Genomic DNA, 288,358 nt, shown 5'->3' with positions numbered 1-288,358 from the left:
ACCATCTCTCTTCCTCCTTTTAAATCTCATACAAATTCCACTCTGGTCAACTCTAACCTGACTCCTGCAAAGAAAGGGATTTTGTGAAACAAAGTTCCCAGTTTAGATAAATGGACAGGGCACATTCCACCACACCAAGTGAGTGTACTGGGCAGGCTGAATGCATGAAAGGAGCAGGAAGCCCCTCTGGCCAAAAGACCACAAAGCTCAAGTACCACATAGTTCCACAAGGTCAAGGTCCTCTGCTTACTGGTCTTTGTCACTGAAGACACTGTCCTTGCTTATTGTCAGTGACTATCAGAATATTTCCACATCTTGGAAGGAATTTCAATAGAGCACCATTTATGAAAGAATATTTTGGCCTCTCCAATTACTGTACTTTAGACTACCAGATGGCCTTCCTTGTAGCTTCCAAGGCAAAAGCCCTACACTCAGAGTCATGGAGGCAAGGTCTTGATTAGCAAATTACATAACTTCAGTTAAGTTACCTGGTATGTCTGCCTCAGTTTCCCTATATCCTATTTGAAAAGACAGAGATGATGATTCTGGAGGAAATTTCTAGTTTGAACATTACATACCACATTTTTCCATGGATAATGCACACTATTTTTGCCCAAATTTTTGAGAGAAAAATAAGGATGTGCCTTATACATGGGCAGTATTAATCCCGTATCTATATAAATGTTTTTAATTCTTTTATTTATGCTTATGTATTAAAAGTAACTCTATTTTAAAAAATAAATGCTAAAATTCCCTTAAAATACAAAAAACAAGGAGGCAGAGCATAATGGCGGACGGAACGGACATGTAGCCCACCTCTCCCAAGTCATCAGGTGAGAGGAAGAGGGGTCTGGACCTTTCCCATGTGTGGATTATTGGTGTGGACGGACAACTGGAGACACTCAGCGAATTGGCGGATTGCTGTATATGAGGGGTAATTTAAAACCACAGACTCTGTTGTAGAGATTTTTTCCTGCTTGGCCGTGCTGGCCGGCAGGCCCCTCCCTTATGGAGGACAGCAGCTTGCAAATACTGACAAAACCCAGCTGATGAAAATTTATTCCTGAGCTGAGGGTGGCACCCAAAAGCAGAGCCACTCAAAACCACAGGGAGCTGGACAACCTGATGGTAAATTGAAGGTAAGGGATCCTGCCGGGAAACAGACATTTTGAACTATCCAAAATGGCGGATGCCTCCCCCCAGAACAACAGGAGTGATTAAATAGACCAGAGCATTCCTGGTGAGGAATCTTGGAGGGGGCTGGCAGTTCAGGCTATTCAGCAAACTGGTGGGTCCCGATTCAAAAGGGAAACTCTGAACCACAAAACTGAGAATAAGGTCCCCAAGCACTCCAGCCGTGGGAACCACGTGGGACCCACCAGCAGCCCCAGGAGATGGCAGCAGCACCCTCCCTCACAGCCAGTCTACAGGAGAACGTGGGAACAGAGTGGAAAGATTTGTGAAGCGTGGACTCCTACACTGACTGGGCAGGTCAGATAGGAGTGCCTTCTGGAACAGAGCAGCTGAGGTTGCCCAATAGGTGACAAACTTTTACAGAAACTCCAAAATGGTGATAGGCCAGGTAGGGTGGTTACTGCGTTAACAGTATAAACTGTGAATCAGGTATAAGCCTGGGAACCACTCACAGCGCCACCTGGTGTGCAGAAAGCATATTGCATTATAAATATATTTCTACGAAAGTTGATCCCTACATTATACATATAGATGTATATTTCTACATATATACAAGAATAACATTTTTGTGATTGGTGCCTTTTTTTTATTTTCTCTTTTTTGTGTGTTCTGTTTTTTCCTCACAATTTTCTTGAAGGAGCTATTGTTAATTTTTTATTATTTTTTATAGATATATTTTTTATTTCTATTTTTTTCTATTTTTAATTGCTCCTTTCTTCTTTTTTTAACTTTTTGATGAACACTACTTTTTTCTTTTTTTTCCAATTATTTCACGATTATCACTATTTTTATTGTAGTTGTTTTTGTTGTTGTTGTCATAGGTGTCTCCGTCTGTTTGTGCATCTATGGGCTCGTGTGTCTGGGAGCCTTTGTATCTGTTTATTTGCTCATTTGGTCTCAATGAGCTTGGTGTTATGACCTGCAATTTTGAGCTCCCAGCACTCCCCTCCACTCTCACTCTGAGGTCTGGAGACCTGTCCCTCAGGAGTCCAGATTCTTGGGTGATTTCTCGAGAGGTCTAGACAGGACCTGGACTGAAGCTGGACAGTGCTGATTCTGCAGCATGGGAGTTAGGAAACGACGGTTGGCTGAGAAGGAATCGCGCCAGAGCAGCAGTGCCCCGAGGTGAAGAGCAGCAGCCCTCTTTAGCAATAACAAGGCCCACCCACAGATATCCCAAAGCCACTCCCCCTGTCTCCCTGGGCAACCAGAGGAGGCCGGGCATCTTCTCAGATGGCAACCACTGCAGAACAGATCTGGGACAGAAACACAGGCCCCGTGAGTAAAGGGTTTGCCTGAGGCGGTACTGGCCTGGGTGGAATGCAGGGGCTAGAAAACGCACGTGCAGAGCTGGGAAACTCACAGGGTGGGGCTGACCCAGAGGATCACTTTACTGAGCCTAAGATGCACCCGGTCCTCAGGGGATCATCAGCCTATAGACAAAGGAGGACAGGAAGCTAGAGCTGACAGCTAACCATGCTGTGAATACAAACCTGCACAAGTAAAGACAGGGCCTGCGGCACAGGTTCTGGGAACACAAATCAGCCCCTCTTCTGCAGAGGAATTTAGCAGGGACAGAAACAAACTCCCACAGGGTTGTTCTCTTCTGCCAGTAACATCAATCAAGGGCGAGGCTAGACCGAGTGAACGACCCCCAGCCTCCATCAAGTGCCCCTGGTTGACAGGCCTCACCGCCCCCTGCTGGATAGAGGAAGAGAGCAGTGGCCTGGCTGAGCAGATGCAGACTTCCTTGTGATTTAGGGAGGTGCAAACCCCTGGAGTATCTGCTCACTGGAGACAACTGACTGGGTCACAGCCCTGAGGGGCGGTGGTGACAGAGCTACAAAGTGGGGAAGGAGGCATCAACCTTCCCAGAATAATCTATTTGCTGGGTGGGTCATTCTGATTTCACAGAGCACCAGACCAAGTGATATTTGAGTTATCACCAGACCACTGCATTCCAGTTGCCAGAGACCTTTTCACCTCTCCCACCTGAGACAGGTGCTGAGTGAGACAATTGATTTGGACCTTTTAAAATGAGCCAATTGCCTGAGGACTATTCAAGTGGTGCCCTGGGTGTATGGTTGTAGGAAGGTTTGATTTTCCTTTTCCAATTGTTGCCTGTGGGGGGTGGGGTGACTTAATTGCTGGTATTTCTCCACAGCTGAGACTTCAACCCAGAGCAACTGTTTCACTAGGGTTGAACAGAGACTAGATGAAAACAAGACAAAACCACTTAGCCCCACCACACTAAACAGGTCCCCAGTTTCTCAGGCCATAGCACTGTACGGGTCCTCCACAAAGCTCCAGGGGAAAAATCAAATGGTGTAAAACAATCATGGGGCAGAATCAGTGGAAAAACTCTGGTAACATGAATAACCAGAAAAGATCACGCCCACAAGGAAAGATATGGCAGATGTAACTGAAGATCCCATTCATAAACAGCTGGACAAGATGTCAGAAATCGAATTCAGAATTTGGATTGCAAACAAGATTAATAGAATGGAGGAAAATTTGGAATTAGAAATTTGAGGAGCAATTCAAAAGTCAAAATTAGAAATTCGCGGAGAAATTCAAAAGTTGTCTCAAGAATTTAACAAATTTAAAGACAAAACCACCAAAGATTTTGATGCACTGAAGCAAGAATTTGCAGCCCTCAAAGATCTGAAAAATAAAGTAGAATTCCTCAGTAACAGAGTGGAGCAAGCAGAAGAAAGGATCTCAGACATTGAAGATAAAGCCTTTGAATAATCCCAAACTCTCAAAGAGGAAGAGAAATGGAGAGCAAAAATGGATCATTCTCTCAGAGAGCTCTGGGATAATTCGAAGAAGGCTAATATCTGCCTCATTGGAATCCCTGAAAGTGATAAAGTGGCCTCGCAAGGCACAGAGGCCACCTTCTCCATGAAATTATGAAAGAAAATTTTCCAGATATGTCAAGAGATTCTGAAATCCAGATAGCAGACAGTTTCAGAACCCAAGCACGACTAAATCCAAATAAGACATCCCCAGGCATATCATAATTAACTTCACTAGTGTCAATATGAAGAAGAAACTTCTGAAAGCAGCTAGATGCAAGAAATCTATTACCTACAAAGGGAAGAATATTAGAATGACTGCAGATCTCTCTGCTGAAACCTTTCAAGCCAGAAGGGGGGGTCATTGACTTTTAATCTCCTAAGCAAAATAACTTTCAACCCCGGATCTTGTATCCAGCTAAACTGAGTTTGATTTATGATGGAGAAATTAAATACTTTAATGAAATTCATATGTTGAAGAAATTTGCCATAACCAAACCAGTTCTCCAGAATATTCTCAGACCTATCCTTCATAATGACCAACCCAATCCTCTACCACAAAAATAAACTCACTCAGAAACTTTTGATCAAACTCCAACTTCCACAATGGAGAAAGGATTAAAACTGTCCACTGGACTTTTGAAAAACTCGATACCCAAAATTTTACCAGATCTATCAATATTATCCATTAATGTGAATGGCTTAAACTGTCCTCTAAAGAGGCACAGGTTAGCTGACTGGATACAAAAACTAAGGCCAGATATTTGCTGCATACCAGAGTCACATCTTACCTTAAAAGATAAATATAGACTTTGGGTAAAAGGATGGTCATCCATATTTCAGGCAAATGGTAATCAGAAAAAACAGGTGTTGCAATTCTATTTGCTGACACAATAGGCTTTAAACCAACAAAAGTAAAGAAAGATAAGAATGGTCACTACATATTTGTTAAGGGTAATACTCAATATGATGAGATTTCAATTATGAATATTTATGCATCCAACCAGAATGCACCTCAATTTATAAGAGAAACTCTAACAGACACGGGCAACTTGATTTCCTCTAGCTCCATAACAGTTGGAGATTTCAACACTCCTTTGGCACTGCTGGATAGATCCCCCAAAAAGAAGCTGAGTAAAGAAATTTTATATTTAAACCTAACCATCCAACATTTGGATTTAGCAGACATCTACAGAACATTTCATCCCAACAAAACTGAATACACATACTTCTCATCAGCCCAAGGAACCTACTCCAAAATTGATCACATCTTAGGTCACAAGTCTAACCTCAATAAATTTAAAGGAATAGAAATTATTCCTTGCATCCTCTCGGACCACTATGGAATAAAAGTTAAACTCAGTAACAACAGGAATCTGCATACTCATACAAAAACATGGATGTTAAATAACCTTATACTGAGTGATAGCTGGGTCAGAGATGAGATTAAGAAGGAAATTGCCAAATTTTGGGAACAAAATGACAATGAAGACATGAATTATCAGAACCTCTGGGATACCGCAAAGGCAGTCCTAAAAGCACTCCACACCATCTTCAAGAGAACGGAAAGAGAGGAAGTTAGCAACTTAATGGGACATCTCAAGCAACTGAAAAAGGAAGAATATTCCAACCCCAAACCCAGTAGAAGAAAAGAAATAACCAAAATTAGAGCAGAATTAAATGAAATTGAAAACAAAAGAATTATACAACAGTTCAATAAATCAAAAAGTTGGTTTTTTGAAAAGGTCAATAAAATAGATAAACCTTTGGCTAACCTAACCGGGAAAAAAAGAGTAAAATCTCTAATTTCATCAATCAGAAACAACAAAGGCAAAATAACAACAAACTCCTGAGAAATTAAAAAAATCCTTAATGAATATTACAAGAAACTTTACTCTCAGAAATATGAAAATCTGAAGGAAATTGACCAATACTTGGAAGCACATCACCTTCCCAGACTTAGCCAGAATCAAGTGGAAATGTTGAACAAGCCAATATCAAATTCTGAAATAGCATCAACCATACGAGAGCTCCCTAAAAAGAAAAGCCCGGGACCAGATGGCTTCACGTCAGATTTCTACCAAACCTTTAAAGAGGAACTAGTACCTATATTACTCAACCTGTTCCAAACGTAGAAAAAGAAGAAAGACTACCCAACACGTTCTATGAAGCAAACATCACCCTGATCCCCAAACCAGGAAAAGACCCAACAAGAAAAGAAAATTATAGACCAATATCACTAATGAATATAGATGCAAAAATATTCAACAAGATCCTAACAAACAGAATCCAGCAACACATCAAACAAATTATACATCATGACCAAGTCAGTTTTATCCCAGGGTCTCAAAGCTGGTTTAATGTACATAAATCCATAAGTATAATTCAGCACATAAACAAATTAAAAAACAAAGACCATATGATTCTCTCCATTGATGCAGAAAAAGCTTTTGATAATATCCAGCATGCCTTCATGATCAGAACACTTAAGAAAATTGGTATAGAAGGGACATTTCTTAAACTGATAGAGTCCATCTACAGCAAACCCACAGCCAATATCGTATTGAATGGAGTTAAACTGAAATCATTTCCACATAGATCAGGAACCAGACAAGGTTACCCATTGTCTCCACTGCTCTTTAACATTGTGATGGAAGTTGTAGCCAGCGCAATTAGGGAAGAAAAGGCAATCAAGTGTATCCATATAGGGTCAGAAGAGATCAAACTTTCACTCTTCACAGATGATATTATTGTATATCTGGAAAATACCAGGGAATCTACTACAAAACTTTTAGAAGTGATCAAGGAATACAGCAGCATCTCGGGTTACAAAATCAACATTCATAAATCAGTAGCCTTTATATATAACAACAATAGTCAAGCTGAAAAAACAGTTAAGGACTCTATTCCGTTCACAGTAGTGCCAAAGAAGATGAAATATTTGGGAGTTTATCTAACAAAAGATGTGAAAGATCTCTATAAAGAGAACTATGAAACTCTAAGAAAAGAAATAGCTGAAAATGTTAACAAATGGAAAAACATACCATGCTCATGTTTGGGAAGAATCAACATTGTTAAAATGTCCATACTACCCAAAGCAATATACAATTTTAATGCAATCCCTATTAAAGCCCCACTGTCATACTTTAAAGATCTTGACAAAATAATACTTAGTTTAATATGGAATTAAAAAAACCTTGAGTAGCCAAGACATTACTCATAAATAAAACAAAGCAGGAGGAATCACACTACCAGACCTCAGACTATATTATAAATTGATAGTGATCAAAACAGCATGGTACTGGCACAAAAACAGAGAAGTAAATTTCTGGAACAGAATAGAGAATCAAGAGATAAATCTAGCTGCTTACCGTTATCTGATCTTTGACAAGCCAAGTAAAAACATTCAGTGGGGAAAAGATTCTCTATTTAATAAATGGTGCTGGGTGAACTGGCTGGCAACCTGTAGAAGACTGAAACTGAACTCACACCTTTCACCATTAACTAAGATAGACTCTCATTGGATTAAAGATTTAAACTTAAGACACGAGACTATAAAAATACTAGAAGAGAGTGCAGGGAAAACCCTTGAAGAAATCGGTCTGGGAGAGTATTTTATGAAGAGGACCCCCCAGGGAATTGAAGCAGCTTCAAAAATACACTACTGGGAACTGATCAAACTAAAAATCTTCTGCACAGCCAAGAACATAGTAAGTAAAGCAAGCAGACAGCCCTCAGAATGGGAGAAGATATTTGCAGGTTATGTCTCCGACAAAGGTTTAATAACCAGAATCCACAGGGAACTCAAACGTATAAGCAAGAAAAGAACAAGTGATCCCATCGCAGGCTGGGCAAGGGACTTGAAGAGAAACTTCTCTGTAACAGCCTACAGACATATGAAAAAATGCTCATCATCTTTAATCATCAGAGAAATGCAAATCAAAACTACCTTGAGATACCATCTAACTCCAGTAAGATTAGCCCATATCACAAAATCCCAAGATAAGAGATGTTGGCATGGATGTGGAGAAAAGGGTACACTTCTGCACTGCTGGTGGGAATGCAAATTAATACATTCCTTCTGGAAAGATGTTTGGAGAACACTTAGAGGTCTAAAAATAGATCTGCCATTCAATCCTATAATTCCTCTACTAGGAATATACCCAGAAGACCAAAAATCACATTACAACAAAGATTTTTGCACCAGAATGTTTATTGCAGCCCAATTTACAATTGCTAAGTCATGGAAAAAGCCCAAGTGCCCATCGATCCACGAATGGATTAATAAATTGTGGTATATGTACACCATGGAATATTATGCAGCCTTAAATAAAGATGGAGACTTTACCTCTTTCATGTTTACATGGATGGAGCTGGAACATATTCTTCTTAGTAAAGTATCTCAAGAATGGAAGAAAAAGTATCCGATGTACTCAGCCCTACTATGAAACTAATTTTTGGCTTTGATATGAAAGCTATAACCCAGTTAAAACCTAAGAATATGGGGAATGGGGAGAGGGAGGGAGGGAGGGTGAAGGATGGGCGGAGGGAGGGTGATAGGTGGGATTACACCTGCAGTGCATCTTACAGGGGTACATGTGAAACTTAGTAAATGTAGAATATAATTGTCTTAACACAATAACTAAGAAAATGCCAGGAAGGCTATATTAACCAGTGTGATGAAAATGTGTCAAACTGTTTATAAAACCAATGTATGGTGCCCCATGTACATAGCTATGATTTAATATTAATAAAAAAATAAAATAAAATACAAAAAACAAGTACCTAAATATAAACAAATAAAAATTAGAATTAAAAACTTAAAACAAGGGATTTTCTTTTCTGAAAGTTGAGGCCAGAAACGTGGATGCACATTATATATAACAAAATACGGTAACTCTACATCTGTGGAAACTTCCTGTCTGGAGAGGCAAGTGTGCCATTTCATGCAGGGAATAAAAATCCACCAAAGAATACCTCCAGCATGCAGAAAACCAAAGGCAATAGTCATCTTTTCTCATTAGCTGCACCAGATTCCACCACCTCAGCTGGATGCAGTTCAGTCACTACAGTAATAACCTCCGTTTCCAGCTCCACACTGTTGCTTGGGCCTAGGTTGAAGTCTGTGGTTATGAGTCACAAACACTTAGAGCCAGGAATTGAAATGAGACCACAAAAGACAATTTGCCTTCCATAGCTGGCTTCCTAAGGACTGGTTTCTTCCCAGAGAGAAAATGGTATTTGTGGTTTATGAAATATCACATATTTCCTCATAAGCTCATAGATCTAGAAGGGGATTCCTTATTTTCCAACTGGAAAAAGCTAGACTTCAGTTTTAGTTCTTATCATGAGTTTTTAGGCCCACAGCTTCTTGTGGGACATTAGATCTTAGCCAATGCAGCACCAAACAAAACATAGTCACATGGTTGGTATCATCTGCTCTTACCTGGGAAGTCTGATGACGCTACTTGTCCTTGTGGCATTTTCCCCTTACCACATTTTAAGGCATGGGTTCAAAATAAGGTTTTGCACTATCTGCAAATCTCTCAGGGCTGTGCTGCACCCCCACAGGTATGCTCACCCCAGCTCCTCACTGGACTCCTAGCACCAATGCCCTCTGAGAGCTCCCTCCCTGCTGCTGTGTGAGAAGCCAGGGGAGGTGGTGCCAGCTCTGCTCTGACAGTGCTGCACCCCGGTCAGCCCGTACTCCCTGATTCGAAAGTAGGAGAGACATTAATGCAATTTGCAGGCTGGAAAGAGAGGTTTGGAGAGGATCAAAGGCTGGACAGAAATGAAACCCAAGTGGTGTCTTCTGCAGAGCCAGAATCATGGCTCCAGTGCCCGGGGAGAAGTGATTGCAGGGACAGTGTCATTTTCAGGATCTGGCCAAGGGCTATAAAGGGCAAGGCTGAGGGTGGGAGTGTGATCCTGGGAATCCAGACTCAGCGCACAAGAGCACAGAAGCACAGACAAGAAGGACGGAAGAGGCCAAAAAGAAGTGAGGAAGACCACAAGGCAGCCAGACAGGATTTAAAGATACAGAAGATACTACGTGAGAGGTGGTCTTGCTCTAAGCCTGAACAGGCTGTTTCTTCGAAGACATCCCAAAAGAAGAGGAAAGGAGGAGGAAGGATCCATTTCTCTTTCAGCTTCCCTGGAGAAGTAACATCTGTGCTGATCTGAAAGGCTGAGTTGACATGAGTTACTGATACACACACTGTGAAGCCAGTCCCAAGCCTGGCCTCATTGCTCACGAGTTGTTTCAGTTTAGGCCTAGCAGTGCCTCAGTTTCCTCATTCATAATTGTTCATTCATTCAACAATTCTTTGCTGGACATTATTACAAGGTACCAAGCAGTATTATAGCAAAACAAAACAAAAAACAGAAATCCCTTTTCCCTGTCATTTATCTTCCAATGAATGAGAAAAACAGTGCCCCCCTCCTAGGGTTGCCATGAAGATTAAGTAGTGAATACACATCAAGTATATACAACAGCCCATAGTAACTGCTCAAGAAATGCTGACTATTATTCTGATGACGTGGGCAAGAAGGGTGAGGGCATTTCTGTCCAACGTGGGAAAAGACGTGGTAAGTATGGAAATTGCAAGAAGTTAAGGCCACCTGGTGGGCACCTTGATAAAACTGGATGGTTGATTTAGGGCGACTGTTCCCTTACCCCACAACCACTTCTGTCATACCTCGAGAGGCATTAGGGTTCAGGCTCTGAAGTTTGAATCTCAGCTCAGCTACTCACTAACCTGCTTAGTTAAGTGACCTTTTTTATTACTATTATTATTATTTTTTTGCAGTTTTTGGCTGAGGCTGGGTTTGAACCCACCACCTCCAGCATATGGGGCTGGCACCCTACTCCTTTGAGCCATAGGCGCCACCCAGTTAAGTGACTTTTGATAAGGAACTGCAACTCTCTGTGCTGGTTTCCTCACCTGTAAAATGTTAAAACTTTAGAAAGTCATTGGGAGGATTAAGTGAGCTAACCCTTGTTAAGCCCTTAGAACCCTACTGTCATAATTTAGGAAACTTGAATAAATCTTAGCTGCAATGAAACATCCTCATTATTATTATTTCTGCATTTTCCCAGTTCTCTAGTTTAACCATATGTGCTATGATAATATTTTATTCTTGTTCTTTGTCTTTCTTTCTGTCCCCAATGTAAGTTGCCAGGGAGCTCCTCTGCTTCTTTGCATTGGGTCTTTCCAATGCTTCCTTTCTTTCCTAGGTATCCTTTTCTTTTCTAGGCCCTTACTCATTGTTCCAAGGATAGAGCAGCAGTTTCCAAGTTGTCTTTTTTTCTCAAGATGTCTTTTACTTCAATCTGTTTCTCACAAAGATGCCAGAGTAGTCTTTCTCAATGAGAATGTTACACATGTTCATGAATCTATATTGTCTATTGTACATCTTAGCCTTATTCTGGCATTGACAATCATTTCCTTAGCTCTGCTACCCTCCCCCCACCACCACGTTATTCTACACTCCCACCCTACTCCAGGATGGCTAGCTCAGGTGCAAGGTACTAAAAGGGACCTTGTCCTCAAGATAGTCTCTTCCATCTGCAGCAAAACTGTTGCTATCAGCCAGAGTCTAATCAGGAAACAGATGGTGTGTTCAAACTGGGCAATCTAGAGACAGTTTAATAAAAAGAAATACTATTTATAAAGCTATTGGCAGGATTTAGAGAAACAAATAAAGTAGAATAGAGTACCTCAGGACCTGTGACAGTTGGAAGCCATTATCACCCACTAAGTATGAGGGTTCAAGGGTAGGACACAGTTACCACGATCTGGAGATGGGTGGCTATGTGGAAAGGGCTGTTGGTCAAGAGCTACTATCTTTAGTAGAGGGACGTGGCCAACCCATGGTGACCTAGAGGGCGTATTCCTTTGGCCCTGTGATCTTCTCTGAATCCAGTCAGAAACTACAGAGCAAGACAGCACACAGGGAAGCTCCTTGGGACACAGAAAGAAGTTGAAAAGTGTAAAGAGAGAATCAGAAGGAGTAAATAGGAAATGCTCAGCATAATTGTAATAATAAATATAAACCTATGATGCCTTATTGTTGCATAATGGACAATCTCCACACCCAGATCCAGCAGCTCTGCCCTCACACTCACCCAAACCAGGGTTGCCTTTACCTCCACCACGATTACACTCCCATCCCCGACCTTCAACATCAAGTCCAATATTAAACTCAAAGTTGCTTTTGTGAAAATTTGAAAAAGACACCCCCCTTCTCAAAATATTTGACTTTCAACTGGAAAATTATTAGAACATACTGAGTTTATTGGGGTAAGACATATTACAGGCATCTACCAGAAAGTAGTTATTATTATCAAGACACAAATCTCCCCTGGCTATAATGTGAATGAGGCTTATGACTGCAGGATGGCAGCTGAGGAGCTCACAGATGCACTCCTCCAAGAAACAAATAAAATGGGTAGAAACTATTTAAAAACAACATTTAAAATCCCAAAACACACAGCAAAAGAAGAAGAAATTTATTTTTAAAAATCTACTAACATTTGATTTCAATAACATAAAAATTCTATCACATTTGTTTGAACCTTGGCCAACAACCTCTCACCCCCCTTTTGCTCTTGCAGCTCAGCTCAAGGAAAGCGACATTCTAGGCAGGTAGGGCCAAGAAGATGTAACTCCCTCTCCCCTCCACTCCAGGGTTACTATATCCTACCAGAAGGGACAAGCCACAGCACTTCTTTTCCCTTCTAACTCTAAGCTGAAGGGGATAAATTCTTGGTGAATTTATCCAGCCATCCAGTCACTACTCATATGACAGAGGCTCTACGCCAAGCATGGAAGCCCAGTAAGACTGAAACCTCATAACCCTCACTTCAGTTTGCACAGAGGTGTATCTTCTACCCAAGAAGATATAAACCACTTAGTTCACCAGAGAAGACCAGGGGAGGAGATGGCCTAAAATAGCCCTCCTGAAGTCATTTTTTTTTTTTTTGTAGAGACAGAGTCTCACTCTATGGCCCTCGGTGGAGTGCCGTGGCGTCACACAGCTCACAGCAACCTCCAACTCCTGGGCTTAAGCGATTCTCTTGCCTCAGCCTCCCAAGTAGCTGGGACTACAGGTGCCCGCCACAACACCCAGCTATTTTTTTGATTGCAGTTCAGCCGGGGCCGGGTTTGAACCCACCACCCTCAGTATATGGGGCCGGCGCCCTACCGACTGAGCCACAGGCGCCGCCCCCTGAAGTCATTTTTAAAAACACAAAAATTGTCTTTGCAAAAACATCAGAATTAATTGGATCAAACTCCTGAGCAATTTATGTGCCAAAGGATTGTCACAAAACAATAGAGAAATCAGCCAGGAGTTAATGGACCCTAATAGATGAGTATAACACCAATTGAGGAAGAAAACACAGAGATCAGGGAAAGAGACAAAGAGAGACTTGCTAAAACTACTTTGTTTTTGCTAAAAAAAAAAAAAAAAAAAAGGTGGGCGGCGTCTGTGGCTCAAAGGAGTAGGGCGCTGGCCCCACATGCCAGAGGTGGAGGGTTCAAACCCAGCCTCAGCCAAAAACTGCAAAAAAAAAAGGTAATTGTGGACACACCCTAGTCTGCACGCTCTGAGGACCCACAACAAAGGCTTTATACTATAAGGGAAATAGCCTCCACTAAATAGCCGAGCTCACTTACTAAACGAAAAAACAAGCAAGCAGCATAGGCAAGCCCTAGAGACAAGGGAGGGGAATTGATATCCAGAGTTGCTACAGCATATAACCTAAAATAATTTTCAACAAAAATCTTACAAGACAGGCAAAGAAAGAGGAGTATGCCTCTTAACAGAAGAGAAAATAAAAAAGCAAGCAAGAGAATCTCTTTGTGATAGTGCCCAGATGTTGGATTTAATAGACAACTCTTCAAAGCAATCATTAGAAAAATATTCAAAGAACTGGCTTAGTACCCGTAGGTCAGTGTTTAGGGTGCCGGCCACATGCATAGGGGCTGGTAGGCTAGCACTTAGCCCAGGACTGCTAGGTAACAATGACAACAACCAAAAAATAGCTGGGCATTGCGGCAGGCTTCTGTAGTCCCAGCTACTTGGGAGGCTGAGGCAAGAGAATCGCTTAAGCCCAAGAGTTTGAGGTTGCTGTGAGCTCAGCACTCTACCAGGGCTGACTTAGTGAGATTCTGTCTCAAAAAAAAAAGAAAGAAAGAAAATAAAAAGAAAAAGAAAAATATTCAAAAACTAAAGCAAGCCATGCTTAAAGACGGAAAGGGAGGTATGATAATAATGTCTCATTAAATAGAGAATATCAGTAAAGATACAGAAATTATTTTAAAAAAAACTACATGGAAATTCTGTAGTTGAGAAGTATAGTAACTAAAACAAAAAATTTACTAGAGGGTCTCAGCAGTGGATTTGAGCTGGTAGAATTGACCAGCAAACTTGAAGATACCACATAGCTGGATAAGGACTGCACAATCTGTAGAACAGAGAAAAGACTAAATGAAGAGAAATTAATAGTCTTAGAAAAATGTGAGACCAGCATACATGGATGTTCCAGAAAGAGAGGAAAGAGGAAAGAGTAGGAAAAATATGCTAAGAAATAGGTGCTGACAACTTTCCAAGTGTGAATGTCACCTTTTGAGATGCAATTCTCTTTGTGTGGCAACCTACAGCTGTTCAATATAGTCCCAAGTTCAATGCCACACCATCATCACCTCTCTGCATCCCTTTCTCTTTTCCAAAAGAGCAGCTCTGCGCTAGCTGGTTAGTCTCCATACTGCCACCTAAATTTGCCCTAGTCATTTTTGTCTGTATGTCATTCCTCTGATATCTTTTATTTCTGATTTACCCTTTTGGTTTCTTTTATCAGCATAAATTCATCATTTTTCCCAAGCCTCCCTAGGTCATGTATTTTTATCTAATTGCTTAAATTGCTGACATGTTTTCTGATGGTTGTTCTCTTGTTTTCTTTAAATATCCAAACAATATTCATTGAATGTCTGGTGTGTTCCAGGCATTGTACTGAGCATTAGCAACGTAAACCAATCAATAGCCTAATTTTAGATAGCAATAGATGCTATGTCGACTGTAAAGCAGGGATTACTTAGAAGACGGGGGCTGTGTTAGATAGTGTCAAGGAAGGCTTTACTGATATGCCGGCAGAGACTAGATGTGGTCAAGGAGCCAGCCAGGTGAGAATATGGAGAAAGGACTTTCCAGGCAGGGGAAACAGCAGAGGTGAAAGCCTCGAAGCAGCATTCATGATGTGTCTGAAGAAGAGTGAATGGGACAATGTGACTAGAGATTAATAAAACAGTAGGGAAAAGGTAGGAGATAGAGTGAGTTGGAGAAGTGGTAGGAGCCTCCAACATGCAGGGCCATATTGGTGTGCTGTGTTTCTCCTTGGGGTATCAATCTGAGAGTGCCAGATTCCAGCCCCTTCCTGAAATACCCATGTCCTATCTTATTCCCTACCCAGGAATCTGTCCAGTGAAGGAAGGGTAATTTCCATCCTCAGTCCCTGTTCTTAAAACTGAGGACCAAGCTGGGCGCAATGGCTCACTCCTATAATTCTAGCACTCTGGGAGGCCAAGGTGAGAGGATCACTTTAGCTCAGAAGTTCAAGACCATTTTCTAAAAATAGAAAAAAATGTCTTCAAGGTGTTGTGCCAGGTGCCTGTAGTCCCAGATACTCGGGAGCCTGAGGCAGGAGGATCGCTTGAACTCAGGAGTTTGAGGATGCTATGAGATAGGCTGATGCCATAGCACTCTAGCGTGGTCAACAGAGGGAGACTGTCTCACTAAACAAACACACAAACAAATTGAGGGCTGTTAGAGCCAAGAGTGAGTACCAGGTTTGCCAGGGGACAGGGAGAATGGGAGCCATGGGTCTAGAGAATGATAAAATCAGATTACTCACACTCCCAGGAAGAACCGAGCATATGTCCCTCCCAGGAAATAGTGCAGGGACCAATCCCTGACTCTCTGGCCCTTCAAAATCCCCATCTGCCATAGCCCACATGTGGATTTCTTCCCGGTCAGGAATTGCAGCCCACCTGCACCCAGGTGGAATAAAAGCCACTTTGATTACACAGAACCGTGACTCCATTTTCCTTTCGTCTCATTCCTTGGGATAATCTTTCATCTTTGGTCCGGATCCTCTCAGGGATCAGCAGTGATCCACAGAGAATGGCAGGACCCCCAGGGAGCTGGCAGATAGAATACATTTATTATAATATTATTTATCACACACCTAATTGGTGTCAAGTCCTTTACATATGCAACGCCATTTAAACTTGACCACACCCTGTGATGGCAGGGCAGAGGAAGCAGGGAAGGGACAAGATGGGAAGAATTCCCCCAAGCTGCAGAATCTTGGCTGAGGTGTCACTGGCAGGAAAACACCAGGAGCGTATAATATCCCTTTGATCAGTGGCTTTTCTGAAAATTGGCTCTCCCTCTGCCTGGCCAATGTGTGGAGGGTTGAGAAGTCTTATTAAAGGCCTTTCAGAAAAGCTTCATGTCTGGAGCATCTGCTTCTGGTGTGTGAGAGATTACACAATGAGTGATCTTGGCCAGGGGGACCCAGCCAGCCCCAGGCTCCACTGGGGAGACAGGACTTCAAAAGAGAGGCACTCAATTAAGGAAACAGCCTTTCCTGGATGTGGCTCTGAATCTCATTTCCAGCACAAGCTCCTCTGGTTAATGATAAGAAGCTGCAGATAAGAGCCTGCTTGTTGCCTGAATGGCTTCCTTCCTGAGCCAGGGGAAACAAGGAAAGAAAAAGATTAGTACAAGCACCAGGCTCCTGATTTAGCTTCCCTTCTGGAAAAAAATAAATAAATGAATAGGCAACAAAGAGCCTTTTACTGTGGCAGGCTGTTTGGATTTCTGTCCTTGCACTGCCCCTTTCAGGTTGTGTTTTGTTTTCTTAAGGTTGACCCTCCTCATTGTGGGGCATTGTGGTGCAATGTGGCCTTTTTCTACAGAAAGCACTTAATGGATTAAATCTGCAGAGTCAATGGCAACCAGACATCCATTAGAGAGGTCTATTTATACATGCAGTCACTTCTGCAGTTTTTGAAAAGCACAGAATTAAAAAAAAAATGCTGAAATATACAATCATTAGAGATTGTATTTGGCCCCTCTCAGCCCCACCTTTTTATAACCCTCCGTCTGCTGAGGAGGAGGGGGAGCCACTGCATCATGTGGTGTGGACAGAACCTTGGAAGGCCGGGCATGGCTTCTGGGGCGAGAAGGACAATCAATCCCAGGGAAGCCAAGGGTTCCAGGCTCCTGCTTCTTATCTGTTTCCTTCATGCAGCTGATGTCATCCTTACAAATTCATGGATATTGCCCTGAACAATCTGATTTAGAACTTTTAACATTTTTTACAAGAACCCAAGATGGCCTCATTCAAAATCTGAGAGTCAACCCTGCACTTACCATCCCTAGAGTCCTGGGCCAGCAGTAACTGACAGAGTGCTTTAAGGACCTTACGTCTCCTATTCCATATAAGATTTGCATTGGGGAATCTTTCGGTGAAATAACTATGTTATTATTTGTAATGTTCTAAAGTCTACACAATAGAGGACCTTGTCTGTTGCTTTTAGTGTGCTTTGTGATCTTGTTGTTGTTGTTGTTGTTATTGTTAAATTATTAGAGACAGAGCCTTACTTTGTCACCTAGGCTGGGGTAGCACCTCATAGCTCCCTACAGCCTCAAACTCCTAGGCTGAAGGGGTCCTCCTACCTCAGCCTCCCTAGTAGCTGGGACTATAGCACAATACCACCAGGGCCAGCTAATTTCTTTTTATTTTTTTGCAGAGAGAGGGTCTCTCACTATGTTTCTCAAGCTGATCTCAAACATCTGGCCTCAAGTGATCCTCTCTGCCTTAGCCTCCCAAAGTACTGGGATTACTGGGATGAGCCACCAGGCCTGGATTTCTCTGTTATCTTTATATGTTAAAAGACATGTCTACACATTAATGGAGAAGGCTGGTCACAAATACCAAGTTAATGTCTTTTCTAGGTCACATTTGTTATGAAAACCAAAATACAATATTTGTCGGATTTACAGAAATCACACAGCTGAGAGAGAATGTTGAATCAATGTTCTCATCTCAAATCACTTTTTAAAGTAGAAAGTTTGAGTATTCTAAGATATAAAATTAATACCAATTCAAAATGCTTTTGTTAAGATGTGTTGACAGCCTCAAGTAAAATGAAAATCTATTCAAGTCAACAAATATTTATTAACTAACTATGTTAGATGCTTCTAGAGATTTTAAAACAAATTTAACATGAATGAATGTCAGGTCCTCCATTTAGGTTTAATCACTGGCATAAACTTATAAGGCATAGTACATGGATGAATTATAAGGAGTTTATGCAAAAAAGACCTTGAACATATGATGTGATAGAAAATAGCTTATGAAGCCTTGGGCTGCACCTATTCAAGTACAACATGTCGATAAAAAGGGAAATTGCCCCCCGGTCTGCTCTCCAGTGGGAGCGTGCCTCAGGGATAACATGCATTCTGGGTATTACACTATGCTGCACTATGTTTTGAACTGGACTTTGACAAAGTAGAAACTAACATCATATGAGGAACAGTGGAGGGAATAGAAACTCTTTACCTTGAAAAGATTAAGTTTGGGGAAGATTTGGAATCATGGAATTGTTGACCGAGAATTACTTAGTCTCTTCTTACCTGACCTTTGTTTTTCACAAGTGAGAAAACAGGCCCAGAAAAGGGAAAGGCCTTGCTGGTCTCCATTTACAGTCTTACCCAAGCCTGATAGTTTTATTCCTGCATACCAGTAATCACTCTGCAGCTCAGTTTATGCTTCTGGTCATTGGTTGATTCCTGTTTTCAGAAAGATGAACCTTCTCTGCCCTCAAAACCATTTGAGTGTTGGAAAGAAGGGAAGACCAAGAATTCTTCATTCTTTATCCTTTGCATGGAAAATTCTTGCTCATCCTTCAAGGCAGCTCAAACAGCATCATGTCTCTGAGCCCTAACTTACAGTCCTCCCTTGAAAATTAATTACTATCCCTCCCATCATTTCTCACAGCTTTCTGGAAATACCTCACTGTAGCATCTTTCACATTGAACTGAAATTGTCTATTACATGTAAGTCCATTCTTTCACTAGTTCTGAGCACCTGGTCCAGCATCCCTGAAGCCGAGCTGATACTACGACTGGGCACCCACGTATGACCTCTCCATCTGACCAGGGCTTCCTCACAGCATGGCTTCCTCAGGGCACTCGGGCTCCAAGAGCAAGTGTCTCTGTGAACACGGCAAGTGCTGCATAGCTTTTTCTGGCTTTGCTTCAGAAGCCACATAGTGTCATTCCCACTATACTCCCCAGATTCAGGGAAAGGGGATGGAGAACTTACCTCTCTATGACATAAGTGTCAAAGAATTTGCAGTCATGTTTTACAACTCCCACAAGTTGACAAAAAATAAACTACCAAGTACATTAAATATTATATATAAAATGTCTAATGGTGATAAATTTTATGAAGAAGAGCAACGCAATACAAGAAAATAGGGGGTACTGTGATTTGGGGATTTGCAACTGTCATTCTAAGTAGGATTGTCAGAGAAGGTCTTACTGACCAACTAGTGTTCAGAGAAAAGTTTAAGGAGGCGAATGGACCCTGAGATCCCTGAGCATGACCAGCCAGACAGAAGAGGAGCAGTGGGGCAGGACCAAGCCTGGCATGTTCACTAAATACCAGGAAGGCCAGTGGGGTGGGAGCAGAGTGGGCAAGAGGAAAGTGATAGGAGGTGAGGGCTGGAAGGTAATGAAGTGGGAGGTTCAGATCCTGTGAGGACTAATGGCCACTAAAAGGATCCTGGACTTACTTGACCCTAGGTGAGAAGGATGCCATTGGAAGCTTGGAGCAGAGGAGTGAGTGTATGTCTGATGGTAACAATATTTCATGATCACATACGGCTGAGGAAGGGTGAGTAGACCAGAAGGGCGAAGCAAGGAGACCAGTTAGAAGGTCAGTGTGATGGTGATGAGAGAGTTCACGGTGGCCAGGAGTATGGTATAGAGGGAATATGGAGAGAAGGCCAGATTCTGCAAGTATTTTGAAATTAGAGCCAACAGGATTTGCTGCTGTGATGGATGTGGAATTTAAGAGAAAAAGACAATTCCAGGACAATATCAAGATTTTTGATCTGACCAACTGGTTGAATGGAGATGCATTAATTGAGATGGGGAAGGTTTTAAGGAAAAGATTAGGAATTTAGTTTTAGATATACAGTCAGACCTGCTATATTATGTGTTCTTAAATATTACCACAGAACCATACAATAAAACACACCGGGCTTATGAGAAAAAAAGGGATTAGGGAAAATATTAACAAATGTCCTCAGTGACACATTTAAAGATTAGAACCTAATGGAAATCATAGCACAGTTTTATACATATTAAGTGATTAAGATATGCATAAATACTACAATCAATAAATATGGTACATCACTTTATGAGGATCTGAAGTCTGTGTGTGAAAGTAGGTGTCAGAATTTTTGCAGTGGTGATATTGTGAAATGGCAAAACAGGGTTATTTAGAAAAGAAATGAAAGTCGTGACACCAGGTGTAGATGGGTATGGCCTCATAGTTCTCCTGTCAAATTGGCGTTGAACATCACAGTTAAGTGGTCTTTCTTGGTCTTTAATCGTGGGACAGGTTTTTCTTCCTTTGAGATATAGGCTATCCAAGACATGCATTTATAACATTTGATGAATATTACCTATTTCATCAAAATTGCAAACCTGGTCCAATGTATAGCCATTTTCATTAACTTTCACATTGCTGGAAATTCTTTTGCAGTTTATTCATGTGCCTGGCAGCCAGGGGCTTTGAAAATTGTAGTAGTTTGAGATCACTAAACCAGGCATTAATAGCATGAAAGGAAGTCATTTCTGCAGGATTTGAGAATTGCTGATTTCCATTTGAGTTCTTTGTATATAAGTTGTGCTTTCTCGTGAGAAAGTTTTTCCTGATTTTTTTTCCCTATTTGGTCTTCAATCCATATATTTAATTATCTTTCCCATTTCTTCTGTATATTTAGGCCTTGTTCTATTGACTTCACAGTATTCCAAGTTGTTCTAAGCATAGTTCTTTTTAAATAAAATTTTATTTTTGTAGCATTGTCTGTCATCATCTGCAAAGTGGATTCTTTTATGCCTGTTGCTCAGGAGATACCGCATACAGCCAATCCTTGTTTTGCATGACCCTGTGTTAACAGAACCTCACATCAGAACTTTGTCCTTGCTAAGGTATGTCAGTTACCACAGAAGTTACCACATGCAAAGGCAGTACACGATTCCTTGCAATCTGCATGCGTTTCAGTGAACATGGTGCTTTGCAAAGTGAAGATGGCCTGTATTCTCTCATTTTTTAGAAAAGCATGTTATTTCAAGCTTCTCCTCAACACTTAACTATCTCACCTTCTGCAGGCACTGCTTAGTGTTTTTGAGCTAGGACACTTATATATGTTTGGAATGTAGAATAATGTTCTAGAAAAGTTCACAAGGGTGAAATAATAGCCAGACACAACCCTGTAGGATAACACACAGTGTGAACTGAGACAGCTAATAGGTGTTGTATGTGTGTATGTGCATTTTGTGTATTGCTAGGTGGCTCAGCTGGGTGCACTTTTCTGTGTTTACCTGATGTTCCTCATCAACAAAATTGCATATATGCAAAGGTGAAATTAATGTTATGCTCAAATTATTCCTTAATGTATCAATGATGTTGGAACAAATTCACAATTTAAAACTAAATCTTACAGCAGAACTGTGTTGAACTTGACGTGTCTATTGTCATGCAAATAAAGATATTGAATAGGCATTTGTCTACAGTTCAAGGAAAAGATCAAAGCCAGAGATCTAAATTAAGGAGCCATCAGTTTATCACATATCCATGAAATGATCCAGTGAGTGGGGTATAGATAGAGACTCAGACTGAGTCACTCCAAATTTTAGGGTTAGAGAAATAAGGAGCAACTAGCAAAGGAGATGAAAGAGAGAAGCCTGTGATGTAGGAGTTAAAACTGAAGATTGTTCTAGTAACAGAGGGATTAAGGTATTTCAAGGAGAAAGAAATGATCAGGTTTGTTAATATGCTGCAGCTAAGTCAAACACAATGAGGACAGAACATTGATAATTGAATTTAGCCATGCTGAGGTCATTGGTTACCCTGGTCACCTTGAAAAGAAAAGCTTTGGTGGAGTCATAAGAGCAAAAGTTTGATTCCAGAGGGTTCAAGAGAGAAGGAAAGGAGAGAAATTGGAGATAGTATCAGTAACTACATCAAAGAGAACAGAGAATTGGGGAAACAACTGGTACAGGACATGGGGTCAAAAGAGATTTGTTTTGTTTTATTTTATTTTATTTTTAAAGACAGGAAAAAGCAGAGCAGACTTGTATGCTGATGGAAGTAGCAAGGGGAAAGGGAAAAATTGGTGATGCCCTGAAAAGAAGACATATTAATAATTGTAAGAGGTCACTCATTCACTATGTTAGAGGGATGTATGTGATCCAGGCCCCAAGTGGAGGAGTTGACTACAGCTGGGAGTAGCCAACTGTAGGCTAACTGTAGGACAGTTGGTCCATGGTAATGAGAGGGAAGGCATAGAACAGAGGCACAGGTCTGGGCAGGTATGTATGTGAGGTGGCCAGACCTCCTTCCCCATTGCTTCTTTGTATTCAGAAAAATAAGAAGCAAATTCATCAACCGAATAAAGATTTGAAGGGCAGGAGGGCTGGGGAGAGGTATAAAAGTGTAGAATAGTTTTCTAAGAAGTCAGAATAATCTAGGGAAAGGTAGTAAGATGGCTGGGCAGCAGCTAGAGGCCCAAAGGAAATTAATGTTCATCAGTCTGACAATTAAGTTCATGAACTCATCCAGAAACAGCTACATACTTCCTTGCTGAATATCACTATAGTTACCTTCGAAGTCCTCCCTTTGGGAAGGTATGCACCAATGCCAGTGCCTAGTTCACCCTACAAAACAATTTTGGAACTCTTCCTCTGAAATGGCCATCAGAGCCATAGTCATATAAGGTCTGATAATTAAGTTTGCAAACTTATCCTAGAAAATGTGTGCTGATGTCCACACTTAGTCCACCCTTCAAAGCAATTTTTTGGAATTCTTTTTCCAGAATGGCCATCAGAGATGTCATCATATTATCCTTTATATCCTGAATATCATCAAAATTTCTTTCTTACAGTATTTTCTTGATCTTCGGGTAAAGAAAATAGTCACTGGGGGCCAGATCACGTGAGTAGGGAGGGTGTTCCAATCCAGTTATTTGTTTACTGGCTAAAAACTCCCTCTCAGACAGACATGAGTTGTCACTGAAAAGTTCAGGTCATTTTCGTGTAACTATTTCACGCAGCTTTTTCAACACTGCCAAATAGCAAACTTGGGTAACTGTTGTCCAGTTGGTACAAATTCATAATGAACAATCTCTAATATCAAAAAGGTAGCAACATTGTTTTGACTCTTGATTTGGACTGATGGAAATTTTTTGGTCGTGAAGAATTGGCTGACTTCCATTGTGTACTTTGATGATTTGTTTCATGGTCATCTTGGTACACCCATTTTCACCACCAGTTATAACATGGCCCAAAACATTGTCATGCCTCTCCAAAACATCTTGGCAAACTTTGACTCTCCTTTGCTTTTGTTCATCAATGAGCTCCTTCAGAACCGTTTTTGCACACACCTTTCTTATGCTAAGATTTTCAGTTAAGATTTTTCTTAACTGTTTCTCTGTAGATGTTTACTTGTTCTGCTATGGTTCTCACAATCAGACAATGATTTTGATGAACAATTTGACAATTTTTTGCAATGTTTTTGTCAGTTCTGCTCATTAATGGCCACCCTGACCTCTCTTCATCAGTGACATTTTTTCTCCCCCAGAAAAAAATGTTTAATCCACTTGTACACTGCCTTTTTCTTCATGGCATTATCCCCATAAAGTTAGACTAACGTGTCCCTGATTTCACTTCTACAGTGCCAAGTTTAATAAGAAATTTCGTGTTTTTTCACTGCTTTAAATCAAGCTCTAACATTCTCATGACAGCACATAAAAACACACAGCAGTAATGAACACCACTCAGCAAGACAGCACCACACGTTGACATGAATACAACTGCGAGACACTGATATACCTATGTTATTAACCCTTGCCAAGTTGTTTGTACAGTGCTGCCAATGTAAGGGCATGGGGGAAAGTTTGTGAACTTAATTGTCAGACTGTATAAGGCAGTAGTCCCCAAAATTTTGGGCACCAGAGACTGGTTTCATGGAAAACAATTTTTCCATGGACAGGCAGAGGAGGCAGCAGAAAAAGGTGGGGAATAGATTTTCTTTTTTTTTTCTCTCTCTCTCTTCTTTTATTTATTTATTTGTTTTATTAAATCTGAACACATAGATCATGTATACATTAATGCATTTATGGGTGCACAACCTGGATCCCTTTGCATGCACAGTTTACAGTAGGGTTAGAATCCTATACGAGTCTAATGCTGCCACTGATCAGACAGGAGGCAGAGCTCAGGAAGTGACACAAGCAATGGGGAACAGCTGTAAATATAGATGAAGCTTCATTCACTTGCCCACCACTCACCTCCTGCATTGTTGCCCAGGTCCTAACAGGCCTGGGACTGATACCTGTCTGCAACCCAGGGGTTGGGGACTACAGATATAATGCCCATGGAATAGTGCCTAATATTGAGCATGATAGCTCTATCACGTAGTCATTTATTATTATCATTATAACACATTTTTTACTCTTAGGACATTTTGAGAAATTTTAAAATGGAGTAGGAATATTTACGACTGAACTAATATAACTTCTTATAAAAATTTTCAATTCATCTCCCACCACAAGCTCCTGCCTAACTAGATCAGCATTTAGACTGACATTGATTTAGTCAGTTACTCTAGGGCTACTATACGGGCTGTGCTGTGCACAACTCTGGGGTGCCATTCAGGTTCAGGGAGACTCAGGTTGAGCTTTCATTCACCCCTTGTTCCCAGTAACAGAAGTCAATTTTATGGTGGACACATAAGCCAGTTAGACTCTTTCCCTACATTATTATATAGAGTTGAGAATGTTTTCTTTCTCTTGGGTTGCCTAAGCTAGGTGAGGCTATAGATCATTGTCTAGCAAATGCTTTCAACTGGTTTTTGGTGTATCTATGCTCTTCATTCCTTCTTTAGAACATGCTAAACAATGCCACAGCACTTTGAATACTCACTGCTGCTCTTGTTTTCTTAATTCTGCTCCTACTAATTGAGTTATATACTTACCAAGAATCAATTACATTTGTTCCCAAACCTATTTAGGATCCTGTCTTTTGCTATAATTATATAACATTTGCTGTGTCAATCAATGACGCATGAGTATGTGCAGAGTTGTCCTTATGGACAAAAAGTCAAATGCTTTAGAAAGACTTGATAAAAGCCAAGTATTACACAGAACAAAGTTGTGATTACGTTAAGTATGGGCAAGAAAGCCTTAAAGGATTGAAAAAATTAGCTAGGCATGGTGGTGCGCACCTGTAGTCTTAGGAGTCCAGCTACTCAGGAAGCTGATTACTTGAGCCCAGGAGTTCGAGGCCGCAGTGTGCTATGATCACGCTTGTGAATAGCCACAGCAGCGTCTACAACCTAGCACGCCTGGGCTATACAGCCCGGGCACATAGCAAGTCTCCAACTCTAAGAAAAAAAGGAATTTTAAAAAATCATAAAAATGTACATTTTAAAGCAACTGTAAGTTCTCCTTCCTCTATAAAGAAACCAAAATTAAAAATTATAGGCAATCTATATCAAGTGGTTTATACAAAAAAGACAACTCAGAATTCTAATCCAAGAGAATTCGGTTGTTCATTAAAAGATTAGGGAACATGTGTACATTAAATTTTTGTTTGTTTGTTTTTTTGGGGGGTTTGTAGTTTTTGGCTGGGGCCGGGTTTGAACTCGCCACCTCTGGTAGATGGGGCCAGCGCCCTACTCCCTGAGTCACAGGCGCTGCCCCGTTAAAATGTTTTTCCGTTAAAATGTTTTTAACTAGAATAAAATATGGTTAAGATATTTTTGTGATTTTATGCTTTAATCGACCTTTAAATTTACCTACCAACTCCCATTCGTGATCCCATAGGTTAAGAATTATTCCATGGTAGCTCTTAATAGTTGTATGCTCCAAGTTCACTAAGAGGGGAAGTAGGGACAGTAGAGGGTCCCATTAAATAGTTGTCACTCCAAGACAGGCACTGAACAGAGAGGAGAGGATCACCAGTGGTCAAGATCTCATCAGGAGTACAGTTTAAATTGGTAATAAAGGGTGTTCTTTGATACCTTTGCAGATCTGAACAAGAAAAAAGAAATGAGGGAATTTAGCTAAAGCAGAGGGATAGGTGGTCCCAGGCACAATATGCAGATATGTGAGGCCAGACAGGTAGGTCAGTCTAGAATTAGGATTCGCCATACAAATAAACAGCAGCAGTGGGGGAGGCCTGAGGCTACCCCGGCCCTATTAGCAGCATGCAATGAGGGTAGACCCCAGAAACCCTGATGGACAGGCTTTCTGCTGTCTACTCCATTGCATGCTGCTAATAGGACTGGAGTAGCCTCAGGCCTCAAGCTGCTACCCCAAGGCAGATGGATGTAAAAAGCCTCAAGGTGAATATTGACCCACTTTCAGAAAGAGTTAGAGATGCTAAGATTAATTTACATTGTGAAAGATTTTAACATTAATTTTTAGTCTGTAAGCTAGCCTTGTTGAACACAATTATTTGAAGTACAAGAGTAAAATTCTCTCCATTTTAGAAAAATTATACCAGGGATGCTTTAAGAACTAGATTTTTTCCTGCACTTAGAAATAAGTCGATAGATACTCAATGCCTGCAGGCCTAGGAAAGGACTTTAATTCCTACTAAATTCCACATCAAAAAAGCAAACCTCACACACCCACCACACCCACCTGTACTTAATCCCATATGATCACAGGTTTTAAAGTTCTCATCACTTTTACTAAGAAGTCAAAGGCCTATTTTATGTATCTTGAGAATTATGCCAGAAAGCTAGATTGATTACTAGTGCAACTAAAGTTTAACTTTGAATTCTTTGCTATATTCAGGATTAACTTTCCGTGGTCTTACGAGGCTTTCTTAGACAATTTGATTACTCATAGGTATAATTATACTTGCAATCAACTGTTCCTTTTCTGAAGACATTTACTTGCTATTCAGCAGAATTAGATCGTAACTGTGGAATCTGAATTTTTTTCTTATTTCAACAAGCAATCTTGCAATCAAATGTTCCATGCCCAGTAGGTTAGTAGATACTAACCTACTGAGCCTTCAATGTTATTAATACCTGTTTGGTACACTGGCTAATACTTGCTTAAGGTTTTGTGCAATCAATTTTTTCCATCTATGAAAGACATCTATGAAGAGGGTAAGAGACAGAGGGAGAGAGGGAGGGGACAGAGAGAGAGACTAGGAGAGAGAAAGAGGGAGGGAGGGAGACAGAGAGACAGAGAGAGACAGGGGGAGAGAGGGAGACAGAGCGAGGGAGAAAGAGAGGGAGAGAGGAGAGTAGAAATGACTGCGCTTGCTTAGGGAGCATTGATGAGCCGAGGCTGTCTGGGACAGAGGGCTTGAGAAAGGTAGTTGTTAGTGATTAACAAGAATGGAAGAAAAAGTATCCAATGTACTCAGTACTTTTATGATACCAATTCATAATCACACTTGCTTATGAAAGAGATCACAACTATAGCCCAGGATGAAAGAGAAAAGTGGAGGTGGATGGGAGGGGAGGAGGGAGGTTTGATAGAGGGAGAGTAAATGGTGGGACCACACCTATGGAGCATATTGCAAGGGTACAAGTCAAATCTATCAAGAATAGAACATAAATGTCTTAACACAATAATTAAGTAAATGAGGTGAAAGCTATGTTGATTAGTTTGATGTAAGCACTCCAAATTGTATAAAAAATCAACACGTTGTACCCCACAAATGCATAAATGTATTCATGATCTATGTGTATATGACTTAATAAAAGGGGGAAAAAATAAAAGAAATGCAAAAAAGGAAAATTTCAAGTTACAAAAAATAAATAAATAAATAAATTGGCTTGCATTTTGTAGGCACTTAATATTTTTTGTTTAATTTACTTGAAGGCACATTGGAGCATAAGGTCATGGAAAGCCTTTGACATCTCTTGAGCAGGGGCCTGGCAGGATAAACTTACATCAGTTGGAATAATATAGCAAAATCCTGGACTGGGCCAATCCATGCATTAGCCACAGCAATTGGTTCAGGAAAGTGGAAATATGTACCAAATTTATCCTTGCAAAGTGAATCCCTAGATCTTTGTGTGATTTCTGGAAGAAAAAATAGGCCTCTGTTGTGACAGAATTCTGGGCAATGAGATGTAAGTTGAAGGTAGGGAGTGGAACTTCCAAGAAATCTTCCTAAAGGGTCAGACTCAATGGCTATGCACCTTTATGACTCTGCTTTTCCCTTCATTCCTGAAAAGTGAAAGTGATGACTGGAGCAATGAAAGAAAGGCCAGAAGACTTACTGAGACCTCAGCCTGGATGACGTTGAGCTGCCCAACCAATACCAGCCAGTATCTACCCATTTCTCACTTATTACAACAGAAAAACAAATGTCTACCTTGTTAAAGGCTCTGTTATTTGGATGCCCTGCTACAGACAGCCAATTTAACCTCTGCTCATTTCTTTTTTTATTTGTTTGTTTTTTATAAAGTTTTATTGGAACACAACAACCACATCCTCTCATTTACTTATTTTTTTTTTATTAAATCATAGCTGTGTACATTAATGCAATCATGGGGCACCATACACTGGTTTTATAGACCGTTTGACATATTTTCATCACACTGGTTAACATAACCTTCCTAGCATTTTCATAGTTATTATGTTAAGACATTTATATTCTACATTTAGTAAGTTTCACGTGTACCCTTGTAAGATGCACCATAGGTGTGGTCCCACCAATTACCCTCCCTCCAGCCATTCTCCCCACTCCCTTTCCCCATATTCTTAGGTTATAATTGGGTTGTAACTTTCATATGAAAGCTATAAATTAGTTTCATAGTATGGCTGAGTATCTCAAGAATGGAAGAAAAAGTATCCAATGTACTCTGCTCATTTCTTAACTTCAATTTCCTATCTCTTTTCCACCACCTCAATCCCTTATCCTGCCCTTACACTTCCCACTCCAACAGTAGCAAACTACTTTCAATTTCATCAATAGCCATATATTCTCAGACACAGGGCTTTCAGATGCTATGCCTAATCTCCTCTCTCACCCTCAAAATCTTGTCCTGGTTACTTGCTATTCGACCTTTAAGTCTCCCTGGAGAGGGTGCTTCTTCCTTGGAGGAGTCACTTTCCCACCCTCTTCCACCATCCCCACTCCCAATCTGGATATAAAGCCTTCTTTTGTATTCCAAAGCATGTGTCATTCTCTACAAGGAAAGTAATCCATCGAAGGGGCTCTTCTGAGAATGCCAAGCCTTCAATATGCTCAACATATGGGGAAAGCACAGTGAGGCAGCCAGGTGTACAGATCCAGGTCAGCTATCCAGCTTCAGTCTCTGCCACAGAGCCTCGCTGCCTGACCACCAGCAGAGATCCTGGGAAGCCCTGGATTCCATCACTCCCAAGAGAAGATCTCTTACCCAAGAGAGTGGAGAATGCAAACTGGATCTACTTCGTTCTCATTCTTTACCATATAGATAGGCAGGCTTGGCTCATCCTTTTGCTCTGGTAATTTAATCTCTAACATGCTGTGATGTAAAAGTGCCAGCAGAAGCTGGCATCGTCAGTTTAATTCTGGTTCCAACCTTTACAGCAATTTATTTTTCACTTAGAAAAACAGCAATAGTGGGTGGATCATTTTCTCTACCTTGCATTCTTTCCATTTGTCTTCTCTTTATTCAAGGTGGTGGGCAGTCCTGTTCTCATGGTCCCCGGAAAGGTTTGTCACAGGGCTGGAAGCCTGCAAGGTGGTCTGGCTTTGTCCTACAAAAGCATGAGCCCTCAAGGAAGAGCAGCTTCTCACCTCTTCCTCTCTCTGCCTAGACCAGATGAAGCTCTCCTTTCCTGCTTGTGTGGAGAAAAAGGAGAAAGTGAGAGAAAGAAAGTGAATGCAAGTGAGATGGAGACAGAGTTGAGGTCTGAGAGAGTGAGAGCCAGGAGTCAAGGGTACTGGTGCAGCCTCTTCCAGAAGCTATAGGGACAGTGGCTGCAGGATGCATCTGAGGAAGGAGCCACATGCTCTATGCATCCCCATTCCCCAAGTGTGGTTTGGAAACAGCAGAGGCCGCCAGGTCTGCAGGCGATGTGTAGACAGGAACAATGGACACCACTATGGAGATGTGTGTGCACAAAGAGAAGCTGTTCCCCTGCCTTCCACCTCCCTTTCCCCAGGTCTTAGAACATCCCTGGCAGGGCGGCGCCTGTGGCTCAAGGGGTAGGGCGCCGGTCCCATATGCTGGAGGTGGCGGGTTCAAACCCAGCCCTGGCCAAAACCACAAAAAAAAAAAAAAAAAAAAAACATCCCTGGCAGGATGGAAGAGAAGGCCAGGCGAGATGAAGGTTGTCAGGACAACTGCACGTGATTGTGTTAGTTGTGTCCCACACAAAAGTACATGGCCAAGGGGTGGGAGGACAGGGTGGGTAAATTCCAGCATGTTCTCTGCGCCCCAAGCCCTGCACCTAGAGGAAGAAACTTCTGTAATTTGCCCACCCAAGGTGCGTTTTGTAATTCTGCCACCCAGAAGAGGTACTTTGGAAACTCATGTGGTAATGGAGCCCTGAAAGTTAATTACTCCCACCCACTCAGAGTCCCAGAGTCAGAATTTTTTTTTTTTTGAGAGATGGGGTCTCACTATGTTCCTCAGGTTGCTCTTCAACTCCTGGCCTCAAGGCATCCTCCCACCTCAGCCTCCCAAAGTGCTGGGATTACAAGTGTGAGTCACCAAGTACAGCCCAGAGTTAGAAATTAATGTAAATTATGGACAAGTTCTATTTTTCCACACCTGCATTGTGAATGAGATCCATGTCCACCATATAATGTTTGCTAGGCCTACCTGATGGATTACTGAGAAAATCAAATGAGATAATCAAATGTGAAGAAACTGCTTAAACACTGGTGAAATACATATAAGTTTACAACATCATCGACAGTTTTGAGCTTCTGGGCCAGAAGATATCCTTCCGTGCCTGGTTCATGCTCTAAGCACGAAATGTTACGTTTCTCTTGGTTGCACTTCACTTGAAAGTGAGACAGGCTAGGCCTACAAAACTGCACATGCACTTTATTTATGTCCTTGCACTTGCCTTGTGGACTTGTCATTCTAGGCCCTTAGATCATTTCTTTGTTTAACAAAGACAAATCATGTTCTATGTACTACTAGGTAAACACTGATGTTTGTGATGCTAAACTTAAAAAGTACGAAGTACCATGAAACTTTATTAAATTGTTCTCCAAGGACTCAGAAAAGCAAACTTTCACAACTACCAAAATAACTTCCTCTGTTGGAACACCAGAATAGGTTTAAAAGGAAAATATTGTGTGCACATAAAACTAAGTGGCTTTGCCCTACATTGCCCCAGTAAGCTGAGCCATATCCACAGCGCTGCAACACAGGAACTCTATTTTTGGAATGGAATCCAATAAAACTTCTATTCTGACTTCATACAGATCTTTCTCTCTTTTTTATTCCCATCTCATTTTGTTTTTTAAAGCTACAACTAAAATTACTTAGTAAAAATGTTCTGAGACGTGAATTCATTTAGAAAGTAGTTCTGCTGTAAAATACCTTTTTGGCATCGATTTCAGTGAGCTCACTCTCCCTGTATTCTCTTGTTTAAAGATGATGGAAACTGTAGGGGGAAGAACTTGGGGGGCAGGAGGAATTTTTGGAGGCTTTAAGACAGCCTGTGACAGGACGTCCCAGCAGAGCAACCCAGGGTTACAGGAAGTGAAGAGCTTTTCTTCCCAGAGTCTTCAGCAGCTGTGTGGATTCAGGAGGCCACATTCCTGGACCAACTTCCACTTAGTAACTCTAACCAGCAAGGCCCTACCCAAACTTTGTCCCCAACATTGGAGGAATGTTTTCTGATTTTTTTTTTTTTTTTTTTTTGAGACAGAGTCTCACTCTGTTGTCCTAAGCTAAAGTGCTCTGTCGTGTTCTCAGCAACCTCAAACTCTTGGGCTCAAGCAATCTTCTTGCCTCAGGCTCCTGAGTAGCGAGGGCCATAGGTGGCTGCCACCACACACTGCTGGTTTTCTATTTTTAGTAGGGCTGGGGTCTCACTCTTGCTCAAGTTGTTTTGGAATTCCTGATCTCAGAAGATCTACCCGCCTCTTCCTCCCAGAGTGTTAGGGTTATAGGCATGAGCCACTGTGCTCATTCTGTTTTCTGATTTTAAAAGTAGTTTAACTCAACAATTAGAGGCCTAGACACTGCTGTGGGCTCCACTCCCAGAAGAATCTTTGGGTCTCCTCTCCTTGAACAAACCAACACCTGGGATTGTTCCCAGGCACAAGGTGGAAGAGCTTGGTAAAGTCGAACATTCTTAAAAGGAAGAATTGCAAACCTAAAGTCTGCCAGATTTTACACATTCTTACCATCTGCCATGTTCTCTTAGTAAAAGTTTAATATCTCAGAGGATTCCAATCAGGTTTAATAAAAATTTCTATTAGTGTTAAAAACTCATAGTTTGAGGAAGCAGAAGTTACAGACCTAGTGTCTGTGGAGATATATTAGAACATGACATTTCTAGTACACAGAGTGTGATAGAATGCCTAGCAAAATACAGGTATGTTTACTTTTGACCTTCAGAGATGGTGATTTCAAGCCTTTTTAAACTGGAGATATACTTTTAAACAAAAAGAAACATGCTAAATTGGTAGAGAATTTTTTCAATGGTGAATATCGGATGCTCTCAGAAGTATTGCCTTTGTCGCCAACATTACAGTGCTCTACTGCCAAATAAATTAGGGCCTTCAGGGAAACCATAAAAACTCATCATTTAAAAGCACATTAATTCTTCTAGGTCACCGGGTGTCATTAAGTAAATTACTGGTTGAAAACATCTTAAGGTGCCTTTGGGGCCTGAAATATATGCTCTTCTCAGAGAAGGACCAGATCCCTGGATGGCTGGCCATCCTGCCTCTTCCCTAGGAATATGAGGATCACTCTACTTTTATGGCTATGTTTAAATCCAGGAGGTTGCTGTATATCAACTCCAGGAGCCAGTTCTTGCTGAATTGCATCTGCGTGCTTTGTAAGGGCTTGATACAACTGACTCTTTGCTGTGAAAGATCCCTAACATTAGATTAGTATTTCTCAATTCTTTTTCATGATTGCTCTCATAAGGAGCCCTTTTATTAATTTTTTTTTTCCAATCACCACCCCTCCTAAGGACTTCAAATTTTGAGGAGTAAGACATTGCCAGGTAGGGTGGAGTCACTGAACCACCATAACATTGAAGTCACTATCCTTGTTGAGAGTGTGTGCACCAGACCAGGGTTTCTCAGCCTTGGAGCTATTGACATCTGCAGCAGGCTAATTGTTTGCTGTGGGTGCTGACCCACATCTAGTGAGAAGTTCACAGTAGGAAGTTCAGAGCATCCCTGACCAGTGGCACCCTCTTCTCCTGAGTTGTGACAACTAAAAATATCTCCAGACAGTGCCAAATTATATCTCCAGACTTTGTCCCCAGGAGACAAAACTGCCCCTGTTTAAGAACCACTGCGTGAGACATGTAAACAAGGAGGAGGTACATCAAGTGCAGAAAAGTTCAGAACTGAATTTTTGACAAAATGCAGGAAAGACAATTTCTTAAATGCAAACTAAGGGAAAGGCTAGAAAAGAGAAGGTGAAACGCAGAAGAAAAGACTGTGGCAAGAAAAGCGACCGGAGAAAGTGGGAAAGACAACTTCTGCTGGCTACGTGGCGGCAGGGCAAGGGGCTGGCTGGGAAATGAGCCTGACCTCCCTCCCTCATTGGGTCTGCTCCCTCTCCCCTCAGGGCTCCCACAGTTGTGGGCCTAACAGTGATTTGTCTGCCTATGTTTTATTTATAACTCTGTGGATTGGTTTCTTGACTTTTAATCATTAGCTCAGCCTCTTTTACTGGCAGATTCCTGGGGAAGTATTGGCAATACTCGTCCTAGACTAGGCTGAGTTGCTGAGCAACCAGGCCTCAGATCCAGCTGGACTAACCCAAGTAGACAGAACATTGACCTCCTTGCCAATCCCTTTTCATGGTCAGTAGCACCCATCCCTTCCTGACTCTCAACAAGTCAAGATATGATCTAGACCAGTCATTTGCAGATAGCCCCAACCTACACATACATACACACAACATCTGTTTGATATATATTTGTAAAATTTTATTTAAAGCAAGGAAGAAGGAATCCCTAAATTTAAAATAAAATCATTGATCCTTTAGGGGCTGTTAGTGGCATCCTAGAACCTCATTTTACATGTAGTGCTGAGAAAAGGGCTAAACATAGCAGAACAAATACAAATAGAACACTGAACATCTGGCTCATTTTATGTCATCCTGAGGAATCTTGTGGATCCGAGGGACCCCATTTGAAAATCAGCAACTGAAACAAATGGTTTCATTGTTAAGGACCCTCTACACTGATGGCAAGCCCACCTGAGGATGGCACCAATGACTCAGTATCACCTGTAACAGCCCTCTTTAGACTAGCATAATTAGATTTCATCTCTCCAAGGCCTGGGGAATACTGAGAAGATTTAGAGAAGTATAGCAAAAGTATGTAAAAAATAAGAACCAAGGGAGGGGAGGAGCAAGATGGCGGCCAAGTAACAGCTTCCTTGCAACTGGGCATGGTGAGTCTGGGGAGAGAAGACTCAAAGCATCTCTGGCTGGTGGTGGGATCTGCCCAGAAACATCCCTTTGGGGGCACAGGGAGTCAGTATGAGACTTCTGGACTCCATGAGGAGGACAAAAGCAGTGGAGAACTGGCAAGTGTTTGTGTGTGTTTGTTCAGTCTAATCCTGCCGGCAGCTATAAGTACAGCAACAGTGAGATTGCAAACTGGAAAGGCCTTACCTGTGAGCTATTTTAGTTTTTTTTGGACTAAGCACTCAATTGAACTACCTTGGGAGGACTTGGGCAAGAGTGTGGAGAACTTTAAGCATTGCCTAGGGCCTCAGACTGAGCCACCAGATGGAGCTAATAGTGTTCGGCTGTGGGCTGTTCAGAGCCATTGTGGGAGAACTGCACCAGAAAGCTCTGCCCTCAGGGTCGCAGAGCAAGGATTGGGTGGGGGGAAGTAATCTAGTGATTGAGCAGTCTAAAGGAGGGGACTGAGATGCCTTACAGCCTTACCCCTCAGGGACATAGAGTGAGACTGGTTTTGGCACATTGGATAAGTGGATAGCCACTTCAGGAGAGATCCCATTGACAAGTGCTTTCCTGGGAAAGCTTGGGCTTAGCCAAGTTTAGAAGTTTAAAGTGCCTTTTAAGAGGGCTGAAGAGAGATTTAGGGTCTCCATCCTGCAGGGTTTGAGAAATCAGCAGAGGCCTCCAGTTGCCACCTTGTACAGCCGTACCAGCATTGTGATTAACATCTCATACCCCAGAAGATCACCTGTTGCCCAGACAATATCCAGAAAAATATGTATACTGCTTTGTTTTTGGTTTGGTTTTGTGTTTTGTGTTTTTGTTTTGTTTTGTTTTGTTTTGTTTTGTTTTGTTTTTTTGCAGTTTTTAGCTAGGGCTGGATTTGAACCTGCCACAGCATATGGGGCAAGTACACTACACCTTTGAGCCACAGGCACCACCCCTGTTTTTTTGCTTGTTTGTTTGTTTTAATTTCAACATTTTCCCTATAGATTTTTCTTTTCTTTCCTTTTTTCTCTTTCTTTTCTTTCTTCATTTTTCTAGTTTAAATATAATTTTCCATTGTCACCTTTTTCAACAATTAGAACTTCATTTTTGCTAGTGTTTCTACCCCTATTATTTGGTTTTACCCCCAATTTTATCCCGTAAAGTTTTCTGTTTGCTTCTTTTTATAGCATTTTTGCCTTTCCTCTCTACTTGGTGGAGGTGGGGTACTGTGTCTGAACAGGCTTACAAAGAGCTGCTGACCTCGAAGGAACCACCCAACCCAGCACTCCCAGAGGTTGGGTGCTTTGAAGTTTGGGTCAAAGTAACCTACTGTATACCTATATTACTCCTATCTCCCTCTCCTATGACTCTCTTCTTTTTGTCAATATTCTCTTTTACCTACCCCTCTCATTTCTCTCTCTTTTTTTTTCTTTCTTTTTTCCCTTCTTGCTCTTCAATCTTCTCATCCTTCTGGTCCTGTACCAAAAGGACTCATCAAAACCCTAGTCCAGAGGCACAGAAACTTAAAGAGCAAGAGGAAGTGAAAGGAAAATGAGGGCAAGGAAACAGATAAAAGAAATCACTCATGAGGAAGAATCAGCAGAAAAATCCTGGCAACATGAAAACCCAGTCCAGAGCACACACACTCCCCCAACCCCAAGGGACCATGAAGTAGCTACTGCAGAGGATACCACCTATAATGAAATGTTAGAAATTACAGAAAGGGAATTTAGAATACAGATGATGCAAACAATGAAAGAAATGATGGAAATAATGAAGGAAACTGCTGATAAAGTGGAAAATAACCAAAAGGAAATCCAAAAACAGAATCAAATAAGAGATGAATGATATGAAGAATATAGAAAGGATATAGCAGAGCTGAAGGAAATGAAGCAGTCAATTAGGGAACTTAAAGATGCAATAGAAAGTATCATCAACAGATTAGACCATGCAGAAGAAAGAATCTCAGAGGTAGAGGACAAAGCTCTTGAGATAACTCAGATAGTTAAAGAGGCAGAAAAGAAGAGAGAGAAAGCAGAATGCTCACTGACAGAATTACAGGACTTTATGAAGCATTCAAACATACAAGTTATAGGTATCCCAGAAGGAAAAGAAGAATACCCAATGGGAATGGAAGCCATACTAGAGAATATTACAAATGAAAATTTCCCAATATCACCAAAGATTCTGACACACTCCTTTCAGAGGGAGATCGGATCCCAGGTCACCTCAACTCTAACCGAGCTTCTCCAAGACACATTGTGATGAACCTGTCCAAAGTCAAAACAAAAGAAAAGATTCTTCAAGCTGCCAGGAGTGAGAGCCAGTTGACCTACAGGGGCAAACACATCAGGGTGACTGCAGACTTTGCTAATAAAACTTTCCAAGCAAGAAGACAATGGTCGTCTACCTTTAATCTACTTAAACAGAAGAATTTCCAGCCCAGAATTCTATATCCTGCTAAGCTAAGCTTTTTAATTGACAGAGAAATCAAATCATTTACAGATATACAAATATTTAGGAAATTCACCACAGCAAGAAGAGCTCTACAGGAAATACTTCAACCTGTTCTACACACTGACCATCACAATGGATCAAAAGCAAGGTAAGAACTCAGAAATTAAAGGACAGAACCTAACTTCCACACTGATGCAAAAGATAAAACTAAGCAATGGACTCTCACAAAATAAGATGAATAGAACACTACCACACTTACCAATTATCTCAATAAATGTTAATGGCTTGAATTCCCCAATGAAGAGGCATAGATTGGCTGACTGGATTAAAAAACACAAGCCATCCATTTTCTGTCTTCAGGATACACACTTCACATCAAAAGACAAATTAAAACTCCAAGTTAAGGGTTGGAAGCCAATTTTTGAGGCAAATGGAGTTCAGAGGAAAAGAGGAGTTGCAATCTTATTTTCAGATGCATGTGGATTTAAAGCAACTAAAGTCAAAAAAGACAAAAATGATCACTTTATATTGGTTAAGGGAAAAATACAACAAGAAGATGTTTCAATCCTAAATATTTATGCACCCAATTTAAATGCTCCCAGATTCTTGAAACAGACCTTACTCAGTCTGAGCAATATAATATCCTATAATATCATAATAACAGAGGACTTTAACACTCCTTTTACACAACTGGATAGATCCTCTAAACAGAAATTAAACAAAGATATAAGGAACTTAAACGAGACCCTAGAACAACTGTGCTTGATAGATGCATATAGAACACACCATCCCACAGATAAAAAATATAAATTCTTATCATCATCCCATGGAACATTCTCCAAAATTGGTCATATCCTAGGACAGAAAACAAACCTCAATAGAATCAAAAGAATTGAAATTTTACCTTGTATTTTCTCAGAGCATGAGGCACAAAAGGTGGAACCAACTCCACCAAAAACGTTCAACCCCACACAAAGGCATGAAAATTAAATAACCTTCTGTTGAATGACACTTGAGTGCAGGAAGAAATAAAGCAGGAAATCATTAACTTCCTTGAGCATAACAACAATGAAGACACAAACTACCAAAACCTGGGGGATACTGCAAAAGCAGTCCTGAGAGGAAAATTTCTCTCTTTATATGCCTACATTCAAAAAACAGAAAAAGAACATATCAACAAACTCACAAACCATCTTATGGAATTGGAAAAAGAAGAACAATCTAAGCCTAAACCCAGCAGAAGAAAAGAAATATCCAAAATTAAATCAGAGATCAGTGAAATTGAAAACAAAAGAATCATTCAGAAAATTAATGAAACAAGGAGTTGGTTTTTTTGAAAAAAAAATAAATAAAATAGATAAACCTTTGGCCAGACTAACTAGAAATAGAAAAGTAAAATCTCTAGTAACCTCATCAGAAATGATAAAGGGGAAATTACAACTGATGCCACAGAGATACAAGAGATCATTTCCGAATACTACCAGAAACTCTATGCCCAGAAATTTGACAATGTGAAGAAAATGGATCAATATTTGGATTCACACCCTCTCCCTAGACTTAGCCAGGAAGACATAGAGCTCCTGAACAGACCAATTTCAAGCACTGAGATTAAAGAAACAATAAAAAAAGCTTCCAACAAAAAAATGCCCTGGTCCAGATGGCTTCACACCAGAATCCTATCAAACCTTCAAGGAGAGTTTATTCCTGTACTGAAGAAATTATTCCAAAAAATTGAGGAAGAAGGAATCTTCCCCAACATGTTCTACAAAGCAAACATCATCCTGATACCAAAACCGGAAAAAGACCCAACTTTTTAGGAGAACTTCAGACTACTTTCACTAATGAATATAGGTGCAAAAATTCTCAACAAAATTCTAGCCAATAGATTACAGCTTATCATTAAAAAACTCATACATCATGATGAAGTAGGTTTCATCCCAGGAATACAAGGCTGGTTTAACATACACAAGTCCATAAACATTATCCACCATATTAATAAAAGCAAAAACAAAGATCATATGATCCTCTCAATAGATGCAAAAAAAGCATTTGATAAAATCCAGCATCCTTTTCTAATTAGAACACTGAAGAGTATAGGCATATGTGGCACATTTCTGAAACTGATAGAAGCTATCTATGACAAACCCACAGCTAATATTTTACTGAATTGTTAATTCTTAGTAAAGCATCACAGGAATGGAGAAGCATGAATCCTATGTACTCAATTTTGGTATAGTGACAATTAATGACACAGTGGGGGTGGCGGTGGGGAAAAGGGAGAGCAGAGAGAGAATGAAGGAGGGCGGGGTGGGGAAAGGAAGAGCAGAGAGAGGGAAGGAGCGAGGGGGTAGGGTCTTGGTGTGTGCTACACCTTTGGGGGGAAAGACATGATTCTAAGAGTATCTTTACCTATCAAATGCAATCAGCCTAACCTGGTTTCTTGTACCCTCAATGAATCCCCAACAATAAATTTTTTTTTAAGTATCTACAAGGTAAAAAAAAATAATCAATAAGAACCAGAAGAAAAAGATTAAAGAATGTTAATTTGTTTTCTCAAGAGGGAAAAGCTAAGAGATTATTTAGAAAAGGGAAGAAGATAATTAATTGTTTAAGGGCTTTCTAGTGATAATGAATCTTACAGATGTTTACTCTTACAGACATTTAAACTAGAGTGGAAGGCTAATATTTGGCCCCTAATAGTCATTTTTCCCCTTCTTCCACAGCAATAAAATTTTCAGCTGGGCTGATAGCCATCCAAAATATACACTACATTTTCTAGTCACTGTATGTGGCCCTTAATCTAAGTTCTGGTTATTGGGATAGATGTTTTTTGAGATCCTTTTTTTCTGTCTTTCTTTCCGTTTTGCTGCTGGACACAGCAACTGAAGTAGAAGCAACCTCATTAGACTTCATATGACCTAGGAAATGACAGCTACCAAGAACAGAGTCACAAGATGAAAGAAGCCTTGGTCCCTAAAGGCCTGGAGTACCCTACTCACTCTGGACCAACCTCCAGACATGTAAAAGAGAGATAAACTTCTATCTTCTTTGAATTTTTATTATTTGGGATTTTTCTATCAATCCCAAATTTACCTAATCCCAACTCACAAACTTGGATAATAGCCATTCCCAGTGTCTAAAAGGGAATCCAAATTAGTAGAAATGTGAAGAAACAGGGAAATGTGATTTATACTCAGGAAAAAAAATAAAATCTAGAAACTTTGATTCTAAGATGCCCAGATATTAAAATTAACAATACAGGGTGTCCATAAAGTTTGCATGCACTTTTATAGACACCCTGTATTTATAATAGCTGTTAGAAATATGCAGAAGGGCTTAAGGTAAAATGTAGTCAAAATTATTGGTGAATCTAAGCAGAGGATTGGAAATGACTAAAAACGTTAAAGTTTTAGAATTAAAAAGCATATCTCAAATGAAAAAATTCACTAAAATGCAGTTAACAATAAACTGGAGATAGAAGGACTAGTGAAAGTAAAGATAGATCAACAGAAATGATCTAATCCATGGAACAGATAGAAAAGGGTGTTTACCTTTTTTATCACTAAGTGTAAGAGACTCATGAGACAATTTCAAGCAGTATAATATCTTTATTTATTTATTTTTTTTAGACAGTCTCATTTTGTCACCATGGTAGAGTGCCATAGCATCACAGCTCATCACAACCTCACACTCTTGGACCCAAGCAATTCTCTTGCCCCAGCCTCCCAAGTAGCTAGAACTACAGGTTCCTACCGCTATGCCTGGCTAGTTGTTTTTATTTTTGTGGAGATGGGGGTCTCACTCTTGCTCAGGTTGGTCTTGAATACCTGAATGCAAGTAATCCACTCACCTCAGTATCTTGGAGTGCTAGGATTATAGGCATGAGCCATTGTGCCCAAGTAATAAAACATCTATATAATCAAAGCCATAGAAAGAGAAGAGAGAGAGTATAGAATAGTGGAGCTGCACTATGAAAATAACAAGACTTTTTTCAGACTGACATGACATGACACCAGATGGAAATACAGGCTTACAGGAAGGAATGAAGAGCACAGAAATGGTACATATGTGGGTAAGATTTTTTTTTTTTTTAAATCTTGTTTCCTCTTATTTGTTTTAAAGATTGCTCACTTTTCAGAGCAAAAAATATTGTACTACTATATTATGAGAGTCATAATATATGTAGCTACAACATACCTGAGAAGGATAACCCAAAGACAGGAGGAAGGGAATAAAGGCCTACTGGTGTAAGGCACTTACATTTTACCTAATGCTGTATAATATTGACTTTAAATAGACTGATAATAAGGATTTACATTGTAATTACCAGAGTAACCTTAAAAATATACAAGTATAACCAAAGAACCGACAGAGACATTGGATGGGAATACTAAAATATATCTGATTGGCCATCCTCCTCCCTCCAAAAAAAGGCAAAAAAAGTAGGATTGAGAGAAGGGTGATGGAAACACAAACCAGACAAATAGAAAACACCTATCAAAAGCGGTGGACCTAAGTTCAACCATATTAACAAATACATTAAATGTATAATTATGTAAATAAACTAAATACTCCAATAAAAGGTCAGACTAGAAAAAAGGCAAAACTGCCCATGTGTTCTCTACAAGAGATACAGATTAGCTGAGAGCAAAAGAACGGAGAAAAGTATACGATGCAATCTGTAAGCATAAGAAAATCAGAGTGGCTATATCAATATCAGACATTGTGGTTTTTTGCACAAGCATATTACCAGAGGCAAAGACTGTCATAATCATAAAGCAAAGTCATCAGGAAGACCTAATCATAAATGTGTATACTCTTAATATGGAGCTCTGTAATGCATGAAGAAAATTCTTACAGAATATTAAGGAATAAATAAAAAATAACTTCAATCAGAGCTGAAGATTTTACTACTTCCTTTCAGTAATTGCAAAGCAGCCAGAGCAGCTAGAACAAGAACAAAAAAAGTTAATAATAATAAAGAAGATCTGAACAACCCTATCAACAACTTAATCTCTCTGATGTTTATAGAACATTTCAGTCAACAATTCCAAAAAGCACACTTTTCTCTCTCTATATATATATTATTTTTGTTGTTGTTGTTTGTTTGTTTGTTTTGTTTTGTTTTGTTTTAATTTTAAAGATGGGGTCTCACTATGTTGCCCAGGCTGGAGTGTAGTTGCTATTCACAGGTGCAATCCCACTACTGATCAGCACAGGAGCTTTGACCTCCTCCATTTCTGACCTGGGCTGGTTCATCCCTCCTTAGGCAACCTGGTGGCCCCCCTGCTCCCAGGAGGTCACCATATTGATGCTGAACTTAGTGTGGACGCTCGATTGGCATAGTGTAATACAGCCCAGAACTCCTGGATTCAAGCAATTCTCCTGTCTCAGCCTCCCAAGTAGCTGGGACTACAGGCATGTGCCACTACACCCAGCCCTTTCTTAAGTGTACAGGGAATGTTCACCAAGAGAGACTTTATGCTAGACCATGAGATAAATATCACTGTACTTCATAGTACTTAAATCTTACAGAGCATGTTTTCTGATCACATGTAATTTAATTAGAAATTAATAACAATAAAGATACTCAGAAAAGCCCCAAATATTTGGAAAATATCCAAACCAATTATGAACATATGGGTCAAACAAGTTATTATAGGAGAAAATAGAAAATATTTCAAACTGAATGATTAAGAAATATACTTGTGGGATGCAGCTAAGTTAAAGGAAATATATACTCATAAATGTTTAGATTTAAAAAGTCAAAAGATTTAAAATCAATTATCTATTAGGAAGCTAGAAAAAGAAAAGTAAATTAAAGCCAAAGTATAGGAAAGGAAATAATAAAAAGTAGAGATAAATAAAATAGAAAATAGTTTCAAAATAAAGAAAAACAGCAAAGCCAAAAGCTGATTCTTTGAATGAATTGATGTTTAAAACCACTTGCAAAAAGATAAAGAAAAAGAGAGCAAATTAATTACCAGCACTGACAGATATCTTATTAAGGGATAAAAAGGGCATTTTATAAACAACTGAATGCCAATATTCTCAATGACTTAGAAGACATGATCAAATTGCTTGAAAAACAACTTTCAAAAATGAACATAAGTAAAATAGAAAATAGCCTATAACTACTGAAGAAACTGAATTCATTTCAACAGTATTCTCCCAAAAGAAACTGTAGGCCCAAATGGTGTAATAAATGAAATCTAGTAAACACTTAAATAATAAGTAATATCAATCCAACACAAACTCCTATTGAAAATAAACAGAGGGAACACTTACCAACTCATTATTATGAGGCCAATTTAACTCTGATAACAAAACATAATGAGAAAATTATAGAACAATATCTTTCATGAACACAAAATCCTTACAAAACCGTAGGAAATCAAATCAGGTAATAGATTAACAAAGTAATATTTCATGACCAAATGAGACCTATTCAAGGAATATAAAGTTGGTTTATCATTCAAAAATCATATACTATAATTACCAGCATTAGGAACTAGAATTAAGGAGAATCACTATGTTAATCGATCCCACTATGTTAATTGATAAAGAAAAAGCATCAATAAATTCAAAACACACTCATGATTGTAGAGGATGCCAAGAGCCAGACGACTTCTGAGCAAGATTATTTGCAGCTGGGGAATGGACCGAGTGATTCGTCCGCAGGTGCTCCTTGCAGAGAAAGAGCCCAAGCCCATGGTGATCCTTAGGCACACAGTCATTGTCTAACACTCCCCTCACCTGTCTTGTGCTGTGCCAATAAAAGGCTACTGCGGAGGTTGCTCAGGGCTATCCTGCAATCAAGGTTAGCCTGCCTCCTGAAAGCTTGTACTTCTAATCCACGTCATGCCTGGTTCCTTCCTGCCGTGATTGAGTCCAGAGCCATAGGAGCCACTAAGGGCTGCAACATCTGGTGTATCTGGCAGGATCCAGCAGCACACAACAGGACACCAGGGATGTGAACCAAAGTGGAAAATGACACTCAGAAGTAAGTGAAGACTTTGGTAGACAGTGAGAGGAAGTCCAAAGGGAAACTCCACTCAGGGCAAGTGGGACCTTTGGCCAATCTAGCATCTAGGGAACCTTGCTCAGAATAAGTGAGGTCTTTCATAAATAAGCAAAGACATTTAGAGAAAACAGTGGGTAACTTCCTGTTTGGGGAGTCGTGAGAATTAGAAACTGAGGAAGAAAGCGATATTCAAACAGAATTTGAAAGTGAGGAGAATAGTGAGGTTCAGAGGGAAGCTGGACCTAAGGAGCATATGATACAGACACAGATAAGCAAGGAAATACCTCTATGGCCATTATGGCAGCTCAGAATAAACAGTGGGAAGACGGGTTGAATAGTCTCGCAGTTAAAAATGCTAACCTAGCCCTCAACACAAGGATTTGTCCCTGCATGTACGTGGGCACACACCTGGCGCTGAGAGCACCTTGGGTCAGGTCACGGTGAGCCGTCCTCCCCTCTCCCGCCCGCATACAGTGGGACGCATGAGTGGGGAGCAGCAGTGGCATCAGCAGCAGAGCGCAAACTGGGGACTGGGTGGGTAAAGTAACCTCCCCACCTGCATTCTCCGAGCTCAGGGACCCGCCACCTCCTCACGCCCCAGCCAGGACCAGGGGCTGCAGCGAGTGGCAGCGTCTACTGAGTTGTTGGCTCTGTGGCAACCCCTGGTCCCAGGGATGGTGCAGTCATGGACGCGGCCAGGGCCATCCAGGCCAATCGGGGAGTGCCAACCTCAGCGGGGTGGGCACGCACCCTGCTCTCAAAAAATAAAAATAAATAAATAAATAAATAAAAATAGTTAAAAATGTTGACATAAATCACTCAATATTCCCCTCAGTGCCTCCCTATGTAGATGAACCGCCTGTGACTTGTGTTATGAAGGCTGTGTTAGAAGGGCGTAAAACCAGTGACTTTAAGTGGGAAGACACTTTGGGGCTTTTTCTGGTTACGGTCACTGATATTCCTCCCAATCCGCAACACCCTCAAGGGGGCCAACGTTTGATCACCATATGATCACCTTTGTGGTTATGAAAGATTTTAAACAGGCCGTAGCACAGTATAGTATGCAATCCCCATTTTCTAGAGGTCTGTTACAGGGGCTTGCACAAGAGCAGTGGCTCATTCCTTATGACTGGGACATGATAGCCAGAACTGTTATTGAGTCTGGACAGTATTTACAGTTCAAAACCTGGTGGAAGGAGGAGGCTGACCTGATGAGTCACCAAAACCAGCAGAGAGGAGTCCCTATAACATCAGAACAGCTCACTGGGTCTGGTCAGAGGCTGGGGATTTCCAATCAACTTCAGTACAATGACATAGCTGTAGCCAGACAAGGCTGTGTTGTCTTAGGGCCTGGGAAAAGGTTCAGGCTCCTGGAGATATCTCTAAATCTTTTATTAAGATAATGCAGTCGGGGAATGGACCCTATACTGACTTTCTAGTCCAACTAAAAACTTCAGTCAATAAAGCCATTGCCCAGCCGGAGCTCAGAGTCACGCTATTCCAAACTTTAGCATTTGAGAACACTAACTCTGAGTGTCAAAAGGCCTTGTGACTTTTGAGAGCACAAAATGCTCCTTTAGAGGAATATATACGGGCATGTGCTGATATAGTACACAAGGCTAATTTGCATCCTGCTGCTTTAAAAGAAGGGGTCAGTCCATATGGTCCTAAATGTCATAACTGTGGAAAATTGGGACAGGAGAAAAGGGTGTTGGAAAGGGAAGATCTATAGCAAAAACAATGATTATGGGTCTCCCTAAATCTATTAAAACTGATAATGCACCTTCTTATTCTACTCACAAAGTAAATATCTTCCTATCTTTTTGGAATATTCACTTATCTCATGGCATTCCTTACAATTCTCAAGGACAAGCCATTATTGAGTGACATCATAAAACATTGAAAGATATGTTAGATAAACAGAGAGGAGGAGAGGATATCCTCCCCTTGAATAATAGTCCTAAGTATATGCTCCCTAGAGCTCTTTTCACTCTCCATTTTCTGAATCTCAGCAATGACGGAAAGACAGCTGCAGAATGCCATTGGACATCTCTCATTCATCCACCATCCTCTCCAATACAACAATCTATTTTTTATAGAAAATCTGACATGTCCGAGTGGAAGCCTGGTTATGTACTGCATTGGGGTTGAGGTTTTGCCCATATTATTACAGGACATCAAGAGAAGCAATGGTTACCAGCCCACTGGATTAAGCCTCAACCTGAGCAGGACACTTTGCCAGCACCTTAACAAATTTGTTTTCATTAACTTTTCTTTTATTCACAGGATTTTTGGAGGCTAGGTAATTTCATAATAGGGAAACCCTGGATCAATCTCCTGTGGGAACTCTAGCTGCCTCTCCCATATCACCGTCCACATTCAGCAGGAAGCAGTTAAGAGTGGTCAGCGTCCTATTTCTCTAAGAGGCAGTTGGAGCTTCTATGCAGAGTGGGAAGATTGATACAGGACTTCATTATTTTGGACTGAATAACAAGCCCCAGGTAAGCTTAGTATGCATCTTCTAAACCTTTGAAGAATATGACAACAAAGACCTCGAACAGCAGGCTTGGAGGTAATGGTAAATACTGGTATTGGCTAAGGTAAGAGAATTTCATTTGTTGGATTTATATCTGTTTCAGTTGGGCACCTGATCATAAAGTTATATGAAGTATTATGAAGTTATACTGCTCTTTGGAAAGGGTCTGAGTTCGGTACAGCCCTTTCCCCACCTAACGTAACTTCGGGTGGTGGTTAATACTTCCCAAGGAAGCGTCATAGGCCCTGTGGGTCGGCCCTTAGCACGTAGTTGGGTGGTGATTAATACAAAGGGGAAATGTTTTCCCCTATCCCTTGTTTGGCTAAAATAGTTTCCCTTACACCAGGATTAGTTCCGTTGGTGTAATTCTGTGTAATGCTTATATGCCCTTTTGTTTCTTTTACTTAGCAGGAAGGAAAGCTCCTCGCTGAGGAGAACAACTGAAATAACCAACAACAGATTTTCTCCCTTGCCTATCCAGAAATGTATTCAATACACTAAAGGGGGGAAATGTAGAGGATGCCAAGAGCCAGACGACCTCTGAGCAAGATGATTTGCAGCTGGGGAACAGCCTCTTGGATGATTCGTCTGCAGGTGCTCCTTGCAGAGAAAGAGCCCAAGCCCATGGCGATCCTTAGGCACGCAGTCATTGTCTAACACTCCCTTCACCTATTTTGTGCTGTGCCAATAAAAGGCTACTGCGGAGGTTACTCCGGGCTATCCTGCAAGCAAGGTTAGCCCGCCTCCTGCAAGCTTGTACTTATAAGCCGCGTCATGTCTGGTTCCTTTCTGCAACAATCAAGTCCGGGACCACTAGGGGCTGCAACGCATGATTTTTAAAAAATCAACAAACAGGGAATATAAGGAAATCTTTTGAGTTTGATAAGGGACATATACATAAAGTCCTACAGGTAATATCATAGTTGATGCTATTAAACATTTTCCCCCTAGGATCAGAACAAGGCAAAATGTTCATTCTTGCTTCTATTTAACATTGACTAGAGGATTTAGCCAATTTAATCAGGGAAATGAAAGTCACAAAAATTGGAAATTCAGAAGTAAAACTCTCCCTAGTCACAAACAATATGATTATGTAGTTCATCCTAAAATATTTATGTGGCAGACATACCCCAAGGGACCCTTGTATAATCTCATACTCTTGGGTGTGTCAAACTTGTGACTTCCTTTAGAATATGGCAAAGATGATGCATCACTTGCATGATTATGCTACATAAGATAAGACTCTATCTCAGCAGAATGGCGGGAGAGATTCTGCTGCTGATCTTGAAGATCACCATGCCATGAGAAGCCTACGAGAATGCCACATGGAAGGAACTGAAAGCAGCCTTGAGATGCTGAGAGCAGCCCCCGGAGGACAGCCAGCAGGAAAAGAGAGGCCACAGTCCAACAATTACAAGGACTGAATTCTGCCAACACCCACGTGAGTTCAGAAGAGGAACCTGAACTCTAGAAAGGAACACAGCTCAGCTGTGCAATATTGTGAGCCCCTCAGCTAAGCCATGCTGAAATGCATGAACCTTGGACACCAAGGGATAAAACATGTGCCTTGTTTCCAGCTATCAAGTTTGTGGTTATTTGTTATGCAATAGACAAAATTCATGCAGCAATAAGAATGTGAATTTTACAAGAATCCAGAACACCAACTTGATATACAAAATTAATTGTTTTACTATACATTAGTTGAAAATAACTGAAAAATAAGATTTTAAGAATTCCAATGTTGGTGAGGGAGCAAGGTGGCAGCCGAGTAACAGCTTCCTTGCATCTGGGCACCGTGAGTCTGGGGAGATAGGAATCCAGGCATCTCTGGCTGGTGGGATCTGCCTATAATCATCCTTGTGAAGATACAGCGAGTCAGAGAGAGACTTCTGGACACCAAGAGGAGGACTAAAACAGTGGAAAACCAGCAAGTGGTCACATGTGTTCAATCCGTCTAAACCTGCCAGTAACTGTAAGTAAGTTCAGTAGCAGCGAGACTGCAACCAGAAAGGCCTTACCTGTGAACTGTTTTGGTGTCTTTGGACGTGGCACTCAGTTGAACTGCCTTGGGGAGAGCCTGAGTGGGAGTGTGGAGAACTTTGGCCGTTGTCTAGGGCCTCAGTCTGAGCCACTGAGCCAGACGGATCTAATAGTGTTTGGCTGTGGGCCACAGGGAGCCATTGTGAGTGATCTGCCCCGGCAAGCTCCGCCCTCAGGGTCGCAGAGCAAGAATCAGGCGGGAGCTGGTAACCCAGCAACTGAGTAGCTTAAGGGCAGGGTCTGAGCCGCCTTACAGCCCTAACCCTCAGGGGCAGAGTGAAACCGGTTTTGGCAAACTGGGTAAGTGGAGCCACTTCAGCAGTGATTCCAGCGACAAGCACTTTCCTGGGAAAGCTTCTACTCAGCAAGTTTACAAGTTCAAAGCGCCTTTTAAGAGGGCTGAAGAGAGATTTAGGGTGTCTACCAGCTGGGGTTGGAGAAATCTGCAGCCTCCACTCATATCAGCACTGTGATTAATGCTCATACCCCAGAAGACCACGTGTTGCCCAGACAATATTCAACAACATATACATACTGCTTTGTTTTTGGTTGTTTTTTTTTTTTTTCTGTTTTTTTGGTTTGGTTGTTTTCTGTTTATTTTGATGTTGTTGATGTTGTTTTGTTTTTTAATTTCAACCTTTTCCGTACAAATTTTTTTCTTTCTCAATTTTTCTAGTGTAATTATAATTTCCCATTGCTGCCTTTTTCAATAACTAGAACTTCATTTTTGCTAGTGTTTCTACCACTATTATTTGGTTTTTCACCCAATTTTATCCCATAAAGTTTTCTGTTTGCTTGTTTTGGTTTGATTTATAGCATTTTTGTCTTTCCTCTCTACTTGGTGGAGCTGGGGTACTGTGTTTGACCAGGTTAGCAAAGAGCTGCTGACCTCAAGGCAACCACCCAACAGGGCACCCCCAGAAGGTGGGGTTTTATTAAGGTTGTGTCAAAGTACCCTACTCTACACCTATATTGCTCTGTCTCCCTCTTTCTGTGCCTCTCTTCTTTCTGTCAATATTCCTTTTACCCACCCCCTCTCCTTTCTTTTCGCTCATTCCTCCTTTCTTCCATCCCTTTCTTGCTCTTCAACCTTCTCATCCTTCTGGTCCTATACCAAAAGGACTCATCAAAACGTTAGTCCACAGGCACGAGAACTTAAAGAGCAAGAGGAAGTGAAAGGAAAATTAGGGCAAGGAAACAGATAAAAGAAATCGCTCATGAGGAAGAATCAGCAGAAAACTCCAGGCAACATGAAGAACCAGTCCAGAACAACCCTGCCAAGGGACCATGAGGTAGCTACTGCAGAGGATTCCACCTATAAAGAAATGTTAGGAATGACAGAAAGGGAATTTAGAATACACATGATGAAAACAATGAAAGAAATGATGGAAACAATGAAGGAAACTGCTAATAAAGTGGAAAACAACCAAAAGGAAATCCAAAAACAGAATCAAATAAGAGATGAACGATATGAAGAATATAGAAAGGATATAGCAGACCTGAAGGAACTGAAACAGTCAATTAGGGAACTTAAAGATGCAATGGAAAATATCAGCAACAGGTTAGACCATGCAGAAGAAAGAATTTCAGAGGTAGAAGACAAAGTTCTTGAGATAACTCAGATAGTAAAAGAGGCAGAAAAGAAGAGAGAGAAAGCAGAATGTTCACCGTCAGAATTATGGGACTTTATGAAGCGTTCCAACATACAAGTTATAGGAATCCCAGAAGGGGAAGAAGAATGCCCCAGAGGAATGGAAGCCATACTAGAGAATATTATAAAAGAAAATTTCCCAAATATCACCAAAGATTCTGACATACTGCTTTCAGAGGGATATCAGACCCCAGGTTGCCTCAGCTCTAACCAAGCTTCTCCAAGACACATTGTGATGAACCTGTCCAAAGTCAAGACAAAAGAAACGATTCTGCAAGCTGCCAGGAGTAAGCGCCAGTTGACCTACAGGGGCAAATCCATCAGAGTGACCGCAGACTTCTCTAATGAAATTTTCCAAGCAAGAAGAAAATGGTCATCTACCTTTAATCTACTTAAACAGAACAATTTACAGCCCAGAATTCTGTACCCTGCTAAGCTAAGCTTTAAAATTGATGGAGAAATCAAATCATTTATGGATATACAAACATTGAGGAAATTCGCCACAACAAGACCAGCTCTACAGGAAATACTTCAACCTGTTCTACACTCTAACTATCACAATGGATCAGCAGCGAAGTAAGAACTCAGATATTAAAGGACAGAACCTCCACACTGATGCAAAAGACAAAACTGAGCAATGGACTCTCACAAAATAAGACGAATAGAATACTACCACACTTATCAATTATCTCAATAAATGTTAATGGTTTGAATTCCCCACTGAAGAGACATAGATTGGCTGACTGGATTAAAAAACACAAGCCATCCATCTGCTGTCTGCAAGAAACACACCTGGCTTCAAAAGACAAATTAAAACTCCGAGTCAAGGGTTGGAAGACAATTTTTCAAGCAAATGGAATTCAGAAGAAAAGAGGAGTTGCAATCTTATTTTCAGATACATGTGGATTTAAAGCAACTAAAGTCAAAAAAGACAAAGATGGTCACTTTATATTTGTTATCCCAAAGATAAAGAATATACATTCTTCTCACCCCATGGAACATTCTCCAAAATTGATCATATCCTGGGACACAAAACAAATATCAACAGAATCAAAAGAATTAAAATTTTACCTTGTATCTTCTCAGACCATAGGCACTAAAGGTGGAACTCAACTCTAACAAAAACGCTCGACCCCACACAAAGACATGGAAATTAAACAATCTTCTCTTGAATAACAGATGGGTGCAGGAAGAAATAAAACAGGAAATCATCAACTTCCTTGAGCATAACAACAATGAAGACACAAGCTACCAAAACCTGTGGGATACTGCAAAAGCAGTTTTGAGAGGAAAATTTATCGCTTTAGATGCCTACATTCGAAAAACAGAAAGAGAGCACATCAACAATCTCACAAGCTATCTTATGGAATTAAAAACAAAAGAATCATTCAGAAAAATTAATGAATCAAGGAGTTGGTTTTTTGAAAAAATAAATAAAATAGATAAACCATTGGCCAGACTAACGAGAAATAGAAAAGTAAAATCTCTAGTAACCTCAATCAGAAATGATAAAGGGGAAATAACAACTGATCCCACAGAGATAAAAGAGGTCATCTCTGAATACTACCAGAAACTCTATGCCCAGAAATTTGACATTGATCATTCATCATGATCAAGTAGGCTTCATCCCAGGGATGCAAGGCTGGTTTAACATACGCAAGTCCATAAACATTATCCACCATATTAACAGAGGCAAAAATAAAGATCATATGAACCTCTCAATAGATGCAGAAAAAGCATTTGATAAAATCCAGCATCCTTTTCTAATTAGAACACTGAAGAGTATAGGCATAGGTGGCACATTTCTAAAACTGATTGAAGCTATCTATGACAAACCCACAGCTAATATTTTACTGAATGGAGTAAGACTGAAAGCTTCTCCTCTTAGAACTGGAACCAGACAAGGTTGTTCTCTGTCATCTTTACTATTCAACATAGTGCTGGAAGTTCTAGCCAATACAATTAGGCAAGACAAGAAAATAAAGGGAATCCAAATGGGAGCAGAGGAGGTCAAACTCTCCCTCTTTGCTGACGACATGATCTTATACTTAGAGAACCCCAAAGACTCAACCACAAGACTCCTAGAAGTCATCAAACAATAGAGTAATGTTCCAGGATATAAAATCAATGTCCACAAGTCAGTAGCCTTTTATATGCCAATAACAGTCAAGATGAGAAGCTAATTAAGGACACAACTCTCTTCACCATAGTTTCAAAGAAAATGACATACCTAGGAATATACCTAACGAAGGAGGTGAAGGACCTCTATAAAGAAAATTATGAAATTCTCAGAAAGGAAATAGCAGAGGACATTAACAAATGGAAGAACATACCATGCTCATGGATGGGAAGAATCAACATTGTTAAAATGTCTATACTTCCCAAAGCAATCTACCTATTCAATGCCATTCCTATCAAAATACCAACGTTGTACTTTCAAGATTTGGAAAAAAATGATTCTGTGTTTTGTATGGAACCAGAAAAGACCCTGTATAGCTAAAGCAGTTCTTAGTAATAAAAATAAAGCTGGGGCATCAGCATACCAGATTTTAGTCTGTACTACAAAGCCATAGTGCTCAAGACAGCATGGTACTGGCACAAAAACAGAGACATAGACACTTGGAATCGAATTGAAAACCAAGAAATGAAACTAACATCTTACAACCACCTAATCTTCAATAAACCAAACAAGAACATACCTTGGGGGAAAGACTCCCTATTCAATAAATGGTGTTGGGAGAACTGGATGTCTACATGTAAAAGACTGAAACTGGACCCACACCTTTCCCCACTCACAAAAATTGATTCAAGATGGATAAAGGACTTAAATTTAAGGCAGGAAACAATAAAATCCTCAAAGAAAGCACAGGAAAAACACTGGAAGATATTGGCCTGGTGAAAGACTTCATGAAGAAGACTGCCATGGCAATTGCAACGACGACAAAAATAAACAAATGGGACTTCATTAAACTGAAAAGCTTCTGTACAGCTAAGGAGACAACAACCAAAGCAAAGAGACAACCTACACAATGGGAAAGGATATTTGCATATTTTGAATCAGACAAAAGCTTGATAACTAGGATCTATAGAGAACTCAAATTAATCCACATGAAAAAAGCCAACAATCCCATATATCAATGGGCAAGACACATGAATAGAACCTTCTCTAAAGATGACAGATCAATAGCTAACAAACATATGAAAAAATGTTCATCATCTCTATATATTAGAGAAATGCAAATCAAAACAACCCTGAGATATCACCTAACCCCAGTGAGAATGGCCCACTTCACAAAATCTCAAAACTGCAGATGCTGGCGTGGATGTGGAGAGAAGGGAACACTTTTACACTGCTGGTGGGACTGCAAACTAGTACAACCTTTCTGGAAGGAAGTATGGAGAAACCTCAAAGCACTCAAGCTAGACCTCCCATTTGATCCTGCAATCCCATTACTGGGCATCTACCCAGAAGGAAAAAGATCCTTTTATCATAAGGACACTTGTACTAGACTGTTTATTGCAGCTCTACAATCGCCAAAATGTGGAAACAGCCTAAATGCCCACCAACTCAGGAATGGATTAACAAGCTGTGGTATATGTATACCATGGAATACTATTCAGCTATTAAAAAAAATGGAGACTTTACATTCTTCGTATTAACCTGGATGGAAGTGGAAGACATTATTCTTAGTAAAGCATCACAAGAATGGAGAAGCATGAATCCTATGTACTCAATTTTGATATGAGGACAATTAATGAGAATTAAGGTTATGGGGAGGGGAGGAAAAGCAGAAAGAGGGACGGAGGGAGTGTGTCACACTTTGTGGGGGCAAGACATGATTGCAAGAGGAACTTTGTCTAACAATTGCAATCAGTATAACCTGGCTTATTGTACCCTCAATGAATCCCCAACAATAAAAAAAAAAAATTCCAATGTCCTCAAAAACTGTAAAATCATTAGAAATCATTAGAAATAATTGTTTCTTAATACACAGTATTTCTATACCAAAAACTACAAATCATGGGTGAGAAAAATTAAAGACCTAAGTAAATTGAGAAATATGCCACATTAACGGAAAACTCAAAATGAAAATGTGATTTCTCTTATCCATCATTTTCTTAAAACACAAGATGTGCTGCACTGTCCAGATTTCTCCTTTACAACCGAGACATTTCCCCAGCTGTTTGGAGTATTGGCAGGTGATGGTCCTCAGCTGAGTCTTTCTTGGAATTGCTTTCAGCTGAAGAGAGCCTGGGCCCAAGATTATACCCCCACCTTGGGGACAGGCTTCTTTCAATGACTGGTGTATATAGGGACAAAATGTCATAGCCCTCTTCCCTTAAGGTGGGACAAGTCTGAAGGGCCATCCCAGCTTCAGAGTTCTTTTGCTGAGGCCTTTGTTGCAATTGTGTTGCAGCTCAACTCCCCTTGGCCTAATTTAGCTTCCCACACCCTAGCAGGTAGTTCCTAAAAGCAATCCTCAATAAACTACTTCCACATTTCAGAGTCTTAGGGTCTGTTTCCTGGGAGACTAAGTGAACATATTACCTATATTGATCCATACATCTATATGCAATTCCAATCAAAATCTGGTGAAATTGTTTTTTAGAAATAGATAATTGATCATAAAGTGTATATGAGATATGAAAGATCTACAAGAGCCAAAGTAATTAAAATAAAATAAAGATAAAGGACACACACAATCTAATTTCAAATCTTGCTCTAAAACTAAAGAAGTCAAGTAATTGGAATGAGTATAAACAAATCACTGGAATAGAATAGATAGTCCCAAAAAAAGTAGAATGGACAATACAGAAGTAAATCCATCTGGTCAACTGATTTTTGACATGGACACCAATGTGTCAATTTAGTGGAGGAAAAAAAAGTCATTCCAAAATATGATGCTGGTACGATTGGGTAAATGTATATTAAGAAGTTGAATCTCAGCTCCTACTTTATTCCCATACAAAAGTTAATTTGAGGTGAATTATAGACCTAAATGTAAGATACTAGAAAATGTCTAGAAAAAAATAAAATAGAATATCTTTACAACCAAGAGTAGGTAAAGATTTCTTAGGGAGGACACAAAATGCACTAATTAGAAAAACTAATAAATTGAACTTTGTTAACATTAAACACTTCTCCCCAAAGAACAGGATTAAGAAAATAAAAAGGTAAGCCATCAGACAAAAAAAAAAAAAAATATTTGCCACACATATATTTGACAACGAATTTGAATGCAAAGTGCACAGAAGCTCCTACAAATCAGTCTTCTGTAGTAAAAACAGAAAAAACTCAGAGATAACAAGGGGGAAATTTTGTGAACAGACTTTCATAAAGGTATAAAAGTGCCCAATGGACATATGATTTTTTTTATCAGAGACATGTTCATTTAAGCCACAATAATGACTCCAAGATTTGGGACCAAAGCAATTGGAAGGAAGAAGTAACCATTTATTGGGATGGGAAAACAGTGGGTAGAGAAAGTTTGTGGGGGTGGAATTCAGGAATCTGATCTGGGCCACAGCCATCCAAATAGAGCTGTTCAGTAGGGCATTGGAATATGTATCTGGAGTTCAGATGAGGAGTCTGGACTGCAAATATAACTTTGGTAGTCATCAGTTTATTTAAAGCCCTGAGATAATGTAGGGAATTAACATAGAAGACTAGATTCTGAGACATTCTTGATGAAGACCTTCCTCTTTGGGAAATCTATAAACAGAATGTAAATTCACTGTCTGTATTTAGCTATTTGCATACTTATGGAGAGTTCAATATGTTCCCCTGTCTAATTTATTCACTTAAACCTTATAATACAAGCATTTTACTGAGTATCTTCAGTATGCAAGGAACTGTCTCTATGTGCCTCTCATGCAAGAACCAACGTGTCTGAAAGATTCTACCTAGGTGCTATGAAAAGCATAAATAAACAATCTAGAGTCATGTCTCTTGTCATGCTGCCTAACTGATTCATAGACATTTATTGCCCTGATAAATTACAAAGATGTTTTAGGTAATATTGAGCAATGCCTCTGCAAGAGAAAACACATAACTCGATTTTCTCATCACTTCTGGGAGAGCAAGGGACAAAGCTTATCACTGTTTTGTTTACTTGTTTTTTAAAAATAAATCTACTCATGAAAGGTTACAATAAATTGGAGAAAACTTAACCCTAAGTCCCTGAGAAGTGAGTTTTCTATGTCAAATCAACCCATGACCTCTGTGAGGCCTTGCCTTCCCAAACCAGATAGTTATGGAAAATTTTACTCAATCTTTTGGAAGTTTTGCCTTCTTTTTTCCCTTTCATCTTGTCTTTTAAATTTTACTGTAAAATAAAACACTAATACAGAAAACCACACAAATCAAATGTGTGGCTCAATGAATTGTTCTAAGGGAAACACCTCCAAGATTGTAAAACTAATTTCCCAATACCCACAGAAACCCCCTGTTGTGACCAGCCCTAATTAAAACCCCTCCTTTCCCCAGAGGTAACCACTATCCTGACTTATTCCTCTGGTCTTTGTATTTCCTGCATATTGGAAGCTGAGTCAGGAGCCAGTTCAAACTCAGCTTCCATCCCCTTGACAAATGTATGTTTTGAATACAATGGAGGACATAATATCGAGTTGTTTCTCCTTTTGTGATTTTAAAAATTGTTGATACTTAATGCCTATATCCAGTCACTAGAGGCTGCAAAATGGTGATATTCTAGTTCTTTCACTTCTTTTTCATTTATTAGGTAGATTATTTTGATAAAGAGATGCTTCTCCTTAATCCACTATTTGGTTACACAGTGAAATAGTTCATAGGGGAAAGGGAGGATAAATGTTTGGTTATTTAGTTCTATTTACCAAGATAATTATCTGGTTTTCTATCATCTTCCAGAAGCAGTAATTACTTTTCATATCAGTATGAAAGCATGGATTTGAACATATTTGATGAATTTCAATTCATTACAGTTAAAATAAATAACTCAAAATTTTCCACCTGTGGCCAATGGGAACCTCTTCAAATTGACTCCCGAGTCCTTTAAACATGTCCCTAGTAGTTTTTGATAACTTCTGCTGTGACAAGCTGTTCCAGGATCATCCTGTTCATTTCCTGCTTTACACCTGGAACCAGTAATTTCTCCAGCGACCTGGTCCCTGGTGGTGATGAGTGGTATTGCAAGCACACAATCTGGCGGCTAAGGATGCTCATTGCTGCTGTGTTTTATTATTCCTATGTCTTTTCAGCAGATATATCTGGGAACAAAATAAGATCAAGAACCTCATGGGTTTATATTGATGCTTCCAATTCAATTTTGAGACCACTTAGGTTTTACTTAACCTCTATTACTTTAGTATCACCTTTCTTCCATACCAGGAATTGTTTCTCAAGGACAAAGGAGCAGGGTAGAGTTGAATGTGTTACAACTATTTATTTGTCTTATTCCACATTATACACATAAATCTCAGAATAGCAATCTTAAAACTAATACAAATATAATCAATGAAATTATCCTTACCCTTTCTATTTTACCAGTTGTGTAATAGCTGTGCTATCAGAGGATGTAGTCTTAAACATTTTTTCTCAGCCCTCAGTCTTAGTTCCAGGGAACCTATGTACTTCATGCTCACCAACGTCCTTATATGAGCTGATATTCATTTAGTTATTTTATTACCTGAACTTCATTTCCTAAAATATTTTGGGGGAAGTGTTCAATATTCTTTAAGCTCCACTTGTGCCCATTATACTTGAAAGTCATAATAGGTATGAAATATTGTTCACATTTGTTTCCTTGAGGGTCTTAAATGTATTAATCCATATTTTTCTTGCATAGAGTTATTAGTATCAAAAAGTTTAATAATATAATTTCCTTTTCCTTATAAATCACACACTCCTTTTTTTCTACACACTCAAGGCATGGCTTCATTTTTTTTTAATGTTGAATGATTTCACTACACTGTATCTTGGTGTTGATCATTCAGGGTCAATATTTTCAGAGTAGATGGTGTGGGATTTTTGTTTGTTTGTTTGTTTTTTGTAAAGACAGTCTTACTTTTTCACCCTCGGTAGAGTGCCAGAGCGTCACAGCTCACAGCAACCTCCAACTCTTGGGCTTAGGTGATTCTCTTGCCTTGGCCTCCCGAGTGGCTGGGGCTACAGGTGCTGGCCACAATGCCCAGCTATTTTTTGTTGCAGTTTGGCCTGGGCCAGGTGTGAACCCACCACCCTTGGTATGTGGGGCCGGGGCCCTACTCACTGAGCCACAGGCGCCACCCGATGGTGTGTTTTTTTAATGGTTAGTTTCAAATCTTTTAAAAATTTATTTTCATGAAAGTTCTCAAATTATCTGTATATTCTATCTTGTTTGCTTATCTTCAGTATGTATCATGTTCTTTCAAGTCCTTTGTCTTTCTTCATTTCCTTTTTCTCTTTTATTTTTAAAATATTTTATATTTTAAATTTGTTTCATTTATAAATAATTCCATACTGGCAAAAAAGTTGTAAAATATAATACAAAGAATCCCTATCTACTATTTACCTAATTTCTCCAAATGTTAACGGCTTACATATCCATAGTACAATTACCAAAATCAGGAAATTAACACTCATATAATGTTATTATCTAATCTACAGACCCTACTCAAATTTTGTCAATTGTTTGATTACTGTACTTTTTTAAACATCAGGATTTAGTCCAACATCCCATATTGCATTTAATTGTCTGTCTCTTTAATTGTCTTCAACTTTGAACAGTCACTCTATTTTTTCCCTGCTATCCATAATTTTGAAAAATGTTGGCCAGTTATTTTATAGACTGTTCTCCAATGTGGGTTTATCTGATGTTTCCACATGATTAAATTTAGGTCTAATTTCTCAGCTGGGACAGCATTGAACTTTTGGGCCTGATAATTCCTTGTTGTGGGAGGCAGTCTTCTACTCACCCACTCAATGACAGTAGCAGTCTTCCACTCTTGACTATCAAAAATGTTTCTAGACATTCTCAAATGTCTTCTGAGTACAGAAGGAAATTAATCCCAGTTGAAAGCCCCTAGTTTAAGTTATGCATTTTGGCAAGACTACTATAGAGGCAATATGTGCCCTTCTGATAGCATCTTATCAAGAGGCACAATTTGTTCCATTACTGATAATGTTAACTTTTGATCACTTGGTTAAAGTGGTCCTGCCAGACTTCTCCACTATAAATTTAATGCTTTTTCCTTTATAAATAAGATATGTAAGATTATGCAAACATCCTGATTTTCATCATATGTTCACCTATTCATTCTGGCATCCATTGATGATTTTTACCTGAAACAATCATTACTGCAGTCTTTGCCAGTAATGCCGTCTACATTTTTCACTTGTATAGTCATATACCACCTATTTTGCTCAATGGCAGACAACCATGGTCCCATGAGATTATGATACTGTATTTCTACTGTATGTTTTCTATGTTTATGTATTCAAATATTTAACTATCACTTTACATTTGCCTATAGTATTCAGTACAGTAATATGCTGTACAGGTTTGTAGTGTAGAAGTAATGGGCTGTACCATCCAGGTTTGTATAAGGACTGTCTGTGATGTTTGTACAACAGTGAAATTGCCTAGTGTTGCACTTCTAAGAACATATCCCTGTCACAAAGCAACATAACACTATACTTCTATTTTAAGAAATTGTCTACTCTTTTCCTCCATCTATTTCTTCATTCAATTACTTATTTATACTAGTATAAGTTTATGCATTCTCCTTTTATTTTATTGTTTATAATTTATTACAGTACTATTCATTTTGTGGCTCTAATTGTCCCAAATATGGCCATTGGGAGACCCTTGAAGTTATATTTTATTAAAACTTTGCTAATTTTATCAATACATAAAATGCAACCTATGAACCACCAACAATAAAAAAAAAATGCAACCTAAGTAAAAAATAAGACAAATTCTCAGTCCTCCATCAGATTTCTTCCCCCATCCCCATCCCTAGTCTCCCATGTGCACGTTTTGGAGCTGCTCTGCTGCCAGACAAGTGGACTCAGACTTTATTCAGTAGAGGATGGTGATGATTTTTGTTTTCATTATAATGAACCAAAACAAAAACAAACAAACAAAAGGAGTGAGTTGATCAGGTCTTCAAAAAAGAAAACATCAATATGAGACAGCTTGAAATCTGAAAACTCGGGATAGGTAAGGTAGTAAGCATAGGGAGGAGGAGCTATTTTAGGAGAAGGGAGCTGCTATAGTTCAGATCAGAAAAAGAGCGATTTTCAATTTCTTCCTCTCTTGCTACTTCTATTATAGAAATTGGAAAAACAATACTCTTAATTTTCCTTCCAACTTTGCAGCTAGTGGTGACCTTGTAATGTAATGTGGCATAAATAGAAGGCTACAGGGAAAGGGTTTTGAAAGACTTTGTTTTCTTACTATCCCAGGACTGACTGATCTCTCTTTCCTGCAGGCGTGCTGTCTGGAGCTGCAGCATGCATTTTGCAGTGACATGACAGTAAGCATGAAGAAAAGGCTGAAAACATTACAGACACTGCAATGATGTCAGAAGGTCAATGAACCAAAATCAGCACGTCCCCACCTCTAGTTAGCTTCTGTGACAAAATAGCTCTTCTTGATTTAAGTTACTACATCAGTCAGGGTTCTTCAGAGAAATAGTATCAATAGGATATGTGTACATATATAGAAGAGATTTAATTTAAGAAGTTGTGATTATGGAGACTGGCAAGTCCAAATCTGTACAGTGGGCCCAGAGAGGAGTCAACGTTGAATCTCCAGTCTGAAGGCCATCCATTGACTTAATTCCCTCTTGCTTAGAGGCAGTCAGTATTTGTTCTGATAAGGCCATCAACTGATTGGATGAGGCCCCCCCACATTATGGAGGCCAATGTGCTTTACTTAAAGTCCACTGATTAAAATGTTAAGTCTTATCCAAAAATTCCCCCACAGAAATATTCAGAAAAATGCTTGAGCAAATATCTGGGCACCAGGGTGCAACCTAGTTGGTATATAAAATCCACTATAATTCAGGGGTTTTTTTACTTGCAGCCAAAAATCATTCCAAATAAATCTATGGAATAACTTTTATATTACAAACATTTCTCATCCTAGTTCACCTCACAAAGTATTTCCCTGCTCTGTTTTTACTTATTCTTCACCTCCTACAATCTCAATCAAGATTCATGCTTCTCCTGCGATCAGCACCTGCCTGGACCTCCAGAAGAGCTGCCCCATGACCCGTGATCGGCACTTGTCCAGACCTCCGGAAGAACTTCCCCGCAACCCGTGATCAGCACCTACCTGGACCTCCAGAAGAGCTGTGTCACAAACCACAATTGACACTCTCCTGGACCTCTGTAAGAGCTGCGCCCTGCCCACCAGGACTCCCCACACCCTGACCAGGAACTCTGGGAGCTGCACAAACCCACGTCCTCCCTGCTGTATCCTCCCTGCCTTCACACTGGCCCGCTTGTCTGGCCAGGGACTCTAGTAGCCGCGTGCCCTCCAGAGCCTTTCCTGCATCTGTGTGGAACCCTTCTCCTGGCCAGAGGATGCTGGAGCCTTGGGCCCTCTGTGCCAAAGTCACTGGGTACCACGCACTCCCAGAACCATGTGCACCACACATTGCCCTGTTGCTGGATCCGGGGGTGTCACACTCTGGACCTGTTCCCACAACCAGAACACCCTGGTTGGGGCAGCCCCAGAAGAGCTACACAGGGTCACTCCCTACAAAGATCCACCAACACTAGAGTTTATCCCCCTGGGGTCTAATCTCGGAGAGACACCACTCCAACTCTGAGGATGGCCAGAGGCAACAGTGAAAAACAATCATGAGGCGAAATCAACAGAAAAACTCTGGCAATATGAATAATCAGAGTAGATCAACTCCCCCAAGGATCAATGGGGCAGACACAGCACAATGTCCCATGCACAAACAAATAGCTGAGATGTCAGAAATCGAATTCAGAATCTGGACAGCAAATAAGATTGAATTAGAATTCCAAGCAGTAACCCAAAAGATGTCTCAAGAATTCAACGAATTCAAAGAACAAATGACCAAAGATTTTGACACATTGAAACAAGAAGTTGCATCCCTCAAAGAACTGAGAAACACAGTAAAATCCCTCAGTAACAGAACGGAGCAAGCAGAAGAAAGGATTTCTGACATCAAAGACAAAGCTTTCAAACACTCCCAAACTCTCAAAGAGGAAGAGAAATGGAGGGCAAAAACAGATCACTCTCTCAGAGAGCTCTGGGATGATTCAAAGAAAACCAATATTCGTCTTATAGGAATCCCCAAAAGCAATGTACTGGCTTCACAAGGCACAGAGTCTCTTCTCCATGAGATTATGAAAGATAACTTTCCAGACATGACAAGAGATACTGAAATTCAGATACCAGACAGTTTCACAACTCCAGCACGACTCAACCTGAATAAGACATCCCCCAGACACATCATAATCAATTTCATTAAAGTTAATATGAAGGAGAAAATTCTGAAAGCAGCCACACGAAAGAAAACCATTACCTACAAGGGTAAGAATATTAAAATAACTGCAGATCTCTATGCTGAAACCTTTCAAGCTAGAAGAGGATCGTCATCGACTTTTAATCTCCTAAAACAAAGTAACTTTCAACCCAGGATCCTGTACCCAGCTAAACTGAGTTTCATTTATGATGGAGAAAATAAATACTTTAACGACATTCACATGTTGAAGAAATTTGCCACAACTAAACCAGCTCTCCTGGATATTCTCAGACCTATCCTCCATAAAGACCACCATAATCCTCCACTACAAAAGCAAACCCACCCAACACTTTTGATCAAATTCCAACTTTCACAGTTGCAAAAGGATTAAAAATGTCCACTGGACTCTAGAAAGGCTTAACAGTATTCTCAATTAATGTGAATGGTTTAAATTGTCCTCTAAAGAGGCACAGGTTGGCTGACTGGATACAAAAACTCATGCCAGATATCTGCTGCATACAAGAATCACATCTTACATTAAAAGACAAATATAGACTCAAGGTGAAGAGATGGACATCTGTACTTCAGGCAAAGGGAAAGCAGAAAAAAGCTGGCATTGCAGTCCTATTCACAGATGGAATAGGCTTTAAACCAACAAAAATAAGGAAGGATAAGGATGGACACTTCATATTTGTTAAAGGTAATACTCAACATGATGAGATTTCAATTATTCAAATATTCAAATTATTCAAATTATTCAAATAATATTCAAAATTATTCAAATATTCAAATATTTATGCACCCAGCCAGAATGCACCTCAATTTATAAGAGAAACTCTAACAGACACGAGCAACTTGATTTCCTCCAGTTCCATAGTAGTTGGAAATTTTAACACCCCTTTAGCAGTGCTGGATAGATCCTCCAAAAAGAAGCTAAGCAAAGAAATTTTAGATTTTTTTTTTTTTTTTTATTGTTGGGGATTCATTGAGGGTACATTAAGCCAGGTTACACTGATTGCAATTGTTAGGTAAAGTCCCTCTTGCAATCATGTAGAAATTTTAGATTTAAACTTAACCATTCAACACCTGGACTTAACAGACATCTACAGAAGATTTCATCCCAACAAAACTCAATACACATTCTTCTCATCAGCCCACGGAATATATTCCAAAATCCACCACATCCTAGGCCACAAATCTAACCTCAACAAATTTTTAAAAAATAGAAATTATTCCTTGCATCTTCTCAGACTATCATGGAATAAAAGTTGAACTCAATAACAACAGGAATCTGCATACCCATACAAAAACATAGAAGCTAAACAACCTTATGCTGAAGGATAGATGGGTTATAGATGAGATTAAGAAGGAAATCACCAAATTTTTGGAACAAAACAGCAATGAAGACACGAATTATCAGAACCTCTTGGATACCGCAAAGGCAGTCCTAAGAGGGAAATTTATAGCACTGAAAGCCTTTCTCAAGAAAACGGAAAGAGAGGAAGTTAATAACTTAAAGGGACACTGGAGAAGGAAGAGCATTCCAACACCAAACCCAGCAGAAGAAAAGAAATAACCAAAATCAGAGCAGAATTAAATGAAATTGAAAACAAAAGAATTATACAACAGATCAATAAATCCAAAAGTTGGTTTTTTGAAAGGGTCAATAAAATAGATAAACTTTTGGCCAACCTAACCAGGAAAAAAAAAGAGCAAAATCTCTAATTTCATCAATCAGAAATGGTAAAGATGAAATAACAACAGACCCCTCAGAAATTCAAAAAATCCTTAACGAATATTACAAGAAACTTTACTCTCAGAAATATGAAAATCTGAAAGAAATCGACCAATACTTGGAAGTACGTCACCTACGAAGTGGAAATGTTGAACAGGCCTATATCAAGTTCTGAAATAGCATCAACTGCACAAAATCTCCCTAAAAAGAAAAGCCCAGGACCAGATGGCTTTACGCCAGAATTCTACCAAACATTTAAAAAAGAACTAGTACCTATATTACCAAACCTCTTCCAAAATATAGAAAAAGAAGGAATACTACCCAACAAATTCTGCAAAGCAAACATCACCTTGATCCCCAAACCAGGGAAAGACCGAACAAGAAAAGAAAACTATAGACCAATATCACTAATGAATATTGATGTAAAAATACTCAATTAGATTCTCACAAACAGAATCCAACAACATATCAAAAAAATTATACACCATGACCAAGTGGGATTTTTCCCAGGGTCTCAAGGCTGGTTCAATATATGTAAATTTATAAATGTAATTCAGCACATAAACAAACTAAAAAATAAAGACCATATGATTCTCTCAATTGATGCAGAAAAACTTTTTGATAATATCCAGCATCCCTTCATGATCAGAAGACTTAAGAAAATTGGTATAGAAGGGACATTTCTTAAACTAATAGAGGCCATCTACAGCAAAACCACAGCCAATATCGTATTGAATGGAGTTAAATTGAAATCATTTCCACTTAGATCAGGAACCAGGCAAGGTTGCCCATTGTCTCCATTGCTCTTCAACATTATAATGGAAGTTTTAGCCATCACAATTAGGGAAGAAAAGGCAATCAAGGGTATCCATATAGAGTCAGAAGAGATCAAACTTTCACTTTTTGCAGATGACATGATCATATATCTGGAAAACACTAGGGACTCTACTACAAAACTTTTAGAAATGATCAAGGGATACAGCAATGTCTCAGGCTACAAAATCAACACCCATAAATCTGTAGCCTTTATATATACCAACAATAGCCAGGCCAAAAAAACAGTCAAGGACTCTATTCCTTTCACAGTAGTGCCAAAGAAGATGAAATATTTGGGATATACCTAACAAGGGATGTGAAAGATCTCTATAAAGAGAACTATGAAACTCTAAGAAAAGAAATAGCTGAAGACGTTAACAAATGGAAAAACATTCCATGCTCATGACTGGGAAGAATCAACATCCTTAAAATGTCTATACTACCCAAAGCAATATATAATTTTAATGGAATTCCTATCAAAGCTCCATTATCATATTTTAAAGATCTTGAAAAAATAATACTTCATTTTATATGGAATCAGAAAAACCTTGAATAGCCAAAACATTACTCAGAAATAAAAACAAAGCTGCAGAATCACGCTACCAGACCTGAGACTGTACTATAAATCGATAGTGATCAAAACAGCATGGTATTGGCATAAAAACAGAGTAGATGTCAGGAACAGAATAGAGAACCAAGAGATGAATCCAGCTACTTACCATTATTTGATCTTTGACAAGCCAATTAAAAACATTTAGAGGGGAAAAGATTCCCTATTTAACAAATGGTGCTGGGTGAACTGGCTGGCAACCTGTAGAAGATTGAAACTGGACCCACACCTTTCACCATTAACTAAGATAGACTCTCACTGGATAAAAGATTTAAACTTAAGACATGAAACTATAAAAATACTTGAAGAAAGTGCAGGGAAAACTCTTGAAGGAATCTGTCTGGGTGAATATTTTATGAGGAGGACTCCCCAGGCAATTGAAGCAGTATCAGAAATACATTACTGGGACCTGATCAAACTAAAAAGCTTCTGCACAGCCAAGAACATAGTAAGTAAAGCAAGCAGACAGCCCTCAAAATAGGAGAAAATATTTGCAGGTTATACCTCCGATGAAGGTTTAATAACCAGAATCAAACTCAAATGTATTAGCAAGAAAAGAACAAGTGCTCTCATCTCAGGCTGGGCAAAGGACTTGAAGAGAAACTTCTCTAAAGAAGACAGACACACGATCTACAAACACATGAAAAAAAGCTCATCATCCTTAATCATCAAAGAAATGCAAATCAAAACTACTTTGAGATATCACCTAACCCCAGTAAGAGTAGCCCACATAACAAAATCCCAAAACCAGAGATGTTGGCGTGGATGTGGAGAAAAGGGCACACTTCTACACTGCTGGGGAGAATGTACACTAATACGTTCCTTCTGAAAGGATGTTTGGAGAATACTTAGAGATCTAAAAATAAACCTGCCATTTGATCCTATAATTCCTTTACTAGGTATATAGCCAGAAAACCAAAAATCACAATATAAAGAAGACATCTGTACCAGAATGTTTATTGCAGCCCAATTCATAATTGCTAAATCATGGAAAAAGCCCAAGTGCCTATCGACCCATGAATGGACTAGCAAATTGTGGTACATGTATACCATGAAACATTATGCAGCCTTAAAGAAAGATGGAGACTTTACCTCTTTCATGCTTTCATGGATGGAACTGGAACATATTCTTCTTAGCAAAGTATCTCAAGAATGGAAGAAAAAGTACCCAATGTACTCAGCCCTACTATGAAGCTAATTTATAGCTTTCATATGAAGGCTATAACCCAACTATAGCACAACAATATGGGGAGGGGGCCAAGGGAGGGAAGGGAGGGAGAGGTTAGGGTGGAGGGAGAGTAATAGGTGGGGCCACACCTACAGTGCATCTTAGAATGGGTACAGCTGAAACCTACTAAATGCAGAATATAAATGTCCACATACTAAGAAAATGCCATGAAGGCTACGTTGAACAGTTTGATGAGAGTATTTCAGATTGTATATGAAACCAGCACATTGTACCCCTTGGTTGCACAAATGTACACAGCTATGATTTAAGAATAAAAAAAAATTAAAGTAAAAAAAAAAAGATTCATGCTTCTGAAAAATCCTACCACTCCATTATCTACCAGAGACCCTAGGATTTTTTCCTCATTGTTATTCACATTTTTGCTATGGTATAGATCTTTGATATCTATGACAGTTACTAGCCACATGTGGCAGTTAAGCATTTGAAATGGACTTAGTTTTAATTGAGATGTGCTGTAAGTATAAAATACATGATGAATTTTGAATTCTTAACACAAGAAAAAATATAAAACATCTCAATTTTTTACATTGACTTTATGTTCAAATGAGAAGATTTTTGATATGAGATCCAATACAATGTATTAAATATATTATTAAAATTAATTTTACTTGATTCTTTTACTTTTTAATGTGGCTATAAGAAAATCTAAAATTACATATGTAAATTGCTTTCATGGTTCAAATTATATTTCTGTTGGACAGTGGAGGTATATACATAGAAAAGTTTTATAGTTGATATGTACATTCTAAAATTTTATTTAAAAATATAAGTTGATTTTTTTGAAAACAATTATTTGGAGCATTGAAGAATTTTTTTATATTTCAACGCTCCAAATAGCTGTTCAGCTAAGGAGTTCAGAGGAATAAAAATTACAATGAAAAATCATATGAGCAATGAAAGGGTTATAAGAACAGGGAATTAGCACTTTGTGTCCAAACATTCAGCAATTTTCCCAGCTTACTGAATTGTGGGAACTCAGCTTTTCCAGGGAATAAATATGCTATTTTTAACATTTTTATTATACAATTTGTCACAGGCTGTCTCATGAGAGTATCAACAATCAGTTTCAAACAGAATCCAACCACAAACACTTCTCCACATGTGACTTGGAACATCTGGCCTACTGGAGCCCTTCATGTCAGGCGGAGCCGGGAGTCCAACTTTGATTCTTACACTCTCACACTTCCCACACTGGAAACCAGGTGGGAGAAGATCATCCTTTAGAGGCAAGCCTTTCGCAGGTCTGAGACGTGGGTTTGTAGTTCCCCTCACACACAACTGCAGGCCTTTCTGAGGCAGGCATGGGGTGCATTCCACGGATATCGCTGACTCGATGATTTTATGTGGCATTTTCTCTAATGGATTGAGATGAAAGCTTTGGCCTAGAGAAAAAAATCAGTCAGCATCTCCACGCTGAAGGGATCATAATACCTGCCCTGAGCAGAATGCTTCGCGCAGGAGGGAAAAAGCGCAGGGCTGCTCTGTTGCCCACATCTTCTCAGGAAGAAAAGGCACATGGCTTGGAAAAGGAGAGCGAATGTTCTCAGTGCAGCAAGGAAAGACACCAAAAAAGGGTGACCTAAGGAGACCTGAGGATTAGATGAGGGGCCCCAGGAGTCTTGTCTCCCCTCTCGATGTGCTGAGGACATAATGGAAAATATTCATGATTATTCTTTCTGAAAAGTTCAGAAACTGAACATCAAAAATTCACTGATGTTGTTGGCTCCCTCAAAAAGCCCCATGGTAATTCCTTCTCAAAGGAAAGAAAATCCTTAATGAAGTGTAAACACTTGTTCAACACTTTGACTTACTCCTATTCAGTAAGTGGACACGCTGTATCTCTCACTATACCATAATTCACGTGGAGATTCACACACTGTGGTGTTCTCAGCTATGATAACGAGAGTCATTAGGAAGTATCTGCCCCAGCAGAAAACAGATTTTGCCTTCAAAAGAATCATTATCAAAGTATTTGAAAATATTTAAGCAGTATATAATATATACTGTTTTTTAATTATTTTAAATATTAATGGACTTGTTTTTTTTTTTGCCACACTCGTATAAAATAAATGACAGAAAAACAGTGAAAGTTTCAACTTAAGTAGGTCTGATTTAGAGTCACTGTTACCATAACTTTGATTAAAGTATTTTAACTTCAATGACAATGTGACAGGTAGCATATGTACATGTTTTGTACATAAGGCACAGGTTTGATTCCCAGGCTTTTGTGGGGACTATTATATCCTTTTATGTCATTATACAACTTTTATAATATTCCTTGCTGTTTTTGATAAATGACAAATAATAAATGAATGAATGACAGGGAAGAAATAATGCAGGAAGATGAAGAAAATAAAAGAAATTTTGCAAAAGTGCTGTATATAGTATTTATATTGGAAGGACATTCTCACAATATACCTTTTAATTTTAATACCTGACAAGCGTTCATGTGACTTGTTGAAAAGGTTTGCCCATCTTTTCTAGTTGTCACGTCATCTTCCACATCAACAGAGGTGACAGCTATATTGTTTTTTGTTTGTTTTCCTTTGAAAGAAGAGAAGCCTGAGGGATGGGCACCCCCTAAACCGGAAAGGAGACAGAGCTAATACTTTGCAGGGCCATGGCCAAGTTTTCTCTTGATAATGATGTTGGGTAAATGAGTAGATGAAACATTTATTTATATCTCTTTTTTTTTTAAGAGCTAGGTTATTAGCACTCTGCAATTCTTTTTTCAGCATTTCCTTGGGTTTTATCTATACCCAAATCCTCTTTAACTAAACACATTCTATTTCAAGAGTTTAGTTTTTTGTTAAACACCATGAATTTCCCATAAAAATTGTTCTAAAAGATGATTGGATTCCTACGGTCATCTGCAAAGCCTATTCATTTACTGTGGTTTTGAGACATCTCATGTTTGCAGTGACATATAGTTGAAAATAATGCTACTAGTTATTGTGAGAGAAATAACTAATTTTATTACTTATAAAGCAGAATGATAAATATTTTGGTATTTATCAATTTGGTAGCTGATACAGAGAAATTTCAACTAAAAAAGATTAAGAAATAGATTCTTACATATATTTTTAAGGATTTTAGAGGCTGATCATACTGGGGTTTTTTTTCTAGTTTTAGTTAAAAATGCTTTTTCTTTTGTTGAGAATGAGAATAATTTGATGTATTCAAGCTGCGGGAGCCCAGGGACACATCCATTTTGTTTGCCATCATCTTCAGCACCTACAATAGTATCTGGCAGAGATCAATAAATAGATATTGGATTCACTCATTGAATAATTTTGCAAACATCTATTAAGTGTGTGCCATATGCCTGCCACTATAGAGAAAATTTGGAAACAGAAAAAAGAAGTTGAGAAAAGCCGAAGTCTCTACCTTCACGGAGTTACCCTTTTGTAGGGAAGAAACTCATAAAAGACTCTCACTAGGCCAGGCGCAGTGGCTCATTCCTACAATTCTAGCACTCTGGGAGGCCGAGGCAGATAGATTGCTTGAGCTCAAGAGTTCAAGACCAGCCTGAGCCAGAGCAAGACCCTGTCTCTAAAAATAGCTGGACATTGTGGCATGTGCCTATAGTCCCATTGTGGCATGTGCTACTTAGGAGGCTGAGGCAAGAGGATCACTTGAGCCCAAGAGTTTGAGGTTGTTGTGAGCTACTAGGCCAAGGTACTCTACTGAGGATGACAAAGACTTTGTCCAAAAAAACAAAAAATGCTAACTAATGAATGTAAACATTTAAAGTTAGCTAAGTGCTCTAAAGGAAATTTATTTCACCAGGATTAGTGCATATTTTTGGTTCAGAGATTCCATGAATTTAAAGAAAAAACATAATCCTCTTGAGGCAATGGAGAGATTAAGGGTCAAGAAAGAAGCCAGTTTGGGGTGGGGGAAGAGGCATCCAGAAGAGCATGAGCTTTCCAGAAAGGTAGGGAGGGCAGCAAGCAGAGATAGAGTGCTAAGTGGTGTTGTGTACAGTGCTGTGTGGGGCTGGGGTGAAAAGTGGGGGTGAGGAGTGGAGGAGATGTCTGCTCAGGGCAGACAGGGATGCTGTCCAGAGTGATCAGTGGGTATGGAGTAGCAGGGGTTATGGGAGAAGAGAGTTCATTCAAATATAAGAGATGTTTCATGATTTAGAAAGTTCCCATATTGAGTCTTTCTGAAAAGTTAATTTTTAAATTAAGAGAAACAACTTTTGATTTAACAGAATCATTTTTATATTTGTGTTCTAGAAGACTAATTGGAAGGATAAATTTCGGGAAATAATTGAACAGTATTTATTAGAGAGTATGTTAAGGTATGCAACTCGAACAGCCTCCTTGCCTTTGAAGAATGTTCCTCCCCACTTGTAATTTCCAGCCCAGCCCCCACATGGTTCCTGCTGCCCTGCGTGCAGCTGTGTTCACACAGCTTGGCCATATTCCCCTCCACCATGTCATCCTCAGTTCTCCCATCTTCCTCGCCCTTCTTTGCCATCAATCTGTCAGAATGGCAGACTAATACCAGTCCACTCTGCAGAGAGCATTGGAGCATTTTCCTGATGGCATGAAAGGAAGTTACATTTTTCCAGTAGCAAGGAGGAATTAACAGTAACCTCTAGGGGCCTGACATCTGGGACTTTGCTTGGTTGAGTATGGTGGATACAATCCAAGTTGGCACCATGGAACTCAATTTCATTCTTTTTTTTGCTTTTTTCAAATTTTAATCCAAGTGTTATGATATTTGAGGGACAGGACATACTATTTTGAAGGAGGGTAGAAAAATGCAGCATTATGTTGCAAAATAGTTCCAAAAATATCTCTAGTTCTTCCTGATTAGATGTACCACAGATGAGGAGGTCCAGTCTGCCTATTTGCAAGATAAGGTTAAAACAGTGCAAGAAAATGAGCACATAGGCAAGTTTTATGTTTCTCTTCTTTTTAAATACATACTCCCGTGCTTATGCACACAGGCGTGCTCACACACATGCCATCTTTGGAGCTAAGAATTCTGGATGCTTTTTATGTTGGAAAACAACTTAGGTGTAAGAGACACTGAATCATCCATACATATAGTTTCACCGAATAAAATACATTTGATCATTTTAAATATCCATCCATTAGTCAGAAGCACAAGGAAATCTTAGAAACAGTACTTCTAAGTCAAGCAAGGCCCTGGTATCTGACATCTTGATGCAAATAAGATTTCCTTGTTAAATGAGTAACAGAAATAGAAAGAAACAGCATCTACATGGGTTGCTTCTTTAGCATTTGAACCCCAGGGCTTTTTTGTTGTTGTTGAGCCCCAATGTTTTAAAAGAGAATTGTAGTAAACTATTTTCTTACAAATCTTAAATGAAGCATAAGTAAAAGTCGGCAGATGCGATTATTTCTCTTTACGGTCCAAAGTGCCAGCTGTGTAGGTTCAAGGGCCATGTGGCGCTCAGACGGCAGTTTGCCCGTCGGCCCAACTCTATCAGCTGTCATTCGCAGCAAGTGCTGGGGGACATGCTTAAGATGCTAAAACCCCTGCTCTCTGAATGTCAACTCCAGTAGTTGAAAAAATATTTTCAATCTGTAGCCATTTAAGTTTGTAGAAAACAATATCTGATCACATTATTCTAATTTTCTGCTGCAACATAATTATTAGAGGGTTTGGAAGGTAAGAAGGAGGCAACAGGAAAAGTAATAGACAATTTTGAAAAAGAAAACAAAACAGGCTGGGTGCAGCATCTCACGCCTGCAAGCCTAACCTTCTGGGAGGCCAAGGCCGGTGGATTGCTTGAGCTCAGGAGTTTAAGACCAGCCCAAGCAAGAGCAAGACCCCCATCTCTACTAAAAAAATATCTGGATGTCATGGCAGGCACCTATATTCACAGCTACTCGGGAGGCCGAGACAGGAGGATCTCCTGAGCCTAAGAGATTGAGGTTGTTGTGAGCTATGGTGTCACAGCACTGTACCCAGGATGAGACTTTGTCTCAAAAAACAAACCAAAAAAAACCCATCCATCTGCTATAGAGACTATGCTTATCAACAGCAAAATCTATCCCCAGGACAAGCTTGCCTTTCTTAGGCACATTCTGAAAAGTTTAGCATTTTTGTATATTTTATTTCTCATCATTCTACTTTAGGCCCAATAGCTTGTTTTTTGTTTTCTTTAACTGGAAGTGGCTTCACGCATGTGAGCTTCTCCAGAAGCTAGGAGGAGGTTGTGACAACTCTAGGTTGTCACACTGATGGGCCATGGTGCTCCATTCTGCAGGCTGCATTTCAGGAGGGATGCTCACTAGCCAGAGTGCAGGCTAACTCGGCCTGGTTCACACTCACCGTACAAGACAAAGAAACAGAGCGTATCCAGCCTCTACTTTTTGAAGGGGGACAGGATGTGGTTGTCACATTCAAGAGTATAGCCCTCCAGAGTCCATCACTTCTGAAAAGAAGCAAGGCAGAAGTTACAGCTACAGCCTTCACAGGTTCTTTAAATTTTCATCTGTAACACATTTTACAGTGTGCCATTTAAATATTTTTCAATTAAATACTGAGTTACTAATTTTTTGTGAGAAAACTATAGCACCACTCACATATGCTTCAGGGCCAAACACCAATGCCAATAATTTGGGTTCCTGCTTAGCATTTCTCCCAAGAGAGTTGAGGGACGGAGAGACCAGGGAAAAGTGAGCCCTCGCCAAGGTCTGTGTGGAAGAACAAGCTTCTACTGCAGCATGTGCTAAGTGTGTGTGCGTTCACTCGCATCTTTAAACCAGGTTCACAGCTAAGGATGCTAACTCAGAAGCAACTTCTAATCTGCTCTAAAATGTTCTCTCAAAATGATAAAAGATGCTACAGCACCCAGGTCTCAGTAGTACAAATCTGTATAAATGCCCATTGTTATGCTGCTTTATCAGTAAGCATGGGCTTATTTCAGCCTCATGAAATCAAATTTGTTTCTCTTAACCTTACTAGTAAATACATGGTAAGTACTGTAGGCTGCCACGATTGTTCTAAAGACAAAACAAAGCAACAACATGAGGTGCCTCGTTTCTAGTATTCACTTTAAAATAATGTCTTAAACATTAAAAATGAAGCATCTAGAAATGAGGCACCTCATGTTGTTTTGTTTTGTTTTTAGAACAATCATCTTAGACATTATTTTAATGTTACTAAAATAATGTCTTGGCGCGTCTTAGACATTATTTTAAAAGTGAATACTGGCCAGGCATGGTGGCTCACAGTGCCTGGTTATGGTGCTATAATCCCAGGACTCCGGAAGGCTGACACAGGAGGATCTCTTGAGCTCAGGTGTTTGAGACCAGCTTCAGCAAGAGTTAGACCCTACCTCAACTAAAAGTAGAAGTTAGCCAGGCATTTTGGCAGATGCCTGTAGTTCCAGCTACTCTGGAGGCTGAGGCATAATGATCAAATTGAACCCAGGAGTTTGAGGTTGCTGTGAGCCATGACACTACAGCACTCTAACTCAGGCAACAGAGTGAGACTACCATAAATAAATAAATAAATAAAATAAAAATAAAGAGTACATGGGCACTATCAATTTAAAATAAACATTTTCCCTAAGACCTGAAATATCTAAATTTCCTATGTCTTTTCAGGCAATTGGAGGTCTCTATTTTTCCTTCTTCCTTTTGGGAGAAATCAAGAGAGTATAACCCCAGCTTGTCTGAATGAGCATTGAATCCAGGAAAGGACCATCTGAAATAAGGACTGGCTCGCCTGACAAATACTCTTCCACACTATTCTACATGTGTTAAGTTAAATAAGCCAGAGGCCACTATCCCAAGGGTGTCTCAGTACCTTGAGTTCCCAAGTAACAACTGCAGCCTAAGGAAGGATGGAAACAAACTCAAGCCAAAGTTAGGAGTTTAACAAACAGCCAAATTTCAGCCAATCACAGGCTACCAACTCATTACACCACACCCAAATAAGGCACGTACCTGTCTGTCACCAGGCAGGTGGTTTCTCTACTCTGTTTCTGTGTCCAGCCTATAAAATCTCATTTCTATCACTGCTCTGTGGAGCTCTCCCAACCTCTTCTGATTCTGAGTGCTGCCCGATTCACCAGTTCTTTGCTCACATAAACTGCTAAATCTAATTTGTCTAAATTTTTCTTTGAAACCCTGGGATGGGCTCCACTCTTCCTTGGACATCTATGTGGTTCTTCCACAAAAAGTGAGTACTGTGGATTTAAGTAATAATTTCACGGAGATTGGGGAGACAGTGTGTTTTTGAAATGAGTCACCATATTGCAGTTTATACTTATGACACGAAGATAAAGTTTTGTTTTGCACCATTAGCTTAGAGAGAACTCTTTTATCATATCAGAAAAAATGAAGACCAGGGAAAAACTTATTTAATTATCATATCACTGTTACTTTACTCAGGAAAGACCACAAGAGTGAAAATTTCTTTCTGAAATATTCTTGGGGCTTCAGGAACTGAGAACAACTTGTTTGTGCCCAATTCCTGCTAGAGGATTGTCCACAAAACTGGAAGGTAAGCCCCATACACAGGTATTACAGAAAGGTATGGGAGTAGGGAAAAGGGGGGAGAGTGATAATTGAATTACTGTAAATAAATCTTTGGAAAAATCAGGGTTGAAAATTCAATTGGGTAACTTGGGTGAACAAAAATGAAAGCTTCATGTTTAAGGGAACTAGAATGCTCAGGAAAGCATAGGTTTAGAGATGGAAAAGAAGTTACATTTCTGTCTGCTCTACTTTTTGAACAATTTACTATGGTCAGGCACTACCGGTTTTGGCTCCTACATTGGCGTCCACCTTTCATGTAACTTTTCTAACGGTAGCGTCTTTCATTAAAATCCACAATGCCAAATTCATAAATGAAAACTCAAGAGTTTGGGAATATTTTCCTTATCTTCCTAGGGAAGCTTATAGGAGTGGAAAGAAATGGATTGCCAGTAATACGGCAGTAACCACAAAATCTTGGACCAATCATTAAATCTTTCTGGTCCCCAATTTTTCTTGCTTTTTCTTTTTATTAAACCATAGCTGTGTACATTAATGCGATCATGGGGCACCATACACTGGTTTTATAGACCGTTTGACACATTTTCATCACACTGGTTAACATAGCCCTCCTGGCATTTTCTTAGTTATTGTGTTAAGACATTTATATTCTACATTTGCTAAGTTTCACATGTACCCTTGTAAGATGCACCACAGATGTAATCCCACCAATCAACCTACCTCTGCCCATCCTCCCCCCTCCCTCCACACCCTCTCCCCCTTCCCCATATTTTTAGGTTATAACTGGGTTATAGCTTTCATATGAAAGCCATAAATTAGTTTCATAGTAGGGCTGAGTACGTTGGATACTTTTTCTTCCATTCTTGAGATACTTTACTAAGAAGTATCTCAAATGGAAGAACATACCATGCTCATGACTGGGAAGAATAAACATTATTAAATGTCTATACTTCCCAGAACAATCTACCAATTCAACACCATCCCTTTTAAAATACCAACATCCTATTTTCAAGACTTGGAAAAAATGATTCTGCATTTTGTATGGAACCAGAAAAAAAAAAACCGTATAGCTAAGGCAGTTCTTAATAATAAAAACAAAGCTGGGGGGTATCACCATACCAGATTTTAGGCTGTACTACAAGGCCATAGTGGTCAAGACAGCATGGTACTGGCACAAAAATAGAGACATAACCATTTGGAATCGAACAGAAAACCAGGAAATGAAACTAACAACTTACAACCACCTAATCTTTGACAAACCAAACAAGAACGTCCACTGGGGGAAAGACTCCCTATTCAATAAATGGTTTAGGGAGAATTAGATATCCACATGTAAAAGGCAGAAACTGGACCCACACCTTTCTCCACTCACAAAAATTGATTCAAGATGGATAAAGGGACTTAAATTTAAGGCATGAAATGATCAAAATTCTCAAAGAAAGAATAGGAAAAACACTGGAAGATATCGGCCTAGGAAAAGACTTTATGAAGAAGACTGCCATGGCAATTGCAACAACAGCAATAGTAAACAAATAGGATTTAATTAAACTGAAAAACTTCTGTACAGCTAAGGAGACAACAACCAAAGCAAATAGACAACCTACACAATGGGAAAGGATATTTGCATATTTTGAATCAGACAAAAGCTTAATAACTAGGATCTATAAGAACTTAAATTAATCCACAAGAAAAAAACCAACAATCTCATACATCAATGGGGAAGAGAGATGAACAGAACCTTCTCTAAAGAAGACAAATGAATGGCTGACAAATACATTAAAAAATGCTCATCATCCCTATCTATTAGAGAAATGCAAATCAAAACCACCCTGAGATATCATCTAACCTCAGTGAGAATGGCCCACATCACAAAATATAAAGACTGCAGATTCTGGCACGAATGTGGAGAGAAAGGAACACTTTTAGATTGCTAGTGGGACTGCAAACTAATACAACCTTTTTGGAAGGAAGTATGGAGAAACCTCAAAGAACTTAACCTAGACCTCCCATTTGATCCTGCAATCCCATTACGGGGCATCTATCCAGAAGAAAAAAATATATATTTTATTATAAAGGCACTTTTTTTATAAAATCTTCTTCATAAGTACAAGTCTTGTACTAGACTATTTATCACAGCTCAATTTATAATCACCAAAATGTGGAAACAGCCTAAATGCCCTTCGACCCAGGAATGGATTGGCAAGCTGTGGTATATGTATACCACGGAATACTATTCAGCCATTTAAAAAAATGCTGCTGGCTGCAGCATTTTTATTAGCCTGGATGGAGGTGGAAAACATTATTCTTAGTGAAGTTTCACAGGAATGGAGAAGTATGAATCCTATGTATACAACTTTGATATGAGGACAATTAATGACAACTAATGACATGGTGGGGGATAGAGGAAGGGGAGAGCAGACAGAGAAGGAGGGAGCAGGTGAGGAAAAGGAAAAGAAAAAAAAGAAAAGAAAATAGTGACTCATTCTCACATAAAGTGGATTAGATTTTGACCAAAGTACAAAGTACTTAAACATTAATTTTTAATTCAACTTGTTAATAAGTTGTTTAGGATATTGCATCCTCACTTAAGTGAAATATGTTTGTAATTTCCCTTTATACTAATATTTTTTTCCAATTTTAATATCAGGTGTATCCAGATGAAGTAGAATGATTTTGAAGTATTTCTTCTTTTTCTATTGTCTATAAGATTTGGCATGATCGGTTTTTTTAAGTCATCTTTTATTTTTATTTATAAATATTAGTTGTCTATTTTTTGAGACATTGGAAAAAAAATAAGTTAACTGATGACTCCACACTGAACCTCAGTGTCAAAGCATTCTATCATAGACATACTCTTATTTGACAATATGAATGTTACTTTTTTTGCATCATTATTATTATTGCTCAATATTTTGTTGTAGCAATCATCTGATGTCTTCTCTGAATGTATTAATCTTCATTAGTTCTTTACAAGGTTTTTTTCTAGTCCTTATCTTAGACATTGATATTGTTATTAAATTTTAAGCCTTTTTAATTTTGTGAAGGCAAAAAGTGGAAATCAAATAAATGCATGTACATGTTAAAAAAAAGAAAATTGGGTGTGCTATGAAAATTTTTAATGATCATTAATTAAATTATTTTCAAAAGAAAAAAAAGATTTTGTATCTGTGTATCCTGAGATGCTGCTGTGTTCCTTGACTGCTTCTAAGAGTTTCGAAGTTGAGTCCTGGGGATTTTTCAGGTTTAGGATCATATCATGAACGAAGAGTGAGAGTTTGATCTTCTCTGACCCTATTTGAACACCCTTGATTGCCTTCTCTTGCCTGATTGCCATGGCTAAGACTTCCATTACCATGTTGAATAGCAGTGGAGACAGTGGGCATCCTTGCCTCATTCCTGATCTGAGTGGAAATGTTTTCAATTTTACACCATTCAATATGATATTGTCTATGGGTTTGCTGTAGATGGCCTCTATCAGTTTAAGAAATTTCCCTTCTATGCCTATTTTCTTAAGTGTTTTCATCATGAAAGGATGCTGGATGTTATCAAAGGCTTTTTCTGTGTCAATTGAGAGAATCATATGGTTTTTGTTTTTTATTTTATTGATGTGATGTATTATATTTATAGATTTGCATATGTTGAACCAAGCCTGTAACCCTGGAAAAAAACCAATTCGATCATGGTGTATAATTTTTTTGATGTGTTGAATTCTGTTTGCTAAGATCTTATTGAATATTTTTGCATCGATATTCATTAATGATATTGGTCTATAATTTTCTTTCTTTGTTGGATCATTTCCTGGTTTGGGTATCAGGGTGATATTTGCTTCACAGAATGTGTTGGTAAGTATTCCTTGTTTTTCCATGTTTTGGAAAATGTTGTATAATATAGGTACTAGTTCCTCTTGAAAGGTTTGATAGAATTTGGATGTGAAGCCATCTGCTCCCAGACTTTTCTTTTTTGGGAGATTTCATATTGTTGATGCTATTTCAGTGATTCATATAGGTCTATTCAAGATTTCTAATTCTTTCTGGTTGAGTGTAGGAAGGTGGTGTGCTCCCAGGTATTGGTCCATTTCCTTCAGATTTTCATATTTCTGGGAATAGAGATTTTTATAGTAATCATTGAGGATTTTTTGAATTTCTGAAGTGTCTGTTGTTATTTCTCCTTTATAGTTTCTGATAGATGATATTAGAGATTTTACTTTTCTATTTTTGGTTAGGTTGGCCAAAGTTTTATCAATTTTGTTAATCTTTTCAAAAAACCAACTTTTTGCTTTGTTGATCTTCTGAATGATTCTTTTGTTTTCAATTTCATTTAATTCTGCCCTAATTTTGGTTATTTCTTTTCTTCTTCTGGGTTTGGGGTTGAAATGTTCTTCCTTTTCCAGTTGCTTGAGATGATCCATTAAATTGTTGGCTTCCTCTCTTTTGGTTTTCTTGATGAAGGCTTCCAGTGCTATAAATTTCCCCCTTAGGAATGTATTTGCAGTATCCCACAGGTTTTGATAATTTGTGTCTTTATTATCATTTTGTTTCAAAAATTTGGTGATTTCTTTTTTTTCTTGATCCTAATTTATTATTTTTTTTTTATTAAATCATAGCTGTGTACCTTAATGCAGTCATGGTGTACAATGTGCTAGTTTTATATACAATTTGAAATATTTTCATCAAACTGGTTAACATAGCCTTCACGGCATTTTCTTAGTTATTGTGTAAAGACATTTATTTTCTACATTTAATAAGTTTCACACGTACCCTTGCGAAATGTACTGTAGGTGTGGTCCCACCAATTACCCTCCCTCCACCCATCCTCCCCCCTCCCCTCCTCTGCCTTTCCCCATATTCTTGGGCTATAATTGGGTGATAGCTTTCATATGAAAGCTATACATTAGTTTCATAGTAGGATAAGTACATTGGATACTTTTTCTTCCATTCTTGAGATACTTTGCTAAGAAGAATATGTTGCAACTCCATCCATGTAAACATGAAAGAGGTAAAGTCTCCATCTTTCTTTAAGGCTGCATAGTATTCCATGGTGTACATTTACCAACTTGATCCTAAATTTATCATTCAAACACCAAATGACATCATCTCAGACTATTCATAGAAGTTAATGTATCTCTGGTGAATATTTCAAATGCATATTTTTTGGAGACAGTCTCATTTGTCACTTTGGGTAAAGTGACATGGCATCATAGCTCACAAAAACCTGAAACTCCCGGGGTTGAGAGATCCTCCTGCCTTAGCCTCCCAAGTAGCTGGGACTACAGGTGCCCACCACAATGCCTGGCTAGTTTTTCTATTTTTAGTGAAGATGGGGATCTCACTCTTGCTCAGCCTGGTCTCAAACTCCTGAGCTCAAGCAATCCACCCACCTCAGCATTCCAGAGTGCTAGGATTACAGATGTGAGCTGCTGAGCCTAGCTTTAATACTTTAATTTTTTAATATCTGAGAATCTTTTCTTTTGGCCTCATCCCTGTAGCTGGAGCCTCTTCCTTATTCCTATTCCTAAACAGTTCTAAGAAGATAGAAGCCTCATATTTCAGAAGCACAGATTGGGATTAAATGGCAATTTAGGGGACTATTTTGAGTTCCAGTAGGAAATGAATTACAAAAAACATTTTTATCCATTTTATTGCATCTGAAAACCCTTAATAATCTTTAAACAAAAACAAGTTGCTGTCTCACCAGCAAATATGGCATCCTACTAATGCTATCAGATATCAAGAAAATGCTCTCCCTGAGAAAAAATTTCTTTCTCCTTTTTTTCTCTCCCTTCTCCTTTTCCTCATTCTTTGTGCTTGATTGTGAAGTAATGATTTATTTCCACATGAAAACTTTCTTTGGCTACTAAGGAAATAGTTTTATATGATGTGATAGACACTGCTGTCCAGCTGACCATCTCAGACCCACATGCCTTCATCTCACAGCTGAGCCTGACCACATGACACAGTTCTGGCCAGTGAATACAAACATTGGGTGAATCTTTCTTAAAAGCTTCTTAAGAGAGGATAGATTTTCTCACTGGCCCTTTTGGCCTTTTCCTCAGTCCCTTTCTTTCTTTTTGGTATGTGGAGGTGGGGCTGAGGGAAGTGCAGCCATCTGGCAGCTGTAAGGTTGAAAGCATTGAGGAAAAGGCCTACATGCTAAGGAAGGTGGACACTGAAAGGTGGAAAGAGGCTGGGTATTGATGGCTCCACTGAGGCACTGTGTCAGGCTGCTACTCTCCACCTTTAGTTGTGGGAGGCAGAAAGATCCCATAATTGTTTAATTGCTGTTGTCTAGTTGTTTTTTTTTTTTCAGTTCAGAAGCTTGTTTTTATTTTTTATTTATTTTTTTATTATTAAATTCTACCTGTGTACATTAATGCGATCATGGGGCACCATACACTGGTTTTATAGACCATTTGACATATTTTCATCACACTGGTTAACATAGCCTTCTGGCATTTTCTTAGTTATTGTGTTAAGACATTTATATTCTACATTTAGTAAGTTTCGCATGTACCCTCGTAAGATGCACCGCAGGTGTAATCCCAGCAATCACCCTCCCTCCAGGTGGGCAGAGAGAGGGTGAAATTTGGTAATTTCCTTCTTAATCTCGTCTTTAACCCAGCTATCATTCACCCTAAGATTATTTAGTTTCCATGACTTTGTTTGAATATGAAACTCCTGTTGCTGTTGAGTTCAACTTTTATTCCATGGTGATCCGAGAAGAGACAAGAAACAATTTCTACACTTTAAAATTTGCTGAGGTTAGACTTGTGTCCTAGGATATGATCTATTTTGGAGGATGACCCATGGGCTGATGAGAAGAATGTATATTCAGTTTTATTAGGGTGAAATGTTCTGTAGAGGTCTGTAAAGTCCATTTGTTCTAGGGTCAGGTTTAAGTGTAATATTTCTCTGTTTCTTCTTGGAGAATCTATCCAAAACTGTCAAAGGGGTGTTAAAATATCCAACTATTATAGTATAGCAAGATATCAAGTTCTTCATATCCATTAGGGTCTGCTTTATGAATTGTGGAGCATTCTGATAGGGTGCATAAATGTTAATTATCAAAATCTCTTCATGTTGGGTGTTTCCTTTGACAAATATGTAGTGACCTTTCTTATCTTTCTTTATCTTTGTTGGTTTAAAGCCAATTGTATCTGCTACTAAAATTGCAACCCCTGATTTGTTCTGGTTTCCATTTGCCTATATTATACAAGTCTATTTTTATCCTTTAATGTAAGGTGAGATTCTTGTATACAGCAGATATCGCATCTGAATTTATGTATCTAGCCAGCCATCCTGTGCTTCTTTAGAGGACAGTTTAAACCATTCACATTAATTGAGAGAATTGATAAGCCTGGTTGTGTTTTGGGTGTCATGATTTTTGGATGTCCAATGGACATTTTTAATCCTTTCACCACTGTGGAAGTTGTGTTTTGTTCAAAAATTTCTGGGTGAATTTACTTTGGAGGTAGAGCATTGCACTCATGATTGTGGAAGATCAGTCAGAGAATATCCTGGAGAGCTGGTTTAGTTATAGCATATTTCTTCAGCATGTCTATGTCATTAGAGTATTTGATTTCTCCATCACAAATGAAACTCAGTTTAGCTGGATACAGGATCCTGGGCTGGAAGTTGTTTTGTTTTAGGAGATTGAAGGTTGATGACCATCCTCTTCTGGCTTGAAACGTTTCTGCTGAGAGATCTGCAGTCATTCTGATACTTCTCCCTTTGTAGGTGGTGCTTTTCTTTTGTCTGGCTGCTTGCAGAATTTTCTCCTTCATCTTAACTTTGGCAAAGCTAATCACAATGTGTCTAGGAGATGCCATATTTGGATTGAGTCTTGCTGGGGTTCTGAAACTGTCTGCTATCTGAAGTTCTGTGTCTCTTGCAATGCTTGGGAAAACTTTCTCCAAAATCTCTTGGAGTAGAGCATCTGTACCCTTAGGACAATCCTCTTCTCCTTTGGGAATTCCTATAAGACAAACGTTTGATCTTTTGGAGTGATCCCACACTCTCTCAGGGAATGATCAGTTTTTGCTCTCTTTGTCTTCAGTTTCAGAGATCCTTCCTTCTGCCTGGTCAACTCTATTACTGAGGGATTCTACTGTATTTTAGAGCTCCTCAACCAAGTTTTTCTTTTCCTTGAGCTCTGCTATCTTTTTTCTCATTATGTCCCTGTCTTTGGTGACTTGGGCTTTAATTTTCTAAATTTCTTGAGACAACTGTAAAACTACTCTTTGGAATTCAATTTCTACCTTTTCTTCCATTCTATTTACCTTATTTGCAATCCATATTTTGAATTCGACTTCTGACATTGCTGCCATTTGTCTATGCATGGCATCTTCAGTTGTATCTCCTTTGTCATTTCTTGGGGTGGTTGATCTACTCTGGTTATTCATGTTGCCAGAGTTTTTCTGTTGGGTCCGCACCATGTTTATTTTCCACAGTTTGGTTATTAGAACTGGTAGGGTGAGATTGAATTGGGGTTCCCAGGTAGTAGAGATAGCCCCTTACCAAAGCACTAGGCTTTGTAATCGTGGATTATCTCCTATAACCTTACAAAGGCCCCTTTCAGAGTTTTGGCCGGAGACTCTGAGGACCTACTTAGTGAGACAGCACAAGCTTGCTCTGTTTTGATATCTGCCAACCTCTACCCTATCCTAAGAAACCACAATATTAGATTTAAATCTCGACTGTGAAGAGATACAAACAGCTGTGGCACCCAGCCCCCACTCTTCAGTTCTTTTCCTCTACAGAAGTTTGAAGATCAACCTCAGAATATCCCTGAGTGGACAGCCCCAGACACAGGTTCCAATTAAATTGTCTCAGGCAGTGCAAACCCTGTTCAACAGAGAGGATTCAATGGTGTCCAACAGCACAATTGGAGCCAGGGATCCACACTCCCACCCACCAGACTCAGTCCACACTGTTGACTACTTCTCTGCTCATAGTCCCAGTTGGAGCCATGGGCCACAACCCCACCCACAGGTCTCAGTCCACACCCAGCTAGCCTCTGCTTGCCAGACCAATTGGAGTCAGGGGACCACACCCCCACCTACCAGTCTCAGTCCACTGTCTGGCAAGCCTCTGTTTGCAGGCTCCTTTGGAGTCAGGGCACTGGCCTGCCCTCTGGTCTCATTCCACACCCAGCTAGCCTCTGCTTGCCAGACCAGTTGGAATCAGAAGATCATGCCCCCACCTGCCACTTTCAGTCCACCACCTGGCAAGCCTCTGTTCACAGGGTCTGTTAAAATTCAGGGCACAGCACTCTGCCAAACATCTCAGTCGTCACCCAGTAAGCCTCTGCCCACCAGCCCCACTGGAGATGGGGGACCACACCCTAGCCCTCAGGTCTTGGTTCACACCCAGTTAGCAACTGCTTGAGGGTTCTGTTGGAATTAGGGGACCACACTCTTGCTCTCGGGTCTCAGTCCACACCTAGCAAGCCTTTGCTCACAGGCCCAGTAGGGGCTGGGGACAAGCCCTGTCCATGGAACTCAGTCCATACAGGGCAACCACTCTCCCACTGTGGGTGCTGTTAGAGCCAGGGGTTCTGTACCCTTTCCCACAGCCCAAACCCGAGTGTCAATACCACCACTGGCTAGGCATAGTCATAACCAAGGGACTGCTCCTCCTCCAGCAGAGTGTCCCTTTCTTCCCACACCCTCTCTGTTCTCCACTAGTCACAGATTCCATCCTGATGGTTGGCAGTCCACACTATGCCCAGGTCTCTCAGGGAAAGACCAAACACTCTGTGCTCTGCAGGGGGCAGAACTTCAGACTGCCATGTGAGGGGGAAAGGGTGGACTGGGAGTTTGGACTTGTGGGGGAAAATACCTGTTCAATTTTATGCCTGGCAAGGTAGTGTCTAGGTTCAAAAGTGGGACCTCCCTGGAGAAAGAGACCTGGAGTTTATTGGCTCTCTCCAGCAAGGTAAAATGAGAGGTCTTTTGTTCCCTGTTTGTTCGCAGATAGCCTGTAGCAGGCTTCCTGCATGGGGAAGGGGTCTCCTGTCCTCTAGTTGACAGGCTTTCTATCTGTAATTTGTTTTCTTGAATGCTCTTCCTTGGAGTTACAGCTTGCCAAACTTCTTTCTTGGCTCAGCTCCCCACCTTTGGCTTTACAGAGTCCAATTCCGTCCAGTTTATCTTCCTCTGCTCAGGAGCTTCTGCCGAGGGTTGCTACCAGTCACTCCATGAAATTCTTTTTTTTTGTTTTAAGAGACAAAGTCTCACTTTGTCAATCTTGGTAGAGTGCTGTGATGTCACAGCTCACAGCAAACTCCAACTCCTGGGCTTAGGCAATTCTCTTGCCTCAGCCTCCCGAGTAGCTGAGACCACAGGTGCCTGCCACCCATGCCCAGCTATTTTTTGTTGCAGTTTGGCCAGGGCTGGGTTTGAACCCACCACCCTCAATATATGGGGCCAGTGCCCTACTCATGGAGCCACAAGCGCCGCCGCTCCAAGAATCCTTAATGGGCCTTTATTTGAATGGCAGAATAGGGTTTCTGCAAACCATCAACTGGCATTTCTGGCTAATGACTCATATTTGGCAAGATTGAGTGAGGTAAAGTCTAAGATAGAGGAAAATTGCTCATTCAGGGATCTAATTTCAGTCTAAAAGCATTTTATTAGCTGAATGGAAAGAACAAATGGTGATGCAGTTCTTGAAAAGGAGCAGCTTGATCAATTGGAATAGGATTCAGTGGCAAAATTAAAATTTAAACCTCTCCACTTGACATAAAGCAGTTCCTATTACTAGACTATACCTGACTCAGCAGAAAAAATAATGAAATCTCAAAGGGATTTCCCCAAAGATGATGTATTTAAAGATGGTTTTGCTTTGAGAGGCAAGTGACAACCACGTGACTAATGTTTTACTGTAGTCCAAAATGCATGGGGCAGACCTGTATGAATTTTCCTGCTTTGTCACATGTACTTTTCAGAAGGGACAGGGATGCAAATGGTACATTTATACCTATTAAACCACACTTCTGAAATAAATTTTTTCAAACAAACTTTCCTGTGTATCTGGTGTGGCTTGGGGATATTCAAGACACAACACATGGCATCTTCATCTGTGGGGCTTTTTTCTAGTGGAAAGAACAAATTGGTGGGTGGATTCCTTCCTTTTAGTAATGTTTCAGCAACAGCTCCCAAGTACTTTCCATTTAATATTAGCAGAACTCATCTCTTTTTCAGATCCAAGTCCAATTTGTGCTAGGAAGTAAAGACAGCTGTTGCCAAGTAGCCCCTGAGATGATCAGAAAAACTAGATACTAATTGTTACCATTTCCCGGATCTCTATATTAATCTGTTCATAACAATACAGACAGAAGAGCTTTTGCTGCATTTATATTCAAAGCCACAGTAAAGTGAAGGCATTTTCCAACAAAAACACCTAGATACCTATAAATATCTTCCTTTTAAATTTTGTGTTTATAATTACCCAAATGCTACAAAGTAATGCTTCAGGTAGCAGCAAGTTCTACATTTTCTATCCTTCTACGTAAATGGCACGATCTCATTACTGCCAGGTTGGTCATTTGAATAGACACTCATTTGATTTTCTCCTATCAGATCTTGAAATGGTGCTGAGCCCCATCTAGTATTATACACCTCTAACCTCTAACAGCTTCAATTCTAAAAGCCGTTATTTTTAAATTCTAGCAAATTCATTTTCAGGTCATTTTAGGTGTTATATCAAGGAAAGTAAGTCTTGGTGATTGTTTACATATGACAGCGTCCCATTCTAAAAGTTAGGATTTAAGAAAACAGAATGGCAATATTATCATACCAGTTATATTGCTGAATAAACAAAAAAGCTGATTTTGCAGCTAAAGACAACTTTCAGGTTCCTGAAGAATGGAAGAACATTTTTATTTCCTTCTGTACAATTCCTTAACAACTCTCCTTATCTCCTTTCAGTTTAGATAGATCAAAAACTTATTCATTTCCTATTTGACTTTTCCAAGCAATTGGTTTTTATTTGGTACATATAAAACGAGTAAGTTAAATGTATTTTTCTTTGACTGTAATTTGCCCCTCGTGAAAATAAAAATGATGCATATGCCTTTATTGCTACTAAAAATGGCTCATCTGCCTTTTTGGTATTATTCCTCTCTGGCAATTAAAATCTCAATTTTAAGAATGCTGAGTTGGGAGAGATTATTTTTTAAAAGGTGATTCTGAATTTAACTAGCTCAGAACTGCACAAAAAAGAATGGATTGGGTGATTACTGGGAAATAGTTTAGAAAATCGTTTTTTTTTAAATTTTAAAACAAGTGGGGGCGGTGTAGAGAAGCCAAACAAAGACAAGGACTCCACCTCGGCCACCATCTGGTCTCATCTATAAACTATTATCACTGCACAAGACAACTGACTGTAGTATTTAAAGAATTAGAAAAACCTTCAGAGATCTCTCATTGTCCATTACCAAAGGAACTGCATCTAAGAGAGGGAAACAGGTAGCCCTACCTAACAACAGAAGAAAGCATTCACATGCGCTTACATAAGACAGGAATCATAGGAAGACTTGGTGGAAAATTTAAAATGGGGATGACTAGTAATATGATAAAAAACCACTGAGTCAATGGAAAACCAAAATATCGCATAAAATTAGGAGTTCTTAATTTACTTCAAGGAAATATCTAATATTTTCCCTGTATGATTCCATGAGGAATTCCCAAACCCAAAACCCTGTGGTTAAAGAGCGTATTTTATGTTCCTAATGTAAGAACTCTGATGAACTATTACTATTCCACATAGCTGAAAATGTATATTTATTAGTTTTAATGCTCACCCCCAATCCTATCACTAGAGCTTAAAATGTCACTAAGAGTTATCAGTTCTACCATAAGCAACTATACCAACATATTTCAAAGCCATAATTAACATAGTTCAGCATTGACAGAAAGACAGATAAACAATGTACAGAACAGAGAACTGGAAACAGTGCTGTGGGGCAAGATTGGCCTTTAAAGGAAAAGGTGCTGGGCCCACTGCTTGTCCCTATGGTGAGAAATAAATCTCGATCCCTTGTACCATTAAAAAAAATAAGTTCCAGATGGACCGAAAAACTACATGTGAAAGGTAAAACAACAAAGCTTTTCCAAGAAAACATATGCAGATATCTTCATAATCTTGGATAAGCATGTACTTCTTAATCAGGAAAGAAAATCACTCACCATAAAGGAAAAAATTAATAAACTGGACTATACACTAAAATCGAATTTCTGTTTATCAAAAGACACTGGTAAGAAAAGAAAAAGGTAATCACACCCTGCGGGAAGATACATGCCGTACACGTAGAGATCTCACATTCAAAACATAGAGAACCGCAAAGCAAGAAGAAAAACGGATGAAGTCCTTCAGCAGAGACTTCCTAAAAGGCGATGTCCAAATAGCAATATTAAAAAGGTGACTGAGTTCATTAGTCATCAGGAAGATGGAAATTGAGGCCAAGATGCACTGGAAGGACCAACATTGAAAAGACTGACAATGCCAGGTACAGCCAGGATGCAGTGACTGCAGCCCTCAGGCACTGCTGGCAGGGGCTTAAAATGGAACAGCTCCATCAGAAGCCACTGGGACAGGATCTGCTAGGGCTGAACATAACCTTACCCTGTGATGGAGCAGTTCCGTATACATACGCTCGCCAAAAGACATGTACTAGAACATTAAAAAAGTATATTTTTAAAGAGAGCATGCCAGTTCTATCAATTAGTGAGTGCACACCCACACCCTGAAATAAGTGAGGAAAAAAACAAAGGAAGTTGGGGTGCATATAATTGAGATCAGGTAGTTTATCTTCCTTTCCCTCAGTACTACAGGCCTTTGGGTAAATATGCCCTTAAATTCTGTTCCCCATCCATTTCTTAAAACTCCCAAGAAGCTGAGACTATTTTCCTCGGTTATAAAGTTAGATTTTTGTTGAATTTTATGGAACTCAGCACAGGAGATGTGGTTATCATGCCAGTGAAAAAAACGTTAATGAGGAGGAGATTGTGCCTTATGCTGTACTGTGATTAACTCCAGATTTTGAAAATAATCTTCAAACAAACAAAAAAAAAAAAAAGAGGAAAATATTCCAAAATTTAGAGGAAATCAACTCAAAACAAAGTTCTCCTCTGTGGCTATTTAAATAGGAGCTGATGAAACCAGAGAGCAAGTGCCAGCTCATTAAGGTCACAGCTTCTAAGGCTTAGCTAAAAAACACCTGATAGGAGCATGGGTGGTGCCTGTGGCTCAAGGAGTAGGGTGCCGGCTCCGTATACCAGAGGTGGCAGGTTCAAACCTGGCCCCAGCCAAAAAACTGTAAAAACAAAAGAAAGAAAAAAACACTTGACAGAAGCATATAAAGGCAAACCACCTGGATGATAACCTTCAAATGGATAATAAAAGCTTACGGCTGTTTCCTCACCAGGAGGAGATAAAAGCAAAATGACTGCCATCCATTCTCTTCCCTTTTTACCTTTTATCCTTGTCTATCTAATTATTTTAGTGAATTTGAGTGCCACAGTATCCATGGAAAAACAATGCCCAGCTTAAAAACAAAGGCTCTTAATGCGAAGCATTCTAGTCAAAACTTAACATGAAAAAAAGATGCCTTAATGAATTTACTAAATCCTTCCCCAGCAACACACACCATTTTAAAAAGTACTTACTATTTGAAGATTCAAGGAGCCTAAGAAATACTTTAGCTATTATATGAAAAATAACAGGTTAGAAAAGTTTGTCTTTTATATTTGGTTTAAAAGAATTTTAAATCGTGCTTGGCTCATTATATTCAATTACATGAACTTCCGAGTTCTCAGTGTACTGACTGAAATGATGTAATAATAATAAAACAGTTCATTCCCTTAGATCTCAGCCAAATCCTCAATATTGAAAATATGCCTGATTCTCAGAACTCTTGGCCTGTTTCACCATTATAGAAATACCCCTTCACCCCTCGGGTATGAACAAAGGTTTTCAAACTTCAGCTGAAGACCTTACATCTGAATTTTGGGTCCAACTTATTATTCTGAGGGTGTGAAATACAAAACTGTAACCAGTCTATTACAGGATAATTATTCTTTTCTTGTCCTGTGGTAGAAGGAAATCAAGGTCAAGAGTAACTGTACCAGTCACAATGCATACCTCAGCAACTATGCTGGTCTGATTTTTGGTGCCCATTACCTATTTACTTTTTTCAAGCATGACACGTATTAGTCGTGCCAGAGGCTGGACAACCTTCTAATGATGGCTGGGCACAAGTTAGGGCTGTGTGGCTAAGCCAGGGTATACCGAAATTTTGAAGTTTCACTAATACTTCAACTTTCCATTGCAGGACAGTGACAGAAACCCAAAGATAAGGAGTCTCAGGTTCTGGGCCACTGTATGGTGCGATACTATAGTTACCTGTTGTCAGGCATTGAGGTCGTAGGCAGCATTGCCCTGTGGGGCCAATGATGCCATGTACAGCCAGAGAGCAGCTCTAGACCATGGTTCTCATACTTGGTCATCAATCAGAATCACCAGAGGAGGACTTCTTAGACATAGATTGCAGTACACAGCCACTGAGAAACTCTAGTACTTTTCTTAGTAATTCTCAAACTTTAATGTGTATGAATCTGGAGATTTTCTTTAAAATGCCTGTTTTTGCACTCTATTCCAGAGATTCTCATGCAGTTGGTACAGGGTATGGCCCACGAATTGGAATTTTTTTTTTTTTTAATGTTTTTGAAGCAAGCTTTCCTTGTGATTTTGATTCAGACTGACACTTGGTGACACTTTGGGAAACACTGCTCTACTATGGGTCATCTGGGCTGTAGTGGCTCTCTCCTCATTTCTGGTGTGATTGAGTTATTAGTGCTCTTCCTCATGAGTAATGAGAAGGACTTTCACCATGGCACATGAGGAAGCTTTCTGGCTGAAGTTGAGCAAAACTTTCCCACCAAGTCAAGTTGTAACCCTGTAGACTGAGTTCCATGACCAGAAATATTAAATACTTTAGTGGCAAGACTTTAAGTGTGGAAGTTAATATGCAAAAATATTCTCATTTATAATTACCTTGTGCTGATTATTTTTTTTTAGTCCTTGCATAACACTGACAATGAAACTTTAGACTAAATGGTTTCTCTACTGGAAAGACACTTAGGAGAATGTGTCCTTGCTAACTACTGTTGTTCCTAACCATCACAATGAGCAACAGGTAAATAAGGTATATGGGAAAATTTAACAAGTAGACCCATGGGATATTTGTCTTCTCCACCCTAAAGTTCCATTCAGGAAGCAACCTGATGACAATGAGTGGAAAACAGGTCAAGTCATTATAGCACATCCTTACAACACAAGATTCCACCAACTGTGGAAAGAATGAGCAGCTCTTCCTGATATTCTGCTAGGAGACGAGGGCAAGATAAGGAACAACATCTACAATACACTGTACTAGCTGCTGTCTACTAAAATAGCAGATGAGAATTGATGTTTTTATTTCCTTAAGCAGGCATATGCCTAAAGTAATGCAAAAGCAACTACAACTTGTGAGGGGGTGGGTGGGAACTGAGCAGATGGGTAAATAATAGAATATAGAATATGTATTCTATTCCTCTTTATACTTACTTGTATGGTGACTATACTATATATTTAAAAAACATTAAAAAAGACCTTTTCAGTCCCAAATTTCTACTCACATCAATCTACTGCTCGAGGCACATGGTGGAGAAAAATACAAATAATTATAACTTCTACCTGTACCAATACACACAAAGACTTCTGAGAATTTCTCTATGTGAGCAATGTTTTTTCAAGTACAAAAGTCAAAAGAAAATCCCCAGAAAATACTTTCAATGAATGCTTCTGGTTTATAAAAAGTGAAATTCAATTACAAAGAACACACATAATGTTTAGATTGTAAAACCTTTCTGTGTGATGATACATAGACACACAACATACAAAAATAGCTTCAACTACAAAAATACAGTTGTGATCCAGCCAATGGCACCAGATTAGAACAATTTTATTATTTAACATAATGCCAATGTATATACATTCTCCTCCCATATAAGAAACAATTTGATTCCAAAGTTTAGGATGTAGTTTCGAAAATGAATTCTTATTGTAAATCTGAAGAAAAAAAAAAAAAGCCCTGCAAATTACATAAACTTAATTTTGATCCTTCACTAAAATATGCACCCTGTACCAATCACCTTTCTTATACAAAAATGTATATTATAAATAAAACTTTCAAAAAAGATTTTGGATGTTTATTGCACATCATACAGAATGTTTACCACTATCTGAAAGGCTTTTAGCCCTTTGCTATGTTAGCTACTTAATTAAAATATCTACGAAAATTTGGATGAGAGCAATATTCTGCAGATATTAGCATACCTAGGATCAGATACAATATTTACGAGAAAAAGGAACATATACTCTTCCTGGACTGCTTCTGTCACTTCTCCTAAACTAAAAATGACTTCTGTCTCCTACTGTTAAAAGTCATTACAGATCTAAACAAACTAAAAGTCCTGTTCAACTGTCAATTTTCTTCTGTTCAAACAGAAACTACACACAGAGGGATTTTAGTCAGTCACATTTCTACTCCCTCCTAGGACCGGTCCTTCTTGAAGCATATATTGTTCAAGATCATATTACAGGGTTCCTAATCATGCTGTCCATTATTAACAGTTAATGTTTTGGTCTCAACATTTTCAAACCATCCTAGTGGTTGTTAAACCGGCACAAACCAGCCAGAATACAATGGCCTTAAGAACAAGAAGTTCTCTAGTAAGTTTTAATACCATCTAGCTCGGTGCCCAGCAAACAGCAGGCATTGAATAAATATTTGATGAATGAATGCGTTATCTTTTAAGACCATTTCCTATACTTATAACGTATTAATGATTTAAGAATAATATGCTGATTTAGGGTACACAGACCTAACACGATGACTAAACAAAGAACATGAAGAAGACATATGACATGAAAATAGACATGTTAGTTTTTCCAATCCTGCTCCAGGACAGAACATGTATTTGAAAGGTTAAAACTATTTCAATAATAAAAATTGATTAGTCAAATATTTTTATTTCGCCAAAGGACTCTAACAGGTAGCCTTTGGCAATTCCCAAACATACCATGAACCCCAAACGAAACAAAACCAAATTGCACTATTACAAAGAAATAAGTCCTTGAAAGCAGAGAGGAGGTGCTAGTTAAGGGACAGCAACTTCAAGGAGACGGTTGTTTTTTCGTTTGCACATTGGGACACTCCCATTTTTCTGGCTGCCCTGAATAAACTTCACACATACTTTGTCCTGTCTGAACTGTACCAGGAACCTAGGAGAAAAGAATACGACAAATTAGAGAACTATGCACAGAACCTGTAGTGATTATAGTAATACAAGCTTGTGTATTTTAGTGGATACTGATACTAACAAGTACTTGTGAGCATCCCTAACCTCATCCAAAAGTCCAAAATGATCCCAAATCAACAGAAATGCTTGCTGAAGCACTTTAGGTTTCAGATTTTTGGATTGATGCTGAACCAGTAAGTATGATGCAAATATACTCATGTGCTGCATAAAGACATTTTGGTTAGCTGTGGACCTCACCTAAACAATGATCTCATAAGATTATACCGGAGCTGAAGAAAATTCTTATTGATTTTGCAGCTGTCCAAATGTCGTATTTAACACACTATACTTCTGTCATTTTGGAGTATATTTCCTCTACTTATTAAAAAGTTAACTGTAAAATAGTGAAAAAAAAACAAAAAACTGTAAAATAGCGTCAGGTCTTTCAGAAGGTATTCCAGAAAGACGCATTATCATAGGAGACGCCAGCTCCCTATGCGTTATTGCCCCTGAAAACCTTCCAGTGGGACAAGCTATCAACACAAAAGATAGTGACAGTGACAGTCCTGACCCTTTGTAGGCCTAGCCTAAGGGGTGTTTGTGTCTTTATTTTTAACAAAAAAGTTTAAAAAGTAAAAAAATTAAAAATAGATAAAAGCTTATAGAGTATACAAAGAAAATATTTTTGCACAGCTATACAACCTATGTTTTAAGTATTATTACAAGATAGTCAAAAAGTAAAAATAATTTAAAAGTTGATAAAGTCAAAAAGTTATACTGACTTAGGGTTAATTCATTATTGAAGAAAAAATATTTTATTATAAATTTAGTATGTCTAAGTATATAGTGTTTATATAAAGTCTACAGCAGTGTACAACAAAACCCTAGGCCTTCACAGTCACTCAGACTCACCCAGCGCAACTTCCTGTCCTGTAAGCTCTATTCAGGGTAAGTGTCCTACATACGTGTGCCATTTTCTATCTTTATACCGTATTTTTACTATACCTTTTGTATGTTTAGATACGCAAATACTTTCCATTGTGTTACAACTGCCTATAGGTTTATAGGCCAGGAGCAAGAATCTATATTGTATGATCCTGTTGTAGAATAGGGTCTACCATCCAGGTCTGTGTAAGTACACTCGATGATGTTCACAAAATGATCAAGTTACCTACCGACACATTTCTCAGAACATATCCCTGTCATGAAATGACCTGTGACTGTATTCCAAAATCTGAAAAAACCTGAAATCGGAAACATTTCCAGTCTCAAGCATTTCAAATAAGTCTCCTCTGAGACTCAGTCTGTATTACTCTTTCCCATCAGCGCTTCTTACACTGAGTTATATCACTGGATTTTACTCTGTGTAGTTATCATTTAGCCCTAAGTAAACCATGAAGGCTATGAAGTTTGCCATATTCTAATAAGGTAAGAAAAACTAAACATAATTATTTCCATGTTTCAAATGAGAAGACCAACATGTTAATATTCCGATTTTCTCCATTTTTGCAGAACAAAAATATAAATTTTTGAGATTTAAAATATAAATTGTGAGATCCTATTACGTTATCAACAAATTTAGAAAATAAAGAATTCTCAGGAAAGGAAGGGGTCTGGTGACCCTAGACCAGGGTTTCTATAACACTGATTATTCAGACTTCCTAAATAATTTTTGTTATATCTACAAAATATGCTAATAGTTATTTCTACCTTAAATAAATGTCTCTCAAAATTATAGTCACCTTTAGAATAATCAGAATCATGAGTTTGATCTCCCATGTATTTTTTAGTACTCATTAAAATATTTCTATTAAAATTATAAACATTTTCAAAAATCTACCTAAAACTATCTCTTATCCCACCAGTGGTACACCCTGAGGGAAACCATATTTTAGTCCAGATCTTTCCTTTCACAGACCAGCAGGGGAGAAGCAATTGTCCATAGATCATTCTTTACATGTTCCCCGTGCTGGTGCAGAGAGGGGCACCCAGCTGCACACAGTGAGATCCCTGCTCTCAAAGACAGCATCCCTGGGTGGGCATGAAAGCCACACCATTGGGCCAGAACCCAGGTCTTCCCATTTCAGAACTGGTGACCTCTGCGCCATGACAATCAGCACAATGCTACAATGTTTTCGATATGCTTCTCAGGAATAGTTTTCTGAGTTAATGGCACATTATTAAGTGAGTCACCCTAACTACCTGACTGATGACTTATTCAGCTGACTCCAAGGCAACAGCTCTGCTCTGTACAGGTCAGTTTCAGTTTCAAGGACTAAAGAGGCCAGGTTTTGCAAATGTTATTACTGGAGTAAAGCTTTGTGTGTAAACTAAGTCATTGAGTTGTTTTACAGCAGCAGTTCTCAGACCCACAGGAACTGAATTAAAGGGTGGCGTCATTAGGAAGGCTGAGAACCACTGTTTTATAGAGATAGTACTTCTGACCTTTTAAATGGGTTCTTTGCAACTTGAAAGGGCTGGGGGAGAAAAAATCCCCCAAAACAGCTATAATTTCTGATTAGCCTATCTGATACGTTTCAGGCATACATACTTTTATCTATGTGCCTCAAAGAAAAAAAGAAACAGGGACAAGACACGATTGCAAGAGGGACTTTACCTAACAAATGCAGTCAGTGTAACCTGGCTTATTGTACCCTCAATGAATCCCCAACAATTTAAAAAAAAAAAAAAAAGAAATATCTTTCACATTTAACACAAGGTCACACATCAAAAAAATACCCTTACATTTTAATTTTCAAAGACCATTTGTAGTATAATAAATGTATAGGAACTTCTTCCCCCAATAACTTGAGCATACATTAATTTTCTCCATGTTTGTAACTCGTGATCAAGATTCATGCTAGAAATAACAACAGCTAAAGTGTAGTGAGTATTTACCATGTACGCTGTTACACTGTTCTTGGCCATTTACATATATTATCAGCTCAGCTTTAAGATAATTGTAGGAGGTAAAAACTATTATTTATCACTATTACTTCACAGAAGAGAACTGAAAATGATCCTTCAGCAAATAATAACATATGAGACCCAATTATTAAGTTCACAAACACATCCTAGAAAAAGTTCTGCATACCTCACTGCTGAATATCAGTAGTTGAAAGACTTGGGACAAGACCCCCACTCTGTCCTGGGCTACTGTGACCCCCAATCAACCGCAAGAGGTGACACTTGATGCAATCAGCACGAGGTTTTTTTATTCCAGCATGCTGGGGCCTAACCCGTGATTCTCTCAGGAGCAGAGGAGTTAAGCCCTGAACAGCAGATTTTACAAGCTTATAAAGGCAAAAACCACAAAGTAGGCGGGAGTAGCAGACATAGCAGGGGCTTTAACCATGAAGTAGGGAGGGGGAGCAGACATAGCAGGGGCTCTAACCATAAAGTAGGAAGGGGGAGCAGACATAGCAGGGGCTTTCCAGATAAGAAGAACTCTGGTTCATTACTCAACTGTCTTAAGACAAGATTAACAGTTAAACATTTGCTTAGTCCTTTTGTCTGCTTCAGCTCGGGGCTATCTCCTGGAACAGTTACAAAAGGTCACATTCTCATGGTAGGGGGTGAGAGGTGGTCACATTCTCATGGTAATACTTTCTTTCATAGTGACCTTTGAAGTACTCCCCGCGGGAAGCCCTGCACCAACACCAGCACCTCGTGCACCCTTCAAAGTACTATTCTGGGATGAGTTCACTAACTTAATTGTCAGACCTCTGTGTGACAACAGCTCGGACGGCCATTCCAGAAGAGTGCCGAAATGGCTCTGAAGTGGGCACTATGTGCTGATGCCGATGGCTTCCCAAGGGGAGTGCTCTGAAGGTGACTCCAGTAATATTCAGCAATGAGGTATATAGCACTGTTTCTAGGATGAGTTTATGAACTTAAGTGTCTAATCTCGTAGATGTATTATTTCACTGGATTAATACCAGTTAGAATTTTAAAGTAAAAGGAACATAAATCAGTTGCCTGGATTTAAGATATTCAGAAAAACAACTGTATAACTTAAATGATATGTGTGTCTACACATAAATATACACATATGTATACATATATTTAAAATGTCTAATAGAACAAATTCACTTTATGTTCTGAGAAATGCATCCTTAGGCAATTTCGTCATTTTGCGAATGTCAGAGTGTGCCTACACAAATCTGGATGGCACAGCCTACTATTCACCTACACAACATGGTATGCGGGGGTGTCCAACCTTTTTTCTTTTCTGCTGCACATTGGAAGAGTAAGAGTTGTCTTGGCCACACAAATACATTAACATTAATGAAAGCTGATTATCAAAAAAAAAAAAAAAGTCCATCCATACTTTTTGTGCTATCTGATCCCACAGATAAGCCAAACAGTCCTCAAATAATCTGCATGAGGCTCATCGGCTACAGGTTGGACCCCCTGTCAGGTACAGCCTGCTATTCCTAGGCTACAACCCTGGGTAGGATGTGACTGTACTGAGTACTGTGGGTATTATAACACAATGGTAAGTATTTGTGTACCTCAACATAGAAAAGATACAGTAAAAATATGTGATAAAAGACTGAAAAATGGGCACTTCCCAAGAATAGAGCTTGCAAGATTAGAAATTTGCTCTGGGTGGGTCAGTGAGTGAGTGGTGAGGGAACATGAGGCCTATGACATCACAGCACTCTACTGGAGCCTTTATAAATAATGGACACTAAGGCTATACCAAATTTATACAAATATTTTTCTTTCTTCCATAATATATTAACATTAGCTTATAAAGTATAACTTTTAAACTTCATAACTTTTAACCTTTCAATTTTTTTCACTTTTGATTCTTTTTAATAATATTTAGCTTAAAACAAACACATGGTACAGCAGTACAAAATATTTTCTTTCTTTACATCCTTACTCTAAAAGCTTTCTTCAATTTTTTTTTTTTTGGTAGAGACAGAGTCTCACTTTATTGCCCTCAGTAGACTGCCATGGCATCACCCAGCTCACAGCAACCTCCAGTTCCTGGGCTTAGGCGATTCTCTTGCCTCAGCCTCCCGAGTAGCTGGGACTATAGGTGCCCGCCACACCGCCTGGCTATTTTCTGTTGCAGTTTGGCCGGGGCCGGGTTTGAACCCACCACCCTTGGTATATGGGACCAGCACCCTACTCACTGAGCTTTTTTCAATTTTTATTTTTTTTACTTTTTAAACTTTTCTGTTCAAAACGAAGACACAAACACACTCGTTAGCCTAGGCCTACAGAGTTAGGACCGTCGCTGTTACTATCTTCTACCTCCATAGCTTGTCCCACTGGAAGGTCTTCAGGAGCAGTAACACCCTAGGGAGCTGTCCTCTCCTATGATAATGATGCCTTTTTCTGGAATACCTCCTGAAAGACCTGCTTGAGCCAATCAACTTTTTCTTATTTACAGAAGGAGTACACTTTAAAATAACAATAAGAAGTATAGGATAGTAACTACATAGACTGTGGAATTTATTATACATAATAGTATAATTTATTACCATTGTCAAGTATTACATACTGTACATTATTGTATGTGCTGTACTTTTATGTGACTAGCAGCTCAGTAGATTATTTACACCAGCATTACCATAAACACGTGAGTGATGCACTGTGCTGTGACACTGTGATGCCTATAATGTCAGCAGGTGACAGGAATTTTTCAGCTCCGTTATAATCTTATGGGACCACTGTTGCACATGTGGTCTATCGCCGACTGAAACAACCTTATCTGAATTGCGTGACCATACCATTTATCTTGTAAGTTATCCTTAAAATGTAATCCACTTACACACTGAATAGTCTGGAAGTCTAAGGACTAGAAATAAGGCAGTTGAGTCTCAATGGATCCAATTCTCACTTCTATATGTACAGGTTAAAACTATACTGAAGAATAAATAAAACTTAGATTTTCTTCCCATGACAACCAATTCACCCATAATGGTTATAGAAACCACTTTTGTGAGAGTAACTACTACTTCTGGGAAGGCTACACTAAAGTAGGGTGTAGTTGCTCAACGGCAGGCCGTTTTCCACGCTGGTTCTATCCAACTGGTAAAGAAATAGAGTGAAGTCACTCAGGGGGGATACACATGGCTCAAGCTCCCCTTGCTCGTAACTTTTAATAATTTTGTTTAAATTTAAAACGTTCTCTAAGGAGATTTATAATCCCTGCCTACAAGCTCCCTGGGGTTAAGAAACACAGGCTGATCTGGAAACTTCCTCTCCAGCCTTCCAAGGGGAAGGGACCCAGAGGTGCTCTGCAAGATTCCACAGTTGTTTGATTTTTATGAGACCAATCAGTAACTAGGAACTGGGGAAGGAAAGGTATTATATGGCTACTGAATGTTTTCTTCACATGGCCCACTGTAAATCTTCACTCAGACAACTGTATTTATAGGATAATGCATACCTCGTTGCTGAGTATCAGTAGAGTGACCTTCGAAGCACTCCCCTTGGGAAGCCCTGCACCAACACCAGCAGTACAATCCATGTACATACATCTGCATACATGTATATACTGGTCTCTATTTCACCCAGAATATCACATGCTCTCTGTGACGGGCAGGGTTCCTGTGCTGTTTCCCAGATCGTGTGCCTCTGAACACAGGTGCTGAGAGCCACTGGAGGAGTTCTGTGGTTGACAACATTTAGGAAACACAGCACATGCTATCCTCCCAACAAACACCCTCTTATCCCCGCCTGCTGGAGAGTCACAATGTGCAATAAGATTTTAAAGGCTCTGAGAAGCACTGTAATAATGAAGGATTTTAAATTTCCACCAGGGAACTTTTTTTCCCCATAATGTATCACCAATTTTTTCTAAGAGTAATGCTCTTAGAATACCCATATGGGAAATGCTTAAAAGTAGCAATCCTTTGTGGCCTGGATTGTGATATGATTTCTTTTCTCTGCAAAGATGACCTTATTAATGTAGGGCTAGCTATGAGGCTGCTTCATCCAGCCTTATGTATATATACTGAGGAGCTTCTGCACCTGAAAGACAATCTTCCCAGGATGGGTGGGAATTAGCAGCCCCACCAAGGCCCATTATCCCAAATTATGAAACACTTCAACTAAAGGGATTTTAAAGCTCTAACGGGCCCTAACATGTTAAAACCTTAATTAACTGGAACTCAACCAACCATTATCTTTTTTCCTAATATTCTTTGTTTTTTGAGAAAGGACTCACTAACAGGAAGTTATTTAGTCCAAATAGCAATTTCCAATTTAGAGTACACGTAAACCCCAATCTCCTCTCCAATTTAAACAACAATTTTAGTGTTCAATGTGAATTTAAGATAAACCTCCAGCACCGTAAATCCTCATACATCTAGAGAGTCTGACTTACACAGGGGCAGAAATGAGTGCGAATTTATTTTAGAAAGGCTTTTAGGAAAAGACGAAACAGAACAAACATTTTAAAATTAGAAAATAAGATCATTTCCGGAGCAATCTGGTTATATAAATTTTTACTATACATGCTAAGAAATACATAAGCAAGTGGTAAGTAATCCACTGGAAAGTAATTAATAAAGTATCAATCAACATAGTAGCTTAAATTCATCGGAACAACTTAAAAAGTCACTAAATGTGCAGAAAAATGCCTCAACCTGTATGCAAATAATCAGTCTCTCTAATCAGAACCTTAACAAGAAGTTAAAAAGCAAATTTCAAATTTATACCAGTCTTAGCATTAATGAGCCCTTATCAATATGGAATGCCTATTATCTCTGCATGAACAAGAAGGGTCATCTCAAATTTATCCTAAACACTAGAATGCAGGCATATGAAGGCAGGGACTTGGTCAGTGACATTCCCTGCCTTTTATCATGTAGAATAGCTACCAGACAAACACCCAGGACTTAACTACTACTTGTATTATTGAATGACATCAAAGATCTGAACTAAGCAATAAAGCTGAGAGTGCAAAGGCACATCCAAACAGAACATGAACATACTCATCAGAAATTTCAATGTTGAGCTTCTGTTTGGTTTGGCTGAGAGTTGTGCGATAGAGCTTGGTGGCCATTTCAATCAGGTGGTCACTGCTGAAGAGAAAGTCTCCTTTACTAGCTGCTTCTGAGCCCTGCAATGACAAACCAAGAGTCAGACTCTCATAATTAAAGATAACTTCGGAGGTAAATGTTTACAGGCTTGGCAAAGAATATATTTACACTTTCTTTAAAATATCAGATACTGGAGTTAATTCTCCCCCAAGTAAACGATAATGACAAAACAATAATGACAAACTTGCTCAGAGAACTCTGCAAGGTCACCTAACCCCTTGTTAACCAAAGTTGGTCTCTAAGCCAGAAGAAGTGCCCTGGGCACTGCCTGGGAGCTTATTAGAAAAACAGTAACTCATTCTGCAGAAGACGGTTAAAAAACTCCTCAATGATTCACTTTAAGAAAAAAATAACAACAACACTTCTGCTATGTACCTAAGGCACAGGCGAATCATCTGAAAGAGTTTTCAAAAAAATCTGATGTGTGTGCCCCATTCTGAGAAATTCTGATTTGCTAAAATAAAAACATGGTCTTGGCATCAGCATTTTTAAAGTTCCCAACCTGTTAAAACACAGTGTGTAATTTTAACACACTGAGGTTAAGAATCACTGTCCTAGAATTTGGTACATCACATTGAGAACTACCATTCTGTGATTTGATAAGCAGCCTCTAAGTTTAGATCCACACTGAGGGAAACAGGCTGGGGCAAGCTTTTAAGATTTTTCTAAGTTCAGAGTTAGTCAGATAGTGACACTATTAGCTAGACACATATGCCTAAGTATGATTAGTGTTTCCCAGCATTTGTTTATTCAGTGACTAAGTGTTATGTGATTGGCACTGTCCTTATAATGTTTTACTTTATCCTAATACGATGATAGGAAGTAGATACATTATTATCACCATTTTAAAATACGCACACTGAAGTTAAAGGACTTGGCCAATGTCATTATAAAGTGAGTAATAACAAATATGGAGCTTCTGCTTAACTACTCCTTTCAAGACAGGAGATCCTGAGTAAGCTAAAGGCACAGAACATTCACAAATCTTTTGGTCAAAATTATTAGGCTGTTATTTGTTGTAGCTATATCCTTTAATACAAACCTTCAAACTAAAGATGAACAAGAAGACATTTACTAAGTTGATATAAAGAAGAAACAACAGGAGGAAACATAACTTAAAATAGCTTAATATTTCTATGTATTAGTCTTAAAAAGTCAAGTGAACAAATCAGTAAAAGTGATTAAGTGTATTCAATTATTGAAAAACCAACCCTGAGATTTTACATAAGGGTAAATATAGCCAACATTTGCCAGTCAATGAGGAGGACATATAAACTTTAGGTAACAGGATTAGTCAGATGTGGAAATTTTTAAATCAATGCCCAAGAAGTGGCACAAATGTAGAAATCTTTCAGTGAAGCACCAGGTGAATCTTTACCTCTTTGAGGTGCACAGCGAAGAAGCCATCATTTTGTGAGCTCATGGACACTTTGGTCACATCCACCAAGGGAACCTCAGACTTGATTTGTCCAGACTTTTGATCAGCAAGAAGGAGATTATTATTTGTTAAGAGGAAAATCCTGGATGTACTCTAAAACAAAGCAAAAAAGGATATAAAACCAACAATCAAAAATATCCAAAAAATAGTTCATGAGTTCAAAGCAATATTTATTTGCAAGAATGCACATTTTATTACAATACCTTTCAACAGGCACACCTAAGTAAACCAAGAACATGTTGAACACAGACAATGTGTTTTAATTCATAAAAATTTCAGAGAACAAGCAAAATTCCACCTCAGCTTAAAGGTAAAGGAAAATAGACCCTCTCACAGTTACCTCTACTAAGAGCATGAAATGCAAATTTTAAGATTCAGAAAACTAAGGATTACTGAGCCAACTAATAAATACTTCTAAATAGTCTTCAGGTTTAGCATTTTTACCTTCCCGTTAGCACGGTTGATTTTGTTCACAACTTCAGCAATGATGATTTTTTCTTCAATGGCATCTTTGAGTTTTTTATACTTGGGGTTCTTGTTGATTTCCAGGTAAGCCCCTTGGAATGGTTGCCCAACACTAAAGGAAAAAAATGTCTGCACATTAGAAATCATTTCAATGGGAAAGGGAAACTGATCAGTCGATTCTAAAGAGCAGCTGACAACTTCATAGAGTGACTTCAATTTATTTTATATGTTATACCTGTACCTTTTCTAAATGTAAGTTGGAAATGAAACCTTAAACCTACTTTAAATATACTTTTGATGTGATCATCATGGCATTGGGTGGGTATGATTTTGATAATGATCTTATCATGTGGAATAATCAGGATAGAAACTGGGAGCAACAACAAAAGCTAAGACTCAAGTGCACAGCCTCCTATGAAAGAAAAGGCAATTTCTTCTAATCTGTTAATATAAAGGCAACAGCTGCCCACAAAGGATTTGCTAACGCCGTCAAACAATATGTGGCAACGAAAAAAAGCTGAAAACATTACTATCACCTGCTCCAAAGAAAATTTCATTTTCTTGCAGAAAATAAGAAAATCAATAGGCCTTCTGGGAAAGAATGGATCCAGGGCAATTACTTTAGAAGAAAACTAGAGAGCTTTTAATATCACTACATAACTCCCATTCTAAATAGGCAATACAGATGGTCCCCAACTTAGGATGATTCAACTTACGAGTTTTCAGCTTTGCAAAGTTTGTGAGCGCTCTGCTTTTCACCTTCAGTATTCAATAAACTACATGAGATATTCAAACCAGGCTTTGTGTCTGATGATTTTGCCCAAATGTAGGCTAATGTAAGTTGTTCTGAACATGTTTAAGGTAGGCTGGGCTAGGTTAGGGGTATTAAATGCATTCTCAACTTCAGATAACTTCAACTTCTGAAGGATTTACCAGGGTATAACCACATCGTAAGTCAAGAAGGGGAATCAAGTCTCTCCTCCCAGTAGACCCCTGTAGATGGTCAGAAGCAACAGCAGCAAACTCAGAATCAGAGCAGCTTCCCCCTTACCCACCTTCCCAAAAAAAACTTTTCAAGAAGCCTAACTGTGTCCTTATCATTAAGATGTCAATTTCCCGAAATACTCATGGGGGGGATTCTCTTAGAACAGCATCAAAGACACCAAGAAAAAACTACTGCTTCAAGTGATCTACGAGATACATTTATGAGCCACAAAGTTCTGGCAATTTGCAAATATGACTTTAAAACTTTAAATGCTTGTGTTGTGGGAGGACTAGGGAAGAAAAATCCACGTAGGTGGTCAGTGTTTCACAGCTCCCAGGATGTAAAAGGCCGACTTGACTCCCAGAAGAGCTGCCGCTTCCCAGAGTGGTGGGAGGGTAAATTATTCCACCTCCCTCAAGGCTGTGGGGTGAGCACACCACCATTCCTGAAAAATGGTAAAAGTACCCAAAAAAGACTTGGCCTGAAGTTAACTTTTTTTTTTTTTGGTTCTTATTCAAATGTGTTTTTAATAATAAAAAATGCTAACACCCTTTTAATTTGTTTCTCCAAAAATGCATTTTCCAGCCTGCAGTTTTCTGAAGCATCATCTACAGAGAAAGTTCATTAAGAAAGTTACAATCTAATTTTAAAAAGTATAAAGAAAAAGTTCAGTAAAATTAGTCACTGAAGCAAGCATTATAGACAATTTTCCTGTTTGAATATGCTTTATACAACAGGCACTTTGGATAACTTTACATTTAGCTTCTGTGTTTGACTTAAGGAAGTCTACATCACCTCAAGAAGCCAAATCAGCTAACCAAGGAAGCGGTGCAATTTAAAGTAGTTAAAGCCAACGAGTCTGGCATCTTATGTTCACTTAATCCTTTAAAAGGAAGCTCTTTCAAATGTCTATGAAGACACAGAGAATATAAACGTAACATATACAACATAGGTAATACATGTGAATATACTTACTGTGTAATACATACATGTTGTTTCTGGGCCACTTTAAGGGAAGGGCTAAAAGTCGTTATAGATTTGGTTTGAAACTGTACAATCTATGTTTTTTTATTGTTTCAGGTTAATTTGAGGGTACAAATAATTAGGTTATGTTTGCGCTTTTAGGTAGAGTCCCTCTTATAATCCTGTCCCACCCCAAGTGTGTGATACACCCTAACACTGTGCCCATTAAGTGGGGTACACCCAGCCTCCCCCTCCTCCCCTCTCCCTCATTCCCCCGCCCCCCACCTTGAATTGATTTGAAGTTTTTCTCTTATGTAGGTGTGTATTAGAGCTTCATAGTAGTATTGAATACATTGGATTCTTGCTTCTCCATTCTTGTGATACTTTACTAAGAAGAATGTGTTTCAACTCCATCCAAGTTAATAAAAAAGATGTAAAGTCTCCATCTTTTTTAAAAGCTGAATAGTATTCCATGGTATACATATACCACAGTTTGTTAAACCCTTCCTGGGGTGGTGGGCATTTAGGTTGTTTCCACATTTTGGCAGTTGTAAACTGAGCTGTGATAAATAATCTAGTGCAAATGTCCTTATGATAAAATCATTTTTTTTTCTTCTAGGTAGATGCCTAGAAGTGGGACTGCAGGATCAGCTGGAAGTCTAATTTGAGTTCTTTGAGGATTCTCCACATTTCCTTCCAAAGAGGTTGTGTTCGTTAGCAGTCCCACCAGCAGTGTCAAGAGTACCCCTCTCTCCATATCCACGCCAGCATCCCCAGCTTTGAGACTTTGTGATACAATCTACTTTTCAAAAATAAACACTAGAATGAAAAGGGATAGAAATTCTGCGGGGACATGAATAATATGAGAAATGTAAGAATACTCAGGACAAGTAGCCTTTACCAAGGACTGCACATTGCAGCTGATGATTGGTGTCCCTCCTTTCTCCGAGTACACGGTGTCTGTAATAAAGGAACTGCGCTTGCTGCACAGGCCACTGATGTCACGTCCGATGAGTGAGCAGACCAAAGGGCACCATCAGGGCTCACGCAACACTCACAAAGCGCTGTATTGGCTCACTCTCATTTACCTTACATATGAACTTCTGACGTGGCTTGTTAAGGCAGGAAGACTATCATGGTAACCAGGGCATATTGCCAAGAAAAATTTGGCCGGTCTTCCAAAACTATGAAAAACTAACAGGAATTTACAATTCAAATTTATCTTACTAGCCTATACAATTTTTAGTTTAAATGACTTCCAATTATTTACTACAGTGTTCGAGCTAATGCCAATCAAGTAAAACCAACAACCATAATCTCTAGAGTACACGAAGGAAGCCACTGCTGGCTGATGTGTATTCATACCCAGCTGATTATAAAATGATTTAAAACGATCACTCATTTCAGGCAGAAATCAAATCCAACTAGAAAAGGCCTACAAATATACTAAAGAAATATTTAAAATACTGACATTTAGGAGTAAAGCAAAGACATAATACCTGGAGGGATATAGAGCCTTCTTGTCTTTGAAGAGTTCACTAGCTTCTAGTTTCTCTTCATAAATAAGTTTTTGCTGGTCTGTGAATTGGTCCCTGTATTTTTTACACTGTGTGATATGAAAAGAAGAATAAAACCAAAAAATTACATATAAATCATTACACATTCTTAAATATCCTAAGCCAATTTAATAGCAACAAGGATGAGACTGAAAGTGAACAAAACATTCACTTAAAAGGCCAAACACATTTTTCCTTTGTTGGATTAAAAATGTTCATCTCAGAAAATGCCATTAAGATGATTATTTGGATTGTAGAATTTCGGATGCTTCTGACCAATGCTAGCTGGCCTGGGCCCTCCAAGGAGCAGTGCGATTTCTTTCTACTGGGACATCAGCCCCTGAAACCCCGCTGGTTGTGAGCATGTCACTTTTTGAGAGAGATTTACAGTGAAAATCACTGTACACCACAGTCCAGCACACACACTTCCACACACACAGAGACTACTCATACGAAATCTCAAAAACAATTCTTCTCCTTTCTACAAGTCGTGCACTCTGCTGTTTTCTGTTCTATTTCATTTAAAGATGTTGGTAGTGATCATGTAAAAATGCTAAATTGATTTTGTGACTCATAAATATGCTATGACCTACAGTTTGAAAACCACTGCGTCAGATCCTCCTACTGCCATTTTGCAAGGTGGACAGGACAGGGGATCTTAGAAATCCCACTTCACTGTGGGGCTGAGGCTGCGAGGAGGACACAGGAAGGCCAGAGTAGCAGCGCCAGGCTTTTTTAGTAAGTGTTCCAAGAAATCAGCTACAGGTGGGGTCAAGCCCTACTGAAATAACTGAATGAAGAAATGTCAGCACCACTGCCAACCCTCCCAGGGACATCACCCCTCAAGGAGTAAACAACCCCCCGATCCCCACCTCCAGTTCAAGGGAGATAGGGGTGAGACTGTGCAGCCGGGTTAGGCTGAGGCCTCCCAAACCCCCAGCATCAGCAGCTCCCCTCATTATGTCTGAAAATAGTTTCTGTGCCAAACTCAAAAGGCGAGACAAACAATTGAGAAGGTGGTGAATCTGGCCAAATTGGCTCACTGTTACAGAACAAAACTCAGAGTACAACCTGTTCCATATGTTGTACTAGCGCCACTCATTACGCTAATTAGTGATAATGTCACTCTACACATATGTGATTCAGATATATAAAGAACAAGCCGACACTGCCGGGCAGGAGAGCGCTTCCTGGAAGGTGGATCTGCTGATCGTTCATGTACTAAAGACAAGCCCTTCCATGGAATGATTTTATTACATCTGATGATGGTGTATATTTAGCATTCCACATATCAACTAAGTTATTGAAAATAAAGTCAACATCTTTACAAAGACCCCATGTACCCTAAGCTGGGCAGTGTTCTCATGTAAAACAAAGAGAGCTAAAATAAAAGCAGTATAAAACAGGTTTTCAGCTTCCTTTTATTTCAGGTAGAAGTTTTAATATCTGTTAGGGGCCTTTTGGGCTTTTTCTCAGTCCTCCAAAGAGGGAATGTGTGTGTTCACATGTGTATCTGTGCATGTGTTCGATACATCTAATAAATCACATGATTACAATTTGTGGAATTTATGATACCTGAAGGTGCTCAGATTTTATCATTACGATCTCCTCTAGTATTCCTTCTCATAAAGCGAAGAACAAACAAAGAAAAGGCTGCACTATGTGAGAGCACCGAGCGCCGAGGATGGAAAGGCAAGGCAGGGGCGCGCTTTCCCTCCCGCCCCAGGGCAGGGGCGCTGCAGGACTTCTCACAGGAACTCGGGTATGGTGTGTGCTTCCAAAATAGGGAAGTCCTCAAGTAATTCTCTTAAGGCAAAGCAAGGACATGTGACAAATGGGATTTTACCTAAGAATTCTCAAACACTCAGAGAATGGAAAAAGAAGGTAACATGACATTTTTTTTTTTTTACCCTCCACAAGTGGAAAATCCTTTTTAGCTCCTTATGAGTAGAATCCAAGAATAGGTAAGGTCTTGATGGCCAATTTTTGTCTATTGGAGATAAGGAAGGCATCTTATTTTTCATTTCTAAGAAGTATTTTTGCACCTGTGTTGGGTTTGACAGAAAACACAAGATGAGGAAAGTATACAAGAAAAGACATTGTTTTACATAATATACCATGATCAATCTTTAGTGAAACTTAATCAGATTTTAGTCTATAACACTTTTTATTTTCTATAGAGATGGGGTCTGGCTATGTTGCCCAGGTTGGTCACAAACTCCTAGCATCAAGCAATCCTCCTGCCTTGGCCTCCCCCAGTACTAGGATTACAGGCGTGAGCCACAGTGCCAGGCCAAGTGTATAAAACTTGTAACTCATCTAGAAGTCTCTAATGTACTCTTTCTTTGCTGGCTAGGGAAATCGGAGCTCTACCAAATGGTTCAAAGAATACCAACATTAATACCCAAATTAACACAAATACTAATACCAGCTCATACTATAGAGCTATACTATACAAAAGATAGCCACTAGTCCACTGACTACTTATATTTAAATTTCAAGTAAATAAAATTAAATGAAAATCCCAGTCACACTGGTTACATTTCAAGCTCTCAGTCACCACACGAGGTGAAGGCTACTTCTTTTTTTATTTATTTATTTATTTTTTATTGTTGGGGATTCATTGAGGGTACAATAAGCCAGTTACACTGATTGCAATTGTTAGGTAAAGTCCCTCTTGCAATCATGTCTTGCCCCCATAAAGTGTGACACACACTAAGGCCCCACCCTCCTCCCTCCATCCCTCTTTCTGCTTCCCCCCCCATAACCTTAATTGTCATTAATTGTCCTCATATCAAGATTGAGTACATAGGATTCATGCTTCTCCATTTTTGTGATGCTTTACTAAGAATAATGTCTTCCACGTCCATCCAGGTTAATACAAAAGATGTAAAGTCTCCATTTTTTTTAATGGCTGAATAGTATTCCATGGTATACATATACCACAGCTTGTTAATCCATTTATTGTTACAGGTTATCTCCATCACTGCAGAAAGTTCCATTAGGCAGTGTTGTGCCAGGCATGGCCAGAGCTTTACATCATTACTCATTACTCCACTTAAATCCTCACTCCTGTCAACTCTGTGAGGCTAGTACTGTTATTACCCCCATTTTACAGATGACAAACGAAGCTCAGATGACAACTTGCTCAAGTCATAAATCTCTAAGCAGCAGTGCAGGCTGGGTCCAGAGTCTGCAGTGTGCTCACCACTACAAATACTTTTCTGCAAGACAGAATCCAAGTCCTTGCTGGCAGAGCCACACAGCCTTTCTCCCCCACTAACGGGGCTGCCAGCCTTGCCCTGCCGCAGCTCACAGCAGGTTAGCAGGGCAAGACCCTGGCTTTCTAGGGTCCACTTTCCCAAAAGTTTTCTCCATCAAATAAGGAAAACACTTTATTAATCATACATGGGGCCAATAACAACTCTTTCTGACACACTTACCTAAATTGGGGGGGATGAGAAAAAAAATTACTACTTCTTAGTATCATAGTTATGATTTAATCATTATCCAAAAAGTCACTTCGTCAATGAATAAAGCCTTATTTTAATGAGTTGGTGCTATTGATTAGGCCATCTAAAAATGCTAATCAACCATATACATGAAGGGTTAACTTACAATTCTCTGAAGCGTGAACTCATAGATTTTCTTTCCAGCATTGGCTCTGAAGAATTTCCTGTACTCCCTACGTACCTTTAAAAAGAAGAGGCAGAGTGCGGTGGTTAGCACTTGGCTGGTACCTGTCCATAATGATACAGCTCTATCAAAAACGAAAATGTATAGACAAAGTACATTTATATGTGTTCTTTCCAAATTTAACAAAATAATGGCAGCACGTTTAGACAATGGATCCTAAGTCAGAGAACGAAAGTGAGAAGTGTAAAATGGTAATAATACCAGAATGAATTGATGACTTAAATCCTCTTAGTAATTTCTGAAAAACTTGATGATTTGACAAGAAACATTTTTAAGCACAGTTGCAAACTCATCACAAATTAAAATACATTTCAGAAAATATTATATAAGGTGATTTTTGAAAAGCAAAAAAATTTTCTGAAGAACTGTACTCTAGTTTCCAAGAGCCTGAATATAAAGACAGGATTTTAGTAACACACAGTTCACTGAGAACTGAATGTGGCTACAGACAAGAATTTAAAAAGAAGCTTTTAAACGACATTATTTTCCATTCAATTGTATGAATTTTTCTATCTCTTCTCCCACTAAACTTTACACTTAATGCTATCATCACCCTTAAAACATCGTTGTTTTAGTTCACATATTTTTCCCTTGCTACGTTGTCCTGTCTTCTTTATATACTGTAGCTAACCAATAGCAGTAATTAAATATGGTATTTCCTGAATGATATAATAACATCCTGAAATTGGAAAAAAAATTTTTAAATATTTATCACCATCTCGACATAAATGTAAAGTCAGAATTCAACAAATATTGGCCTATTTTTATAATTCAGACATTCTGTATCTTTTTCTTTTATCTCCAATTTTCTGGGTTTAACTGCATAAGTTCATCAGGCCAGGCGCAGTGGCTCATGCCTGTAATCCTAGCACTCTGGGAAGCTGAAGTAAGAGAATCCATTGAGCTCATCAGTTTGAAACCAGCCTGTGCAAGAGCGAGATCCCTTCTCTACTAAAAATAAAAAAAATTAGCCAGGCCTTGAGGCAGGTACCTATAGTATCAGCTACTTGGGAGGCTGTGGCAGGAGGATGGCTTGGACCCAGGAGTTTGAAGTTGCTGTCAGCGAGGATGACGCCATGGCACTCTAGCCTGAGCCATAGAGTGAGACTATCTCAAAAAATATATATATATTTTTTTACATTAGCTAACAACCTATTAACTAAATTCAGTTTGTAGATAAATGTTTCATATGCACATTTTTAAGCTAAGAACTTAATATAATAATATGGATGGTAGGTTTCTCTTAACATTTTTTAAGACCTAGAAACTGTGAAGCCCATTCCTACATGACAAGGACCAGGTGGACCAGAGCAGCTGTTGTTGCTTCTGGAAGAAACAAACATACTTCAAACTGCAGGAGTCCCCACTCCTAACACCTTCCACCTGCTGCTTCCCTTCTGTGTGACCCACCTGGGCCCTCCGGGCATTTGAGCCCCAGACCCATTCTCTACATCTAAGAGTATTAAGTTAAGAGAATTCTAACAGCTACGGTACAGGCAGTTCTTCCTTTTACCGGCATACCTTGTTTCCTTGTGCTTCACAGATACTGGGTTTTTAATAATTAGAGAGTTAGTGGTAACTCTGCATTGAACAAGTCCATCAGGACTCTTTTCACAAAAGCATGTGCTCACTCCGTGTCTTTGTGTCGTATTTTGGTATTCTCATACTACCTTAAACTTTCTATTATTATTTGTAAGTTGGAGAATTTAATTGGTAAATGTTATGTTGTATTCTGACTGCTCCACCGACTGGCTCTCCCTGGCCTCTCTGGTCCTGGAGACACAATAATATTGAAATTGGGCCAGTTAATAACCCTACCATGACCTCTTAGTATTCAAGTGAAAAGATGACTCATGGCTTTCACTTTAAATTAAAAGCTAGAAATTATCAAGCTTGGCGTAGAAGGCATGACAAAAGCTGGGATAGGCCACGTGCTAGGACCCTTGTATCAAACAGCCGAGTTGTGAATGCAAAGGAAAAGTTCTTGAAGGAAACTAAAGTGCTACTCCAGTGAGGAGTAGAATGATAAGAAAGCGAAACAAAGTGAGGTGATGGTTATATTAATCAGTTTGATTTAAGCATTCCATATTGTATATCAAATCATCACATTGTACCCCATAAATGTATAGTTTATGACTTAATAAAAAATAAAAAAACAACACTGGAGACTGAAAAAAAAAAGAAGAAGAAAGAAAGGAAAACAGCTTTATTGCTAAAATGGAGAAAGTCTGAGTGGTCTGGGCAGATGATGTAATCAGCTACAACATTCCCTTAAGCCAAAGCCGAATCCAGAGCAAGCCTCCAACTCTCTTCAGTTCTACCAAGGCCAAGAGAGGTGAAGAAACTACAGAAGAAAAGTTTAAAGCTAGCACAGGTCAGTTCATGAGGTGTAAGGACAGAAGCCATGCCCATAACATGAGATTGCAAGGTAAAGCCACAAGTGATGCAAAGGCTGAAGTCATGCAGGAGATGTGGCTAAGATCACTGATTAAAGTATGTATATTAAATTACTTAATTAAAATTACTCCTTGATCCATGGGCTGCAAAACAGATGTGTTAGCAAGCCTGAAAACGATACTAGCTTCTTGTCCATTTCTATGAGAGCTCTTGGGTGACTAGGTGCATTGTCAATGGGAAGTAGTATTTTGGAAAAAATCTTTTTTTATGAGTAGTAGATCTTAACAGTTGGCTAAAAGCAATTTTTTTTTTTTTAATCTCAAGCCATCATCCTGGACAGAGTGCCATGGCATAACAGCTCACAACAACCTCAAACTCTTGGGCTTAAGAGATTCTCATGCCTCAGCCTCCCAAGTAGCTGGGACTACAGGTGCCCGCAACAATGCCCAACTATTTTTTGGTGTTGTTACATTGGTCATTGTTGTTTTAGGTCGCTGGGGCTGACCACGAGCCCACCAGCCTCAGCGTATGTGGCTGGCACCCTACCCATTGAGCTACATGCGCCACCAAATATTTTTTTTTTTCATTGAGCAACGTTCACTGCACTGGGAAGCAAAACATTCATGTGACTCGCTTTATTGCAATATTTGCTTTCCTGCAGTGGTGTGGAACTGATTCTGCAGCATCTCTGAAGGATGCCTGCAAGCATATTCTAGTTACACTGGTCATTTCTCTTTTAGCCACAGAATTGTTAGATTTACATTTTCAATCTCAAACTTGCATGGTTGGAAGGGACGAGGAGAAGAAAAGGGTACTGTTAACTGGTTCCTGAAACTGTGACAGCTTAGTAGCAGAGAAGTTAAAGTGAGAAGTTATGTGAGACCATGTCCTTAAAAGTGTATTTGAATCCTAACTGTATTTAGTTAAGCTTCAGTATAACTGAGCTCACTGCTACATGTTTTTTGATATCCCATAGGACAGGTCATTTCTACCAAATGCAAGTATAAATGGTAAAACCCTGGTCACGATATGCAGACATGTACAATGGAGCCTTTCATGGGCAATGGGAGTTCTAAAAGGTCCCTTGCACTCTGTAATCATTTCCACACCAAAAAAAAAATCAAATCAGTCTGGGCACAGTGGCTTACGTCTGTAATCCTAGCACTCTGGGAGGCTGAGGTGTGTGGATTGCCTGAGCTCACAGGTTCAAGACCAGCTGAGCCAGAGCGAGACCTCATCTCTAAAAATAGCCAAGCGTTGTGGCAGGTGCCTGTAGTGTCAGCTACTTGGGAGCCTGAGGTAAGAGAATTGCCTAAGCCCAAGAGTTTGAGGTTGCTGTGAGCTATGATGCCACAGCACTCTACCAAGGGTGACAAAGTGCGACTCTGTCTCAAAAAAAAAAAGAATAATTGAATCATTTCAAAGGGCCCAGCTATCACTCATACCAATACAACTCTCTTTTGGGAAAAGCAAGTCTAAATTTATTACATTTTCGGACTTCAAATGAGTTTAATATTATTTCATAATAATAATGGCAATATATTCAAATAATGATGTTTTGTTGAAAACTGGGGGGAAAAGTTATGTCTAGAGTAAGTCCAGTTAACATCTGCTAAAATAACATCCACCTACAAACTGAATCTGCTTTGTAGGTTGCTAGTGTACACTCCTAATATAAAAATATTTTGAAATCATGTGCAGTTAAACCCAGAAAACTGTAGGTAAACACATTCCCGATGGAAACCATTACAGAGAGTGAAAATCCTGACTCAATGTTGTTTTTTCCTTTCTTCTATGAAAATTGGAATGTATGTTAGAAGATGTGAATAAAATGGGAAAATGTTTAGTTTTGTTAAGCTTAAAAAAAAAAAGGTACAGAACTTGTTAAGAACTCTTCAAATGGTACATCTATTTTAAAATTCGTATTGAAGTTACTTCTTAATTATTTCAAATATTACTTGATGAATACTCAATATAATCAAAAAGGATAATTTCTTAAAAGTTTATAAGCTGAACATGCAGGAAAAAAATACCGATTGTTCAAAGCAGAATTCAGGGATATTGCTAATAGTTGTTCAGACTCTGAGTCTGTGATTTCTCAGATAATATTCAAATATTTAAAATAAGATTAAATGTTACAGGATTTAAAGTAAAAATAATGATGAGGAATGGTGTCAAAAGGGAACCTAATTATCCCCCAAAGGCAGCAAGGATGGCTCCCTATGGCAATTAGTTATTGACTATTTTAGAAAGACCAAATCTTTATACTATCTAAAGATTTTCCAGAGCTCAGAGTCTTCTTCTAAAGATTTGCAGAGCTCAGCCATATTTACCTATGTGTACTGCTGTACATATAAGCGTATCCTACTACAGTAAGCACCTCTTTGAAATAAACCCTGCCCTGGTCAAAAGGCATTTAAATTTAAAAGTTCTGTTTAACCTGAATGATCCAATGATCTCCAACTGTTACTCATTCATTATAATCTGTAAGTTTACTGATGCAAATGCCTTTAGTTTCTATGCTGAACAATTATAATAGAATGATGGCTGCTTTGAGGAAAGCTCCACTCCAGCCAGCCATTATTGCAGCAGAATGGGCAGATAAAGGGAAACAAAAGCCTGGCATCCCAGGCTGGTCCCTGTGGATGGAGGTCAGCCTTTAGCTCAACTACTGTCACTCTGTCTCTTGGATTAGGAAATAAAAAAAAACAAACTTTATACTCATAAAGATAACATAAAATAAAACTTGGACGACAAAGAATCTTGGATACAACATGTCATATTGTTACTACTTTAAACCTGTAATTTAAAGAAAAGAAATCACAATAAAATCAGAAAAAAAATTAGTGCACACATTTCTTCTCACAAAGAAACATAATTAGGCGAGATGACATTCTATAAGACTGTGCAGACCAACAGCAAGCATAATCAACGGTTTTCTCAGGGTTAGTAGGTGCTGGGCTGTATGGATTTCACCCTGGACGGAAAGAAGTGTTTGAGGCAGTACCTTCAGTCCAAGCCAGTAAGCCCAAATGACAGCAACTGCATGCTTACGCCTAGCCTCCTCCTTCAAGCGTTTCAACTCCCTTCGAGCCTAGAATGTTTTAGATAGTAAATAAAAGAGACAGCCCAATGCAGACAGCACACCAAACAGAAGAGCCAATTTATGAACAAGGATTCCAGCACAATGGAGGAACAGGGCATCGTCATTTCCACCCAGGAACAGTGTCAGACTGGGGCAGCGCTTGGATGTTCAGCGCACTGAGACTGCCTTGCAGAGGAGGCACCCAGCTGCCCGAGGCCCCCCTCTCCCGCTCTTCTCCTTTCTTCTTCCCTGTTGCTCTCCCTCTTCGCTGGCTTGTCCACACTCTCTCACTCCTGTATCAGACTTAGAAGTCTGAGCAGCATGCCCAGGGGTTCCCTGAGACGTCCCTCTGCAGACAGCACATGGGGCTCAAGAAGCCCTGCGCTCCTGTCTGAGTTTATTCATCTGGACAGACAGAGAGACAACTCTTGGGAACTGCCATTTAAAAATTGCAAAGAATATGTTTCGCTGAAGTGCAAAGAAATAAAAAAACTAACAAAACTCAAAAAATTCCTTCTAGTTAAATGAGCAGTGGCCACCATGTCTAAAAATCCAATTTTACTAAGGCTCCAAACAGGGAAATAATACAATGAAGACTGAAGGAAGACAAAAAGTAAAACCATTTATAGGTTGAAAAATTACTCTCAGGGAAAAAAATGAATCTTAGGCATACTGTTTTAAAAGACAGAAGCAGGATAGTTTTTCAAGATATTATTACAGTATTGAGATGAGGAAATGAGCTTGTTGTGGAGAAACCCCAGCCAGTAACTGTCTTGGAGTCTCTCTGACTCTGCTAGGACTTTCCCCTCAGTTGATTAAAGGAACTAGTCTGTTCTTCACAGAGTTTCAGGGAATACACACAAGAACAACTCTGGTTAGTTTCTGGCCATTTAAGCTCTTTATAGCAGGCAAATGTTGACTTTTGTCATTTTTCTCATAAGATCGGCTTACAACGCTGACAAGGTATACTTAAAAACACAGGACTCTGTTGATATTTGTGTTTTTAACTGGAATACACATTTTTAGCACAGATGACCTTTGATTTTCTAAGTAACAAAAACATCTAAAAGTCTCGTCCCTTGGGCTATGTGAAATGTTCACAGAGCCCACGACTATGCCTGGGGATTAGAGAGAATATTTCAGGAGGCCTTTGTTTCTGAAAACAAACAGCTGATGCTGAAATTCCTGGGATTCTCCAGTGGCAATGAGAGCTAGCTTTGCATGAACATGGTTTCTGTCAAATCAGAATGATATTTTTCTGCACATGTCATATTTTGCTTACTAATAATCAATAGCTGCCACAGTGAGGCTAGAAAAAAAAAAATCCCAATTTCATTCATGGATTAGGTGAAGGCACGTGTTAAAGGCATTTGCACTGTCAAAACCTTGCAGAGGACTGATTCAAGCCCAAACCTTAACATTCTCAACATGCCCTCTCCCCCCAAATCCCTAAAATGCCACTAGCATACATTAGTAGGAGAAAAAAAAGAAACTACACATGCACGTTAAGAACTTTTTAAAAAGAGCAATATACTAGTACCTTGTTAGTGAGCAGTTTTTTGGCCTACACATGCCTAAGCTTTCTATGTACTCTACTCATACTAACTTCAGGTTTATTAAATTTGGCTGTAAGGACATGCACCAGTGTGAGCCACTATTAACTGTAGCCATCCATCCCCTCATATGCTAGAGATAAAGACCGATTACGGCAGCGTTCCAAGATGGAGTGTTGGGATGTGTGCATCAAAGTACCTTAGATCCAAGCCAGTAAGCCCAAATTACTGCAATAGCATGTTTATTCCTAGCCTCCTCCTTCAGCCGTCTCAGTTCCCTTCGCGCCTGTGATGCATGTGAAAAGGAGTTACAGAAAAGTTTAAGGCAGAAAAGGTTACTGCTGGTTCCCAATGGAGAAAGAAAAAGAAAGACACCAGTCACCATCAAATGGTAAATGCAAAAAAAAAGCATGTGCCACCACCCCACACCAAAATGTTGAAAAGAGCAAGAGGCAAAATGCGTGCTCAGTAGCTTAAGCCAGTGAACATTTCTGCCCCCGAAGAGGGCTTGTGCACAGTTTACTCCCAACCCACCACCGCCCTCGGCGCCTCCGGCCTACCTGGGTCCCGTGCCAATACGCTGCAATGGTTGTGACTGCTTCCTGGCAGCGCTTTTGATGCTTCAGTTCCCGCAGGATTTTCCGAGCCTAGGCACAGAATCACCCCAAAAAAGAGAATGTTAAAAGAAGTGAAAAAACACCTGAGACGGTATCCTAAGACTGTGCCCAGCTTAATGTGCCTAGCTCGAAACTGACCCTGACAAGGTGGTCAAGCTGAGGGGGTAGTGCCCCTCCAGACTGCAGCAGCACACTGCATCCCAGATCAGTGGCAGAAAAAATCTGACATGGCAACATCAGCTGCTGCACCAACTGGAAGGAACACGTCTCAGACCGTGGGCCGAGGATGTCCAGGGATGCTCCAGCATCCACTGTGTCTCTTCTATGATTACAATCTGGAATATAACTGCAGCTTTCCTTTTTATTCAAAAGAGACATTTTTGCTAAAACAAAAACGAGACACTTTGCTAAAACAAAATGATCTAACTGAGCCAAAACCAGTGGCTTCTTTCTAGTAGTTACTGAAAACTGATTTTATGGGGGTTGAGAGGACACCTGGTTTGAGGGTGGAGCTTGATTCCCACCTCTGCAGTCTCTGGCCTGCACACTGGGACCCAGGGTCCAGTAGGAGTCAGGTCAGTGAGGAACCTGCAGGCAGCAGTTTCACAGACTCTTAGGTGCTCTGATTGTATTTTGGCATCTGCTGTGGGACAACCCTCTTGGGTTGTCCAGGGCCTGGGCAAAGGTCATCCAATGGCACTGGACACATGGGACAGGCTCCACCCTCAGCAGGGGCTCCAGGCATGGCCCTACCTTGAAGAATCCCTTCTGAATCCAGACCACTCCACAAAATATCCTAACAGGAAAGTGGTTACAACAGGCCCTGGCATTATCTTTGACCTAGAGTCAAGAAACTTTTTCCATAAAGTACCAGAAGGCAAATAGTTTTGGCTTTGCAGGTTATACAGTCAGTCTCCATCCCAACTACCTGATTCTGCCCCGGTCAGGCTTGAGCAGCCAGACAATCTGGGGAATAATGAAGGCAGCTGTCCTCTAATAAAAGTTTATGTGCACTGAAATCTATGTTCCATATAATTTTCAGATCATGAGATCTTTTGTTTTCTTTTTAAATAATCGTTTAAATATATAAAAACTATTCTCAGCTTATAGGTTGTGTGAAATCAGGCAGCAGGCTAGATGTGGCCTGTGGGCCATAGTACAATGACACCCCAATCCAAGCCTTGGTGGGAAGGCCTCAACACTGGGTCCGCCTCTGTAACTTCTCCCCTAGGCTCCCACAACTAGACCTGGCCATAACTCAGGACCTTTCAGTCATAGTGGGGCGGCCCACAAGATGGTCACTGGGAAGTTAACAGACGTCATCAGGCTCGGGTGCTGAAGAGTCTGGGAGGACGCACAGGTGCGAAGGCAGTGGCTATAAAGTGGCCTTCCGGACTATAGCGTCTCTTGAAAACATGGGGCAAAGGCATATTGAGATCATGCACAGTATTATTTCAAGGACTTCCTGCTTGGAGAACAAAGCTCTTAAAAAGAAAGCTGGTTACAAGGAAGCAGCCAAGACATGGTCACCAGGGTCCTCCCTGGGCTCATAATATTTATTCTTTCTTTCTGTTTACAGGGGAGGCAGGAGACGGAGGAGCCCTCCCCTGCAGGGCGAGTGTAAAGACATCATCCTTTGTGAAGAACCCAAAGGCCTCAAATAAACAAAGCACACTTATTTTAAACTCACCTTCCAACCCCGGATGTAAGACTGAATTACCAAGGCAGAACTCTTTATCTGCTGATACCTCTTTTGTTGCTGTAGGACAAAAGGGGACAATATTAGAGTTGTGGCTACATATCTGCAGTGTGCACAGCGCAAAGCTGAGAAAGGCTGCTCACTTAGTGCAACTGACGTGGGACCATCCATACACATTCTGGAAACCAAAATACCAAACAGTCCTAAGTTATCACAGTTAATCTGAGGTGTGCTTTAAGGATGCTCACTATAATAGTTTCTGAATGGCTCAGGACCCAGCATTACTGCCATCTGTTTTTTATATGACACTGTTCCAACACAGGGTCCCAAACACAGCACATGCTCAGTAAATGCGTACTGAGTGAACACACACCGAGTTCTGCATCTGCTTTTGAAGTGCTCTCGCTTCCTGTCGTCTGCCTCCATGCTACTTACTGCGCCAAAGGTTCCTTTTAGGTTTGCTGTTTTTACTCTGGCTCAAGCTGAGAAATCAGCTAAAATTTTAAGTAAACTGATAGCAATCGAATAGGTATATTGACTCTTACTCTTTATCAGGCATTTTAATAAAACCATGGATTTATATACACACACATCTAACTCCATCCCTGCTCTCAAGCACTTGCAAGAAACACAAGCCAACAGTGTAAAAGGAGAGAGTGGCCTGGCTCAGGTGCAGCAGGGCTGCCTCCCACTGGGATGGGTTGGAGAAGATGGGCTTGGGCTCAACAAGCTCAACATACAGAGGCCTCTTATGCTCTAGGGCTGATGCCTCACAGGGTGGAAGGTGTCAGAACACTTTTCCTAGAAAAGGGAACTCTTACACTACTGAGCCTGCAATACATATTGGAACGTGGCATCTCTGATGAAAATTCACAGCATTTCAAAGTACCAAAGTGATGCTGTGAATCTTCACTTTAGAAGTGCTAGATGGCCCAGCTCCTATTCTCTGAGGTGAGAGAGAGGCCTTTGAGGATTCTGGAACAGCAGAGGTCATGGAGGGTGATATTACCAACAGAAAGGCAGCAGAAGTAAAGAGGATGCCAGGGAGAAAAGCCAGAGGACCCCGAGACCCTGCACGGGCCACTCACCTCCTCTGGGCTTCAGTCTCCCCAGCTGTCAGAGGAAGAGTTGGGAGCTCTCAAGATTACTCCCTAAGTTATATTCCACAGTTAAGTTCCTTGTTTAGGAACAAGCCACAGGTCATCTACAGCCACGTGACCACCACTTCCGACAGCCATTTGGTACCTCTAAGTTTTCTTTTTTAATTCCTAAATGGCTTGAAAACAACTATATCTCACTTGAAAATGCATCTGTGGAAGCCATGACTTATCACAAAATAGGGAAAGAGAATCAGTAACTGAAAAATGAGTATTCAGAACATCCCTGAGTTATTTTGCTAAGGGAAAATAGTGAGTTAACTACCGGCTTGAGTAATGTGTAGTTAACGGGCTGAGGTAGGTTAATTCAAACTTTGAAAGAGATGTAGCACTAGAGTGAGGTTAATGCTTTCTCTGAGATCTGAGCTATTACTTCATTCCCTTCTACAAGTTCATATTGCTCCTATTAACTCCTACCAGTGTGAATTAATGACAGGTGGAGACAGTTTTTCATCCGGGAGCGAGAGTACAAGTAGCTTGTGCTGTTCCTGGTACTTTGCACTGCCTGGTCCTTCTCAGCCTTCTGACCCAACTGCCCCTCCCAGAAGGTCTTCTTTACCCATCCTGTTTGAAGTGATAGCCTATCTTCCCATTATTTTTTTTGAAAATTATTTTATTATTTTAATTTTTAAAACTATTTTTTCCCCTCATTTTTAGCAATGGGGTCTCAGGCTGAACTGCAATGGCTCATAGCTCACTGTAGGCTCCAACACCTGGGCTCGAACAGTCCCCTCCCTTTAGCCTCCCAACTCCCTGGGACTACAGGCGTGTGCCACCACACTTGGCTTGTTTGCTTATTCATTCCTTTATTTATTCTAGAGACAGGGTCTAACTATGTGGCCTGGGTCGGGGATTCTTTATGACCTCAGAATAAGAAATGATAAAAAGGGCTCTTTAAAGACTACTCATTGGTCTTCCCTTTCTCAGGTAAATAGGAAACAGCAGACTAAAGGAACAGAAGAGCGTCTACTGCTGCCAGCTGAGGCGCAAGAGCCCTCTGTGCGTTTGCACAACACATTTGAATGACTCTGTCATTGTGTGGCTGGCCAGGTTCATACTGTAAGATTTACACTGCTGGTGTAAATACTCTTCTTTCAATTAGAGTGAGTAATTTTAAAAGATACTCTTTTAAAGATCACACCAATTTTCTTAAGCTTAATCATTTAAGTACCTCATTAATATCTAAAGCTTGGAAATACTACACTAAGCTGGATTATATGAGAATGGGTCAGCATAAATCATGTCTTCACTACATACGGCCTTATAGCAAACATCTCTACAATGGAAAAAAGGAAGAAGATTTTTTTAAAAAAAGAAATGAGTGTGAATTTAATTCCTATGCTAACTCACTCTGTAGTAAAAATGCACAGAATAAAAAAGCATTTGGAAGCAGTGTTCTGATGACTAAAATTCATTCCGTGAGAACCCAAGTTCAAGCTGGCCTAGCAACAACCTTGAGGCCTCTCTCAAACCTACAGTATGTACCCAACAAAACATGTACCATCAGTGAGGAAGGAAATTCCAAAAAGAAATTCCACGTTAATAAACATACTTTCTCATTGAATCTTTTCCCACAGTTAATACAGCCAGATACCTGAGGACTAAAGAAAATTCAATCTTTTTTAGCAAAACCAGAATTCTACTAAAATATGAAATCAGCTTTCTGGATTTAAAGCCATTTTTAATGCTGTTATGATAAATGGAAAACAGCCAATTGTTCTAGAAAATGGACCCAGTCACAGTTAATAGGTTAAATTATATGGTCCCTCCCAATCTGATGACCAAGTTAAAGATGTCAATTTCCCACTATAAATATTTAGATCAGTAGAAGGCAAGGTGGTCTACTAAACTTGAGCTCTGAAACTGTCTTGGATTCAAGTCCCAGCTCTGCCACTTCCAGTTGGGGGGCCGTAGCAAGTTACTTCACAGCTCAGTCCCTTAGTTTTCTCTTCTTTAAAGAAAGAACCCATCAGCGCACCCACCTATCACATGAGATTGTTGGGAGAATTAAATATATAAAAGCTTTATATGTAGTAATACGTAGTATACGTACTATACACAATCAATGCTGGCAAATTAGCACTATTACAAATTAAAAATGACTGAGACTCTTACCGCGTATCTCCTGTACCAGGCAGCAATCACAATCTGACTCTTTTTCATCAGCAGGAAGTGTGTGCGGCATTTCCACCCCCGATAGATCTTCTGAATGAGAGTGGCCAAGTCCTCAAGCCTTTGCTTCCTCAGGTCTTCTAATCTGAAAAGCTAATAAGAAATGATAGATGTACTTATCGATAATCCTCTGAAACCTCAGCACACAGAGAAAGTCAGGAGGTAAAATGCCATCATCATGTTGGGGAGTCAACCACATTGAGAAAAAAAAAAAACTGAATAATCACATTACTTATGCATGATATGGGTAATAGCCCATGAGAAAATTATTTTGATGAATTCATGAAAAAATTCATAATTTTTGTTCCAGCGTTTCAGAATTTTATGGCACATCAGAGAGAGGCTGAAGGGAACTTAAATGTGCCTTCACACTATCTACGAGGATGCAGATTACTAACAGAAAGCAAATGCTGACACATTTTCTCTCTTAAACAATTTAAAGGCTTTCCTGAATCTCTGTATTTCCAAATTACCAATCAACTGCTATACAAATATACGTCACATTCACCTATTCATTTAAGGAAGGAGAATTTTATTTTTGTATTATTAGAGACAGGTCTTACTCTGTCACCCACGCTGGAATGCATTGGTGTGATCATAGCTCACTATAGCCTCGAACTCCTGAGATCAAGTGATGCTTCCACCTCAGACTCCCAAGTAGCTGGGACTAGAAGCACACACCACCTCACCCAGCTAATGTGGTCTCATTTTTTTAGAGAGAGGTTCTCACTATGTTGCCTAGGCTGGTCTTGAACGCCAGACTTCAAGTGATCCTCTTACCTCAGCCTCCCAAAGTGCTGAGATTACAGGTATGAGCACTTTGCTTAGCTTAAGAGGCAAAATTTTCAGTGTCCTTTTTAACTTTAAAAACTTTTCACTCGAGTCTTCCATGTACTTCTAAATAATATGACTACAGTTCTTAAAATTATCATATAATTCAGATATTATAAATACACACTGAATTTTCCTCCAGTTGCTATGAATTCAAGGGGCTTTATTGTTGCAGTAAGTTTCTTTACAAGTTCTTAAGTGCTGGATAATCTATCAGATCAAAGGCTGACAGTTCATAAAAATTACACATTTTCCAACTGTCCTTTATCTGCTCCATCCTCTTGGATGTTTGCAAATGAACACAAGACCCTGGTATTTGTGGTAGCATCTAGGATAATGTCACAAGTTAAACATCTTTTAAGAACTTGCCTATATGATTCTAACTTAAGCTCAGAGTGTAAAAGTTTTGGTTACATACTGTTCTTGGGTTTCGGATGAATATCTTTGATCGACCAAAGGAATATTCTTCCATAGGAATCTCTAAATCACTAAACAGGACCTCCACGCCAGACCTTAAGAAAATAAGCGAAATGAAAAGTGAATGTTCTAAACTACAAAAATAGTTTTATCTTAGCTTTTATCATGATATTGGGTTCTCTGCGGTCTTAAAAAAAATAAAAAAGCTTCATTGCCAAGTACAATAGCTTTTTTACAGTTATCATGATATCGAGTTCTCTATGGTATAAAAAAGTACAACTGCTACCAAAGAATTTTCAGGACTAAGTTCCACAAATTAAATCAATCTGGTAAATATAAAAAAGGTAAATTTGGGTTCAGAACTATGTATTCTAAAAAAAATAGGGTAGTGAAGCCAATTTCTTGATTATATCAGTAGAGATATAATCAATCAAATATAGACGTAATGATGTACCAACCAGGACTAGGAGGGTATGCAATGAACTCAGGACCCACTCAGTTAATTCCTGAAAACATTTCAGACATGGGTCCTGCCTGAGAATGTGCTAAGCACAAATCAAAGGGATGCTAAAGAATGTGGTCCTTACATGGTGGGAGCAAGGCCTGGACTTGCCTCTGACTTCTACATCGCAGATCCTGGCTTTCTAAAACTAAACTTCGCTCCACCACCAGTGGACGAGGTGCAGGGCAGGGAGCAAATACACGTTCTGCAGTGTGGTGTGTATTTACCATAATACCCTGATAATTAGCAATGGGAACTAGAACAGTACCCGGAGCCAACATTATTAGGCATTGCAGACCACACCGTATGTTGGAAGTTTCTATATCTTATAATGCAGAGTGGGCCTCTTCATACTGTGGATGTTCTTGTGAAAGGGGGGGTCCACTGAGAATGTGGAGGCATCACAAGTACCTCCATGTGAAATCAAGTCCCTAAGCTTCCATCCAGGCCCATGAAACAAGCATGTTAATCCTCCTATAGCATTCAGGAGAGTTTCTACAGCCTGCAGAGAGCAGAAGGAAGGTCGCCAGACAGGCAAGGTTGGATTTCTCTCCTGCGGCAGCTGCCTGCCAGCACCAAAGCTCTCTCTGCATGCAGGGAGCTCACAGGGCATGGGGACGCTCCTCTGGACCGGCGTGCAGTGTTCCAGCCCTCTGTCTGAGACTATATGGGTAAGAGCAATTCAGCGCGGACCAGTGAAAGCCCTACAGCCCTGCTCTTCCACCCAGCTATGCTACCAGCACGGTTGCCACTGGGCATCTTCTCTGATCCTGTTATTTACTTCTCAACTAGTACAGACCAGGCAAGAGTGAGACCTTTACCACCACCACTGGCTGTCTCTGAGGTAAATTCCTCATGGGAAAGCAACTAGCTCAGAGAGGTAATCCCATGTGCCTCTAACTTCACCCTTCCGTGATTCTACACAAATATAAATTATAAATTATCTCCTACAAACTTAGCATGGGCATATTTTTTTGTTTGCTTGGTTTTTTTTGAGACAGAGTCCTATTAGATTGCCCTCGGTAGAGTGCTGTGACATCACAGCTCACAGCAACTTCCAACTCTTGGGCTTAAGCCAGTGGTTCTCAACCTTCCTAATACCGCAACACTTTAATACAGTTCCTCATGTTGTGGTGACGCCCAGCCATAAATTATTTTTGAAGTAGCAACGGAAATAATTTTATGGTTGGGGGTCACCACAACATGAGGAACTGTATTAAAGGGTCGTGGCATTAGGAAGGTTGAGAACCACTGGCTTAAGCGATTCTCTTGCCTCAGCCTCCCAAGTAGCTGGGACAACAGGCGCTGCCACAATTCCCAGTTATTTTTCGTTGTGGTTGTTGTCATTATTGTTTAGTAGGCCCAGGCCAGGTTCGAACCTGCCAGCCCTGGTGTATATGGCCAGTGCCCTAACCACTGATCTACGGGCATCAAGCTATACAGGCATATTTTAAACATTGCGTCAGCATACAAGTTCCAGATGTGGATTCCATAAGTCCTACTTTGACACTGAGAAAATCCAGAACTCTAAAATTAATCAAGAATTAACACAAAATGGTATCCTAATAGAATAGGGTCCAAAACAGGTTACACCCAATTTTTCATAGAATTCTGGTTTGCCTAACAGCACAGGGGGAAAAAACATGTAACTTGTCATTATAAAGTATGGTCAATGAATTTCTTACCTTGCTGGTCCTTTCCAATGAGGCCATGTTTGTTTACAAAGCATTTTGTATCTTTCTAGGCAAGGTTCATAGGCCTGCCTGAAGGCATAGCCTGCCCTTCTCACTCGGACGTTCTCCAGAAGGCCCAGGTACCTGATCTGATGACACACCAGAGCCTCATTGAAGATGTGTGCTGCTTTTTTATCATTTGGTTTGATACACCTAAGAAACAACAAAACTTTTAAGTTTTAAACTCCCTTTTCTGGATTTAACTGCCCATGTTTTAACAAAGTTTCATATAATAATTGTTTCTTAGTAAAATAATTTGTTATTCTGGGGAAACCTAGTTATTTCTTTTGAAATTTTTCCCATCATTTTTACACCAACCTAAAAATAAACACAGTACTGCATATACAGCAGTTTTTTTTAAAAAAGAACAAACTACTAATATACAGGGACTAGTAAACTATTTTAAACTGCACACAGACTTTATGTTCACCCTGTATATAACAACACGTATGAGTATCACTAATATTTCATTAGTTGAAACAAACTGACAAAAGAGTACATTCCATTTATATGAAGTTCAAGCAAAACTAATCTGTGGTTACCAATCAGTATTGCTCTGACCTCTGGGGAGGGGCAGCAGTGGGGACAGACATGGAACAGATACAGGGAACCTTCTGGAATGATGGAAATGTTTTATATCTTGGTCTGGATGGGCAACACAAGTGCATACTTATGTGAAAACTCAACATGGTGAAACGTAAGGTCCATGCACTTTATATATACAATACCTCTGTGAAAAGATAAAAATCACTGTTGCCTCCCTATGTCCATTCTCCTTTTTTAACCAGAGCACTTTGCTGCCAGGGGAAGACTACATTTCCCAGCCCCCTTTGGAAGTGAGTGTGGCCACGTGAGCAAAATCTGACCACTACTGGGCTCCCAGAAAAAGGAATCTGTAGATTCTAGTCTGTGTCCTTAAAGGAAAAGACGAGCCTTGGTCTTCTTTAATTTATTGCTGGCTGTACATGTTGACAGGGTGGACAGCCATCTTTGACACTCTAGATGGGGAAAACACCTGAGAAATGGCAGAATCACAAAATAAAAGGGGCTGTCCTGTTAGCTCTGGAGTCCTTACACTCAGAAGTTAGGTAAGAAATAAACGTCAGTTTTGTTTAAGTCATTGTTCTGGATCATGTACAGCAATCCCTGTGTCCTAATACAGAGGGTGCCAAAAAATGTATACACATTTTAAGAAAGGAAGAGACTGAATTCAAACTGTAATACTCAATATTAGTCATATTTGAGCACCTCTTGTAATTGCAGAAGCAAAAGGTTACTTGAGAATTTCAATTTTACTACTGTTAGACAGTCACAATTATGGCTACCTAACTACAGCTGTCAAATAAATTACACCCACTGACACACAAACACACATGTATAAGATAAGAAAAATTACACCTTCACCTAATTAGCTTTTGCTTAAATTATGCTTTTCATTTTACCATTTATAAAAATAATGTCCACTCTTTGGCTTAAATAAGGATAGACAAAGAGATCAATGAAACATACCCATTCAGACCCCTACAAATACATTCAACTCATCATGAAGACAGCAAGGCACAGGAATGAAAAAATAGATTATTTTCTTTTCAATATATGGTGGCAGAGCAACAGGATATCTATATGGGGAAAAATAGGCCTACATAGGAAATCTGAAACTACAAAGCTCTAGGAGAAAACACATGTATATGATAACATATTCACAACCTTAGTGTATACTGAGATTTCTTAGAGAAGACATAAATGAAAATGGAGGCAAACCATCGACCCATGAATGGATTGATAAATTGTGGTATATGTATACCATGGAATACTATGCAGCCTTAAAAAAGATGGAGACTTTACCTCTTTTACGTTTACATGGAAGGACCTGGAACATATTCTCCCAAGTAAAGGATCTCAAGAATGGAGGAAAAAGTATCCAATGTACTCGATTCTTCTATGAAACCAACTTATATTTACTCACACTTTCTTATGAAAGATAGAACATAACTATAGCCCAGGATGAAGGAGAGAATTGGAGTGGGAAGGGAGGGGAGGGGGGAGGTTTGATAGAGAGAGGGTAAAAGGCAGGACCACACCTAAGGAGCATATTGCAAGGGTACAAGTCAAATCTGTCAAGTGTAGAACATAATAAAGTAAACGAGGCAAAAGCTATGTTGATTGGTTTGATGTAAGCACATCAGATTGTATAAAAAAAAATCAACACATTGTACCCCACATGTGCATGAATGTATTCATGATCTATGTGTATATGACTTAATAATAAAAAAAAAAAAAAAAAGAAAATGGAGGCAAAATAAAGGAACTTTCTAAGGTGATGGAAATGTTTTATGTTTTGACCCGGCTGGTAAACTACCAAAAAGTATATATAATAATTAAAAAATTAATTGAACTGTTCACTTAAGATCTGGGCACATTATTTCATGTAAATGAAGCCTCGATAAAACACAGTATAATGCAAAAAAGGAATTCACTCAATTGGGATAACAAAAGCAACTAATCACAGAATGTTTCCTGGGTTTGTGTTTTTTGGGTTTTTTTTTGAGACAAGGTTATCATTCTGCTGACCAGGCTGGAGTATAGTGGCATGATCATGGCTCACTGCAGGTTCTAACTCCCGGGCTTCAAGTGATCCTCCTGCCTCAGCCTCTGGGTAGCTGGGACTACAGGCAAGTGCCACCACCCAAGGTAATTATTTTTGTTTTTTATAGTGATGGGGTCTTGCTATGTTGCCCAGGCTGGTCTCAAAATCCAGTGCTCAAATGACCCTCTTGCCTTGGCCTCCCAAAGTGCTATGATTATGTGTGAGCCACTGGTGCCTGCCTCATTTAGCAGTTTTTGTTTTTTTGTTCTTTTTTTGAAACTAGAATATTTTCTCAATATATATTCTAATCAGACTGCAATCAAACCAGGACATTTTGCCTACTTATGTATCTACTAATATATAAAAAATTTATGTTTATTATATCAAGCCAAGCAAAAAATGTTCTCCACTCTAGTTTCCTCATAGCTGGATTTTCAAAGACAACTATAGAAGGCATTTGTGGACATGGGCATGCTCTATGAAATCTGACCCATGAGACATATATCTCCTATTATCTAGCTCACCAAATACACAAAACAAACTCTAATACTAGTTAGTCTTTACTGAATCTTGAGACAGTTATGTCTAAGACGCCCTAGAAGTAGTGGAAAAAAGACACATTTTTTGTTTGTTTGTTGTGAGACAGATTGTCCCTCTGTTGCCCAGGGTAGAGTACCATGGTGTCAGCCTAGCTCACAGCAATCTCAAACTCCTGAGCTCAAGAGATCCTCCAGCCTCAGCCTCCTGAGTAGCTGGGACTACAGGCACCTGCCACCACACCTGACTAATTTTCTCAATTTTTAGTAGAGACAAAGTCTTGCTCTTGCTCAGGCTGGTCTCAAAATCCTAAGCTCCAGGGATCCTTCTGCCATGACCTAACAGAAAGTGCTAGGTTTACAGGTTTGAGCCACTGTACCCAGGCTAAGATCAGAGGTTTTTAAGAAGATCTTCTATTGTTCTGAAAAAAATTCAGATCATTTTTAGAAAGCATTACTTTCTCCCTGTCACTGGGGAGAAAGAGGCGCATTATCTCCTAATAAGCACCAGAGACATAACTAAAGCTCGACTTGTTTCAATGCGCTCCTCTAAGTTAATATAACAAGAATCCAAAATGAAACCAACAAAAGAGCTTTCTGAAAAACCCTGACCAGAAAAAAATATTTATATTTTGTTTCTTAATGTGTCATTAGAAAGGAAAAATTAAACATACAGAAAGCTGAAAACCCCAAGATACCAACTACTGAGCTTCATTAAGTATCTATTATCGTCCTCCACAAGATTTTTTCTTATTTTTAACTTTATTTTGACAGAAAGGACAGTAGAAATTTTTCTAAGCCCACCCTAGATATTATTTGATCTGTAAGTACATTAGTTACCCTCCACTTGGGCCACACTCAGATTTAAGTGAAGAGGAACATGATAGTCCTTCAGAGTGCTCTCACATTTGAACCGTCAAAGAATTAAACATGCCAGAAATACCTAATATAGTTTGGGTTCTTGGTCTGTAGGTTTTTCATCAGAGTGGCCACAGATGCCTTGAACTGTGAGCCTGCAGTAGGCGGCCGTTTCAGGTTGATCTTGGCGGGATTCCCTTCAGGGAATAAAGATTTGATGAGGGCGTGGCTGGCCTTCCACATAGCTTGGGACAGGTCTCGATACAGAAGGTCGTTGTTTTTGTCAACAAATCCTTCCACCTGGTACAGCACCTAAAAGCAGCATACAGAACTCAGCGCTGGCACACTGCACAGTATGGTATCAAACAACTGTTAAAAATATTCCAAGACCATCTACATTGCAGACCTTTCCTTCACTATCAAAAATCCCCAACACATAAGTCACACTCTAATCGAATTCGCCTCCAACTTTAAGTTCTATCTGTCTAAATCACAGACAAGATCAAAATAAATTCTATTACCATTCAGGATTTGCAAGAATAAACTCCAAAAATGTTATCACAACATTTTCAAAGGATTTTGGATTTTTTTGGCATTTGAACATATTTTGAGGGTTTTAATTTTTAGTTCCCATGTGCCAATTCTAGTCTGTTTAAAAGCAGGCAGGGGGAACAGAAATAACACTAACGTTTTCACAGATATCCTGAAACAGCTGAGACATTCATCAGAAATGTATCTTTTAATAACATAGGTTAATAGAAAAAGATGTATCATGCTTAAATATTTTGAAATGAAAGGTAATTCAGATAATACATATTTACAGGTACATAATTAAAATTTTTTCCCTTTTAAGTTTGCAATTTCATCAGAAAGGAAGTATTAACTATAACCAACAATTGTTTAAGATTTTAAATCAATATTTTGTCAAGATTGTTTTTAACATTTTCTTTATATATTAGACGATATAAAATCAATTCCCCCAAATTGATTTTAAGTGCTTTCCTGAAGACGTAATATATCCCCCAGTGTCATTTCAAAATTTCATTCTAAGAATACATCCTATTTGCTAAATGGCTTGTGCTTTTAAAACCTTCTAGTAAGTTTTCAGTGACTTCTCATTTTTACTGACAAATCTTTTAATAGTATTGAGAGTTTTTTATAGGATAGCGTATAGCTTGAAAATAATAAAAGCAATTTTTAAAAGTTGATTTTATTTTTAAAACCATTTTTTTGCTTTGCTTTCAGTTGTCCATATTAATAAGATTCTATTTCAATTGAACATTTATTGATTCAACTATCTGAGAGCTCCATTTGTCCTCTCAAGTTCAAGCATTTACTGAGAACACCCATTGTCTATGGCACAGGCACCTGTCTCCTCTGAGGACAGACTCAGCAGGCCTGGCTCTGGCATGGCGCCCGCTGCTGCCCCATACCTTGCCGGCGTAATGCTGGATTCTGAAGCAGCTGTGAGGCAGAGACGTGTCATTGAGGAACCGAGAGCACTTGCTCATCCTGCTCTCGAAGTGCTGATGGGTGGCGCAGACCTGGTTCAGCTTTTCGAGGAAGGTCTCATCGGTGACCGTGCCAGGTCTCAGGCACTCCTCATCCAGCATGGCCAGGATTCCATTTGTGTTCTGGGAGGAAGGAAGTAGAAAAGTTTCCTTCCTTTCTCACTGTATTGTCTCAGTGATTATTCCTAATTACACTAGCAAACACAATCAACTCAGTCATAAGAAAATTCTATTCGGTTACAAAAAAAAGCAGAGAATCAAAAACAAATTAACCAAAGCCACAGGAAGTAGCCCATTTCCAATGTCCCCAGGTGTATGTGTGTGTGTGTATGTGTGGGGGGGGAGAGATGTGTGTGTTTCAGTTTCTTCCCTACGATCACACAGGACCTGGGAATTGCCTCAGCCACCTTAGCCCAAAGATGATGGAAATTCATACTGTTATACATGTAAAAAAGACAAGTTAGACGTCAAAGATTCCAAAACATATATAAAAGCCAAAATGAGTATGACCATACAGCCTCTATAACATGTTACAAATCACAATGCAGTCTTCTAAAGCCATTATTTGAATCACAGCTTAAAAAGGAAATTGGTTTTGTTTCCAAATTGTACATGTGTGCAAAATAAAGTTTATTTTCCAGGAAAAAAATGCTAAGATTTGGGGTGCTGATTTTTATGATCACTGCAATCAAGTTGTTTCCAAGAATACCAGTTTAGAATCACACCCTCGTTCCATATAGAAAAAAACATAATGAAAATGTGTTTGTTGCCCACCCAAACCCTATGATCACATTTATTCTAACAGTAGTAAGCCTTAAACTGAATCAGAAATCAGGAAGCATTTGCTTTGCTAAATAAAGGCTGAGGTTCCTTGGATTGACCCTACAGGCTCACAAGTCTTAATTCCAAAAACCATCCTCTCCACTGACCATCAGCCCCACCCACTTCTACCAAGGCCAAGTCCCTGTTCCTTTCCCCTTCTATTCACAAGGCCATGACATCCTTTGACCAGCATTTACTCATTCCACACAATACCCGGGGGAAGTGTGGACTCTCAGGAATCAAGTACGTTCATAACATCCCCAGAATAAACATTATTGTTTAATGACGCTGGAAGGAAACATTTCCTTTATGTACTCAAGCACCTATGTGAACATGAGTTTCTTTAATCATATATGCAAGGGGATTTTGGACTGAGATAATCCAGTTAAATTAGGTGTATTACCACCGTGCCTTTCTTCCCCCTCCTCTTCTCCAGGGAGAATAATTAAGTGCAATGTTACGTTTATAGAGAAACACATACGAGTCAAGGATTCTAAAAATTACAGTTCTCGCATCAAATTATCTTCGTCACAAAAATTTACTGGGAAAATTTCTCAGCAAATCCATTAATTTTCTAGATTTCAGACTAGAGTTTTAAATTGCTTATTTGGAATATTAACATTCCTATTCCTACATTGTTCAGATTTTCCAAAACAAATGCTTAACTTTTATTGAAAAATAGTGATGCTTTAGAACATTGCTTTTAATGTTCAATTTATTCAAAGAAACAACTTTCAGGAGTATCTGAATTAGTGAATAAGACAATAATAGCTAATTACATAATTTCCAAAAAGGCTTGTAAAAGATGAAAAGAAAATGGTTTGCTATATATTCAGTGCCTGTGATGGTATTCCTGAAACAGCACTATCCTACTACTGACTGCTAAAAAGACTGCAGGGCAATAAAGTTTATACGTTGTCTCAAATTACTTTATATGGCAGAAGTATTAGCAATCCCAAGCATAAAATAAAAGTTCGTTGGTTTTCACACATGAATCAAGTCCTCTTACAATTAAATCATTTATAATAAACTACAGAATATGACCTAAAGATAAAAATCTTAGATGCAAAAAGTTTACTAAAATTTTTTTACACTTTAAGCTTTTTTCACATGTACACACATATTTGAGTCTTTTCAAAAATTCTAGCCTCCTTGGCCACCTGCAGTCACACATGCAAAACTATCTGCAGCATTCTCTGAATCAATGCCAGATCTGTATCCAGAGCCACTCCTGGGGTCTCGTTTCATTCACCTACAGAGGTTGTCCTTGTATCCCTCTTCATTTTAATGTAAGCAATATGTTAAGAGGTCACCAAAGTATTAAAAATGAAATGGATATTTTGATTTGGCAAAACACGGGATGGCTGCTCAGAGCCCACTCTGACCGGTACCCATGTTCCCAGAAGCCATGGACTGGACCTGGCTCCAACCACACAAAAAAGGCTGGTGCATTTAAGTGTCTATTGTCCAAAGGTCATAAAAGGACTCTGTGATATGGCAACAAGATGATCTTAGGGGACCCTGGCTAAGTATCAAAATGTCCAGCTGTTTATATGTGTGTTTAAGAACTGTGTATGAGCTCCTGGGACTACAATAAAATCTCTACAACTCTGTAGTTCCTTTAAAAAAATGTATAAAACACCAGTACCAATGCTTAATATTGAAGGCAGTGAGAACATTTATAACTAATGAATTCTATTACTAAAATATTATTTAGAAAACTATACCTAGTACTTACATTTTCTATTAGGTCACAAATGATAGCATTATTGAAGTAGTCGATGTGAGTCCACTCTATGTCCTAAAAAATAGAATAAAATCAGATTGCCTATGATAAAGCCACAACACTACCATCCATGAAACAGACTTTGCCCATCTTACCATACTTCACTTCCTCTCTGAATTTACTTCCTTTATAGAATCAGTGCTGCAAATGTCATCCTCAGTTCTCAAAACTTTCTTCATATAGCAACCTACTGCTGACATAAATCTGATTGAAGTGAATGCCCTTGACCTATTCTGAGACTGTCTCCCATTCCATTCTCCCATCTGTAGCAATTTCCCATGCACTTCACTGGCCCTGGGCCAAATATTTACTCAACAGGCCCTTGGGTCAATATTACTCTGTATGTATTTACAGTGTTTATAAGGAAATAAGTTAGAACTTGATCCCAAGAATTTAAGGCTCAGATTTTTCTGTTCTTTTTGTAATCATAAGAAAAAAATTAATTTTAGGGACCATCTTATGTTGTAGGGCACTTAACCATTTCAAGTGTAAAAAAAAAAAAAAAAAAAAAAAATCCCTGCGCCAAGACAAAATACGTGTATTTTCAACATGCGAAAAGAAATAAAAACATATCCACTGGTCCTAACCATAGCTACAAAGCCAAGTCTATAAAGCCAAATGTAATCATTCAGTTGGTCTGCAAGAGTAAACATTTATTTTTCTTCTAAGGGGAGAGAATTTAATTCATACAGCAATCTAGGAATCTTCCTATATACTCTTAGAAGTGTTTTAGATGATCTGTACCAACTGTTTTAAGTTACACATCAAAGTTTGTGCATTCTCTTTATGATTAAGAAGACAGGAAGAGAATGAATCTTGTTTTTAGTATATTTATGTTACCAAAAGTTGTCAGATAAGTCTAAAACATTTCTAAAGTATAAGGAGCATTCTAAAATCAAGACGAAATATTTATGACTTAGCTTTGGAGTCAATGGGCTGTTTTACTAAGTCACTGGGGATAATAATCACATTTAGAAAACTCTATACTGAGAGACAAAAGAGGATTCTGTACCCCTAATGGCTTAAAATGACACTACGACAGGCAACATCATTACTAAAATAATAAAGCAAATAAATGAAAAGAGAACAAAAATATGGGCAAAATAATTGGGCTCAAGCAATCCTCCCATCTTAGCCTCCCAGGAAGCTCAGACTATTCTCTTTACACTCTATTATTTTACATCATTACGCTGGAATCCAATCAGACTAGAGGCCGCCACCTGAGATTTACTGTGCCCCTACTCTGTAGGAGGCATCAGTCTGGGCACCAGTGGCATAGTACCAGGAAAGATCCCACTTAGCTCACACATCACACCCAACAAATTTTTAAAAACCACAATCTGACTAAACTTAGATACATCTGATTTCAGGTTCATGTTTGGACCATCTTCTGAATCTGCAATTTATGAGTAAAAAAGGACCAACATCTTGAAAAAGCATTTAAGCATTTCAACATTACCTCCCGTATATATTCCTCCTGCTCTTCTTTAAGAGTAAGTTCAATGAAGATTTGCTGCAGCTTCTCATTACAATAATTAATAATGAACTGCTCAAAGCTGTTGTCCTGCATGAAGAAAATGAAAAACGCCTTATAAATCATTTCACCAGCTCTCCCGTAACAATGACGCTCAGACATCTCAATCCATGAGAAATGCCACACACGGTCTTTCAGATTTAACTGTGGCCTAGCACACAGCTCCTAGGACAGACGCCTCCCCCCTGAAAGCACTTAGGGAAGGCGTTATGAGTAAGTGAGCAAGTGAAGGCCACACACATGATGCAGTATTTGAAGGATGGAGATTTTTAGTTGACAGAGAAACACCCCACACACAGTTAAAAAAAATTGCCCTGAAGGATCACCAAGTTTTCCATCTTCCAGTCTTAAGTGAAACTTTAGCACTCAAGAAAGTCCTTCTGGCCTGACCTCTTATCCTCCTCCAAACACCCCTGACAGGTCAGATCTCTCACTCTGACTCGTACACCCTGGCCCTTTTTACGAGACATTTCTATGAGCGTATGTGTATGTAAATGTAAATGTGTTGATTAGCTCCATACTCATCTGCCTCACTGGGCCATACACTCCTAAGGGCAAGGCAACCACACTCCCTTCCTGTGCCTCACAAGGCACCTCGCTCAGCACTTCACACCTAGCACCTCACACCTAGCACCTCACACAGCACCTCACACCTAGCACCTCACACAGACCTCATACCTAGCACCTCATACCTAGCACCTCACACCTAGCACCTCACACAGCACCTCACACAGACCTCATACCTAGCACCTCATACATAGCACCTCACACCTAGCACCTCACACAGCACCTCACACTTAGCACCTCACACAGCACCTCACACCTAGCACCTCACACAGACCTCATACCTAGCACCTCATACCTAGCACCTCACACCTAGCACCTCACACAGCACCCTTACACAGCACCTCACACCTAGCACCTCACACAGCACCTCACATAGCACCTCACACCTAGCACCTCATACGACACCTCACACAGCACCTCACACCTAGCACCTCACACAGCACCTCACACTTAGCACACCACACATAGCACACCACACATAGCACCTCACACCTAGCATCTCACACAGCACCTCACACCTAGCACCTCACACAGCACCTCACACCTAGCACCTCACACAGCACCTCATACCTAGCAAGTACTCAATGGGAGCTGGAGGAGTGAATGAATGAATGAAGTTTCTACCAAATAGAAACCTAAGAGAATTAAACCACTGAAATCATCTCCCTCGCTGAAAACAATCTCTCTCTTTTCAGAAGACCCAACACACTTGATCACTCTAATGTGTCACACAGTTTTTCCTTCAGATCAGAGTTGTATTTTATGAATCCTTTGATGGAAGCTCCACACCTAAATCACTTCTGAACCATCCACAGGGCTTAATGTATTGCTGTACATACTGAGGACACAAAACACATGTCTGTTGAGTGAACATATCTCACCAAGAACCACACTTCCCAAGAAGATGGCACTAAAACTTGCTATTTTCTCTTGTCTCTTGTCTTTGGCAAGTGGGAACAAGGGATAGTCTGTTTCTTCTCCTACTGAAGTAGCCATTCCTGGTCTAATGACCAGGAGTATAATTGAAGTTCACCACTCCTTCAGAGCAAGAGGCTTTCAAATCTCTCCATAAATGACAAAAGGGAAAATATGATAGAGCTTTTTGAAAGTTGATCTTTTAAAATCAACTTTGACCTTACCCTGGGAAAGTTTTTAAGTAATATTTATGATGCAACATCTGACCACATTTATTTACCCTAGGAGTCAGCTAAGGATTTCCAATCACCAGTGATGAACTCATCAGAGAAGTTTTCGGCACTAAACCGTAAGTGACACATGTGAATCTACTATCAATGTCTTAGCTTATTAATGCTAAATCTAGTCTTGGATAAAAGTTTGGTGGGTTTTTTTTCAATCCGGAAGGTTCTTACTAAACGGCAAACATTTATTTTCAATATTTTCAACAAATACAGTCTTAGACACAAAGGGTATTTATTCCTCAGTCCTCATTTTCACACAAACTTTTAAAAACCCTCTGCTCAGATCCTAATCCTCAGAGTTAACGATACGATTAGAAACTGGAGTCGGTCTGGCATAAAGGCCTTATTATTTCTATAATCAGAATAATGACATTTCATATATGAGAAAATCCAGAGTTTTGGTTTGGCAAAATGTGTACCTTATAGAACACAATGACCACAAATGAAAAACTTAGAAACAAAATTAAATTTTTAATGGCTTACGAGAGCAGATCTCTGGTTTGCTTCAGAAAACAAACTCATGGAGTAAATCTGTGCCCACGAGCTATTTCAACCCAATGATGCTAAATCATCACAGGGCAAATAATGAGGAATAGGAAAGGGCTGGCGGCCAGCACCCCAGCCACTCTGTGAGGCCATGAGCAGCTTGAAGTAGACTGCTAAAACAGGACTAGGAAACACACAAGCAGATTAGAAATCAGAGGCAAAGCTTCACGATCACAACACAACTTAAGGAATACGTCAGAGCTACATTAAGTTTGTCTCTAACTTTAAAAATGCCTTAATGCATTCTGGATTTCATACTCACACAGTTAATCAACAAACCGTTTACTGCAACACTCACACAGCCAGAGAAGCTGTTCACACAGGGGCATGCAACAGACCAGCACCGCACACAGTTCATACTTACTGCATTCTGGTGCAAAAGGGACAGATTACACAAAGTGCAGTCAGTTCTTAATTAGCAACAACCTTCTAAAAGTGAACACTTATTGATAGTTATTCATCGTCACAAATGACAGCTTTTAGCATCCAAGCCATGGTTTTGATAGGCGTGAAACTTTAGATTAAGACACATGTCCAGTCAATTCCAAAGACAGGACCACAATACCTACATGGTGTGGTGTATGAATTGTGGTTCTGCTAGGGGAGAGTGATTCAGGACAAAAATAGTTTGACTACAGTAATGATAAATCATATCACTTACCTAAAGCTTTAAAGCTTCGGAATCTAATGCATCTAATTCTAAATTATCAGGAAAAAGAAAATGTGTATAACATGTATCCAAGCCCAATATCTACCCCCAAAAAAAGGTAGAGCAGGCCAGATGGAACGTCTGTAATCCTAGCACTATGACAGGCCAAAGGGGAAGTATTGCCTGAGGCCAGATCTACAAGACCAGCCCGAGCAAGAGTAAGACTCTGTCTCTACAAAATAACAGAAAAATTAGCCAGGCATGGTGGCACACGCCTGCAGTCCCAGCTACTCAGGAGGCTGAGGCAGGAGGATCACTTGAACCCAGGAGTTTGAGGTTGTAGTGAGCCACTGCACTCGAGACACAGAGCAATACCCTGTTTCGAAAAATAAAATAAAATAAAAAGTCAGTGTTTGTTTGCAGATCACCAAACAGTGGAGAGTTCCAGCAAGATCCACAAGTACCTCCTTTTTCTGGCCCAGCGACCTAGTACTACCTGTTACCAGGCTGAGCCTCTCCTTCAAAAACAAACAAGGGACAAGGCCAAAGAACAAAAATGTGACTCTCCAACCTTATTCTGATGCTAAAAGTTAGCAGGGAAAAAAAGAAAAATCCCCCAAACAGAACAGCACAATCATCAATATCCAAATTAACTTACTTTCCACAGAAATCAGCATCTACTGAAAACTCATCTCCAAAACCTCCAAGACATGGAGTCAATTGGGTGGTAATTACTACTGAAGGCTAAAGACACATCTTTTGAGACCTAATTTTAAGTTGGTCCTTGTTCAAATTTGGAGGGAAATGGAACTTCACACGTGATTTAAAATAACAACTTCCAAAAATTTAAGGAACAAACGATAACCTGCAGAAAACCAAGGAAGACATGTCCAGCGTGCTGTTTCATTCGTACAGGTATTAAATGGATACTGGGTTTTCAACTTGGGTCCCCCTTCCCTTCATAAATTAGATAGATTACAAACCGTGACATTAGAATACACAGCCCAGAGCAACTTTGCATTTGGAGACTGTCTTTAGTTTGTGAAGCACTGTGTGAGAAGCCAGCAGCAGTCTCTGGGCTGGGCAGCTCTCCCACGTCAGTCTCGTGAATCAAAGTCTCCAAAGGAGGAAGTGGGCAGAAGCTTGTCCTCATGAATGACTCATCTCTCTCTCGGGTTTTCTACCCATGCTCCAAGCATGTAAGTTTTTTCTACTGTCTTACCCTCATGGATCCCTAAAGGCAGAGGGATAAAACTAAAATGTTTAGAAGCAAGTACATTCTCAGATATCTATTACACAATCTCCTTGAATGAAGCTCAGACGGCTTCAGAGAACACAAGTAAACAGCAAGATGCCTGATTCCACACTATTCTATTTCACACTGTACTTTGCCAAGTTTAGATTGGGATAGTGAGCACTTACTATGTTTAGAAGGATGTAATACACCAAAATTTTAAACTCTAGGGCTTCTTTCAAAGATTCTAGACTTCGAGTCCATCCTTTCAACATCAAAGAAACAGAAAATCATACTCCCCATAGAGTTTATAACTGGTTTATGCTCACAAGGATCAACCACAAACTGTTCCAAATGGAATGATTTTGAAAGATGGATCAAAAACATTTGTATATTCTCCTTAGCAACAGAGGAGGCTAATGATATTTTATACTTTTTAAGGAAGACAGTTTCAAAAATCATACATACTTTAAACGATAAATATTGAAAGGAAGATAATAAAGAGAGGGGGCAGCTCTGTCCTCTCTGTATTTGGGATGGTGAGATGGGAGGGAGGTGAATATTAAGTGTCACAAACAGCGAGGAGTTCAAACACAAAGACCACAACTTAGTTAACCAAAAGGTACTGTTAAATACATTAAAATGTTACAGTTCAGTACTTTCATTTAAAGTGAATTCTGGATATAACATATTGGACTGGGTTTCCAAATTTTACATACCATGCTGTCTCTTGCATAATAAATAAAACAGTACATTATAGGATTTTGAGCATAGTATCTCTGCTTTAGAGAAGTTGTGCTATGTTACTACTGTAAAATGTGCTGTGGGTCCTACTAAAAATTTATTTGGTGTAAAGCCTTTGGCAGCCCCTGATTATAACGCTTCCTGTAGAAAAATATAATACTCTTAACCACAGTCCATTTTTAAATATCACAACGTCAAGAAATAGGCTTCAAATCAACCACTGTATTTTTTAGAAAGTAAACTTTTAAAAAAGCCTCCAAATATATGAGAAAAAAATATTTAACATTAAATATTCTCCCTTTTAGTCATAAAATTGAATGACTGGTTAAAGTTTCAGGAAAATTATATTTAAATATATAACATTTTTCTTCCAGGTGTAAGTGCAAATATAGTAAATTTTAAGAAAAACAGTGTTATAGGGCTTAAATATTTTTTAAATAGGCTTTCATTTAAAAAGTTAGAGCAATAATAACGGGGGGTGTGTGTGTATTATGGATCACAGTAATGGCACCATTTTCATTTTTAAAACTACTTTAAATTGTTTCGTTTTTCTTCAGCTCTAAGTTCTTTAGCACACGAAAAACAAATCTGAAGCCCAGAAACTAGAACAGAAGGTGTTGACTATAATCTGAATTAAAAACAATTTAGAAAACAAATCCTAAGATCAATGTACTAGACTATATTGACTCTTGCCTAAAAGTTAGATTGTTTTATTTGAAGCGATTATTGCATCTAGCCTATCTTATTCTTATTATTCATGAGTCACTTTCATGAAGGCTCTTTAGGATACAATTAAAAATACCTGTCACTCTGCCTGTATGAAACTAGCTCAACTATATGAGAAGTGAACTAATGAGCCATCACTGCCTGCTTTGGTCTACAGAACAAAAAAGATTAATTAGGTATTCCTAGTAAACTACCTGCCAATTTTAATGCCTATCAGATAAGTACTTAGAGAAAGAGATGAAGCCATATAGATTGCTCAACTTACTTTTGAATTTAATATCTTCTTTTTTAAAGAATAGCATTTTTCTTTTATGAAGAGCCCAGGACTAGTTTTTAGAAGTCATAGACCATATTTTCAGTTACTACACATAAGAATGCCCAAATTTAATTGTACAGAATTAGAATATGTGAATTAAAACTTTCTTCCTTTGGAAAGCTAGATTTCTGTTCTACTAGGAGTTACAATTAGACTGGTTTTCCCTCTATGAATTTAATTCACATCACCTTATTTTTGGTATCAGTGTTCCACTCATCTGTTTTCCAAACTGCCATCAGATCACATGCGGCCAGCAAGGCAGAGCTTATTCACCCAGCTGGTACTGGAATGTTTTGCAGTCAAATCCATGTGTCATCACCCCATGGTTTAATGCATCAGTTTCCCTCTTCCGTTTAGAGACGGACTACAGGGAATGAAAGGCTTCCACCAGCTCAGCGAAAAAGTGTTTGCATGGAGACACTCAGTGGGGTCACGAGACACAATTAGACACATTAAAAAAAAGTTCCGGCCCTTTATGGTCCAGTTTTTAAAGTAATGTCCCGGGTATTCTAAAAGGCAGAACTCTTTAATCCTACAGCTAATTTTCACTGCGAAACAAAGAAAAAAAAAAGAACTTTATATTTTATCAGTTTATTTTCACTTGGGTGGAAAATATCATTTTTGCATTGATGTGGATCTGAATATTTTTCCACACCCTGATCCCTTGTACTTTAGCTTGCAGTACTTTTAAGTCCTTGATTAGCTTGGTGTCCTGATGTTCTATACAATGCACTTCCTGACATTTCCATGAACTCTTAACATTGCTGAGAATACAGGAAAATGTGGGCTTGCATCTGGAGTGTGTAGGTGAATAACTTATTAAGAGAAGGGACAAAAAGTTTGTAATCCTCTGTCAAGAAGCAAGTCAAAAGCACTCAGCCAAATCTCTATTCTGACTTCCCCCCAAGCAAAATGTATTTATACAATAAATAATAAACAAGGTATTAAAAATCAAAATGCTTGAAGATTAATCTGAGATTAAGAAAACGGAGAGAACAACCCATTATAATGAAAAAACAAATCTTAATTCTCTCAAGGAACCAGGGGAAAAAGAAAAACAAAGATTTATTGCATTGAGAAAGAAAATTAACTTTTAATGATGTTATGGCCATTCTAAAATTTGCTAAAGACATATAACTAACTAGATTTGCCCTCAGCTGAAAGTTTTGTTTAAAAAGAATAAAAATGTAACCTGTTTGGTTTTACATATATTATACATGCACAGGTAAGATTTCTATATAGGTGAACAGTAGGTGAACCTCGACGTTTTGTGCAAGGGCATTTCATGCCGAGGTCAACCACCATGAACACCACATGTTTGGAACTTGCAGCTCACTCCGGAGTTAACTCTCTACTAGAACAGTTGGTCTCAACTGTGACTGTACACTGGGATCACCCTGGAACTTTAAAAATACTGCTGCCAGGCGGTGCCTGTGGCTCAGTGAGTAGGGCACCGGCCCCATATGCCGAGGGTGGCGGGTTCAAACCCAGCCCCGGCCAAACTGCAACAAAAAAATAGCCGGGCGTTGTGGCGGGCGCCTGTAGTCCCAGCTGCTCAGGAGGCTGAGGCAGGAGAATTGCGTAAGCCCAAGAGTTAGAGGTTGCTGTGAGCCGTGTGACGCCACGGCACTCTACTGCGGGCCGTACAGTGAGACTCTGTCTCTACAAAAAAAAAAAAAAAATACTGCTGCCAGAGCCCCAGCCCCAGAGATTCTGATATGATTGATCTGTGTACAGTCTAGACCAATCGGAATTTTTAAGAGCTCCCCGGGTGATTCCAATGTGCAGCTAAGTAGAAACTATTAAAGTAGAGTCTTCCTCTGAAGAACGGGAGAAGAGTATTTAGAAATATACTGCATGCCAACATTTTCATAAAGTCTCTAGTGGTAACTGTGTTGAGAAAAATGATGATGTAACTTACAGAAGGAAGGCATGTTCAGCAAGACAGGCTTGGAGAAAAATCTGAATTAACTGTATGTAAAACATATTTCTGGATTGCTAAAGGGTATTTCACCCAGTGCTGAGTTTAAAGATATTTAATCCAGGACCATCCAACTTCTGTTCTGATGAGGTCTGTAGCAAACACACTTTTAAAAGTAATCTCATTTCCTGATTAGACCTTCCTACCCAACAGGATGTGTCCCAGGCGGCAACAGGCTCCCAGTCCTAGGACCAGAACTGTAAGCTCCACGCAGACAAGGAATATTTCTGTTTTTTACTGGAATCTAGTAAATAATAAATACTTGGGGAATGACTTAAATTGCTCATGAGGTATAACCTAGTTTCTTTTGAGTCTTCCCATGGCTAAGTAGATCTTAGGACTTCCTGGAAGAGGAAGCTAAGTGACTGTCCCAGCATGAATCCACTACCCTATTTTTTAAAGTTTCCACGTATTGTGACATGACATTAAGCACCTGCCTACTGGCTTAAGACCAGTAAATCTCTTTCCAGCAGAATTAAAATAAAATCAGTTTCTTTGATTTTAGAAATATCATTGAATTCTATTCTTTCTAGTGAAAAATCTCTGCTCACCATCTGTCCTACTCATGAAACCATTTAAATCTAGATAAGCAACCTGCCAGATAACGAATATTCTTCCCTGCCACCTATAAAGAAAGACTTCGACATTCTGTCCATCTAAAGACAGTGATCGGAGGTCTTGCTAGAAAGAAATTAATTTCAGCAGAGTGATTTCTGAGTATACTCGAGCAATTCTTCTAACTCACAAACCTCAAATTCTTCTCTTCTACCACGAGAGTGGCAGCTTGCCTTTGCAGATTCTGCTAAAGAGGCTGTAGTACAAGCAGACTTTGTGTTGAAGAGCTGTGCTCTGGGGGCAGCACAGGGGGCAGCTGCCAGCACACATGCTTCCATGTGGCAAGGCTCCCGATGCTGGCCGGAGTGTGGAGTGATGACAAGGGCAGAGAAACAGAGGGAGTCAGAGACTTATCATAATGCTTGCTTTTTTCTTTATGTACAGATATTGGGGAACTTTTTAGTTTAGGTAGAAATGTAAAGAAATAGTCTTGGTCTCACCCCTAGTAGGAAAGGAAAGCCATAAATGAAGACTTTAGGGGCCTCGGTTCTGAGCTACTATCTAGCCATGTAAATCTGGGGGAGTTAATTGACCTTCAGGGCCTCACTTTCTCATCTGTAAAACGGGAATAATAGTAACAGCTCCATTGTAAGATTATTCTGAAAATTAAATCAGACCATACACACACACTTACCACACTGGTTGCACACAGTCAGCCCTTGGCAGGTATTTACCACTAGCTACTAAATACGAAACATGATGGAGGGAGAAGGTAGTATCATAAAAATGACTGTTAGGAGAAAAAGAAATACTCTAGATAGGTCTGGCTTAGCTGAAGAGAACATTCCGATGCTTTCTCTGTAATTCTGTGACACTAATCTTCTGGAACACATAAATTCTTTGGGCGGTCATTCTGGGCAAGGGCTGTTTACTTAAAGAAATTTGCAAATCATGTGACTTGTGGGGGAGAGAAAGGAGGAGCCTGATCTACGTGTTATTTCCAGGAAGCAAACTAAAATACCATTCCTAAAAGCAAGAAGTGTTTTAGCTTTAGTCCTAAAACTGCTTTTAAATGTCAAAGTTAGCAAGAAGGGGAAAAGGAAATTGTAATGTAAGTGTACAACGTTTAAATATTTACTTTGCAACAAGGTAACAATCATTTTTAAAAATTCACTATGCACTTCAGCAGCAATTACTTCAAGTTCTATCATGAGATCACAGCTGGGGGAGACCTGGAAGAGACTCAACCAGTCTCCTAATCCAGCCTCTTTCTCCCTAAAGCTCACAGATGGCGTGACCAGCAAGGCAAGGCCAGGACCCACATCTGGCCATCGCCTTCCTGGCTTCTCCCATGGCACCAACCTGCCTCACTTTCCAAGCAACCTACAAATGAGAAAATGGCCACAGGCATAATCATGGAGCTCATGAGAAGCCTCACAGTGAGAATTCTCAATTTGCAATTTCAAAAGGACTAATATTTTTAAAAAATCTTTAAAATGCTGGCTTAGCACACAACACATGTGTGCACACGTGCACACACAACCAAATTCTGTTACATCTATATAAAGGCTTATTTGTAGATTCAAACTTACAGTTACTTATAATAGATGTCCATAAAATATAGGATTTAATTTCTATTAAGCTTCAATAAAAGGGCTAACAAGAAATTTTAAAAATCTTACCTCAAAAATTTCAAAGCCATAAATGTCCAAAACACCCATAACCTTCTTTCTCACTTTTGTTTGTGCCTTAAAAAAAAAAAAAAAAAGTTTCACATTAATGGGTTAATTTAGGCATTAAATACAACGCAACAAGCATCCATGGAACACAGACACGTTACAGGTTAACTGTATTTCTTAACTAGGAGAATAACTATAATTTACTTGGTTTTATTTTAAACCTATGAGATGGGCTGCTGGTATAGAATCTTTTAGAAATTTTAGTAATAGGTGTCTTATTCCAAGAAGGCATTAGTAGTGCTCATTTATTTAAAAAATAAAATCATTGAATCTCTCAAGAGGTAGGGCCTTTCAAAATCACCTAGTCCAATACCTTCATTTTAATGAAGAACTCACTAAAACCCTAGAGGGGTAAAGTGATTTTTTTTTCAGCTGAATGTGTACAACTAGTTTGCAGATGAGCCCAGACCAGGACTTGGGATGCTGATTCTCAGAATAACTCCACAAAGACTATAGGACTATTCACTAGTAAGAGATAACACACATAGCCAAGGGCGCCTCTAAGGAGTAGGGCGCCAGTCCCATATGCTGGAGGTGGCGGGTTCAAACCCAGCCCTAGTCAAAAACTGAAAGAAAAAAAAAAGAAAAAAAACACCACACATAGCCAAGCAAAATAAACATAATCTCTGACAAATTTCCATCTTAAACAAAGCAAATTCTTTTCAAGAAATAATCTTTATAGGTGACAATCAATTACCTGTTTAGAAAATTAAACTTTCTTCAACTTAATGTTTATACTGTGAACACCATTTATTACAACTGAATTCTTTGCTTACAGAGATGCAGTACCTTAATGCTTTCATTGATTCGATTTACCAACCATGAAAACAACCTGCTGTAGAGGTTTTTAGCCAGAGCGTCACGGGCATAATAAGCCTATTAAAAAGAAAAAGAAAAACTTAACACCTACAATTGCCACCACACTTAATTTCAAGAAAATAACCCAGATATATACTTTTAAGTATTTAAAACCCTTTTATTTCCATTTCTTATCAGAACCAGTTTTTATTATACACTGGATAAATAGCAAGCCTTTCACAGAATCAGGCAAACAGTTTATACACAGTTATACTTTTTCACATACCAGCAACTAATTCTAAATATTGCAAAAGCTTTCACCCTAAAGATATTCATCTCAATGTTACAGAACAGATTAAAAAAAATCAAATGCAGTTTAGAAGTTCAACAACAGAAGGTAGTAAAATAGATACTCACTGAAAGGAATGCTACATAGTCACAGAAGAACGGTGGCTATGAAAATTAGGTAATGAAATGGAAGTACGTACGTTATGTGAAAACTAAAAAACGTGTATACTTAGCATAATAACAACTACTTTTTTAAACTCTTACACATAGGAAAGGAAACTCAAAGGAAAGACCTTCAAACGGCTTTGACTGATGGAATTTACAATTTTTTTCTTCATTCAACCTTTTGAGAATTTAAAAAAAATCTTCCACAATGAGTTAACAAGTTGTAGAATGGAAACAAACCTATTTTACGTGTTTATTTATTTATCTATGTTTAAAGCTGTTCAGAGCTACCTGACAAAGAAGAGGCAGAAGACTTAAGTGTCTCCATGACTCTGAGCTTTGAATGCAAAGTCTGAAGGCCGTGATGTGTGGGCAGGAGAACTGAACAGCTGGCCCGTGCACTGTGAGCCCGAATGAAATGCTTGGTGCCAGCCCTTCTCAGGAGGCCTGCAGAGGAATGTCAGTACCTCAGAATGAAGGAACTGGCCTTGAGAAAGGAAAGGTCAAAGTTTTATTACTGTTTGTAACATGCTGGCCATATGTGTGATTTTGTTTTTATTTCAGATTAATCTGAGGGTGCAACGATTAGGTTCAATTGTTTGCATTTGTTAGGTAAAGTCCCTGTTGTAGCTGTGTCCCACACTCAGGAGGGCAGGCCATAGACCCTTACATTGTGCCCATTAGGTGGGAGCACCCTGATGCCCCTCCTGCCTCCCCTTCCCTCAGACTTGAGTTAAATTGAGTTTTTCTCTCATGTGGGTGTGTAATAGTTCATCTACTGGCTTCATGTTGGTTAGTATTGAGTACCTTGGTTACTTGGCTTTTCCATTCTTGTGATACTTTACTAAAAAGAATGTTCTCCAACTCTATCCAGGTTGATACAGAAGCTGCCCAGTCTCCATCTTCTTTGATGGCTGAATAGTTCTCCATGGTATACATATACCACAGTTTATTCACCTGTTCCTGGGGTGATGGGGATTTAGGTTGTTTCCACATTTTGGTGATTGTAAATGGAGCTGTGATAAACAGTCTAGTGCAAATGTCCTTATGATAAAAATGATTTTTTTTTTTGGATAGGTGCCTAGTTATGGGATATTGGGATCAAATGGGAAGTCCATTTTGAATTCTTTCAAGATTCTGCACACTTCTTTCCAAAGAGGCTGTATTAGTTTGCAACCCCACCAACAGTGTAAAATGTGTGTATTTTGCCGCTTACAAGTAGAAAGTCAGATGTTACTGTTAAAATAAACCAGTACTTTTTTACTTTATAAAGTATACAACTTGCCAGATCATGTAGGAATACCTTTTTCACATTTCTTTCTAAATGAATATAATAACTTTTGTAACACAGTCACTTCCCTAGCAACATACTGTGGCTGGAAAGAAAGCACCTTTTCCCTTCATCTGACACTTCTGTGCTAATCCCAAAATTTTCTCCTTAAATCTCAGGCATATACTCCAATCAGGCCTAGAAAATATACCTGGGAGTTAACAAAAACAAACAACAACAACAACAAAAAAAAACCTGGGAGGGAGTGACTCCATAGTATCCATGGTAGAAAATGCATATAAAATGCTAAAACAGAAAAAGGCCAAGTATAATTCAGATGCTGCACATCCTTTCCCCAATGCCCTTTCTTCTAGTTTTTACATTCTTTTTTTTTTGGTAGAGACAGGGTCTCACTTTATGGCCCTTGGCAGAGTGCCGTGGCCTCACACAGCTCACAGCAACCTCCAACTCCTGGGCTTAAGCGATTCTCTTGCCTCAGCCTCCCGAGTAGCTGGGACTACAGGCGCCCGCCACAACGCCCGGCTATAGTTTTTACATTCTTAACATAGGTAATTTAAGCAGTTAGGACAATGCCCAGCACAGAGTCTACAGGTGTACTGATTTATGAATTTTTTTTGTTTTGTTTTGTTTTCAGAGTCTTACTTTGTCCCCTCAAAGTGCCGTGGCATCACAGCTCAAACTAACCTCAAACTCTTGGGCTCAAGCAATTTTCTTACCTCAGCCTTCCAAGTAGCTGGGAATACAGGTGCCCACCACAACACCCAGCTATTTTCAGAGATGAGGTCTCACTCTGGCTCAGGCTGGTCTAGAACTTGTGAGCTCGGGCAGTCTATCCACCTCAGCCTTCCAGAGTGCTAGGATTACAGACCACTGCACCTGGCTTGATAATTATGAAGTTTTAAGTATCCTTTTCCTCTATTACTACCTCACAAGCCTATATAATTTCTCAGTCCTTTCCCTTCAATTCTTGTAAATTCAAGCTATCTCAGAACACCAAGTAACCCTAAAACACCATGTACTTGTAAATAAACCCTTTTAAATTTTAACGTCGCCCAGCTTTTTTAATTGAATGCTTTCTGCTTCCAACAAAGCACCATTTTAGTATACAACTGAACCAACAATAACAACTTATCCTGGTAAACCACTTTACATTTTTGGAAGTGAGTTCTGAGCCAATATTAATCTTCTTTGCTTCCTTTAAACAAATACTTATTACAAGGGATTTCAAACTTAAATGTTTTTAATGACTGAGTGATAAAAATGCACTGAAAGCAGTGGCTTTCTGGTGGTTAGAAGATTATTCCAGGTTAAAGATACTCAAACTCAAAATTTAAAAAGCAAACAAATAAACCAAAGGAAAAAACTGCTCTTTAGGCAAATAAAACACACCTTTGAAGCTTTATCTGACTCCGGGGGCTGCCAATTAGCCGCCTTTGACTTCTTGAGGCTAATTTCAGACAATCTAATCCCCACAACAGTACCCTATAAAGCGGTAAGGGCAGGAATGTTTATTCCCATTTAACAATCACTGATAAGGTGTGCAGAATTCAAGGATGACATCTGAAGTGCGCTGACTGACCATCTCCGTCTCCAAGCACACTGTGAAAAGACCAGGCATTGCTGCAGCTGCCTGAAGCCCACAGAGGAGAATCCTAGGTGGAATCTGCTTCAGAGATGGCAGGTATCAGAGGTGGCCCAGGACGGTACATACATGGCCCACCATGCACAGACATGTTGCCCACCTCCTGGAAGCTTAAGAAGAGCTGGGAAGATGAAACTAACACAAATGAAGCAATCAGAGGGCAGGTGCCAAACTTGGAAGAAAAGGGAGTTCAGAGAAGGGGACCTTGGGGAGCCTATTTGATCGAATAAGGCTCCATGGATGGGTTGTAGTTGGACAAGCATTTGGACAAGCTGAAGGAATGAACAATGACATAGGGGATGATGGGCAAGCAAAAGCAGAGGCACCAGGTAAAAGTTAAGTATGGCATTTAGAGAACTGGCAAGGCATCCCGGAGATATAAAGTCGGATTACAGAGGGCCTTGGAAGCCAAGGACAGAGTATGTAGAGAAGCTGAATAAGAAACTCCTGAGTTCCCATTACTAGTCCTATCTAGGGAAAGATCTAAATGCCTGGGGAAAATGAGGCATGGGGCAATAAAAATGATACTGGGGCCCAAGAATGAAAGCTATGAGGAGAAGCTACTATAAATCACTTCTCTCAGGAATCAAATCCTACCGGGCAACAAGGTAGGGAGAACCAGATACTCTGATCACTGCATTCAAAACAAAACGAAACAAAACAAACCTTGACTAAGGAGCTGAATAATTAAGCATCACATGCCACATTCTTTTATTCCAAAGGTTAAAAAAATATGGAAAAGTTTTACCTTTGGATGTAAGGTGACTACAACAAGCTTCGAGGCACCCGGGCCTGGTTTCCACAAAGGATGATGAAGAAAGCAAGGGTAAAACATAATTTTAAAGAGGCTCTCTCTCTATATTTCTATAGGGCCTTCAAAAACAATGGAAGTTTTTCACAGCATTACTACATACTTAGCGACTCCCATTCTGGCTATTGGCAACGTCCAAACTTGTGGTTCTTAAAATGTGATCCTAGACCAAGAACAGCAGCAATGTCATCTTGAAATTTATTAGAAATACAAATTCTTCAGTCCCACCCTGGACCCACCGAATCAAACACACTGAAGGGGTAGTCTGCAAGCTGTGTAACACAGCAGTCCTGCAGGTGACCGATGTGCCCCTGACTCGAGACTTGACCTCTCTGGAACCCTGCCTTGAACTCTTTTCACTTATCCAAAGCTGTAGCCAAGCTTGATCAATCCTTGTCCTGACATGTGCTCCAAACCTGGCTTTTCTCACCGTTTTCCTTCTGACATGCTCTTCCACCCACTCCTTATACATGTAGACCCTTCAATCTTCTCCATGGGGTCTTCCCTAATCCCTTATTTCCGTACCAGTGGTCTCCGAGGGGGCTTGTGCTGTACGTGCTCCCAGCAACATTGTCTCGACTGAGTCAGTCACTCACCATCTGACTCTGAGTGAGCAAGGCTGACTTGTACAGAGTGACCACAGAGGCAGGCACTAGAGGAAGGACAGATACTGACTGCAGCTCAGAGAGGATCGCTGCAAACCAAATTTCCAGAAAATTACAGTACTTGCCACAGCCAAAATAACTCACTAAAATAGGAAAGGAATGTTGAAAGAAAACTAAGGACATGCAGGCTTCCTCGGATTAACAGGAAAGACAAGTTCAGAGCAACAGAGAAGAGCACCCTAATGCCTTACAGAGGCTGAAGGAGGATGAGACAAAAGAATACAGTTGGGTGGATAAAGGAGACCAGAGTGGGAAAAGTCCTAAATTAGTCGATTTATTCTAGCCCAAAACCAGCACTGACTGGAGGGAAAATGTCTAAGCCATAGAATAAAGGGTTTACACTGAAAGGGGCTCCAGAAGCTGCCCAGGTGTGCATCCATCCAACCATTTAACTTGAAACAAAAGGGACAAGAACTTGTGTCTTACAAAGACTGCACTGGCCTCAGAACAGAAGTTAGAGGGGCAACAGCACGGAAGGCAGGGAGGCCAATTGGAGAAAGTTTCCAGATGGACACCAAGAGTGACTGTACATGAAAAGTGATTTTTAAGGCTTAGGTTGTTCTTTCTAAATCACAATCAAACTGAACAGTCACAAAACTGGCTTCTCCCAATCAGTAAATGGCAACTCCATGTTTCCAGTTGCTTAGGCCAACAGCCTTGAATCAGCCTTCACTCTTCTTCCTCTTACACCCCATGCCAAGCCTGCAGTGAATCCTGTGTCCTCTACCTTCAAATAATACTCAGAATGTGAGTGCTTCTTACTAACTAGGCTGGGACACCTGGTTCAAGCCATCATCATGTCTGGGTTAGTACACGTCTCCTAGAAGGTCCCCCACATTCGCCCTCCCCTCTCCTCCTCTCTGCTCTCCAGACTGCGGCCAGAGCAGCCCTTTGAAATACACGATAGGCTCGCTACTCTTCTGCTCAAAACCCAGAGTGGGCTCCAGTGGGTTCCCCACCTCACTCTGCCCTCCTTCCCTGCACCTATGGATGTCCTTTACTCTGCTCCACTTTTCCTCTTTGTCCGCTGCACTTATCACCTACTAGCATGCTGTATGTTTCTTTATTGTCTAGCTGCCCCTGCCAAAATTTTAAGCACCATGACAAGCAAGGATCCCTATCTGTTTAGTTTACCACAATGTACACAATGCCTAAAATAAGGCCTGCGATATAGCATGAAAGATGAGGTAACAGCCTGCAAAGTAAAATTCTTATTTATACTTATCTAAAAATATCATAGACTTTAAAACATAAACACCTTCTTCTATACATTATGTTTCACGCACCTGAGCCACATTCAGTGTAGTTGAAACTTTCTCTTGCTTGGCCTCCACTGTTCGGAAGCTGAATGCCCGTTCTAGAACTGACTGATCAATGCCAGTCAGCTCACAAATTTCTTTTAACTCTGTAAGAAAAAGGATGGACACAAAGCATGACTGTATATGAAAAGTCATTTTCTAAATCACAAACTGAACAGTATAAAATGTATAAATCAAAAAACTTAGAACTTAGCCTCAATTGTATTTCTGGTCAGTTTCACTAGAAAAGTTTTTCAAACCAATGCAAAGCAAAACTTTCACTTCTAAATTAAAAACTGGGCAGACATTCAAAGCAAGTTTCCTAAACAAAATTGGTTCTCTGCTGACTTACCATTTTTATCTTTGATTTTGCTTTCATCTAAACCATTCACTCGAGATTCAGGCTTGAACTCAATGTTCCCCAGTTTCAACACGGCTGCCACTACCTCCAAGACAGATTCAGCTTCGTGATCCAGAAAGCCCACAATCTGCATGGCATTCTGGGAGAAAAAGAAAACACCTGTTTTCTTTTCACAGTTCTTTTTATTTATTTATTTTTATGAATCATATTATAGATTTATTTCTGGGAGGAAAAATAATTCCTTAGAAGATAAAGCTGTGTCTAGGCCAGTGGCTTCAAACCATGGTTTAGGGAGCCCTATGGGGTACCTGTCATGCTGTGGCAGAGGAAGAGGAGGCTGCAGAGCCCTGGGTCCCCTTTCCTACTTCAGCCATGGCAGCTGGCCTCATATGTCTTTTTACACTGGGGTTCTGCTACTAGAAACAAAACCAAACAAAAAGCTTTCACAACCCCCTACAAAGAAAGCCTCCTCACTTATTTTACATATCTGAAAAATTGTGGTTTGCAAAGGGGAAGTACCTAGCCCAAGACACTGTGGGTAACAGGAGGCATTCATCCACACACTTCTACAGAGTGCCAACTCTGTGCCAGGCAAAGTGGTTATACAACTGATCTTGGACCTCAAGTCTTAAACAAAATCATGTCCAGGAAATCAACAGGTTATTGCTTCCATATGAGGATGTTTATGCAGTTTTTAAAAGCAACATACTCTGAGATACTCTTTCTTTGAGAACAGCTGGCTTTTTTTTTTTTTTTAAGGGACTAGGCTACATAGCTATGGGAGTAATGCACGATTTTTCTGTTTTGGAAAATTCAAACACATACAAAAGTAGAGAGAGCAGCAAAAGAACCCTCACATCCTTTCTACTCACCCTCAAATGATTAACTGATACCAATCTTGTTTTATCTATAATCTAACCTTCTCCTCCCCATCGCAGCTGTCTCGTTTGGAAGTAAATCCCAGTTACCACATCATATCATAAGAGAAGTCACAAAGACTGAAGGCAGACTACCGTACTGTTTAAAATCATTTCCTTTCTAATGAACGTGGAATACTAAGCTCTCTGGTTTATATATGAATTTTCTAAAACTATAATAAAAACAAGAATTTCTGTCTTAAAAACATTTTGATTTAACATGATCCAAGGGTAGTTTTCACACTTGGAAATTAATCTGGCTGTAAAAAACATTTGGAATTTAAACACAACATTAAGAGAGACCTTTCTTACAATATTATCTAGGATATCTAGGATAATATTGTAAGAAAGCTCCTTTTGATAGAGGGTAAAACTGCCTGCTCTAATAAAAGCATAGCCTTCCCAGTCTTGTTTGCTTTTTGAGCTAGTAAAAAAAAAAAGAAATCAAACTAATGAAAATATAATAAATTCTTGTGTAATTCTAAAACCTTAGGGGACGTGAAGTTATACTCTGAAGACAACTCAGAATTGTGACTAGTTCCCACTAAGCAATACAAGGGCAACCGATTCAAAGCTTAACGAAAGCATTTTATCTATCTTACTTACCCTAACGGTTCTGAAATTTGCAGCATCATCCACTCCATTGACTTTAGCTGAGTCCAGACTCAGGTAGTTATATCTGCTGAAATCCCGCTCGAGTTTAAGTTTATCTATTGAATCATAAACACAAAGTGATAAGTCACTTCAATAAATCTAAATCTTTAATCCGCCTTTCTTCTAGATGTCTCATGCATTCAGATAAAATGACTTTCGTATTAAGTACTGAATCTGAAGAACAAAAATTGATGCACAAATATCAGTAATAGCATTGTCTTAAAATCACTTTTATCATCGTACATTGTTTCAAACTCCGCTTTTTAGGCCTTTTGACCCTTCTTCTTCCATAAGTCCTTTGCCGTATGTTTAGAATATAAAATACCTTCCACGTCCTATTTCATTATAACATATGATCTCTGCCTAGTGATTCCTTCACCACTGGGTATTTGGGTTCTAGTTTATAATAATTAGAGAACAGTGATAAATGTCTTTATACAAATGGGTTTTTTGATTCATTTGAATTATTTTGTTAGGATATATTCCAAAAAGTGGTGTGACTAGGTGATAGGGCCCGATCACTCTGCTACTCTTATTTTGGATTGCCCATTAGTCCCACAGGGAGAAGTCCTCACTTTGAAGGAACACTCACACCACTATGTAGATCAGTGACAACTCTGCTAACTTTATCCTTTTTAATAACTTTTGGTAATATACAGGATAGCCATAAAGTTTGCGTGCAATTTTAAATATACTTTAGGGCGACACTGTACGTATGATAGGTACTTTGGCGCTGTCTGAATTGCATTTGTCCATTATTAGTGAGTATGGATTTTCCTGAGCGTCGCTGCCTTTCCAGAGCTCTTCTTGTTTGAACTACTTGTTCTCTCCCTTTCATCCGTTGGATATTGGCTATCGACCACTCCCCTTGTGGACCAAAGGTCAGATTTTTCTCTCTCGTGTCAGCTGCCAATGTCTTCCCCACTATTTTTAAAAACTCATCAAGCAATTTGTTTTGATACAACTGTACTCATTTTCTTCTCCCTGATAGCCTTCTCTCCCCACCTGGATTATACTCTTCCACTTTATTTTTAAATTTATGATTAGGACCTCTACTAATATTTAGCTCTCCCAACCCATCTGAGCCGCAAGGCACAGTATCTGCTAATGTACAGGGATGTGAAACAAACGCTCGGGTGGGCTAGAAGCAGATTCATCATGCTCCTCACTCCAACCAGTCACAGAGCCACTGTAGAAGGAAGGGGCAAAGCCCATGGACTACACTGTGAAGAGAATGCACTGGAAAATACTGTGATGCTGAAAATCAAAACACAGAAATGGGGACTTACTGAGGAGCTCTTCAGAGGCCCCAGACAGCAGCTGATAGAACACATGGAAATTTCTTTCACCTCTTGGCTGCTTAACAACTCGAGATTTCTCTAGAAGATCTAAAGAGAAGAAGAATTAAATCAAGTATGGTATTTGTTTTGCTTTCAAATCTTCCAGGCTTTTTTTCCTTTCCTTTTGCATTTTCTATTCTGCATTAATAAAATATAATAATAAAAGAAGCTACATTTTCAGTTTTACTTCCAGAAAGAAGCACAACTCTAACAAAAAATCAAAGCTTTTGATTCTTTTTTTTTTTTTTTTTTTGAGACAGAGCCTCAAGCTCTGGGTAGAGTGCCATGGCATCACAGCTCACAGCAACCTCCAATTCCTGGGCTCCAGCAATTTTCCTGCCTCCACCTCCCAAGTAGGTGGGACTAAGGGGCCCGCCACAATGCCCGGTTATTTTTTGGTTGCAGCCATCATTGTTGCTTAGTGGGCCCAAGCTGGATTCAAACACGCCAGCTCAGGTGTATGTAGCTGGTGCCTTAGCCACTTGAGCCACAGGCACCAAGCCCGCAAGCTAGGTTCTTTTAAAACTATGAATATATAAAATAAGTTACATTCAACATACTGATTAAAGATAATGCAGTTGGGGGGGGGGGTTTCAGACAGAGTCTGACTCTGTCACTATAGCTCACTGCAGACTCCTGGGCTCAAGTGATCCTCCTGCCTCAGCCTCCCAGGTAGCTGGGACTATAGACATACACTAGGTAATACTTCTTATTTTTTGTGGAGATGGGGTCTCAGTCTTGCTTACCCTGATATAGTTTCTATACTAATGTTCTTTTGGGGTTTTATGATAACAAATTTTTTAAAATGTAACATTGCAAATTTAAGCAATGAAATACAACCATTCCATTATAAATCCACTTTATAAAGATAAAAAGTTAACATGTACAAAGTGCTTTATAGACATTATCTCACTGAATCTTCCCAACCATTTTATAAGGTATCACTGACAGCTTAAAACACTGACAGTCCAAAAGTGTAAGTAACTTGGTAGCTCGTGGAACAAGGATTTGAAATCAGGCCATCTGCTCCAAGTGAAGATCCCAAGTAAAGGAGATTTCCAGATATGTTGGAAGTCTCAGAGAATGAAAGATAGTTCTCATTTAATAGAATTTGTTGTTATTTGTAGGCTATTTTCTCTGACTCCAGATCATTTTTCATCCCATACATTTGAGTTCTTAGCAAATGAAAGAAGGAAGGCAGGAAAGGAAAGGTAGGAGGGAGGGAGGGCATCACTGTAGCAGCAGAGGCAGCTCCTGAGTTAAAACGTCTGATTTATGTATAACTTGCGCTTACAAATGGAGGCTATTACACGTAATAGGTTAACCGTACCTGTTCCAACTTACATACAAATTCAACTTAAGATCAAACTACAGAACCTATCTTGTTCATAACCTGGAGACTGTCTGTCTGCAGCAGACGGCAAAGTGCAATGGACAAGGATATTCCTGCCCGGAGTCCTGCTTATCACTGGCCTGTAATCCAAAGACTGCAGGCAAAGGCCAACTTCAGCTACAAAATTCCAAATCAGTAATGCCATTATTGAGCATAATAATTAATTCAAGAGGATGCATACATCTGATTCCTAATCAGGTTGAAATCCACAACACCCTAAAAATGGTGAGTAAGGAAAAGAACGATGTCCAGCCTCTCTAGGAATGATCACTGAATTTTTTCTTTTTTTTTTTTTTGCAGTTTTTGGCTGGGGCTGGGTTTGAACCCACCACCTCCGGTATAATGGGGCCGGCGCCCTACTCCTTTGAGCCATAGGTGCCCCCCTGATCACTGAATATTTACATTTGTATTTCCGGAATCTACACCAGTATTTGTGGAGGAACCTAGACAGAGTTAAAGAACATGTATTTGACGAATGAGAAGCCCTGGGCTGTTCCAAACACGTAAGATCGTTTGTAAAAATGAAGAGACAGATTGCAAAAAAACATACAATTAAGCCAACTAAAAAGAAACCCAAATATGCAAATACAAAAATTATTAGGAACAAGATGCTGCAAATTTTTCATTTTCCTCTCCAACTATATACAACTTGGAAGACAGCTCAAGTCCTCAAATCATAGATGGAGAATAATGAAGACTTCACATTTAGAAAAAAGAAAGAAAGAAAATAAAAAGTGAAAAGTGTAAGTGAGCTATAACTTAGGGTAAAAGCGGGTTGTGTAATATTCATTTTCTCTAAAGAACTGCAGGTCTCTTTCAGCTAAAAAGCAAACATTGGCAGGCAGAGCAGAAGACACTAAAGAGGTGACGGCGGGAATGCAGAATGATTTTACCTGTCCTATGACTGAGCTTCTCGGAGATCCTAAGCACTACAACAGCCTTGTAAGAAAAATCTCACAGGGCAGGCAGATCCTTCATGGAGGAGCTAATCCTTATAGGAAATTCCTCCAGTCTACAAGAAAGTTACTCGGCCACATAAAAAAATATAAACAAATGCCATGGCTTACTTCTTCTATTAACTCACAAATTGCTTCCATCAACTCACTTACTGCTCACCCGCTATGTGCTAGGAACTCTTTGGGAACAAACCCAGCACTAACAGCACACACATAACCCCTCTTCTTCGCCAAAACGTGTCACTGCTGTCACCCAAACCAACGGCAGGAGCTCTCTTCAAGGTGAAAACCCAGGCGCTGATGAGCGAGGATTAGGCAAGCAGTCACCCTCTCAGCTCACAGCAGCACCTTTTACTGACAATGAATAATTGTTCAGAAGCACTTAGACAATCACATTCCAAAAGAAAACTGTGATAGTTCAAGACATGAAATATTTAAAAATACTATCAAAACGCATGTGACAAGGCCACCCTATGTGACAGCAACACACTGGCCGGCTTAATGGCTGGCGTGTTTTGAATATGTGCTCCAAGACACTGGAGAGCATCAAAATGGTGAGGTTGGTAAGATCCAGGAGATTGGGGGGCACTGTAGCTCAAAGGAGTAGAGCACTGGCCCCATATGCCAGAGGTGACGGGTTCATACCCAGCCCCCCGCCAAAAACTGCAAAAAAAAAAAAAAAAGATCCAGGAGATAATCACCACCACGTTACAGAATAATATTCGATTGTGCACAACGTGAAAAGGAATGTGGGTTGAATGTACTTCTGAAACCACATAGGCTGATATGATCAGTGATGACTATCATAGTCAAATATGAAACATAATACTGTGTGTGTTTAAAAGGAAAGGTGGAAAGGGGAAGTAGAAAGGGAACTTTCGCTGACCTTCCACCGTATTTAGTGCTTTTCGTTTGTTACCATATTCAACCCTGGACACCTCCCCGGAGGCTGGTTTTATGATCTCTGTTTTACAGATGAGATAATGGTCACGTCACACACTAGGCGACTGGAGTACCATACCTATATTCTTTATAATTTTCTAGCAAAAAAGAATGAAAAGTCCTTAATCGCTTGGAAATGCTGTGCTTGCTATAAAGTACATGATTTCATCTAAGCAACTCAGTCACAAATGAGAAAGCTTTTATTGCAAAGCAGTTGAAGGTTTTACCACTTACAATGCTTACTCTACTACCCCTGAGCCTCTTATTTCAGTTTTTTTATGACTTTTCTCATAAGTTACAAGCTTACAGGTAGAAAAGTAATCAGGGAAAATGTTTGCCCCCAAATAATTTACTAATGCTTAAAACCATTCCCTATTGGATTTTTTTCCCTCCTAAATGTGCATGCACCAATGTAATGTAACAGCATGAGGCCATATCAAATAATTATTCCAAGTAGAGAACATAAATTCAGTTCTCTATAGGGACTCACCACCTGACCATTTTAATTTACTTAAATGTGCCCATGACTTAAGTCAAAGCAGCTGGTACAACCTTCTCTTCTGCCTTCAGTGCTTTTACCACTGCTGACTGAACCTCTACTAAGGAGATTTAGTAAAGAAAAAATTTTTAGCCCCCCCCCCACCAGGGGTAAGATAGCATTTATTAGACAGAAAGGAATACAGAAGGAATAAAAAGCACCAGAGCTTCTTGCAGAGAGAAAGACCCACTTGGGAAGCCTTCATGTGGGTCTTTTGTCTGAGGGTATAAGGTCTTAAAAATCACATTTGGTCAAGAGTTGGTAGATGGAAAAATACATTTTCAATGTTAATGAGCATATTAACAAATAATGAATGCAGTCCTTCCAGCTCAGGGCAAAATGGCAGGGCCTTCCCTTTATGAAATTTCCCAGGTCTAGGAAGCTGGGGTCTCTTGTCCAGCCCTGAATAGGGGAACCCTGTATCAGGAGTACCAAGAAACAAACCTAGAAAATTTTAACTTTATCTGACAGAAAACAACATCAAAGTAGTTTTCGCTCTAACAATGCAAAATGTTTAAACAACCTAAAGATAATTTTCACTTTAACAAAATAGCTAGGAGAATCATCAAAGAAAACATCATGTTATCAAAGTAACCTTGACTCTACCTGTATCAGAACACATATGTTTATGTACAACTACTTCCTCAGAGTGTCCTGAGACAAACATCTTCACAATCATGCTGAAACCCCAACTAGACTATCATCATGTGTGGGCTAAGTAAACAAGGTAAGAGGTACCACTTCAGATTAGCTTCTTAGACTCCACTCTGCAGAGGGCTTTTTCTGGCGTGACCAGGAGAATCACCTCCTCACCTTCAAGAAGAATTATTTTTAGATGTCAGATATTTAGCACAGAATAAAGAGACCAGATCATCCACTGTAGCTACTCTCCTTTTCAAGATATAAGTTTATATTAAATTGAATATAAACCTCCATTTTAAGGAAAAAATAAATGCACTAAACCATCGTAAAAAGGGCAATTAAGAGGGCAGGGACAAAGAAACACCGGAATTAGAGCTTGCCCACCCACCTACCCCACAAAGTCGCTGCCACCTATTAACACCAATAGGCCATCATTTAGGGGCTTTCTTAGCTTGACCTAATTAGCAATGAGTCCCTGACATGTGCCTATACCTGTGCATGACATAGGACAACCTCCCCAAGGAACAAGATATGTTGCATCTGCTGGAGAATGAAGTTGTTTAATAGGCAAAAGAATAAAAAAACAAGTAATGGTAGAGAAGAATGTTAAAAAAGAAATCACATTACATACTTTGCAATATAACAGAGGAAGGATTAGATAGTATAATGTGATAAAAGTTTCCCTATTTTGTGTATAATCTCCTCTGCTGGAAAAAGAATTGTTCCAAGATCTTGATTAAGGCTTAAGCAAGAATCAGCTTAGTTTTGGCAGTGTGGTCAAGATAACAAAAGCCTGATTACACTCACAACGCAGAACATTGACCACACTCGCCTCCTCTTCAGTTGCTCCAAGATGGACATCACAAAAAAATCGTCCCGGTGGCACATAGGCTCTTCCAGTGTGTTTATGCCTCTTCATTAAAGCAAATGCAAACAGTGAATCACAAGCGCGTGCCTGTGATCTAAGTAACTATAATTTAATCCATCTTTTTGTTCATCATACAAAATCATCTCTGAAGAAAAAGTAGTACCAAATAACTGATGAATGAATGGGCATAATTGATCGTAGTTTTAGTAGAAAATTCTGATTATGGAACTAGGTTTGCTCACCTATGGGGAGTAAATACTCTAAAATCAATTCTGTACTTTTTCTGGAAATAGACATAACCCTCAAGACCAACAATTAGGAAGGTTCACTAATAACAAAGGTTAAAGATTAAAAAGATGGGGCAAATGTCTTCTTACCAATCATTCATTCACCGTGCACGCATATTACAGTAAAAGAAACCAGATGCAAATGCTGACCATGGGGCTCTCTATTGGCCCTGGTCTCATGCAGAGCTCCGGGTACGTGCAAGTTACAGGCTTTCAGGGATCTAAAACATCTGGCATGCCACGACATTGAAATCCTCCCCACCCCGTACTTTGTAGCATTTTAAGAAATTAGCTTGAGGTATTCCCTCAAAAAAACACTTTATTCTGAAGTTATAAAATCAGAACTAAAGACAGCTAGACATGTGGCATAAGAAGTTTTGAAAGGGTTTTTGGTATTTGTACATGAAAAATTAACTTGGACTTTAGAGCACTAAGAAAAACTTCCCTTATCTACTTAATTAACTGCTGTTTTTAACTATGATTTGGTTATGTACAGATAGTATACATGTATCTTCACAACAGACTGTTTTCTGATGCAAACTTAATGTTTAATAATTAAAAACGTACTCATGAATGTGTCTGAATCTAAAATTCTAGATCCAACCTTAAAACAAAATTAATAAATATCTAGTCTTTAATATCTTCACACTATACCAGTAAATACAAAGTCATTCCTTAATCTGAGGTTAACTTAGATATATAGGAATGCCTGGCTTCTTCTGTATTTATATGTAGTCTCACTTCATGATAAATACAAAACATGTAAACATATTTTGGTAAGAAGAACACCCAAGTAAAACTGAGACAAAGGAAAGCATCTACTTTCATATAAAGCCATCCATTGCCAAGTAACAGAACTGTTCTTCTGAAATTTCAGTTTTATTTCTCCAGACACTTCACAGCCAATGATTGATTATTTCTGTCTTCTTCAGGAGCTTCAAAACTCAACAAGTTAAAGAAAAAGCCTGGCCTTGTATTATAAACCAGGCAATGTATTGTCTTAGTTTTTGCTTTGTGACCCTACAGAAGACAGATTAGAAACAGAATGTTAGTGACGGCTATGCACTAGCTGTTGAGAACTGACTCATGTACGGGTCTCCAGTTATACCTCGATACATATATTCCCAGAATACAGACCAGACCTTCCTTTAGCAAGTGTTATAACAGTTTCTCTCCTAATCAATGCCTTGCCATCAATAAAATCGAAGATAAGATATAAAAGGAAGAGCAAAGCTGTAAATCCCCAATAATTTAAAATGAGTAAAATTACATTCCATATCCTACAAAATGGCATGACTATTCCACACATATGGATTAAACAATATGCCAAGAGATGGATGGCCACAAAAGTATAAGCCTGCTGTATCATAAATTTTTTTTAAATGCAAAACAAAAGCACATCAGAGCAATTTGCTCCATCCCTCACCTCCCTGGGAAGAGGGTAGACGTTTCTTCCTGCTTTATCATTCCATTCCAGAAAGATCACCTACACAGGAGTGTCCGACCTTTTTTCTTCTTCACAAATTGGAAGAGTAAGAGTTGCCTTGGGCTACACATTAAATACACAGACACTAACGAAAGCTGATGAACAAAAAAATAAAAAAGCCCATGCATACTTTTCCTGATATCTGACACTCCAAGATAAGCAAAATTGTCCTCAAATAATCTGTATACAGGTCACATTTAGAGTAACCCCCCAGCCTCTGTCACCCCTCACTCTCTGCTCCCCAGGGAAGGAGGGAAGGAGGAAGGGCTGAGCCGAGGAGTGAGGTGTGCAGAGCTAATACACGCAGAGTCTCAGCCCACAGGGATTCCCAGGCTGCACACTTGGCTCTGCTCTGCAGTGCTGGAAGACAGAACGGGCCAGCACACAGGAGTGGCCAGTGGCTGCTTAGTGACAGCCTAACTACCAGGACTACCTGCACACCCACATGGGTGATTCACCCAAAAGCCACCTTCTCCAACCTCGACCTCCCCCTTACGAGCAATTAAGCCCCTTCCACTCCAACTTGATTCTTTTTCATGTGCTCCCAACTTGGTGAAGGAAAGGATATATTATCTATCAGACCCCTGTATTAGTTTTTGCAGCATAACAAATCACATCAAAACTTAGTAGTTTAAGTAGAACCTCTGCACACTGACCACCCAAGGGACTGTAACAAACTGGTCAACATATAGAAGTGATCCACATAAGGAAGGTCTATGAAAATTAGGTCAAGTTAAGGAGGTGGTCACTATAGGGAGAGGTTAACTATGGCGGTTCTACGATAATACCATATATTAGCTCATGATTCTAAGAGTCAACTGGGCAGTTCTGGCCTGAGCCAGGCTGGCTGATCTCTGCTGGGCTTGCACATGGGTTGGCAGGCTGCCGGCAGGGTGGCTGGCAGCTGCTGATCTGTAATAAAACGTCCTCACTCATGTCTGGCAGTTCCTGCCACGTGTCTCTCATCACCCAGCAGACAGCCCAGGCTCATTCACATGGTGTGACTGTGAGGTCCCGAGAGTGGCAAAGGGGACTCACTTCAACATACCACCCATTTTCAAGCCACTGGTTGCACTATATTTGCTGAGTGTCTCATCTACCCAAGTGAATCTCCTGGTCATGCCTTGAGTCCATGAGCGAGGGGACTGCACAGGGTATGAACACAGGACGAAAAATTATCATGGCCATTTCTGGAAATAATCTATCAGATTGTGTCCATTTAATATGAAATGGTTGGCGGCACCTGTAGCTCAGTGGTTAGGGCACCAGCCACATACACCCAGGCTGGCAGGTTCGAGCCTGGCTTGGCCTGCTAAACAACAATGACAACTGCAACCAAAAAATAGGTGGCATTGTGGCAGGCACATATAGTCCTCCAGGTACTTGGGAGGCTGCAGCAAGAGAATCTCTTAAGCCTAAGAGTTTGAGGTTGCTGTGAGCTGTGACACCACAGCACTCTACCGAGGGCAACACAATAAGACTCTGTCTCAAAAAGATAATATGAAATAAAATGAAATGGTCACTAATTTCTTTAACACTCTTCCTATTGAGAGGTGTGATCTATGTCCCCTACTCCTAAAACTAGGCGAGCCTGTGCACACTCAGATGTAACAAAGTACAGCAGAAGTGACATGTGTATGATTTCCCAGGCTATTTCAGGCTTCCTCGCGGTCCTCTTGGAACACTCCTCCCTCTCAGCCCCTAGCCACCGTGCTGGAAAAAGCCCAGACGTGTTTGACCCTAAGTTGCTGGCAGTGGGGGGAGGGGCGGCAAGGATAACTGGAGCACACACCAATCACAATGTTGGCCTCTCCATCATCGTTCACAGGATCATATTTTTACCATGTTGAGCAAACAAGTCAATAACAGATGAAGTTTAAATATCAATAATTTTGTTTGCCTTTTTGGGATTTAACAATTTAGACTGAACAGTCAGACAAAATAATTCAATGAAGCAGAAGCTTTATTTCTCAACAAAATTCGCAGGGTACATAATTATTTATGTGATTATTAACAAATTTATTCAACAAATATAAATTAGGCGTTAGACACAGTTGCTGGTCATTCAGCAATGAAGCAGACTATGGCTCTGTCCTCATAAAGCATATATTTGGGCTACAGGCAATAAACAAAAAGCATATGACAGTGAAAACAGCAAACATATACTGAGTGCTTACTATGTGCCAGGCACCATTATAAGTGTTTTAGATACTAATAAACCTAGGAAATCATTACTATTATTATTCCCATTTCAAAATGAAGAAATGGAGGCATGGGAATTAAGTAATTTGTCTTTTTCCTTAGACACTGGAAACCACCTGATAAACTAGAAAGAGTTGCAAAAGTAGGCTCATGGATAACACCCCAAATAATAAGCCAAGAAAAGATAGGGCCGGCCTGTATTTAACCAATTCCATCCTCTATGGAAGGTATCTGCGTCTCTAGCAGGCATATACCTAGTGTCAGACACTACCACTGGCTCTTGATAACACTACTGTGACTAGAGCAGCCACCATCTCTCGTCCTTGGATTATGCAAGGATATGCACGCCTGAGATCATAGTTTTTTCAGTGTCTATTTCTCTGTACTCTTCTTCTTTTAGAAGACAGAATCCCTTGGGACTTGTACCACATTTTCTCCATAGTCCATTTTCTCCATAGTCTAAGCTGCTACAAGATATGCTGTGACTATTAATAAATGCAACAGGTTTCCAAAAGTCTCCAGTTCAAAACACTAGATCCAAAATCTTTAAATACAAACATATAAATATTAACAGACCAAAAGGCCTTAACAAAGTAGGGGAACTATTCTTTCACATCAGCCAAACATCTGAATCTGCTTCCAGATTTTATCTTCTCTATTGAAGCAAATGTTTACCATCTTCTATTTTAGTAAAACGTCTCCTCTCATGACACGGGAGTTTCAAACCTAAATTTTATCACTTATCTCTTTTATATAACAAAGAGAGAAGTTGCAGAGTTTTCTTTTCTACTTCTCGGTAGATAACTGCCTTAAGTGATTTTTTCAGGGCAATAATTTTAGCCAATAACAATCTGTGCTTTCACTAGGCAGCTGCTGGAAAAGGAGGCGAAATAAACTTCCTACCAAATGGCAAATCTCATCTCCTTTTCCAGGCTACAAGAAGCTAACTTTTAGCAGCTTGGGAGAATACAAGTGGCTTTACCCATTGCTTTAAATCCCTATAAGCCAGAAGACAACTCCCAATGGCCACCTATGAGTCAGTCCTCTCTATCCAGGATGAAATTTCCTGCTCTTCCCACTAATGTACTCCTTTCCTCTCCAAAGCAAAGGATACTCTTAAATACCAGGGTGTTCCCACTACCACAAATTTTACTGTGGGAATAAATGGTAACAAACACCATATGAAATCCATTCATGAAGATACATCAATCTTAATTGGAAAAGAACTCAGTGTTTATTATTTATTTTCCATGGATACTAAAAGAATCAGGCGACATGAAGACATTTTTGTTTAGAACTTCAAAATTTAAACCCAAGGTTTTCCTAATACGTATAATAAAATAATCCCGAATTATTTTCCTTGAATCCTCAATGATTAAATAATTTCAGAATGTACAGGTATACATTCTACAATGAAAACAAGAGTAAACTTACCCCATTTTTAAAAGTTTTATGAATGAGTAACTCAAGTTAATTTATCTTGTAAAAAGAAAGCCCTAAAGATGCAGGAATAGCTTTCAGAATAAAAACTAATCATTTCGTAAAATGGTGGTGTTAAAACTGAGGCAGCATTTCCTAGCCAGCATTCATCAGCTGCCATGCAATGTAAAAGGTGTTCGCCTACCAAGTTTGGCAGGGGTTATAATCACTTGCCTTTGGCAACATCGTAGATGGTCTGCGTGAATACTTTTGCTTCCAAATTTGGCATGTAAAATCATTTAACCTAAGTAGCACTATCCTAGTCAATTTCAATTCACATTCAAATTTTCTCTTCAAGACATTTCTCTAATAATTATACATTCTTACAAACACAGATAATCCCAAGACTGATGCAGCACACCAAAGTGTATAGTCAGGCCAACTAAAATAGAAAGTTAAATTATTTAAGAACTACAGAATGCTGAAAATGGGAAGAACCATAAAATTTATCCAATTCAATCCCAGTGTTTCATAGATGAAGAAATTCAATGATTTTTTAAATCAGCTGCATCATTTGCCTAAACTACTTAAGACAATAATTTTCAAATGGCACTTCTCTGGTTCTAGGGTTGGTCAGGAGACCTCAAGGGTGCCGGGAGTGCAAGGCTTCTGGGCTAGCCACTTCCTCTTCCACCAGATCAGGTTCTCATTTTACTTGTTTCATCTTTGGGGTTCGGCATAATATTTCATTTGAAGAACAATGCCACATTTCTATAAAAAAGACTAACGAGCACACGTGATACTTCGATCAACTACGTCAGTTTTTTTCTAGTCCAAACTTCAATTTTGGACTTTATTTTTTTAATTTCAAAATATTAAGAGGGGTACAAATGTTTTCATTAGATGAATCATACCCAGGATGATGCTGACGTCAGGGCTTTCAGTGTGAGCTAAAGGATGGGTACATACGGGAACAAAGATGTTTTTTCTTTCTAACCAACCCTAACAGCTCCATGGGATGGTGAGAGAGCCAGCAGGAGGTTTGGTACTGTGGCTCTCAAGAAAACCAGACAACTCCACAGAATAATCAAGGAACGGCTAGGGGGTGCACATACCCTGAGTTGCCATTTAAATTTTCCACACCAACCAACAATGAAATCAACAGGAGCAGAGACCTCAGGGCAGGGACGTGGGCACTGCAGCTCCAAAATGCGGATGACATCGCCAGATTTGTAACAGACACGGAGGACAGCCCCATGCGGTACTCTTATGCCCACATTAGAAAATTCTGCATCCAGCTATCATATGCAGACCTCACCTGATTTTGTTCATTTTTTTTTTAACCTTTAACAGAGAACATTTTATTACCTCCAGAGTCACAAATCACGTCTAAAGGAGGCTAATAAATCTATGTTTCATCTAACAAGCATATCACATTCAAATTACTTAACAATACTGGAAAAGAAACAAAATTCCTCAAACATAAAATTTGAAGTACAGGTCAATTCCTTTTATTTGATAAATGTTATCAGAAAAGTTTTTAATTTAAAATCATTGATTTGGCTCGGCGCCTGTAGCTCAGTGCCTAGGGCACCGGCCACACACACCAGGGCTGACAGGGCCTGGGCCTGCCAAACAACAATGACAACTACAACCAAAAAATAGCCAGGCATTGTGGTGGGTGCCTATAGTCCCAGCTACTTGGGAGGCTGAGGCAAGAGAATCACTTAAGACCAAGAGTTTGAGATTGTTGTGAGCTGTGACATACTGAGACTCTGTCTCAAAAAAAAAAAAATAAATAAATATATAAAATAAAATAAAATCATTGATTTATATTTTGTTTTAATTTTAAAGAAAATAATGCTCAGAGGATTTCATACTGGATTGACTCCAAGACTTACAGAATATAAAAAAATAGTTGACTCAAGTATCTAAAATATTCTGCTATAAATAATATGTTTTACTGAACTTCTTTACAAAGATTCAAAAAAAAAAAAACAATACTCACAGTTACTTATTACTCCTCCCAGGGGATCACCTTTAAAGTCAAATTCAATATCCATATATTTTCCCTGCAAAAAAAAATATTATGAGTTTTCAAGTTCACTTCAAAACATTCAGTCCATGTACTTCTTAGAGAATAGCATACTTTGCCATTGTTTCAATACATTTGTTTAAATGCAATAAAGAAAAACACAGTTTGTAGTATAACAATAATGCAAAACCATATGCCCCCATAAATCGTGCAGCTAAATGCCCAATTAGCTCAAAGCAAATATATCTTGTTGCTGATTTAAGAATAGAACTTGTTAGCCATCACATAATTTTCCACTTTATGTATGTGTTTTAAACTACTGAAAGACTAAAATCTGGTATGCTGATGCCCCCAGCTTTATTTTTATTACTAAGAACTGCCTTAGCTATACGGGGTTTTTTCTGGTTCCATACAAAACACAGAATCATTTTTTCCAAATCTTGAAAGTACGCTGTTGGTATTTTGATAGGAATGGCATTGAATAGGTAGATTGCTTTGGGAAGAATAGACATTTTAACAATGTTAATTCTGCCCATCCATGAGCATGGTGTGTACTTCCATTTGTTAAAATCCTCTGCTATTTCCTTTCTGAGGATTTCATAATTTTCTTTATAGAGGTCCTTCGCCTAGGTATTTCATTTTCTTTGAAACTTTGATGAAGGGAGTTGTGTCCTTAATTAGTTTCTCATCTTCACTGTTATTGGCATATACAAAGGCTACTGACTTGTGGACATTGATTTTAAATACTGAAACATTACTGTATTTTTTGATGACTTCTAGGAGTCTTGTGGTTGAGTCTTTGGGATTTTCTAAATATAAGATCATGTCATCAGCAAAGAGGGAGAGTTTGACCTCCTCTGCTCCCATTTGGATGCCCTTTATTTACTTGTCTTGCCTAATTGTATTGGCTAGAACTTCCAGCACTATGTTGAATAGTAATGGTGACAGAGGACGACCTTGTCTGGTTCCAGTTTTGAGAGGAAAAGCTTTCAGTTTTACTCCATTCGGTAAAATATTAGCTGTGGGTTTGTTGTAGATGGCTTCAATCAGTTTTAGAAATGTGCCACCTATGCCTATACTCTTCAGTGTTCTAATTAGAAAAGGATGCTGGATTGTATCAAATGCTTTTTCTGCATCTATTGAGAGGATCATATGATCTTTATTTTTGCCTCTGTTAATATGGTGGATAACGTTTATGGACTTGCATATGTTATACCAGCCTTGCATCCCTGGGATGAAGCCTACTTGATCATGATGAATGACTTTTTTGATGATAAGCTGTAATCTATCGGCTAGGATTTTGTTGAGAATTTTTGCATCTATATTCATGAGTGAGATTGGTCTGAAATTCTCCTTTTTGGTTGGGTCTTTTCCTGGTTTAGGTGTCAGGGTGATGTTTCCTTTGTAGAATGTGTTGGCAAGACAACATGGTACTGGCACAAAAATAGAGACATAGACACTTGGAATCGAATAGAAAACCAAGAAATGAAACTAACATCTTACAACCACCTAATCTTCGATAAACCAAACAAGAACATACCTTGGGGGAAAGACTACCTATTCAATAAATCGTGTTGGAGAACTGGATATCCACATGTAAAAGACTGAAACTGGACCCACACCTTTCCCCACTCACAAAAATTGATTCAAGATGGATAAAGGACTTAAATTTAAGGCATAAAACAATAAAAATCCTCAAAGAAAGCTTAGGAAAAACACTGGAAGATACTGGCCTGGGGAAAGACTTCATGAAGAAGACTGCCATGGCAATTGCAACAACAACAAAAATAAACAAATGGGACTTCATTAAACTGAAAAGCTTCTGTACAGCTAAGGAGACAATAACCAAAGCAAAGAGACAACCTACACAATGGGAAAGGATATTTGCATATTTTCAATCAGACAAAAGCTTGATAACTAGGATCTATAGAGAACTCAAATTAATCCACATGAAAAAAGCCAACAATCCCTTATATCAATGGGCAAGAGACATGAATAGAACCTTCTTTAAAGAAGACAGACGAATGGCTAATAAACATAAGAAAAAATGTTCATCATCGCTATATATTAGAGAAATGCAAATCAAAACAACCCTGAGATATCATCTAACCCCAGTGAGAATGACCCACATCACAAAATCTCAAAACTGTAGATGCTGGCGTGGATGTGGAGAGAAGGGAACACTTTTACACTGCTGGTGGGACTGCAAACTAGTACAACCTTTCTGGAAGGAAGTATGGAGAAACCTCAAAGCACTCAAGCTAGACCTCCCATTTGATCCTGCAATCCCATTACTGGGCATCTACCCAGAAGGAAAAAAATCCTTTTATCATAAGGACACTTGTACTAGACTGTTTATTGCAGCTCAATTTACAATCGCCAAAATGTGGAAACAGCCTAAATGCCCACCAACCCAGGCATGGATTAACAAGCTGTGGTATATGTATACCATGGAATACTATTCAGCCATTAAAAAAAATGGAGACTTTACATCCTTCATATTAACCTGGATGGAAGTGGAGGACATTATTCTTAGTAAAACTTCACAAGAATGGAGAAGCATGAATCCTATATACTCAATTTTAATAAATTGATAAAAATTTATAAATAAAAATAAAACAATAAAAATAATAATAATAATAAATAAAGACTACTGAAAGGTACATGAACTCAATTCAAAAACAAAAAATGGGAAAAATAAGTAGCCCTCGTATAAACACTAGCCAGGAAGACAAATTATTTCACTTTTTACAGGCAAAATGTTTTAAACCATGGCTAGTCACTCCAAACATGCTAGACAGAGGATAAAATGCAACCTTCAGAGGTGTTTGTATGGCTACTCAAAGCAGATACACGATTATGTGGTGTGGCCAGCTCAGAATCAGACTTACCATTATTACTATTTTTGGCTTTTGACCTAGATATACCCCAATATATAAGCCAGGTTCATAATACGCTTTATAGACGTTATCTTTTTTTTTTTTATTGTTGGGGATTCATTGAGGGTACAATAAGCCAGGTTACACTGATTGCATTTGTTAGGTAAAGTCCCTCTTGCAATCATGTCTTGCCCCCAGAAGGTGTAGCACACACCAAGGCCCCGCCTCCCTCCCTCCTTCCCTCGCTCTGCTTTTTCTCCCCCCCCCATAACCTTAATTGTCATTAATTGTCCTCATATCAAAATTGAGTACATAGGATTCATGCTTTTCCATTCTTGTGATGCTTTACTAGGAATAATGTCTTAGAGCTTAATACTGTGATTTTTAAAGAACTGGTCTATAATGGCCTAAAGAGTAACAAGTACAACAGAATAACCCCGACAGCTGTTTCTTGTTCAGAAAATCTAGTAAGTCAAGTCTTAGGTTTTATTTCATGTCCTAAGAATTACTTTAACTCTTTCTAACTTTCAAGATCATAGTAAGGAAGAAGAAAAACCAAACACATGGAAGTTAGTCAATAATGCAATTTGTGACTTTTTATTAGCTTATGCACCTTCTCCATTTTCACTGTCAGGGGTCACTTGTTCTTTAAAGTCTATACTTATTCATAAGCAAATGTCTGTCGAGCACTTCCTTGATGCTGAGGCAGGCACAAGAGAACTCAAGGCACAGCTCCTGTCTCCAAGGAGTGAGGAATTGAGACAGGGCAGCAGGACATGTGGCGCGCACACGTGGGAGCACACATCCTACAGCAGGTCTGCGTGCGGAGAACAAAGACACGGGGAAGAGGCAGGGCAGGGAGTCAGCCCCGACTTAAATGCAGAGTAGCAGGAGAGGCGAGGCCGCAGGCTTAAGAACTGGCATCTGTGTGGATGGTGAGTGGGGAAACGAGGCTGGAGAGGGAAGCCGGAGCCCATCACAACTTCGAGATATTCTCCTTACAGCAAAGCCATGTCCTTAAAGGCTTCTAAACAAGGATGCCATGATCGAACCTGCCTATTTCCAAGATCACCCGTCCAGTATGGAACAGGTAGGAAAGGGACATGACCAGACGGAGCGGACAGGAGGGTGGTTGCAGAGATTAGGGGAGAAATGCTGGCAGCTTTAAGTAGGAGTCACAACAGAGACAAGTGAACCATCAGCGTCACAGCAGCAGGCTTGGGTTGAACCAGGAGACGGGAGAGGATAAAACGTCCAGAAGTGTAACCCAGCAACTGAGCAGGCAGGGAGGGCCTCCACGGTGGGGGCAGGGGACAACACAGGGAGAGGGCAGCTCTAGAGGAAAGGAGAGGGGGGACAGTGGCTCCGTCTATGAGCCGCTGGTGTGATATGGCGCCATTTTGACAGAAGGGGCTCTCTGGGACGGGCAGTGACAGGGCCTAGGGCACAGGTGGACGGGTGTGTGAGGCCAGAGTTGGCCAGGAGGGGTATACACAGACACACGCACAGGTAAGGCCCCAGGAAGCAGGAGTCACTGAGTCAGAAGGCCTAGATGCCGATGATGGTGACAATGCTGATGATTTCTGGGAACAGACAGGTCTGAAAACAGCAGAACAAACCCTGAAGAGAATGGAAAAGAAAGTCAACCAGCCTGCGGCCAGCCCTGAGGATGCAGCCAACAAGGACTAAACCAGCCCACAGCTAGCCCTGAGAACGCAGCCAACCAGGACTAAAACAGGCTGCGGCCAGCCCCAAGGACGCGGCCAACAGCGGAGCACTTCCTGATGACTCACAAGAAGCCAGCTCACCTCTGATCACAGCACGAGTCTGTTATGAAAATAACCAGCAGCTCCCCAATACCTCAGGTATTGCCTGAGCCACTCAGCCCTCCAGCTGGGGCCTTGCCCTGTGTTCCCGGCCACTGTCTTAGGGCTCCTTTCACTCCCTCTGGCCCTGTAACCATGAACTGCAGCACATTCAGGACTGTGCCCTCAGCCAGACTCCTCCAGCTTCTCTTCCTGAACACGCATAAGACTTCACCTGTACCTTTCATGGAGAACTTACTACTTTTTGAGTTATTTTCAGACATACTCAATTTTTCTAACTTGTCTATAAACTTCTTAACAATGGGGATTCATTCATCAATAAATATTTTCTGAGCCTCCACTATGGTGCCAGGCTACTGTGGCCACCCTAATGCATAGGAAGGCCAAGGGACTAGCTCCAGGGCAGTCACAGTCACCAAGGCCCAGCTCAGGCAGCGCTCAGCAGGTGCTAGAAGGAATTTGAATTGCATTCTAGGAGCAAGCAGAAGTTATGGGAGCCTATCAGCAATGCAGGGAGGGACTTAAGTTTGTAAAGGTCACTCTGGCTGCTGGCAGGGAAAGACTGTGGCTGCAAAGGGAGATGCAGAAAGACCTATGTTTAACTATGTTTAAAAAAAAAATAGTTTTTGAACAAATGAATCTATTTTGTTGGCTTTTAATTCTTATTGAATGAGGTTAGGTAACGAAGTTTTCCCAGCCCTTCAGGTTCCCTGTGACACTCTCCAGTGCCTTGCTCAGGTCTCTGCCATAGCAGATGCTCAACACGTTACCCACCCCCCAAGGCAGTGGTTAGGAACAGTGGGTCCCTTTTCTTAAAGGAAGCTCATTATGTCAAATTAGAGCTGCCATGACAGGCGGTCATGCTGAGGCTCCTGCATGGGATACTGGTCCCCAGGGCCAGCTCCAGTGAGCATGCCTCCACCATAACACAGCAGGATCCAGCAAAGTCTCAGTAAGAAGGTCAGAAACTCACTCTAGGTCAGCCTGTCAAAGACACTAAAGGAACAGCCAACTCCCCGGAACAAGCGCACAGCACATAAACCAGCATGACACGCAGTGTAACGTTAAATACTCAGAGTCCTACTATAAAATCAGAACATATATTTGGGTATATCATTATCAAGTCACAGACCACAAAGCAGAGAAACTGCTAAAAACTGGGCATGAAATGAGTTAGCCTTTGATCAGGTATTAATCTCATATCGTAATGCCCCTGTTGTAATAGGATTTCTCTAAAGGGACTTAATAAGACAAATCACCCACCAAGACTTTCACTAGATTTCAAACATTACTAAGTAGTAATGACCTTTTGAGCAGTATGATTTTTTGCATTTTTATGGTCTACAGATGAAATACACAGAGGGTGCCAATAAAATATATATACATTTTAGGAAAGGGAAAAACTATATGAAAATTGTAATACTCAATATATACCATTAACAAAAAACGAATATAAGTCATGGTTGAGTGCTTTTTATAATTGCAGAAGCCAAACATGATTTGAATATTATAATTTTAATAATCAAAGCTTTTCCTTTCTTAAAATGTGTATATATTTTGGGGCACCCTCTGTATTTGCAATTTTTTTTTAAAGTGTGTATGTGTGCATATAATTTGTGAACAGCAAAAATAAAATCTCTACCACATAAAGAAGCTTCATCATCGGAATTACTTCTATCTGCCCACACTTCACTTCTAATTCTATTTATGTAATGAGATTAGCTATGTTACCACAACAGGAAAAGGCATGGATCAAATCAGTTATAACAACTTAAGGGGCTAATCTGCTGGAAAAAATTCACAGACTTGGAATTAGGAAACTTATTTACCCTTTCACTTTGTAAGCTATTAAAATGATCTCTGATCTCCTTCTGAGGTCATTCTTTTGCCTGAAGCACAGAATAACCCTTATGAGGAAAAAGTCTAAAGAGATCTCAAAGAAGAAGTGGGAAACAAGTTAGGGAGGGTCTCAGGTAGGGAGGCATAAAAGATTCTCAAATGTGGTCCCAGGTGACACGTGTGTCATGTGTGTGAGAAGACTGTGAGAAGTCGGCTGATAAAGTAAATAATCCTTTTTATTAATAAAATATGTAATCTTAAACTACAGAAAAAAAGAACCAACCAACTTCAAAACCTGACCATCACACTCAACACTTGCCCTAGCTGTGTCCAGGCAGTGTCTGAGTCTTTGTAAAGCCGAGAGCCAAACAACACAGCCCGGTTGGAGGTGACTGCACCAAAAGGGGGGCACGCGCTAGAGACAGTGGGGGCGAGGCTGGAAAGGTGGAGCAGGCCAGGTCACTGTCGGTGGAATGAGCATTCTCCAACTCAGCCACACACAAATCACCAATTAACTTCAGTTTTTCTACTCAGTTCTACTCCCTCCAAACCCTCACCTCCATCACCACCCTTATCCCCTAACTCTTGCATTTGTCACCAAACCTACTGATTTGACCTCTATAAAGTTTTAGAATACATCCCATCCTTCCTGGGCCCTCTAAATAAGAGACAAGGGCTATGGAGTATACAGGCTTGATATTCCAGTTTATCTTTCTTTTTTGCTTAATTTGTGATTCTTAATTATGACTTCTAAATACCAACATTCAGATAAAAAAAAAAAAGAGTTACTCTAAATAGCCTCATTTAAATCACTTATGGAATTTTATGGTAGAAGAAAACGTCAAGAAAACATGATAAAAATAGCTCGTTACTCCAAAAAGAACTAAAAAGGAAAATTCCAGAAAGCAAGGAAGAGTCCTTATAGAACTTTCAGTGTCCAATAGAGATGATGCTCTTCTTATTTCAAAAATGTGTGTATTAAGAAACATTAAACATCTACTGGTTGTTTAAACATACATGAGCTAAATATTAGTGTTAACACTTACGCTTATACAAATACTTACAAATCGAGAGGAGTTGTCATTCCTTACAGTTTTGGCATTTCCAAAAGCTAGTAGGAAAGAAACAGATGCATGGTTAGAGTTGACAGAATAAATAATTTCAAGCAGAAATATAAAGCAAATATAGTATTAGACAGTTATAATTTTCTGGAAACTTTAACTTGCAGCAATGACATTTCTGTACAAAATTTCCATAGAAATATACTTACAACACAAGTCTTAATAAGCTGCCAAAGGATCCATGTCTTATTTTTAAGTTCACAGAAAAAGAGAGTCATTCCTATGATTTATGGCATTTTTTCAACTATTACAGTACAATTAATCTTATCTAATTTAATATCTTTCAATTCTCAGAGTAGTCGATTCAGTGGCCAGCAAGCGAAGTTTCTATGTTCTTTACACCATTATCATCAGTGAACAGGTTATTTCAGAGATGACTTAATGTTCTCAAAGATGTTATGGAGTTTGATGAGGTTTCTCTAGCATCCAAGCCTTTAAACTGTTCAATTAAATTTAAAATAAAGCTACTTAAATGTGATTAATTATGTAACTCTGAAATACAAAAAGAATAGAAATAAAATTGTTTCCAATGGGCTAAAAATGCTATAGAGTTTTGGCTTGCTGACTGGGGCTTGGCAACCCAGACTGGGCCTACTAAACAACAATGACAACAATAACAATAACAACAACAAAAAATAGCAGGGTGTTGTTGAGGGCACCCGTAGTCCAGCTACTTGGGAGTTTGAGCAAGAGGATCGCTTAAGCCCAGGAGTTTGAGGTTGCTGTAAGCTGTAACACCATAGCACTCTACCCAGGGTGACATACTGAGACTCTGTCTCTTTCATTATCTTATGTCTATCAGACCTAAGTGACATTTTCTAGAAAATAAAGAAAATTTAATTAGCTCATAATGCAAAACCTATTCCAATCTTAGCTGCTTAGACTTGTGCTGCTAAGAACCACATGGTTAACACTGCCCTAGCCACACAGTGCTGCTGTTTAATGCAGGTAATAACATAGCATTATAAAGCAAAACAGTTGTCCCACCAAGCCTGTGCACAAGACAGGGGCAAATTAATCTGGGCCATCGGAATAGAGGGCTCAGTAGCATAAGCGTAAGTAAGTCCTATAAGTAGAGGTGATCTCTGTTGGATGTTCTCTATACCTTCTCAAACTTCAAAGTGCAAACCAGTCACTTGAAGATCTTATTAAAGTACAACCTCAGGTTCAATGTGTCTGGGAAAGGCATGGGATTCTCCATTTCTACCAAGCCTCCCACTCTCCAGACTGTTTACTAGGATGTAGGGGCCACACTGCAGCTAGCAGAGAATGCATGGCGGTGGGGTGAACAGAAACCAGTCTTTGGAATCAGAGGCTAGGCGTCAAATCTCTGGAAGCCTCTAGAACTTCCTCAAATTAAACACGAAAACAGGATTAGAGCAATATGCACTCAAATGAGAACCAAGGGCTGAAACCTGGTCTGAGTTTTGAAAGCATTTACCTGACCAAGGAGTGACTTTAACTTTAGATATTCAGCAGGCAAGCCTGATGCACAATACCTTGCAATAGGCAGCTTTTTTATGTTTTCTATTTTAATAAACATAGTTGGCTCAAGCTCAGTTAAGGCAAAATTTACAAAGTCAACACAGGGAAAGTTCTTTGCATTCAACATGCTGTTTGTGCTGACTATGCTTGGGTAGATTCCTGACAACTAATTCTCTCTCCAACAGAAAACAGGCTGGGCTGCTACATTGAATGAGAAAACACGTACATCTACTCAAAAAGGACGCTGGCTGGGGAGGCTCCCATCCTTATGGAGCCATGTCCACCACCAGCTAAAAGGCTTTCATAAATGCAACCTTGATAATGGTGTGTACTGACCAATAGTTACCATGAAGACTATTTCTTGTGTTTTCACAGGCTAGTCTTTTGTGGTGGGTGTGAACGCCAGGCTGCCAACTTAGCTAACTGCACAACCCCAAGTCCAGTTAGAGATGCTGATGCCACAGGACGGCTTATTGTAGCTTGAAGGTCAGGGGCAAGTGAAGGAATTGCTTCAAAAAACTTTATTCAGGGCATCATTTGCAAGCCACAAACCATCTTTTCATCAAAGAAATCTGAGTTGCACATTACTAAACACAACGCTAAACACTAAAAGTCTTTTATTGTGAGCTACAGAATCAAAAACAAGAGGCCCATTATAGAGCACTTGAGACACATTCCTCAATTGTTTTTTTTAAGTTCATTGTTCTAAATGTTCATTTACAGTAGCAGCTCCAGTTAAAAAGTAAAGCATTCCCATAAAAGATAATACATGCCCATGAGCAGACATTTCTTCCATCTCCTGTACTGGAGCCTGGTTTCAAATACCACTAAATAAAGAGCCAGATTCTAATCCCAGATGCAAGCTACAGCATTCCACAGTGTTTCTCCTGTACAGCATTCTTAAAATAAGCACATGTAGAAACACAGCATGTGCACAAATAGCACCCTAACTTAAAAGAAAAAGACAAGCAACAAAAAGTCAATATGGAAACAATAAAGAGATTCCACAGCTTCTTTATCAGTTAAGGTACTAACGGGGAGGAAAGATCAAAAACAACGAAAGCGCTGCTTTGATGTGGCCTTGGCTGGGGCAGCAGATGCATGGTGAGTCCTCGTAATACATGGAGAAACGGAAGCACGCAGGTGTGTCTCGGGGCACAGTGAATGCTCAGGGTTCAGGAGTACCTCCAACCGGGAAGGAGGACTGGGCCAAAACAGAGCAAGGGCTCTGTCCCTCCATGTGGGGGAGTGGGGTGCCCAACTGCCCAGAGCAGCTCTGCTTTAATCTATGTTATTTCTTGTCCTTCCATGACTTGGCTTCCACGACTTTAACAAAAGTTGGCACTAAACTATTTCTCTAGCCCAAGACTCTAATCAGGTATTTGAATCCCCAGGGGACATCTGGCAATGTCTAGAAATACTTTCACTAGTAAAAACTAGGAGCAGGGGTGCAAATGGTACGTGGTGAGTAGGGGTCAGAGCCACACAGGACAGGCCCTCCACAGCAAAGACATACACAGTCCAGCAGCGCCAAGTCTGAGAAGCCTTTCTATACAACATGTGTGTTAAATGACAGCAAAGACACGCTTACAATAGGCAGTGACTTTAATGACTTCCCATCAATCGGGAAAGGCTTTGTTTACTGTCTCCAACGTAAGAGTGGTTTATGCTGATGGTGTATGCTATCCCCCGTGGCATTAAAGGAACTCATCTCTTTTTATCTTCTGATGGTGTAATGGACTGAATGCTGGTGTCCCCCCTAAATTCTTATTTTCTGTTAGTACCGTAACCCTCAATGTGATGGTATTGGGAGGTGGGGCCTTTGAGAGGTAATTTGGGTTAGATGAGAGCATGCAGAGCAGGGCTCTCATGATGGGATTAGTGATCTTACAAAAGCAGAAACCAGAGAGCTGGCTCTTTCTTCAGCACAATGAAAAGGTTGTGTGAGCACATAGCTTGATGGCAGCTACCTACAAGCCAAGAGAGGAGGCCTCAGGATGGAAGCTACCTGCCAGCACCTTGATCTTGGGCTCCCAGCCTTCAAAAGTATGAGAAGAAAGTGTCTCTTGCTTGAGCCACCCAGGTTATGTATTTTGCTATGGTGGCCCAGGCTGACCAATACAGAAAGTTAACCACAGAATTTATGAGCTCTACAGTCAAGTTTAGACTTCTTAAGACTCTGAAAAAACTGGTCCATAAGTGTTGCTTTGGCATAACCTTTGTTTCCCTGACAACAAAAATAACCAACCCTGGGTGTTATCGTGAATGATAAACAGCACTGCACCACCAAATGCAAGTATCAGTTGGTTATTTTTAAGCAAAATTTAGGTAATTCAAGTAAAAACTGAATGGGAAAAATGATTGTTAAGTGGGAAAGCTGCTTTTCCATAAGTAAAGTATTTCCTCCACGAAACGCATGAAATCAAGAGTTCCTAGGATACATACAGCTTATTTGCTCAACAGGTCTCGACCTAAATCTTTTCCTTCCTCTTCCCTCCCAGAATACCTTCCAGGAAACCAGGTACTTCTTACAAGTATCCTTAAAACTGAATCTAGTGTACCAGTCACACCAAGCTAATATACCCGGAAAATCCTACCTTCCAAGACGGGGTTGGACTGCAGAAGCTGTTCTTTGACTTGATTCACTTCTGCCCCTTTTCCACAAACAGCCGCCACATAGGACATGACAAGCTTGCTGGCCTCTGTAATGAAAACAAGTCATATTACTCAATAAAGCAGATTCTTAAAAATATATTTGGTGGGAGGAAATTTGGAGGTGAAGAGCATATTCAAATGCCTTGATTCCTGGGAATAAATGTTTTGGAAACCTTTTTTTTATTGTTGGGGATTCATTGAGGGTACAATAAGCCAGGTTACACTGATTGCAATTGTTAGGTAAAGTCCCTCTTGCAATCATGTCTTGCCCCCATAAAGTGTGACACACACCAAGGCCCCACCCCCCTCCCTCCGTCTCTCTTTCTGCTCCCCCCCCATAACCTTAATTGTCATTAATTGTCCTCATATCAAAATTGAGTACATAGGATTCATGCTTCTCCATTCTTGTGATGCTTTACTAAGAATAATGTCTTCCACGTCCATCCAGGTTAATATGAAGGATGTAAAGTCTCCATTTTTTTTAATGGCTGAATAGTATTCCATGGTATACATATACCACAGCTTGTTAATCCATGCCTGGGTTGGTGGGCATTTAGGCTGTTTCCACATTTTGAGCTGCGATAAACAGTCTAGTACAAGTGTCCTTATGATAAAAGGATTTTTTTCCTTCTGGGTAGGAAGGATTTTTTTCCTTCTGGTAGGGCATCTGCCCAGTAATGGGATTGCAGGATCAAATGGGAGGTCTAGCTTGAGTGCTTTGAGGTTTCTCCATACTTCCTTCCAGAAAGGTTGTACTAGTTTGCAGTCCCACCAGCAGTGCAAAAGTGTTCCCTTGTCTCCACATCCACGCCAGCATCTGAAACCTTTTTAAATATAGGTAGGAAGGATTTTTTTCCTTCTGGTAGGGCATCTGCCCAGTAATGGGATTGCAGGATCAAATGGGAGGTCTAGCTTGAGTGCTTTGAGGTTTCTCCATACTTCCTTCCAGAAAGGTTGTACTAGTTTGCAGTCCCACCAGCAGTATAAAAGTGTTCCCTTGTCTCCACATCCACGCCAGCATCTGAAACCTTTTTAAATATATGTGCTTTTTATTCAATGACATGTCATGAATTTAGATATAATAAGTATAATACTTCAAGATTATTGCTGGGCTGTTAAAAACACTATTTAGGATTAATAAAACATGCTGTATGTATACCATGGAGTACTACTCAGACATTAAAAAAAAAAAGATGACTTAGGATCTTTTTGCAACAGCCTGGATGGAACTAGAGACCATTCTTCTAAGTGAAGTATCCAAGAATGGAAAAACAAACACCACACTTACTCAACACTAAATCAGAACTAGTCCATCACACTTATCTGCACATATGGAAGCAAAACTCAACAGAAATCAAGCAGGCGAGGAGGTTGGGTAAACTCACACTCACTGGCACAGTGCACACACTCTGGGTGAAGGTCATTTAACTTTGATTTAAAATGTGCAAAAGCAAATCATGTAACCAAACCCTGCAATTTAAAAAACACATATAAAAAAAAAAAGACATCATGGAAAGGCTGTTGTTAAAGGCCATTATGATGGAAAATTTGAATAGTTATTTGTTCTTTTAAAAGTATAAAAATTAGGGCGGTGCCTGTAGCTTAGTCGGTAAGAAGCCAGCCCCATGTACCAAGGGTGGCAGGTTCAAACCCGACCCCAGCAGAACTGCAACAGAAAAGTAGCCAGGCATTGTGGCAGGGCGCCTGGAGTCCCAGCTACTCGGGAGGCTGAGGCAAGAGAATCACTTAAGCCCAGGAGTTGGAAGTTGCTCTGAGCTGTGTGATGCCATGGCACTCTACCGAGGACCATAAAGTAAAACTTTGTCTCTACAAAAACAAACAAACAAACAAAACAAAACAAAAGTATAAAAATTATTTTTTAAAAAATTGCTTAGTTAAGACAGTGCCTGTGACTCAAAGGATTAGGGCACGGGCCCCATATGCCAGAGGTGCTGAGTTCAAACCCAGCCCTGGCCAAAGACAGCAAAAAAAAAAAAAAATTCGCTTAGTAACTTAGCCAACAAAATCTCAGGAGAATTAATCTTTTTAAAGCAAACATTTACATATAATTATTAAATTTCACACAGATGACTCAAGCCAAAAATAAACTTGGGTCACCTGGGCATCCTGACCAAATGCATCTTTACAGTTTAAACGAACTTCTCTCCTCAAAGATATTTTCTAAATCAAAATGGTTTGCTCACAATTAGACCTAATTAATTACTTTTCAACTCAATTCAAAAACTAAAGCAGCTACTATAAGGCTTTGATAATAACAAATATAGACATTTAGGGGCAAGGTAGTTTTAGCAGGCTTCACTAATAGCCCCAAAAGATAAACTACTAAAGAAGTCACGTGGGGCATATAAAAAATTCTTAGCTCGAACTGACGGGGTGGACAAAATGTGTCTTGGGTGGTTTTATCCTTTCTTTATCAGTTCGTGTCCCTTCTCAGCATCCGCCTCCTAGAATCTGATTCTTTTAACCTTGAAATCCAAAAAATATTAATAGGTAATCAAGGAAAATGAGGTCCAAAGTTAAATGAATTTGGGGCCACAGTGAGTGAGGTTCAGTGAAACAAACCTTCTGATCCAAGAGCTTCTCAAAGCCCTTACCATGATCATGTGCCTTGCTGACCTCTGGAAAAGGATCTAGGATGCTGTGTTTCCCTAACTTATTTGCCATGGAATCTATTTCCCATTGAGCTGTCCAAATTCATTGCTTTAGTGTTCCATAATCAGGATCCAGGAAATGCTCCACTACAAATGTCAGCAGAATAAAATGTACTCCCTGGTCTGGGCAGTCAAGGTAAGGAAGCCAATCTTTCCTAGGTTTGCTTTGTCTCAAGTCTTTGCGCCTGCGGTGTGAGAGACGGCACCTCTGCCTATGAGTGTAGGGTGTAGCAACTTAACACACTGCCACCCTTCACAGGGACACCTGCAGGGGGACTCCAGTCCCATTCTGCCACTGAGGAACTCTCAAATGAGCAACTGGAATGCCTCTTTGGACACACAGCCCAAGGTGCTCTTTAAAGCCTTTGAGGAACCTAAAAGCATCAACAGGAACCCCCGAGGATCAAGAATCTCTGCAGGTCACATATACTCTCAAGTCCTAGGATGACTGTTCTCAAGGGTACTAGCAAATATGGCATAGGGGAAGTAAGCGGTCCCGTGGAGTCTGTAGAACTATGGTGAAGGGTGGGTACTTCTTCAATGCTTGCAGTGAAGTCTCCATTTAATTTGCTTCCTGGGTAATGAAAATGAGTCTGGACGGATTCTCCAGTGGTCTGTGATGGCTGATTTCTTCTGTGTCCCCTTAATGACTGTAACTGAGAAATAACAGCCTTTCCATCTTTGCAATACCCTTCCTTCACAGGCCACTGTCCAAGATTTGGTGTGGACATTTGTCCCCTCCAAATTTCATCTTGAGATCTGATCTCCAGTGTTGGAGGTGGGGCTTGATGGGAGGTGTTTGGAGGCAAATCCCTCATGAATGGCTTGGTGCCCTCACTGCTGTAATGAGTAACCTCTCACTCTACTAGCTCACAGGAGAGCTGCTGTTTACATGAGTGTAGGCACTCGCCCCTCTCCCTTGCGCTCTCTTGTCATGTGACGTACCTGCTCCCCCTTCACCCTCTCTCAATGAGTGAAGGCTTCCTGATACCCTCATTAGAAGCAGACACTGGTGCCATGCTTCTTGTACAGCCTGCAAAATTGTCAACCAAATTAATCTGTTTTATGCATAAATTACCTAGATTTGGGTATTCCTTTACAGCAATGCAAATGGACTTAAGTCCACATCACACATCCTCCACTGATTAACGAATTTCGACTACATTTTCCAAAGTTCTCAGGGTTTAACGAGATAAAAGGAGGTGGATTACATGTAAATAGTCTGTTGCTCCATTCCAGCTGTCCAGAGCTGTCACTTATAGACGAAAAGTTTACATAATTATACATTTTGTTTCATTCTTGGGGCCACGTTTCCACCACCACCACCACCATCACCCCACCACCAGTTCAAGATAGAACTCTTCTCTGGTCATTTTGGGACACATTCTCCCCAGGCCCTCTGCCTTTCAAGATCAGGTAAGTCTATCCTGACACCCATGCTACTTGTCTCTAGCTATAGGCCAACTCTTGCGCCACTTCCAGCGCATTCCAGCCTGTGGTCTGGCCTCTGAAGCACGCACCCCCCGGCTTCTCATCTCTCTTCCTCGGCGGCTCTCTTTGTTCCCCAGGCCCACCTACACTCACACAGACACTGTGTATATGCCTCTTTCTTGACATAAATGTCTTCCCTGTCTTTCTACATCTGTAAGAGGAGACTGAAAACATTTATAGACAAAATAACTACCTTCAACTATGGCAATATATAAACACACACATGTATACATTCTAAAAGGAAAAGGTGAGTTTTCTTTTAGGTAAAAGAAATAATTACAACTACTTAGGTAATTATGGAGCTTACTGTAACCAAACCTCAAGCCTCAGCTATGTGGCCACACTGAGTTCTCTGGACATCCTGTTCTTGTCCCTGATGGACCTCAAAGACAAAATGTCTTGTTCGGAGTAGGGGAAATCAACCAAGAACGAGAACCCTTTGGTGGCAGCTAGAATGGAGTTGGCCTCTCTTAAGACTTCTGTAGTGGGCAGAACAAGGAGGGATTAGGTTCTCTCAGGGTCAAATTTGTTTGAAAATGGCACTAGGAATAGATCTCTTGGAATCTGGGTGGGCTTACATCACCTGGCTATTAAACTCTAAATAAACCCAGAGTATCTACTGTCATATAAAGATGGATTAATTTAAATTGAAATTAGGACTCGCTCTTACTAAGTTTAAAAGCTATTTAAGCAATTCAAACAATTTTTAAATCCAGTTCAAGGGCACAATTCAAGTTGTTTTAACAACTTATTTCCAAGTTGTTCAAAAGTTTCTACAATCAGGTTATATCTATCTACGAATGATCAGGTTCTTAACTGTTTTCAAGAGTTCTATTACTGGGCTTGTTTTTGGAAGACAAAATTAAGAGTCTTATTGTCCGAAAGAGACAACTCTTATAATTTGTTCTGCACATACCTGATCTTTAACTCATGTAGTTCATAACATAGGCACTAGTTTAGAGAAATGAGTATACCAGTAAGGATGAGTTGCAAGGGTCAACATAGTTTAAGGAACTGTTTTCATGATATTTCACTATGTAGGAACCAGGAAATAATAACTACCTCATGAGTCTTTCTGCTTCATTTCCTTTTGGCTCTTTGGTGCTAAAGTTCAAATAAATTTGGATCTGTATTCAAATATGTATATATCTGTACAAATCTCATCCTTATGTAATAACCTTGATAAATGAAAAATACTAAATTTTTGAGGAGAATTAAGAAATGGATATCCTCCTCCAAATTTCAAAGTCTGGTTTTGAACTATGTAGACTGTTAAACATAAGGATACTGGCATTTAAAATTGGCAAAGTGTAACAACAGTGCTTAGAATCAGGAAGACAGTTTGTGATTCTGAGGACTTTTAAGTCTTGTAAAGGTAAGAATAACCAGTATAATTCTGCATACTCTGACATCTTGTGCTGCATTGTGAATAATATACATTATATTAATATCACTAATATATTTTGTGTAATTATCATGACATATAATTATGTAAATTCCTATACAGTAAATTTTTTAATGAAAGAAAGCATTGCAAAATATCAGAAGGTAAATGGAGAAAGGAAAGGCAACATTTGGATGAAAGACATTTGTGATGAGGACACAAGGAAATTTCACGCCTAAGATGTCTAAACCTATGCAAGTTAACTGAGCAGGCTTCTGATGGATTCAAACACAATGTCAGGGGGGAAGGGGGAGGGGAGGTATGAATATAAACAAGGCTTACTCAAGGTAAGCATCTTATAAATTAATCCAGGAGTCCCACACTGATCACATAGGTCACATGGCACCCCACAGAGAAAGCCACACGTTTACTCACACATATTCACATTGATGTATTATCTACCTCTTTACTTCTCTAGCTCCTTGTTTAAGATACCCAAGTTCTTCTAGGGACTGAGATATGGTAGTTCAGAGATCTAAAGAGTAAAGATACCTAAGTCAAACAAGTCATGTTTGTGTACAATGAAACAAGCACCCTGCAACCTAGGGGAACATCTTTTCAGCAGTCCTGAGTCTGCTGTGCTGCAAAATTATTCCAGCTGCATACTATATATCTAAGGTCAACAGGCAGTGGGGAACTGTTCCCATTGGCGTGGGTCTTGCAGTGAGAGATGCAGCCTTTGCTACAACAGAAGTCACAACTGATGATGTTTTCATTGAAATAAAACTGTATGTCACTTGCTTCTGAACGAGGGTACAAAGTCTCTAGTAATTCATATAAAATACACAGATTGACTGGGGCCTTTCTCACATAGGGAAGAAACCAAAACAAAAGCTCACTACATTTTAGCCTTTAGTTTGCGTAGCTTTTCTGCTTCGACATGGATATTTTCAGTGGTGTGAAATGCTCATTGATGTTTACAATACAGTAGATCCATGGCACCTCTATCACTGACCAGGTCAGAGAACTATCGCAGATGTAAAGTAATAGTAGGTCATTTAGGGGTTAGGACCTAAGTTCTTTTTTTTTAGAGACAGAGTCTCACTCTATCGCCTTCGGTAGAGTGCCATGGCTTCACAGCTCACAGCAACCTCCAATTCCTGGCTTAAGCGATTCTCTTGCCTCAGCCTCCTGAGTAGCTGAGACTATAGGTGCCCATCATAACACCCGGCTGTTTTTTTGTTGCACTTTGGCCAGGGCTGGGTTCGAACCCGCCACCCTCGGTATATGGGGTTGGCGCCCTACCCACTGAACCACAGGGCACCACCCCCATGGACCTAAGTTCTCAATGAGCAAAACAGGCTTCATAACTCTTCTAGCAGATGGCTGAAGAGTTCCTACAAACTGAGGTAACTGTAAAATTAGAGACCAGATAATTTATAATGTTTTCTTATGTCAAGATCATCTTCTCAGGCCTGGCAATTTATTCTGAAATCCTTGGAAAAATGTAATTCTGAAGGTTCCCTCATGTTCTGCTTTCCTGCCCCCATCAGCACTTGAAAGGTCCTCCACAAACTGTTTGCATTCACAGTAGTGAATTGTGAGTTCACTGCCTATAAATACTTGAGCACTTTTATGAGGCCTGATGAATTATTTATCACAGCAGTAATGAATTAAAGAGCACCCCAAAGGACTCAAAAGAGTTCATGCCTCTCCCTAAGTGCCCCAGTTGTAGAACCCTGTGGCTTAAGACATCTCCAGTGTTTAAGGCCAATAACATCATCATCTGCCAAGGGGGGTTCGTGACCTAGTTAAGTTAATTACTTCTTATAAAATAAACCCTCTGATACTGCATGGTGATTATATAAAGATTCTTATTGAAAAGAGATATTACATGTAAAGTAGAGAGCACATTCCAGGACCACAATAAATATTAGTTGTTATATTCTTTCATTTACTTACCAACACGAAATTATTAATAATGACATATGGACATATACATAGAAACAAATTTACTGACTAAGATGATGTAGCACTTCAAAACAGCCTCATGCCCCTCCTCTGCTTCAACTGAGATGAACCCCCACCCCAGATTCCCCACACCGCTATGCCGCAATTTCTGTATTATCTTCCATCATTTCATTTTCCCATAAGTAAGCTCCATGGACCAGACTTTTAACAACACATAAATTCTAGGCTTTACTCGACTTTATAGTCTAATAACAATTACAACCATAATAGAAGTTGAGGCAATTTTTGGACCATTGCTTTCAAAAAAAGAAAAGTAGAAAAAGATAGAAATAAGTCAGCAAACCCCTCCATATCTCTGTGGGAACTAAGAGGCAGGAGATGCTGTTGGGTTCTGTAAGTGAGGAGGGCTCACAGGCTAGGAGCTACCAAATGTATAGCTGAGTGGGTAATTGAAAAGCGGTAGCTTTTAGGAGTAGTATCCACCTCCCTACACTAGAAGTTTCCATGATCATGGACAGTAGAGTCACCAGGAACTATAGTTCCTCACAAAATCTAGGAGGTACATTAGCTCAGAAATAAGATATATGCTTAGAGTGAGCTCTAGGCAGTGTTACTCAAAGTATGGTCCGAGAACCAGAAGTACTCAAAATTCTCTATTTCACAGACTAATACCAGTCTATTCACGACAGTAGGCTGTTAAAAGTTCTTATAGCAATTAAGTAGTTTGTATTATCTCTTGAAACTAAAGCAAAAAATGAGGGCTTAAATTTTCTAAGTCTTATTTCATTGTTCTAGTACTGGTCAGCAGTGGCAAGTGAGGGGTGGAAGTGCTGCTTCATAGGCAGGATCTGAGAGGCAGTGCTCTAGCTGGCTGCGGGGCTGGCTCCAGTCTCTTGCCTGGCGCAGTACCTGTCTCATGCTGCTGGTCCTACCAGAGCAAAAGGCAACATCCCTGGAAAGCAGTTGCCCTTTCTCCAGCTTATGACAGAGGGTAAAAGGATCCTAGGAAGCACTAATCCCAGGGACGATGACGGGGCAAAAAGGGTTTCAAGTGGTGACAGAGGCACTGAATATCAAAAAAAGAGAAAACACAAGAGAGAAGAATGAGTTCCCTGCTATGACTAGATTCGTACCAGAGGGATGAGGTGGTGTTTGTTGTTTTCCTAAGAAAAAAATGAATGCCAACCCTCTGAAATAGTACCAGCAACCTGCACTCAGTTTTTCAATAATGAGGACGCAGGGGGACACCAGGAGGCGGAGTCTGGCTCCAAGAGGCGGTGGCAAAGTTAACAGCTCCCAGAGAAGGAGGATGTCACATGTCGACAAGGCTAATTAGTGGATGTGCTGTCTACTCAGAACATATGTTCCAGCGGAGATAAAGGGTTGCCCAAGACCCATCCAGCCAATGGCCACAGCCCATTTAGGATGACTCACTTAGGACTCAACCTGATCATCAGAATATCCCCCCACCCCCAAAAAAGCATCATTAGTCATAAAGAAAATTACCTGAACAACTGAAGAATTTAGAAACTAAAGAGGCTTAGCAATATTCTTTTTTTTTTTTTTTTTGGTTTTTGGCCAGGGCTAGGTTTGAACCTGCCACCTCCGGCATATGGGACCGGCACCCTACCCCTTGAGCCACAGGCGCCACCAGCAATATTCTTATCTCTTCCTCCAAGAGAAAATAAAAAAGAAGCTACGTGAAGTGAACAGGAGCAGTTGTAGATACAGTCAAATGGGACTGGGGGAGGGGCAGGCATGAGCCGCAGCGGCAACCCAAACGCCTCAACTGGGACAGAGTTTCTCACGTGCTTTGATGCCATTTTTAATGGTCAGCCTGGAGACTGACAAGAAGCTGCCCTGCTGCTAAGAACTAAATTCTATTTCACATGAAAGAACTGGTCAGTGACTAGAAAGGGGCAAAAGGGACAAGATTCTCATGTTCTATTAAAGTTTCTACAGGTAAAAAAAAAAAAAAAAAAAAACAGCCAAAGACAGAGGTCTTCAAAGAGGAATTGTAGGTCGTCAAGAGAGGCAAGAAAGAGACTCCTACCAACAGTTGTCAGGGGAGATTCTGGTTGGTGGCTAGGAATGGAGCCTGCATGTGGACACAAAGATAAGGAAGAAATAGCCTGGCATGAGATATATCCTAGAGATAAAACTGACAGGGTAAGAAAATGGAATGGATGTGGGAAATATAGAAAAGGAAGAAATCAAGGGTAACACTTATATTTGTAGCTTGATAATTACGTTGACGAATGGTCTCATTAATCGAAACCAGAAAGTTTGGTGATAGGAGAGTATAGAGAGAAATCAAGAGTTGTGTTTTATATATACTGAGTCTGACAGATGAAATACCCAAATGGAGATGTCAGAGAGGCACTGAATATATTATTTGGGATATCAGATAAGAGATTCTGACAAGAAGTATAAATGTAGAAGCATTAACATTATCAGAGCATAGTTGAGACCACCTAAAGAAAAAATATAAAAAGATAAAGATAACCATCACTAAGTGAAATAGTCAATTAACTTTTAGTAGGATAACCTATATTTTACACTTATCTTAGCCAAAAGGCCGAGAAGTGATGGGATAAACTATATTTTGAATGAGAATGAGCAATTTCGTTGGCCTGGTCCTGTGCAATATTTTTGTGAATAAAGATAGGAGGCTGCTCCTTGGATTGGAGAATGACATTCATTCAATCATTAAAATATGTAGTGATTTTCTACTATATGCTGGGCATTAAATTAGGTAGCAGAGACACAAAACATCCCTCCCTTAAAAAGGCATTGAGGGATAAACGAAGGACACTTACCAAAACAAGTGACAGCAGTGTGGCTCTCAAAAAGAATCATTCAAGTACAGATAAACAGCTTAATACAGTGGATAAAAACAGAGAGTCTAGAACTATACTACCTGCATTCAAAATCCCAGCACTGCCACTTATTCCCTAGGCAAATTGCTTAACTTTTCTGCATCTCAATTTTCCTGTAATCACAATGGGGATAACAAAAATACTAACCTCATACATATGCTAAGTAAGTACAATGCCCAGCATGTGGTACTGCTCAACTTGGTAGATTAGTTACCATGATTACTCAATAGGATGACAGCAGTCCTCAGGGAAAAGACAGAATTAGAACCAGTTTCTCAAGAAGCGGTTAACAATGGACCAAAATTAACAAAAAATAAGGGAAAGACTTTACATGTAGATTAAAATAATTTTGTTGAGCAATATTAGATTTAGAAGAGCTGACCTAACAGAATGTGCAAAAATCTATTAATCCAGTATCTTGTTTGGTGAAAAGTCCAGTGTAAGTCAATACACAGTACGTGTGTTGTATTACCTGAAGTCTGCTATCCACATTAAGAGGGGTAATAGTTTCACCATAACCAGGACCAAACCTCAAGTATTCGTTTACTTCTTTTTTTTTTTTTGCAGATTTTGGCGGGGGCTGGGTTTGAACCCAGGCATATGGGGCCGGCACCCTACTCCTTTGAGCCACAGGTGCCGCCCTCTGTTTACGTCTTGGTATGCAGCTTCATGAAGCATCCATCCTCCTGTTACATGTTCTCATACGCACCCTGTGTTATGTGTAATTGGTATATATAGGTGCATACATATATATGTGTACATATAATTAGGAGCTATTGTGTATTTCCCCTACTGGACTGTAAACTTGATAAGGTCAAGGATAGAGTATGGCCTACCAGCATATTACTAGTACCTAGTATTGTTCTTTCACCAAGTAGGTACTCAGTCATTTTTTTTCCTGGATGAATGAATAAGTGTATGTATATTACATGAGAATTTTTTCAAGGAAAGGAAATTTTTAGCCTAAGGAAGATATGATGGTTGACTTCAAATTAGTGAGTGAGTGTCCAGTGGAAGAGAAAGTAGACTAATCTGGTAAGGTCCTAGATAGCAGACTTAAGAGCAATGGGTAAAGGGAGAATTGAACTGAAGCTAAGGAAGAACCTTTGTTAGCTGAATCTCTATGACAAATTCAGTGATGTGCTGAGTCCTTCATCACTACAAAAGAAGGATCCGGCCAGGTCATATGGAGGATCTAGATGGTCTACAACTCACATTTATACTCTGCTTTCCATTACTTAAGATTCTTACCAGCCAGACTTCTTCCCTCCATTTCTGTCCACCCAGAACACACACAACCCTAAAGAAATGGTGAAGTTATCTCCAAAGGGCTCAGGGAGGAGCTGGACACTCCAATCTAACCCCTTTTTCTTCAGCTACACTGGAGTGCAGGGAGGAGCGCTCCTAAAGAAAGTGGAGGAAGGGGTTGGTGTAGAAGCAAAAGATTTCAATGCAGATAGGGAGCTTGTCAAAACACAAATCTTTCTAAGAGCTTATGAAGAAAATTGATTCAATCATTTGACTCAACAACACCTATGGAAGATTTTCTTCTCTTGATCAATGGGGTCTCAAAATGTAGGTCTGATAACTAAATAGTCATGTGATTAGTTAAATCAAAACATATAAAATCCCACTTTTACATACTGAAAGAAATAAACAATTATCAGATTCCTGTCTATAAAACAAAGCATTTTACACATGAAATGTTAGGAAAATACCATCTCCCTCACCATCCTCCTCCATTGACTCATCAGTTCCCAAAGGAAAAAAAAAAAAAAATTGACAACAGCACTTTTAACCTTTCCAAGTGTGGGGTCTGAGAGTGTGGCTTTCTGAATTTTTCCCAAGTAGCTGGGCACCATCTGTAAAGTCACTGTCTCATTTAAGACCATCAATCATATGAACTGATTTCATTAAGACTCCAATTTTTAGAAAGCATAAACATCTCAATTTGGGAGATTGCTTTGTGGAAAGGTTGCCAGGCATCTAAAAAATAAATATGAAAATCTCAATCTTTCAGGCTTTAGAGGAAAATTTAAGTACTTTCCTGGTGCCTCCCCTTACTGTTTAGCAAAGACAGGAGGTGGCCGAAAACTCCTGAAATGTGAATAAATTGGCATTTGCTGGGGAAGTGACTCCTTCGGCTTTGATGTCTTGGAAGAAAGGCAGAAGACCTTGAAGCACCCAGAGACTGAGGTAGAAAGACCTAGAATTCAGCACTAAATTTGCATGTTGGCTGGAACCCCCTTGACAGGTGCCTTGTTTCTTCATGTGAGAAATGAGGCAAGTCCTTCCCAGAGGACATTCCATGATCCTAATCAGCAGCCTCTAATCAGCAAAGAGACCCTCACAGAGGCCTGGTCCTCAGGTTTTGCTAATGAGCTCCCAATTGCCCTCTTTGCTGTTCTCGCCCTGTGCAGTGCGGCATTTACCTTCTACGGAAGGGAAAGCAAGGTTGTTTGTCGGTAGCCTTACCTGTTTTTCCTGCTCCACTTTCCCCAGTAATAAGAATACATTGGTCTTTATCTTGATCTCGAAGGGATCTGTATGCTTCATCTGACAGGGCAAAGCTGCAGGAGATAATGGGGGGAAAGTGCTTAGAATTCAGCTCATTATTAGGGGTTTATCAAATGGAACTATAAGTTCCTGAAAGGGTCATTGTGACAGGCCCTAGGAAGCAAGCTGACATATCACATTTTATTTCCTGCTAATTCTTGAATAAATAAATCTACTCTTTGTCACACCTGTTACCCTTTTCCATTCATTTTCTTTTTAGTTGCATTTTTTTTTTCTCAGTTTTTGGCCAGGGCTGGGTTTGAACCCACCACCTCTGGCATATGGGGCTGGTGCCCTACTCCTCTGAGCCACAGGCGCCGCCCCAAGTTACATTTTTTTAATTTGTATATATGCATGGGGTACAAGTGCGATTTTGGGACACAGTAACACTGCATTGTGGTAAATCCAGCACAACACACATTGTCCCCACCCAGTACCTACCATCACCATGTCCCACACCCCCACTAAGTGTCCACTGCACATTCTGCTTCACGTGTCCATATTTAGCTCCCGCTTGTAAGTGAGAAACTGTAGTCTGTAGTGTGTTTTTTTTTTTTTTTTTCTGTGTCTGAGTTGTTTCACTCAAGATCATGGCCTCCAGTTCCATCCGCGTTGGTGCAAGACATGATTTCATTCTTTTTATGGCTGAATAGTATTCCACTGTGCATATATACCACATTTTCTTTATGCAATCCTCCACTGATGGAAACTTAGGTTGATTCCACACCTTTTCTAATGTAAATAAACATACAAGTGCAGTCATCTTTTTTATGTATTAATTTCTTTTCCTTTGGGTAAATATCCAAGAGTAGAATTGCTGGATCGTATGGTAATTCTATTTTTAGTTCTTTGAGTAATCTTTGTACTGTTTTCCACAAAGGCTGTACTAATTTGCATTCCCACCAACAGCAGAGTTCCCTTTTCTCTGCATCCTCACCAACATCTGTTATTTTTGTCTTTTTAGTGATAGCTGTTTTGATAAGTGTAAAATGATACTTCATTGTGGTTTTACTTTGTATTTTTCCAATTTGTGATGTTGAATATTTCTTCATATACTTGTTAGTCATTTGCTTGATGTCTTTTAAAAAATTGTCTCTAGCCTACTTTCTAATGGGATTATTTGTTTTTTGCTGTTGTTGAGTTTGAGTTCCTTATAAATTCTGGATAGCAGTCTCCTGTCAGATGTATAGTGTACAAATGTTTTATCCTATTCTGCAGGTTGTCTGTTCACTCTATTGATTCAGAAAGTCCTATTTCTCTATTTTTGTGTTTGCTTCTTGTGTCTTTGAGGTCTTAGTCATGAATTTTTTTCCTAGTAGTTTTCTTCTAGTTCTTTCTATAGTTTCTGGTCTTACATTAAAGTCTTTAATTGATCTTGACTGATCAATCAATCTTAATTGATCTTTAATTTTTGCAGATGGTGAGGAATAGGGGTTCAGGTTAATTCTTCTGTGTATGGCAATTCAATTTTCCCACCCCCATTAATTTGAAAAGGGAATCCTTTCCCCCAGTGCATGTTTCTGTCAATTTGTCAAAAGATCAGTTTGGCTGTTAAGCATGTGGCTTTATTTCTGGGTTCTCTATTCCTTTCTATTAATCTAAGTGTCTACTTTTATACCACAGTACCATGCTGTTTTAGTTACCATAGCCTTGTAGTATAGTTTGAAGTCAGACAACATGATGCCTCCAGCTTTGTTCTTTTTGCTCAAGATTGCTTTTTCCATGCATTCTCTATTAATCAAAAATGGAACTGATTCATTGTACTCTAAAAGTATGCTTTATTTAACCCACAAGTTCCATTTATGTTTTTTATCATATTAAAATCTAAGTAATTCAGAAAAGCCAAGAAGAAAATATTACATAACACATCTACAAACTGGATAATGCTGAGATTTTCTTAGGACTATACACTGGATTTATAATATCATGAGAAAAAAAAAAAAACTTTCCAAACATTACAAAAATGCTTCCAAACACCAAATAATTGATGTTACCATCACTAAACTAAACACAGAACTACTGCCTTTGCAGACAAATGATGGAAATGCCAAGATCCACCAATGGCAAAATGGTACTACTAGGCTTGCCACCATTCTTGTCTAGTCCCATTCCCCAGTTTGTCATCTACCTGAGGATGACAAAGGGCTTCTATCAGGTAAGGCCAGGACTGTCCTCCTGCTGGGCTAGCTAATTGAAAAATAATTCTGACAATATGATAACCTATATTAAATAGGTAAAGTCCTTCTAAATCATTTACTAACACATTGAGAGCCTAATCTGTGTCAAGAACAAGCTGGGAATCTGGCAATAATTAATACTTGTCCCCTTCTTGTTCAAAAGTGGAGAAGAAATATACAAAGTGAAAACGAAATCCAACAGTAATTCCAATGATAAACATGTGCAACATCCTATAGGACAGGGACCTCACAGGGCTGGGGATTAGACCTAGAGGATCTTCAGGAGGTAGAAAAACAAGTCCTAAAGAATGAATTAACAAGATAAATGGCTTTTAGGCAAAAGTAAAGGCCAAAACATCATGGAGATGAAGGTGAGACTTTATGAGCAATTCCATGTAGCTGGAAGGCAAAGTATCAGGAGGAGAGATGAGCCAGGGAGACACACGGCAAATTCCAAAGAAGAAAAATGGAGCTAACAGGAAACCTCACTACAGGATTGCACACGGGGCAGTGGCAAGGTCAGAGAGTAATTAGAATGAATAACAGTGACTTTTACCATGTCTCAGAACTCTCATGAAGCCCATTAGGTTTAATCATTTTAAATTTTACAATGAGACTGGCACAAAGCAAGGACATAACTTGCTGAGATCACATTGCCAGTGTGCCAGAGCCAGAGCTGACCCCCCACTACTGACCCTGAGATGCAACAGCTCTGCATCTGGTATGTATCACAGGGTGATAAAGGCGCATGTGAGGGAGACCAACCTGGAGCAGGGAGACTAGTGGAGGACAGAGATACAGGAAGAGTTTAAATCTAGCCAACCAGTTCACACCCATCAGAGACTTTGGCTGTTCTTCAGAAGACATGTGGAGTCATCAATATTGACAATTTGTTGCTCATCTGCAATGTGCCAGGAGCTGAGTGAAGTTCAGTGAATATGTACTCATATTTGTATCCGTAACTGGATTTGATCTTCCATACATCCCTGCAAAGTATATGCCAGCCTCCTTTGAGAAATATGGTCTTGAGAAGTGACATGAGAAGCCCACGATCCCATTCTCAGCGGAGTCATAACCTTATCCCAGGAACACTGTGAATCACTTTTCTATCCCCCTGCCTCTTGTCATATTCCCTTATAACCATTTGTTACCACATCTTATCTTCTGGCTGGACCATTGTGAAGCCTCAAGGAAGGGCACCCCAGTCTTATTTTGTGACCCCCACATTAGTGAGTCTGTCATCCCGCATGTGATAAGTACCATATATAGTCTAAGCGCATTTGTTGAAAAGACAGAATGAAAATAATAGAAACATTTGGCACCAAGGTCTTTTTCAAGTAATAATTCCCTCCAGCTGTCCTTTGGGACAGTATACCCTGATCCTTCTCTGTCCCTCAAAGCCGTTTCAACCATTTTCTCTACACAACCAAGCCTTGCTCGAGCTTCACAGCTGCTGTGGTGTCAGCCTTCACTTGTACTCTGCGTAGTGGAGATGGTGGGAAACACAGCGAATATGGAGGTGGGAAATATCCTAGATGTGATGCCCTGTGCCCCAAATCTGTACCTAACCACCTTCATGACCTTGAACATATCATTTCTTCCTGCCTAAACTTTGGAGTTTTTTTTTTTTCATTTACAAAACCAGAAGTGTATAAAAGCACTGTGAGAGTTGTAAATCCCTGAATAAATATCTGAAAATCTTTCTGTGTTATAATGAGTTATGCATACATCTTCTTATCCCTCTACCAGACATAAGCTCCTCTGAGACAGAACCTTTCTTTCTGATTAATCTTTGTGCCATCCACAGCTATGAACATATAATGTAACCAATACCAAGGTAGGAATGAATGAATAAATGAGTGGATTCTACCTAACCAACAGCAAAGTCACTACTAAAGTGAGCTCCATGAAGATAGTAAACATAAGGAAATTTATTTCCCCCAGAACTTCATGCAGGGAAGGAAAGTATTGTTTAGGTTTTTTTTTACTGGCCTTCCTCTCTTTCTGCTCCTCCAACTTCCACACAATAGTTCTGACACACCGCTTGCATTATCATCCTTGGCAAGAAACGCAGGAAAACATGTTACAACAAACACAAAGGCAGTTTTCCAATCATACTCTCTCAACTCTTCATGGACAAAGAGTTGTCCTGTTTAGTACAGGCCTTTGTCCCATTCTCCCAGGATGGCAATTTAGTGCTTACTTACACCATCACTAGATCCAAAATAGCACAAACTCACTTCGCACACAAACAACCACATGACACAGACACATACACACACGGGAAGTTTTGGAAAATCACCAAACGGTGCTGCCATGTGTTTATTTCAAGTCAAAACACCTAGGTTGAACATTTATTTTTTTCTTTTCTGTCCAGACGGAATTACTTAACTCCTGCCCTCAAAGACAGGGCCAGATTCACATAATGGGAAGTATAATTTTAATATAAGAGAAAGGCTAAATGGGGATATTACTTCAGGACTCTTGAGAGCCAATAATTTCATAAAATTTCAATAAGTGACATGAGAATTTTACCAATTTAAGTACTTAAGCACTGGGATATGAACTTGTACTCCAGACATATACATCTCAAGTACAGTATAAATGTCATCATGCTTATTACTTATAAATGCAGATTTTGACTTCACTTAAAAAAAAAAAATGCCAAAAGGGAGAGCCCTAAAGAAGCCAAACCCTCCTCCCAATCTTGTTCCTCTTCCTCTCTGGTAACTTGAGCACATACCCATCACCACTGCCAACATTTCTAACTATAAACTGAAACCACATGCCAGTCTTCCAAACCACTCTTTAATTAAGGAACCTAAATAAATCTTTAGAGAAGTTTTTAGTTAAAAACAGTTGTGACCCATATGCTTCGCATTATTTTGTGACCATGTCAGCATTGTTATTTACCACACACAGAAATGAACGGTTAATTATAATATCGTGACGATAACGTAAGGGGGTAAACATGGTTTTTGTCCTACCACATCAAGAGCATGGTTTCATCTGCTTCTTCTGTCCTCTAGTTGAGCTCCAAGAATAGGGGCAGCCTGACGTGGAAAGGCCGTCTTCCCTTCATTTCCCTATCATCTACACGGCTGTTCTTTGAGAGCCAAACCTACCCCAGCACCAAGTATGTTTCCAAACAGCTGTATCTATCACTTTCAGGTTTCGCAAGTTTAGTTTGGGGCTCATCTGTTATTTTCTGTCAGGGTGGAATGCTGGGTTGCATGTTCAAATTGTCCAGCTGGTATTTATGTTCCTCTCCCTTCTTACTTCTATTCAGAGTGTTAATCACAGTGGTACTTCCGTGGTCATCAGGAGAGATGGCAGGGCTTCTTTTCCCAAAACTCCGTGCTCTCCACCCTGCCATTTCCTTTCTAAGTTTGTTTCACCTCATGTGCACAGAAGGAAAGACATCTGTGACACCCCATCACCTCTAAAGCTTATGCTCTTCCAAACACGGCCCTATGTTTCAGAGCCTCTGGCTCTTTGCTAATGTGGTGCTTGAGCAATCATTCTCCAAAGCAGGTCTAATCTATTCTGAGGACTTGGAGTTGGTCCTCTCCAATTACAAGCTGAAATATTTAAAAGAACGAGGTTTGTCTCAAGAAACTTTCCTGAACTTAGGTAAGTGTTTACACCCGATGATTTCAAATCTTCTTCCTCATTCAATCCTGAGTTCCTCCCTTTCATTCAATCCTGAGTTCTAGAGCACTTTCAAATCATACCAGAGAAATTCCCCTTCTAGGCCTCTTAAAATAGCTCAGTCTCAATTTTCATAGACAGCTTCAGCCCTAAATATTGGGTGTTTCTAAATTGAGTAACCAAAAAAGTATATTTTTCAAAAAATGGCTAACCTCCATGGGCATCACCAATGGTAACGTCATACTGAACTCAAACAAGGGCTGAGGTAGTCTCCAAGAACAACGTGGAAAGAAGGAAAAGGAGAAAGGGAATTATGTGTGGTGTGCTTTGCATGCTTTGCATTTCTATTTTGTTGTTTAAAGAGTGGCACCATGTTAGCTTTCCTTATAAAATGTTATTATAGATATTTTAACATCTATAATTATCTTATATTCTGAATTCAAAAACATTTCCCTACTTGGAAAATATCACCTTGTTGAGTTAGGGTTATGCCCTTCCACCAGAAATTCATCCTATCACATTTTAAGGAGAAATTTAGGGAAACTAAGTCTTTATAGTTATTTATACTTTCATCTCAAAACGCTTTAGTGCAGTCTTGTCCTACGTCAGTACAAGCACCGGTAAATTAACTTATTTACACAACAAAATTATTCTCTCATAGCTACAACACTGGTAAACATTCCTAACAATCCAAGCTTAAAGTGAGAGGATAAAAGAACAAAAATAACCCTTTCTTCTAAATAAATAGCAATGGGTAAAACGTATACTATAAAGTAATAAGGAAAGAATGTGAAAATAAACTTTATAAAAGACTGGATTAGGACGGGATGGATGGTAAGTGTACCTAAATGGTTGGACGGTTTCTCTATTTCACGTAAAGTGAGACAATACTAACCCTATATGGATTCTAAAAAGTGAGGAATGTATATTATAATCCCCAGAACAACCACTAAAATAGTAATACAAAAAGCTATAGACAAAATATTAAAAAATAAATGGAAGTACAAAAATTTTTTTAATTCAAATAATTCAAAAAGCAGTAAAAGAAGAACAGAAACAGGAAACAAATAGAAAATAAATGAATGGCAAACTAAGTCCAACCATATTAATAAGTACATTAAATGTAAATGGGCAAAATACTCCAATTAAAAGGCAGGGAATATTAAAATGGATATATGTAGGCACATATAGTTGAGACTCTCAACTATAAAATTATAGTGTAAGAAGATACACCATACAAATACAGTTGGCCCCCAAAACAAAACAGAACATCATACTTTTTCTTTTTATACATCTGAACTCAAAGAAGTCTTTAGTTACTATCCCAATATAAGAAAGATGCTGGCTGGGCACAGTGACTCACATCTGTAATCCTAGCACTTTGTAAGGCTAAGGCAGTATTACCTGAGGCCAGGAGTTCAAGACTGCAGTAAGCTACAATCACAGCACTGCACTCCATTCTTGGCAACAGGGCAAGACCCTATCTCGGTAACAAGAAAACAGATACTATGCCATGGCACAACAGATGGTAGAATGCAGGTGAGAATGATCTTAAAAAATGACCTACAATCGTATTTCTCAGAATGTTTTATCAACATTTCATTTTCTAGTTTCATTTATAGTCTTATATCCTAAATGTAAGTAGCCACCTTGCTTTCTCTTGGCTACATAACTAAAAAAAAAACTTGTTTCCATAGGCAACAAAACAGAATAATGTCATCAGGATAAATCACTTTAAAATGACATTTCTTCTGGAATGACAACAGTAAAATAAACAAAGCTCCACAGTCAGACTTTAAAATAAGACATGACAAACAGACATAAAAAGTTTCTTCTTCCTTTAGAATCATACGGGTTTTCAAAAATCCCATAGTATTTCTGTGAAATTTCATAGATTGCCCAGCTCAACCGCAACATATGCCATGTTTCCCATTATTTTAATGGGTCACTAAAACACATTTTAATCTTGTCAGTCAAGACAAGAAAGCAACATGTGAATGTTATGTATAAACAAAATGGTTCACACGTATTATAATGTTTAAAGAAGCAACAGAAATCTCTAGATAATTATATAAGAAATTCTTCTTCACTTCAGCATTAGATTTAAAAAGCAAAGTTCTTTATAACAAAATTCACATCCTAGTCACAGAAAATAATCCAAAACTTAAAGGCTGGTCTCCTTTCCAAACTTTAGAATTATTTTATGTAATTCACTCATAATAAAGAAGCTTAGGAACACACCCAAATTCTTTCAAGATCATGGACCTGACCATTAACAATCCTCATGGAGACCAGGTCTGAGGCCAGCTTGCTAAGAAATAGTCACTCGACAGAATAGCATCTTTTCCTGTACTGAAGTGGCAAGACGGTGGACTGAGCCAAGGGGCGACTCTTTTCTGAGGATGGACTGCAAAATCTAGGTATTGGAGACACACATTAGGAAGCAGATAAGAGATTTAGAGAGACTAAATTACACCAGGAAGGAAAAGGACTGGACTTAAGATACAAAAGAAGTGAGGAAACATCTGCCTTCATGGCCTGGAAGCTGGCTGCTCTTTGGAATTTAGTAGTAAACCTTGCTACTGAGGACTTCCTTCTGACAACTTCAACAGCTTCAAAAAGAAAAGCACCCAGAAATATCCTAGGCACAAAACAAACCACCAAAGGGGGAAGCTCTCCACATTGAAGCATCCTACTTGGGCTTGGTTAAGAGGTCCACAACAAAAAGGTCAATTCCACTCCTTTATCCATTTTCACCACTACAGGGCCTTACCTCATACGTCAGTCAAGTGTGAAGGGCTTGGAAGCTGGGTGAGGGCAACCACCAGAGCAGGCTCCCAGGGGCTTCCTGGATATCCAGGAGGTAACAGGCCCTGTTCTCACCGTGAGGGTTCTGAGGACAGATGATTAAGAGCATCTGTCCTCTTCTAGAAGCTTGAAGTATCACAGCAAAGACACTTAATTAAGTCTCCCCCCAAAATAGAGGTGGGAGCAAGTAATAAACACATCTACAAACCCCTAAAGCCATTCAGAAAAGGAGAAAAATGACTTTTACTGACAGAAATATGTCATGGAAAGCTATAAAATCTAAACTCCAAGGCAGAAGAGTAAGGACAGAGGCAGAGAGGAAGCAGAGAGCAAGGAGGAAATTATGTTATTTCCTCCATCCAGAAATTAACAAAACACACCTGATTTGGGGCTCTTAATTCAAATTCAATAGCTTTTAAAGTACTTTCATTATCCCTTTCAACAAAAGAATTCTAACCATCTTCTTTTTTCACCCAACTTAAAATAATTATTCAGTTAAGAGTTATGAGAATAGCCTTTCCAGTTCAAGGTAAATACAATTTAAACAGATTCCCAAAACAAAAATTTCAAAACTTCTCAGCAAAATCACTAATTGCTATTAACATCATGGTCAATTTTTATGACTTTATTACAGGCAACTAATCCATGAGAAGACTTACCCCCAAATTATTCCAAAACCTTCCTAATCACCCTTAGAATCTAATGCTAAACTTTTTTATTCATGAAAGTAAAAAAAGAATGATTTCAAGCTTTTTAAATGCTAAGTGATTTTTCACAGATGGTCCCTACTGATTTAAAGCCTACAAGTGACCTCCTGGTATGCCACTTTGTGTCTTTTTCTTTGTCTAACTTCGAACACTCTGATGTAAGGGACTTCACATGCACATCCCAAATAGTTAGCTGGTGCAGTAAAGGGAGCTCTTCTTTACCACATTCCGATGCAAGCCATCGTGCGTCATCTGATTCTGATAGCCCCAAGTACCTATTAAGTACACAGGACACAATAGTAAGGGCGACACAGCTTCATGCCAGTCAAAGGGCAGGATGCAGGATAGCCACCCAGAACAGAAAGCACTGTGCTGGGGACCTTGTGGGGCACCGTGTACCGCCTACATACAGAGATCTGGCTGAGGTTATCAAGGAAGGCACTGGGTGGAGATGCCATTTGAACCAGAACCCCAAGTACATTCTGCTTTAGTTTTAAGACAAAAGGAAGTAGACAGTAGTGAGTGAAAGGTTATCAACTTCTTCAAGCTTTGATTTGTGCTTCAAGCCTCACAGAGATGTGAAGAGGATGTTTACTAAGCACCCTATACAGTGTTTGAAATGCAGCAGGCACTCCAGAAGATACTAAAAGGCCAGGTGGGGCTAAATCAGTGGGTTTGCCTTGTAGAATCAAGGTCACAAGTACATTCAATGTTCGGGAGATCTGCAGCCATTTCAAATGAAGCAGAACTTGATTAAAGCAACCAATACGAACGATATGCCTGAATATAAACAGATACCTGCACCTGCCCACATAGATAACAGAGACCACTGAAGGTCGGAGTTTGCGTATACTGGGGATGCCAAAAAAAAAAAAGGCATGCACATTTGGGCGGCGCCTGTGACTCAAAGGAGTAGGGCGCCAGCCCCAGATGCCGGAGGTGGCGGGTTCAAACCCAGCCCCGGCCAAAAACTGCAAAAAAAAAGGCATGCACATTTTAAGAGATCCTGTTGGAAGTGAAAGTGATCAGTCTGAATTGTAGGTAAAACGATGTGCACAGCATGTCTAGGTGCCCTTGGACCAGTAGGTTACCTTCAAGTCATCTTCAAAAAGTGACATATGGACAACATCGCTTAAAATGTGGACACAATTTTTTTGGTACCCTCTTACTGTTGTGGAGAAAGCAGAGTGAATTGGGAAAATAATAAAAATATTAAGAATAATATTAAGGTTTCCTGGTTAATAACTAAATTCATATCATGATACCGTAAAGGAGGATATATTCTGTAAATAAATTTAAAAGAATTCAGTACCCCTTAATCCAATAAACATCTTATGTGTGAAGAGGATGTCAGGCAGAGAAGTATCATCCCCACCCATGGGTGCTCAGTTTCAAGAAATCACTATCTAACTAGAAAATTAAATTTAGTTAATCAATGCCAAGTGAGTTGGTCTCTGTCACCTATTGAAAATAAGAGCACAACAACAACAAAAAACAGGAAAAAAAATCCAAATAAAAATTTTGCTTTTCTCTTTTCATCCAGGCATTAATACCTTTGAAACCTACCCCTTCCTTTCTATCACTGGCTTTGTCACTGACACAGGTATGTTCTCAATTTTTGGCCTTCAGTTTTTTAGAGTGAAGCAAGACATTTTCACAAACCATCCTCAAAATGCTGTCAAAATGTAACATCTTTTTTTTTATAACCATGACTTTCGCCACTCATAACCAGTTAAATCTGATTCCCACTGCTTGCTTTTAAATAATTCTATAACGACTTTGTTAAAACTCAAAGCAAAGTTGTATCAGTTCTGTCCCCCAAACTCTGGTTCCAAGGTGTACTCCGATTTTCAGTATGGTATGGGTGTGCTGTGTACGCACCAGAGAGAAGTGTTAACAGCCCATCTCAGGACTTTCTGGGCAGTCATGACAGGAGTGATTCTTCCCTGGGCCAGAGGCTCCCATCTCCCCCCACACCCAGAGTTTATGATGTACCTATTCAAATAAAGTTTGCAAATTTGGGACATAGAGAATGTGTAGAAACTTTTCTTCCAGATTTTCAAATAGAAAACAGTAAATTCCATAATGACTTAGCCAAATCCATGTCTTAATTTTAAAAAGAAAATCAGTGACTCAAGGGGAAAATCATAGGATTATGATTCAGACCACAGAGAAAGAAACCCCCTCAGAAAATGAGCAGGCTCTGAGCATATAGTGACAGACAGCTTTCTCTAAGAGGACCAAGGGTGGTTAACACAGGAAGGACTTCTTATGAGGGTGTGTCTTCCAGAGGGTTTTCACTCCCATTCCCTCTCTTTGCCCTATCTGGGTCTCACCCTAGGAAAGATGCTTCAACAATAAGAGAAGCTCAAGATGCCAGGTCTATTCTGCACAGTATTTGATTACTATTTTTATATTTTTTAAACTGTTAAAATGTCTACATATCAAAAATGGCTTCAACATGGCCCCATAAGAATGGGTAAACCAAAAATACTATAAACACTCTGCCCACAGGCCCACTTCCCTGCAGCCTCCTCCTCCTCCCTCCTGGAATCATCATCCTAAACCACAAGGACGTCACTCCCTCCTTCACCATCTTCCAAGTTTCCCTTTTCCTTGACTTTCCACCTCTCCCTAGCAGAGCCTGGCCTGCAACTTTAGGCAGGGGCTGATTAGACAACAAAGTTTTAATCTACCAACTGCTAGAGGGAGATTTAACGTTGAAACCCAGAAAGTCCTGATACAACACGTTTCTCTGGTACACTTCCATCACACCGAAGGCACAGCAAAGTGAACCCACATACAGAGCACCCAATATCTGCCTGGAAGTTTTTTAAGTCATGTCAGTATGTTTGGAGAGCAGCCACAAGAAAATGACTATGCCGAAATAAGCATATATACAGATAACACGTATACCTGAGAGAAAGTAGCACTTGGATCTGCAAGCAGCAGTTAGTATTTATTGCCACACGTCTGCAGTGGGGGACATCATCTGATAAAAGACTTTGGGCTTCAAGATCACCAAACTTTGGGAAACTACTTAACTAAACCAAGACTAAGAATTTAAGACTGAAGTCCTAAAAGCTAGCAAAATCTTCCCAGAACAGCAGAGAGGGGCAAGAGACCCTACATGAGAACAGAGATTAGGCCCCAGGGCACTTCAGAGATAGTCATCATGTCCTGGGGAGGTAAGACCTTGGATGAGAACAGAGATTAGGCTCCAGGGCACTCTGGAGACAAGCATCAGGTCCTGGGGAGGTAAGACCTTGGATGAGAACAGAGATTAGGACCCAGGGCACTCTGGAGACAGGAATCAGGTCCTGGGGAGGTAAGACCTTGGATGAGAACAGAGATTAGGACCCAGGGCACTCTAGAGACAGGCATCAGGTCCTGGGGAGGTATGACTCTGGATGAGAACAGAGATCAGTTGCCAGGGCACTCTCCAGATAGGCATCAGGTCCTGGGAGATATGTATCATACTTCTATGTGTTTTTATTACAAAATATAAGCTCAGTACAAGTTTATATCTTCAGTATGACAGCTTCCTTTTCTTTGCGTATATCCAGAGTGATTTCTGGTTACCCAGAAAGTTCAAAACCAGGCAGGATACATTCATACAAAGCCAGTCTCAAAGAGCTTGTAGCTTGATTTCTTTCTCACTGATGTGCTACAGATATTACAAAGCAAGCAAGGCTCTCCTCTGCAGCCAGCCCAGCTCTTTCCTGGCTCATCTCCCTGGAACTCTCTGCCTCTCACCTCATTCTAGGAGTCCCTAGCCTGTACACCCATTTATCCATCTACTACAGCCTTAGTATGTGGCATTCTAAGTTCGGGAGACTTTTTTGTTTACAGTTTCTTTCTCTTGACAGTGAGAATTATGACTCACCATCTAAGTGCCTAGCACTGCCACATAGTACACATTCAGAATAAATTAGTAAAATGAATCTTAACATTGTTTTCTCTCCTATTCATGCATAAAAAGCAGTAAGATTAATGTATTGCATTTTCAAAGTCTACGATTGCCTACCAACTATTTATAAATAACCCAATAAAGGAGAAATCAATGTGCGTCTATAAGCACACGTTCACACGCTAACAAAAGAAAGACAGACCCCTGTGAATTTGAAACACTCAAACAAGAATATTAAAGAGGAGACTCTATTTCATACTCTCTAACTAAAATTCTTCATTTGGTAATTTGGTGGGACTCAGCAATTCTCCATAATGCAGTGGGGTTCTCAACCTTCCTAATGCCGCGGCCCTTTAATACAGTTCCTGTGGGTCACAACCCACAGGTTGAAAACCGCTGCCCTAATGCTAGCAGATATAAATTCTATTTGAAGACGTAGTCAAATGGTCACCTTAAATCTACTTTTAAAAGGCAACCAAAGTTTGGTTACCTTTGCACTTGCCATATTCTAGGATCTTGCTAGTTCTTGAACTAGGGAGCACAGACGATTTCGAGATATCTTCAGAGCCAGCTAATGAGAATATGCTGCCCCTACCCTTTCTGCAGTCCCCAGCTGCCACACCCTGTGTCTGCTCCCAAAAAGGTTGATCACTTTTCTCAGTCTGAGCAAAGTAACACTTTCATCCTAGTTTCCTTCTTGGGCTCTACAGCCAGTATTCATCGAGTGCCTACAATCTTCCATGAACTGTGCCCAGCATCGGAGGATATGTGAAGATGAAAACAAAGCTGTCCCTGCCCTCCAGACCCTCAAGTCCAAGGCTCTTCCTCCACCATGTCCCCCTAAAAACTACTAGGAGCTGCCTGTCAAAGTCCTCTTCTGCTTCCCCCCAGAAAAAGAACTCCTTCCCAGAAGGGAAATTAGAGTTTCAACTTTCCAAATTTACCTTGAGAGTAGGTTTTCTGCACCAAGAAAGTCACTGAGACTTGCAGAGGTGAGGCACTCAAAATTTTTGTTGGACGAATGGATCAACAAAGACTCCACATGTTAAATCTTTCTAACTTAGACTGCTAGGAGATGGTCTAGAAAAGCTATAGTGACAACCCTCTGCTCCTCACTGAGATCGGACATGTTGTAAAAGCCAATCAATTCAGGGGCAGGTCCTAGGATGATACCAGAAGACCTTTGCTGGGGCGATCTATAATGAAGCCACATGTCTCTGGATCTGGAGATGTTAGAACTAAACACACACTGAAGGAAGACATCCTGAAAGTTTTCAGAGCTGTCAAAGTTTTTAGAGCTGCCAATTCCTAAAACCATTCTATGCCAGTGGATCTAGCCTTATTGCTTAAGGTTAATACACACACATGCACACGCATACACACACATGTTCACTTGCAACTGCTCTCCTCAAATATGTGTACATCAAATACCCACCAATGAAGATTTAAAAATACCAATCTCTGCAATAACTCCCCAGGCCCAAAGACTGGGAACCATCACCACACCCTGTATAGTTGCCTGATCCATCACAGTAAACGAGTTCCAGTCTAGACAACTCTATGTCATATACCTTAGGAGCCACATCTCTACAGAGATCAGAGCCATCTACTCCAAGAAGTCTTGATTTGCTTCCTCAATTTTCATAAAATAATGACAGCCCAATGTACCACTCAGTAGGTATTTAAATTAAGGATCTGTCTTTTATTAGCAACAGAGTATGTGTACTCTAGGCCCTTACCAGAGAACGCCACCTTCAATTATCTGCAGATCACCTTTCATTCAAAGGCCATTCATAAGAAAATAGAAAACAAATAAACGAACATACGAACTATGAAATAGGAAACCCCTGAAGGAAAAACTCCAAATATCTGCTCCTTGTATCCTTCACTCTAGTCAAACCACCAATAAGCGAGGCACTTGTCCCAGTGGCTCTCACCCTGGGGAGCTGCTGCCTTGTGAGTCCTCCCCAATACCCCACAGATAAGGAGAGAATTCTTCAGTGTTTCTGAAGCCAAGGATGACAACTACTGATTTCTACCTCGTACACACCTGCTTTTCCTAAACTATACTTGGTGTTACGTCCTCTGCTTCTACTTGGTGACCTAAGAAGCAGCTGTGTAAAATTCTGTTTTCTGCAAAGAAGTCCTGGGAGGCATGGCTCAGGATGACACCCTCCACATCCTCAGTCCCTAAGAGAAATCTCTTTCACATCTAACTGGCAAGGAGCACTGTGCTCTTTTGAGCAATCTTGCTCTTTGATCTTGTATGCAAAGCATCATATTCTAACTGATCATACGTTCCTTTTTACTTTGACTACCACGAAATGAACAGTTTAAGCTCTATAAGCATAGAACACATAAGGTATTAACTTTTATTAGGGTCTTACCTATTTTCTGTTTCCTTTACTCTGACTTTTAGAAAACTATTTATTTTATTATATTAACTATAAAATAGTGAGCTGCCTTCAGTTAATTTTGAATGCGAGGGAATAAAAGAATCAGTTCACATTCATATGAACTATAAAAAAACTAAATAATGCAATTGTTATTAGTAAAATTCATGCATATAGGTAGAGTTCTTGTTTTGGCAGGGAGGGGGAGATGATGGATTAACGATGGATCTGCCTCACAACATATGAGCTAAGAAAATATTTCCCAGAAAATTTTCATTTATTCACTTACAACGGTTAACATTCAAAAATAGTAAAAAATCTAGAAAAATTTCAGTGTACCAACAGACACACATAGGTTTACCAGAATAAAAAGACTATAATTTAAAAATTACAGTACTACTGAGTCAAGGGAAACTTTGAAAGCCTGTTGCCCTGATACTTGTCAGACAAATGAGAACTCTTAATGGATGACTGATGGGATAGATTCGCTCTCTACTTAAATTACTAGCATATTCTTAATTCTGTGCTTATCCCTCAACCCATTACCCAACCACCTAAAAGTTCCCCATCTCTTATGAGAAAATCCAATATTCTCCTTTCTGGACAAAATAATTCTTCAGTAATCTATTCTAAGATTTTATATTCCTTCACCTTCCATCTTGGACTACATCCATATTTGGAAAAATAATTTAATTAAAGCTGTCCTTATACACACACATACTCCTGAGTACAGGGGAAACTAACTTTTATTTATTCACCATAATCTGGAAAAAGTTGAATCCCCAAAACTTAAGATTGCACTGGCTTAAGTTTCAAAGTCGTTTAGAACCATTTTACCAAAATTCCCAACAGATGAAAATGCAAATGAATACACAAGAATCTAATTATCTAGTAAGCCCAACAGACACACTGGTTCCAAGAAAATCAATAATATGGGAAGTGGGCTAAAGATAGATTTGTTACAATAAACTATCAAAGCATTAAAACATCTTCAAATAACCACATAATCACAAATAATCATAATAATCACATCATATCAGCTATTTCACAGCAACTAGATGCAGCACTCCTCAAAGCCTTTGTTCACAACAAACTAAAAAGTGACCAGTGTCTGTGCTGAACAGTAGCGTGAGACAAAAGGAGTAACCACAAAAACATGAAAAATGGATGCAGAGTTTTACTTCTGTAGAAATGCATTCAAATAAGGTTAAAATGAAAATGTTGAAATGTACCATGATTACAGTCATTACGAAGAAAAAAATACTTGAAAATACTTTCTGAAGACTTTGTAAATTATACTACTGAACTCATGTTCAGATTCATGCAGAAGCTTGTTTTACAAGTACCCACGAGTTGAATTATCAAACAGTAATGACACTACTGAAATAATCCTGGCAGACAGGAGACCATGTGACATATTTACTAAGTCCCATCCCATTTCTGCTTCCTGGCCACAAGGAGAGACTGTATCGCCCAGTCTCTCAGCTTCCTTGGCAATGAGGCTGGGCCCACACAACTGTGCCCTGGCTGGCGCTTTCTCAGAGTGGACATTTGAGTCTCCTCAGAGGAGAGCCATCTGACCCCCACTGGACTGTGCCATCCATGAGAGACACACCTGAATGTGTGCTGCCTTCAATCAAGAAGGCCTGTTACACAAGCGGAACCTTCCTTATCCATCAACATGTCCCTTACACCCCCTTACAAGATCTCAAACACACTTAAGGTACAAGCTCAAGTTCTTTTTTTTTTTTTTTTTGTAGAGACAGTCTCACTTTTATGGCCCTCGGTAGAGTGCCGTGGCCTCACACAGCTCACAGCAACCTCCAACTACTGGGCCCAAGCTATTCTCTTGCCTCAGCCTCCCGAGTAGCTGGGACTACAGGCGCCCGCCACAACACTCAGCTATTTTTTGGTTGCAGTTTGGCCGGGGCTGGGTTTGAACCCACCACCCTCGGTATATGGGGCCGGCGCCTCACTGACTGAGCCACGGGCGCCGCCCCAAGCTCAAGTTCTATCTATGACAGGTGGGAGTTTTCTTAGCAGCCAGCACGGAACAGCTGAAGGCTAAAAATGACTATCCCTGAGTACCACCTACCACAAGGCCTCCAAACTGAATTGTGGGCACCTCAGGACATGCCCAAGATGAGCCATTGGAGTATAGATACAAAATATTAGAACTTCTCATTTAAATTTCTTTATTATTATTCATCACTTTAAAAACAAATTCCTGTTCTTGTATGCGTTTTATAATGTACAGGATGCATTAGATTGGGATAGCATTATTGAAATTAACTATAGATAAACATACTGGGTGGATTTGTAAGACCACTGGTCTTCAGGCGACAAAGTAAGGGTAATGCATAGTTCCTGCTCAACAAGTGCTGATTCTTGAAGAAGCCCAACACTAAAATAAGAGACAATTAGGAAGATGTCTTAAGATAGTGTACGATAAGGGCCATACAACTGTGACAGAATGCACAGGAAAGAGGCTTCAAATAGAAGGTGGTACCCCAGACACATCTTGCAAGGTCAGTAGGATTTGAATGCAGGTAAATGGGTGAAGTGAGTGCAGCAGAACAAATACTAAAGCAGGGTGCTGAGACAAAGGAAACAGTGGCACAAAAGAAACTAGGCAAAAGAGTCCATGTGAAGGAAAACTTACAACTGATCACTAGCTACAAATTTATCAAATCCAACTTCTCTATTTCATAGCCAGAGGTTGTATGTAGGACAGATTTTAATTTTAAAAGTCCTATTAAAAGATGAATGCCACGTGTATGCAAACATCAAAGACCAGTTAAAGTCCCAAATACAAAAAATGACAAAGATTTTCAAGTTTTAAAATTCATTTATGCCACCTAAACTATGCCTGCAGGACGAAATAAGGCATTCGCAATTATACATGTAATATTGACATAGTGAAAGTCAAGTAACATTATGCAAAGGAAGCAAAAGTTCAAAGCGTTACAGATCATTTTCTACTTGTTTTAGGAATATTGCCCAAAAAACACCCAGACGCATGTTCCCACACTTCCTCATACGCACATTCCAGGTAATGAGTAACCAGATAGCAATGACTCACCCATATCATGTCATCTAAAATAGCTACATGTGTTCTTTTTATAATTCATGCCTTTAAAATCTTTATAATTCAGTGACATTTTTCTCAAATACTTTTCTCTGACCTCAGATGAGATTTTGCCATTTGATTGTCCCTATTTTTATCCGTAACACCATTTACATGAACAAAATATGCATGAGCCTCTGCTAGTAATAATGGCCAAGGCAATTATAACCAAAGATAAAAGAAGCAGCAACAATATGCAGAAAAATATGAGGTAGGGTGTGAGAGCAATCAAAATAATGGCTCAGGCTGGGCACAGTGGCTCAGACCTGTAACTCTAGCACTCTGGGAGGCCGAGCAGGAGGGCATCCCTTGAGCTCAGGAGTTAAGACCAGCCTGAGCAAGAATGAGACCCCATATCTACTAAAATCAGAAAAACGAGCCAGGAACTGTGGCTGGCATCTGTAATCCCAGCGATTTGAGAGGCTGGGGCAGAAGGATTGCTTGAACCCAGGAGTTTGAGGTTGCTGTGAGCTATGACATCATAGCACTGTAGCCTGGGACAACAGTCTGAGACTCTGTCTCAAAACAAACAAACACCAATGGCTTACAAACTAGCAATTCCTAAAGAAACATTCAGGAGCCCTTAACAACCCTTACTTCATTAAAATATAGAAGATAAAAGTGGAAATGGACCTCTCCATTCTTAATCAGATAACCTGAGGTCTTCAGTAGGTAACCTAAAATTATTCCTGCGTGAGCTTCCCAAAGGGAAACCTTCCCTCCTCTAGTGCTACCTGATTTTTGGCTGTTGCTGTTGACGGAAGGAAAACAATCAGTAGAAAATGCATACATTCTAACTTACTCCTTTATTGCTAAATTTGAAGCCTTATAAATAAGCTCCACTATTTATAAGGCTTAGGATGTTCCTAATGCAGTTGAAGGTATTCTTCTCAGACCCCAAGCTGACCACCCATGCATCCAGACATAAACCACTACTATCCACAAGAGAGGGTTTCATATGCAAAGGAATGCACATCCTCCATAGGACTGATTAAAGGTTTAAATCAAAATACCTGGTATCAAATGTTCCCCCTCCTAAATAACACTGATTCATCACCAATAGCAACTAGAGATTTTGTCACAAAACATAAATGAATTAACATCTGCTTACACTTGTAAGTCATTTCAACATCTAGCTATTCGCTACTCACTCCCTAAAATATTGCACTTATACACATATTGCACTTATACACATACACAACTAGGCATATTTAACACGTCTGAAAATTTTTTCCAGTTGGTGACTAAAATGTAAGATGGCAAGTTTTCTAGACACATAAGTTTGTAATTTTAAGTAATTCCCTCATCTCAAACTCTCCTCCTATTACTTTGGAGTAACCTTAATAATCCTTCAATCCTCCCAATGACTCTAGCAGATTGGTATTTGAATGTTTTATTAAAATTAAAAAATAGTTCTACATGCTCAACTCAAATACCTTTTCCCTTTCCTAACATCCTGCGGTTCATGAAGCCACCGCCAAAACTGTTCTTTTGCTTTATCTTCTATAAATTACAATAACCCCCTACTTCAAGAATTCCTTCTTTGACGGTCTACATAGGTAGCAGCTTCAGAATCTCTGAACCCACCAGTTTTTCTGCGCTTCCAACTTACTCCTTGTCTTTGCGAATACACTGATATGTTAAGCTGACCTGTTTCTGTGGTCAGCCTCCCCACTCCTCAACTACACTGGAAGGTCCTTGAAGACAAAGATTGTGTCTTTTATACACAGTTTCTAGCAAACAGTAGGCCCCTAACCTCATTCATTCTTCCACTTACTCCACAAATATTTATGGAGTGGCTGCTACATGCCAGGTATCGTTCTAATTCCTGTGGATATAAGGGTATGTAAAGTATTAATAAACAAAGCTCCTGCTCTCAAGGAGATGACATTCTAATGCGGAAAACCAACAATAAAGAAACAAATGAACACACAGTGAAATGTCAGGTAATGAGAAAGGCTCTGAAGAAAAGTAGTCTAAGAGAACAATGAGTGATTGGGGTAGGAGTTGACATTTCAGGTATAATCAGAGAGGGTTCACCTTGACCACCGAGCCATTTCCTGACCGGTGTAAGCCAGTCTGTCTGTGGGGGAAGAACAAACCTAAAAGTGTTTGGCAAGTTCCAGGAGCAGCCAGGGAAGCCACTGTGGCTGGGACAAGGGGGTGAGGAGTCACCCAGGAGGAGCCCTGCGAGCTACAAGGGAATGGCTGCAGATGTGTGAGCAGCAAAGGAAAGAGATCTGATGGACACCTTTATTAAAACATCACTCTGGGCCGCAGCTGTAACGTGTGTGGAGAAAAGACAGCTGGGGAGTGAAGGGCAGAAGAAGGAAACAACAGGAGAGGCGATGCTGGAAGGCTGGTTAGGAGGCCACCACACTAATCCTCAGGCCACAGTGGCTGCAAGGTGCAGAGCCGACGTAGGTCCAGCCGCAGATCTAAATCAGGGAGCCAGAATCCACATAAAGAGGGGGTTAAAGCTCCTGTGGGCTCTTCTAAGTAATGTGTACACTGGAGAAAAGAAAATGTCCCAGAGCTGAGCCCTCCCTGGCACCGGCCAGGAGCCCATGGAGGCTGGAGAAGGAGCAGCCAGTAGGGCGGGGCGAACAGGGAAGTGGGGGGTGCGCCAGAAAGCCAAACCGAAGGAGGTGGTCCCGGGGTCAAATGTCCCTCACAACCAGAAGAAGAGGAGGATTCGGATTGACTGCTGGTTCACAGATAACCTTAACCAGAACAGTGTTCGCAGAGTGGGGACATGAAAGCAAATTAGACTGAATTTACTAAAGAAAAGGAGATAAACTGGAGACAACAAGCACACCCAGCGTTTTCAAATGATTTTGTAACAAAGGAAGATAAATGGTGTGACCACTAGGAGATGCAGAATCCAGAGAAACTCAGTAACACACGTTAGTGAGAATGGAAGGCGGGGAAGATGACAGTAATGCAGGGGAGAGGGGAGATGATGACGGCCACAGGTACTGGAGGACTCAAAGGGGCTGCAGGAGGGCCTGGGCGCACATGCTCAGAATGCGGGCTGGGCAGCTGCTTCTCTACAACACTCAAAACATTCACAGAGGGAGGCGCCTGTGGCCCAATGGGTAGGGCACCGACCCCATATACTGAGGGTAGTGGGTTCAAACCCGGCCCCAGCCAAACTACAACAAAAAAAATAGCCAGGCGTTGTGGTGGGTACCTGTAGTCCCATCTACTCAGGAGGCTGAGGCAAGAGAATCACCTAAGCCCAGGAGTTGGAGGTTGCTGTGAGCTGTGACACCATAGCACTCTACCAAGGGTGACAAAGTGAGACTCTGTCTCTACAAAAAAAAAAAAAAAAAACATTCACGGAACTGCTCGACTACTGTTTGGCATTGCTTAGAAAAAGTAAACCCACTAACTCAGGTTACTAGGACACCACACAGAAACTCCAACCTTCACCTAGCTTCAGGAAGTCAACATTCAAGTATTTCCCAAGGAGCTTTCTAAGACTTTTTTTTTTTGAGACAGAGTTTCACTTTGTCACCCTGGGGTTGAGTGCCGTGGCGTCATAGCTCACAAAACCTCAAACTCTAAGGCTCAAGAGATCCTCTTACCTCCTCTTGCCACGTTGCTGGGACAGCAGGTGCCTGCCACAAAGGCCAGCTAGTTTTTCTATTTTTAGTAGACATGGGGTCTCACTCTTGCTCAGACTAGTCTTGAACTCCTAAACTCAAGCAATCCACCCACCTCAGCCTCCCAGATTGCTAGGATTACAGGCGTGAGCCACTGTGCCCAGCCCCTTCCTAAGATGTCTTAAGAATAATGTCCACATCTGTAGTACAAAAAGAAATACATTTGGTCTTTGTCTCAGGCCCCTGCGAAGAGCTCCTAAAACCGTTGGAATTTCCTGAGTGACAGGAGTCTTTGGTTTTTCATAACATGCCCCTTTAGCCATACCCGAGGTTATGCTAATGAGGTGACTCATGGTGGGGCCCCTACAGATCTTTGGAAAGGGGGTGTTCACCAGCTTTAAAGACCAAGCCTGAGATTAGAGTGTGAGAACCTTCAGCTCCACCTCCCCACCCTCAGGGAGTAGAGGAGTCCGGAGCTAGAGATTATAAACTTGAACAACAAGATTCTGGGCTAGGGGTTTGGGGGCAGAGCTCCCAGGCTGGTGGAAGGCGGCACAGCCAGAGAGAGTGGGGACACTCAATCAGGCAACTGCCCACCCACCCCCAGCCCACGGCATCTCTTCCATTTGACTATTCCTGTGTTGTGCCCTTGATAACAAACCAGTAAATATCAAGTCTTCCTGAGTTTGAGTCCTTCTAGTAAATTCTTGAACCTGAGGAAGGGTGGTAAAAACCCCGGAGTTTGTGGTTGGCTGGGCAGAAGTGAGAGTCGCCAGGGCAGGAGGAAGTCTTGTGGGACTGAGCCTTTGACCTGTGCAGTCCGTGTCAGAACTGAACCGTTGGGACACCCAGTTAGTGTCAGAAAATTGGTTGGTGCTGGAAAAAAGCCACAAACCTGGTGTCAGAAATTACATTAGAAAATACAAGACATCTGCTGTTAGGCCCCACAGGGATAACAACAAACAAGAGACAAGAGGCCCACGGGAAGTGACTACAGGGGGGAACGTGTCAGTGCTGAAATTTAAGTAACCAGGTTTAAGATATAAGCAAACAAAACCCCAAAACCTCCACTTTCTTAAAAATATAACTCACAATCCTAAGTGCAGAAAATATGGGGGTGGGGGTGGGAGGCAGCACACCAAGCTGGTCTTTCTGCTTCCCAAACCTGACCACTTTTAAGAGGAAGTTCGGATTAAAGCCACAGAGAGCCAATGAGTTAAGAGTCACAGACAAACGAACATGAATAATTACCTTAAAAATAAAACAGCTACACAGCGAATTAATACACAAAACAGGAATTTGAATTTTGCTTAAAAGCTTTCAGAAGCACATCTATAAAGCAGCAAATGTTGAGTGACTAAACCACAGTGGACAAGTCCACCCTGGGGAATTTAAGCCTACACACACCCTTCCCTAGGTCCAGACAAACCACTCTGCCCCACACTGGGAATTAGGGTACTGGAAGTGCCAGCGTGGAAGCCCCCAGTTCCAAGTCCACACCAATGGATCACCTGAAGCCTCGCCCCTCTGGGCACCCACTGCTGCTTCACAAGCTGTTTCCAGGTGACCTCAGCTCTTCAGGAATCAGCAATCACCTGGCATACAGGACCTGCTACTCCCTGCCCCCACCAGGAGGGCGACTGCCTCATCCTCTCTTCCATCAGCCATGGCCTTACCTCTGAAATGTACCCCCCATACCCAGATGAGCCTTCTGTCTTTGTCCCTTCTAGTCTAGATTAACGATGGAAAAAGCCTCCCAGGTCCCTACAGCTAAACCTCTCCTAGAATTCCTTTCTCTTCCCCTTCCCCAGAACAGTCCACATCCCAAGGCAGATGTTCTCTCTCCTTTTCTCTGTGTAAGAGTGACATAGTGACATCCTTGGCACACAAGTTCTCCATGACCGAGTCTGGCCGTCCTCTTCCACCTCATCTCCCCTCCCCAGCTTGCACCCCACGTCCCAACCTTAGGGGACCACAGGCACTCCGACCACTGATGTGCTGTGCCCTTCTACCTCTGTCTCCCCTCCCGCCCTTTGCACTGCTGCTCCCTCGGCCTGGAACACTCTTCTCCTGGCTGTACTGAAACATCACCATCTCCACAAGGCATTCCCAGGCCACCCCAGTTAAAATGAGAAAGCACACTCACGCCCTATCCCTGTTTCACATTTCTCCACAGCACCTGTCACCATCTAAAAGGTTCTTTATTTTCTTCCCCTGTGTATTGTCTCTCACTGTGCTAACATAAGCCCAACAGAACTGAGATTTGTGCCTCTTTGCTCCCCAGTATCTGCACTAGTGCCCAGTACATAGTAGGCAGTCACATAACACATGTTGAATGCCTGGGTCGCCACTGTTCCCTCAGACTAGAAAATTCCTTCCTGGGCCTAGAACTCTAGGCCTTATCCATGGGGCAAACTCCAACCCGTAGGTCCTCTGGCAGGGCTGCGGCCCATCTCCCAGGGACCATACCATTCACTGCCCACAGACACTTCCAGAGTGCAAGGGGCAGTCTTAGTAATTACGTGGCTACAACAGGAAGAGCCAGGACTGTCCAGGGCAAACCAGGACACATCCTGGGTTTTTTTAACGGCATTCCTCTTCCTTCTGTATTTATTTTCTGGTTGGTCTCCGGCACCAGGCTGTGACTCCTTAAGGACAAACTCATCTTTGTATCCCCGGCACCTCACATATACTGTGGACGGATGCCTAATCACATTTCTCGGTGAATGAACACTCACAGCCACTTGGGAATCTGGGATCCCTGCAACCTTCAGTCTGGGACTGAAGCCTGGGGCTGGTGCACCCGAGCCTGTTCCCCTTGACCTGTGGCCCCAGTCCCCACCCTGGCTTCTTCAGTCCCCTACATGGGGCCCCAAACTCCCTTTGCTGAACTCTATTCCTATTGTCCCTGGCTTTGCTGACTTCCCCAAACTGGACTGGGACCAGCACTTGCCAGCCCCCATTCAGACAAACTCCCACAGGGCTTCCTCTGCCCTGCCTACCCTGTGTCACCACCGCACAAGTCCCAGCAACAGACCACGGCACCAATTCTGATTTCTGGCCTCCCAAAATACACCCTCTCCAGCAGGGCTCCCCAACTGTCGTCCAGTTGAAGTTATCATCATCAGGGACGAAGTATTTGACTAATTCTTCTCAAGGCCAAGGTCTTAAGGATGAAATGGATCTTTTCCAGAATGTTGTAGAATTTCTCAGGGCCTATCAAAGACCAGTCACATTCTGGCAGGAAACAGCTGATTTTTCTAAGAACCAAACTTTTCCTTTTAAGATTATTTCACTGAAGTTGTCATATATGCTGGTGTGAACACATGCTTGGCTTCACAAACAGCCTTTTCAAAATAAACTCTGACATATGCATTTGGTGAGAAGGGATATAAATTTTAACTGGGAATCTAGAAAGCAGGATTCTGAGACTACTTGGACATAGCAGGAACGCTCTCCAATTAATAAATGTATTCTTACATCACAACAATTTTCATGACAAAAACGTCAGGCTGGCATCAAACCAAACTTCCTACTTGAGTTTAAAAAGCTTCATAATCTAGAAGAAAAATTAGCTGAGGTTTCTTTCTGCCAAGAATATATATTCTAAAGAAACAGGTTTGCAAATAGCCCCAATAAAGCAATATACTAGAAATGAAAGTGTGAGAATCAAAGGCAGTAAGTTCAATCATGGGGCATTTATAGAAGCTAAGTAATTAAGTGCTGGGCTCAGAGATATTTCCTGCTGCGGACCCAGCCTCAGAAAGCTTTTGAGTTATTGCTTCTCGGCCTTTTGGCTAAGATCAAGTATAGCTTTTGAGTTAACGACCGACCTTCACCACCGCTCGGCCATCGTGCACAGCTCTAAGTCAAGAAGCTTTCTAATCCTTGGTTGTCCAGAATCAAACAAATATCTCCCAAGACTGAACGCAAACATGATGCCTGTCTATTTATTCTGACCTGTTACAATCATGCGTAAAAGGGGAAGGGGTAATTTTAGTTGTTTTCAAAATGGTGTCATAGCCCTACTATGAGACTAATTTAGGGTTTTCACATGAAAGTTATAACCCAGTTACAACCTAAGAATAGGGGGAAGGGGGAAAGGGAGGGGAGGGAGAGGGGAGGTGGGCAGAGGGAAGGGGATTGGTGGGATTACACCAGCGGTGCATCTTCAAGGGTATATGTGAAACTTGGTAAATGGTCTGTGAAGCTAGTGAATGATGCCCCATGATCATATCAATGTACACAGCTATGATTTAATAAAAAAAAAGATGGTGTCATTACACATGAGATATTCATTTAAGGCATCTAAACTGGGGAGGTAACACAGAGCTCTGATACCCTCCTGTACAAATTACTTACATAGATCAGAGACCAAAGCAGTATCACCTACTGACTTAAATTACTTTGGAGAATATAGCTCAAAATGTATTTTATAAGAATAACATTTAGTATTCATTACTTTCTTTCTCAAAAGTTTCCTTTCTTCAGTTCTCTTCTTTCCTCCTAGTTGATGGTGTGACCAGTCTTGATTTCTAAATGCTTAAGTCAGAGTACTGTCTCCGTCATGAAGACAGCAACTTCACCTGTTTTGTTCATTGCTGTATCCCAGTGCCTAAAAGAGTGCCTGCCACAAGGTAAGCTCTCACTAAATATTTGCTTAGTAAATGAATAACTTTTCTGAAGCAATAATGACAAAGAATGCTAGACGGGAAAGCATAAAACACTTTTCGGCAACTGGATCAATGAAAGACTCAACCGTTCCAAAGGTAAAATAAGAGAAATAATAGCCTCAGCGATGTCTCTTCAACACACACACACACACACACACACCCTTGAGAAATTACTTTTATACCCAATTACACAAGCAACCTCTGTGAAAATTCAGTATCTAGTTGTCATAAGAGTTCTAAAAATAAATACAATTTTATTCATAGAATTTCAACTCTGTTGCAGAGGGAAAGATTGATTATATAAGAGGGACAACGTCGGAGTCTTCTGCCTTGAAACGTAAGCTCTGTACACTCAACCACAGCATCTGCACATTTTGAGACGCAGCCAGAAATGTTCTTTATAACATTTATCTGATTCACTTTGGATGGAGTAAAACGGTAACAGGACTAACAAGGACTCAAAACACATCAGCATTCTAGAAATGTCATACCTGGGCAATGGCACATGGTCCTAAAAATCAGTTTGGCACAAAATTAGAGGTCAAGGTTCCACAGAGACAGAGGCTCACAACTGAAGACCTGACGTTAGCACCACCCCCAAATCCTCCCGCTCATTACTTTCCAATTTTTAGATGAAGTAACCAGAAATTACTCAAAGCCTTACGCTATTTTTTCTAAGTTTTTAAACATTTTTTGCTAGGTCTTTCATTTACTAACGTGGAAAGGCTGTTTGCTTCAAATAGTGATCACAACACCTGATGTACTACGGCCACCACATTCAATCTTAATTCAAGAAGGACACGTTTCTGCTGTGACCCGCAGAAAGGGTGAGTGCCAGGAGCCGGAATACACTCTTCCTTCTGGCAGCGAGTTCTCTCCAACGGCACATGGACAACACAAATTGAAACTGAACAAAAAATTAGGGTTGAAGAGCACCATAAAAATAGTAGTGTATTATTTTCATAAAAATGAAAAATTTTTCCTTGTAGTGCATGAAATTTTAAATAATCTCCTCAAATATCCTACCAAGTACATTTTGATTTCACTGAACTGCCAGATACAACATATGTAAAATACAGTATCATGAAAAATTATTTCAAACCGCTTTTGTTCTACAGTTACTAAGCTCTTAAGAGACAAGCATGGTGAATGCCAGAGACACGCAGGATAAAGTTACTGATCTGCAGAAGCGTCTACATCATTCAAGAGCACCACACCAAAACAGTCACAGCAAGACAAGGTGGCTTGTAAGACCATGTGAGTGGCTCTGTAATGCAGAGACAGGGCTAGTCACTTGTGGGTTATGCTCGGGCTGACCCGGCCTTTCAGACAGACCACAGGAGACAGGCAGAACTTGAACAGTAGAGACAGGGTCAGGGTAGGAAACAGAGAAAGGAAAAACATGAACGGCTGTGACTCAAAGGAGGTCGCAGGAAGGGGAGCAGTGGAGTTGGGGCTGGGAGAGAAGCTGAAGCCACACTGTATTGGGCCCTAGACGCTAGGCCACGGAACTGGGAGTAACACCAAGGTTTCTGGGAAAAGGGATAACATATCCTGATTTTAGAAAGATCCATAAACCAAGTCAACTGCTGTAAGATCAAAATCCAATCAGCCAGTGGATTTGGTGACTAAAATAGGTGAAGGCATACTCCCGTGGTGCTAGTCCAACTGCGTGGAAGGAGATTCAGAGCAGGCTGAGGGAGTACCCCTCATCTGAAACGCTTGGCACCAGAAGCACTTTGGACTTCAGAGTTTTTCAGATTTCAGAATATCTGCAATATACAAAATGATCCTGGGGCTGGGACCCAAATCTAAACAAAAACTTCATTTATGTTTCGTGTAGGCCTCATACACACAGCCTGAAGGAAATTGTAGTTTACCCTTGGGGACACTGAGCCCTCTGTGTGGTGTGCCTGTATTTTAACTGCAACCTGTCACATGGGGTCAGGTGTAGAATTTTTCACTTCTGGCATGATGTTGGTGCTCAAAAAGTTTCTGACTTGACAGCAGTTCAGATTTCAGCATTCAGCCTGTAGTTCAGTGATTTCCTTTATCTCTCCCTTCCCATTATAGCTCTCAGTGGATCCAGCAACCGCATTGTTTGAAAGGTTCTAGGTTCTCCATGAGATACATTAAAAATATTTCCTTATTTTCAAAGAATTTAAAAACACAATGGAAAGACATTCTTGACACCACTGTAATCGCTCATGGCATAGACTCTGCCACTCAGGGGAGCCACATTTCCCTGGGGATGCCACCCACTGGCGTCATGTCCAAAGACAGAGCTTCGCACACCTAAGGGGGTCACAGAGAATTGACAGAGGGAAAGAGGGAGCTGAAGCAGAGTCCAGCCACAAAGCATAATGTTTGAGGAGCTAAAAGTCCTGCAAACGGCAACAGAAAACTGTTTTTGAAAGAATATCAGTGAGAAACCAATCTATTTTTACTTCACTCATTTATATATTTCCACCATGTGAAAGTCACTTACATATATTTACACAGAATGTAAATATTTTCAATTGTCTGCAATTGAAGAAAAATAAATTCCAGACACCTTCAAAACATATGAATTACTGTGAACAGCAGCATGAACTAAATTCCAAATGTAATTTGGGGTAAATTCATTGGCAAAGGTTTCAAAGTATGTATGTAGTCTGAGCAGCTGCTTAAATTGTTTTCTATTCAAATTGGAACCAAATTCTTGAAACATGTATAGTTAAAATACATCAAAAACTAAAGTCATCTTACCCCCTTATATGGATGTACCACAAACAACCTTTTTGAGGACACCAGGCTGAGTTTTAGTAGGGAACCAAGTTAGCATGTTTCAAGACACTGTCAAAGATGGACATCACAAAGAATAACGCAGGAAGATGCACCAAAGGAAGTGAAAATGTCCCACTACGGAGACAGTGGTGAGAAAGAGCATGAGAGCGTGTTGGAAGTGCGCCCCACATATTTTATTATTACAATAATCGCTATAATCATCACTGCTCCTAGCAGCAGCCATCTTGTCCTAGCAGATTCCATGCTAAGAATTTACACAGACCAGATAATTATATTATCTAAATACCAACTACACATTTTTCCCTCCCCAATATCCTAGGAATATTTTCCCATTCAACAGAGCTCTGAGTTGAAGTTTCTTCAAGCAATTTGTTACAGATTGCCTATAGCTAGGGTTTGAGCCGAAGTCCTGTTCCATTTATTTTCACTGAATCCTTACTATATTCCAGGTCAAATAACCCCTTAAAAGAATGTTAAATGGTAACTGTGACAAGAGCAATAGATCTGGCCTCCCAGGGAGCAGGTGAGGGAAGGTTCTTCCCTGAGATGGTCTAAGTGATCTGAGATCTGAAGGAAGGACAGGAGTTACTTGGAGAAGGAGGAGAAGGAGGAGCTTTCCAGGCAGGAGTCACACAATAAGCAAAGATGCTGCAGTGGGAGGGAGAGTGGTGAGGGGAGGAAGAAAGAACAAAGGAAGGGGGGTGATAGAAATCTGGCAAATTCAGATGCTTTAGGTAAAAAAAAGTACCGTGCACATCACATACAGTGTTTTGTAGTCCATAGTAAAAAGTTTTTTCCTTTATCCTAAACACACTGAGAATTTAATTTATTGCTGGTCATGACTGTTTTCCCTGGGGGTGAGGGGAGTGAACCAAGGTAGCAATGCTCCTACAAGAACGTTTCAGGGGCAGGGATAAAAAGGGATATTCTGGCTGGGCGTGGTGGCTCACTAGCACTTTGGGAGGCTGAGGCAGGTGGATGGCTTGAGCTCAAGATGGGCGTGAGCAAGGGTGAGAACCCATCTCTACTAAAAATAATGGACAAAAAAAAAAAAAAACTAGCCAGGCATTGCGTTGGGTGCCTACAGTCCCAGCTACTTGGGAACTTTGAGGCAGGAGGATCTCTGGAGATCAAGAGCCTGAGGTTGCTGTTAGCTATGATGCCATGACCCTCTACCCAGGGCAATAGAATGGGACTCTGACTCCAAAAAAAGTAAAAAGGACATTCTGGAGCATAAACTTCTGTGTTCTAGAATGGACATCTGAACATTCTCAGTCTTAACAAACATCTAAACATCCCCATATTGGAGGTTTAAGCCATAAATGGAAAAATGGCATGAGGTAAACTGAGGCACCACCAAAATGATCTGGGAGGCCTGCAGTGCAGGTGGTGACCCAAGAGTGGTGGGATGGATGTCCATTTCCAGCTGAGGAGCAGCAGATGCCTGTGTTCACGCTCAGCTCCACTCCTACCAGCTGTGCGGCTTCAAGGGTAAGTACTTCATCTTTCTATGACAATGTCCCCATTTGTAATAGTGTCTACCTCTATCTCACAGAACTGAGAATGGAGTAAGTTATAATACACGTAAAGTATTTAGCGGGTACTCAATAAATACCAGCTGTTATTATTATTACAACAAGTATGATTATTGCAGTTAGTGATTTGTGGTAAGTAGTTAAGAAAGGAAAGGAAAACATTTGTAAATACACATCTAAGACATATTCTCAAACTCACATATGCCTAAGAATCACCTGGAAAGCTTGTGGAAAATGTGCATTCCTAGATAGTCAGAGGGAAGACCTAGGAAATCAAATTTCTCAATAGCCCCTGGGGGATTCTGACACAGGTCATCCAAACACCATACTTTGAGGTACAGAGCTTTAAGGCCTAGAATTCAAAATAAAAATTCATATATAGATTAAAGTATTTCACCACAGGGACTTAGCCATAAGGATAACTTTATGAAACAAATTTTGGATTTTATTTTCTTAAAGAAAAATGAAACAGGATCACTTGCAAAACATACATCTAGAACCAAACTAAATAACCAAAATCTGCTTGATTGATAAAATATGTAACATTTGGTTTTTAAAAGTATTTGCACAAATTTAAATAATAAAAAATCCTTGTTCCAAACAGTCCAAATATGTAACTATCAGCTACATTATCAAGAGAAACAAAAATAAATATCTGAACAGTGGTATACAGGCCAGTATATTCCTTAATTATTAGATTTTCTTTTCTATCAACTATAATAGAACTGATCTTTAGTAATACAGAGAAAATCCTTTTCTGTTAGGACACAGCTAAGGCTTTCTGCACATTCCTTCACTTTAGTTGGGGGTTTCTCAACCTCAGCACTACTGACATTATTAACAGATAACTGCTTATTGTGAAGGGCTGCTGTATGGATCTAGGATCTTAGCAACATCCCTGACCCCAACCCACAAGGAGGACCCTCCTATCTATTCCCAACTGTGCCAACCAAAATGTCTCCAGACATTATCAAATGTCCCCTTGGGGGCGGGGGGATTGGGGGGCAAAATTGCCCCAGCTTGAAACCTAGGGCTTTCACAGAAAATACTGAAAATGTCTGAACTCTAGAAGTTAGCCCCACACGTTGGCAGCTTAATCATCTTCAAATGGCCCACACTACCAATACCCCAATGACCAATTAATCCTTTCCGCTGCCAAGACATTTTCAGAACATGCCTCCATCAATATATATCTGCACATACATGATAAACATCTCATGACAATTGGGGTTGTTTTCAATGTACCATCTGTTTTGAGAGAAAGGGCAATACTACTGTAAAAAGGCCCTAACGATGGTGGTAATGCCAAGAAAGGCAGGCCTTGTAGAATGCTGACACACTTTCCAAGGCATTTTCTGCATACATTAGAGCGTTCAGCAGTAATTCTCAAATATTCTAAATCCACATTGAACAGTGTATCACACAGAAAGCTGCATCTACCAACATCCCTCCGTAACACAATGAGGGCCACCTGAAGCCACTAACTGTCATAAAAGGATGAATTCTGGTAAAACAGTCCCACCCCACGTGGGAGGGGGCAGGAAATGTTTGTGCATAAGTAGCACGGACAGAAGTCTGAGGCTCTGCGCTCACTGAACAACTCGGCGTAATTCAGCATCTTTCGCTTTCCTTTTCTTTAAACTCCATCGCCGACGTGAGAATGTAAACAGTGAACAGATTCATCTTGAGTATCACTACATGTAACATGACTTGAGAAATGAAGAGTTCAAGGTGTTGTTTACGATAATTGCTGGGTAGTCTCAGAATCTTTTTTCTGGCTCAGACATTTTTATTCCAGTTCTGCCACTGATCCACCAAACCTAAGGAAATCTTCCCAGTATTATTTTTTAGTAATTCGGGCTAGAAGACAAAATTCAAGCGGTACAAACTGGCATAATCACTTCAGGATCTCTCAAGGACTTCAACGAAGAACTCACCTGGTAAGAACGGACAAATGGAATCTACAGGTTCTGTGAAGGAATTAGTTACGCTGACATGTGACCTTCTTCAGAAAAATCAAACCAGTGGTGAACTCAAGGTGAAATCATTTGCCTATGGCACACATGTGGTGAACAATGTCCCCCAAAGACCATACACAGAAGGTACTGTTTAGTCCTTTCCCCCAAACACTGTCACACAGCCCAACACTTGGGGTCGTTCTGGCCCAAAAAGACTAAGAAAACACTGCTTAGACGCTATGATAATAAACAAAGCACATTCCTGTTTTATTTGCAAAAAATGATTAGGAGCAGCTGCTACTTACAGAGAATTTTGAACAGAAAATATTTTAAAAATTGGCATAATCATTTCAGTATCTCTCAAGTACTTCATATTTGAACCCAAACATTTCAGAACTGAAAGAGTGTGACACCAGATGGAATAATCTGCCTTTTTTTTTTAATTTAAAATAAGGCATAACAATTAACATCTACATTCCATTATCTGACTTTTTTTACACTGACAGAAACATTTTCCTGAGACTCAAAGGAGACAGCTGCACACATCTGTCAACTCAACAACTCTGAAATAAAAGAGAACCTTAATGCTTTAGTATCATACTTACATGTGAGGGCTCAGTTCATAAAAATTTCTATTCCTGTAATCTTCCACTTTCTCTGGTGAATAAATGGGCAAGGACCGGTATGGGTTAACAGATATGACCACACTTCCAATGTATGTCTGTAAAGGAAAAAACAAAACACACTCCTTAGTGCACAGATAGATACACTTTAGTATCTTAAACTTTAGTGCTGTAAGGTTTCAACCTCTTGAAATAGACACTAGTCTCCTGCTTCACGTTTCATTTTATACTTTTCGAAAGTACTTTGCGTCTGTGATGACAAATGGTCAACAATGTTTATTCATGTTGCTGATAAATGAAAAGCACAGATTTATACATTAAAAATACTTTTAAAATAAATCTCTGGATTAATTTATGCTTCTGGATAAGAGCTCACCAAAGCTCTGTCATGGTTCTCCAAAATTTCGGCACTACCACCGACTGCTCTCCCGACTCTGGGCAATGCTGCTGTGCCCATCTTCTCTCACCTTTATCTGTCTACGTCATCACCGGTCACCCAGAGTTTCCCATAACCAACAGGGCCTTTCCTTTGACTGTCCGTAAGTCTATCAGTCTCTACAATGGACTCAGATCAATACTAGATCTACATATGCCCTCTGGGCATTCAAAAATCATAATTTCATATTATATCTAATGTACTAGAATATCAGAAATCTGAAATGTCGAATTTACCTTTAATGTCATATTTACAGTTAATGTAAAATTGAAATGTACTTTCTCAGGGATCCACGCCAACCTCTCACACCGAACACTAAACCATAATACTGTTCCTCTTCCTTTCTACCTCAACCCTACCACAGCACCAATGGTGCTCGTTTAGTTCGTTTTGAACAATGCCTACCATAATGTCACAAGCAAAAGTCACTAACTGTAACTCATCTTGGCAGCTCTATTTTTAATTTCAGTTTCAACATCAAAGACACAGGAGGGGAAAAAGATGCCCAATAAACCCCTTATATAAGTGGTAAAAACTTTAAAAGGAAAAAGGATCATGAAAGATTTGAGAAGGAAAAAGTCACCTTCAACTTCCCCACCTTTCTAATATCATCCCACAAAAGGCAGCATAGAAAGATAGCAGAATAGAAAACAAAGGAACAGTAGAAATATGCTGGGGGTTTTTACATGGATCACAGTGATTTTAATTATAAAAGACTTTCTCCCAACTTGGAAAACTAAACAGGTCATTTCCTTATATACTTTCATCCTTTAAGAACATAATCTTGTCAAGAGTGAACAAGACTGCCATTGTAAAAGAAAATTCACAATTCCCATGCAATTTTTGCATTTACTCCTAACATTCTATCATGCGGATGCAACTAATTTGATCTGACAAAGACAGTTAAGATTTTCTCAAGAGGGTTTCCCCATCATCATCACACCACAACCCATCTGGGCAGGTAGCTGAGAGATGTTTGACACCAAATAATTGTTTGAATAGCTCCTAACTATAACATTAGAAGTAGTTAGATTGGAAAATGTGAAAAGAAAACTAGTGGTTATTCCTTTAATATGTGTTGATTAAAAAATCAGCCTCTTTAGGTAGAAACGTACTGTGTAAATCCTTGTCCCTTTTTAGGTAATTTCTTGAATGTGATAATTCTTAGAATATATAGATTTGCTGTTAGCAGAAAAACCAATTACTGAGTGGGTCTTTAAAACCAAACTTCACAGTGGATAAATCCTTGATAAAAATCTGCCTCTGCAGCATTCCTGCGTGCAGAACAAACTGCTGTCTCAAATTCAAAATCAAAAGCCACATTACTAAGTTAAGTTTCTCTTTGTTCCTTGTGACTCTTACACATAATTACACATACTGAATTATGTGCACTTTTACCCATCACCTAGAACAGTGCCTGGCCCACTGACAATGTGCACCACGTATTTGTTAACAGAATGACTGAGTCACACAGGGTATGATGCATTCGTCACTATGAAAGTGGGGAGTACAAGCCACTGACTTACATACAATTATTTTTGTCTTGCAATAGAATACCAAACATAGTATTCACAGTGCCTAGTATTTATTAAGTCTTTATGCCATGTGTTGCCACTGAACAAATTCTTAAACTGCATCTTTTCGCCCTCAATTCCCCTGTTGACTCTGGTGGACAGTCAGCAGAAGGGCCAGAACAGTTCCTTCCATCCCTGCATGCGCATCCCCTTTGTAATGTGACTTGCTACTTTCTCCATCAAGAGACAGAGTTTATTCCACCACTTCTAGAATCTGGACATGGCCATGTGACTTGATTTGACCGCAGGGACATTAATAAATGAGACAGAGGCTTGAAAAGCATTTGTTTATTAGGATGGGTCCAAATGAATGAATTTGAGGTAGCGTGCTGGAAAGGCCCCTGAAAGAGCTGACCGACAGCCTGTTATGAGATGGCTGATGAGTGAGGCCATCCTAAATTATTCCCCATTTGGCCACCAGATGCCTAAAATCACACAAATGATCCCAGCAGAAGATATACTGGGTATCCATAAAGTTTGAACTACTTTAAATTGCACATGAACTTTATGCCCACCCTGTATAAAGCTGAACTCAAGCTAAATTGCTATGCCAGTGAATTATGAACAAATCAATGGCTATTCTTTTAACCCATTCATTTCTGAGGGTGGTTTGTTACAAAGTAACAACAACTGATGCCCCCACATGGCTGGACCAACCAAACATGGGGACACATCAACCCAAATAGGCAAACAAAGGAAAGTGTATTTTCTCTGCATTCCACTTTAAGTATTAATACACGATTCAAACACTTATCTACTAACCCTGAACTCCCAACATGTTTGTCCTGTACTATGTTACCTGCCCTCACCATTTATGAGTTTCTCCCTTGAAGGTTCTATGTACATAAACCAAAGATTTAAATATCCCGCATGTGCCCGCAGAATAATTCAAACATTCAGTCACAACTCTCCTCCCTCAGAGACAAAGACAGACCTTCCAGATGGCTGCTGATTGGCTGAGTGGGGTTTAAAATTCTACTCTACTTCTAAGGAGCCACCCCTTCTACTTTCAGGTACCTGCACACCAGACTAAACCTTCCTTTCAGGGATCAGAACAATAGTGACCAGGCAGTTGTTTTTATATAAATTAACACCTTGACTGAATGAATGTGATGCATTATTTGTATAAATAAACAACTGGATACTATTTAAAGTTGGCATTTTCTTATTGCATCTTACAGTAAAAAGGTTGATGAACTAATTCATTGCTACGTAACCCAGCCACTGCCTGGCTCACCCTCTCCATGTTCCTGGGCTTCTGTACTCCCAAGTCCTACTGTACGTGCCAGAAACCTCCACCATCCCAGTGCCCTGTGGGACAGCCTCTGACATCCACTAAGGAAAAAGGAAGGAAAGGGAAGGGGGGGAGAGAAGGAACAAGAAAGAGAGAAGAGGGAGAGGAAAAGGCTCCACTCTACTTCAAGTGGCACAGTTAGCAAGTTATCTTTCCTTCTCAAGGGCAGACACTAGATCAAGAATGTATAAACATTTTTGAGTCAAAACCATCTCTATCTTCCTAGCTCAACATTCCAAAACAGATGTCTTGTGAATAACCAAATAATATTTGAGTATTCCAACTATGATTACCATGAAAACAGAAGTTATTCCAGAGGACTTTTCAATCCGCCAGTTTCTACTCTCCAACCATAATCAGAACCCCAAAGAAAGGCCTGAGCAGTCAAAATATGTAACCTAAAGGACATGTATTTTATTCAGTAGGAAAGTTCTTCCAGAACTCGATCCTCCAAGATTTCATTTCAATGGGCTGGGGAGGGCTGAGGGATCTGTATCTTTTTTTTCAAGGAGACTCCAGATAAACAAATGTGGAGCCAGAATGAAAGCTTCTGCTCGCAGCCCTTACCTGCAGGATTCCCAGGCTCGGGCGTTACTCTTAATAGCAACAACCTGCTAGTGCTGCTGTTGGCCTATCTTCTCTCTCACCTTCCCCTTTAAATATTCCAACATTCTGAAAACACTTTGAAAAAAAATAAAAATCCTGGGTAGCACCTGTGACTCAAAGGAGCAGCCGGCCCCAGAGGTGGCGGGTTCAAACCCAGCCCTGGCCAAAAACTGCAAAAAAAAAAGAAAGAAAGAAAAGAAAAATCCTTCTAGGCTCATTACTTTCATTTTAGCCACATTTCTAATAAACTGGACATATGGCATCTCAACACTAACATCTGCAAACCGGAGGAGGCAAAAGGGCCATCCTACAGCTGTGGACTTCAAATGTCTGATCATGACTTGTGGCAAGAAACAAAATTTTCATCACGACAAACTACATGTATGTGTATCTATTTACGTGCACACTCATACACCAGATAAAAACTTCACAAAACTAAAAATATCCTTCTCTTCTATGTGATGGACGAATATTTTTTGTTTAATTCTATTTATTACGAATTTTTTAAACTGCTGGTCCTAATGCATTAAATGGTTTCCATGAGCTATTAATAAAACAAAACTTGCGAGTTTAAAAAAATAGTGCTACAGGGTACTCCTTAATCCTTATTTAGTTGTGGATCTCTTTGTGAAACCAATAGAAGGCGATGAACCTTCTTGGGAAAAGACACATGTAATAAGCACATAAAAGTTGACAAATATTTGATACACTAGGTTAATAATTCCCACCATCAGCAAAGAGGCAATGGCCACCAACAGAAAAGGGAGAAAGACAGAGAGAGGGAGAGAGGGAGAGAGAAAGAGGGAGAGAGAGAGACTGGGACGGGGAGGAGGCAAACAAAGAAAAGAAGATAGAAGTGATCAAAATAATTCTAAAAATATGACCCAACATATTTTTATGACCCCATGGCTCAGCAGGCCCTGAGTGCGTCATTATAACACTGAGTAAGAAGACAGCATGGCAATCAATGGCCAAAATGAGCTCATAAAGATACATGCAATACATGTAGGAAACATACGTAACCAAAAAGTTAAGATATTAAAGCACAGCTTGAATATTTTCTAAGACTCAACATGGAATATTCCTCCACAAAACCAGGTAAGTGAAACATTAGTATACATACATAAAAAGTCAGCATGGTTTTTACATCTTTTATATCGTCATTCTTCCCATGGCAAGATAAAGATCTGTCGAAGCCCTAAGCCCTAAAAGTTTATATTTCAATTCCCTATATGAAATTTAAAATAAAATACTAAACCCTGTAAGAAAATATTACAATGACCTGTTTTCACCATAATGACTACTTTGGCACTTCTTTGAAATATCAAATTCTTCCAAAACATATTTTTAAAGTCTCCGCTCTGCTGGGTCTCTAGCTAGGCATCCAACCTGTCTACCTAACGGTCTCCTTATTTTCTTCCAAATAAACTTCAGTTATTTGTTTCCATGTCTCTAGGATTCCTTAGAAACACACCTCCACGCCTATGAAAGTGCTGGCACAGAATATACACTTAAACACCATTTTACTGAACTACTCCTAAATCCCCAAGAGGCAGATATGAATTCTCTGCCTTTATGTCCACAACAATGGGGTGCAAAGAAGTGAAGCGATATGACACATTAGCTAGCAGAAGGGAAACCAAGAGAAGTAGCCAAGAATCTTCCCTTTTAATCAGACCATACGATCCTCACTGTTAGGCCTAGGAAACTTGGGCAAAAAGTAGCCAAGAAGCGGTGTACAAAGCCATACCAAGCATCTTCAACCTTCATATAAGAAAGTACTCCTCTGCTGGGCAAGAGCCTTGCATTTGACCATGTAAGGAAAGCTGAAATCCTCATATACCATGAATAAAGAGAATAAGAGACAGAGCTCTAGTTACAGGGAAATTTTTTGTCTCAACAGAAAAGATTTAACCATAACCATCCTTTAACTTTAGAGAAATAAATCAGGAAGGTGGTAGTGTAACAAGCAATATTTACTCAAATATCTTAATGCTAATTATTTAGTGTAAAATGTTATCAAGGAAATACTAAAGAAGGCAGAGGAGTCTTCTAGGTCTGAGTCTCGATAGTCACCAAGTCATGCTACTTTCACCCCTGAAGTAGTAACAGTTCAAAGCCAAGCCGAGCCAGGACTCACCTAATAACAACCCTTCACAAGACTGGACAGTCACACTGGCTGCTAGACTGAGCTGAGGCCACAGTCATTTAACAAGCAAGCAACTTGGGCCAACTTTAGACAAATCATAATGTCAGGCATAGTGAGAAATACAAGCAGCTCCCATGATCTGTGCACCTGAAGGAGATAGCTAAGGAGGTGAGTTTTTTACCCAGAAAAACATATAATCTAAGATAGCTTAGGAGGTCAGTTTTTTACCCAGAAAAACATATAATCTAAGAGTTAAGTAACTGCTCTAAACACTGAAACAAATTGGGATTTGAGAGATTCTTGGTTAACTGAGTCATTAGCCAGATTATCTCTCTGTCTAAGTGAGTGCTCTGGGTGTAAATAAAGACAAGGTCACTACAAACTGTAGAGGTCTAAGAAAGGTCCAAGAAGACAGACCTGAGGGGGCCAAAAGGACGGGCATGATTCAGGCAAAGAAAAGTTTCCCCAAAGACTGGCATATGAGATATTAGGGTGTAGGTGATAATCGAACCCCGTCACATACACCTTTAAAAAAATAAGTTGCTAAAATAGTTGTCTCCTTCTAAATATACATATATATTTTTTAAATAAAAACAAATGAATAACCCAAATATATATATTTTTTTATAGTACTAATTGCCAGGGACTCAAACAGATAGTTTCATATCCAAGTTCGTAGTAGCATTACTCACAATAGCCAATAGGAGGAAGTGACCCAAATGTTCATCAACAGATAAAGGATAAACAGAATGTGGCAGACACATGCAGTGGAACATTATTCAGCCTTAAAAAGGAAGGAAATTCTGACACATGCTACAACACGAGTTAAAATACAGACAGAGGCACAAAGACCTGCCTGAACACATTTTACAAACAAAAACATGAACAGCTTCCCTAGAGCAAAGATGACACGTTAGTAATTAAGACTGGGACCATCTGCAGAGAGCCCCGAATGTCAGGCCGAGGAGTCTGAAGACAGTTTTGAACCAAAAAGTCAGCGTGTGATGAGAGGCTCAGATGATCAGGGGCATTCTCCTGTCAGTACTGTATTCAAACTCTTCCAATTCTATGCCATCTTGTATCAGTAATGCTTTGGTATATTTGAAATAGTGTGTGAACCTTGGCTCCAAATTATCTGGCAAAGTTTTTAGTTTCTTGTGAACTTGAGAACGTTATTTAACTTTTCCATCCCCTTGGGTCCTCATCTATACTAGAAGAAGACTACTAATTCCTCCCCGATCTAATTCTGATGATTAAATGAGACTGTGTGTCAAAGCACCAAACACAGCACCTGACACACAGCAAGCATTCCATAAGTATCACCTCTTATAATTAAATCAATTCAACTGGGCTCCACTAGAATCCATTGGCCACTGTAAATCAAACCAGGACTTGAAAGCCTATATAAGATACGTTAACACCTCAGCTAAATTCACTAACAAGTCCTATCATACCAACGTCTTGAAGACTCTTACAAAATGGTCTTTGTTATACAAGAAACTGATGAGTTATCTATCAGATGAGCGTAGGAAGTATGTCTCAACGTTAACTAATATTTAATGTCTGGGTACTGAGGAAAAAGTATACAAGACAAGCTGGTGGGAATTTTCAGAAATGGCAATATGCTATTTATTCACTTCATGATGAGGGATCTATCCTCTTCCTAGGTCTTGGATCCTGGGAATTTGAGCATAAGGCAATAAGATATTATGCAGCAAAGTCTTTTTAATTACACTTCTGTAAAACTTCCCAAATTCCTTTGCAGAGGGCCTTCGTCTTAATTAGTTTAAGACACTGGCTAGTCCACCAAATGCTTTGATTGTTTTCTAGACACAGTTCAAAACTGTTCAAAACAGCCTAAGTGAGTGTAAGACCATAACAGATTTAGGTGTCCATCTGAGTTTGATATTTTATATACATATAGATACATGTTTTATATAAAGTCAGATGGACACTCAAATGTAATTCAGTATATGTATCTCACATCTCCAGACTCAGAGACATATTTGTGATGCATATGGAATAGGGATAGTAAACTGATGCTAACAGCGTATTTTAACAGGGAAGACACTGGAGATACTAGACGGCTATAAATAACAAGCCAAGGTCTCACAATTAGGTCCATGACACTAGAACAAAGAAGAGTGACATGGTCAGGCCTGCCAGCTATCTGTCACACAGGTCATTTACTACAATAATGAGCACAAACAGGAATCCCTGACACCTATCACCAGGCTACACAAAAAGCTGAGACCCAAGTCAAGGGCAGCCCTGGACCAACACGACATGAGTCCATGGAGATTTCCCCTCCAGTTCCACGTCAACATGCCTCCTGCCCACCCATGTTCTGCTGACTCTAATTCATAGTTTCCGCTGTGTATGGCTTGTCATAGCCCCTTTTGGCATCACCACTGCCAGCATCTTACTTTCAGTGATATAGTATTTTTTCAGTAAAGTTTGAGTTAAGAATTTGCTCTAGCCTTAGATCAGAAGCCCAAACATGGGCCAGGAGATTCCAGAAGCCATGGAAATTAATGGTGGCCACAACCCTATCAGGAAAAATTGCTGCTATCCCAAATATGCCTACACTACCATCACGTTATATTCTCATGCTCCTGGGCTGGCAGTCATTTCAGGCTATGAATTAAGGAACTCTATATGAGTTCTATGCCACACTGAAATACTGGCTAAAGATATCACCTTGGGCAGCCTTTATTTTAGACTAGGATGATACAATGCTACCATACTGTCTTTTTTTTTTTTTTTTTTAATCATAGCTGTGTACATTGATATGATCTTGGGTACCGTACTGTCTTTGAGATAAACTCTGTAATGAGACAAGTATTTTCCAAATATATATACACCACTCTCCAGACCTAATAAAACTCCCTCATCTCAGGTCAGCACTGTCCCATGTTACAGGCATGCTATTAATACTTGTGACAAGTCTTTAAAAAAGTATTACATGGTTAATTCAAAGCAGTAACACAACAAAAATGAAATCTATGCAATGGATATTAAAAAGAGAGGGAGGAACAGAAAGAGGGAAAGAAGAAGGCACAGAAAGGCAAAACCCAAAGAACCTAGTGAAAGAACCCACAGCGTCTGGAATCCTGAAGAAAAGTCAGTCTGAGTTTGCAAGTTTTTCAGACAGGCCTGGCACCATAGACTCTGCTCCTGTGTGCCAGGCACTGGACTAAGATGTCCAGCACAATTCAGCAAGGTGAGCTCCACGATGACTACTTCACAGGCGAGAGACCCCGCATTACTTACAACGGTCACGGGGCTTGTCCGTGGCCAGAAGTCGAATTTAAATCTGTCTGCCAAAAGCCCATTCCTGTCACAATATGCCACATTGTATTTTACCCTACACCCCTTTCCTTTCAAAGAGGAATTCAAAAAACAAAATAGCTTCTCCTTAGCAACTAGGATCATCATTAAAACATATCTGTACTACAGGTACACAGCAGACAAGGACGCACGTGAGAGGAGCAGCAGGAGTGGCGATGTGTCCCTGGTGCTGCACCGAGGCCTCCTCTTCCTCTCAGCCTTGTGTTCACAAAGGCGAGGCCCACATGCAGCGTCCATCCCCTGCCATGCTGAGAACAGGATGAAAAGTACTCTCCTCCCAATACTTTCTCCCACCTTCCAGAACAGGGAAGAATCACCCTCAAGGTCGCTGTCACTGTCCCTTGTCTTGCAAGCACCACATAATGAGCACTAGGACTTGGGAAATGAATGTGTGTCCACCATGTGACATCAGCTCGTGTCACTGTACAGCTGAGTGCTAACTCAACACATGGCAGGAATACTGACTATCATTTCAATGATGTGTCCAGGTCATTTTCAGACTGCCTTTCCTCTAAGCCTACATATTCTTCAATAGCATACCAAATTATTTTGAACATGCTGCATTACTGGCACCATTAATGCTTATAGCACTGGTGTGAAGGGAGCAGAACTTTCCTTAGGAGCATGACTCTAGAGCCAGACTTCCTGGGTATGAATCCCCGCTCCACCTCTTACTTGCCATGTGACCTTAGAAAAGTTACTCAGCCTTTCTGAGCCACGATTTCTTTATATATAAAATGAAGATAATTTATACACCCACAGCGCATAGAACTCTAGTAAGAATTAAAGGAACTAATATATGTAAAGTACTTAGAACAGCACCTGGTACCAAGAAGGATGTGGTCAATATTCGTCCTCAGTATTTATTAATTTACCCATGAGAAACCAGTCTCGTGTGAGTTATGGGACTCATCTGAGGTCTCAAAGGCTGAATAAGTGGCAGGGCCAGGCCTGGAACTTAGGTCTTTGCTTCTGAGGGCTACCACATGCTTCGGCAGACGTGATGTCAGGCCTTAATTTCCTCCAAATTAAATTTCAGGTATAACTTCAACCACAGTATTTAAGTTAATATATTATAAAGATTATGCATATTGCCTGCATGATGAAAAAATTAAGATTTGTAAACAAAAGATAAATGTGTATGTTAACTTAGGAAGTTCTAAGAAGAAATTTTCTAATCACCATAGGTTTTAAGAGAGCTTGCATGGGTTGAAACCAGCAAGTTATCACCAAAAATGACAGCTGTTATAAAACTGTCCAAAAGAGGGTGAAGCAAGATGGCGGCTGAGTAACAGCTTCCCTGCAACTGGGCACGGTGAATCTGGGGAGATAAGACTCCAGGCATCTCTGGCTGGTGGATTCTGCCTATGATCATCCCTTTGAGGACACAGGGAGTCAGCAAGGGACTTCTGGAACCCAAGAGGAGAACAAAAACAGTGGAAAACTGGCAAGTGGTTGCGTGTGTTCAATCGACCTAATCCTGCCAGCAACTGTAAGTAAAATCAGCAGTGAGACTGCAAACCAGAAAGGCCTTACCTATGAACTGTTTTGGTGTTTTTGGACTTGGCACTCAGTTGAACTGCCTTGGCGAAAGCTTGAGCAGGACTGTGGAGAACTTTGGGCATTGTCTAGGGCCCCAGACTGAGCAGCTAAGCCGGACGGAGCTAATAGTGTTCAGCTGTGGGCCGGAGGGAGCCATTGTGAGAGAACTGCCCGGGCAAGCTCCGCCCTCAGGGTCGCAGAGCAAGGATCAGGCAGGAGCTAGTAACATAGTAACTGAGCAGTCTAAAGGCGGGGACTGAGCTGCATTACAGCCTTAACCCTCAGGAACAGAGTGAGACCAGTTTTGGCACACTGGAACCTCGTGCTGTTGCCCTGGGTAGAGTACCGTGGTATCACACCTCATAGCAACCTCAAACTCCTGGGCTTGGTGCTGCCTGGACGTCCATAAGAGCTGCGCCACGACTCCCGACCCGCGACCCACGCCCGCCAGGCCTCCACATGCCCTGACAAGGAACTGCGGGAGCCGCGCAACCATGCGTCCTCCCTCCTCTACCCTCCCTGCCTCCACACCAGCCCACTCGTCTGGCCAGGGACTCTGGTAGCCGCGTTCCCTCCAGAGCCCTCCCTGCCTCTGCACAGAGCCCTTCTCCTGAACAGAGACTGCTGGAGCCTTGGGCTCTCTGTGCAAAGTCACTAGGTGCCAGGCACTCCCAGAACTATGCACACCACCTCCTGCCCTGTTGCTGGATCCAGGTGTGTCACACTCCAGAGCTATTTCCACAACCAGAACTCCCTGGCTGGGGCAGCCCCAGAGGGGCTACACAGGGTCACTCCCTATAAAGATCCATCAACAATAGAGTGATCCCGCTGGGGTATAATCTTGGAGAGACACCTCCCCAACTCTGAGGACGGCCACAGGCAAAGGTGAAAAACAATCATCAGGCAAAATCAACAGAAAAACACTGGCAATATGAATAATCAGAGTAGAGCAACTCCCCCAAGGATCAATGAAGCAGACACAGCAAAAGATCCCATGCACAAACAAATAGCTGAGATGTCAGAAATCAAATTCAGAATCTGGATAGCAAATTAGATCGAATTAGAATTCCAAGCAGTAACCCAAAAGATGTCTCAAGAATTCAACAAATTCAAAGAACAAATGAACAAAGATTTTGACACATTGAGACAAGACGTTGCAGCCCTCAAAGATCTGAGAAACACAGTAGAATCCCTCAGTAACAGAATGGAGCAAGCAGAAGAAAGGATTTCTGACATCAAAGCTTTCAAACGCTCCCAAACTTTCAAAGAGAAAGAGAAATGAAGGGCAAAAACAGATCATTCTCTTAGCCGGGCGTGTGGCGGGCGCCTGTAGTCCCAGCTGCTCGGGAGGCTGAGGCAAGAGAATCGCGTAAGCCCAAGAGTTAAGAGGTTGCTGTGAGCCATGTGACGCCACGGCACTCTACCTGAGGGCGGTACAGTGAGACTCGGTCTCTACAAAAAAAAAAAAAAAAAAACAGATCACTCTCTCAGAGAGCTCTGGGATGATTCAAAGAAAACCAATATTCATCTTATAGGGATCACCAAAAGCAATGAAGTGGCTTCACAAGGCACAGGGTCTCTTCTCCATGAGATTATGAAAGAGAACTTTCCAGACATACCAAGAGATTCTGAAATTCAGATACCAGTTTCAGAACTCCACTCAACCGGAATAAGACATCCCCCAGACACGTCATAAGCAATTTCACTAAAGTTAATATGAAGGAGAACATTCTGAAAGCAGCCAGATGAAAGAAAACCATCACCTACAAGGGCAAGAATATTAGAATAATTGCCAATCTCTCTGTTAAAAACCTTTCAAGCTACAAGAGGATGGTCATAGACTTTTAATCTCCTAAAACAAAATAACTTTCAACCCAGGATTCTGTTCCCAGCTAAACTGAGGTTCATTTTTGATTGAGAAATTAAATACTTCAATGATATTCACATGTTGAAGAAATTTGCCATAACTAAACCAGCTCTCCAGACTATTCTCAGACCTATCCTCCATAAAGACCACCATAATTCTCCACCACAAAAGTAAACTCACACAGAAAATTTTGATCAAATTCCAACTTCTACAGTCGCAAAAGGATTAAAAATGTCCACCGGACTCTCGAAAGGCTTACCAGTATTCTCAATTAATGTGAATGGTTTAAATTGTCTTCTAAAGAGGCTCAGATTGGCTGACTGAATACAAAAACTAAAGCCAGATATCTGCCACATACAAGAATCACATCTCACATTAAAAGACAAATATAGACGCAAAGCGAAGGGATGGCCATCTATACTTCAGGCAAATGGAAAGCAGAAAAAAGCAGGCGTTGCAATCCTATTGGCAGACACAATAGGCTTTAAACCAACCGAAATAAGGAAGGATAAGGGTGGACACTTCATATTTGTTAAAGGTAATACTCAATATGATGAGATTTCAATTCTTAATATTTATGCACCCAACCAGAACGCACCTCAATTTATAAGAGAAACTCTAACAGACATGAGCAACTTGATTTCCTCCACTTCCATAGCAGTTGGAGATTTTAAGACCCCTTTAGCAGTGCTAGATAGATCCTCCAAAAAGAAGCTAAGCAAAGAAATTTTAGATTTAACCTTAACCATTCAACATCTGGACTTAACAGATATCTACAGAACATTTCATCCCAACAAAACTGAATACACATTCTTCTCATCAGCCCACAGAACATACTGCAAAATCGAGCACATCCTAGGCCACAAATCTAACCTCAGCAAATTTAAAAAAATAGAAATTATTCCTTGCATCTTCTCAGACCATCATGGAATTAAAGTTGAACTCAATAACAACAGGAACCTGCATACCCATACAAAAGCATGGAAGCTAAACAACCTTATGCTGAAGGATAGATGGGTTATAGATGAGATTAAGAAGGAAAACATCAAATTTTTGGAACAAAACAACAATCAAGACATGACATACCAGAACCTCTGGGATACTGCAAAGGCAGTCCTAAGAGGGAAATTTATACCACTGCAAGCCTTCCTCAAGAAAACAGAAAGAGAGGAAGTTAGTAACTTACTGGGACATCTCAAGCTAAAGAAGGAAGAACATTCCAACCCCAAACCCAGCAGAAGAAAAGAAATAACCAAACTCAGAGCAAAATTAAATGAAATTGAAAACAAAAGAATTATACAACAGATCAATAAATCCAAAAGTTGGTTTTTTAAAAAGATCATTAAAATAGATAAACCTTTGGCCAACGTCACCAGGAGAAAAAAGAGTAAAATCTCTAATTTCATCAACCAGAAATGGTAAAGATGAAATAACAACAGACCCCTCAGAAATGCAAAAAATCCTTAACAAATACTATAAGAAACTCTACTCTCAGAAATATGAAAATTTGAAAGAAATTGACCAATACCTGGAAGTACACCACCTACCAAGACTTAGCCAGAATGAAGTGGAAATGTTGAACAGGCCTATAGCAAGTTCCTAAATAGCATCAACTATACAAAATCTCCCTAAAAAGAAAAGCCCAGGACCAGATGGCTTTATGTCAGAATTCTACCAAACCTTTAAAGAACTAGAACCTATATTACTAAACCTCTTCCAAAATACAGAAAAAGAAGGAATATTACCCAACACATTCTACGAAGCAAACATCACCTTGACCCTCAAACCAGGGAAAGACCCAACAAGAAAAGAAAATTATAGACCAGTATCACTAATGAATATTGATGCTAAAATACTCAACAAGATCCTAACAAACAGAATCCAACAACACATCAAAAAAATTATACACCATGACCAAGTGGGATTTATCCCAGGGTCTCAAGGCTGGTTCAATATACGTAAATCTATAAATGTAATTCAGTACATAAACAAACTAAAAAATAAGGACCATATGATTCTTTCAATTGACGCAGAAAAATCTTTTGATAATATCCAGCATCCCTTCATGGATCAGAAGACTTAAGAAAATTGGTATAGAAGGGACATTTCTTAAACTAATAGAGGCCATCTATAGCAAACCCACAGCCAATATCGTATTGAATGGACTTAAATTAAAATCATTTCCACTTAGATCAGGAACGAGGCAAGGTTGCCCATTGTCTCCATTGCACTTTAATTGCAATTAGGAAAGAAAAGGCAATCAAGGGTATTCACATAGGGTCAGAAGAGATCAAACTTTCACTCTTCACAGATGATATGAAGATATATCTGGAAAACACTACGGATTCTACTACAAAACTTTTAGAAGTGATCAAGGAATACAGCAATGTCTCAGGCTACAAAATCAACACCCATAAACCTGTAGCTTTTATATATACCAACAATAACCAAACCGAAAAACAGTCAAGGACTCTATTCCTTTCACAGTAGTGCCAAAGAAGATGAAATATTTGGGAGTATACGTAACAAAGGACGTGAAAGATCTCTACAAAGAGAACTATGAAACTCTGAGAAAAGAAATAGCTGAAGATATTAATAAATGGAAAAACATACCATGCTCATGGCTGGGAAGAATCAACATTGTTAAAATGTCTATAACTACCCAAAGCAATATATAACTTTAATGCAATTCCTATCAAAGCTCCATTGTCATATTTTAAAGATCTTGAAAAAATAATACTTCGTTTTATATGGAATCAGAATAAACCTCGAATAGCCAAAACATTACTCAGCAATAAAAACAAAGCAGGAGGAATCACGCTACCTGACCTCAGACTGTACTATAAATCGATAGTGATCAAAACAGCATGGTATTGGCACAAAAACAGAGAAATAGATGTCTGGAACAGAATAGAGAACCAACAGATGAATCCAGCTACTTACCGTTATTTGATCTTTGACAAGCCAATTAAAAACATCCAGTGGGGAAAAGATTCCCTATTTAACAAATGGTGCTGGGTAAACTGGATGGCAACCTGTAGAAGATTGAAACTGGACCCGCACCTTTCACCATTAACTAAGATAGACTCTCACTGGATAAAAGATTTAAACTTAAGACATGAAACTATAAAAATACTTGAAGAAAGTGCAATCAAAACTACTTTGAGATATTACCTAACCCCAGTAAGAGTATCCCACATAACAAAATCCCAAAACCAGAGATGTTGGCATGTGGAGAAAAGGGCACACTTCTACACTGCTGGTGGGAATGCACACTAATACGTTCCTTCTGGAAGGATGTTTGGAGAATACTTAGAGACCTAAAAATAGACCTGCCATTCGATCCTATAATTCCTTTACTAGGTTTATACCTAGAAGACCAAAAATCATAATATAACAAAGACATCTGTACGAGAATGTTTATTGCAGCCCAATTCATAATTGCTAAGTCATGGAAGAAGCCCAAGTACCCATCAACCCACAAATGGACTAGCAAATTGTGGTACATGTACACCATGGAATATTATTCAGCCTTGAAGAAAGATGGAGACTTTACCTCTTTCATGTTTACATGGATGGAGCTGGAACATATTCTTCTTAGCAAACTATCTCAGGAATGGAAGAAAAAGTATCCAATGTACTCAGCCCTACTATGAAGCTAAATTATAGCTTTCACATGAGGGCTATAACCCAACTATAGCACAAGACTATGAGGGAAGGGCCAAGGAAGGGGAAGGGAGTGGGGAAGTTAGGGTGGAGGGAGGGTAATGGCTGGAGCCACACCTACGGTGCATCTTAGAATGGGTACAGGTGAAACTTACTAAAGGCAGAATACAAATGTCTACATACAATAACTAAGAAAATGCCATCAAGGCTACATTGAACAGTTTGATGAGAATATTTTAGATTGTATATGAAACCAGCACATTGTACCCCTTGATTGCACTAATGTACACAGCTATTAACAATTTAAAAAAAAAGCTGTCCAAAAGATAGGCTGTGCTCAGAAAGTAGACCCAACATTTCCATCAGCATCATGATCTTTTCGCCAGCTTTATCTAGCCTTCTAAGGTCACCTCTCCACTCCAAACACCAAAACCACACTCCTGAGCCACACAGTCTGTCCTCCTCGTTTGCCTTGCCGACTCCCTTCCCAGTGAGCACAGTGCTGCTGACAGCGAGCCACCCAGCACAGTCAGGGTTCGGCATTCCCTGTCAATGGGCTGGGATCCCACCTTACTTCTCTACGTGGTCTAAGTGGGATTTGGAGGCGGCATTACAGACTGCTCTAGTTCAATCGAACCTGTTGCATCTGCATTCTCTTGGTAAAGGTCCACCCACCTAAACAAAAGAGAGCCTCCTCCTCCTTCCAACTCTGCAACAAGAAAATTAGTTTTTAATCAAACTAACATTATCTTAAAGATTACATACCACTCTATTAACCATGACTTACCCTGAACATGGCCCGTTGTACTGAAAAAAGAAAACTACATTTTTATGTTACGTATTTGGATTATTTTTTCAAAAGCACTTTTTACTTTTGTAATAAAAAAGAATTTTGTAAACTAAAAAAATTTGAGCAACAGCTGAATAACACTCAACATCCAAACTCCAGCCCTGCTCTCTGCCAACAACTCCGTGAGCCTAGAGAAGGTCCCTGTCTCAGGTGAGACTTGCAGCCCTGTCAACACCTTGACCACAGCTTGGTAACACCCTTGGCCAAGCACCCAGTCCAGAAATAGATGAAAAATGTATGTTACTCCAAGTCGCTAAGTTTGTAGCAATTTGTTTTGCAGCAAGAGAAAATAACACCATTTATGCCAAATTCCCCCATACATATAATGTACCCATAATGTGAGATTTCCATGTATGGCGTTTTTGAAATTTCAAATAAACGTGTTGGTCATATTCTTTTTATTCACTTTTCAGTATTTTAAACCAAATATACAGTATTTATGTCTTGAGTATTTTTTTTTTTTTTTTTTTGTAGAGATGGAGTCTCACTGTACCACCCTCGGGTAGAGTGCCGTGACATCACACGGCTCACAACAACCTCTAACTCTTGGGCTTACACGATTCTCTTGCCTCAGCCTCCCAAGCAGCTGGAATTACAGGCACCCGCCACAACGCCGACTATCTTTTTTGTTGCAGTTTTGGCTGGGGCTGTGTTTGAACCCGCACCCCTTGGCATGTGGGGCTGGCGCCCTACTCACTGAGCCACAGGTGCCGCCCTGTCTTGAGTATTTTTAATATGAGTATCCAATCTCATTCCTTCTGGGAATCCTAATTCTAGTACTAATTTCTAAAGACACTTTTTCCTAAACTTTCAAAGTAGTCACTCCCACAACTAAAATTAGTTCAACACAAGCACCTAAAATTGCACTCATTCAGACCCCTACGTCTCAATGTCCCCTGACTTGACAATTCAGATACAAATACACTAAATTTACTGGTGGATATCAAAAATACTTCCTGTCAAAGAACAGACATCTTGGTTCTTTACTTTCCAAATTTGCCCTGGGCCTTGTTTTTGCCTAAATTGCAGCTTTCCTGTTCCTGAAGAGAACCACAGTCCTGACTGGTCCCCCTAAAAACAGCTCATGTCTGGCTGGACCTCAGCTCTGCCATCTCCCACAGGACAATAAAAGTCCACATGATGTCCTGCCACCATTCCATCTGGCCTGGGGGCAGGGGTGAGGAGGCCGGAAGAAGGTCTGACAAAGGACAGAAAGCAAACAGAGAAGCAGCTCAGAATGTCACGACCAGCATTTCCTCACCAGTGACCCCACATAGCCTGCCAGAGCAAATGGCATGTCCTGCAGCTGGGCCCAGCTTGGACCTCACTCTGCTAAGAGGAAGGACCAAAAGCAAGCAGAGTCTCTGTCCTTGCATGTCACCCCACCAGCCCAACATTCTCTCTATCTCCTCTCACTTGTACATCTACAAAGTCCCCATCAACACCTGCAACTGTCCCAGATTTAGAGACCTGACTGGCTACAGACAGCTGGCTAGGAACCAACTCAGTGCTATTTAAACAAGTGTGTGAACTGTCTCAAAGCACAGATATTCCTGGAGCATGCATCTTACTCAAAGAAAAGTGGCACAGAGTATATTAGATCAAAACAAACCCCCATGCATTAGAGAACAGAATACAACTTTGAATCACTTTTGAAAGCAAAGATTTCAGCAAAATTTCCCTAACACAGACAGACCTCAGCTATGCTCTGAGTTGCTGGGAAGCTATTTCCTCCTCTTTGTCATTAGAAGTGGACCTGGAGGAAAGTTTTAGAAGCAGGCCTCTGGTGCTCCAGAAGCCTAGAGCTCAAGTGATGAATGCTTCCCACAGGCATAACCTTTAGCCAGGCATCAAAATCAACAAAAGCACTTTGTTACAGAATTCCCCAAACCAATGAGGGCTTTACAGGAGGTGGCTTCCCGCATGCAAGGCCTTTGCCCTGCTAGCACATGGACAGATGTAAGTGGTTGGGTGTCCACCACAGCCCATCTACTTTGGAAAAAGCAGACCCAAGCCTAATCCTAAAAACCACTTTCTTAGGGCACTTAGCTCATTCCCATCGCCTGGTCACAGTCCATGATTTGAGGAGGGTGGTGACTCAAGCAGCCTGACTGGGGCAAATCTCAGTCTGTGCCTTGGAATGCGAGACAGAAGTGCCATCTCAGCACACAAATGTAGAGCGTGGAATGCTACAGCTGCTTGGCCACTGGGAAGCCCCAGAACGAAGTAACAGCCACGAAAGGCAAAACAGACCGGAGGAAGCAAAGTCCCTGGTGATATCAGTGAGTCACAAAACCAAACCAATTCTGAAAGGAGAACTACCTGTGGACTGTGAGGTATACCTGGGAATAAATCTCCCTTTAGCGCTTAAACCAGGTGGGGTGAGGTGATGCTACTTGGAACAAACATATCCTGACACTTCTGACTAGCTCCAGCAAGCCCCGTCCCACACAGAGCTTCAGGTTTAGCCCGACAGGATGACCAGGGAGTCTACTTCCAGAGCCAGCTGGCTGCAGACCAGAGGATCCCTGGGGGCTGGGAATGCTCCACAGCCCTGGTAACTCACATCCAGAGGCAATGCAAACCCTCTTGAGAGCTCTGTGAAGGGAGGAACTATTTTTTATTTCTATTAATAAATACGTGCCAGCAGGGAGAAGAAGGGTGGAAGGAGAGCAGGATGGGAGAATAGAGGCTGCCCACATGGAGAACTGTTCACACAGGATGTCGCTGAGGCTACGGGTGTACCCAGAGTTCAAAAATCCAGGCCAAGGGTCCTTCCATTCACTAGTCCCCTTATCACCTGTAGCTCTGAACATACCCTTGACTGTTCAAGGTGCTCACATGATGGCTCATCCTAGGTGTTCACTCAATGTTATAGTATAGCAAAGCTATTAGACTATAAAAGAGGGTTTTGGGGGGGGGGGTTTTGCAGTTTTTGGCTGGGGCTGGGTTTGAACCCACCACCTCCAGCATATGGGGCCGGTGCCCTAGTCCTTTGAGCCACAGGCACTGCCCGAGGTTTTTTTTTTTTTTTTTTTAACTACATCTTCATTTTCTAGTAAAGAATTAAAAAACAAAAAGTACAAGACAGTAAAATGTGGCATGTCACATTAACTTAGCCTTGGACAGCAAGCTAAACAACTTTGCAGTAACCCATGAATAAAAGCAAAGCAGGGAGTGTTATCAGAATAAGAGCCAGAAATAGATTTCCCAAGGGTAGGATGCATGCCACATGGGGCTGGGCGTGTAGTAATCAAATGTATTGTAGAGTATTTTTTTTTTAATTACGAAAGCACTATTAAGCCCCAAAATACAGATTTCTGAAAGAGTAACCCTCTCTGTTCTCACACCCCATCCCCCCCACCATGTACATAAAGGTAACATGTCTTTCTGTGTGCACAGATACACACAAATATATGTACACATTCATAAATCCTCCCCCCCCCCCATTTTTTTCTTTTAGAGATAGGGTCTTACTCTGTTGCCTAAGCTGGAGTGCAACGGCAAGATAATAACTCACTACAGTCTTAAAATTCCTGGGTTCAAGCCATCCTCCTTCCTCAGCCTCATGAATAGCAAGACTACTTTTTAGTGATGGAGTCTCACTATGTTGCCCAGGCTGGTCTCTAACTCCTGGTCTGAAGCAATTCTCCTGCCTCAGCCTCCCAAGTTGGTGGGATCACAAGTGTTGGCTCCTCCCCAGCCCTCATTTGTTTTTAAACAAGGATTTGTTTTCAAACGAGGATCATACTACCCACATTACTCCACAATCTGCTTTTTTTTTTTTAACTTAACATGGAGAATGCCCAGCCCATCAACATGACATGTGTTTAAAGTTACAAAATGAAGGCACACATCTCATAGAAATAGTAGTCCTAAAGTATAGTAGAAAACATTAATTAATATGAATATCTGGAAACCAAAATCAATTTTCTGCTTTTGTTTCATAACCAGAAAGGTCATTCCAGAAATAGTTTAGAAAACAGAATTATGTACGACTAAAACCCAGACATTTTGTCTGCTAAAGACTCATGAATGTTAACACTTGGCATTTTGTTAAAAGGGGGTTTGTTTTCTTTTTAATGGTCACAACACATCAGGTATTTGAATGAACATAATGTTCTATTCTCCATCCTATTTTCAATTCATCTGCAAGTGAATTGTGCTCTTCAGAGCCAAAAAGAAAAGTGATCGGCAATGTTAGTTACAACATAATTGATTCCTTCTATCTCCATCTCTAAGACCAATGTTTAAAGTCTGTCTTTTATTTGATACCAGACTACACTTTCAATTAACGCTGGAGAATCATCAGGCTTTCCCTCCTGAAAGCAGAACTGCTAGGGTTGGAGGGAATGTGACACCAAGCTGCCCTGCCAAACCAAACAATGCCACCTCCCTGCTCAGCAACACCATTTTCTACCTTTTCCATTTGAATCAGCACTTAATTGATTTTATTTTTTATTTATTTATTTTTTTTTTTTTGAGACAGGGTCTACTCTATTGCCCAGGCTAGAGTGCAGTGGTGTCATCATAGCTCACTGCAACCACAAACTTCTGGGCTCAAGTGATCCTCCTGCCTCTGCCTTCTGAGTAGGTGGGACTACAGGTACATACCACCACACTGAGCTAATCTCTCTGTGTGTGTGTGTGTGTGTGCGCGCGCGCGCACGCGCGCGTGGTGTATTCATTAGGTCTCACCATGTTGCTCAGGCTGGTCTGGAACTCCTGACCTCAAGCAATCCTCTCATTTCAGCCTCCCAAAGTGCTAGGATTACAGGTATGAGACACTGCACCTGGCCTTGGATCAATACTTAAATCTCAGTTTAGTATCTACTTATCAGATTAACATTCCAAAGGCAGTATTCACATGCCTCATGTTACCATGTTACCATCAACCTTCTTATACCTCCAACAGTATGAATTGAGAAGGATGAAAAGTTCTATTTCTAGATTATGACTACAATTTCATAAAGAAATTAATTATCTTAAGTTATCCTTGAAACCTGATTAGCACTATAGTCTGAATATCTGCGTCTCCCTGAAAATTCTTATGCTGTAATCCAGTCACCAGTGTGATAGTTTTAGAAGGTGGGCCTTTGAAAAGTGACAAAGGTCATAGCCACATCACTGGGATTGGCACCCTTATCAATGAGGCCCCAGAAAGTTTACACTTTCCAAAGGACACAGTGGGCAGACCGTCATCTGTGAACTATAAAGCAGGCCCTCTCCAGACAACAAGTCTGCCAGCCCCTTCATCTTAGAATTCCCAGCCTCTAGAACTGTGAGAAATAATTTTCTGTTGTTTATAACACACCCAGTTTTATAGTTTTTTTTTTTTTTTTTTTTTAGCAGCAACTTGAAGAGATTACAATGGCTGGCTATCTACAAAGGAAGCTATGTGTGACATAAAATAATACAGCTTGTCATTTTGGATATAATATTTTTATTTTATTTTTTTTCACCATACACTGGTTTTATAGACCATTTGACATATTTTCATCATACTGGTTAACATAGCCTTCCTGGCATTTTCTTTTTTTATTAATTTTAAATCATATCTGTGTACATTAATGCAATCATGGGGCACCATACATTGGTTTTATAAACAGTTTGACACATTTTCATCACACTGGTTAATATAGCCTTCCTGGCATTTTCTTAGTTATTGTGTCAAGACAGTAATATTCTATATTTACTAAGTTTCACATGTACCCTTGTAAGATGCACCGCAGGTGTAATCCCACCAATCACCCTCCCTCCGCCCATTCTCCCCTCCCTCCCCTCTCTCTCCCCATTCCCCAAATTCTTAGGTTATAACTGGGTTACAGCTTTCATATGAAAGCCAAAAATTAGTTTCATAGTAGGGCTGAGTACATTGGATACTTTTTCTTCCATTCTTGAGATACTTTACTAAGAAGAATATGTTCCAGCTCCATCCATGTAAACATGAAAGAGGTAAAGTCTCCATCTTTCTTTAAGGCTGTGTAATATTCCATGGTGTACATATACCACAATTGATTATTAATCCAATATTTTTAAATACTGGTAGAACCTCCATAATTGACCACCTCCTTACATTGACCACCTCCTTTTTGACCTAATTTTCATAAACCAGACATGCACGACATGTACATACCATTACAGCAGGCCTAATTCCTTATTTTGACAACCTCCTAAATTGACCAATTTGTCACAGTCCCTTTCATGTCAACTTACAAACATTCTACTATATGTTAGTTCTAAAAGTTATAATCAATTCTACTTGTATCACTTTATTACTTCTTTTGTTTATTTATGTCTTCCTCACATTGATAGAAAAATGCGAAGCACATCCTAATAATCCAATTCTGCTCCATACACAGATGGACATTTTAAAAAGGAGGAAAAGAACTCAAATGAAAGTCAGAATCCATTAACATGACTTCCATCCAATCCACCCTGTCTCCTTCTCAGCTGCAGGCACAAGGAATCAATGCCCCATGTCTTTAGTTAACAACACAGCTTACCTCTAGAGATGCAAGTATCTATGTTTTATGTAAACTCCAGAAAGGCTGCATAGAAATGTATTTTTTTTGCTCACTTTTTTTTTTTGAGACAAAGTCTCACTGTTGCCCAGGCTAGCAAGCTGTGGCATCAAACTAGCACATAGCAACCTAGGTTCCAGCGATCCTCCTGCCTCAGCTCCCGAAGTACGTGGGACTACAGGCACCTACCACAATGCCCAGCTAATTTTTCTATTTTTAGTAGAGATGGGGTCTTGTTCTTGTTCAGGCTGGTCTCAAATTCCTGACCTCAAGATATCCTCCTGCCTCGGCCTCCCAGAGTGCTAGGATTACAGTCATGAACTATTGTGCCCAGCCTAACTCACATTTTAAGTATACTTAGATAACTTGATAATTAAAGTGACACTGTGGGGCAGCGCCTGTGGCTCAGTAGGACACCACCCCCATATACCAAGGGTGGCAGGTTCAACACCGGCCCCGGCCAAACTGTAACAAAAAATATAGCCGGGTGTTGTGGCAGACGCCTATAGTCCCAGCTATTCGGGAGGCTGAGGCAAGAGAATCACTTAAGCCCAAAAGCTGGAGGTTGCTGTGAACTGTGATGCCACAGCACTCTACCAAGGTCAAGAAAGTGAGACTCTGTCTCTAAAAAATAAATAAATAAATAAATAAATAAATAAATAAATAAATAAATAAATAAAAATAAAATGAATAAATAAAGTGACAATGTGAAAACCTTTGTAAAGAATTTTTGCAACATGAAATTTTCTCCTGTTATTGTAAATACGTATTTATGCTTTCATTTTCGTATATGGCATTATACTTTTATATAGCAGCACAGAACTAGTCCCAAATCTCCAGAGACCAAGCACATATTCTTATCTGGTAACGTGTTCCTATCCTTACTAATTACAAAATGTCAAGAAGGTTCATGCCTTTTTTAACAGTTCACTGCCTTGCATTTTAATGAGTAGCTTCTCAACAATTAGGCTTTGCTAACCTTATGAAGGCAGCCAAGAGGATTATGGATTTCAAAATTCCTATGGACATATGTTCCTCAGAGGGCAAGAGCTAAAGTGTTCCCTTGCTTTAGAATGTCCCCAGTATCCAATACAACTCCCTGCACACAGCTGATACTCTATAAACTCCATTTGGCAAGCAGACTCACTTGATTTATCAATCTTACTCATGTGCCAAATGCTCAAAACTCTTTCTGAGGGTACAAATACTTCTGGATTCTGAGAAACAGAGAGAAACTTTAAGAGTCTGAGAAACAAAAGACAGCTCTCTGCTACAGAACACATCTAACACCACAGATGGCTTTGTGTATACTCACATATATTTCACTGTGGTCAAAACGCTTCTTGAGGTTGTTGATAAAAGTCTCCTCATTGAGAGGTTCTAAAAGAACCATGTCTCCAACTCCAATCATATTGTCCAGGAGTGATGTTTTCACCTCCATTTTGGCCATGGTCTCCCGCTGCAGGACAGAGGGAAAGGGGGATCACTTTAAATGAGCAAAATTAATTGAGATGGATTCTTGCCACACTGCTGCAGAAATGAAACCCTGGAAATTCCAAATGTCACCTGCTTCCCGAGATGTCAGAACTTCCCCTCCCTATGACCTACATCGTCAGAAGCTGCAGGGTTGGCTGCCCTATTTGCCAACCTGCTGCCACAAATGAACCTCCTTCCCTGTCTCTCATCCATAATCTTCATTTTCTTCTGTAAACCATTCATCCCTTCTCCCCAGTCAAGAATTGCAAAACTCAGCCAAAAAATCCCAAACCAGCCTTTCCCCCAGCCCTTCCATATCAGTGTCAGAGAGTGAATCTGCATCCTGCAAGCCGATACCCTCCAGCATTCCACAGTGAAATTCAGAATGCATTTTCCCAAGAAATAATGTTTTGAAAAATAACACTGCTAACATTTATTGGTTACTTGTCACATATCATATACCATACCAAGAACTTTAATGCATTAATTAATTTAATCCTTATAATAACCCTATAAGGTAGGTTATTTATGAGAGTTTTGCATTTGGAGTGAAAGAACCCTATCAGCACTTATAACACTGCATCTATGGGAGGAAATTTCACTCCCGGTACTCAAAATGGTCACACAGAGAAAAGAACACAAGCCACTTGTGAATCAGAGGTTGCCAATATAATATAACCTGCCAAGAGTGACCTTCACGTTCTTAATTTTCATTCTAACAGTTGTGCCAGTGTTAACAGCAAAATCAAATTAACATGCAATGAATAGACCAGAAATACTACAGTTTCCCTTTGGCCAGATGTGAGCGTGTACCAACTAGAAACAGAGGCACATTACAATGACACATTCTACCCCATTACTAATGTGCACAGCGTCACCCAGCAGTGAAATGCTACGCCCCAAGGCTTCCAATCTGATCAGTGTCCTAAGTACTAAAGTTCTTACAAATATCTGAACAGATGAAAGAAAGTGGCATGTTTGTTAGAATACAAGTTGGCAGTGGAGAGCGTGTGAGTGTGTATGTGTGTGTACACACTTGTGTTACTTTTTCTACTAGGGCCAGGATTACATGGCAAAATGATAAATTCATCTGGGCCATTCTCTCTAAATGTTTCCAGTGCAGAAATCTGTTTTATATAACTTCAGTATACTAACACTGAAAAATTCTTCAGAATACTAATAAATACTTACATACATACACATATTGACTAGAACCTACATTTGACTTTTTCCTCTTAAGAAATCATCTAGGCATACTACACTATACCCTATAAAAAGGCTGGTCTGCTTGTTTATGTCTTAGCAGATTAAATAAACGGCCTCCTAGTCTAGACTAGAACGTCTAGTAGGTCTCTTAGAGGCAACAGAAATCACATTTCGTTGGTCTGTTTTAAAGAGAACTAGAAAGGGCTAGTCATTAAGTGATTCATTATTATTAATTACTAGCAATGCATATGAATCTGTAAACACAATCTTTGATTTTTGTGGGGTTTTTTTTTTTCACTCTACTGAAAAGAAATGTGGGAGGTTCTGAAAAGCTGAAAAAAAGAGACTAAGATGAAGTCGGGAGGACCTCCCATAAACAAGAACAACCAAATCAGGAACTATTTAATACTGAAAAGAATAAGGACAATTTTTTGTTAATTTATGTATTTTTAATTTTATGCCAACTACGGTCCCAGGTATCACTGAAACCCAACAATGGTGGCCTGAAGAACAGGTTTCTACATTTCCAAGTCATCCAGTCTCTGCTTCAGGACAAACTGTGGGGACTCGGAAAACTGCCAGGCACTGGAGACGCAGGAAGAGCCAGGGAGACAAGGCCAGCGCCAAAGTCCACAGACAGACTTGCACAGGAACAGGACCAGGGGTGCCCAACCTTTGTCACAATAAATTAATACTTAAATCAAATTTCAAGTTCTCAGACTCGGGTAATACCAAAAGCACTCTAGCTGCCATGCGTTACATATAATTTGGCAGATGAAGGAAGAAAGCTTAGGGATTAAGGAGGAAGTCAACCTGAGAAGGGTTTCAAAAATAACTACCTCAAACCAGCAATTTAAATTAAGCAAAGGGGTTGAATAAGAACTTACTGCCCTGGGGCGGATTCCCGTATATGTCTATTCATAGAAACAGCTGGGGAAAGACAACAAGGCTAGTCTCACTATAGGTAACAATTATTAAGCAGCCAATCTCTCTCTGTAATTAAACCTGCTTCACCATCTTTTCAAATATAAATTTCAAGAAAGAATGTATGAGTTCTAATTTTTACACCTCTATCCTGACTTTATAATCTAAAGGAGAGTAGTGAGCAAAATAAATGCTGGTTTACAGGAAACTGGTACAAAGTGCAGCACTCTGACAATGCAACTTTTGCAAACCAAACTGAAAAGGTGATGTCAAGATTCATTTAGTCATTCAAGCATAGTTTTGGTTTTTTTTTCATCTTTTTAGCATCTAGGTACTTTGGGGAAGATACAGTGACAGCCTCCCTCATTCCCCAGGTAAAAACAAGACACAAAGAAAGTGGCGTGCTTATGTGCTAATAAAAAAAAAGCTTCAAATAATTAAAAAAAAAAGAAAGAAACTGGTGTGGTGGTAAATCCGTATCTTCCTAAAAATGGATTGGTTTCCCATACTGTGACCACCATTTCCAATGTTGGCTTGGTTCACTGTGACATCTCAGTGAAATTGGTTGGTATGCTTAGTCAACCAAGAAAGAATCAATTTGATTTTTTCTCTGAAGGAGCTTGCTAACTCAACATTTCCATAAACCAACAGAAGAATTCACATGGGGTTATAGAGAGAATCAAATGAGAATGTATGTGGACCACGGTTTGGTTTGACACTTACTATGTCAAGAGCCCCCCCTGGAAATCCATGTGGTTCTCGGGAAGGTGATTCTACCCCATCCTCCAAGAATTAGCATGTGATCTAGACTAAGTCAATCAGAAAAGAAAGAGTGTACATGGAGGAGGGCAAGGCAGGAAAATTACCTAGAATTATTAGTGCTTGAGCCCTGATAACATCCCAGGCCTCTGAATCAAATTACACTTGAAGCCCACACCCCACCTGTTAAAGTTTTCATTCATGTAAGCGCATCAGCTCTCTTTATTGTTTAAGCTGTTCAAGTTGGATTTTCTATTATTTGCAACAGAAAGCATCTTACCTAATAAAAGAGACAGGTTACCAGGAAGTGAAGTGTTCTAAATAATACACTAAAAAGCAAAAACTGGTTGATCTAAGGCACAGGGTAGCAGGCAGGAGGGCCTGCTACATTGGACTGGCAAGACGATCACCTTTGCTATTTAATATAACAGCCAACCAACTAAAAAACTTGGACTTGGTGCCTGCAATTAGCAAACTGAGAAAAAACAATCATTTTGATATCAGATAGTAGTGTTTTTCAACCTTTTTTAACTCACGCCACACTTGAACCTATAGTGAAGCTCCCATAGCACACCTAAATTATGCTGATAAAAAAAAGAGTAAAAAAAAAAAAAAAGAGTAAAAAAAAGCAAAGTACTGTGCTTTGAACTTCTTTCAAAAATAATTTAAGTAATGATCGTTACAAATTTTTGTGGCATACCTAATATCCTCTCAAGGCACATCAGGGTGCCATGGCACACCAATGGAAAATCCCTGGAACAGTGGGATCACCACACACTTCACATGGATATGCTGTCCAGCCAGTACTTGGTCTTGCTCCTATACACACCAACCTCCCGTCCATGGAGTCCCCAGGTGTATGTAATCTTATAAGAGAAAGTTCCAAATTTCCATTACAGAGCCCAAAGGAAACACATCTGCTCTCTCTGTACCCCAAGGCAGGCAAGAAGTGGGAACATGGCTTCTGCGCAGAGGATCACATCTTCTCGGGACAGGAGAGCAGCAGCAGCTCAAGGACTTCGGTGCTCCTGCAGCGTGGCTTCTGCTGCAGATCTGCTGCCCAGCCCTCAGCCCTTCTTTAGGTCCTTGACTGTCTCCCAAGCCCATATGAATCCTTCCTGGTCTTCCCACCCCACAATTCTGTGAGTCTTCATACAGTTCCTGCCTTGCCGCAACAAAGATTCCTAACTGACAAGAAACTAAGTACTGTGCCTAATATATAGTATTATACCACTGTTACATCCTCATTATTAGGTAAAATCTAACCTCTTTAGAGGTAAAAAGCACTCTACAAAACCCAACGGCTGCGGGAGCGTTCTGCGCTGCCAAGAAGGAGCCTGGAAGCAGAGTCCTTCCATCTAGGGCCCCGATGTAGGCCAGCCACCAGCCTGCCCACTGCTGTCAGGAGACTTCATGGCTGTGCCAGCTCTTTCCAGCTATTTGTCCAGCCAAGAAAAACGAAGTATATGATTACAACTGTTCTTTCCCCTACCTACTCTCAAGAACTTCCGCAATTACTACCTACGTTTCAACGTACACCAATTCATTTACTGGCATATTTTGCAGTGTACAACTACTGTTTAAAATAGTTAAAATCATCAGGTCCAAATTTCTTAAAAACCTAAGAGAATGCAATATAAACATCCTATATCATCTCAAAATGACCATCGAACATTCCAATACAAAGGGTCTACCCAATCATTAACCTTAAATTGCAAGCCACCTACCATGTCAATATCATCTGTGCTTGGGAACATGAAAAACCAACATTCCCCAAGCTATGAGCAACCCCCTCCACGCACAGAGATGGATGGCTAGACAAAACAGCACACCCATGGGAAATATGGCCATCCCACTATTCAGCATCAAAATGGTAACAGTGGCCATTCCTATCATGGCTGCTTCCTGGAAAGCTGTGTCACATGGAACCTCTTAGCCTTAGCATCTGATCTGGAGCTCCAGTAAGGGAAGTGTTTCAAGTCCGACAGAATTATTATTATATATATAAAACATTTCTTTGGTGGCTTCACCCCTCCAGATCCCAACATTATGACTATAGTTTCGAAATAATGGCTCTTAGTCCCCATTTCCTGCTGTTGGTGTTGCCTGTTGTTGAAGCAGTGAGGCTGGAGGTGCAACTGCTCTCTTGTTAGGTACAGTTCTCAGCACTACAGGCATCTGTGCTTGCTTGGAGGTATAAGCAAGGAAGAGAAATGGACAAATGTGACTTTGCAAGACCTACTGAACCAAATCTTGTCCTGAAAACCTTTGTGCCCTTGAGGCTAAATCTGAACTTTGGTGTCTGAAAGTTTCCAAGAAACAGTAAATAGAGGAATTTCATATTCTTTATTTCTCTTAAAATGGGAACAAATTAATAATATAAATGGGAAAAATGTTTTCTTTACAACAAGTAATGCACTAAGTAATTCAGCCTATAATTTATATTTGCTGGTTAGAAGGGGAGGGTCAAAGAAGTAAGATGATTGAAATTTATGTAAGTAATATTTCATTCATAGTTTTAGAATTTTTAAATCATATGAAATAGGAAAAAGAAATCTTTTGCCCAGAAGCCTAGGAAATCTCCACTGTTAAGTTATAATCACTGCTTCCTCTGAACTGTTGAGGAACCTTTTCTCCATATCTTTATTGTATCTTTGTTTTATCTCCCAAGTTAATTGAAACTTTTATCTCTGGCTAAAAAACTTGTTGAAAAATATATTCAGTGTATCTAATATTGAAATAGACAAAAGAGTCAACGTAAAAAAAAAAACTTTATATTAACATTGAAATGGAGAAGGGATCTAATTTAAAAAGAACTTTATATTAATCTAAAAAACGATAACACTAAGAATTTATTCCAAATTAATTAACTTAATGATAGTTTAATAATAGCTAAGATGAGATGAAGGATAAACTGAAATAAAGCTTAGCTTATCTGGTGGTCCTCCAATGAATTCCAAGTTCTCAGAGTACCACAGATGAGAACAAACATGTATTTTAACTTTAGACACTTTTACTGTAGAATTTGAAAGAATATTCACAAATCAGATCTGCGATTCCAATGATTAATAAGAATTAAGTCACGAACATAATTTTAAAATTAAAGAAACTTTTAAAGTAAAGCCAAAAGTCATGTGCAGGAAAACTTAGTGAAAGTAGTTACTTACTATTTTAGTAAATGTAAGTGACAACTTTTAAAACGCATCTATTATAACATCTTTAGCAATATACATCACAGGAAGGCCTATAGGGAGTCTTCTTAGCATAGTAACAACAGTGTTTTATCTGACTCCAGTTCCACTCATTAACCTCCCTCTATAGTGGTCCTGTATGCGTGTCAACACTGTTCTCTAAAGAATCAGCTCTTTGGTTGTCAAGAATCACGCCTTATTCATCTTTATTTTCCTGAAAGCCTAGTGCCCAGCCTCTTGCACATGGTAGCCATTCAGTGATATACAAAGGGAAAACAAGTATGCAAATTTACGACTGACAACAGAGTTACACAACAATGCACAGTCTCACAGCTGCCAAGGGTTGGGTGTTCGGTCACAGCCCACCAGAAGGCAAAATAATGACTGTGGTTTCGAGCCACTTTGATCCATTCTTCCAAAAACATATTATCAACAAAGGACAGGAAACAGAATTGAGCCACTTGGCTCCCAACAAGATCACTAATGCTTTTAAGAATAACATGAGAAACACATCTAAGAAAGAAAATGGGGCCAATGTGCAAGATTTCATGAACAAAATAATTCTCAGCAAATCTTGATGGCCAAACAAAGGCAAAAATGAGGGGCTAAGCCTATAGGCTGTGGTTCAGTACCTAAGAGAATGAGCTAAGTGATTGAGAAAACTGAAATTTCCTTCCTAGGTCTTTTACAACAGCACCAAATCTCCTGTCTCTTCTAGGGGCTGGATTAAATTTCCATTCAATTCAGTTCCACCAGCGCTTACAGCATTGAGTCCTGTTGTGTTGCTGGCATTGTTTAAAGTGCTAAGAGCGCACAGAACATCACGGCAGCTCCCCTTCTGCACCATCCCCCAGGAGCTCAGAGTCCAGTAGGAGAGCTAAGATAACAGGCTGCTTTGAAATTTCAAAAGACCCTTTTAATGATTAAAAGTAATACATGTTCACTACAGAAAAAAAATTAGAAAATGTAGACAAGCAAAAAAGAAGACTATAAACCAAATTCAAGCAACACTCTTATGCTTCGGTCTAATAATAATAATTTATTAATAATAAACTCCAGTATCCTTTTGAAGCCTGACTTTTATAACCAATGAAATGGTCATCATTTCTGGTTTTGTAAATTTTGATATATTGTCTTAAAATAGGAATTGAAATAGACCCTTCCAAGCTGTGACGGAGTAGAGCTACACCAGCAGTGCCCCCATCACTTTTAAATTCTGCCACATTGCACGGCCATCACCCCTTTATTCTTACCTTCTCCCCCTGTCCACATTAGCAACTCACATTTATCGACAGCCTGTCTACCAACCATCTCTACCACTTGGCTGTGTCTAACAACTCAATACGTGTCCTCCAATACTTACATCCTCTACTACCCCACACCAAAATACCAAAACAAACAAAAAAACTTCTTACTCTCCTTAAATCCCCCAAATCACAATCTACCCAGGTTCTCGTCCGTGGTTTTTCCCTGTCTCTTACGTCCTCCCTTCAGATCCAATCTGGCTGTCTGATCGTAGCTCCTCAGTCACTCTCACTTCCATCCCTTCCCCTCCACAGCCTTTTGTGTGGTCGCTCTGCCTTATGTGGCCACTCTAGGCCCTACCGGCCCTTCCTTACCCCCATCCATGTGCCGCCCTATCCAAGTCACCTTTTGAAATTACAATCTGATCAGGTAGGTATACCCTGCTTCAAATCCTTCAATAACTCTCCAGTGCTGAAAACTAATACTCCAATTCCTTAGCATATCCTCAAAAAAAATTAAACACAGAGTTGACATAAGACCCAGCAATTACATTCTGGGTATATATCCAAAATAAATTAAAGCAGGAACTCAAACATATTTTTATATCCAAATTCATTAGCAGTAGCATTATTCACAATAGCTAAAAGGAAAAGTAACCCAAAATGTGGTACACACGCACAATGGAACACTATTCAGCCTTAAAAAGGAAGGAAATCAGATGCATGCTACAACATAGATGAACCTTCAGGACATATGCTAAGGGAGCTAAGCATGTCACAAAGGACAAATACCATAAGATTTCACTTATATGCAGTACACAGAACAGTCAAATCCATAGAGACAGAAAGAAGGATGGTGGTTACCAGGGACTGGGGAGTTGCTGTGTAATGGGTCCAGACGTTTAGTTTGGAACGATAAAAAAAGCTTTAGTGATGGTGATGGTTGCACAACAATGTGAAGGTATTTAATGCTTCTGGACTAACAGTACACTGAAAAAGGGTTAAAAATCAAAATTTTATGTTATAAATATTTTACAATAGTAAAAAAAATTCCTTAACAGAGAATGGCTGACTTCACCACCTGACTCTAGCTGTCTCATCTCTCCCCTGCAGAGTACTCCCACCCTAAGGTCACCCACTCACAACACACAAAGGTGCCAAGGCCTCCAAGGACACTCTCATCTGGGCCTCAACTTACGAGCTATGGGTATACACCAGCCCAAACAATGGCAGCTTCCAAGGTTCTGGCATCAGGACACAGGCACTACAATCAGGAGGCTGCATACACCAGAACAGGAGGTCATGGAGGTCCAGGGATCAGAGTATAATTCAGGGGCTCCTACAGAGGAAGCCTGTAACAATGACAGACCATGTACATGGGGCTGCCTTAGGTGCTGAGAGTAGTCCTAACTGTGGGTCCTTGAGAGGTTCAGCTGAGCTTCTTGTCTTAAATAAATCCCCCAAATTAAACCAGTGTGAATAGCCAACCATTCATCACAGGCAGTGTTCTCCAAGGAAGCCAACTATATAGACTAAGTGCTTGGGTTTCCCCCAGATTCTCACGTTGAAGTCCTAACCCCTAATATGATGATAATTTGAGAGTAAAGCCTTTGGAACGTAATTAAGTTTAAATGGATTAAAAGGGTGGGGCCCCATGGTAAAATTAATGTCCTTATAAAGAGGAAGAGGCACCGGGGCTCGGTGTTTCTCTGCCAGGTGGGGAGACATCTAAAAGGCAGCCATCTTGCATCACCCTGCAAGCCAGGAGGAGGGCCCTCACCAGAAAATGAATCTGCCTGCCCCCTAATCTTGGACTTCCCTACTTCCAGAACTGGGAAAAAACAAATGTTTTTTGCTTAAGCCACCCAGTGTATGGCATTTTATTATAGCAACCTTATTAGACTCTTATACCAACTTTTACTTTGCTTGTCTGCTCCTCCTCTGGAGAAGGGAGGCTGGAGTTCTCAATATGCAAAGACCCTACTGCCTGGGAGAGTGTTGACACACAGAGTCCTAGCATGTCGAGTAAAGAATGAATGTGCTAAATTGGAGAGGCACAGTCTGCCTACCAAGACTGTTTCTATCATCTCTACCCTTCGCATCCAGGTCATAAGTGTCAAAGGATACTCAGAGAGCCACAGATGGCACACCAAGCACGTCTTCATGAAGGACTCAAGTTAGAAGCCAAAGCACAAAACATTTTCTCAGTATTTACCAACCTAAAGGGCAAATGAAATGAAAACTGGATTCTCAGTCAGCACCTGTGGCTCAGTGAGTAGAGTGCCGGCCCTATATACGGAGGGTGGCAGGTTAGAACCCGGCCCCAGCCAAACTGCAACAAAAAAATAGCCAGGCATTGTGGTGGACACCTGTAGTCCCAGTTACTTGGGAGGCTGAGGCAAGAGAATCGCCTAAGCCCAAGAGCTGTGAGCTGTTTGTCTCTAAAAAAAAGAAAAGAAATGAAATGAAATGAAAACTGGATCCTTTAGAACAATTTACTCAAGTAGCATGACTCTCAAAGGAGAAGGGGCTGGTGGGGCAGACAGAACCACATGGGGTACTTTACAGGGTTCCCCAAAGTACATTAGAAAGCAGACCTTGGCAGACATTTGCGAAAAGGTTCAAGTGAAGCTGATTTTCATTCCTACCAACACACTCGCCTGGAGAAATTTATATAAGTTGTGTCTATTCATGGCATTTACTTCATAAATTATAGTCATCTCATTTTCCAATCCTTTATTCCACTGTTCAAGCCAGCTACATTATTGAGCCCTCTCCCACCTTTTCTCTAAAGCTTTCTGCTAAAAAATATCTAATGGATTGCTAGTAGGCGGGCTTTTGTTGGGATTTTTGGATTAGTAAAGAAACAGGCACAACTACTGGGCAATTCCCATACAGTCTGGCATTGCCTTGTGTTCAAATTCTGGATAATACAAAGGACAGTTAATTAATAGGCAATAAGCAAATCAAATAAATTTGAACATGGAGTGAAAACAAACAGATAAAAGCAAACGGAAGTTTATATACCAGAGAGCCTGACTCCAACTTTAAAAAGCTCTGTGAGTAGGAGGGGCAATTAATTCATCATCCTGGTTAACACTCCAGAGGGCATCTCTTCATAGGCCACCAGGGTCAAGGCCAAGGTTTCCTTCTGTCCAGGTATGGAAAGGATGGTCTCACCAACAAAAGTCATCACCTAGGAGCTCAACTACATTCAATCCCAGGCACAGGCCTATTTTCAAGGATTGAAAGAGCACCTAGAACTTCACAAGTCATTAAGTGACAGGGAGAACAGTTTTTTCCAACTGTGGAAATTGAGTATGACAAATACATCATCTAGACTAATTATAATAAGAGGATTTTTGAGTCAAAAATAACAGTGGCTGCTATAATAACATGCAAGGTTTGGGATTACTAACTACTAACTCTTCTGATCTATGAGCAAAATTTCTAAGTGCTTTTGTTTATAATTAAAGAGGAAGGAGGAAGACCTCAGGATCCCAGGCAAAACCTTCTTAGAACAGAGGAAACAGTGGACCCAGGAGGAGTGACCCATCTGCTTTCTGGGAGAGCCAGGGCAAGGATGAAGTTTCCTGACTGGTCTGAGAATGGTCTTTCACACCGATTATATTAAACACACCCGTCAATCTAATCCCTAAATTGCCAAATTCTTCACAACACCCATAGTTTTTTAAAGAAAAGCTGCACGCTGACATTACAGAAGGCTTGTAGCAACAGGATAGGACTCTTTGATCCACCCCAATATGGTACAGCCCAGGCTTTGGAACCACAGTCCACACTCAAATCCAAGGGACTTCAGCTCTGGAATTCAAATGTCTGCTCTAAAAACTCAAGGATGACAACATCCCTTCCATAGGATTGTTATGTGGACTGGCTGAGCAAGCCAACTTGCCAGATGAGATCCTCCCTTCCCAAGTCCCATTTCTTCTTCTGACCCTGAAAAGCTTATCTACTCTTCCCTCCTGTTTTCTGGAAGGTGTGTAACTAACCTAGAGAGTTGCCTCTTTGCAATCAAATTGCCAAGGAACTCTAACCCCTAAGGAGGAAACTCAGCCAACATCATTGCCCCCTCTAGTCATTTCCCGGACAGGAACGCTGACTGCCCAAGGGCAGGACACTTCAGAGCGCTGTCCCCGAAGCTGCAGCTGCGTCTAAAAGCCACTCCCTGCCTCTCTCTCTGCCCTCTCACCTGCCATAACCCTAGAAAGTCATGAACGGGCAGCAAGCAGCCCAGGCTTAGGGGAGAACCCGTCGTCACTCTGTGCAGCTTATGCCAAACGTTACGAGGATTAATGAGCTAATGTCTGAAAAGGGCTGCGAGCTCCTGAGGGACAAGGTAGCCAAAAACTATACAGCGCTGCTACATCCAGCAACACAAACCAGCTGCAGCGAGGAACGTGCTAATTATAACCCGAAGACTTCTCAATGTGCTCCCTCGAGACAGATAAAAAAATTCCGAGAAGTCAAAATGTGTTTAGGTTGGCAAACCTGAGACCCTGGAACCTCTAGATGAATGTAAAACCGCTCAAATGTAAAGGGCACACCCTATAGCTCTGATTTGTTCCTGGCGGGTGCACAGACACCAACCACTAGTGATTATTAAATTGAATATGGCCAGCAGGGGAAAACAAACTTCCCTTCCAAATGAATGGCTTTATGTATATATAAGGGGTCCCAGTTTCATTCTGTGTGCTAATATCCTCACCCAAGTCTTATCCCTTGCCTTCTCCCCCAGCTTACACAGCTTAGAGATTCATTCTTTCTGCTCTGTTTATACTCACACCATCCAATCACATAAGACACTCCCTCATTATAACCAAAAGTACAATGATTTGCACCTGGCAGGCATCCACATTGGATTTCTTGTACCCATCAGTTTTGGAGGCCCCTCTAGAACATTTTGTAGGGGCAGGGGCTTGGTTTTGGTTTTTATTTTTGGAGAGTGAGTCTCACATTGTCACCCTTGGTAGAGTGCTGTGGGGTCATAGTTCATAACAACCTCAAACTCTTGGCTCAAGTGACCCTCTTACCTCAACCTCCCAAGCAGCTGGGACCACAGGTATACCCACCACAAGGCCCAACTATTTTTTGGAGACGGGGTCTCACTCTGCTCAGGCTGGTCTCAAACTCCTGAGCTCAGGTGATCCACGCATCTTGGCCTCCCAGAGTGCTAGGATTACAGGCGTGAGCCACTGCACCCCGACTTACCTCTAGATCAGTTCTTGAAGACAAGTGGCTATGCAAGATTCATACGTAAAATAGCATGGAGTACACTGGGGCACAACTACCTTCTTTTAAAAACATGGGCCTTCCCATCCTCAAGCTGTTTTTGGTGACAATGGGGAGAAATGTACTGAATTTTGTGCATTCTTCTTGCTCCTGGGGTAAGGAAGCAAATTATCCCCCAAGGAAAACAACAGTTTTGACATTCCACAACAGACCACAGAGGTTACAGTGGATCTGGAAAAATACCCAGAAGATCCAAGTTGCAGACACAGCTCTATGGTTAGCTCACAGTGAGACCTTGGGAACAAAGGTATGTAACACATCATCTCCTAAGATCCTGTCTCAGCTTCCATCACTGTTGACTCAACAAAAAAGGCTCAACTCTGGAAAGAATGAGTTCCTTTACTGTGGGGTAACCATGCATCCTGTGTCCAGTTGCAAAGAATGTTAAACACCAAAAAGCCACCAGATGCCAATCTTTCTCAATTACATTTACTCAGAGGCAAAGGAGGGCAGCTCTCTTTATAGTGATCTCACCACCAAAAAAGTGTATGGAAAGTGTCCCCACACACAGCACAAAAGGAGACTCACAGAATGAATTTGAGAAGTGCAGGCAGGAAGACACATGTGCACGTTCTCCCTGTTTACATCTAACTACACAATCAGCCACAAAATGCCTTTTCTAAAAATGCTTCTGGTTATGAAAGCAAAAGAAGTCTGAAGATTACAAATCAAGAAATCTATATATAAAGGAAGAGAAAAATATGCATTCCTCAACAATGCAGCTTTGGTAGTGCCTTTGTACTTGTGGTTTAAAAACATTTTCTGGAATAATAAAAATTCAGAAGCTTCCTCAAGCAGTTAGCCATTAAAATAAAATCTGATAAACTATGTAAACAAAGGGAGAGAGATTTATACATTTACATTAGGATTTCAGGAATGTTTATTAGTTGAAAATTAATTAAACACAAATAGTTAAGATGTTCCAAAAAAGACATTGATAATGTAAATTAAGAAGGCAAAACTACTTTGTCATTTAAAAAGAATTTTTAAAGAAAATAACTAAATCACCACAGTGGGTTACTCCACCTAAGTTGATTAAACTCAACAATCACATTAAAATTTGGAAGCAATATTTATCAATGTTAACTAAACTTGAGTAATCTGCAAATTTCCAAAAGCTCTGTAGGATACAGCAATTATTTCATGTATTTTTATATGATACATACACACAAATGCCATCCTCATACACACTTTTTTTGCTCAAATGTGGCACACACTATTTGTAAAGCTATACAAAAATCTATTTTTAGGCCAAGCACAGTGGCTCACTCTGGGAGGCAAAGGCACAGGTAGATTGCCAGAGCTCATGAGTTCGAAACCAGCCTGAGCTAGAACAAGACCCCGTCTCTAAAAATAGCTTGGCATCATAGGTGGTGCTTATAGTCCCAGTTACTCAGGAAGCTGAGGCAAGAGGATAGCTTGAGCCCAAAAGTTTGAGGCTGCTGTGAGCTATGACGCCACCTGCACTCTACCAAGGGCAACAATGTGAAACTTTGTCTCAAAAAAAAAATTTTTTTTTATTTTTAAAGTTAATTAGCTTGACCACACATAGAGTCATACAGCAAATTTTCCCAAGGGAAGTTTTTGTACAAAATAAAATATACAGTAGTAAACTACCTTGTAAAAGCCTGATTAAGCAAAGTTCACTTCCTTCTACAAGTAGTTTATCAAAAAGGGGCTTCAAAAACATTAGTATGCCTCAGCTCACCTGTCATCAAATTATAAGGCCTGAAAACTTAAAATTTACATTTCTGACCTTATGCTTATCTCCCCATAGTTAGGTAGATAGAAAAACTAAAGAGTTCTTTTAAATGACACAATCGCAAGGTCCCCCAGCTTACAAATTAAAAATGCTTACCAACTTTTCTTCTCCATTGTTCTTTCCACTGGTTTAACTAGCACTGGAGCATTCAGTTCATAAGAGAGAGACAAACATTCGTTGTGACAGGGAGAACACACTAAGTACAACAAATATTTTGCACTCAGATAAGAAGAGAAAAGTAGGTCAGTGCCCTGTGGCTAGGAAGAAGCGGTCTCAGTGTCCATCCAGGACAGCATGGTGTGATTACCCATGCTGGACTCGCTCCTGTTCACAACATCCCACTCTGACTCCCGCTCCTAACAGACACAAGGCATGAGGTAGGCACAGAGGGAAGAAGGAACAGGAAGACAGCTACTGCTTCCCAGGCATTTGCAGTCTGATTAGGGAAGAAAATACTTAAGAGCAATATAACCAACAAAACAGGTGCTCCCATAGGGCACCTGATTCACCTCAAAATGAGGAATCATAGAGATCAACTTTTAAGTTTTGAAGTGGAGTTATTACCATGGCCCTGGAGGATCACGTGATGGCTAAGGGAGTCAAACTTGACCTTGGCCTTGATGGATAAGTAGAATGTGATAAACAGAAAAGAGCTTAAAAGTAAGTACAAAACACATTCAGAAGACAGTGACTGGGCGGAGGTATGGAGTATAAGGTACAGGGCACCGGTGGGCAAAGACGCTGGGATGAAAGATGAGCTAAGGCTTAGAGTGGGAATGGGCCCTAAGGAGCTTACACTTCTTAGTGGGAGTGGAGGGAATGGGTGTGAGGAGAGAGGGAGGCACCCCACAGCCTAGCTCCTGTACCTGCACCGCAGGGCCTATCTCTTGCGTCAGCACTGCACACCCTATCTTATGCACCTGCACCGCTGCACCGCTGCATCACACAGCCTATCTCATGCACCTGCACTGCACAGCCTGTCTCATGAACCTGCACCGCTGCACTGCACAGCCTATCTTGTGTGCCTGCACCTCACAGCCCATCTCATGCACCTGCAACACACATCCTATCTTGTGCACCTGCACCTCACACCTTATCAGCCTATCTCATGAACCTGCACCACTGCACCGCACAGCCTATCTCATGCACCTGCACCACACACCCTATCTTGTACGCCTGAACCACACAGTCTGTCTCAAGTGCCTGCACCACACAGCCTATCTCATGCTCCTGCACCACACAGCCTATCTCATTCTCCTGCACCGCTGTCTGCACAACCTGTCTCATGCACCTGCACCGCACGGTCTATCTCATATTCCTGCACCACACACCCTATCTCATGCACCTGCACCGCACAGCCTATCTTAGGCGCCTGCACCACTGCCTGCACACCCTATCTCATGCACTTGCACCACACAGCCTATCTTTTACGCCTGAACTACACACTCTATCTCATGTGCCTGCACCACACAGCCTACCTCATATGCCTGTACCTGCACACCCTATCTCATGCACCTGAACCGCACAGCCTATATCATATGCCAGCACTGCACAGCCAATCTCACGCGCCTGCACGGCAAAGCCTATCTCATGCACCTGCACCGCAGAGCCTATCTTAGGCTCCTGAACCACACATCCTATCTCATGTGCCTGCACCGCACAGCCTATCTCATGCAGCTACACTGCAGCCATCACTGACCTCAGTGCACCCAGATAGAAACAAGTGGAACTGAGAGTGACAGTCTGATGGAAAACAAAATTGAGCATAGCCACTATATACAGATGACAGGGAGCCACCAAAACTTTCTGGAGAAGGGCTGGAGACAACAAACTGAAACAAGGTTTCAGCAGGGGAAAATAGTCGAGTTTGTTGGGAGGCCCACTGGATGCAGGGAGCAGAACTGCTCTGTGCCATGGTTGAGGCTGAACTGCAGGAAAGTGGGCCAGCCAAGGGGGAAAACAGGGACTGAAATCAAGTTGTGCTCCTATGGGATTGTGTTAGCCCCAAAGGGAGGCTTTTTCTAATTGCATAAAGGCCCTGGGCAAGCTAACAGCACTGAACCCTGCTGGGGCACAGGTCCAGCAGTTCAGGAATAAGAAGCAGGGTGGTGCTAATGGAAATGAAGCAAGAGAACTGCAGGAGAAATCACAGATGAGTCTATCACAAAGGTGGGACACTGAATGGATAGAGGGTGCATGAGAGAGAGGAGGTTTTAAGACTAAACTAGAGGCCCTCTTATCCCAATGCATAAGGACTGGTTAGTTGATTTTTTTTTTTAAGCCAGTTAAATTCTAAATTTATCAAAGACAGAGCTTGTCATTTCTACGTCCAATTATAACTGAGGTTAGCAAACTATGTCTGTGAGCCAAATCCAGCCCTTGTTCTGTTTTTGTAAATAACATTTTATTGGTCCACAGAGGGTGCCCTGGAGTACAGACAAGGGCCGCACACAGCTAAGAGCCCACCTGATCCACAACAGACAGTAAGCACGTGGCTTACTGCTTTGAGCCCACAAGACTCTCGAGTTTTACATAATCACAACTTAACCACCAATCCCAAAAGATGGACAACATTAGTAAGAATACTTTTTATTTTTATGATCCTCCCAGTCCTTTACAGTTTATCTCAGCCACTCCTAAACTGGCCACAGTTATTTATAGAAACTCACTCTTATTGGGTGGTTTCTGAAGCATTCGAATGAATTTTCACAGAAACAATTCTGTTTGCGCGCATATTTAAAATCATTCTATTAACCGACAATAATAACCACAACTGACATACACAGGTTTGGGAATTAACACAGCAAAGTCTGGACAAGGATACATTTCAAGTGGTAGGAAGAGAAACCCAAAAGCACACTACAGTGTAGCACGCTACCTTTGAGAATTAGCGCTCTGAGCATCAGCTGACACACTTTCCAGAGGGAAAGACAACACCGACTAATCCAGCAACTCTGAAGGTCGGTAAGAGCTTGTACTATTCTCTAAAGCTGTGAGTGTAGACAGTTACAAGAATCAATAATACCATCATATTACAGACTGGAAATCTGGTTGGCTTTTCAAAACTATATCCAACTACCATATTTATTATGTCCCTAAAATACAGTCGTAAGTGCTTAAGTCATTTAACAAAGCACAAAAATAACACTTCAAACCCTCAACCAGACATAGAGTCAAGAGTACAAGGTCACAAATCAGTCCATAACCTGGCTCTTACAAATAGAAAGAATAAACACGTAAGTTACTATTAAAAACTAAATTTGAGTTTCATGCTTTAAAATTGCATACTTCTTTAAAATTGTTAACACAGATAATGTTCTTCTCAAAGAGAATTTCACACTCTTTAAAGAGCAAAGGCTCCCAGAAAAATATGGGTGCTTCTATTCTAGGTAGCCATCCATGACTTACATGCTTTTAAAAATCCAATATTTAGCCTCTTGAACAAAAATTGATATATTCCAATAGCATATAGAGAAAAACACCATGTAAACACATATGTACCAGAAACCCCCAAACAGCCAATTATGTACACAAATATACACCAGAATCCCAAAACAACCAAATATGGTTTGCATAAGTAACACAAGTCAACCCTGACCCCTTCGCCAACATCATACATATAAAGGCTCCCCACTCAACATCAAATAGGATAATGTTAATCTTTAATTCCAAAAGGAAAAAAAAAAAGAAAAGCCTCTCTGGACAAAAAGATAGTAATAACATATCCTCCAAAAATAATTCTGCCCCCAGACTCTACTGGGATTGCCACCCACTCAGTCTCATTTTAACCAAAGTAGGCGCTTGGAAAGAAAGGAACCCCTCTGGCTGTTCACGTCCCACCACAGCCACTCCTATTTCCCTCAGTAGCTTCTCCTTCCTCTGCTTGTCTCAAAATATTTTCCCCAGACCCCAATCATCCACCCTCTTCCTGTCCCACTCCACCTTCTATGTGACCCTAACACCACCCACAGCTTCAACTACACCAGGATGCTGAGGACCCCTTCATCCGGACACCAGGCTCTGGCTTTTCCCCAGGCTCCCAGCCTTGTATTTCAAGGGTCTGTGAACCCCTCTTTCACTGCCTGAATGCCAACTGAACCCCACATCAGTAGCCTTCCTGTGCCCACCATTCTCCACATTACGCCCGCCAGGAACTGGGGAGTTATTCCAGACAACAAATCTCCCTCCGCCATCCGCCCCATGATTAAAGAAGGGTACACTGAAGAGTTCACAACCACCTTTGACCCCATCACCTCATTCTCAATGTCCAATGTCAGAAAATCATCTGAAATACAGGAAAGGCTGTATAAATGCTCATCACAGTAGAATTTACAACCTCAAGGTGGCAGAAGCAACCCAAATGCCCAACAAATGAAGGGATGTTTCAGAAAATGATGATACTCAATGGAATAATAGATAAGGATAAGATTTATTTCTAAAACTCTACAACAATGTGGAAATATATGCATTCTATGATTATAATCGTATTCTAGAATGAGCACATAAAAAACTTGAAAAGGCTCACATTTGCCTTCTTTAAATCTACTTTCCAATATTTCCTTCTGTAATGTTCTTAAAATGATTCTCTAATACAAAATAGAATTCCAGTGACCTTGGAGTTTTTGAGTAGCATGGTTTCGACACAGGCTGGTTTCAGGATAAATGGGGAGCTTACCACAGAATTCCTGTCTCCCTTCCTCAGCTGCCATTGCACACCCGTTACATCTGCTGCGACACCAACACAAAAACTCCATTAAATAAAGTTTCTCCCTAAATCCTATTATACTTCTAGCCCTCAGCATGAGATTCTCAAAATTGATTAATTCTTTCAAGAAATCCAACTGGACATATAAACAGCTGCACAACTACCGAAAGGGGCTTCCAACATCTGCCGAGGTTATTAACTGTTCTAGTAAGAAGATCGCCATCCACAAGCTGTTGCCAAGACAGCAACTGTAGAGCTGGAAGCTAAATCCCAGAGAAGGTGAAGTCGACTACGCATCAAACTTCTGACAGGCTGACTGCCTGCCAGGTAAGAAGGGGCACTTTCACTATCTGAGGGAGGAGTCTTCAAGTACTACATCCCAGACTCCACGGGACACAAAACAGGTCACCCTTAAGAGCACAAGATGATACAAGCTTCCTTTAAAAATCATACCTGTGTCCCTGTGTTTGTTTTCTGTAAGAGGGGTGGGCCTCACACTTTATGGGGGCAAGACATGATTGCAAGAGGGACTTTACCTAACAATTGCAATCAGTGTAACCTGGCATATTGTACCCTCAATGAATCCCCAACAATAAAAAAAAAAAAAAAAAAAAAAAAACCAATGCCAAGTAGGAAGGTTGAGCTGATAGTTTTACCATTATGTCTTCAACACTCATATCCTTGACACTATCCTCCCAACAACTTTATTCTCCTCCTGGGTAGTAGTGCACATGAAAAAAACACACAAGGCCATGGCAATGCCTATGTAGCTCTGTGATAAAACCTAACAAGCAGCAGATACAGACCTTTCCACAACTCCGGCCTCACTCTAAAGGGGTATACAGTCGAGCTCCATATACAACCTTTTGCACATATGACGATGGCCTCATAAGATTGTAATGCAGCTGAAAAATCCCTATTGCCTCGTGACATCGTAAGGTAATTTCTTTTATAAACGTAGTAAGGCCTAAGTATACAGTGTTAGCGAAGTCTACAGCCATGTGCAGGAATATCCTAGGCCTTTTCATTCACTCCCACTCCCTCCTGATTCATCCAGAGCAACCTGTAGTCCTGCCAGCTCCATTCATGGGTAAGTGTCCTATACAACTGTACTGTTTTTTATAAATTCTTTTGGGGAAAAAAAACCACTAAATTCTAGTTATCCCCATTCTGTATGTCTAGATTTTACTGTAATTGTACTAGACACCCTTTAAGCAGAGAAAGAACCATCATATACAGTATACGTGTATTTATGCCACGTTCAAATTAGACATTTGCAGTTGGAGATAAAAAACCTGATACACTGGCTCGGCGCCTGGGGCTCAAGCGGCTAAGGCGCCAGCCATGTACACCTGAGCTGGTGGGTTCGAATCCAGCCCGGCCCGCCAAACAACAATGACGGCTGCAACCAAAAAATAGCCGGGCGTTGTGGCAGGTGCCTATGGTCCCAGCTACTTGGGAGGCGGAGACAGGAGACTTGCTTGAGCCCAGGAGTTTGAGGTTGCTGTGAGCTGTGATGCAACAGCACTCTACCCAGGGCAACAGCTTGACGCTCTGTCTCCAAAAAAAAAAAAAACCTGATACACTGGGGAGGAGAGTATGGAAAGGTATTACCCTACTTCCATTTATTTACATAATCTCAACTAGATTTTACATTCAACTGAGCAATCTCAAGGATGCCAGCGGTATTTCTCAGGTTAACAGCTCTCTGGCTGATTCCAGGCAACGCTGCTGTAACCAAACTACCTTCTTTGAAATCTGTGTCAGGATTATTTTGAAGATACTTATAGGATGCCACTGCTTATGAATAAATTGCCATAGACAAACTTTGCAGGAAAGCCCATTTCTCTACTCAAAATTACACAAGAGGAGCATGAAAGAAAAACTGAAAACCTCACTGAACTTTTCATAAAAGTAATTAAAATCAATGGGCTTTTGAAGAAATTTGTCAGATTTGGCATGGTTTCCTCGTAAAAAATGTACTTTGGTAATTTTCCAGAATTCTGTCCTTCCAGTTTGGAAAAGTTTAAAAATTTTTACACATTCCAAAATGTTAGCACACAAATAACACTAAGCAAAATAGGCAAGAAGTAAAAATTGTGACATCAACATTCCCTCAATATTCCCCTTCCTTTCAGCCACCCAACCCCCCAAAAATCATTTAGGAGATCACAGACCCCTCCCAAAATTGGTTAACTAGTTAGTAAGGTAACTAATCAATTAATTGTAACTATATAAAAGGAAACTCATATTTTTGAGGGTGTAAAACCACATTTATTTTTATGATTAAAAATTAGGAATAAAATTTATGCTTTATTTTGAATTAAGTAAATGTGTGCGTCATTTCCACATGACAGCCAGTGAAAGAAGAAAGCTGGGGGATTAAAAGTAGCAATTTTCAAGGGGAAGGAAAGTAAGAAAAAGGGTAACAGAAGAGAGGGAGTAACAGATGGCCAGAGGCCCACTAAGGGAGCACAGGGAAAAACAGAAAGGGAAAACAAGGACAGAAAAAGCAACACTCAAAGGCCCCAGGGCTTCACAAGGAACAACATCCTCTTCCTCTTTTGCAGATACTTCTGCTACAGACTTTTAAATACTGTTGCATTTCTGCATCTATAAGCACCAACAGGAAAGTACTACACCTGCAACTGCCACTGGAGTAGACCTTGGACGCTACCAGCCTAACCTTTCTTTTTTTAATGTAATTTTATTATATTATTATTAGTACAGAGATAACGTAACCAGATTATAGATTTAGAAAATAAGAAAGGTTAAAGTTACTTTTTGGTTTCTTTCTTTGCCATCTTTCTTCCTACATCTTTTCCCAAACAATAACTGGAATCCTGTATCCAATCATAAATTATATGCACTTCTGGGATCCAAACAGATCTGAGTACCTGGTGGGGCAGAAGGGGACCTAGGCATCCACATTAGGGAAGACTGAGTGGCGTAAGCTCTGTGCCTGATGCTGTTCTAACAACTGCACGTGTGAACTCTTTTCATCCTTACTACAGCCCAAAGAAGGCTCTATTATTACCCACATTTTGCAGATTAAAAAAAAAAAGCCCCAGGTCCCAGGTTACTAAGCAGAAGTACCCATATGCATTGCACCACACCAGTTCCTCACTATAGAGAGGACCAGTGCCCATATGCACTGCACCACACAGTTCCTCACTATAAAGAGGACTCCCCTCGATGCAAGGCTCAGACAGGCTTGTCCCAGGTGCAAAGCCTGCATGACCAAAAACAGCGGACGGCAATTGTAAAGGGAGTAAGGTATGTGTAACTCAGCCTGGATGCCAGCATGACCTTTCTCCCATGTGTCATGTCTGAGTCCTCAGTGTGTGTTTGGAGAGGGTCTGCGAGGGGAAGGGACAGGACAAAGACACTGGAAGAGCCACAGATGGCCCTGCTCAAGACCCTTCCCAGGAAGGCAACGTGGTCTTCTTCCAACCTGACCTCACACAGCAATGACCCAGTCCATGAGCGCAGAGCCCAGAAGGAAACTGCTGAGTATGACACCCATGTGTCCAGCAGACACCAGCACTCAATGGCCACGGCCACAGCAGTATGAGGGGGGTTAGGACATGGCAGTAGCCCCATTCAAGCCTCATCTCAGAGGCAGCTCTCTCCTAATTTAGGCAGTCTCACGGTGGGCACATACTGGACAAACAAAAATAAGCATCTCTATTTTGTTTTGTCATAATCTATACACTATTAAATACTACTAAGAATAACTTGATTTAAGTCATTGATTACTAAAATTCTCAGCCATGTACCATTAAAAGCAGAATCCCATCTTTAGCACTTCTGAGCCTATTTCATTGTCAGAGAGCCGCATGAATGTTTGCTTCCCTAAACAGGCTCTCCCTGCACCCCAATCTAAATTCCCCTCTCCTTACCTTCTTTTTTCCACAGCCCCTGTCCTTTTCCTTCACAGCATCTACCCCAAGCCATCAATACATATTTATCTGTGTCCATTTCTGTAATATCGCTCTTCCCTCATACTCCAAGATACCAGAAATTACATCTATTCTGTTTCCTCTTGACAACTTCGGTACCTACTACAAGGTCTGGAACACAGTAGGCACCCAAACAATTGACGAATGAATGTATATATTAAATAACTAAAAGTCACCCCTTTCTTAACTTCTAGGAGTATTACATACAACTTTAAAATTAAAGTGAATTGTGACATTTCCAATACAGTCTAATTTGTTTCATGTTCTATTAGAAAAGCTGCTGGACTATAGGCTCCCACAGCAAACACAGATTTAGATGTGACCTTGATCAATCAAGAACCATTCATAAATAGATACAAGATCAAGGCCTTTCTTGTACTCCAGCAATACCAATCAGAAAGGTACTAAACAATCCCATTCAGACCGACCACAAAAACCATGAAGCACCTTGGTACAAATTTAACAAAAGATGTGAAAGAGTTTCACACATAAAATTGTAAAACTTCACTGAAGGACATAAACGCCCTAAATAAATAGATAGGTTTATCGGGTTTGCGGATAAGAGGACATGAAACCATAAAGACATCAATTCTCCCCGAATTTCTATCAAATGCAATGCAATTCCAATAACATGAAATTTAAAAACACACACACACACAAAAGCAACAAGCTTGGAGAACACACCCACAACGTAACCTGTGGGGAAATGGAGAAAAATGGGATGTGTGTCGTGTTTCAGCTAACACAAATATAGAAAATGGTATTTTGCATCAACTCCAACAATTTAACTATGAGGTATACAAAGTTACTTTCAGTACCTCACTGCGTTTCAATTATTCTCTCTTTCTTAAGCTGTGAAACATCCTAAATTCTAGGGAAAGCTGATGAAGTGTCGGCATGACAGTGAAGAGGGGATTCCAGAGAAAAGGAGAGATGCAGGAGAACAGGTGATAAAGAAGCGTAAGACGTAGTTAAGAGTGAGCCAAGTGTAGCTCATGCAGACTGCATGCTCCTTAGGAAGCCAGGCAGCGACAGACCTAAAATTAGTAAAAATAAAGTGACGATTGCCGTGTCATCCAAAATGGATACCCCCCCCTAAAAGGGGCACAATGATAATGTAAGTTGGGATATGTCAAGGCTGTATCTCCCTCTCGGGAAATTCTCAGCACAGAGCCACAACAAATAAAGGCCATGAGAAATCCTTCTGCAGAAGAAAACGTATTGAAAACACTGTTTAATCCAGCAATTCCAACATGTACTTGGCAAAGGAATCTTTTTTCATACAAACATCTACTAACTTGATGGGTTTTTATTCCCAACCTACTAACTTTTCACGGAACAATTCATTTTAGGTAATGCTGCACTCTAGTAACCCAGCGTTTAAAGGTCTGAACCAGAGTGAGGGCTTAAGGGTTTGAAGAAAAGGGCAAAAATAAGGGCTGGGCATAGTGTCTCCTAGCACTTTGAAAGGCCAAGGCCAGAGGAAACCTTGAGCTCAGGACTTCAAGAACAGCCTGAGCAACGATGGGATCCTGTCTGTACTAAAACTAGAAAAATTAGCCTGGTGTTATGGCGGGCGCCTGTTGTCCCAGCTACTGGGGAGGCTGAGGCAGGAGGATGGCTCGAGCCCAGGAGTTTGAAGTTGCTGTGATCGAGGTAGATTTCAGGACAAGAGAATGGTCTCAAAAACAAAAGAGAAAAGGCAAAAATAAGAGATAACAATAAACCAAACTTGGTGACTGACTGGTTGAATGTAAAAGTCACAGAAAATGGGAAGTAGGTGATGCTCCTGGAATACAAAGTCAAGACAATAATGTTATCAGCACAAACAGTGAAGTTTAAAGTGGGTCAACTTTCAGGCAATAGTCCTAAGCTCAGATTTACATGCATTTGGAGACAGAGGGATGTATTTCCCTAGAAAGGAAATAAACCAAGAGGTTAAAAGACTTGGGGTCAAGTTTCCTGATCTAGCCCCCTCACCCCCGCCCCGTTAATTCTATGAGCTGAGCAGATCTCAAGTACAATCATCCCTATGGTGAAAGGGATGACCTTTAAGGCCCCTTTCAATTGTAACATTCTACCATTTCAAAAACTGAGGATTTAAAATCAAAATGCCAACATAATCAAGTTGTATCTTTAAAAAAAAGTGTGAAATGCACAGAATATGGGATAAAAATAAATAATTTGAAATGAATTTAAATATAAGGAGGGGTTTTTTTGAGACTGAGTCTCACTCTGTTGCCCAGGCTTAGAGTATTGTGGTGTTAGCCTAGCTCACAGCAACCTCAAATTCCTGTGTTCAAGCGAGCTTCCTGCCTCAGCTTCTCAAGCAGCTGAGACTACAAGTGCCAGCAACCATACCAGCTCATTTTTCTATTTTTCATAGAGACTGGGTCTCACTCTTGCTCCGGCCGGTCTCGAACTCCTGAGTTCAAGAGATCCTCCCACCTCTGCCTCCCAGAGTGCTAGCCTGAGCCACCATGCCCGGCTTAGAGGAGAGGTTTTTAAGAGCTTACATGATTATGGATATTCAAGAGACATCCCTGAACCCTTCTAAAGCTAACATGGAGGAGTCAACTCTGCCTCCCTCTCCTAATGTCACAGAATACCAAACCAAGTAAGCCCCAAATATGACCCAAGGTGGCAGTTCATATATTCTTATGAATACATCTCAAGAGCCTATAAGATTTCAGGCAGGTGAGAACTTTTTCCTAGATGGCTCAGTACATTAGGGACAGATCAAACACTGCAGTCTGCCTATTATGTCTGACTAAGGAGACTATAGAACTATAAAAAATAACCAGCCCTGCAACTGGCATAGACCTAATGCTTATGAAAAAGAAGCTTTTCCTAAAAGCATTTAGGCTGTAGCTCTATGATAAATGAAACAATGACAATCCTATCTAAGCACTTACAAGGGAAAAAAAGATCAGCTAAGACCTGAGCATGTCTGCAGTCTGAATACCGCTAACAGAACTTTGGGGTCTAGGATGAAATTCAAAATGAAGCAGATAAGGGAAGAGAGAAGGTGTACACTGGAAAATTTAAGTGGGGGCCGGCAAGATTCTTGCAATCAGGTTCTTTGTGTACTTTTGTGGGTTTTTTTTTTTTTTTTGGTTGCAGTGTGAAAATGCTTTCACGAAAACAGTGAAAATGACTAAATACAGAACACATACTATAACAAAATCAGTCATTACTAATCCGTATTACCATCCTTTCAATTTTCTAAAAACTCTTTCAGGATGCTGCATTCTTTTCCTTTAACAAGTTTTAAAACCTGTAATGTACAATTCTGAATTGTATTTTCATTATACCACAGCAAAATTAAGCCACCTGTGCCATTTTAAAGCATCCTGAGCCCAGTAAGGATTGGATTGAAAGTCCCTGAAAGGCAAAGATTTGGTCTCCCCTTAGGCATCTCTGGGTTATCAAGGAAAGACAGGCACCTGTTACGTTTAGAAGCTTATCACATGTTTACTGATAAGCAGAAGAAGAATGTCAATTTTCACTTGCCGGTGGCTATCTAGAAAGATTATAAATTCCAGACCAACTCCCTTCTTCCCCACCTCATTCACTGTCTTATCCTCTAAGCCCCAGCTCTGCAATGGCCCTCGAACCATTTCATCCACGTACACCTGGACCCTCCGCTCCAACTGGATGCCTACCAACAAAGTGCTCTGACTGGTGAGCAGTGATCAGACAAACCGCCCACAGACTCCCAGATGACAATCTGATTCCTGAGGAGAAAGGCACAGCCAGGGACCAACTGGATGCTCAGTCGGATGACTGGCAGGCTGAATCTTATTTTGCTAACTCTCTCTCATTCCGAAGAGGAGGAGGATGCTGGCCTGGGGGAGTCAAGCACAACACCCAGAAAAGAAGCAGAAACTGAGGAGCAGTTCAACCAATTCTTCAGCGCTGGACCAACCAAGGTCACTGACGGGAACCTGACTCCAGGTGACAAGGAAACAAGTTGGGGAAGGACAGACTCTCAGGTGGGGTCTCCCTCTAACTCCTGCAAATCAACTCCTTACAAGTGGCCCCAAAACATCAAAGTACTGGCCCAAAGCAAGCAGTCTTCGGAGCTTCATCTTTGGGCTATTGATTCAATCCCCTCATTTACAAACATCTCCTGCTACAGGAGAGCAAAGAAGATGCAGTGAAATAACCTATTAAAGGAGCCAGCTTGCAAAGCGAGCACTCAATGCTTAACATAATGGGAGCATGAATACCACATAACACAATATGAATGATTCATTCTGTGGGGACTTGGCATTTCTTGTCCACAAAAGCCTTTTAAAATGCAAATATACCCAGAGTCTATTGACAGCCTTGGTAGCCGTGAACTGACAGGCATTTTGAACACAGGATGAGACAGGGATCTCCAGCAGGTGTGGAGAGAAGGTGGGAAGGTACCAGGACTTGTGACAGTGCAGACAAGGTTATTCAAACCTTCTCCTATGGAATGGTACTCTAATGCCAGTTTGGGGCCCCCACTGAACCCTTTCTAGATGGCACCTGTGTTTGTCTTCCTTCCATTCTCTTACTCCTGCTTGTTTTCAGCTTTTGTCTCTGAAGTATTTGTTGCACTGGCCTTGGTCACCACAGTTGTCATAGTCATTTTCTTCAATTCGACAACATCCACCCTCAGAGCACACCCATCTGCCCTCCTGTGACGTCGTCCTTGGAGGCACAGTGGAGTTCCTTTCTTGCTTTTGAAAGGGGACTAATGCATTGCCTTGCATCAACTGTGTGCTTAATAATATAAGAACGAATGAAGAAGGGACTGAGAACTGAAATAACCTACCAAAGGCCAGAAACGTGCCTTGCTACTGAGCACCCTTCTTCCTCCCCGTCCCCCTTCCTTCTCAGCTGGCAAACTGGAAGGTGCCCACCTGCAGGAACTCAGCAGACCATGTGTCTGCCTCCCCTCAACAGAACTCTAACGTAACCAGTGGAGAAGAATTGAATAGCGTGAGATGGTTAAAGTTATTGCCACTCATGCCAGAGAACTTCAAGACCCCAAATGGTGTCCTAGTTTCAAATAAACAAACAAGTAAAGGCAGCACTTTCGGTCTTCAAATCCTTATCTTAGAAACAAAAAAAAAAAAAACTAATATTGACTTTTCCATGCACCCAGGAGCACTCTGACAAATCCACAAACAATTCATGATGCCAAGCGTTAAACGCCCTTCTGCTCCTCCTCTCGGTGGTCACTCCTGGGTCCATGTCTGGGGCTTCCTGCCCAGCACCATTCTCCATGTCACTTCAAGGACACATACCACTTTGATTCCCTTTTCATGTTGATGCCTAAACTAGTTCATTTCCCCCGTGTGGAAGGGATGAGCACAGAAATCATGTGGAATGTGTGTTCCCACAGAGCTCAGAAATTTGATGATCTCATAGGATATTGTAAAGAAGGACCCTTGACACTTCCCTAAGGAAGAATGTCTTCTGTAAAAGGCTACTGCCAGGACAAAAGGCATGTGCTGGGAAAATCTATGGCCTGCTGCTGTGTATGTTTCCAATTCTGATGTCCCACTTCCTCTTTATAATCACATTCCTTCCCCCCTTATTTGTCTCCTAAAAAGATACTCCAGCATTGGGTCTCAGTTAAGAAGCAAAGTGCAGTGTTCTATTAAAGGCTATAAGATATAAAGGGCTTAAAGCAAATTTCAATAAACATAAAAGACCTGAATACTATAGAAGATCTACTCCATTTTACCACTTTTAAACGTTTGAATAAAAGAACTTATTTTTAAATGTTGGCAGCCTATCTTTTTAAAAATAAAGTTCCATTCACTTACAGCTTATTCACACAGGCCATGACATATAACTTTTCAACAGTACAATTTTAGGAGTCGCGAAGTCACTAACTGGCCTTCCAAAACTATCTTGCGGTTTGGGGAAGGCTCAATTACAATAATATATGTGAAAGTGATTTGAACTCTGCAAAGGGTAAATCAACTACACAGTCAAATTGTTGGATATCATCCTGCACAGTGATACTGAAAAAGCATGGGCTTTGGAATCAAGAGTTCAAATCATCACCACTGATCAGTTAACTACACAGGTAGAGATGGTCCTCAACTTACTGATGGTTTGATCTACGATTTTGTTGACTTTATGATCATGAGAAAGTGACAGGCATTTAGTAGAGACTATATTGAGAATTAAGAATTTTGACCTAGTATAGATGAACTTTCTTGAGGCTGGGCAGGGCCAGCAATCCACCAGGGTAAACAACCCATACTCTACACCCTTACAATACATCTGTGTTGCCAGATGATTTTTCCCAACTGTAGTCTAATTTAAGTATTCTGAGCACTTTTAAGGTAGGCTAAGTTAAGCTATCACGTTTAGTAGGTTAGGTGTACTAAACGCATTTTTTTTTTGAGATAGAGTCTCACTATGTCACCCTCAGTAGAGTGCCCTGGTGTCACAGCTCAAAGCAACCTCAAATTCTTGGGCTTAAGTGATTTTCCAGCCTCAACCTCCCAAGCAGCTGGGACTACAGGTGCCTGCCACAACGTCCAGCTAGTTTTTTAGAGACAACGTCTCACTCTAGCTCACACTCCTCTCAAACTCCTAAATTCAGGCAATCTATCCCCCTCAGCTTCTTAGAGTGCTGGGATTACAGGTGTGAGCCACCTCACCCAGCCCTAAATGCATTTTTTGACTTAACAATATTTTCAACTTAATGATGGACTTATCAGACATAACCCCATCATAAGTCTAGGACCATCTGTACAGTGTAAGAGGCAAATCACCTAACTCCACTAGGCCTCAGTTTCAACTGTAAAATGGAGATGATAACCACATCATCAAGTTGTTGTGAGGATGAATATAGTAATGTATATAAAACTCCTGGCACATAATAAAAACTTACTCAATGATACCTATAATTGGGGCTATTTAATTAAAATCCAAATGTTCAGCTATTGAAAATAGTAGAAGGGAGGTGGAAGAGAAGAGAATCTTACTCAAAGAAGGACAAATGCTAAAAACATGGATGCTACCGGCTGAGGATCCCTTCTTAGCCAAACACCACCCACCCACCTCACCCCCACTGATGTCAGATTCTCCTCCTTGCTTTGCATAACTGTGCAGCAATCAGGGAAAGTTAGTCTTTAACTCCAGGCTTGACAAAGTGATGATTCATCCTGGCTCTTGCCAGCCTTTACATACAGTCAGGCATCCACTGGGACAGTAGAGGCCAGAGACCAGCTGTCTAAGGATTCCTCTATCAACAATCCACACCTCCCGTGGCGGCAGTGTTTTAAAGATTCCCCTATGCACACCTCTGGTAACAGTGGTCTGCATTTTGTTAACATTGAGACCAGTGAGTACTTGGGAGGCATCCCGTTGTGTTGTATTTCAAAAAACATTTCATAACATAAATGAAAAGTACAAAACAGTAAGTCAACAATGACAAAAAGTCTTCCTCTGTTAGCTGCCCTGGCACAATGCTTTCCAGGCAGTGCGTCAGTTATAATGACAAACAGCTTGACAGTTGGACACCATCCCGTTTCAACTTCATGATCCTAATGGCTCCTGAGGACAAGTCCTAATGTTTCTCAGCCTGGCCTGAAAATCTGACCACATCCCCCACGAAAAAGACAAACCCTAAGCAGTAACTTGTACAGCTCTTTTCCATTACCACTCAGTGGGCAGGACACATTTCCCCTCCCCCCCCCAAAGTAAACTCCTATTCTCCTTCTAAGGTTAAGAGGCTTTCAAACTTGGTTATCTTAAAGTGACTGGCCAAGGGGGTGGTTTCACAGTGGACCCTTTGCTTGTCAGAGACAGCACCAGGCCACTTCCCAGCCCTATCTGCAGCCAGATTACTACAAGGAAATGTCTCTTAAATTATCACCACAGTAATTCTAACCCACCATCTGACTTTGGGATCCTTCCACCAGTGTCCCATAGGCACAAACCATGAATGCCTGGAAATGTCAGTCTCCTCCCAAAACAGTTTTGCTTGGAATACCCCATTCAAAAAACACAAATCATTCAATCCTGCGTGGCTCCCTCCCAAGGTCAGCCAATCCTTTTGGGACTCTTGATTTCAATCTAGAAAAGGGTCACTTAACAAATGCCTGGCACATTACATTTAATTCTACCTCCCCCTCTACATTTAATTCAACACACTGCAGAGCGTTCTCTTTCTTACTCCAGATGATCCTCGCCTGGAGAGTGAAAGCACAGGACTCTTGAATGCCATGGCTCCTCAGCTCAAAAACCAAACGCGGTGTGTGTGTGATGTGTTTTCAATTGGGGGTTTTCAACTGTGTTACATAACCTGACTCATTTACTTAGTAGCTTCTAATTTTTTGGTGGTATGCCCCCTCAAACATTCCTGGAAAATTGTTATACTATATTACAACAGAAAAAATTATTTTATGTCAAAATTGATTCTGTAAAATTTGTCTTCTATCCATTCCAGCCAATACCCACTAGCTACAAACACACTTCTACAAACAAATACCCTGATTCATAACAAAATCTTTTAAACCCCGTTTTTTTAAGCCTTCTTCCATTGTAAATAACAAGATTTGCTTCCAGCCAACTAACACTGGGGGTGCCTAGAACTCCAGAAGCACACAACTTGTTGCAGCAATAAACGCTCGGTGCAGCCTTAACAAAGCACTACAAATAATGTCCAGAAACCCACAGGGCCATGGGCCAACTGTTGTGTGTTTGCAATTGACTCAGCAGCGCACTCTCATCCCCCCCTCCCTATGCTCTTCCCCCAACACCCTCCAGCGCTCGGGTTCCTAATCTGGTTTCCATTCCAGCCCCGCCCCCTTCCCCTGCCTCTCCGGGACCGTGAATCAATCCCATCCCGGGCAGGAAACGAGAGCCAGGGCAGCCCCCTCTGCTGCGGCGGAACAAAGGAGGAGAGCGCAGCTGCACGCGCAGGGAGCCCCACGGCGTCCGGGCCCCGCTCCCCCGCCGCCGCCGGGGCACACCGCACCTGAACCCCACGCCCCGGGACTCCCCATTGTTCTCCCACCGCTTTCCTTCCCGGAGGAAGCCACACCATGTCCTTCCATAGAACCAGCAGCCAGGAAACAGCTGTGGGCCGGATGGATGGAGGGGGTGTGGGTGGACACGAGAAAGACTGGGATTTCACTTTGCCCACAGGTAAGAGGGACATGGGGCAAAGTAAGAGCAACTTAGTTTACAGGCTCTGCTCTCCTGCCGCCCAATAAGCCACTGAGGAGTCGCTACCACCCTCCGCGACCTGCGGTGTGCGCTGGTTCTGGCCGCAGCGCTTCGCCCCGAGGAGGGACGTCAGGCCCCGCTGACCCGTGCCCGTGAGCTGCGACGGGGCCACCGGGACCGCGGGCACAAAGGCGCGGGCGTGCGCTTCGTCGCGCCTGGAGGGCCGCGGCCGGTCGGGGAGGAAGAGGCAGGGGACAGAGGGAAAGCGCTCGCGCTACCTCGCCGGGCGCCACTCCGCCTCCTCGTCGTCCTCTGTCTCCCGCGGCGCTCGGGGACGCGGGCCCAGCCTGAGGCTGTGGATGCTCGGAGAGCGCTGTCCCGCGGCTGCCGGCCGATCGTGCGCCCCGCGCTCCGGCACCGCCTCCACGCGCCGCGGCTGGGGCCCCGGTGCGCACCGGCTGCAGAGTGCTCGGCTGCGGCGGGAGGCGCCCGGCCACTCCCCTCTCCCTGCAGGCGGAGGGGCCGGCCGAGGGGCGGGGGCGGCGACCTCGCAGCCTGGGATTTGCCTCTGCGCGCGCGGGCAGGACCGGGAGCCACCGCCTCCCGAGCCGACTCACCTCCGGCCGCCGGTGCCGGCTGCACAGCGCCACCCGGTGAACGCGGGTTGCAGCCTCCGCGCCTGGAGGTCCCGGCGCCCGACCCTCCGCACCCGGGGCGAGGCTGGGGGGACGCGGACAGGGAAGGAGAGGCGTCTGCCACAGCCCCGGAACGCACTGCACGTCTACTTTTTTTGCCCCCAGATTGGCTAACATAATATGAGACAAGCGTTTGACAACTCAGAGCCCGCCTGGGGACAATACTGAGAAAGAGTGGGAGTAGTCTCAATTTCCCTCCTCTCCTAGATGAAAAAGTTTGGATCCAAAGATATCAAAATTTGATTGAAAGAGAAAAAAGGTACACTGAATGGTGCAATATGTCTTCGTTTAGAAGTTTTTTAGCGTGTATTAAACTACCTAATCTCACATTATGCTAAACCACTCACTGGCCAATTCTTTACATTACAGATAAATGAAAGATAATCCAAAGACATGTCAAACACCCAGACATATTTGAATATGGTTTATTAACTGGCATTGGGTAATAATCAATGATGGGCTATATTAGGCATGTTTGAGGTGCCAGAGAATCAGGACCACCAGCTTCTCTCTCCAGGGGCCCTTTGCCTCATTGAAAATTTAGAACAAACCCCTTGACCCAGGTCCTGGTTTCCTCACCCGGGAGAAGAGAAGTGTACTAATCCGAACTTACTCACTGGGTGAGGTGAGGATTACTTGGCTGGGGTGTTAAAAGCACTTTGGACACAGTAATTATTACTCATGGTTCTAACTACTTCACCCTATGGAAATAAATTGCCATAAATGGGACAGGTTTAAATCAACTGGCCTATATCCGGAAACTGTCACTAAAATGAGGTGAACCAAAGAATTCAGACCATATATAGTAATTGTTC

General features: G+C 40.3%; 1 protein-coding gene across 5 annotated transcripts; it reads right to left on the bottom strand.

The window, feature by feature from the left end:
• Nucleotides 1-92,984: 92,984 nt before the first annotated feature.
• Nucleotides 92,985-287,320, bottom strand: MYO1B (myosin IB). Of its 5 annotated transcripts, none has more exons than XM_053596276.1 (31): nucleotides 287,127-287,320; nucleotides 254,454-254,597; nucleotides 229,262-229,377; nucleotides 195,242-195,336; nucleotides 182,312-182,416; nucleotides 178,173-178,219; nucleotides 170,538-170,601; nucleotides 157,746-157,844; nucleotides 156,409-156,512; nucleotides 154,877-155,024; nucleotides 154,513-154,631; nucleotides 148,356-148,442; nucleotides 147,510-147,575; nucleotides 137,236-137,340; nucleotides 135,729-135,791; nucleotides 133,091-133,291; nucleotides 131,743-131,969; nucleotides 127,629-127,829; nucleotides 125,443-125,536; nucleotides 124,137-124,286; nucleotides 120,856-120,924; nucleotides 119,109-119,195; nucleotides 118,748-118,834; nucleotides 116,918-117,004; nucleotides 111,436-111,510; nucleotides 109,728-109,862; nucleotides 107,761-107,867; nucleotides 104,293-104,425; nucleotides 103,789-103,941; nucleotides 102,303-102,430; nucleotides 92,985-94,327 (listed from the first exon to the last, which is right to left on the bottom strand). In XM_053596276.1, exons 2-31 carry the CDS (start codon nucleotides 254,586-254,588, stop codon nucleotides 94,204-94,206), a joined length of 3,411 nt encoding a protein of 1,136 aa, XP_053452251.1. In that variant the 5' UTR covers nucleotides 254,589-254,597; nucleotides 287,127-287,320; the 3' UTR covers nucleotides 92,985-94,203. The 5 variants fall into 5 exon arrangements, with proteins under 5 accessions (XP_053452251.1, XP_053452252.1, XP_053452254.1 ...); XM_053596277.1 differs by lacking the exon at nucleotides 287,127-287,320 and adding an exon at nucleotides 269,107-269,310; XM_053596279.1 differs by lacking the exons at nucleotides 116,918-117,004; nucleotides 287,127-287,320 and adding an exon at nucleotides 269,107-269,310.
• Between the last annotated feature and the right edge of the window lie 1,038 nt (nucleotides 287,321-288,358).

Source organism: Nycticebus coucang, chromosome 7, assembly GCF_027406575.1.
Source record: "Nycticebus coucang isolate mNycCou1 chromosome 7, mNycCou1.pri, whole genome shotgun sequence".
Taxonomy (NCBI): domain Eukaryota; kingdom Metazoa; phylum Chordata; class Mammalia; order Primates; family Lorisidae; genus Nycticebus; species Nycticebus coucang.
Note: the sequence above shows the minus strand (reverse complement) of the source record. Positions and strands in the feature narration are given on the sequence as shown.

Excerpts from the sequence above, each read along its gene's own strand:
- MYO1B (XM_053596276.1), bottom strand. The coding sequence starts at position 254,588 with ATGGCCAAAATGGAGGTGAAAACATCACTCCTGGACAATATGATTGGA. Across the intron at positions 124,287-125,442 it reads TCATCCGAAACCCAAGAACA|CTTTTCAGATTAGAAGACCT; the intron begins GTATGTAACCAA and ends ATTTCTTATTAG. Across the intron at positions 118,835-119,108 it reads CGTATTGGCACGGGACCCAG|GCGCGAAGGGAACTGAGACG; the intron begins GTAGGCCGGAGG and ends CATGCATCACAG.